The sequence below is a fragment of the Nymphalis io genome, chromosome 30, assembly GCF_905147045.1.
Source record: "Nymphalis io chromosome 30, ilAglIoxx1.1, whole genome shotgun sequence".
NCBI classification, from domain to species: Eukaryota; Metazoa; Arthropoda; class Insecta; order Lepidoptera; family Nymphalidae; genus Nymphalis; species Nymphalis io.
The window spans coordinates 5,588,674-5,877,031 of record NC_065917.1 but is presented as its reverse complement, the minus strand read 5'-3'; the positions used below and the strand labels follow the sequence as shown (position 1 = coordinate 5,877,031).

At 35.0% G+C, this 288,358-nt stretch overlaps 11 protein-coding genes across 20 annotated transcripts; 3 read left to right on the top strand and 8 right to left on the bottom strand.

Moving 5' to 3' along the window:
• Nucleotides 1-16,615: 16,615 nt before the first annotated feature.
• Nucleotides 16,616-22,781, bottom strand: LOC126779937 (uncharacterized). 6 transcript variants are annotated; one of them, XM_050504148.1, is made up of 4 exons: nucleotides 21,688-22,781; nucleotides 20,533-21,042; nucleotides 18,683-18,855; nucleotides 16,616-17,035 (listed from the first exon to the last, which is right to left on the bottom strand). In XM_050504148.1, the coding sequence occupies exons 1-4, from the start codon at nucleotides 22,028-22,030 to the stop codon at nucleotides 16,817-16,819; spliced, it is 1,245 nt and encodes a 414-aa protein (XP_050360105.1). In that variant the 5' UTR covers nucleotides 22,031-22,781; the 3' UTR covers nucleotides 16,616-16,816. The 6 variants fall into 6 exon arrangements, with proteins under 6 accessions (XP_050360105.1, XP_050360100.1, XP_050360101.1 ...); XM_050504143.1 differs by having other exon boundaries at nucleotides 20,533-22,781; XM_050504144.1 differs by lacking the exon at nucleotides 18,683-18,855 and having other exon boundaries at nucleotides 16,798-17,035; nucleotides 20,533-22,781.
• An 87,743-nt stretch (nucleotides 22,782-110,524) lies between these two features.
• Nucleotides 110,525-112,080, bottom strand: LOC126780053 (uncharacterized). 2 transcript variants are annotated; one of them, XM_050504310.1, is made up of 2 exons: nucleotides 111,639-112,080; nucleotides 110,525-111,259 (listed from the first exon to the last, which is right to left on the bottom strand). In XM_050504310.1, the coding sequence occupies exons 1-2, from the start codon at nucleotides 112,015-112,017 to the stop codon at nucleotides 110,628-110,630; spliced, it is 1,011 nt and encodes a 336-aa protein (XP_050360267.1). In that variant the 5' UTR covers nucleotides 112,018-112,080; the 3' UTR covers nucleotides 110,525-110,627. The 2 variants fall into 2 exon arrangements, with proteins under 2 accessions (XP_050360267.1, XP_050360268.1); XM_050504311.1 differs by having other exon boundaries at nucleotides 110,525-110,938.
• Nucleotides 112,081-112,192: 112 nt separating this feature from the next.
• LOC126779863 (transcriptional regulator ATRX homolog) lies at nucleotides 112,193-114,597 on the top strand. Its single transcript, XM_050503982.1, has 3 exons — nucleotides 112,193-112,249; nucleotides 112,392-112,607; nucleotides 113,195-114,597. Exons 2-3 carry the CDS (start codon nucleotides 112,439-112,441, stop codon nucleotides 114,595-114,597), a joined length of 1,572 nt encoding a protein of 523 aa, XP_050359939.1. The 5' UTR covers nucleotides 112,193-112,249; nucleotides 112,392-112,438.
• Nucleotides 114,598-116,903: 2,306 nt separating this feature from the next.
• LOC126780001 (uncharacterized) lies at nucleotides 116,904-121,032 on the bottom strand. The gene has a single exon (XM_050504241.1). It carries the CDS (start codon nucleotides 120,871-120,873, stop codon nucleotides 119,611-119,613), a length of 1,263 nt encoding a protein of 420 aa, XP_050360198.1. The 5' UTR covers nucleotides 120,874-121,032; the 3' UTR covers nucleotides 116,904-119,610.
• Nucleotides 121,033-121,343: 311 nt separating this feature from the next.
• Nucleotides 121,344-126,375, top strand: LOC126780099 (uncharacterized). The gene is made up of 4 exons (XM_050504363.1): nucleotides 121,344-121,605; nucleotides 122,143-122,326; nucleotides 123,764-123,952; nucleotides 126,188-126,375. Exons 1-4 carry the CDS (start codon nucleotides 121,422-121,424, stop codon nucleotides 126,354-126,356), a joined length of 726 nt encoding a protein of 241 aa, XP_050360320.1. The 5' UTR covers nucleotides 121,344-121,421; the 3' UTR covers nucleotides 126,357-126,375.
• Nucleotides 126,376-127,171: 796 nt separating this feature from the next.
• On the bottom strand, nucleotides 127,172-285,332 carry LOC126779989 (L-dopachrome tautomerase yellow-f2-like). Of its 3 annotated transcripts, none has more exons than XM_050504224.1 (12): nucleotides 285,328-285,332; nucleotides 140,524-140,677; nucleotides 134,223-134,330; nucleotides 133,554-133,598; nucleotides 132,768-132,866; nucleotides 131,452-131,625; nucleotides 130,914-131,030; nucleotides 130,336-130,509; nucleotides 129,443-129,621; nucleotides 128,885-129,068; nucleotides 127,787-127,889; nucleotides 127,172-127,443 (listed from the first exon to the last, which is right to left on the bottom strand). In XM_050504224.1, exons 2-12 carry the CDS (start codon nucleotides 140,657-140,659, stop codon nucleotides 127,380-127,382), a joined length of 1,383 nt encoding a protein of 460 aa, XP_050360181.1. In that variant the 5' UTR covers nucleotides 140,660-140,677; nucleotides 285,328-285,332; the 3' UTR covers nucleotides 127,172-127,379. The 3 variants fall into 3 exon arrangements, with proteins under 3 accessions (XP_050360181.1, XP_050360180.1, XP_050360182.1); XM_050504223.1 differs by lacking the exon at nucleotides 285,328-285,332 and adding an exon at nucleotides 145,280-145,413; XM_050504225.1 differs by lacking the exons at nucleotides 133,554-133,598; nucleotides 285,328-285,332 and adding an exon at nucleotides 145,280-145,413.
• On the bottom strand, nucleotides 148,576-162,687 carry LOC126780008 (L-dopachrome tautomerase yellow-f-like). Its single transcript, XM_050504248.1, has 9 exons — nucleotides 162,464-162,687; nucleotides 159,660-159,818; nucleotides 157,601-157,756; nucleotides 154,774-154,890; nucleotides 154,135-154,311; nucleotides 152,547-152,707; nucleotides 150,868-151,051; nucleotides 150,092-150,194; nucleotides 148,576-149,181 (listed from the first exon to the last, which is right to left on the bottom strand). The coding sequence occupies exons 1-9, from the start codon at nucleotides 162,588-162,590 to the stop codon at nucleotides 149,130-149,132; spliced, it is 1,236 nt and encodes a 411-aa protein (XP_050360205.1). The 5' UTR covers nucleotides 162,591-162,687; the 3' UTR covers nucleotides 148,576-149,129.
• Nucleotides 169,462-190,586, top strand: LOC126779958 (gelsolin-like). Its single transcript, XM_050504174.1, has 16 exons — nucleotides 169,462-169,606; nucleotides 176,178-176,289; nucleotides 179,657-179,737; nucleotides 181,026-181,100; nucleotides 181,515-181,710; nucleotides 182,713-182,828; nucleotides 183,427-183,604; nucleotides 184,691-184,791; nucleotides 185,188-185,304; nucleotides 185,736-185,804; nucleotides 186,594-186,656; nucleotides 187,168-187,276; nucleotides 187,964-188,076; nucleotides 188,325-188,435; nucleotides 189,290-189,403; nucleotides 190,418-190,586. The coding sequence occupies exons 2-16, from the start codon at nucleotides 176,179-176,181 to the stop codon at nucleotides 190,484-190,486; spliced, it is 1,623 nt and encodes a 540-aa protein (XP_050360131.1). The 5' UTR covers nucleotides 169,462-169,606; nucleotide 176,178; the 3' UTR covers nucleotides 190,487-190,586.
• Nucleotides 191,889-215,376, bottom strand: LOC126780045 (gelsolin-like). Of its 2 annotated transcripts, none has more exons than XM_050504300.1 (11): nucleotides 215,260-215,376; nucleotides 206,321-206,392; nucleotides 202,309-202,383; nucleotides 200,316-200,505; nucleotides 199,876-199,991; nucleotides 196,205-196,382; nucleotides 195,969-196,069; nucleotides 195,439-195,555; nucleotides 194,609-194,674; nucleotides 193,495-193,557; nucleotides 191,889-192,047 (listed from the first exon to the last, which is right to left on the bottom strand). In XM_050504300.1, exons 2-11 carry the CDS (start codon nucleotides 206,387-206,389, stop codon nucleotides 191,976-191,978), a joined length of 1,047 nt encoding a protein of 348 aa, XP_050360257.1. In that variant the 5' UTR covers nucleotides 206,390-206,392; nucleotides 215,260-215,376; the 3' UTR covers nucleotides 191,889-191,975. The 2 variants fall into 2 exon arrangements, with proteins under 2 accessions (XP_050360257.1, XP_050360256.1); XM_050504299.1 differs by lacking the exon at nucleotides 215,260-215,376 and adding an exon at nucleotides 206,936-206,989.
• On the bottom strand, nucleotides 239,971-244,636 carry LOC126779862 (cytochrome P450 307a1-like). The gene is made up of 2 exons (XM_050503981.1): nucleotides 244,621-244,636; nucleotides 239,971-241,080 (listed from the first exon to the last, which is right to left on the bottom strand). Exons 1-2 carry the CDS (start codon nucleotides 244,634-244,636, stop codon nucleotides 240,047-240,049), a joined length of 1,050 nt encoding a protein of 349 aa, XP_050359938.1. The 3' UTR covers nucleotides 239,971-240,046.
• Nucleotides 248,178-259,835, bottom strand: LOC126779959 (cytochrome P450 307a1-like). The gene is made up of 2 exons (XM_050504176.1): nucleotides 259,432-259,835; nucleotides 248,178-249,482 (listed from the first exon to the last, which is right to left on the bottom strand). Exons 1-2 carry the CDS (start codon nucleotides 259,808-259,810, stop codon nucleotides 248,242-248,244), a joined length of 1,620 nt encoding a protein of 539 aa, XP_050360133.1. The 5' UTR covers nucleotides 259,811-259,835; the 3' UTR covers nucleotides 248,178-248,241.
• Nucleotides 285,333-288,358: the final 3,026 nt, after the last annotated feature.

The following is a 288,358-nucleotide window of genomic DNA, read 5'->3' as shown; positions in this document are numbered from 1 at the left end:
AATTACTCCATACTTTCGAAATTACACTGTTTATTATTCATAATTCGTGTTCAAAATGAGATCCCCTATTTCGTATACAAATACGCATTCTTTTTCTTAATTCACTTTTTACTACAACACTACTCAAGCTATGTCGAATAGAATTTGCAGCATTCATTATTCTTGTTTTGAGTTCTTCAATTGTTTGTACTGGTGAAACATCATAAACCAGGCTTTTCATATGCCCCCAGACATAATAGTCCATCGGAGTCAAATCTGGACTTCTCGCTGGCCATGGGATTGGTCCTCCTCTGCCAATCCATCTATTACGATAATTGCTGTCTAGCCACTGTTGTGACATATAAGACACTATTGTGACATATAAGAATCGTTTGATTTCGGAAACGGTTTTCGGTTAAAATTTATAAATTATATAAAATATACTTTTAAGACATAATTGAAATATATATCAAAAAGAAGTAATTAATCACAAAATAATGAATTTAATGACATTATATCAATACACGAATGAAACAAATCAAATTAGCTTATTACGCCATAAAAATCATTTACAGATCATATCGATATCTTACTCTGACAGATAACAATTTCCCGCCAAAAATAGTAATAATAAACAAAACAAGTCCGTGACAGTTACGAAGTGTATGCTGCCAGTGCTATTGTCCACAGATATTTGGTAACAATAAATATCTAGGAAAATATTTTATGCACTTGAATATAACATGATAAAAATGCAAGATCTATATTCGAATACCTAATATATAAATGAGAAAAACATATAAAACGAATTAAAATACTAAAACCACTTTTTCTTCGAAAAAGCCGTTAAGTTTTAAAAAGATTTTAAAAGAAATATTCATAACTTTCGATCGTTCTCATTTTCTCATTATGAATGTCTGTGAAACAGGTATTTATTCACTTCGTAGTAACAAGATTGAATATCTAAGGAACGTAAAAGATATAATTTTTTCATCCTTTTATATATAAAGGTGATGTGTTATTTACTAACTATTGCTGCTAAATTGAGAGGAGGCTTTATTGAAGTTTACATCTGAGAACAAGATGACGGGTTGTACTTTCCCTTTTCCGTTGTAACAATTTTTTTGAGTCTATGTCGCTAATCGTTGCAGGTTTATATCTGGGGACAAGATCGTTGAATATCTTAGCAGACTTGAAAGGTCATATTATTAGTCAAACATTTATGAATTTGGACTCTTTCGTGGCGTCTAGAACGTTCTTTAACGGCCTTAATTGTTGTCATAATAATTTCTGAGCGACTCCCAACATTTACATTTGCGAGATTGAGTATATAAGAAATGTAAAAGATATAGTTTTCAACTTTAAAAAAAATGTTATTATGAATTATTGAAGATCGCTTTCGATCAATACAACACCATTGTTAGTCGCCACTACTGACATCTAAACCGTTGAAGTTATCACACCCGATGGACGTGTAGAATGTGAATGTATCTGTTCTTAGTCAAGAGTAAAAGAGACAACTAGCCATGCTTGCCAAAATAAGAAGCAATTGAGGAAAGGAGTATTGTGGTGAGACTTTTCAATAGCCACTTTTCACCAGTTCCACCACTTTTCATCACTTTTCACCAGGATTGCTAGATTTTTCTCATAGTGATCGTAAACAGTTTAACTTGTGATGTTTCTTACATTAAATATACCGGCAATTTATTATGTCCATTATAAACTATAATGAAACTTGTTCACTCATGGTGAAGTGGATGGTTGGTGTATTATTTTATGGGTATTAAAACCATTTGTGCAAATTATATTTCTCATTATAGAGTTAGGGAATAGAGAGTGCACCTGTGTCTCAAAAACTATAATATCTCCTGCGTAGTTGGCTATTCTCTCTTGAGATTGACCGCCGTGGCAAAAATCGGTCTGGAGGACATTATTATTATTATTATTTCTCATTCTAGCATAAGCATTTTTTCGTTTCATCTCGCGATTCATTCTCATCTCCCTCACAAGTCTGTTGAATACCTCGATGACTATTTTGACATATAAATCGTGTAATTTTGGAAACGGTTTTCAAACGTATAAGATAAATTCCGTCACTCGACTCTGACGTACTCATATCTCCGTACGACCGCGCGCTCAAATGTCACGCTTGATTTATTCGCCATCGACCTTGAATACAATGAAACGAACGATGATTACTTAATCATCATCACCAAGTACAATAGAACGAGACGTGTGTAAAGTAACTTGAGTCACTTCACGCGGCTCAATATTGTCTAATCAATTGAAACTGTCCAGTGAATTCGATCTTTCTAGAATTCTGTTCGGTCGACGTGAGCAGCTTTTGTCGTTCGTTTATGCACAGCCGGTGTATAAGGCCTTCCCGCTCTAGCTTACGCTATTTCGTGTAGTCTACGAATTAGTTGAATTTCTCGATATATAATTGTTACGAATATGTATCATATTCGTTTTCGTCCGTTTGTTGTTTGCTGTCTGTTGTTGTTGATTTAAAAAACAAATTTATAAATTATATAAAATATACGTTTAAGACAAAAGTGAAATAGCAATTAAAAAGAAGTAATTAACAACAAAATAATGAATTTAACGACATTTTATCAATACACGAATGAAACAAATCAAATTAGATAATTAGGTGATAAAAATAATTTACTTATCATGTGTATATCTTACTCTGACAGATAACAATTTCCCGCCTAAAAGAGTAATAATATAAAAAGAAGGCGGTCACTAGATGGCGCTGTTTTCATTCCATACAAATCGCAGTTGACGACAAAGCTATCGAGTAATTAAACAGCACTCGCACTGGGACACTGACCGCGTGCGGGTTATATCGTCCTCACTCTTGTATTAAGCTTTAAGTTAAACGTTTTTGTTTTTATGTTTTGATTTTCCTATTAAGTATGTATTGACATTATAAATATAAATGGCTATTAGTTATGTTTTTTAAATTGTTTTTTAAAATAAATAACTCGAGCTCGAGCTGATCAAAGTAATGTTGTATATAAGAAATGCATATGTACTACACAAGAAAACTATGTTTTATTTAGTGATGTATATAAGCGTATATAGGGTATAGGTACTAGTGAAATGATTTGTACTACTTAAGAATAGTATATTTTAGTAGATTCGATAGTTTTTTTCAACTTCAATTTATAATCTTTTAATAAATAATATAATCTTTCAATATGTCAATCGGAACAAAAAATATTTACTATCTTTAAATATAAATAAACAAACAATTTTAAGCATTCATATGTGGTCTGAGATCCCCTGGGTACTATTTATTTTCACGTCATTCATGTGAAGCTTGTGTAAACAGCGGACGTCATTTTTATTATTTATTATCAGCTGTCATGCTGGTCACCTTTCTTGATACAGACTAATTCTCGAAATAGTAACGGCCCAATTTGGGACGTATTTCAGTCTTCAATTTGTGCTCGCTAGTACAATAATATACATGCTAAAACAAGCAGATCTTGTTTTAGCATGTATATTATTGTTATTAAATCAATTTATAATTACAAAAACCCAATAAATTGATGTGTATTAAAATAAACAAAACTACTTAATTAAATTTATTTTAAGTATTATAATATAATTTAAAAGTCGCACATTTTGTGTAAGTTGAATGTGTTTGTTTTTTTATTACATGTAAAAGTGTGGTGACTGCCGATGGTCCTTAATAAAATAAAATTAAATAATCTATGTACCTACATAGAACGTATATTATCCACGTACGCGCAGGCAATTTATACGCAGCTTTACGTTATTTTGTTTCATAAATTGTTCGCGGAATAGGTTAAGACTCGACGAGGACTCGCGACATTTAAAGTTGTACGTTTACCCTATTTTTAATATTATTTGGGGTCACCATTTAATTATAACTAATTGTTACGAGTGTATATGAGTTGATAAACATCAAACGTCAATATGTCCTAGATAATTGATAAAGAGGTAAATCCATAAAGTTTTTTGCAGATCCAGACTTTGTTATTCTGTAAAATTTATTGTTCGATTTACCTTAATTTTATAATATGTATCTCAAATTGCATAAAAATAAAACGCATTACGTTCAATCTTATCAAAATCGTAAAAACTGGTTTGGACATATTGGATTTTGAAATAAAACAGTACACATATTTGTCTTTGAAAAAAAGTCATAATCATATATTAGATTTTGATCAAAATACTGATGACGTCTCTTTGGTGTTACGGCTAACACTACTAGAGCTGTGGAATAAAAAAATGTATATATTTATATTCTATTCTTGAATTATACTAGATACTTAAATGGCTAAAATCACAATTCAGTTACAATCAGAATCACAGTCTCAAAATAATTAGTAACAAAGTTTAGTTGGTAAAAAAGATTAGTTAAACAAAATCAGTAATTTCTTCATTTTCTATATCTCCAGGATCTCAGACACTCTCATTTTCTGAATCATTGGTCATTGCGCTATTGTCGACACTAGTGAAAATATTTTTATAATAAGAAAGTCCTTCACAGGCCTGCCATTCGTCTCCATAATGTTTTATCAAAAGATTTTTGACATCGCTTAATTTGGCAGCTTTAATAGGAACTCCGACTGGTATAGTAACTAAATTTAGATAGTTTAATCTCTTTCCACGTTTTGTCAAAGATTTGCTACATCGAAAATCATTTCTATATGAAACTTCACCGCGAACATGGACTACAGAACGATTTACTTTTTGGAATAAAATTCTTTTGCACTTGCTTTTTTGGAAATGCCAACTTTGAGTGTTTTTGAGAAATTCTTTGCTTTTTCCAGTCATTTATAGGTACTTCCGTCGCTAGTTTATGAACAATTGCATGTTCACTATTAATCTTTTCATTATCACCAGATTAATTATATTCTCTTTTTTCTTTATAATTTTTTCATTGCAGGCGAAAACTCTGTCCGAGGGTAAGAACGAGTATCTTGTCACGGGAAATATCATTTCAACATACTTGATATTTTTCGTGGTTTCTAAAAGCCATTTCATAAGCATACATATAGTAAGTAAGTTTTTATTTTGGCCTCCGCAGCCGTCTGACATTAACCTTAGTCGACTCACTCCATTCATGTCCATAGAATTCGTACAGTGATACAGTGCGGAGCAAATCTCATTTGAACCTTTTGCCCCAGCTCATCTTCAGTCCAAATGTACATGAATGTTCTTGGCGGTCATGGGTGCGCGTGAATTGCCAATGACAACTGTAAAATTATATAAATACAGTTGTCTTGAGTAGTATGTTGATTGGTCAGGTATTTTAGACAGGGGCAGATTTTTCTCGCAATCAAATGAAATTATGAGGAGACCAGGAACTTCTTTTCGTAACATTTTATATCGTTTTTTTTACTAAATGTTGAACTATGCAATCAAAAACAAACTATAAAACAAATTTTATCTAAATAAAATTTTCTTGGTTATAAGGAATTTATTTCTAAATAGATTGATTGAATAACTTGACCTAACGATTTAAATTATTTTTTTAATTTAAAAACTACTTTTTGTGACTTAAATATAAAAGTTAGCCATATGCTGTCGCGGTCTTTTATCAAGATGGCATTATCAAGTTTACAACTTTTCTCTTGAACTCAATCATACGTCTCCCATCGTTAGGGCAGCGTTCGTAATAAACTTTTTCGTTCGACCGTTTTTTCACCGACTTATTTTGCAAACACCTCTACCACGAAAAAAGTCTTTTCATTTTCCGGGTTAATATCTAGCCTATGACATTCACAAATGATGTGGCTCCGTATTGGTAAATAAATCTTCAAAATCGGTTAGGGAGAGCCAGAGATTACCCCCTACAACCTCACAAACTTTACCTCTTTATAATATTAGTTTAGATATTGTGGATTCTAAACAGTATTTTTAACATTATTTGGAGTCATCGTGTAATCATGTACTATAATATTCAAACATTTGGATTTGGACTCTTTCGTGGCGTCTAGAACGTTCTTTAACTGCCTTTATTGTTAGCATAATAATTTCTGAGCGACTCCCAACATTTACATTTGCGAGATTGAGTATATAAGAAATGCAAAAGATATAGTTTTCAACTTTAAAAAAATATGTTTTTAATTATGAATTATTGAAGATCGCTTTCCATCAATACAACACCATTGTCAGTCGCCACTACTGACATCTAAACCGTTGAAGTTATCACACCCGATGGACGTGTAAAATGTCAAGGTGTCTGTTCTTAGTCAAGAGTAAAAGAGACAACTAGCCATGCTTGCCAAAATAAAAAGCAATTGAGGAAAGGAGTATTGTGGTATGGAGCTAACTATGTAACCTTATATTTCTGTTAAGCATTTGAATTCTCAAGGTTTATTTTTCTACAATGTCTATGTCTCATACATATAATTATTGAGCGAAATGGTTCCTCAAGACCATCGTCATGACCGCTGATGTCAAAACCGTTGAATTCCTAACCGCGCAATGGATGTATCTGTTTTTAGTCAAGAGTAAAAGAGACAACTAGCCATGCTCATCAAAATAAGAAGCAATTTTGGTCAATTTCACATATTTCCCAAAAAAAAAAAATCAATTTACCCGTAGCATAAATTACTTCATACGTGTATATGTGTATAACATACTCTTTGTTTCTAAAATGCTATTGATGGTAGACTTGACGTATGCGTTTTTCTTCAAACATCTCGTCCGTTAAAAATCGTACGTTATTTACCGTTGTAAGTTGGGGCGGAAACTTTGAAAATGAAAAGAATAATTATAATCGTTTTGTTGTTTTTAAGAATTTTTGCTCGTAAAACGATGGACATTTTATATGTGACGGTTTTATGTTATACTATTGCTGCTAAATTGAGAAGAGGCTTTATTGAATTTTACAAATAAGAACAAAATCGGTGAATATCTTAGCAGACTTGAAAGGTATATTAGTCAAACATTTATGAATTTGGACTCTTTCATGGCGTCTAGAACGTTCTTTAACGCCCTTAATTGTTGGCGGAATAATTTTTGAGTGACTCCCAACATTTACATTTGCGAGATTGAGTATATAAGAAATGTAAAAGATATAGTTTTCAACTTTAAAAAAATATCTTTTTAATTATGAATTATTGATGATCGCTTTCGATCAATACAACGCCATTGTCAGTCGCCACTACTGACATCTAAACCGTTAAAGTTATCACACCCGATGGACGTGTAGAATGTGGATGTATCTGTTCTTAGTCAAGTGTAAAAGAGACAACTAGCCATGCTTGCCAAAATAAGAAGCAATTGAGGAAAGGAGTATTGTGGTGAGACTTTTCAATAGCCATCAGTTGACCAGTTTTCACCAGTTGCAGTTGTTATTTTATGGTTATAAAAACCATTTGCACATATCTTACATCTCGCTCTAGCATAAAGCATTTTTCTTGGTTTTGGTGCGCTATTCCATTGCATAGACATGGTCCTGTTTCTAAGTAAAGGCTATATTTGTAGAGATACAAGGTAGTATGTTGAGTTGGTATTCGTTGTACTTCTCTAAAACTTGGCGCACTACGTAGATATGGTCGATCACTGAGTAATCTTTACGGAATCCTGCCTGCTCGATAGGTTGGTGTTCGTCTAGGGTTCTTTCAATTCCTTTTAGTATCTTGGCAAAAATTTTATATATGTTTGACATAAGGCTAATAAGGCGATAGTTTCCGATGTCATATTTATCTCCTTTCTTATACACTATAATGTTAGACACTGTCCACTGCTGGGAAATAATTTCGGTGATTAAGATATCATTAAATATGTTTGTGAGGACCGGTATTAAGACTTCCTTGCTATGTTTTAGTATCTCGTTTCCTTCAGGTCCTGGAGCTTTATCTTGCCTATGAGTATCCATAGCCTTCTCGGCTTCGGCCTGAAGGATATTGAGAATGTCTGAAGTTTCTGTCAATTCTAGGATGTCGGCTCTGCGATGTTTCCATTTCCCACTGTCGTTTTTCATTTTTACCATCCAGTCCTTTAGCTTTGTCAATTCTTTATAGACTTTTTTGACTCCTTCTGTTTTGGATATATACTTTTCTATAGTTTCAGTTCTGCTTTGATTTCTATTTTTCTGTTGTATTTTTAATTTCTTTACTAATTTTGGCAATCTGTTTCCCTCTGTCATGTGTTTGTCTTTTTCTGATTAAGTGGTTTTTATCTTCGAGTAGTTAGTTGTAGGTATTTGTTGTTAACCATTTTTTTTGTTCGGTTTTAGTACTTGCAATGAGTTGGGCCTGTGTTTTAATATTATTCTCCATCCAGTTATATTTTTCTTGTACTCCTAAGTCCTCAGTGTTGTATTTAAAATCTGTGAATGAATTTGTCCCTCAGGACGGTTGTTAGATTTTCTATCTGATGTTTTCCGAACTTTTCGCTTCCGAGGCTTTGTCTTGGTCTAGGCTTTTTTGGTTGCTTTCCAGTTAGCTCTACTCTGATCAGTCTATGATTGGCGTTGAAGTTTAATTTATTGATACCGTTGAAGTTCTTGAAGTAACTTGGTCTGTTAGTCATTATAAAATCAATTTGGTTTTTTGTTTTCCGTCAGGCGAGACCCAGGTCCACATGTTTTTTTATTTTTCTTGAACATAGTATTTAAGATGGTTAGGTTGTTTTATAGAGCGAAGTTGGTAATTTTATCTCCCTTTCTACTACTCCTATCCTAGTTTTGTTACTATACGTAAATGGTCCTAGTATTTTGTTTTCTCCTAAACGCCTTGCTCGAATTTGACCATTGTAGTCTCCCATTACTATAACATTTTTATGGGTATTCTCTTGGATCGCCTTGTTGAGATCATGGTAAAATGTATCTATTGTTTCATAATTCGATTGTTCTGTAGGCGTATATATTTGTACAATAGACCAGGGTTCTTTATATCCTTGTAGTTTCAGATTCATTATTGCTATACGCTCCGATATTCCTACAAATTCTTCTATACACTCAGTTATATGTTTTTGAATAATAAATCCAACCCCGTGGTGACCTTGGGTCTCTCCTATATGGTAGAGTAAGTAGTCTGCATGGGAAGTAATACTTTCTCCCATTCTTCTCACTTGATGTCTAAAGCATAAATTAATTCTGTGAGATTTTCTTCTTGTTTCAGGGTAAGTACATTGAGGACTGCTACATATATAGTTGATTTTTGGTGTTTGCTATTCTTTTCTGTTGGAAGGTTGTGGTCTCTTAAAAATCGTACGTTATACGTTGTAAATTGGGACGGAAACTTCGCAAATTAAAAGAATTTATGTTTTGTTGTTTTTAAGAATTTTTGATCGTCGATCGATGGATATTGTATATGTGACGGTTTTATGTTATACTATTGCTGCTAAATTGACAGGAAACTTTATTGAAATTTACAAATAAGAACAAAATCGTTGAATATCTTAACAGGCTTGAAACGTATATTAGTCAAACATTTATGAATTTGGACTCTTTCATGGCGTCTTGAATCGTTCCTGAACGTTATCGAGATGTATACTCTATCGTATAGAGGATATCGTTTCTTAGCCTCGCTTTACAATCATTTGTAAACGTAATATTGTTATTGCAGTGTCCATCCAATTGATCGGCTTTTCTCAATGATCTCTTAGTATACGAGGGTCGATGTTCTCTCAGTCCCAAATATTAGGTACTGAAAACGCATATTCGCCATTTAAATTTTTCTACTTCAAAGTTTTCTGTTGAAGTGTATTGAATTAATTTCCATTGCGGTATTTGTTGTGTTTACAAAGCACCAGTACTAAGTTGAAATTTTTTCACAAGTAACCATTGTATTTAGATTTTTTCCTTGATTGAAAAAAGGGAATACTAATCTCTCATTACAATGTTCATAAGTATACTCTCTCGCTTTCTTCTCACTATATTTATACAATTTCCAGTATAGTATAGTAATTTCCAGACGTTTCTGCTCCTGCTTCCATATAGGAGTATTATGGTGAGACTTTTCACCAGAAATTGCGACATTTCGCAAATCAATGGCAATTTTATGGCGTTAAGGATTTTTCTCAAAGTGGTCGTAAACAGTTTTTCTTGTAATATTTCTTACATTGAATATACCGGCAATTTTATATGTCCATTATAAACTATAATTACGCTTGTTCACTCATGGTGAAATGGATGGTTGGTGTATTATTTTATGGGTATTAAAAACCATTTGCGCATATTTTACATCTCGCTCTAGCGTAAAGCATTTTTCTCGTTTCTCACAAGCCCGTTGAATATCTCGATAGAATATTGTGACATATAAGAATCGTTTAATTTTGGAAACGGTTTGTAAACGTATAAGTAAACTCCGGACAATCTCGCTCTGGCTTACGGTATGTTTCGTGTAGTCTACGAATCCGTTGAATACTCGATAGATGATTGTTACAAATATGTGTGACATGGATATGAATTCTGTTTCTGAGTAAAGGCTATCTTTGGAGAGTTTTAATACGTCCACGTATGGAGCTTTTTGGTGTGTCTAGTGCGAGTAGTAGACGTTACCTGCGATTTGTATGGGATTTCCGTTATTGTCACTAGATGGCGCTGTTTTCATTTCATACCAATCGCAGTTGACGACAACGCTATCGAGTAGTTAAACAACACTCGCACTGGGACACTGATCGCGTGCGGGTTATATCGTCCTCACTCTTGTATTAACGTTGTATTCTTTACTTCTTAGCTTTAAGTTAAACGTTTTTGTGTTTATATTTTGATTTTCCTATTAAGTATGTATTGACATTATAAATATAAATGTCTACTAGTTATGTTTTTTTTACTTGTTTTTTTTATTCTGTTTTATTTTTATATTGCTCGAGCTCGAACTGATCAAAGTGATGTTGTATAAAAGAGTATGTAGTCTATAGATACTGAATGAAAGTGAAATGAATTTGTACTACTTGAGAATAGTATACTTTGATAGATTCGACCGTTTTTTTTTCAACTTTAATTTATAATCTTCAAATATGTCACTCGGAACAAAAAATATTTATCGTCTTTAAATAAACAATTTTAGGCATTCACATGTGGTATGAGATCTTTCGTGTTCTATTTATTTGCGCGTCATTCATTGTGAAGCTTATGTATACAGAGAACGGCATTTTTAATATTTATTATCAGCTGTCATGCTCGTCGTTTTGCTCGATACAGACTAATACTCGAAATAGTAATGTACCAATTTGGGACGTATTTCTGTCTTCAATGTGTGCTCTCTAGTATCTGCTTGTTTTAACACGTTTTGTTATTGTTATTAAAAAAATTTATAATAACAGAAACCCAATAAAGTGATGTGTATTAAAATAAACAATAGTATCGTTACTTAAACAAATTTATTTTTATTATTGTAATATGATCTATGTACCTACATAGAATGTATATTCGCCACGTACGCGCAGGCAATTTATACGCAGCTTTACGTTATTTTACTTCATAAACTGTTCGCGGAATAATTTCAGACTCGACGACGACTCGTGACATTTAAAGTTGTACGTTTATCCTATTTTTAATATTATTTGGGGTCACCATTTAATTATAACTAATTGTTACGAGTACGAGTATATCTGGGAACAAGATCGTTGAATATCTTAGCAGACTTGAAAGGTATATTAGTCAAACATTTATGGATTTGGACTCTTTCATGGCGTCTAGAACGTCCTTTAACGCCCTTAATTGTTGGCGGAATAATTTCTGAACGACTCCCAACATTTACATTTGCAAGATTGAGTGAAGAAATGTAAAAGATATAGTTTTCAACTTAAATAAAATGTTTTTAATTATGAATTATTTATTTAAGATCGCTTTCGATCAATACAACGCCATTGTCAGTCGCCACTACTGACATCTAAACCGTTGAAGTTATCACACGCGATGGACGTGTAGAATGTAAATGTATCTGTTCTTAGTCAAGAGTAAAAGAGACAACTAGCCATGCTTTCCAAAATAAGAATCAATTTAAGAAAGGAGTATTGTGGTGAGACTTTTCAATAGCCACTTTTCACCAGTTGTACCACTTTTTATCACTTTTTATCAGGATTGCTAGATTTCGCAAATACGATACCAATTTTTTGGCGTTAAGGATTTCTCTCATTGTGGTTGTAAACAGATTTTCTTGTAAAATTTCTTACATTGAATATACCGGCAATTTATTATATTCATTATAAACTAAAATTACACTTGTTCACTCAATGGTGAAATGGATGGTTGGTGTATTATTTTTTGGTTATAAAAACCATTTGCGCATATTTTACATCTCGCTCTAGCGTAAAGCATTTTTCTCGTTTCGTCTTGCGATTAATTCTCATCTCGCCCACAAGCCCGTTGAATATCTCGATAGACTGTTGTTACAAATAAAAATCGTTTAATTTTGGAAACGGTTTCGGTGCGCTGTTCCAATGCATAGACATGGTCCTTTTTCTAAGTAAAGGCTATATTTGTGGAGTTCTAATAAAACGACTGATTTCAAAAACAAATTTATAAATTATATAAAATATACTTTTAAGACAGAAGTGAAATATATATCAAAAAGAAGTAATTAATCATAAAATAATAAATTTAACAACATTTTATCAATATGTGTTAAATCGATACAATATCGTTATCTTACGGTGACAAATAACAATTTCCCGCCTAAAATAGTAATAATAAACAAAAGACGTCCGTGACAGTTACGAAGTGTATGCTGCCAGTGCTATTGTTCACAGATATTTGCTAACAATAGATATATAGGAAAATATTTTATGCACTTGAATATAACATGATAAAAATGCAAGATCTATATTCGAATACCTAATATATAAATGAGAAAAATATATAAAACGAATTACAATTAAAACCACTTCTTCTTCGAAAAAGCCGTTAAGTTTTAAAAAGATTTTAAAGATTTTCTCATTATGAATGTCTGTGAAACAGGTATTTATTCACTTCGTAGTAACAAGATTGAATATCTAAGGAATGTAAAAGGTATAATTTTTTCATCCTTTTATATATAAAGGTTAATTGGCTTTATTGAATTTTACAAATGAGAACAAAATCGGTGAATATCTTAGCAGACTTGAAAAGAATATTAGTCAAACATTTATGGATTTGGACTCTTTCATGTTCGAGTTGACCCAGATTTATCATTCAACCCCATCGATAGTATAATCGCTGGTATTTTTTTTCCACTACAATCAACTACAAACTATTCGGTTCAAGAATCGACTATTCATTTTAAGTATCCCCCGACAAAACCGGGGGATGAGTTTTTTCGATGTCCTCCAATTTTTTTAGAACAAACGAAAAAAATCAACTACATACGAATATCTATAAGAATTAAAAAGAAAAAAATCGATTTTCAAAAGTCGGGTGCCAAGTTCACACAGCCTTGTTGGGTGGTAAACATTTGTACTTGTGATCGATTGACCGAACATTAATAAAGTTAATAAACGGAATAAAATTTCCTTGGTAATAAGGAATTTATTTCTAAATAGATTGATTAATTGCTGTATATGAAAAAAACCGTCTAATAGAAATATCACTCAATGTATTACGACACGGTTGCGGTTCCATACTTATGTCGTATTATCTCTTTACCAATATTCGTCCAAATTATATGCAGTAAAAGGGAAAAGGCTTTTGTTTTAAACACTTGAGACGATAAGTTTACGTATTTTGATAAAAAAAATCATAATTGTTGATTATATGACCAATAAACATGACCTAACGATTCAAATTATTTTTTTAATTTAAAAACTACTTTTTGTGGCTTAAATATAAAAGTTAGCCATATGCTGTCGCTGACTTTTTTTGTCGGCATTACCAAGTTTACAACTTTCTTTAGAACTCAATCATACGTCTCCCATCGTAAAGGCAGCGTTCGTAAGAAACCTTTTCGTTCGACCATTTTTTCACCGACTTACTTTGCAAATCCCACTACTACGAAAAAGTCTTTTCATTTTCCGGGTTAATCACCCAGAGATTACCCCCTACAACCTCACAAACTTTACCTCTTTATAATATTAGTTTAGATATTGTGGATTCTAAACAGTATTTTTAACATTATTTGGAGTCATCGTGTAATTATGTACTATAATATTCAAACATTTGGATTTGGACTCTTTCATGCCGTCTAGAACGTTCTTTTATTCTTGTATTGTTGTAGGAATAAGTTCTGAACGCTTCCTAACATGTATATTTTTATGGCTTTTACTTTTATTATTAGGGTATATATGGAGCTAACCTTACATTTTTCTTAATCAATTGAATTGATCGAGATTAGTTTTTCTACGACGCAGTATCTCTATGTCTCAAACTTATTATTATTGAATTGGTTCCTCAAGACCATTGCCATTAGCTACCACTGATGTCAAAACCGTTGAACTCCTAACCGCGCAATGGATGTGTTTGTTATTAGTCAAGAGTAAAAGAGACAATTAACCATGCTCATCAATATAAGAAGCAAGTTTGATCAATTTCACATTTTTCAACAAGTAGAGTAACAAAATCGTTGAATATCTTACCAGACTTGAAAGGTATATTAGTCAAACATTTATGAATTTGGACTCTTTTATGGCGTCTAGAACGTTCTTTAACGCCCTTAATTGTTGGCGGAATAATTTTTGAGCGACTCCCAACATTTACATTTGCGAGATTGAGTATATAAGAAATGTAAAAGATATAGTTTTCAACTTTAAAAAAATATCTTTTTAATTATGAATTATTGATGATCGCTTTCGATCAATACAACGCCATTGTCAGTCGCCACTACTGACATCTAAACCGTTGAAGTTATCACACCCGATGGACGTGTAGAATGTGGATGTATCTGTTCTAAGTCAAGAGTAAAAGAGACAACTAGCCATGCTTGCCAAAATAAGAAGCAATTGAGGAAAGGAGTATTGTGGTGAGACTTTTCAATAGCCACCAGTTGACCAGTTTTCACCAGTTGCACCACTTTTCATCACTTTTTACCATGATGTATTATTTTATGGTTATAAAAACCATTTGCACATATCTTACATCTCGCTCTAGCATAAAGCATTTTTCTCGGTATTCGGTGCGCTATTCCATTGCATAGACATGGTCCTGTTTCTAAGTGAAGGCTATATTTGTAGAGATACAAGGTAGTATGTTGAGTTGGTATTCGTTGTACTTCTCTAAAACTTGGCGCACTACGTAGATATGGTCGATCACTGAGTAATCTTTACGGAATCCTGCCTGCTCGATAGGTTGGTGTTCGTCTAGGGTTCTTTCAATTCCTTTTAGTATAATCTTGGCAAAAATTTTATATATGTTTGACATAAGGCTAATAAGGCGATAGTTTCCGATGTCATATTTATCTCCTTTCTTATACACTATAATGTTAGACACTGTCCACTGCTGGGAAATAATTTCGGTGATTAAGATATCATTAAATATGTTCGTGAGGACCGGTATTAAGACTTCCTTGCTATGTTTTTGAGTATCCATAGCCTTCTTGTCTTCGGCCTGAAGGATATTGAGAATGTCTGAAGTTTCTGTCAATTCTAGGATGTCGGCTCTGCGATGTTTCCATTTCCCACTGTCGTTTTTCATTTTTACCATCCAGTCCTTTAGTTTTGTCAATTCTTTATAGCCGTTTTTGACTCCTCCTGTTTTGGATATATACTTTTCTATAGTTTCAGTTCTGCTTTGGTTTCTATTTTTCTTTGTTGTATTTTTAATTTCTTTACTAATTTTGGCAATCTGTTTCCCTCTGTCATGTGTTTGTCTTTTGCTGATTAAGTGGTTTTTATCTTCGAGTAGTTAGTTGTAGGTATTTGTCGTTAACCATTTTTTTTGTTCGGTTTTAGTACTTGCAATGAGTTGTGCCTGTGTTTTAATATTATTCTCCATCCAGTTATATTTTTCTTGTACTCCTAAGTCCTCAGTGTTGTATTTAAAATCTGTGAATGAATTTGTCCCTCAGGAGGGTTGTTAGATTTTCTATCTGATGTTTTCCGAACTTTGCGCTTCCGAGGCTTTGTCTTGGTCTAGGCTTTTTTGGTTGCTTTCCAGTTAGCTCTGCTCTGATCAGTCTATGATTGGTGTTGAAGTTTAATTTATTGATACCGTTGAAGTTCTTGAAGTAACTTGGTGTGTTAGTCATTATAAAATCAATTTGGATTTTTGTTTTCCGTCAGCGAGACCCAGGTCCACATGTTTTTTTATTTTTCTTGAACATAGTATTTAAAATGGTTAGGTTGTTTTCTAGAGCGAAGTGGGTAATTTTATCTCCCTTTCTACTCCTCGTTTTGTTACTTTACGTAAATGGTCCTAGTATTTTGTTTTCTCCTAAACGCCTTGCTCCAATTTGACCATTGTCGTCTCCCATTACTATAACATTTTTATGGGTATTCTCTTGGATCGCCTTGTTGAGATCATGGTAAAATGTATCTATTGTTTCATAATTCGATTGTTCTGTAGGCGTATATATTTGTACAATAGACCAGGGTTCTTTATATCCTTGTAGTTTCAGATTCATTATTGCTATACGCTCCGATATTCCTACAAATTCTTCTATACACTCAGTTATATGTTTTTGAATAATAAATCCAACCCCGTGGTGACCTTGGGTCTCTCCTATATGGTAGAGTAAGTAGTCTGTGAAGGAGCCCTAACGGGACTTCGGTGTAATAAGACTTGGACTGTATTATAATAATTTATTCGCGTATTCAAATTGCACGCAAGGACGATAAAGTGTCCGCCTAGTTGGCTGTCGCTCGCTGAGTGACCGGTGAATCGCGGCGCACGCGCAACGGGCCGCTAGCCCGCGCCCCGCGCCCCGCGCCTCTCTCGTCGTCGGCATATGTGAAGCGCCGACATACTCCCCGGGTTGAAGAGTGCTCTTCAATCTTGATCAGGAAGGGGGCAGATGTTCTTGAAAGCGCGACGAATTGTTCCTCTCTTCGTTTTGATTTCTGCCACCCGCGTGACTCCGTCTACGCCGGGAAAGGTCTGTGTGACCCGACCCAGGGACCAAAGCAGCGGTGGTGTTGTTTTGTCCTTGATTAGGACTAAAGACCCTGGTTTCACCTCCCCTCTGGAACTAAACCATTTGGATTTGGCCTGTAGCAAAGAAGTGTACTCATTATGGAAGCGGCTCCAGAAATGATGTCGTATGTACTGGATTCTCCTCCATCGGTCCAGTCGAGTGATGTCGGCTTCAGTCACCCGAGAGCATGGTACTGATAAGAGTGGTCGTCCAATTAGAAAATGAGAAGGAGTTAGTGCCGAAAAATCATTAGGGTCTGAAGAGAGAGGTGTTAGAGGACGCGAATTTAGAATCGCTTCTATTTGAGTGAGACACGTAGTCATCTCCTCAAATGTGAAATGGGTTAGAGAAAGTAATCTTTTTAAATGATGCTTGCATGATTTGACTGCTGCTTCTGCTAAAGAGTTGAAATGAGGACTATAAGCAGGTGTGAAAATGAAATCGATACCCTCTTGTGCTATCTCACATGCAACATTCGATGATTGAATAAATTTCTGTATTTCGTTGGATGCGCCTACGAAATTCGTGCCGTTATCAGATGTTATCGTCCGCGGTTTGCCTCGACGCGCTATGAAACGATGTAGCGCGGCCATATAAGCATCAGTGCTAAGATCAGAGACGAGCTCCAAGTGCACTGCTTTTACTGCTGAGCAAACAAAGATGCACATATAAGATTTTATAAGTTTGCAACCGCGGCCTTTACGATCGGCTATCAATACTGGCCCCGCGTAATCTACATAACAGTTGAGAAATGGAAATTCCAGATTAGTTCGAGCACTAGGTAAATGACCCATTAGAGGCTGTACATTTTGTGCTCTATTTTTGAAACATGTAAGGCATTTATTTACGATAAGTCTAGATAAGTTTCTGCCACCTAGAGGCCAATAACTTTGTCTTATATGTGACAATAATAATTGTGGGCCGGCATGTAAAAGTTTTAAATGTTGCATATGAAATAAAAGTTTAGTAAAAATATGCTTACTACAAATTACAATGGGATGTTTTATGTTAAAATCGTAGGGGGAGTTGTCAAGCCTCCCGCCCACGCGAATGAGATTATGATTGTCAATGAATGGAGTCAAAGAAAGCAATCTACTTTTGCGTGGCAATTTCTGACCAGATTTTAAAAGATTATACTCTTCAGGAAACATTTCAAGTTGACAATGATGTATAATAGTATTTATTGAATTTTGTATTTCTTTTGCAGAAAGATTGCCATGCATTTTATTTTTATGTTTTAAGTTATAAATAAATCTTTGTATATATGTAAATATTTTGTAAATTTTATTTAGGCTAGTATATTTATCTAATAAGCAATTAATGATTGATGAATGCGTGATTGCGTCTGAATGATAAACGTATGAATGATTGCGACAATTACTAATGAAATGAGTAACTACTTCCGGCAAATCGTGTTTCTCTGTGTTTGGCATTTTCGGCCACTCCTTTTTACCATGAAGTAAAAAAGAAGGACCGGACCACCACAGAGGTGTATCGTTTATTACGTCGGCACTGAGGCCACGGGAAACAAGATCCGCCGGGTTGTCCTTCGACGGTACGTAGCTCCAGGAGTGACCAGATGTGATTTCCAAAATCTCATTGACTCTGTTTTTAACAAAAGGTTTTAATTGATTAGAAGGAGTTGAAAGCCATCCTAGAACTATGGTAGAGTCACACCAAAAGCTACATCTATGAATGGGTATGGTAAGCGATTTCTGAACCTTAGTACACAGCCTTGCACCTAACAAAGCTCCGCAAAGTTCAAGCCTCGGTATGGTCATCGGTTTGACAGGCGCTATTCGGTTTCTAGAGACTAGAAGCTGTACATTTGTAGAGCCATTATCACTACTTGATCGAATATACAGACATGCCCCGTACGCCTTTTCCGATGCATCTGTGAAGACATGAATTTCGTGTTTAATAGAGTCTTGACACAAAACCCATCGTGGTATTTTTAAATTATTTAATGATATCAAAGTGTTTTCAAATGTCGACCAAAGATTTTTAAGCTCGTGTGACATCTCGTCATCCCAATCATATTTATTTATCCAAAGTCTCTGCATAATGATTTTTGCTTGAACGAAACAAGGTCCTACTAGACCCAGTGGATCAAATATTTTACTAATTACAGAAAGAACATGACGTTTAGTAATTTTAGTATTTGGCGTTATATTAATAGTATATGTAAGGGAATCTGAATCACAAACCCAATTAAGACCTAGAGTTTTAGCCTGACAAGAATTCGGATCTTGATCAAAGAAATGTAGAGTATTTTGTGATTCGATTTTACTATTAGTAACATGTCTAAGAATTTCTGGATTATTTGATCTCCATTTACGTAAATTAAATTTAGCTGATGATAGAACCGAATGTACCTTTTTTGAAATTTCGATAGTTTCGCTTATGGTATTCCCTCCACTCAAATAGTCGTCTACGTAAAAATCACGACGAATAGCGCTTTGAACACGATAGTCGTCAAGGTTATCAGCTAGACTTGTGAGACACTTTGTAGCTAAATAGGGGGCAGAGGCAGTACCATAAGTGACCGTATTTAATGTGTAGGTCTTTAGAGGTTCTGAAGAATTAAAACGAAAAATAATTTTTTGAAGAGGTCGTTGAACTGGATTTAATTCAATCGCCCTATACATCTTTTCAACGTCACCTGAAACCACGTACCTATGCTGACGAAAACGTGTTAAAATTGAAAACAGGTCGTCTTGAACTACTGGTCCGACCATCTGTATGTCGTTAAGAGACACACCCGAACTGGTAGAGGCTGATGCGTCGAATACTACGCGTAGTTTTGTCGTGGTACTAGAATCTCGAACAACTCCATGATGGGGAATAAAATATTGAAATTTAGAGATTTCAGGTACTGAAGTAGAGTGCGAGTCTAAAGTCATATGACCTAAGTTTTCATATTCTCGCATAAATTCAATATAATGCCTTTTAAAAATAGGGTCACGCCTAAATCGCCTTTCAAGGGATAAAAACCTATTTTTAGCATGAAAATAAGATTGACTCAAATTACTAGGGTCACCCTTTAAAGGTATGGTGACTACAAATCCACCATCATTGTTACGAACAGTGGTTTGCTTAAAAATTTGCTCACATGCTCTTTCTTCTAGAGAATATGAATGTTTTGAAGAAACGTTGTCAAGCTCCCAGAATTGAGTAAGGTCGGGAGTGACATTAGTGTGATGGCAAAAATGATTAAAAATAGATTTTTGTTTAGATTGGTGGGGAATACTACCTGATACTAGCCATCCGAATCTAGTTTCGTGTAATTTAGGTAAGTTTTTCCCTAAATCTATATAATTTTTACTTAATACCTCCCAGAACACTTCAGCCCCTACCAGGATATCTACGGCCGACGGAACGTTGAAGTTCGGGTCCGCTAGTTTAAGACCTGAAGGAATAGAGACGTGATTGATGTGTACGAAAGACGACGGTAACACTTTTGTAATTTCAGGCAAGATATGACACTCTATATCTACAGTATAGGCACAGCATAAAGACTCTATTAGGAGGTGACAAGACTGTGTACTAGTAGAAATACGATTATTAATACCTGTTACCCTGGTGCTAGTACCGCGTCGTAACAAACCCAGTTTCTCGAAGAATGTCTGCGTAACAAAGTTGGCCGTGCTACCGTTGTCCAGCAGTAGACGTGCAGTGTACTTTTTACCCGACGCGCCGATCACGTTCACCAGAGCTGTGGACAGTAATACATGCGCAGAAGTAGCAAGCTGCAAGCAATTGGCCGGAAGTGCAACATTTGACGTAGCAAGGTGCAAAGAAGAAAGCAACGAATTGACAGTTTTGAAGTCATTCGAATTTAAATGCAAAAGCGTATTATGTTTTATTTTACAATATTTGCAATGTGATAGTTTGCATTGCTTAGCAGAATGGCCTAACCGTAAGCAATTAAGACAAACATTATAATCATTTGCCTTTTGTATGCGACTTTCAATAGATAAACTTCGAAATGAATCACATTTGTATAAAGCATGTGCTTGGGAGCAAAGCGGACATTTATTAAAATTATTATTAGATTTTTTTGGTATTTGAGTAGTTTTATCTGGAACAAATTTATTTGAATGATTATTATTTAAAGCAACAATAATATTATTTTGAGAAAGATTAATATTTGATTCGACGGATTCCAACCAATCTGCCTTTTTGTTTAAAAAAGAACAAAATTGTGCTAGAGTGGGATCATCTTTTAAAGTATTGTTTCTATGTTCTTCCCAATCACGACTAGTTTTTAAATCTAATTTTTTAGACATTATATAAATGAGTAAAGTATCCCAATATTGAGTGGGCTGATTTAATGTTGTTAATGCCCTTACATTTTTATTGATCGTATCAACTAGATTTCTAATTGAAACACTAGACTCATTTGTTATTGACTCGACATCAAAAAGGGCCTGTATGTGGTTATTGACGAGAATGCGATTATTATTGTATCGTTCGCATAAAAGATCCCATGCAATATTGTAATGATCCCCTTTAAAATCAATATTTTTAATAATTAAAGCTGCATTACCCTGGAGTGAAGCTCGAAGGTAATGGAATTTATTGATATCATTAATGGTAGTATTGTTGTGAATTAAAGATGTAAAAGTATCGCGAAATTCTAGCCAGCATTGATAGGTCCCGTCGAAATGCGGTAAATCTATTTTAGGCAAACGAATAAAATTCCTTGAATTGGAAATATGTGCACCTGAGTCAGCATCTTTGAAGCCCGCCTCAGATCCAGTACCGTTGGACGAAGCACCGAGCAGGCTGCGCGTGAGTGCCACCAGATTGAAATACTGACGGTCGAAGTCCTCACGCTCAGTAAACGTAGACTCGGCATCCTCGGAAAGTAGTTCAATCGTATTCTGCAGGTCATCAAATTCATTATATAAATTTTCAAATTTACGAAAACGTTCCATGAGGTCAAGACGTTGTAACTCTGATAATTCGGGACTGCTTTTTATTAACATTAAATAATTATTAAATATTGTTAATTTAGACTTTATTGAACTACGTTTTTTAATAAGGGTTTTTAAATTATCAGACATCTTAAAGTTTTTATGTTGCAATGTGAAACAAAAAAAGAGTCATAAAAAATAAAATTAAACAAAGGAATCGTAATGAATGGATATAAAAAATGCAGCACCTGTTTGCGTAGACGAACGGGTTCTATTCAAAGCGATAAGACTTGACCGGTTTCAAGGTTAACACGTGTCAAGTGCGTGCGTACTTTTTGTTATGAAATAATTAAATAATGCATCAATGAAGTAATTAAGCAATATATTACTTGAATAACTAGAAGATTAATTATAGAGAAATATTTAAAAAATAAAAATTTCAGCAAAAAGAAGTTTTCAATAGGGAAAGTTGGAAATAAGTAATTGGATGGACTCACTCAAATACAGAATTATACTCCCTGACATCAGCTTCTTCAGACGACAAAGGCTGCCACGTAGATGACGGAGACGACTTCTTGTCCTTTGTCCTTGGGCGCGGTCAATGTAAACCACGCGACGTCAATGACCGTTGCGTTGCATTTGTAATGCGACGGAAGTATGCAGGTTTTTCGCTTCGAAGGACCAGAAAATGAAGGAGCCCTAACGGGACTTCGGTGTAATAAGACTTGGACTGTATTATAATAATTTATTCGCGTATTCAAATTGCACGCAAGGACGATAAAGTGTCCGCCTAGTTGGCTGTCGCTCGCTGAGTGACCGGTGAATCGCGGCGCACGCGCAACGGGCCGCTAGCCCGCGCCCCGCGCCCCGCGCCTCTCTCGTCGTCGGCATATGTGAAGCGCCGACAGTCTGCATGGGAAGTAATACTTTCTCCCATTCTTCTCACTTGATGTCTAAAGCATAAATTAATTCTGTGAGATTTTCTTCTTGTTTCAGGGTAAGTACATTGAGGACTGCTACATATATAGTTGATTTTTGGTGTTTGCTATTCTTTTCTGTTGGAAGGTTGTGGTCTCTTTTCCCCACGAAGACCAGTCGGCTTGGGGGAGTTTGTCCTCGGTTGATTTTGTTTCACATTTAAAAAAAAAACAAATTACCCAAAGCATATATGACTTCGTATGTGTATGTGTGTATAACTTACTCTTTGTGTCGAAAATACTGTCAGTGGTAGACTTGACGTATGCGTTTGTCTTCAAACATCACGTCCGTTAAAAATCGTACGTTATTTAACTTTGTAAATTGGGACGGAAACTTCGCAAATTAAAAGAATTTATGTTTTGTTGTTTTTAAGAATTTTTGATCGTCGATCGATGGACATTGTATATGTGACGGTTTTATGTTATACTATTGCTGCTAAATTGACAGGAAACTTTATTGAAATTTACAAATGAGAACAAAATCGTTGAATATCTTAACGGGCTTGAAACGTATATTAGTCAAACATTTATGAATTTGGACTCTTTCATGGCGTCTAGAACTCTGTTTTAGATTCTTAGGTAAGACGGAATCGTTCCTGAACGTTATCGAGATGTATACTCTATCGTATAGAGGATATCGTTTCTTAGCCTCGCTTTACAATCATTTGTAAACGTAATATTGTTATTGCAGTGTCCATCCAATTGATCGGCTTTTCTCAATGATCTCTTAGTATACGAGGGTCGATGTTCTCTCAGTCCGAAATATTAGGTACTGAAAACGCATATTCGCAATAACGCATTTAAATTTTTCTACTTCAAAGTTTTCTGTTGAAGTGTATTGAATTAATTTCCATTGCGGTATTTGTTGTGTTTACAAAACACCAGTACTAAGTTGAAATTTTTTCACAAGTAACCATTGTATTTACATTTTTTCCTTGATTGAAAAAAGGGAATACTAATCTCTCATTACAATGTTCATAAGTGTACTCTCTCGCTTTCTCCTCACTATATTTATACAATTTCCAGTATAGTATAGTCATTTCCAGACGTTTCTGCTCCCGCTTCCATATAGGAGTATTATGGTGAGACTTTTCACCAGAAATTGCGACATTTCACAAAAACAATGCCAATTTTATGGCGTTAAGGATTTTTCTCAAAGTGGTCGTAAACAGTTTTTCTTGTAATATTTCTTACATTGAATATACCGGCAATTTTATATGTCCATTATAAACTATAATTACACTTCTTCACTCATGGTGAACTGGTAGGTTGGTGTATTATTTTATGGGTATTAAAAACCATTTGCGCATATTTTACATCTCGCTCTAGCGTAAAGCATTTTTCTCGTTTCTCACAAGCCCGTTGAATATCTCGATAGAATATTGTGACATATAAGAATCGTTTAATTTTGGAAACGGTTTTTAAACGTATAAGTAAACTCCGGACAATCCGTTGAATACCTCGATAGATGATTGTTACAAATATGTGTGACATGGATATGAATTCTGTTTCTAAGTAAAGGCTATCTTTGGAGAGTTTTAATACGACCACGTATGGAGCTTTTTGGTGTGTCTAGTGCGAGTAGTAGACGTTACCTGCGATTTGTATGGGATTTCCGTTATTTTCACTAGATGGCGCTGTTTTCATTCCATACCAATCGCAGTTGACGACAACGCTATCGAGTAGTTAAACTACACTCGCACTGGGACACTGATCGCGTGCGGGTTATATCGTCCTCACTCTTGTATTAACGTTGTATTCTTTACTTCTTAGCTTTAGTTAAACGTTTTTGTGTTTATATTTTGATTTTCCTATTAAGTATGTATTGACATTATGAATATAAATGTCTACTAGTTATGTTTTTTTTACTTGTTTTTTTAAATAAATGTTTTTTTTTATTCTGTTTTATTTTTATATTACTCGAGCTGGAACTGATCAAAGTGATGTTGTATAAAAGAGTATGTAGTCTATAGATACTGAATGAAAGTGAAATGAATTTGTACTACTTGAGAATAGTATACTTTGATAGATTCGACCGTTTTTTTTTCAACTTTAATTTATAATCTTCAAATATGTCACTCGGAACAAAAAATATTTATCGTCTTTAAATAAATAAACAATTTTAGGCATTCACATGTGGTATGAGATCTTTCGTGTTCTATTTATTTGCGCGTCATTCATTGTGAAGCTTATGTATACAGAGAACGGCATTTTAATTTTTTATTATCAGCTGTCATGCTCGTCGTTTTGCTCGATACAGACTAATACTCGAAATAGTAATGTCCCAATTTGGGACGTATTTCTGTCTTCAATGTGTGCTCTCTAGTATCTGCTTGTTTTAACACGTTTTGTTATTGTTATTAAAACAATTTATAATAACAGAAACCCAATAAAGTGATGTGTATTAAAATAAACAATAGTATCGTTACTTAAACAAATTTATTTTTATTATTGTAATATGATCTATGTACCTACATAGAATGTATATTCGCCACGTACGCGCAGGCAATTTATACGCAGCTTTACGTTATTTTACTTCATAAACTGTTCGCGGAATAATTTCAGACTCGACGACGACTCGTGACATTTAAAGTTGTACGTTTATCCTATTTTTAATATTATTTGGGGTCACCATTTAATTATACATAATTGTTACGAGTGTATATCTGGGAACAAGATCGTTGAATATCTTAGCAGACTTGAAAGGTATATTAGTCAAACATTTATGAATTTGGACTCTTTCATGGCGCCTAGAACGTTCTTTAACGCCCTTAATTGTTGGCGGAATAATTTCTGAACGACTCCCAACATTTACATTTGCGAGATTGAGTATATAAGAAATGTAAAAGATATAGTTTTCAACTTAAATAAAATGTTTTTAATTATGAATTATTTATTTAAGATCGCTTTCGATCAATACAACGCCATTGTCAGTCGCCACTACTGACATCTAAACCGTAGAAGTTATCACACGCGATGGACGTGTAGAATGTAAATGTATCTGTTCTTAGTCAAGAGTAAAAGAGACAACTAGCCATGCTTGCCAAAATAAGAAGCAATTTAAGAAAGGAGTATTGTGGTGAGACTTTTCAATAGCCACTTTTCACCAGTTCCACCACTTTTCATCACTTTTCACCAGGATTGCTAGATTTCGCAAATACAATTACAAATCGTTTGACGTTAAGGATTTTTCTCATAATGTTCGTAAATAGTTTTTCTTGTAAAATTTCTTACATTGAATATAGCGGCAATTTATTATATCCATTATAAACTAAAATTTATCACTTGTTCACTCAATGGTGAAATGGATGGTTGGTGTATTATTTTATGGTTATAAAAACCATTTGCGCATATTTTACATCTCGCTCTAGTATAAAGCATTTTTCTCGTTTCGTCTCGCGATTAATTCTCATCTCGCCCACAAGCCCGTTGAATATCTCGATAGACTATTGTTACAAATAAAAATCGTTTAATTTCGGAAACGGTTTCGGTGCGCTGTTCCAATGCATAGACATGGTCCTGTTTCTAAGTAAAGGCTATATTTGTGGAGTTCTAATAAAACGACTGATTTCAAAAACAAATTTATAAATTATATAAAATATACTTTTAAGACAGAAGTGAAATATATATCAAAAAGAAGTAATTAATCATAAAATAATAAATTTAACAACATTTTATCAATATATGTTATATCGATACAATATCGATATCTTACTGTGACAGATAACAATTTCCCGCCTAAAATAGTAATAATAAACAAAACAAGTCCGTGACAGTTACGAAGTATATGCTGCCAGTGCTATTGTCCAGAGATATTTGCTAACAATAGATATATAGGAAAATATTTTATGCACATGAATATAACATGACAAAAATTCGAGATCTATATTCGAATACCTAATATATAAATGAGAAAAACATATAAAACGAATTAAAATATTAAAACCACTTCTTCTTCGAAAAAGCCGTTAAATTTTTAAAAAGATTTTAAAAGAAATATTCATAACTTTCGATCGTTCTCATTTTCTCATTATGAATGTCTGTGAAACAGGTATTTATTCACTTCGTAGTAACAAGATTGAATATCTAAGGAATGTAAAAGATATAATTTTTTCATCCTTTTATATATGAAGGTGATGTGTTATTTACTAACTATTGCTGCTAAATTGAGAGGAGGCTTTATTGAAGTTTACAACTGAGAACAAGATCGTTGAATATCTTAGCAGACTTGAAAGGTATATTAGTCAAACATTTATGAATTTGGACTCTTTCATGGCGTCTAGAACGTTCTTTAACGCCCTTAATTGTTGGCGGAATAATTTTTGAGCGACTCCCAACATTAACATTTGCGAGATTGAGTATATAAGAAATGTAAAAGATATAGTTTTCAACTTTAAAAATATGTTTTTAATTATTAATTGTTTATTGAAGATCGCTTTCGATCAATACAACACCATTGTCAGTCGCCACTACTGACATCAAAACCGTTGAAGTTATCACCCGCGATGGACGTGTAGAATGTGGAAGTGTCTGTTCTTAGTCAAGAGAGACAACTAGCCAAAATAAGAAGCTATTGAAGAAAGGAGTATTGTGGTATGGAGCTAACTATGTAACCTTATATTTCTGTTAAGTAATTGAATTCTCAAGGTTTATTTTTCTACAATGCAGTATCTCTATGTCTCATACTTATTATTATTGAGCGAAATGGTTCCTCAAGACCATCGTCATGAGCTACCGCTGATGTCAAAACCGTTGAATTCCTAACCGCGCAATGGATGTATCTGCTTTTAGTCAAGAGTAAAAGAGACAACTAGCCATGCTCACCAAAAAAAGAAGCAAGTTTGGTCAATTTCACATTTTTCCCAAAAAAAAAAACAATTTACCCGTAGCATAAATTACTTCATACGTGTATTTGTGTATAACATACTCTTTGTTTCTAAAATGCTGTTGATGGTAGACTTGACGTATGCGTTTTTCTTCAAACATCTCGTCCGTTAAAAATCGTACGTTATTTAACGTTGTAAATTGGGGCGGAAACTTCGAAAATTAAAAGAATAATTATAATCGTTTTGTTGTTTTTAAGAATTTTTGCTCGTTAAACGATGGACATTTTATATGTGACGGTTTTATGTTATACTATTGCTGCTAAATTGAGAAGAGGCTTTATTGAATTTTACAAATGAGAACAAAATCGGTGAATATCTTAGCAGACTTGAAAGGTATATTAGTCAAACATTTATGGATTTGGACTCTTTCATGTTCGAGTTGACCCAGATTTATCATTCAACCCCATCGATAGTATAATCGCTGGTATTTTTTTTCCACTACAATCAACTACAAACGATTCGGTTCAAGAATCAACTATTCATTTTAAGTATCCCCCGACAAAACCGGGATGAGTTTTTTTCGTTGTCCTCCAATTTTTTTTAGAACAAACGAAAAAAATCAACTACATACGAATATCTATAAGAATTAAAAAGAAAAAAATCCCAGTCCCAAATATTATGTCCTGAGAACGCATATTCGCCATTTAAACTTTTCTACTTCAACATTTTCCACTGAAGAATATTGAATTAATTCCCATTTTTTAATATATGAACTGTAGATGTGCCTTTTCAAATAAATAAATATCGTTCCTATAGAAGTGTTATAAACATTATTTCTTGTCATAATTCTTCTACTGAATATACTACTATTAATATAAACTATAATTACACTAGTTCACTCAATTGTGAAATGGATGGTTGGTGTAATATTTTATGGGTATTAAAACTGTTTGCGCAAAATATATTTCTCATTCTAGCGGAAAGCATTTTTCTCGTTTCGTCTCGCGATTAATTCTCATCTCGCCCACAAGCCCGTTGAATATCTCGATGACTATTGTGACATATAAGAATCGTTTAATTTTGGAAACGGTTTTTAAACGTATAAGTAAACTCCGGACAATCTCGCTCTAGCTGTGTAATCTACGAATCCGTTGAATACCTCGATAGATAATCATTACAAATGTGTGTGACATGGATATGAATAATGTTTCTAAGTAAAGGCTATCTTTGTAAAGTTTTAATACGACCACGTATGTATGCTTTTTGGGGCTCGTTCACCAAAAGGTTGCAACCCATCCGGTGTGTATAGTGCGAGTAGTAAACGTTAACTGCGATTTGTATGGGATTTCCATTATTCTCATCAGTTATCATTATTCTCGGGGGAGCCTCACCCCTAGAGAACTTCTCGGGGGAGCCTCACCCCTAGAGAACGCGTCCCCAGGTGGCGGATAGGAGAGGACTCGGCAGGTATGCCGGGTAGGAGGGAAATAAAATACCTTCCGTGGACCAACAGGCCGGAGAAAGACACTTCGTTACCAAACCCCTGCTGCAGGCTTACTCAAATATCTGGAGCAAAGGCTGTAGTTAGTGTTGTGCGCCTAGGTTGGGACGCACAAAAGGGATGGCGGCGGAAGAGCCTGCATAAGGCCAACGGCGGCGCCCGCATGTCTCCACGAGAAGTACGACCTTGGCGTCAGGTGGCAACCGGCCGTAAAACTTTAGCCAAAAACTTAAACTCCTTGTATGACAGCAAAACTAAAGATGAGAACGTTAAATGCTAGGGCGTCCCCCTTAAGCGACGTAGATGCGAAGAATGCTATACATGCTAGGGCGTTCCCCACAAGCGACGCTAAAGACAAGAACCAACGTTCGCATCCAAAAGTCTTTGACAAACTCAGACTCGCATCGTGGAACCTCGGCACAATGACGGGACGCAGCACAGAACTTAGCGAAATTTTAAAAGCAAGACAAATAAACGCCTGCTGCGTCCAAGAAACGAAATGGAAAGGGTCAAAATCCAGGGATATCGGAAATGGCTACCAGCTTGTATACCATGGTACTAATACCAAAAGAAACGGAGTAGGTGTCGTATTGGATGTAAACCTGAAAACGAGAATAATCAACGTGGATAGAAATAATGACAGACTCATAAGCATAAAACTAGCAATTAACTAGCACCCGCCTTTGAACTTAATCTCTGCGTATGCATCATAAGCGGGATGTTCTGAACAAGAAAAGCAAGATTTCTGGCAGGACTTTGACGAAATTATGCAAAATATTCCTTTAACAGAACATGCCCACATAGGAGGAGACCTGAATGGACATGTACGAGAAAAGAATAACCTTTATAGCGACATCCATGGAGGCTATGGATTTAGCACTAGAAATAAACAAAGAATAAGAATTCTTAATTTCGCATCCAGCACTTCCTAAAAATAATTAATACATATTTCCAAAAAAAAAACCGGAACACCTTATCATCTACAAATTCTCTGAATATAACTCACAAATAGATTATATCCTCGCCAGCAACAACATCTTTAAACTTTATAAGGACTGTAAAGTGATTCCCGGCAATAGGCTTGCCTCACAACATAGGCTTCTCGTCTCAGTCATGAAACTACCCAAACCTATAACAACACACATCGGCAGAACAGACAGTATAAAGTGGAAAGAACTGCACTCCGACAAGGGCTCACCACTAAATTGGGCCCACGCCTATATAAAAGAAGACATTGAGACCGACAAATCAGCTAACCGGATGTAGTCTGATTTCGAAAGACTATGTTTGGAAAGGGCAAAACCGATCCTGGGTATTTCACGTGGAGCACTGCGCATAAGTAAAGCAACGTCCTGGTGGAATGAAACTGCACAACACATAATAAAGTCAAAGAGAGAGGCATTTAAAGCATGGCAAAAATCGGGTTTAGAAGAAGACCACCTACTGTATAAGAATCTTAAAAAGATAGCTAAGTCTGCTGTAGCACAATCCATGGCAAAATCTAGAGAAGATTTTTATGATAGATTGGAAAAAGCCGAGGATGAGAACTCTATCTACAAAATAGCCCGACAACGCCATAGGTCTACTCTCGATATTAAATGTAACAAATAAATCAAAAATTCCCAGGGTGTTTTACTAACAGCGAACAAGGATATAAACATAAGATGGAAGGAATACTACGAACAACTAATGAACGAGGAGTTTTCGAGTCAAAAAATGCCCCATATGCCGCCTGTTGAAGGGCCTATAAAATCTATATTAGAGGAGGAGGTGAGCAAGGCCATATCAAAAATTAAAAACCATAAGACCACTGGTCCCGACCAGATACCAGCAGATCTCTGGAAGAAGCTGAAAGAATCTGCCACACCCTGGCTCACCAAGCTTTTTAACGCTATTATTAAAGATGGAAAGATCCCTGTATCTGGCGTAACAGCATTCTATCACCAATATATAAACAAAAAGGGGACATTGCGAATTGCGGAAACTACAGGGGAATAAAACTCATATCACACACACTGAAACTGTTTGAAAGAATCATCGCTACACGCATAAATGACTGTACCCGTATAACTGAGAACCAATACGGTTTCACGCCTGGCAAATCTACCATCGATGCCATTCAGTAAATTAGAGTTGTGATAGAGAAACATCGTTCAAACAAAGAAAATCTGTATCTCCTGTTCATGGACCTTGAAATGGCTACCCTGGCTGGCTGGCTCGATAGGGTACCCAGAAATCTAGTTTGGCAGGCTATGAGAGCTCAAAACATCCGGGAATATTATGTGGTACTAATACAAGATATGTACATAAACACTAAAACGCGCGTCAAAAGTCCAGCGGGTCTTGGCGAGCCCTTCCACGTAAATGTAGGAGTACATCAGGGATCTGCCTTGAGTCCATTGCTATTCAACCTGTGCATGGACTACATCACGCGAGGCATACAAAAAACCAGCACCAGAGTGTATTCTTTACGCAGATGATATAGTCCTAGTGGCGATAAATGCACAAAACCTACAGGAATCACTTAACCGGTGGGTGACACAAATAGAAAACCATGGGCTACGCATTAGTCGAAGTAAGACCGAATATTTTAAATGTGACTATGGAGGGACAGAAGAGACGGGATGTAATATTTACATAGACAACCGCGCACTACCCAAAGTAGACAACTTCAAATATCTTGGAACTGTGCTTACTATTGATGCAAATATTGATAAGGACGTGGACCAATGCATTAAAACCGCCTGGATAAAATGGAAATCGCTTTCGGGTGTTCTCTGTGATCATAGAATGCCCATTCGTGTAAAGGGAAAAGAGTACAAAAACGGTAGTACGCCCATCCATGATCTATGGGGCAAAGTGTTGGACCATCAAAAAGTCACACGAACAACAACTGCATACAAGTTAGATGAAAATGCTTAGATGGGCGGGAGGAATCACCCTGCTGGACAAAGTAAGGAATGAGTATGTCAGGGGATCGTTCAAGGTAACACCAATTGTGGAAAAATTGAAGGAATGTCGACTGCACTGGTACGGCCATATCCTGAGACGTAACGATGATCATCCTATCAAGAAAGCCTTAAATATCCCGGACCGACCGCGGGGAAGAGGGCGACCGCCCGCAAACTGGTGGTCAAACATACAAAAAGAGGCCCAGAAAGAGAATCTGAGTACACAGACAACCCAGAACAGAGCTCTCTGGCGCAGATGTACAAGGAGACCCGATCCCAGCTGAACTGTGAAGAGGGTTTGAACAAAGAAGAAGAAGATCAGCTGTCATTATCGTCGCTTAACTTGATACGGACTAATATTCGAAATAGTAACTTCCTAATTTGGTACGTATTTCAGTCTTCAATGTGTGCTCGCTAGTAACATATTTTTAATACGTATATTATTGTTATTAAAACAATGTATAATTATAGAAACCCAATAAAGTGATGTGTTTTAAAATAAACAATAGTATCTTTACTAAAACAAATTTACTTTTCTTATTATAATATAATCTACATAGAAGGGATATTCGCCACTTACGCGCAGGCAATTTATACGCAGCTTTACGTTATTTTACTTCATAAATTGTTCGCGGAGTAGTTTAAGACTCGACAAGGACTCGCGACATTTAAAGTTGTACGTTTACCCTATTTTTAATATTATTTGGGGTCACCATTTAATTATAACTAATTGTTACGAGTGTATATGAGTTGATAAACATCAAACGTCAATATGTCCTAGATAATTGATAAAGAGGTAAACCCATAAATTTGTTTGCAGATCCAGACTTTGTTATTCTGTAAAATTTAATGTTCGATTTACCTTAATTTCATAATATGTATCCCAAATTGCATAAAAATAAAACGCATTACGTTCAATCTTATCAAAATCGTAAAAACTGGTTTGGACATATTGGATTTTGAAATAAAACAGTAGACATATTTGTCTGAAAGAAAGTCATAATCGGATATATTAGAATTTGATCAAAATACTGATGACGTCACAATGGTGTTACGGCTAACACTACTAGAGCTGTGGAATAAAAAAAATGTTTATATTTATATTCTATTCTTGAATTATACTAGATACTTAAATGGCTAAAATCACAATTCAGTTACAATCAGAATCACAGTCTCAAAATATTTAGTAACAAAGTTTAGTTAGTAAAAAAGATTAGTTAAACAAAATCAGTAATTTCTTCATTTTCTATATCTCCAGGATCTCAGACACTTTCATTTTCTGAATCATTGGTCATTGCGCTATTGTCGACACTTGTGAAAATATTTTTATAATAAGAAAGTCCTTCACAAGCCTGCCATTCGTCTCCATAATGTTTTATCAAGAGATTTTTGACATCGCTTAATTTGGCAGCTTTAATAGGAACTCCGACTGGTATAGTAACTAAATTTAGATCGTTTAATCTCTTTCCACGTTTTGTCAAAGATTTGCTACATCGACTATCATTTCTATATGAAACTTCACCGCGAAAATGGACTACAGAACGATTTACTTTTTGAAATAAAATTCTTTTGCAATTGCCTATTTTGGAAATGCCAACTTTGAGTGTTTTTGAGAAATTCTTTGCTTTTTCCAGTCATATATACGTACTTCCGTCGCTAGTTTATGAACAATTGCATGTTCACTATTAATCTTTTCATTATCACCTGGATTAATTATATTCTCTTTTTTCTTTATTATGTTTTCATTGTAGGCGAAAACTCTGTCCGAGGGTAAGAACGAGTGTCTGGTCACGGGAAATATCATTTCAACATACTTGATATATTTCGTGGTTTCTAAAAGCCATTTCATAAGCATACATATAGTAAGTAAGTTTTTATTTTGGCCTCCGCAGCCGTCTGACATTAACCTTAGTCGACTCACTCCATTCATGTTCATAAAATTCGTACAGTGATACAGTGCGGAGCAAATCTCATTTGAACCTTTTGCCCCCTCATCTTCAGTCCAAATGTACATGAATGTTCTTGGTAGTCATGGGTGCGCGTGAATTTTTGTATGTTGATTGGTCAGGTATTTTAGACAGGGGCAGATTTTTCTCGCAATCAAATGAAATTATGAGGAGACCAGGAACTTCTTCTCGTAACATTTTATATCGTTTTTTTTTACTAAATGTTGAACTATGCAACCAAAATCAAACTATAAAACAAATTTTATCTAAATAAAATTTTCTTGGTTATAAGGAATTTATTTCTAAATAGATTGATTGAATAAGTTGACCTAACGATTTAAATTATTTTTTTAATTTAAAAACTACTTTTTGTGACTTAAATATAAAAGTTAGCCATATGCTGTCGCTGTCTTTTATCAAGATGGCATTATCAAGTTTACAACTTTTCTCTTGAACTCAATCATACGTCTCCCATCGTTAGGGCAGCGTTCGTAATAAACTTTTTCGTTCGACCGTTTTTTCACCGACTTATTTTGCAAACACCTCTACCACGAAAAAAGTCTTTTCATTTTCCGGGTTAATATCTAGCCTATGACATTCACAAATGATGTGGCTCCGTATTGGTAAATGAATCTTCAAAATCGGTTAGGTAGAGCCAGAGATTACCCCCTACAACCTCACAAACTTTACCTCTTTATAATATTAGTTTAGATATTGTGGATTCTAAACAGTATTTTTAACATTATTTGGAGTCATCGTGTCGTGTCAAGTTTGATCAATTTCACATTTTTCCAAAAAAAAAAAACAATTTACCCGTAGCATATATGCCGAGGGGAGATTGAGAGGAGGCTTTATTGAAGTTTACACATGAGAACAAAATCGTTGAATATCTTACCAGACTTGAAAGGTATATTAGTCAAACATTTATGAATTTGGACTCTTTCATGGCTTCTAGAACGTTCTTTAACGCCCTTAATTGTTGGCGGAATAATTTTTGAGCGACTCCCAACATTTACATTTGCGAGATTGAGTATATAAGAAATGTAAAAGATATAGTTTTCAACTTTAAAAAAATATGTTTTTAATTATGAATTATTGAAGTTCGCTTTCGATCAATACAACACCATTGACAGTCGCTACTACTGACATCAAAACCGTTGAAGTTATCACACCCGATGGACGTGTAAAATGTGGAAATGTCTGTTCTTAGTCAAGAGAGACAACTAGCAATGTTTGCCAAAATAAAAAGCTATTGAAAAAAGGAGTATTAGGGTATGGAGCTAACTATGTAATCTTATATTTCTGTTAAGCAATTGAATTCTCAAGGTTTATTTTTCTACAATGCAGTATTTCTATGTCTCATACTTATTATTATTGAGCGAAATGGTTCTTCAAGACCATTGTCATGAGCTACCGCTGATGTCAAAACCGTTGAATTCCTTACCGCGCAACGGATGTATCTGTTATTAGTCAAGAGTAAAAGAGACAACTAGCCATGCTCACCAAAATAAGAAGCAAGTTTGGTCAATTTCACATTTTTCCCAAAAAAATAATCAATTTACCCGAAGCATATATGACTTCATATGTGTATATGTGTATAACTGCCTCTTTGTTTCTAAAATGCTGTTGATGGTAGACTTGACATTGTATGCGTTTTTTTCAAACATCTCGTCCGTTGAAAATCGTACGTTATTTAACGTTGTAAATTGGGGCGGAAACTTCGAAAATTAAAAGAATAATAGTAATCGTTTTGTTGTTTTTAAGAATTTTTGCTCGTTAAACGATGGACATTTTATATGTGACGGTTTTATGTTATACTATTGCTGCTAAATTGAGAAGAGGCTTTATTGAATTTTACAAATGAGAACAAAATCGGGTGAATATCTTAGCAGACTTGAAAGGTATATTAGTCAAACATTTATGGATTTGGACTCTTTCATGTTCGAGTTGACCCAGATTTATCTTTCAACCCCATCGATAGTATAATCGCTGGTATTTTTTTTCCACTACAATCAACTACAAACGATTCGGTTCAAGAATCAACTATTCATTTTAAGTATCCCCCGATATAACCGGGGCATGAGTTATTTTCGATATCCTCCAATTTTTTTTAGAACAAACAAAAAAAATCAACTACATACGAATATCTATAAGAATTAAAAAGAAAAAAATCGATTTTCAAAAGTCAGGTGCCAAGTTCACACAGCCTCGTTGGGTGGTAAACATTTGTACTTGTGGTCAATTGATCGAACATTAATAAAGTTATCTCGCGAGTTTGATATTTTAAATTATCTCTTGAACAATGCAACCAAAAACAAACTGTATAAAACAAATTTTATCGAAATAAAATTTCCTTGGTAATAAGGAATTTATTTCTAAATAGATTGATTGATTGCTGCATATGAAAAAAACCGTCTAATAGAAATATCACTCAATGTATTACGACACGGTCGCGGTTCCATACGTATGTCGTATTATCTCTTTACCAATATTCGTCCAAATTATATGCAGTAAAAGGGAAAAGGCTTTTGTTTTAAACACTTGAGACAATAAGTTTACGTTATTTGATAAAAAATCATAATTGTTGATTATATGACCAATAAACATGACCTAACGATTCAAATTATTTTTTTAACTTAAAAACTACTTTTTGTGGCTTAAATATAAAAGTTAGCCATATGCTGTCGCTGACTTTTTTTGTCGGCATTACCAAGTTTACAACTTTTCTTTAGAACTCAATCATACGTCTCCCATCGTAAAGGCAGCGTTCGTAAGAAACCTTTTCGTTCGACCATTTTTTCACCGACTTACTTTGCAAATCCCACTACTACGAAAAAGTCTTTTCATTTTCCGGGTTAATCACCCAGAGATTACCCCCTATAACCTCACAAACTTTACCTCTTTATAATATTAGTTTAGATATTGTGGATTCTAAACAGTATTTTTAACATTATTTGGAGTCATCGTGTAATTATGTACTATAATATTCAAATTTTTGGATTTGGACTCTTTCATGCCGTCTAGAACGTTCTTTTATTCTTGTATTGTTGTAGGAATAAGTTCTGAACGCTTCCTAACATGTACATTTTTATGGCTTTTACTTTTATTATTAGGGTATATATGGAGCTAACCTTACATTTTTCTTAAGCAATTGAATTCTCGAGATTAGTTTTTCTACGACGCAGTATCTCTAAGTCTCAAACTTATTATTATTGAATTGGTTCCTTAAGACCATTTCCATTAGCTGCAACTGATGTCAAAACCGTTGAACTCCTAACCGCGCAATGGATGTATCTGTTATTAGTCAAGAGTAAAAGGGACAATTAACCATGCTCATCAATATAAGAAGCAAGTTTGATCAATTTCACATTTTTCCAAAAAAAAAAAAAATCAATTTACCCGTAACATATATGCCGAGATGAGATTGAGAGGAGGCTTTATTGAAGTTTACACATGAGAACAAAATCGTTGAATATCTTAGCAGACTTGAAAGGTATATTAGTCAGACATTTATGAATTTGGACTCTTTCATGGCGTCATCTTCTTCTTTAACGCCCTTAATTGTTGGCGGAATAATTTCTGAACGACTCCCAACATTTACATTTGCGAGATTGAGTGTACAAGAAATGTAAAAGATATAGTTTTCAACTTAAAAAAAAAATTAATAATTATGAATTCTTGAAGATCGTTTTCGATCAATACAACGCCATTGTCAGTCGCCACTACTGACATCAAAACCGTTGAAGTTATCACACGCGATGGACGTGTAGAATGTGGATGTATCTGTTCTTAGTCAAGAGTAAAAGAGACAACTAGCCATGCTTGCAAAAATAAGAAGCAATTGAGGAAAGGAGTATTGTGGTGAGACTTTTCAATAGCCACCAGTTGACCACTTTTCACCAGTTGTACCACTTTTCATCACTTTTTACCAGGATTGCTAGATTTCGCAAATACGATACCAATTTTTTGGCGTTAAGGATTTCTCTCATTGTGGTTGTAAACAGTTTTTCTTGTAAAATTTCTTACATCGAATATACCGGCAATTTATTATATCCATTATAAACTAAAATTACACTTGTTCACTCAAAGGTGAAATGGATGGTTGGTGTATTATTTTATTGTTATAAAAACCATTTGCGCATATTTTACATCTCGCTCTAGCGTAAAGCATTTTTCTCGTTTCGTCTCGCGATTAATTCTCATCTCGCCCACAAGCCCGTTGAATATCTCGATAGACTATTGTTACAAATAAAAATCTTTTAATTTTGTAAACGGTTTTCGGTGCGCTGTTCCAGTGCATAGACATGGTCCTGTTTCTAAGTAAAGGCTATATTTGTGGAGTTCTAATAAAACGATTGATTTCAAAAACAAACAAAACATACAAATTTATAAATTATATGAAATATACTTTTAAGACAGAAATTAAATAGCAATTAAAAAGAAGTAATTAATCACAAAATAACGAATTTAACTACATTTTATCAATACACGAAAGAAAAAAATCAAATTGGCTACGCGATATGACTTTCGGTCGATCATATTTTCTCATTACGAGACCCATTATTATCTCATCCACATTTATCCAAGGAGAACTCATCGGTTCCGGCTGAATAGTCTTGTACCAAATATGAAAGTTCATATTGGACCTTTCATTGAAATAAGTTTTCCATAATTCCAAACAACGATTCTTAGAAAAAATAAATAAACACTCGCTATAGAATGGTTTTGTTTTTACTATTAAGCCAGTTGTACGTGCATGTTTTTTGCAAGCTCATCTATCAAATCGTTCTCCCTTATGCCACTATGAGATGGGATCCATTGCAGAAATAGACATTTAGGTGGGCGTTTAGTTCCAAAATTAACTTTATTATTTCATAAGCTACGGGGGTACCTCGAATTTTCAAGGTATAAGTAAGATAGCATTAAATCAGATAAATTATTTAATAAAGTAGCAATTGAATTGAGCTTATATGATTTATTTTTTAAATAAAATTTATGGCCCAAATATTCCCTACGAAGAAATAGAGGTTGTAATGAAAGCTCACTTTCCATTACATGGATAGAAGTACTTTTGATAAAACCACCTATAATACGTATAGTCTGATTTTGAGTCCAGTCAAGTTTTTTAATATTTGACTGAGAACTGTCTCCATAAAGAAAGCTCGTGAAATCTGAGCGACTACGGACCATTGAAATATATATCCTACGTAGGTGCTTGGGATGAATTCCCCAACCTGAACCAACCAAAACTTTACATGTAGTTAAAAACCTAATGCATTTACCTTTAATCTCGCTAACATGTTTAACCCATCTAAGAGACCGATCTAGCCATATCACTAAATATTTAACGTGTTCCACTGCGTCAAACATTATAGTATTTACTTCAAGTTCAACTACACCTCTTTTTTTTACGCTGGAAAAACGCATTACGCGTTTCCCCCACGGGAACAGTGGGGGGGTATGTGGGGCTTGCCGATGTCCGAGGCGCCGAGTGCGCCCCGAACAACGGAATACCCACTAAAAAACCAGCGGTACCCTTTCCGTCATAACGAGGAGCGCCACGGGATCGCTTGCGCATGCTACCGTGACGCTCTGACGGGTGGCCTGCGTATGCAGGCCTCCATTCTCTATGGGGATTACCAGGGTACTGAGAACCCCCTAGTCCTAGCGACGCCTATTGCGGCGGTAGATATAGAAGGTGCGCATAGCGCCTCATTCTTCTCCCCAGTCTTCTTCGGCGGAGCAGGTTTGCAGCGGCGTCCTCTTCCCGCTCCCGCTCCGCGGCCTCCTTCTGCGACATTACATTTTCACAGAAGGAGACCATTTCCGACCAACACTCATCGCTTCCGAGCATCGCGTTGATGATGCTCGGCAAGGAGAGGTCTTCGACAACTACAACTACACCTCTAAATGGACGTCTTTTAAATATACAAACCTTATTTTTGGTTGAGGACAGATTCAAACCGGAACCAGACTAAGAACAAGATCGTTGAATATCTTAACAGACTTGATAGGTATATTAGTCAAACATTTATGAATTTCGACTCTTTCATGGCGTCTAGAACTCTGTTTTAGATTCTTAGGTAAGACGGAATCCTTCCTGAACGTTATCGAGATGTATACTCTATAGTATAGACGATATCGTTTCTTAGCCTCGCTTTACAATCATTTGTAAACGTAATATTGTTATTACAGTGTCCATCCAATTGATCGGCTTTCCTCTTCCAATCATCCAAATGATCTCTTAGTATATGAGGGTCGATGTTCTCTCAGTCCCAAATATTATGTCCTGAGAACGCATATTCGCCATTTAAACTTTTCTACTTCAACGTTTTCCACTGAAGTATATTGAATTAATTTCCATTTTTTAATATATGAACTGTAGATGTGCCTTTTCAAATAAATAAATATCGTTCCTATAGAAGTGTAAATAATGTTTATTATTTCTTGTAATAATTCTTCTACTGAATATACTACTATTAATATTAACTATAATTACACTAGTTCACTCAATTGTGAAATGGATGGTTGGTGTAATATTTTATGGGTATTAAAACTGTTTGCGCAAATTATATTTCTTTTTTTTTTTTTTTTTGAAAAAAAATATTTCTTATTCTAGCGGAAAGCATTTTTCTCGTTTCGTCTCGCGATACATTCTCATCTCACTCACAAGCCCGTTGAATATCTCGATGACTATTGTGACATATAAGAATCGTTTAATTTTGGAAACGGTTTTTAAACGTATAAGTAAACTCCGGACAATCTCGCTCTGGCTTACGGTATGTTTCGTGTAGTCTACGAATCCGTTGAATACCTCGATAGATGATTGTTACAAATATGTGTGACATGGATATGAATTCTGTTTCTAAGTAAAGGCTATCTTTGGAGAGTTTTAATACGACCACGTATGGAGCTTTTTGGTGTGTCTAGTGCGAGTAGTAGACGTTACCTGCGATTTGTGTGGGATTTCCGTCATTGTCACTAGATGGCGCTGTTTTCATTCCATACCAATCGCAGTTGACGACAACGCTATCCAGTAGTTAAACAACACTCGCACTGGGACACTGATCGCGTGCGGGTTATATCGTCCTCACTCTTGTAATAATATTGTATTCTATAGTTCCATAGTTCTAGAATCTATTTTAAGTTAAACGTTTTTGTGTTTAAATTTTGATTTCCCTATTAAGTATGTATTGACATTATAAATATATATAATATAATAGATATGTTTTTTTTAAATAAATGTTTTTATTTTTTTTTATTTTTATATTACTCGAGCTCGAGCTGATCAAAGTAATGTTGTATATAAGAAATGAATATGTACTACATAAGAATACTATATTTTAGTTGATTAGATCGTTTTTTTTCAACTTCAATTTATAATTTTTGGATGTGACAAAAAATATTTACAGCCTTTACATATAAATATTTTTGGGCATTCACGTGTAGTAAGTATGAGATCTCTCGTGTACTATTTATTTTTGCGTCATTCACGGTGAAGCTGGTGTAAATAGAGGACGGCATTTTTATTATTTATTGTCAGTTTTTAATTTTGTTATTTTTTTTTTTTTTAAATGTATAGGCTAGCGCTTGACTGTTATCACCTGATGGAAAGTGAGATACAGTCTAAGATAGAGCGCGCTTGCCTAGAAGATGCCTATTCACTCTAGACTTACAGGTACCCACATTGTAGGTGGTGGGGAAAACGGAGGTCGGGAGGGCATTCCAGACCTTGGCGGTGCGTATCAGAAACGAGGAAGCAAATCGTTTCGTATGTGTCTTAAATACTTCAACTACGTACGGATGCAGATCTTTTCGATGCCTCGCAGTTCTATTGTAAAAAGGTGACGGGGGAACCAAATTAAATAGTTCCTGAGCACACTCTCCGAAATATATCTTGTAGAATAGCGACAGACATGCAACCTTACGACGATGTTCTAAGATCTGGAGTTTTGTGACCAGTGTCTGGTCGCCAATGAGCTTTCTATCACGACGATCCACTAAATCCAAAGCTTCTAGCTGGTACTTAGCAGAGCCGTCCCATAAATGGCTGCAGTACTGAATGCACGATCTGACTTGGGCTGGATATAGAGTCAGAAGCTGTTCCGGTGTGAAGTAATGCTTGACCTTATTGAGGATGCCAAGTTTTTTGCCAGCAGTTTTATCTTTGGATTCAATGTATTGTCCAAAGTTGAGTTTGGATGTTAATGTAACTCCTAGAAGCTCTATACTGTCGGTGATGGGTACAGATACACCTCGGAAAGTCGGAGTCAGGTGGAATGGACTCCTCTTGGCGGTGAACAAACAGGCTTGAGTCTTGGTAGGATTAAATTTGACTTGGTTATCATCGCCCCAATTCGATACCTCTTCCAATGTCAAATTTATGTGTTCTACCAAGGCCTCCCTGTGCTCACGAGTTTCTGCTGCTTTAGCTCGGGGACCGGATTTGTATCTCTTCGTTACAGTGCTGTCGTCTGCGTACCCAAAGATACCGGGTTTCAGCAGATCGTTTATATGCAGCAACTTCGTTGCTTTGCTTGATACGGACTAATATTCGAAATAGTAACCTCCTAATTTGGTACGTATTTCAGTATTCAATTTGTGCTAGTAACATATTTTCTTGTTTTAATACACATATGAGTGCTATTAAAACAACGTATAATTAAAGAAACCCAATAAAGTTATGTGTATTAAAATAAACAATAGTATCGTTACTAAAACAAATTTACTTTTCTTATTATAACATAATCTACATAGAAGGGATATTCGCTACTTACGCGCAGTTAATTTATACGCAGCTTTACGTTATTTTACTTCATAAATTGTTCGCGGAATAGTTTAAGACTCGACGAGGACTCGCGACATTTAAAGTTGTACGTTTACCCTATTTTTAATATTATTTGGGGTCATCATTTAATTATAACTAATTGTTACGAGTGTATATGAGTTGATAAACATCAAACGTCAATATGTCCTAGATAATTGATAAAGAGGTAAACCCATAAATTTGTTTGCGGATCCAGACTTTGTTATTTTGTAAATTTTAATGTTCTATTTACCTTAATTTTATTATATGTATCCCAAATTGCATAAAAATATAACGCATTACGTTCAATCTTATCAAAATCGTAAAAACTGGCTTGGACATATTGGATTTTGAAATAAGACAGTACACATATTTGTCTTTGAAAAAAAGTCATAATCGGATATATTAGAATTTGGTCAAAATACTGATGACGTCACAACGGTGTTACGGCTAACACTACTAGAGCTGTGGAATTAAAAAATGTATATATTTATATTCTATTCTTGAATTATACTAGATACTTAAATGGCTAAAATCACAATTCAGTTACAATCAGAATCACAGTCTCAAAATAATTAGTAACAAAGTTTAGTTAGTAAAAAAGATTAGTTAAACTAAATCAGTAATTTCTTAATTTTCTATATCTCCAGGATCTAAGTCATTGGTCATTGCGCTATTGTGCCATTCGTCTCCATAATGTTTTATCAAAAGATTTTTGACATCGCTTAATTTGGCAGCTTTAATAGGAACTCCGACTGGTATAGTAACTAAATTTAGATAGTTTAATCTCTTTCCACGTTTTGTCAAAGATTTGCTACATCGAATATCATTTCTATATGAAACTTCACCGCGAACATGGACTACAGAACGATTTACTTTTTGGAATAAAATTCTTTTGCACTTGCTTTTTTGGAAATGCCAACTTTGAGTGTTTTTGAGAAATTCTTTGCTTTTTCCAGTCATATATAGGTACTTCCGTCGCTAGTTTATGAACAATTGCATGTTCACTATTAATCTTTTCATTATCACCAGATTAATTATATTCTCTTTTTTCTTTATAATTTTTTCATTGCAGGCGAAAACTCTGTCCGAGGGTAAGAACGAGTATCTTGTCACGGGAAATATCATTTCAACATACTTGATATTTTTCGTGGTTTCTAAAAGCCATTTCATAAGCATACATATAGTAATAGAGTTTTTATTTTGGCCTCCGCAGCCGTCTGACATTAACCTTAGTCGACTCACTCCATTCATGTCCATAGAATTCATATAGTGATACAGTGCGGAGCAAATCTCATTTGAACCTTTTGCTCCCGCTCATCTTCAGTCCAAATGTACATGAATGTTCTTGGTAGTCATGGGTGCGCGTGAATTTTTGTATGTTGATTGGTCAGGTATTTTAGACAGGGGCAGATTTTTCTCGCAATCAAATGAAATTATGAGGAGACCAGGAACTTCTTCTCGTAACATTTTATATCGTTTTTTTTACTAAATGTTGAACTATGCAACCAAAAACAAACTATAAAACAAATTTTATCTAAATAAAAATTTCTTGGTTATAAGGAATTTATTTCTAAAGAGATTGATTGAATAACTTGACCTAACGATTTATTTTTTTAATTTAAAAACTACTTTTTGTGACTTAAATATAAAAGTTAGCCATATGCTGTCGCTGTCTTTTATTAAGATGGCATTATCAAGTTTACAACTTTTCTCTTGAACTCAATCATACGTCTCCCATCGTTAGGGCAGCATTCGTAATAAACTTTTTCGTTCGACCGTTTTTTCACCGACTTATTTTGCAAACACCTCTACCACGAAAAGAGTCTTTTCATTTTCCGGGTTAATATCTAGCCTATGACATTCACAAATGATGTGGCTCCGTATTGGTAAATGAATCTTCAAAATCGGTTATGTAGAGCCAGAGATTACCCCCTACAACCTCACAAACTTTACCTCTTTATAATATTAGTTTAGATATTGTGGATTCTAAACAGTATTTTTAACATTATTTGGAGTCATCGTGTAATTATGTACTATAATATTCAAACATTTCTTTCTTTAACGTCCTTAATTGTTGGCGGAATAATTTTTGAGCGACTCCCAACATTTACATTTGCGAGATTGAGTATATAAGAAATGTAAAAGATATAGTTTTTAACTTTAAAAAAATATCTTTTTAATTATGAATTATTGATGATCGCTTTCGATCAATACAACGCCATTGTCAGTCGCCACTACTGACATCTAAACCGTTGAAGTTATCACACCCGATGGACGTGTAGAATGTGGATGTATCTGTTCTTAGTCAAGTGTAAAAGAGACAACTAGCCATGCTTGCCAAAATAAGAAGCAATTGAGGAAAGGAGTATCGTGGTGAGACTTTTCAATAGCCACCAGTTGACCAGTTTTCACCAGTTCCACCACTTTTCATCACTTTTTACCATGATGTATTATTTTATGGTTATAAAAACCATTTGCACATATCTTACATCTCGCTCTAGCATAAAGCATTTTTCTCGGTATTCGGTGCGCTATTCCATTGCATAGACATGGTCCTGTTTCTATGTAAAGGCTATATTTGTAGAGATACAAGGTAGTATGTTGAGTTGGTATTCATTGTACTTCTATAAAACTTGGCGCACTACGTAGATATGGTCGATCACTGAGTAATCTTTACGGAATCCTGCCTGCTCGATAGGTTGGTGTTCGTCTAGGGTTCTTTCAATTCCTTTTAGTATAATCTTGGCAAAAATTTTATATATGTTTGACATAAGGCTAATAAGGCGATAGTTTCCGATGTCATATTTATCTCCTTTCTTATACACTATAATGTTAGACACTGTCCACTGCTGGGAAATAATTTCGGTGATTAAGATATCATTAAATATGTTCGTGAGGACCGGTATTAAGACTTCCTTGCTATGTTTTAGTATCTCGTTTCCTTCAGGTCCTGGAGCTTTATCTTGCCTATGAGTATCCATAGCCTTCTCGGCTTCGGCCTGAAGGATATCGAGAATGTCTGAAGTTTCTGTCAATTCTAGGATGTCGGCTCTGCGATGTTTCCATTTCCCACTGTCGTTTTTCATTTTTACCATCCATTCCTTTAGTTTTGTCAATTCTTTATAGCCTTTTTTGACTCCTCCTGTTTTGGATATATACTTTTCTATAGTTTCAGTTCTGCTTTGGTTTCTATTTTTCTTTGTTGTATTTTTAATTTCTTTACTAATTTTGGCAATCTGTTTCCCTCTGTCATGTGTTTGTCTTTTGCTGATTAAGCGGTTTTTATCTTCGAGTAGTTAGTTGTAGGTATTTGTTGTTAACCATTTTTTTTGTTCGGTTTTAGTACTTGCAATGAGTTGTGCCTGTGTTTTAATATTATTCTCCATCCAGTTATATTTTTCTTGTACTCCTAAGTCCTCAGTGTTGTATTTAAAATCTGTGAATGAATTTGTCCCTCAGGACGGTTGTTAGATTTTCTATCTGATGTTTTCCGAACTTTGCGCTTCCGAGGCTTTGTCTTGGTCTAGGCTTTTTTGGTTGCTTTCCAGTTAGCTCTGCTCTGATCAGTCTATGATTGGTGTTGAAGTTTAATTTATTGATACCGTTGAAGTTATTGAAGTAACTTGGTCTGTTAGTCATTATAAAATCAATTTGGTTTTTTGTTTTCCGTCAGGCGAGACCCAGGTCCACATGTTTTTTTATTTTTCTTGAACATAGTATTTAAGATGGTTAGGTTGTTTTCTAGAGCGAAGTTGGTAATTTTATCTCCCTTTCTACTCCTAGTTTTGTTACTATACGTAAATGGTCCTAGTATTTTGTTTTCTCCTAAACGCCTTGCTCCAATTTGACCATTGTAGTCTCCCATTACTATAACATTTTTATGGGTATTCTCTTGGATCGCCTTGTTGAGATCATGGTAAAATGTATCTATTGTTTCTGAATTCGATTGTTCTGTAGGCGTATATATTTGTACAATAGACCAGGGTTCTTTATATCCTTGTAGTTTCAGATTCATTATTGCTATACGCTCCGATATTCCTACAAATTCTTCTATACACTCAGTTATATGTTTTTTAATAATAAATCCAACCCCGTGGTGACCTTGGGTCTCTCCTATATGGTAGAGTAAGTAGTCTGCATGGGAAGTAATACTTTCTCCCATTCTTCTCACTTGATGTCTAAAGCATAAATTAATTCTGTGAGATTTTCTTCTTGTTTCAGGGTAAGTACATTGAGGACTGCTACATATATAGTTGATTTTTGGTGTTTGCTATTCTTTTCTGTTGGAAGGTTGTGGTCTCTTTTCCCCACGAAGACCAGTCGGCTTGGGGGAGTTTGTCCTCGGTTGATTTTGTTTCACATTTAAAAAAAAAAAAACAAATTACCCAAAGCATATATAACTTCGTATGTGTATGTGTGTATAACTTACTCTTTGTGTCGAAAATACTGTCAGTGGTAGACTTGACGTATGCGTTTGTCTTCAAACATCACGTCCGTTAAAAATCGTACGTTATTTAACGTTGTAAATTGGGACGGAAACTTCGCAAATTAAAAGAATTTATGTTTTGTTGTTTTTAAGAATTTTTGATCGTCGATCGATGGACATTGTATATGTGACGGTTTTATGTTATACTATTGCTGCTAAATTGACAGGAAACTTTATTGAAATTTACAAATAAGAACAAAATCGTTGAATATATTACAGGCTTGAAACGTATATTAGTCAAACATTTATGAATTTGGACTCTTTCATGGCGTCTAGAACTCTGTTTTAGATTCTTAGGTAAGACGGAATCGTTCCTGAACGTTATCGAGATGTATACTCTATAGTATAGACGATATCGTTTCTTAGCCTCGCTTTACAATCATTTGTAAACGTAATATTATTATTGCAGTGTCCATCCAATTGATCGGCTTTTCTCAATGATCTCTTAGTATACGAGGGTCGATGTTCTCTCAGTCCCAAATATTAGGTACTGAAAACGCATATTCGCAATAACGCATTTAAATTTTTCTACTTCAAAGTTTTCTGTTGAAGTATATTGAATTAATTTCCATTGCGGTATTTGTTGTGTTTACAAAGCACCAGTACTAAGTTGAAATTTTTTCACAAGTAACCATTGTATTTACATTTTTTCCTTGATTGAAAAAAGGGAATACTAATCTCTCATTACAATGTTCATAAGTATACTCTCTCGCTTTCTCCTCACTATATTTATACAATTTCCAGTATAGTATAGTCATTTCCAGACTTTTCTGCTCCTGCTTCCATATAGGAGTATTATGGTGAGACTTTTCACCAGAAATTGCGACATTTCGCAAAAACAATGCCAATTTTATGGCGTTAAGGATTTTTCTCAAAGTGGTCGTAAACAGTTTTTCTTGTAATATTTCTTACATTGAATATACCGGCAATTTTATATGTCCATTATAAACTATAATTACGCTTGTTCACTCATGGTGAAATGGATGGTTGGTGTATTATTTTATGGGTATTAAAAACCATTTGCGCATATTTTACATCTCGCTCTAGCGTAAAGCATTTTTCTCGTTTCTCACAAACCCGTTGAATATCTCGATAGAATATTGTGACATATAAGAATCGTTTAATTTTGGAAACGGTTTGTAAACGTATAAGTAAACTCCGGACAATCTCGCTCTGGCTTACGGTATATTTCGTGTAGTCTACGAATCCGTTGAATACGTCGATAGATGATTGTTACGAATATGTGTGACATGGATGTGAATTCTGTTTCTAAGTAAAGGCTATCTTTGGAAAGTTTTAATACGTCCACGTATGGAGCTTTTTGGTGTGTGTAATGCGAGTAGTAGACGTTACCTGCGATTTGTATGGGATTTCCGTTATTGCCACTAGATGGCGCTTTTTTCATTCCATACCAATCGCAGTTGACGACAACGCTATTGAGTAGTTAAACTACACTCGCACTGGGACACTGATCGCGTGCGGGTTATATCGTCCTCACTCTTGTATTAATGTTGTATTCTTTACTTCTTAGCTTTAAGTTAAACGTTTTTGTGTTTATATTTTGATTTTCCTATTAAGTATGTATTGACATTATAAATATAAATGTCTACTAGTTATGTTTTTTTTACTTGTTTTTTTAAATAAATGTTTTTTTTATTCTGTTTTATTTTTATATTGCTCGAGCTCGAACTGATCAAAGTGATGTTGTATAAAAGAGTATGTAGTCTATAGATACTGAATGAAAGTGAAATGAATTTGTACTACTTGAGAATAGTATACTTTGATAGATTCGACCGTTTTTTTTTCAACTTTAATTTATAATCTTCAAATATGTCACTCGGAACAAAAAATATTTATCGTCTTTAAATAAACAATTTTAGGCATTCACATGTGGTATGAGATCTTTCGTGTTCTATTTCTTTGCGCGTCATTCATTGTGAAGCTTATGTATACAGAGAACGGCATTTTTAATATTTATTATCAGCTGTCATGCTCGTCGTTTTGCTCGATACAGACTAATACTCGAAATAGTAATGTACCAATTTGGGACGTATTTCTGTCTTCAATGTGTGCTCTCTAGTATCTGCTTGTTTTAACACGTTTTCCCGATAGACTATTGTTACAAATAAAAATCGTTTAATTTTGGAAAAAAGTCATAATCGGACATATTAGATTTTGATCAAAATACTGATGACGTCACTATGGTGTTACGGCTAACACTACTAGAGCTGTGGAATCAAAAAAATTTATATATTTATATTCTATTCTTGAATTATACTAGATACTTAAATGGCTAAAATCACAATTCAGTTACAATCAGAATGACAGTCTCAAAATAATTAGTAACAAAGTTTTGTTGGTAAAAAAGATTAGTTAAACAAAATCAGTAATTTCTTCATTTTCTATATCTCCAGGATCTCAGACACTTTCATTTTCTGAATCATTGGTCATTGCGCTATTGTCGACACTAGTGAAAATATTTTTATAATAAGAAAGTCCTTCACAGGCCTGCCATTCGTCTCCATAATGTTTTATCAAAAGATTTTTGACATCGCTTAATTTGGCAGCTTTAATAGGAACTCCGACTGGTATAGTAACTAAATTTTCACTGGTGGTAGGGCTTTGTGCAAGCTCGTCTGGGTAGGTACCACCCACTCATCAGGTATTCTACCGCAAAACAGCAATACTTGATATTGTTGTGTTCCGGTTTGAAGGGTGAGTGAGCCAGTGTAATTACAGGCACAAGGGACATAAAATCTTAGTTCCCAAGGTTGGTGGCGCATTGGATATGTAAGCGATGGTTGACATTTCTTACAATGCCAATGTCTAAGAGCGTTGGTGACCACTTACCATCAGGTGGCCCATATGCTCGTCCGCCTTCCTTTTCTATAAAAAAAAAAAAAAAAATTTAGATAGTTTAATCTCTTTCCACGTTTTGTCAAAGATTTGCTACATCGAATATCATTTCTATATGAAACTTCACCGCGAACATGGACTCGATCAGCCAGAACGATTTACTTTTTGGAATAAAATTCTTTTGCACTTGCTTTTTTGGAAATGCCAACTTTGAGTGTTTTTGAGAAATTATTTCCTTTTTCAGTCATATATAGGTACTTCCGTCGCTAGTTTATGAACAATTGCATGTTCACTATTAATCTTTTCATTATCACCAGATATCAAGCCCGTGTTGCCATAAAGTCGCCTGCCCAGGCGTAGCAGCATCCACGGAGAGGACACTTCGCTCACCTGTCTTGCAGGTGGAAAACAACACGGAGAGTGGCTTGCTTAAATCATCTGACAAAGATGCAGAGGCCTATATATATCACCAGAATAATATATATATATATTCTCTTTTTTCTTTATAATTTTTTCATTGCAGGCGAAAACTCTGTCCGAGGGTAAGAACGAGTATCTTGTCACGGGAAATATCATTTCAACATACTTGATATTTTTCGTGGTTTCTAAAAGCCATTTCATAAGCATACATATAGTAATAGAGTTTTTATTTTGGCCTCCGCAGCCGTCTGACATTAACCTTAGTCGACTCACTCCATTCATGTCCATAGAATTCATATAGTGATACAGTGCGGAGCAAATCTCATTTGAACCTTTTGCTCCCGCTCATCTTCAGTCCAAATGTACATGAATGTTCTTGGTAGTCATGGGTGCGCGTGAATTTTTGTATGTTGATTGGTCAGGTATTTTAGACAGGGGCAGATTTTTCTCGCAATCAAATGAAATTATGATGAGACCAGGAAATTGTTCTCGTAACATTTTATATAGTTTTTTTACTAAATGTTGAACTATGCAACCAAAAACAAACTATAAAACAAATTTTATCTAAATAAATTTTTCTTGGTAATAAGGAATTTATTTCTAAATAGATTGATTGAATAACTTGACCTAACGATTCAAATTATTTTTTTAAATTTAAAAACTACTTTGTGTGACTTAAATATAAAAATTAGCCAAATGCTGTCGCTGTCTTTTATCAAGATGGCATTATCAAGTTTACAACTTTTCTCTTGAACTCAATCATACGTCTCCCATCGTTAGGGCAGCGTTCGTAAGAAACCTTTTCGTTAGACTGTTTTTTCACCGACTTATTTTGCAAATCCCTTTACCACGAAAAAAGTCTTTTCATTTTCCGGGTTAATATCTAGTCTATGACATTCACAAATGATGTGGCTCCGTATTGGTAAATGAATCTTCAAAATAGGTTAGGTAGAGCCAGAGCCCCCTACAACCTCACAAACTTTACCTCTTTATAATATTAGTTTAGATATTGTGGATTCTAAACAGTATTTTTAACATTGTTTGGAGTCATCGTGTAATTATATACTATAATATTCAAACATTTGGATTTGGACTCTTTCATGCCGTCTAGAACGTTCTTTTATTCTTGTATTGTTGTAGGAATAAGTTCTGAACGCTTCCTAACATGTACATTTTTATGGCTTTTACTTTTATTATTAGGGTATATATGGAGCTAACCTTACATTTTTCTTAAGCAATTGAATTCTCGAGATTAGTTTTTCTACGACGCAGTATCTCTATGTCTCAAACTTATTATTATTGAATTGGTTCCTTAAGACCATTGCCATTGGCTACCACTGATGTCAAAACCGTTGAACTCCTGACCGCGCAATGGATGTATCTGTTATTAGTCAAGAGTAAAAGAGACAATTAACCATGCTCATCAATATAAGAAGCAAGTTTGATCAATATCACATTTTTACAAAAAAAAAAATCAATTTACCCGTAGCATATATGCCGAGGGGAGATTGAGAGGAGGCTTTATTGAAGTTTACACATGAGAACAAAATCGTCGAATATCTTAGCAGACTTGAAAGGTATATTAGTCAAACATTTATGAATTTGGACTCTTTCATGGCGTCTAGAACGTTCTTTAACGCCCTTAATTGTTGGCGGAATAATTTCTGAACGACTCCCAATATTTACATTTGCGAGATTGAGTATATAAGAAATGTAAAAGATATAGTTTTCAACTTTAAAAAAATATCTTTTTAATTATTAATTATTGAAGATCGCTTTCGATAAATACAACACCATATATCTTACGTTGAATATACCGGTCAATTTATATGTCCATTTTAAACTATAATTACACTGGTTCGCTCAATGGTGAAATGGATGGTTGGTGTATTATTTTATGGTTATAAAAACCATTTGCACATATCTTACATCTCGCTCTAGCGTAAAGCATTTTTCTCGTTTCGTCTCGTGATTAATTTTCATCTCGCCCACAAGTCCGTTGAATATCTCGATAGACTATTGTTACAAATAAAAATCGTTAAATTTTGGAAACGGTTTTTGGTGCACTTTTCCAATGCGTAGACATGGCCCTGTTTCTAAGTAAAGGCTATATCTGTGGAGTTCTAATAAAACGACTGATTTCAAAAACAAACTTATAAATTATATTAAATATACTTTTAAGACAGAAATTAAATAGCAATTAATAAGAAGTAATTAATAATAATTTTGTATTCTATAGTTCCATAGTTCTAGAATCTATTTTAAGTTAAACGTTTTTGTGTTTAAATTTTGATTTCCCTATTAAGTATGTATTGACATTATAAATATATATAATATAATAGATATGTTTTTTTTAAATAAATGTTTTTATTTTATTTTTATTTTTATATTACTCGAGCTCGAGCTGATCAAAGTAATGTTGTATATAAGAAATGAATATGTACTACATAAGAATACTATATTTTAGTTGATTAGATCGTTTTTTTTCAACTTCAATTTATAATTTTTGGATGTGACAAAAAATATTTACAGCCTTTACATATAAATATTTTTGGGCATTCACGTGTAGTAAGTATGAGATCTCTCGTGTACTATTTATTTTTGCGTCATTCACGGTGAAGCTGGTGTAAATAGAGGACGGCATTTTTATTATTTATTGTCAGTTTTTAATTTTGTTATTTTTTTTTTTTTTAATTTTTTTTTTTTTAAATGTATAGGCTAGCGCTTGACTGTTATCACCTGATGGAAAGTGAGATACAGTCTAAGATAGAGCGCGCTTGCCTAGAAGATGCCTATTCACTCTAGACTTACAGGTACCCACATTGTAGGTGGTGGGGAAAACGGAGGTCGGGAGGGCATTCCAGACCTTGGCGGTGCGTATCAGAAACGAGGAAGCAAATCGTTTCGTATGTGTCTTAAATACTTCAACTACGTACGGATGCAGATCTTTTCGATGCCTCGCAGTTCTATTGTAAAAAGGTGACGGGGGAACCAAATTAAATAGTTCCTGAGCACACTCTCCGAAATATATCTTGTAGAATAGCGACAGACATGCAACCTTACGACGATGTTCTAAGATCTGGAGTTTTGTGACCAGTGTCTGGTCGCCAATGAGCCTTCTATCACGACGATCCACTAAATCCAAAGCTTCTAGCTGGTACTTAGCAGAGCCGTCCCATAAATGGCTGCAGTACTGAATGCACGATCTGACTTGGGCTGGATATAGAGTCAGAAGCTGTTCCGGTGTGAAGTAATGCTTGACCTTATTGAGGATGCCAAGTTTTTTGCCAGCAGTTTTATCTTTGGATTCAATGTATTGTCCAAAGTTGAGTTTGGATGTTAATGTAACTCCTAGAAGCTCTATACTGTCGGTGATGGGTACAGATACACCTCGGAAAGTCGGAGTCAGGTGGAATGGACTCCTCTTGGCGGTGAACAAACAGGCTTGATAGGATTAAATAGTCTTGGTAGGATTAAATTTGACTTGGTTATCATCGCCCCAATTCGATACCTCTTCCAATGTCAAATTTATGTGTTCTACCAAGGCCTCCCTGTGCTCACGAGTTTCTGCTGCTTTAGCTCGGGGACCGGATTTGTATCTCTTCGTTACAGTGCTGTCGTCTGCGTACCCAAAGATACCGGGTTTCAGCAGATCGTTTATATGCAGCAACTTCGTCGCTTTGCTTGATACGGACTAATATTCGAAATAGTAACCTCCTAATTTGGTACGTATTTCAGTATTCAATTTGTGCTAGTAACATATTTTCTTGTTTTAATACATATATGAGTGCTATTTGCTGTTTAGATATTGTGGATTCTAAACAGTATTTTTAACATTATTTGGAGTCATCGTGTAATTATGTACTATGATATTCAAACATTTCTTTCTTTAACGTCCTTAATTGTTGGCGGAATAATTTTTGAGCGACTCCCAACATTTACATTTGCGAGATTGAGTATATAAGAAATGTAAAAGATATAGTTTTTAACTTTAAAAAAATATCTTTTGAATTATGAATTATTAATGATCGCTTTCGATCAATACAACGCCATTGTCAGTCGCCACTACTGACATCTAAACCGTTGAAGTTATCACACCCGATGGACGTGTAGAATGTGGATGTTTTGTTCTTAGTCAAGTATAAAAGAGACAACTAGCCATGCTTGCCAAAATAAGAAGCAATTGAGGAAAGGAGTATTGTGGTGAGACTTTTCAATAGCCACCACATGACCAGTTTTCACCAGTTCCACCACTTTTCATCACTTTTTACCATGATGTATTATTTTATGGTTATAAAAACCATTTGCACGTATCTTACATCTCGCTCTAGCATAAAGCATTTTTCTCGGTATTCGGTGCGCTATTCCATTGCATAGACATGGTCCTGTTTCTAAGTAAAGGCTATATTTGTAGAGATACAAGGTAGTATGTTGAGTTGGTATTCGTTGTACTTCTCTAAAACTTGGCGCACTACGTAGATATGGTCGATCACTGAGTAATCTTTACGGAATCCTGCCTGCTCGATAGGTTGGTGTTCGTCTAGGGTTCTTTCAATTCCTTTTAGTATAATCTTGGCAAAAATTTTATATATGTTTGACATAAGGTTAATAAGGCGATAGTAGATAGTTAGACTCTGTCCACTGCTGGGGAATAATTTCGGTGATTAAGATATCATTAAATATGTTTGTGAGGACCGGTATTAAGACTTCCTTGCTATGTTTTAGTATCTAGTTTCTGTCAATTCTAGGATGTCGGCTCTGCGATGTTTCCATTTCCCACTGTCGTTTTTCATTTTTACCATCCAGTCCTTTAGTTTTGTCAATTCTTTATAGCCTTTTTTGACTCCTCCTGTTTTGGATATATACTTTTCTATAGTTTCAGTTCTGCTTTGGTTTCTATTTTTCTTTGTTGTATTTTTAATTTCTTTACTAATTTTGGCAATCTGTTTCCCTCTGTCATGTGTTTGTCTTTTGCTGATTAAGCGGTTTTTATCTTCGAGTAGTTAGTTGTAGGTATTTGTTGTTAACCATTTTTTTTGTTCGGTTTTAGTACTTGCAATGAGTTGTGCCTGTGTTTTAATATTATTCTCCATCCAGTTATATTTTTCTTGTACTCCTAAGTCCTCAGTGTTGTATTTAAAATCTGTGAATGAATTTGTCCCTCAGGACGGTTGTTAGATTTTCTATCTGATGTTTTCCGAACTTTGCGCTTCCGAGGCTTTGTCTTGGTCTAGGCTTTTTTGGTTGCTTTCCAGTTAGCTCTGCTCTGATCAGTCTATGATTGGTGTTGAAGTTTAATTTATTGATACCGTTGAAGTTATTGAAGTAACTTGGTCTGTTAGTCATTATAAAATCAATTTGGTTTTTTGTTTTCCGTCAGGCGAGACCCAGGTCCACATGTTTTTTTATTTTTCTTGAACATAGTATTTAAGATGGTTAGGTTGTTTTCTAGAGCGAAGTTGGTAATTTTATCTCCCTTTCTACTCCTAGTTTTGTTACTATACGTAAATGGTCCTAGTATTTTGTTTTCTCCTAAACGCCTTGCTCCAATTTGACCATTGTAGTCTCCCATTACTATAACATTTTTATGGGTATTCTCTTGGATCGCCTTGTTGAGATCATGGTAAAATGTATCTATTGTTTCTGAATTCGATTGTTCTGTAGGCGTATATATTTGTACAATAGACCAGGGTTCTTTATATCCTTGTAGTTTCAGATTCATTATTGCTATACGCTCCGATATTCCTACAAATTCTTCTATACACTCAGTTATATGTTTTTTAATAATAAATCCAACCCCGTGGTGACCTTGGGTCTCTCCTATATGGTAGAGTAAGTAGTCTGCATGGGAAGTAATACTTTCTCCCATTCTTCTCACTTGATGTCTAAAGCATAAGTTAATTCTGTGAGATTTTCTTCTTGTTTCAGCGTAAGTACATTGAGGACTGCTACATATATAGTTGATTTTTGGTGTTTGCTATTCTTTTCTGTTGGAAGGTTGTGGTCTCTTTTCCCCACGAAGACCAGTCGGCTTGGGGGAGTTTGTCCTCGCTTGATTTTGTTTCACATTTAAAAAAAAAAACAAATTACCCAAAGCATATATGACTTCGTATGTGTATGTGTGTATAACTTACTCTTTGTGTCGAAAATACTGTCAGTGGTAGACTTGACGTATGCGTTTGTCTTCAAACATCACGTCCGTTAAAAATCGTACGTTATTTAACGTTGTAAATTGGGACGGAAACTTCGCAAATTAAAAGAATTTATGTTTTGTTGTTTTTAAGAATTTTTGATCGTCGATCGATGGACATTGTATATGTGACGGTTTTATGTTATACTATTGCTGCTAAATTGACAGGAAACTTTATTGAAATTTACAAATGAGAACAAAATCGTTGAATATCTTAACAGGCTTGAAACGTATATTAGTCAAACATTTATGAATTTGGACTCTTTCATGGCGTCTAGAACTCTGTTTTAGATTCTTAGGTAAGACGGAATCGTTCCTGAAAGTTATCGAGATGTATACTCTATCATATAGAGGATATCGTTTCTTAGCCTCGCTTTACAATCATTTGTAAACGTAATATTGTTATTGCAGTGTCCATCCAATTGATCGGCTTTTCTCAATGATCTCTTAGTATACGAGGGTCGATGTTCTCTCAGTCCCAAATATTAGGTACTGAAAACGCATATTCGCAATAACGCATTTAAATTTTTCTACTTCAAAGTTTTCTGTTGAAGTATATTGAATTAATTTCCATTGCGGTATTTGTTGTGTTTACAAAGCACCAGTACTAAGTTGAAATTTTTTCACAAGTAACCATTGTATTTACATTTTTTCCTTGATTGAAAAAAGGGAATACTAATCTCTCATTACAATGTTCATAAGTATACTCTCTCGCTTTCTCCTCACTATATTTATACAATTTCCAGTATAGTATAGTCATTTCCAGACTTTTCTGCTCCTGCTTCCATATAGGAGTATTATGGTTAGACTTTTCACCAGAAATTGCGACATTTCGCAAAAACAATGCCAATTTTATGGCGTTAAGGATTTTTCTCAAAGTGGTCGTAAACAGTTTTTCTTGTAATATTTCTTACATTGAATATACCGGCAATTTTATATGTCCATTATAAACTATAATTACGCTTGTTCACTCATGGTGAAATGGATGGTTGGTGTATTATTTTATGGGTATTAAAAACCATTTGCGCATATTTTACATCTCGCTCTAGCGTAAAGCATTTTTCTCGTTTCTCACAAGCCCGTTGAATATCTCGATAGAATATTGTGACATATAAGAATCGTTTAATTTTGGAAACGGTTTGTAAACGTATAAGTAAACTCCGGACAATCTCGCTCTGGCTTACGGTATGTTTCGTGTAGTCTACGAATCCGTTGAATACCTCGATAGATGATTGTTACAAATATGTGTGACATGGATATGAATTCTGTTTCTAAGTAAAGGCTATCTTTGGAGAGTTTAAATACGACCACGTATGGAGCTTTTTGGTGTGTCTAGTGCGAGTACTAGACGTTACCTGCGATTTGTATAGGATTTCCGTTATTGTCACTAGATGGCGCTGTTTTCATTCCATACCAATCGCAGTTGACGACAACGCTATCGAGTAGTTAAACTACACTCGCACTGGGACACTGATCGCGTGCGGGTTATATCGTCCTCACTCTTGTATTAACGTTGTATTCTTTACTTCTTAGCTTTAAGTTAAACGTTTTTGTGTTTATATTTTGATTTTCCTATTAAGTATGTATTGACATTATAAATATAAATGTCTACTAGTTATGTTTTTTTTACTTGTTTTTTTAAATAAATGTTTTTTTTATTCTGTTTTATTTTTATATTACTCGAGCTGGAACTGATCAAAGTGATGTTGTATAAAAGAGTATGTAGTCTATAGATACTGAATGAAAGTGAAATGAATTTGTACTACTTGAGAATAGTATACTTTAATAGATTCGACCGTTTTTTTTTTCAACTTTAATTTATAATCTTCAAATATGTCACTCGGAACAAAAATTATTTATCGTCTTTAAATAAATAAACAATTTTAGGCATTCACATGTGGTATGAGATCTTTCGTGTTCTATTTATTTGCGCGTCATTCATTGTGAAGCTTATGTATACAGATAACGGCATTTTAATTTTTTATTATCAGCTGTCATGCTCGTCGTTTTGCTCGATACAGACTAATACTCGAAATAGTAATGTCCCAATTTGGGACGTATTTCTGTCTTCAATGTGTGCTCTCTAGTATCTGCTTGTTTTAACACGTTTTGTTATTGTTATTAAAACAATTTATAATTACAGAAACCCAATAAAGTGATGTGTATTAAAATAAACAACAGTATCGTTACTTAAACAAATTTATTTTTATTATTATAATATGATCTGTGTACCTACATAGAACGTATATTCTCCACGTACGCGCAGGCAATTTATACGCAGCTTTAGGTTATTTTACTTCATAAACTGTTCGCGGAATAATTTCAGACTCGACGACGACTCGTGACATTTAAAGTTGTACGTTTATCCTATTTTTAATATTATTTGGGGTCACTATTTAATTATAACTAATTGTTACGAGTGTTCGTACTCGTAACAATTAGTTATAATTAAAATAACTGTACTGTTAATTGTTACGAGTGTATATCTGGGAACAAGATCGTTGAATATCTTAGCAGTCTTGAAAGGTATATTAGTCAAACATTTATGGATTTGGGCTCTTTCATGGCGTCTAGAACGTTCTTTAACGCCCTTAATTGTTGGCGGAATAATTTCTGAACGACTCCCAACATTTACATTTGCGAGTTTGAGTAATAAGAAATGTAAAAGATATAGTTTTCAACCTAAAAAAAATGTTTTTAATTATGAATTATTTTTTGAAGATCGCTTTCGATCAATACAACGCCATTGTCAGTCGCCACTACTGACATCTAAACCGTTGAAGTTATCACACCCGATGGACGTGTAGAATGTGGATGTATCTGTTCTTAGTCAAGAGTAAAAGAGACAACTAGCCATGCTTGCTAAAATAAGAAGCAATTGAGGAAAGGAGTATTGTGGTGAGACTTTTCAGTTGCCACGTTTCACCAGTTGAACCACTTTTCATCACTTTTTACCAGGATTGCTAGATTTCGCAAATACGATACCAATTTTTTGGCGTTAAGGATTTCTCTCATTGTGGTTGTAAACAGTTTTTCTTGTAAAATTTCTTACATTGAATATACCGGCAATTTATTATATTCATTATAAACTAAAATTACACTTGTTCACTCAATGGTGAAATGGATGGTTGGTGTATTATTTTATGGGTATTAAAACCATTTGCACATATCTTACATCTCGTTCTAGCATAAAGCATTTTTCTCGTTTCGTCTCGCCATTAATTCTCATCTGGCCCACAAGCCCGTTGAATATCTCGATAGACTATTGTTACAAATAAAAATCGTTTAATTATGGAAAAAAGTCATAATCGGACATATTAGATTTTGATCAAAATACTGATGACGTCACTATGGTGTTACGGCTAACACTACTAGAGCTGTGGAATAAAAAAAAAGTATATATTTATATTCTATTCTTGAATTATACTAGATACTTAAATGGCTAAAATCACAATTCAGTTACAATCAGAATCACAGTCTCAAAATAATTAGTAACAAAGTTTAGTTGGTAAAAAAGATTAGTTATACAAAATCAGTAATTTCTTCATTTTCTATATCTCCAGGATCTCAGACACTTTCGTTTTCTGAATCATTGGTCATTGCGCTATTGTCGACACTAGTGAAAATATTTTTATAATAAGAAAGTCCTTCACAGGCCTGCCATTCGTCTCCATAATGTTTTATCAAAAGATTTTTGACATCGCTTAATTTGGCAGCTTTAATAGGAACTCCGACTGGTATAGTAACTAAATTTAGATCGTTTAATCTCTTTCCACGTTTTGTCAAAGATTTGCTACATCGAATATCATTTCTATATGAAACTTCACCGCGAACATGGACTCGATCAGCCAGAACGATTTACTTTTTGGAATAAAATTCTTTTGCACTTGCTTTTTTGGAAATGCCAACTTTGAGTGTTTTTGAGAAATTCTTTCCTTTTTCAGTCATATATAGGTACTTCCGTCGCTAGTTTATGAACAATTGCATGTTCACTATTAATCTTTTCATTATCACCTGGATTAATTATATTCTCTTTTTTCTTTATTATTTTTTCATTGCAGGCGAAAACTCTGTCCGAGGGTAAGAACGAGTATCTTGTCACGGGAAATATCATTTCAACATACTTGATATTTTTCGTGGTTTCTAAAAGCCATTTCATAAGCATACATATAGTAATAGAGTTTTTATTTTGGCCTCCGCGGCCGTCTGACATTAACCTTAGTCGACTCACTCCATTCATGTCCATAGAATTCGTACAGTGATACAGTGCGGAGCAAATCTCATTTGAACCTTTTGCCCCCACATCTTCAGTCCAAATGTACATGAATGTTCTTGGCGGTCATGGGTGCGCGTGAATTTTTGTATGTTGATTGGTCAGGTATTTTAGACAGGGGCAGATTTTTCTCGCAATCAAATGAAATTATGATGAGACCAGGAAATTGTTCTCGTAACATTTTATATCGTTTTTTTACTAAATGTTGAACTATGCAACCAAAAACAAACTATAAAATAATATAATAAAAAACAAATTTTATCTAAATAAAATTTTCTTGGTTATAAGGAATTTATTTCTAAATAGATCGATTGAATAACTTGACCTAACGATTTAAATTATTTTTTTAATTTAAAAACTACTTTTGTGACTTAAATATAAAAGTTAGCCATATGCTGTCGCTGTCTGTTATCAAGATGGCATTATCAAGTTTACAACTTTTCTCTTGAACTCAATCATACGTCTCCCATCGTTAGGGCAGCGTTCGTAATAAACTTTTTCGTTCGACCGTTTTTTCACCGACTTATTTTGCAAACACCTCTACCACGAAAAAAGTCTTTTCATTTTCCGGGTTAATATCTAGCCTATGACATTCACAAATGATGTGGCTCCGTATTGGTAAATGAATCTTCAAAATCGGTTAGGTAGAGCCAGAGATTACCCCCTACAACCTCACAAACTTTACCTCTTTATAATATTAGTTTAGATATTGTGGATTCTAAACAGTATTTTTAACATTATTTGGAATCATCGTAAAATTATGTACTATAATATTCAAACATTTGGATTTGGACTCTTTCATGCCGTCTAGAACGTTCTTTTATTTTTGTATTGTTGTAGGAATAAGTTCTGAACGCTTCCTAACATGTACATTTTTATGGCTTTTACTTTTATTATTAGGGTATATATGGAGCTAACCTTACATTTTTCTTAAGCAATTGAATTCTCGAGATTAGTTTTTCTACGACGCAGTATCTCTATGTCTCAAACTTATTATTATTGAATTGGTTCCTTAAGACCATTGCCATTGGCTACCACTGATGTCAAAACCGTTCAACTCCTGACCGCGCAATGGATGTATCTGTTATTAGTCAAGAGTAAAAGAGACAATTAACCATGCTCATCAATATAAGAAGCAAGTTTGATCAATATCACATTTTTCCAAAAAAAAAAAATCAATTTACCCGTAGCATATATGCCGAGGGGAGATTGAGAGGAGGCTTTATTGAAGTTTACACATGAGAACAAAATCGTTGAATATCTTACCAGACTTGAATGGTATATTAGTCAAACATATATGAATTTGGACTCTTTCATGGCGTCTAGGACGTTCTTTAACGCCCTTAATTGTTGGCGGAATAATTTCTGAACGACTCCCAATATTTAAATTTGCGAGATTGAGTATATAAGAAATGTAAATGATATAGTTTTCAACTTTAAAAAAATTTCTTTTTAATTATTAATTATTGAAGATCGCTTTCGATAAATACAACACCATATATCTTACGTTGAATATACCGGTCAATTTATATGTCCATTATAATTATAATAATAATAATACTTTATTTCAGATTAAACAATCCATATTAAATTAAAATTAACATTAAATTCAAATAAAATTAAAAAATAATAACAAATAAATTAAAATAAATAATTAAAATTAAATAGATTAGTAACGAATGCTTAAACTATGTTAGTACTTGTAGCGGAGTTGTGGTTGATGTTGTAGATAAGGTTGATTAAAACAGTTTCTTCCACTACTAATTTATTTCTTGTAGAAATAATAAAAATAAAGATAGGCACAGTACAGAGTAGAATGAGAAGAACGAAGTATGAAGATAAGTTTTAATGCAAGAAGGAAGTATGACTTGTTACAAAGACTTAAGGTGCAAAATTGTGTAGCAAATTACAAACTAGAAGCGACGTGCGTTCAGTACAAGATCTAGGATTCGACTGGTTGGCGGAAGGCGACCGACTGCTGAGCCGATGCGCTTACGCTTCTTTGTTCAAAGTAACGGTATACAGGGTTACAGGGTAATATGTCACGATCCTTTTAAAGGGTTATAGTTCAGGACAATAGCTATCAAATGACCCCCAAAATGCTTATGCAAAAGTGTATCGTTTTCGAGTTATTAATTTTTTAATATTTTTTTTATTTAAAGGATGTTTAAGATTCTAAAATTCAATAAAAAAAAATCAACGTATTTTCCCTATTTTTTTTTGTATTTCTTGCTAGGGTACATCGTAGTTAATAATAACCAGTTATAAAACAAAAACAATCTTCAAGCATTTTTAAATTACAGATCCAAAACTGTACAACTTTTCGATTTTTAATTTTGATTCTTTAAGTTACTCGCAATTTTTTTGTAAAAATCACTATGGCTCTTATCGTGCGGATCATTTTAAAAACATCTGCGTTTCCTTAGCTATCCATCGGTACATAAAAAGTACAGTAACAATCATAAACTCAGGAGAAAATTAGATAACAAAGAGACCAGGTAGGAAATTCTAAGAAATGCTATTGTTAAGAAATTAAATCTGGATCAAAGACAAAAGGACCTCAATGCAAAGTAGTTAAAGATTATTTTTAATAGGGGTAATAGGTAAAAAAGGAGAGATAAACCAGAGCTGTCATTGCAATTTTGAATTTAAATCAAAAACAAAATACTTAATCTTTTTAGTTACTCCATACTTTCGAAATTACACTGTTTATTATTCATAATTCGTGTTCAAAATGAGATCCCCTATTATATCCCCGTATACAAATACGCATTCTTTTTCTTAATTACATCTCTTAATTACAACACTACTCAAGCTATGTCGAATAGAATTTGCAGCATTCATTATTCTTGTTTTGAGTTCTTCAATTGTTTGTACTGGTGAAACATCATAAACCAGGCTTTTCATATGCCCCCAGACATAATAGTCCATCGGAGTCAAATCTGGACTTCTCGCTGGCCATGGGATTGGTCCTCCTCTGCCAATCCATCTATTACGATAATTGCTGTCTAGCCACTGTTGTGACATATAAGACACTATTGTGACATATAAGAATCGTTTGATTTCGGAAACGGTTTTCGGTTAAAATTTATAAATTATATAAAATATACTTTTAAGACATAATTGAAATATATATCAAAAAGAAGTAATTAATCACAAAATAATGAATTTAATGACATTATATCAATACACGAATGAAACAAATCAAATTAGCTTATTACGCCATAAAAATCATTTACAGATCATATCGATATCTTACTCTGACAGATAACAATTTCCCGCCAAAAATAGTAATAATAAACAAAACAAGTCCGTGACAGTTACGAAGTGTATGCTGCCAGTGCTATTGTCCACAGATATTTGGTAACAATAAATATCTAGGAAAATATTTTATGCACTTGAATATAACATGATAAAAATGCAAGATCTATATTCGAATACCTAATATATAAATGAGAAAAACATATAAAACGAATTAAAATACTAAAACCACTTTTTCTTCGAAAAAGCCGTTAAGTTTTAAAAAGATTTTAAAAGAAATATTCATAACTTTCGATCGTTCTCATTTTCTCATTATGAATGTCTGTGAAACAGGTATTTATTCACTTCGTAGTAACAAGATGGAATATCTAAGGAACGTAAAAGATATAATTTTTTCATCCTTTTATATATAAAGGTGATGTGTTATTTACTAACTATTGCTGCTAAATTGAGAGGAGGCTTTATTGTAGTTTACATCTGAGAACAAGATCGTTGAATATCTTAGCAGACTTGAAAGGTATATTAGTCAAACATTTATGAATTTGGACTCTTTCGTGGCGTCTAGAACTTTCTTTTATTCTTGTATTGTTGTAGGAATAATTTCTAAACGTCTCGTAACATGTACATTTATGGGTTTTACTTTCTTGGGAGTATTCATTAGGGTTTATATGGAGCTAACTATGTAACCTTATATTTCTTTTAAGCGATTGAATTCTCGAGGTTAGTTTTTCTACAATGCAGTGTCTCTATGTTTCATACTTATTATTATTGAGCGAAATGGTTCCTCAAGACCTTTGTCATGAGCTACCACTGATATCAAAACCGTTGAATTCCTGACCGCGCAATGGATATATTTGTTCTTAGTCAAGAGTAAAAGAGACAACTAGCCATGCTCACCAAAATAAGAAGCAAGTTTGACGTATTTCGCTGTTTCCAAAATTTTTAGTTCTTCAGCAATCGGTATATGTCGAAATCACTTTTTCACGAATTCACGGCTGACGAAAATCTAACGTTATTTACATCTGCAAGATTCACTAACTAAGAAATAATGAAGCCATTCATTTTAAGCTATTTTAAAAGAAATATGCGTCGTATTCGGTCCGTCTTGTTTTCTCATTAGGAGCCAAATCTTTGCACACTATGGCTGTCTGTGGAACAGGTATTTATTACGCAGCTATATTCAGTTGTCGGACTATCATCTCTAAATTACCGTTTGACGGGACGCGTTGTACTTTCCCTTTTCCGTTGGTACAATTTTTTTGAGTCTATGTCGCTAATCGTTGCAGGTTTATATCTGGGGACAAGATCGTTGAATATCTTAGCAGACTTGAAAGGTCATATTATTAGTCAAACATTTATGAATTTGGACTCTTTCGTGGCGTCTAGAACGTTCTTTAACGGCATTAATTGTTGTCATAATAATTTCTGAGCGACTCCCAACATTTACATTTGCGAGATTGAGTATATAAGAAATGTAAAAGATATAGTTTTCAACTTTAAAAAAAATGTTATTATGAATTATTGAAGATCGCTTTCGATCAATACAACACCATTGTTAGTCGCCACTACTGACATCTAAACCGTTGAAGTTATCACACCCGATGGACGTGTAGAATGTGAATGTATCTGTTCTTAGTCAAGAGTAAAAGAGACAACTAGCCATGCTTGCCAAAATAAGAAGCAATTGAGGAAAGGAGTATTGTGGTGAGACTTTTCAATAGCCACTTTTCACCAGTTCCACCACTTTTCATCACTTTTCACCAGGATTGCTAGATTTTTCTCATAGTGATTGTAAACAGTTTAACTTGTGATGTTTCTTACATTAAATATACCGGCAATTTATTATGTCCATTATAAACTATAATGAAACTTGTTCACTCATGGTGAAGTGGATGGTTGGTGTATTATTTTATGGGTATTAAAACCATTTGTGCAAATTATATTTCTCATTATAGAGTTAGGGAATAGAGAGTGCACCTGTGTCTCAAAAACTATAATATCTCCTGTGTAGTTGGCTATTCTCTCTTGAGATTGACCACCGTGGCAAAAATCGGTCTGGAGGACATTATTATTATTATTATTTCTCATTCTAGCATAAGCATTTTTTTCGTTTCATCTCGCGATTCATTCTCATCTCCCTCACAAGTCTGTTGAATACCTCGATGACTATTTTGACATATAAATCGTGTAATTTTGGAAACGGTTTTCAAACGTATAAGATAAATTCCGTCACTCGACTCTGACGTACTCATATCTCCGTACGACCGCGCGCTCAAATGTCACGCTTGATTTATTCGCCATCGACCTTGAATACAATGAAACGAACGATGATTACTTAATCATCATCACCAAGTACAATAGAATGAGACGTGTGTAAAGTAACTTGAGTCACTTCACGCGGCTCAATATTGTCTAATCAATTGAAACTGTCCAGTGAATTCGATCTTTCTAGAATTCTGTTCGGTCGACGTGAGCAGCTTTTGTCGTTCGTTTATGCACAGCCGGTGTATAAGGCCTTCCCGCTCTAGCTTACGCTATTTCGTGTAGTCTACGAATTAGTTGAATTTCTCGATATATAATTGTTCCGAATATGTATCATATTCGTTTTCGTCCGTTTGTTGTTTGCTGTCTGTTGTTGTTGATTTAAAAAACAAATTTATAAATTATATAAAATATACGTTTAAGACAAAAGTGAAATAGCAATTAAAAAGAAGTAATTAACAACAAAATAATGAATTTAACGACATTTTATCAATACACGAATGAAACAAATCAAATTAGATAATTAGGTGATAAAAATAATTTACTTATCTTGTGTATATCTTACTCTGACAGATAACAATTTCCCGCCTAAAAGAGTAATAATATAAAAAGAAGGCGGTCACTAGATGGCGCTGTTTTCATTCCATACAAATCGCAGTTGACGACAAAGCTATCGAGTAATTAAACAGCACTCGCACTGGGACACTGACCGCGTGCGGGTTATATCGTCCTCACTCTTGTATTAACGTTGTATTCTTTACTTCTTAATTTTAAGTTAAACGTTTTTGTGTTTATATTTTGATTTTCCTATTAAGTATGTATTGACATTATAAATATAAATGGCTATTAGTTATGTTTTTTAAATTGTTTTTTAAAATAAATAACTCGAGCTCGAGCTGATCAAAGTAATGTTGTATATAAGAAATGCATATGTACTACACAAGAAAACTATGTTTTATTTAGTGATGTATATAAGCGTATATAGGGTATAGGTACTAGTGAAATGATTTGTACTACTTAGGAATAGTATATTTTAGTAGATTCGATCGTTTTTTTCAACTTCAATTTATAATCTTTTAATAAATAATATAATCTTTCAATATGTCAATCGGAACAAAAAATATTTACTATCTTTAAATATAAATAAACAAACAATTTTAAGCATTCATATGTGGTCTGAGATCCCCTGGGTACTATTTATTTTCACGTCATTCATGTGAAGCTTGTGTAAACAGCGGACGTCATTTTTATTATTTATTATCAGCTGTCATGCTGGTCACCTTTCTTGAAACAGACTAATTCTCGAAATAGTAACGGCCCAATTTGGGACGTATTTCAGTCTTCAATTTGTGCTCGCTAGTACAATAATATACATGCTAAAACAAGCAGATCTTGTTTTAGCATGTATATTATTGTTATTAAATCAATTTATAATTACAAAAACCCATTAAATTGACGTGTATTAAAATAAACAAAAGTACTTAATTAAATTTATTTTAATTATTATAATATAATTTAAAAGTCGCACAATTTGTGTAAGTTGAATGTGTTTGTTTTTTTATTACATGTAAAAGTGTGGTGACTGCCGATGGTCCTTAATAAAATAAAATTAAATAATCTATGTACCTACATAGAACGTATACTATCCACGTACGCGCAGGCAATTTATACGCAGCTTTACGTTATTTTATTTCATAAATTGTTCGCGGAATAGTTTAAGACTCGACGAGGACTCGCGACATTTAAAGTTGTACGTTTACCCTATTTTTAATATTATTTGGGGTCACCATTTAATTATAACTAATTGTTACGTGTGTATATGAGTTGATAAACATCAAACGTCAATATGTCCTAGATAATTGATAAAGAGGTAAACCCATAAAGTTGTTTGCAGATCCAGACTTTGTTATTCCGTAAATTTTAATGTTCGATTTACATTAATTTGTAATATATATCCCAAATTGCATAAAAATAAAACGCTTTACGTTCAATCTTATTAAAATCGTAAAAACTGGTTTGGACATATTGGATTTTGAAATAAAACAGCAGACATATTTGTCTTTGAAAAAAAGTCATAATCGGACATATTAGATTTTGATCAAAATAACAATGACGTCACAATGGTGTTACGGCTAACACTACTAGAGCTGTGGAATAAAAAAAATGTTTATATTTATATTCTATTCTTGAATTACATTAGATACTTAAATGGCTAAAATCACAATTCAGTTACAATCAGAATCACAGTCTCAAAATAATTAGTAACAAAGTTTAGTTAGTAAAAAAGATTAGTTAAACAAAATCAGTAATTTCTTCATTTTCTATATCTCCAGGATCTCAGACACTCTCATTTTCTGAATCATTGGTCATTGCGCTATTGTCGACACTAGTGAAAATATTTTTATAATAAGAAAGTCTTTCACAGGCCTGCCACTCGTCTCCATAATGTTTTATCAAAAGATTTTTGACATCGCTTAATTTGGCAGCTTTACTAGGAACTCCGACTGGTATAGTAACTAAATTTAGATCGTTTAATCTCTTTCCACGTTTTGTCAAAGATTTTAATTATGAATTATTGAAGATCGCTTTCCATCAATACAACACCATTGTCAGTCGCCACTACTGACATCTAAACCGTTGAAGTTATCACACCCGATTGACGTGTAAAATGTCAAGGTGACTGTTCTTAGTCAAGAGTAAAAGAGACAACTAGCCATGCTTGCCAAAATAAAAATTGAGGAAAGGAGTATTGTGGTATGGAGCTAACTATGTAACCTTATATTTCTGTTAAGCATTTGAATTCTCAAGGTTTATTTTTCTACAATGTCTATGTCTCATACATATTATTATTGAGCGAAATGGTTCCTCAAGACCATCGTCATGACCGCTGATGTCATGATGAACCGTTGAATTCCTAACCGCGCAATGGATGTATCTGTTTTTAGTCAAGAGTAAAAGAGACAACTAGCCATGCTCATCAAAATAAGAAGCAATTTTGGTCAATTTCACATATTTCCCAAAAAAAAAAATCAATTTACCCGTAGCATAAATTACTTCATACGTGTATATGTGTATAACATACTCTTTGTTTCTAAAATGCTATTGATGGTAGACTTGACGTATGCGTTTTTCTTCAAACATCTCGTCCGTTAAAAATCGTACGTTATTTACCGTTGTAAGTTGGGGCGGAAACTTCGAAAATGAAAAGAATAATTATAATCGTTTTGTTGTTTTTAAGAATTTTTGCTCGTAAAACGATGGACATTTTATATGTGACGGTTTTATGTTATACTATTGCTGCTAAATTGAGAAGAGGCTATATTGAATTTTACAAATAAGAACAAAATCGGTGAATATCTTAGCAGACTTGAAAGGTATATTAGTCAAACATTTATGAATTTGGACTCTTTCATGGCGTCTAGAACGTTCTTTAACGCCCTTAATTGTTGGCGGAATAATTTTTGAGCGACTCCCAACATTTACATTTGCGAGATTGAGTATATAAGAAATGTAAAAGATATAGTTTTCAACTTTAAAAAAATATCTTTTTAATTATGAATTATTGATGATCGCTTTCGATCAATACAACGCCATTGTCAGTCGCCACTACTGACATCTAAACCGTTGAAGTTATCACACCCGATGGACGTGTAGAATGTGGATGTATCTGTTCTTAGTCAAGTGTAAAAGAGACAACTAGCCATGCTTGCCAAAATAAGAAGCAATTGAGGAAAGGAGTATCGTGGTGAGACTTTTCAATAGCCACCAGTTGACCAGTTTTCACCAGTTCCACCACTTTTCATCACTTTTTACCATGATGTATTATTTTATGGTTATAAAAACCATTTGCACATATCTTACATCTCGCTCTAGCATAAAGCATTTTTCTCGGTATTCGGTGCGCTATTCCATTACATAGACATGGTCCTGTTTCTAAGTAAAGGCTATATTTGTAGAGATACAAGGTAGTATGTTGAGTTGGTATTCGTTGTACTTCTCTAAAACTTGGCGCACTACGTAGATATGGTCGATCACTGAGTAATCTTTACGGAATCCTGCCTGCTCGATAGGTTGGTGTTCGTCTAGGGTTCTTTCAATTCCTTTTAGTATAATCTTGGCAAAAATTTTATATATATTTGACATAAGGCTAATAAGGCGATAGTTTCCGATGTCATATTTGTCTCCTTTCTTATACACTATAATGTTAGACTCTGTCCACTGCTGGGAAATAATTTCGGTGATTAAGATATCATTAAATATGTTCGTGAGGACCGGTATTAAGACTTCCTTGCTATGTTTTAGTATCTCGTTTCCTTCAGGTCCTGGAGCTTTATCTTGCCTATGAGTATCCATAGCCTTCTCGGCTTCGGCCTGAAGGATATTGAGAATGTCTGAAGTTTCTGTCAATTCTAGGATGTCGGCTCTGCGATGTTTCCATTTCCCACTGCCGTTTTTCATTTTTACCATCCAGTCCTTTAGCATTGTCAATTCTTTATAGCCGTTTTTGACTCCTCCTGTTTTCGATATATACTTTTCTAGAGTTTCAATTAGGCTTTGGTTTCTATTTTTCTTTGTTGTATTTTTAATTTCTTTACTAATTTTGGCAATCTGTTTCCCTCTGTCATGTGTTTGTCTTTTGCTGATTAAGTGGTTTTTATCTTCGAGTACTTAGTTGTAGGTATTTGTTGTTAACCATTTTCGTTGTTCGGTTTTAGTACTTGCAATGAGTTGTGCCTGTGTTTTAATATTATTCTCCATCCAGTTATATTTTTCTTGTACTCCTAAGTCCTCAGTGTTGTATTTAAAATCTGTGAATGAATTTGTCCCTCAGGACGGTTGTTAGATTTTCTATCTGATGTTTTCCGAACTTTGCGCTTCCGAGGCTTTGTCTTGGTCTAGGCTTTTTTGGTTGCTTTCCAGTTAGCTCTGCTCTGATCAGTCTATGATTGGTGTTGAAGTTTAATTTATTGATACCGTTGAAGTTCTTGAAGTAACTTGGTCTGTTAGTCATTATAAAATCAATTTGGTTTTTTGTTTTCCGTCAGGCGAGACCCAGGTCCACATGTTTTTTTATTTTTCTTGAACATAGTATTTAAGATGGTTAGGTTGTTTTCTAGAGCGAAGTTGGTAATTTTATCTCCCTTTCTACTCCTAGTTTTGTTACTATACGTAAATGGTCCTAGTATTTTGTTTTCTCCTAAACGCCTTGCTCCAATTTGACCATTGTAGTCTCCCATTACTATAACATTTTTATGGGTATTCTCTTGGATCGCCTTGTTGAGATCATGGTAAAATGTATCTATTGTTTCATAATTCGATTGTTCTGTAGGCGTATATATTTGTACAATAGACCAGGGTTCTTTATATCCTTGTAGTTTCAGATTCATTATTGCTATACGCTCCGATATTCCTACAAATTCTTCTATACACTCAGTTATATGTTTTTGAATAATAAATCCAACCCCGTGGTGACCTTGGGTCTCTCCTATATGGTAGAGTAAGTAGTCTGCATGGGAAGTAATACTTTCTCCTATTCTTCTCACTTGATGTCTAAAGCATAAATTAATTCTGTGAGATTTTCTTCTTGTTTCAGGGTAAGTACATTGAGGACTGCTACATATATAGTTGATTTTTGGTGTTTGCTATTCTTTTCTGTTGGAAGGTTGTGGTCTCTTTTCCCCACGAAGACCAGTCGGCTTGGGGGAGTTTGTCCTCGGTTGATTTTGTTTCACATTTAAAAAAAAAAACAAATTACCCAAAGCATATATGACTTCGTATGTGTATAACTTACTCTTTGTGTCGAAAATACTGTCAGTGGTAGACTTGACGTATGCGTTTGTCTTCAAACATCACGTCCGTTAAAAATCGTACGTTATTTAACGTTGTAAATTGGGACGGAAACTTCGCAAATTAAAAGAATTTATGTTTTGTTGTTTTTAAGAATTTTTGATCGTCGATCGATGGACATTGTATATGTGACGGTTTTATGTTATACTATTGCTGCTAAATTGACAGGAAACTTTATTGAAATTTACAAATAAGAACAAAATCGTTGAATATCTTAACAGGCTTGAAACGTATATTAGTCAAACATTTATGAATTTGGACTCTTTCATGGCGTCTAGAACTCTGTTTTAGATTCTTAGGTAAGACGGAATCGTTCCTGAACGTTATCGAGATGTATACTCTATCGTATAGAGGATATCGTTTCTTAGCCTCGCTTTACAATCATGTGTAAACGTAATATTGTTATTGCAGTGTCCATCCAATTGATCGGCTTTTCTCAATGATCTCTTAGTATACGAGGGTCGATGTTCTCTCAGTCCCAAATATTAGGTACTGAAAACGCATATTCGCCATTTAAATTTTTCTACTTCAAAGTTTTCTGTTGAAGTGTATTGAATTAATTTCCATTGCGGTATTTGTTGTGTTTACAAAGCACCAGTACTAAGTTGAGATTTTTTCACAAGTAACCATTGTATTTAGATTTTTTCCTTGATTGAAAAAAGGGAATACTAATCTCTCATTACAATGTTCATAAGTATACTCTCTCGCTTTCTTCTCACTATATTTATACAATTTCCAGTATAGTATAGTAATTTCCAGACGTTTCTGCTCCTGCTTCCATATAGGAGTATTATGGTGAGACTTTTCACCAGAAATTGCGACATTTCGCAAAAACAATGCCAATTTTATGGCGATAAGGATTTTTCTCATAGTGGTCGTAAACAGTTATTCTTGTAATATTTCTTACATTGAATATACCGGCAATTTTATATGTCCATTATAAACTATAATTACGCTTGTTCACTCATGGTGAAATGGATGGTTGGTGTATTATTTTATGGGTATTAAAAACCATTTGCGCATATTTTACATCTCGCTCTAGCGTAAAGCATTTTTCTCGTTTCTCACAAGCCCGTTGAATATCTCGATAGAATATTGTGACATATAAGAATCGTTTAATTTTGGAAACGGTTTTTAAACGTATAAGTAAACTCCGGACAATCCGTTGAATACCTCGATAGATGATTGTTACAAATATGTGTGACATGGATATGAATTCTGTTTCTAAGTAAAGGCTATCTTTGGAGAGTTTTAATACGACCACGTATGGAGCTTTTTGGTGTGTCTAGTGCGAGTAGTAGTCACTAGATGGCGCTGTTTTCATTCCATACCAATCGCAGTTGACGACAACGCTATCGAGTAGTTAAACTACACTCGCACTGGGACACTGATCGCGTGCGGGTTATATCGTCCTCACTCTTGTATTAACGTTGTATTCTTTACTTCTTAGCTTTAAGTTAAACGTTTTTGTGTTTATATTTTGATTTTCCTATTAAGTATGTATTGACATTATAAATATAAATGTCTACTAGTTATGTTTTTTTTTACTTGTTTTTTTTATTCTGTTTTATTTTTATATTGCTCGAGCTCGAACTGATCAAAGTGATGTTGTATAAAAGAGTATGTAGTCTATAGATACTGAATGAAAGTGAAATGAATTTGTACTACTTGAGAATAGTATACTTTGATAGATTCGACCGTTTTTTTTTTCAACTTTAATTTATAATCTTCAAATATGTCACTCGGAACAAAAAATATTTATCGTCTTTAAATAAATAAACAATTTTAGGCATTCACATGTGGTATGAGATCTTTCGTGTTCTATTTATTTGCGCGTCATTCATTGTGAAGCTTATGTATACAGAGAACGGCATTTTAATTTTTTATTATCAGCTGTCATGCTCGTCGTTTTGCTCGATACAGACTAATACTCGAAATAGTAATGTCCCAATTTGGGACGTATTTCTGTCTTCAATGTGTGCTCTCTAGTATCTGCTTGTTTTAACACGTTTTGTTATTGTTATTAAAACAATTTATAATTACAGAAACCCAATAAAGTGATGTGTATTAAAATAAACAATAGTATCGTTACTTAAACAAATTTTTTTTTATTATTGTAATATGATCTATGTACCTACATAGAATGTATATTCGCCACGTACGCGCAGGCAATTTATACGCAGCCTTACGTTATTTTACTTCATAAACTGTTCGCGGAATAATTTCAGACTCGACGACGACTCGTGACATTTAAAGTTGTACGTTTATCCTATTTTTAATATTATTTGGGGTCACCATTTAATTATAAATAATTGTTACGAGTGTATATCTGGGAACAAGATCGTTGAATATCTTAGCAGACTTGAAAGGTATATTAGTCAAACATTTATGGATTTGGACTCTTTCATGTTCGAGTTGACCCAAATTTATCATTCAACTTCATCAATAAGGCTGTATATGTTCGATAGCCATAATATAAAAATATATTGTTGGAGTTATCGTGTTATTATATACTATAATATTCAAACATTAATGGATTTGGACTCCTATGGCGTCTAGAACGTTCTTTTACTCTTGTATTGTTGTAGAAATAATTTCTGAACGTCTTCTAACAGGTACATTTATGGGTTTTACTTTCTTGGGAGTATTAATTAGGGTCTATATGGAACTAACTATGTTACCTAATATTTCTCTAAAGCGATTGAATTCTCGAGGTTAGTTTTTCTACGACGCAGTATCTCTATGTCTCATACTTATTATTATTGAGCGAAATGGTTCCTCAAGACCATCGTCATTCGCCACCACTGATATCAAAACCGTTGAATTCCTGACCGCCCAATGGATATATTTGTTCTTAGTCAAGAGTAAAAGAGACAACTAGCCATGCTCACCGAAATAAAAGCAAGTTTGATGAATTTCTCTTCAGCAATCGTTATATTTCGAAATCGCAGTCGAAGAAGTAAATTTCATAGGCGATTGTTTTTAAATTCTATATTACCGTTTGACGGGTCGCGTTGTACTTCCCCTTTTCCGTTTTTTGAGTCATTGTCGCTAATCGTTACAAGTTTATATCTGGGAACAAGATCGTTGAATATCTTAGCAGACTTGAAAGGTATATTAGTCAAACATTTATGAATTTGGGCTCTTTCATGGCGTCTAGAACGTTCTTTAACGCCCTTAATTGTTGGCGGAATAATTTCTGAACGACTCCCAACATTTACATTTGCGAGATTGATTATATAAGAAATGTAAAAGATATAGTTTTCAACTTAAATAAAATGTTTTTAATTATGAATTATTTATTTAAGATCGCTTTCGATCAATACAACGCCATTGTCAGTCGCCACTACTGACATCTAAACCGTTGAAGTTATCACACGCGATGGACGTGTAGAATGTGGATGTATCTGTTCTTAGTCAAGAGTAAAAGAGACAACTAGCCATGCTTGCCAAAATAAGAAGCAATTTAAGAAAGGAGTATTGTGGTGAGACTTTTCAATAGACACTTTTCACCAGTTCCACCACTTTTCATCACTTTTTACCAGGATTGCTAGATTTTGCAAATACAATTACAAATCGTTTGACGTTAAGGATTTTTCTCATAATGTTCGTAAATAGTTTTTCTTGTAAAATTTCTTACATTGAATATAGCGGCAATTTATTATATCCATTATAAACTAAAATTTATCACTTGTTCACTCAATGGTGAAATGGATGGTTGGTGTATTATTTTATGGTTATAAAAACCATTTGCGCATATTTTACATCTCGCTCTAGTATAAAGCATTTTTCTCGTTTCATTTTTCGCGATTAATTCTCATCTCGCCCACAAGCCCGTTGAATATCTCGATAGACTATTGTTACAAATAAAAATCGTTTAATTTTGGAAACGGTTTCGGTGCGCTGTTCCAATGCATAGACATGGTCCTGTTTCTAAGTAAAGGCTATATTTGTGGAGTTCTAATAAAACGACTGATTTTAAAAACAAATTTATAGATTATATAAAATATACTTTAAGACAGAAGTGAAATATATATCAAAAAGAAGTAATTAATCACTAAATAATGAATTTAATGACATTATATCAATATATGTTATATCGATACAATTACAATTTCCCGCCTAAAATAGTAATAATAAACAAAAGAAGTCCGTGACAGTTACGAAGTGTATGCTGCCAGTGCTATTGTCCACAGATATTTGCTAACAATAGATATATAGGAAAATATTTTATGCACATGAATATAACATGACAAAAATTCGAGATCTATATTCGAATACCTAATATATAAATTAGAAAAATATATAAAATGAATTACAACACTAAAACCAATTCTTCGACAAAGCCGTTAATTTGAATTATTTTAAAAAAATATTCATGACTTTCGATCGTTCTCATTTTCTCATTAGGAATCAAATCTTGGCACACTATGAATGTCTGTGAAACAGGTATTTATTGACGTCGTAGTAACAAGATTGAATATCTAAGGAATGTAAAAGATATAATTTTTTAATCGTTTTATATATAAAGGTGACGTGTTATTTACTAACTATTGCTGCTAATTTGAGAGGAGGCTTTATTGAAGTTTACAACTGAGAACAAGATTGTTGAATATCTTAGCAGACTTGAAAGGTATATTAGTCAAACATTTATGAATTTGGACTCTTTCGTGGCGTCTAGAACGTTCATTAACGGTCTTAATTGTTGGCATAATAATTTCTGAGCGTCTCCCAACATTTACATTTGCGAGATTGAGTATATAAGAAATGTAAAAGATATAGTTTTCAACTTTAAAAATATGTTTTTATTTATGAATTATTGAAGATCGCTTTCGATCAATACAACGCCATTGTCAGTCGCCACTACTGACATCAAAACCGTTGAAGTTATCACACCCGATGGACGTGTAGAATGTGAATGTATCTGTTCTTAGTCAAGAGTAAAAGAGACAACTAGCCATGCTTGCCAAAATAAGAAGCAATTGAGGAAAGGAGTATTGTGGTGAGACTTTTCAATAGCCACTTTTCACCAGTTCCACCACTTTTCATCACTTTTCACCAGGATTGCTAGATTTTTCTCATAGTGATCGTAAACTGTTTAACTTGTGATGTTTCTTACATTAAATATACCGGCAATTTTTTATGTCCATTATAAACTATAATGAAACTTGTTCACTCATGGTGAAGTGGATGGTTGGTGTATTATTTTATGGGTATTAAAACCATTTCTGCAAATTATATTTCTCATTATAGAGTTAGGGAATAGAGAGTGCACCTGTGTCTCAAAAACTATAATATCTCCTGTGTAGTTGGCTATTCTCTCTTGAAATTGACCGCCGTGGCAAAAATCGGTCTGGAGGACATTATTATTATTATTATTTCTCATTCTAGCGTAAGCATTTTTTTCGTTTCATCTCACGATTCTCATCTCACTCACAAGTCTGTTGAATACCTCGATGACTATTTTGACATATAAATCGTGTAATTTTGGAAACGGTTTTCAAACGTATAAGATAAATTCCGTCACTCGACTCTGACTCATATCTCCGTACGACCGCGCGCTCAAATGTCACGCTTGATTCATTCGCCATCGACCTTGAATACAATGAAACGAACGATGATTACTTAATCATCATCACCAAGTACAATAGAACGAGACGTGTGTAAAGTAACTTGCGTTACTTCACGCGGCTCAATATTGTGTCATCAATTGAAACTGTCCAATGAATTCGATTTTTCTAGAATTTTGTTTGGTCGACGTGAGCAGCTTTTATCGTTCGTTTATGCACAGCCGCTTTATAAGGCCTTCCCGCTCTAGCTTACGGTATTTCGTGTAGTCTACGAATTAGTTGAATTTCTCGATATATAATTGTTACGAATATGTATCATATTCGTTTTCGTCCGTTTGTTGTTTGCTGTCTGTTGTTGTTGATTTAAAAAACAAATTTATAAATTATATAAAATATACTTTTAAGACAAAAGTGAAATAGCAATTAAAAAGAAGTAATTAACAACAAAATAATGAATTTAACGACATTTTATCAATACACGAATGAAACAAATCAAATTAGATAATTAGGTGATAAAAATAATTTACTTATCATGTGTATATCTTACTCTGACAGATAACAATTTCCCGCCTAAAAGAGTAATAATATAAAAAGAAGGCGGTCACTAGATGGCGCTGTTTTCATTCCATACAAATCGCAGTTGACGACAAAGCTATCGAGTAATTAAACAGCACTCGCAATGGGACACTGACCGCGTGCGGGTTATATCGTCCTCACTCTTGTATTAAGCTTTAAGTTAAACGTTTTTGTTTTTATGTTTTGATTTTCCTATTAAGTATGTATTGACATTATAACTATAAATGGCTATTAGTTATGTTTTTTAAATAAAAGTTTTTTATTGTGTTTTATTTTTTTATTACTCGAGCTCGAGCTGATCAAAGTAATGTTGTATATAAGAAGTTAATATGTACTACATAAGAATACTATATTTTTGATTTGAAGAATACTATATTGTTGATTAGATCGTTTTTTTTCAACTTAAATTTATAATCTTTGGATGTGACAAAAAATATTTGCAGCCTTTACATATAAATAGTTTTGGGCATTCACGTGTAGTAAGTATGAGATCCCTCGTGTACTATTTATTTTCGCCGGTGACGATTCACGGTGAAGCTTGTGTAAACAGAGGACGGCATTTTTATTATTTATTATCAGCTATCATTATTCTTGGTGGAGCCTCACCCCTAGAGAACATCTCGGGGGAGTTGTGTTTCCGTTGAACTCCTAACAAGTTATTAGTCAAGAGTAAAAGAGACAATTAACCATGCTCATCAATATAAGAAGCAAGTTTGATCAATTTCAAATATTTCCAAAAAAAAAAATCAATTTACCCGTAGCATATATGTCGAGATGAGATTGAGAGGAGGCTTTATTGAAGTTTACACATGAGAACAAAATCGTTGAATATCTTAGCAGACTTGAAAGGTATATTAGTCAAACATTTATGAATTTGGACTCTTTCATGGCGTCATCTTCTTCTTTAACGCCCTTAATTGTTGGCGGAATAATTTCTGAACGACTCCCAACATTTACATTTGCGAGATTGAGTATATAAGAAATGCAAAAGATATAGTTTTCAACTTTAAAAAAAATTCTTTTTAATTATTAATTATTGAAGATCGCTTTCGATCAATACAACACCATTGGCAGTCGCCACTACTGACATCTAAACCGTTGAAGTTATAACACCCGATGGACGTGTAGAATGTGGATGTATCTGTTCTTAGTCAAGAGTAAAAGAGACAACTAGCCATGCTTGCCAAAATAAGAAGCAATCGAGGAAAGGAGTATTGTTGTGAGACTTTTCAATAGCCACCAGTTGACCACTTTTCACCAGTTCCACCACTTTTCATGACTTTTTACCAGGATTGCTAGATTTCGCAAATACGATACCAATTTTTTGGCGTTAAGGATTTCTCTCATTGTGGTTGTAAACAGTTGTTCTTGTAATATATCTTACGTTGAATATACCGGTTAATTGATATGTCCATTATAAACTATAATTACAGTTGTTCACTCAATGGTGAAATGGATGGTTTGTGTATTATTTTATGGTTATAAAAACCATTTGCACATATCTTACATCTCGCTCTAGCGTAAAGCATTTTTCTCGTTTCGTCTCGCGATTAATTCTCATCTCGCCCACAAGCCCGTTGAATATCTCGATAGACTTTTGTTACAAATAAAAATCGTTTTATTTTGGAAACGGTTTTCGGTGCACTTTTCCAATGCATAGACATGGTCCTGTTTCTAAGTAAAAGCTATATTTGTGGAGTTCTAATAAAACGACTGATTTCTTATGCCACTATGAGATGGGATTCATTGTAGAAATAGACATTTAGGTGGGCGTTTGGTTCCAAAATTAACATTATTATTTCATAAGCTACGGGGGTACCTCGAATTTTCGAGGTATTGGTAAGATAGCATGAAATCGGATAAATTATTTAATAAAGTAGCAATTGAATTGAGCTTATATGTTTTATTTTTCATATAAAATTTATGGCCCAAATATTCCCTACGAAGAAATAGAAGTTGTAATGAAAGCTCACTTTCCATTACATGGATAGAGGTACTTTTGATAAAACCACCTATAATACGTATAGTCTGATTTTGAGTCCAGTCAAGTTTTTTAAGATTTGACTGAGAACTGTCTCCATAAAGAAAGCTCGTGTAATCTGAGCGACTACGGAACATTGAAATATATATCCTACGTAGGTGCTTGGGATGAATTCTCCAACCTGAACCAACCAAAACTTTGTATATAGTTAAAAACCTAATGCATTTATCTTTAATCTCGCTAACATGTTTAGCCCAACTAAGAGACCGATCTAGCCATATCACTAGATATTTAACGTGTTCCACTGCGTCCAAAATTATATTATTTACTTCAAGTTCAACTATACTTCTAAATGGACGTTTTTTAAATATACAAACCTTATTTTTGGTTGAGGACAGATTCAAACCAGAACCAGACTGAGAACAAGATCGTTGAATATCTTAGCAGACTTGAAAGGTATATTAGTCAAACATTTATGGATTAGCACTCTTTCATGGCGTCTAGAACGTTCTTTAACGCCCTTGATTGGGACCAGTGTCAAGCCAGCAGGTCTCTTGCCATCGGAGCGACTGAGACCTGGTGGTTCCAATAAGCATGGGACATTCGCCGAAACCTAAGCCCTCCGGACAATGTCATTTAGGCTGTGGTGTCGGGGAAATCTCTTCGAGCATCGCCCGAAACTCAATGCGTGATGACCGTTGGCATCGTTAACATCGCAGTCCAGGCGGAGAGCCACAACCACACGCAAAGATTCATTATCAAGAAGAGTCCCAAAGTAGAGGGAAGGCAAATCCTGCAACCAAGCTCCAGACTCTGCCCTTGACACCGCTCTGAGTCTGGCCAGATCCACTCCCCCAGCCGCACTGACAAATCTGTCGAGCTCAACAAAACACATTCTCAACAGAACCTAGGCTACATGCGCAGAGATCCTAGTGAGACGGTTCTGAGCAAGTAAAAGGAGACATCCCCCGACTTAAATTGACCTTGGGATAAATAGGTGTACCCAGAAGATTAAATAATAATGATAATTTATTTATTCAAGTAACAAGACTCAAATACATACAAAATTGCAAAAAAATCAAGTAAAATAAACACTACCATCTACTACTTTTACAATTTACAGGTCCAGCTGAAACTTTACAACAGCGGTTTATAAATATACAGTCAAGTCTGTTAACAACCGTTCTTAGAATTTTGTGTGAGCTGGCCCGCACCCTGTGAACCAAGGATGCACACTTTTCGCATTAATGCGTAAAAACAGTCTATATTCTCTTCAGCAAACATCCCTGAAGCACTACAGAAGCGAGGCAACTCCATCAGTAATCTAAAGGTGTTACTGTACTGGACACGAAAAGCATTGTATGATTTTAGTTTATAATTAGCCCACAAACAACATGTATAAAAAAGGTACAGTAAGCGCGGAGTAATGTTTTTTTATAGCCCTTGACGCACGCGCAAATCTTCTGACAAGCATGTTAGCTTTTATTGACAATGCTCACCTTTCCCTTTCAATGTTATTATCATCCTTGAGACTGGTGGTTAGTATGTGTCCAAGGTATTTAAATTGGAAACCTGAGTCAAGCTCATTTTATTAATTTTTACCGAAGTTAATATTTTTTTTATTATCATTTTATTATTATTAAAGGTTTAACGAGACAGTTACTTGAGGCCAGGTAGAATGGAAGAGAAAAGAGAGAAGTTATTATAGGGGCCGGTTCCATATTGAAAAAACTCGCACTTATCGAGTAAATCTATAACCTAAGTCTTTAAAGAGGGGAATCAAAGTAAGGATATCTTGCCTCACGTCTTCTAGCTTTCCCCCAATAGTACCCTCATCTGGGTACCATTTATTAAGATATTTTAAAGACAAGATTGCCTTGTGGATTGCAAGGCTGAAAGTAAGTGATCTAACTTGGGCTTGGGCTGTGCATCAACTTGGGAAAGTATTAGGGAATTCTCGAAGAAGAGCTAAAAAGGGAACTGATAAACCTGTTGAAGAAATGGGTTAAGAGAAGAAATGTAGGTTAAGTTAGTTTACTTCATAAATTAATAATAATAATTTCAGACTCGACGACGACTCGCGACATTTAAAGTTGTACGTTTATCCTATTTTTAATATTTTTTGGAGTCACCATTTAACTGTAAATATTTGTTACGAGTATATGTATATCTGGGAACAAGATCGTTGAATATCTTAGAAGTCATAAAAGGTATATTAGTCAAACATTTATGGATTTGGACTTTTTCATGTTCGAGTTGACCCAGATTTATTATTCACACTAATAAATAATAAGGCTGTATATTTTCGATTGCCATGATATAAAAATATATTCTGGATTCCAAACAGTTATTTTTAACATTATTTGGAGTCATCGTTTAATAATGTACTATAAAATTTAAACATTGGTGGATTTGGACTCTTTCATGCCGTCTAGAACGTTCTTTTATTCTTGTATTGTTGGCGGAATAATTTCTGAACGTCTCCCAACATTAACATTTGCGAGATTGAGTATATAATAAATGTAAAAGATATGTTTTCAACTTTAAAAAAATATGTTTTTAATTATGAATTATTGAAGATCGCTTTCGATCAATACAACACCATTGACAGTCGCCACTACTGACATCAAAACCGTTGAAGTTATCACACCCGATGGACGTGTAGAATGTGGAAGTGTCTGTTCTTAGTCAAGAGAGACAACTAGCCATGTTTGCTATTGAAGAAAGGAGTATTGTGGTATGGAGCTAACTATGTAACCTTATATTTCTGTTAAGCAATTGAATTCTCAAGGTTTATTTTTCTACAATGCAGTATCTCTATGTCTCATACTTATTATTATTGAGCAAAATGGTTCCTCAAGACCATCGTCATGACCGCTGATGTCAAAACCATTGAATTCCTAACCGCGCAACGGATGTATCTGTTATTAGTCAAGAGTAAAAGAGACAACTAGCCATGCTCACCAAAATAAGAAGCAAGTTTGGTCAATTTCACATTTTTCCCAAAAAAATAATCAATTTACCCGAAGCATATATGACTTCATATGTGTATATGTGTATAACTGACTCTTTGTTTCTAAAATGCTGTTGATGGTAGACTTGACGTATGCGTTTTTCTTCAAACATCTCGTCCGTATGAAAATCGTACGTTATTTAACGTTGTAAATTGGGACGGAAACTTCGCAAATTAAAAGAATTAATGTTTTGTTGTTTTTAAGAATTTTTGATCGTCGATCGATGGACATTGTATATGTGACGGTTTTACGTAATACTATTGCTGCTAAATTGAGTGGAGACTTTATTGAAATTTACAAATGAGAACAAAATCGTTGAATATCTTAACAGGCTTGAAAGGTATATTAGTCAAACATTTATGAATTTGGACTCTTTCATGGCATCTAGAACTCTGTTTTAGATTCTTAGGAAATACGGAATCGTTCCTGAACGTTATAGATACTTGAGATGTACTCTATAGTATAGACGATATCATTTCTTAGTTTCGCTTTAAATTGTAAAGCGTCGTCGTCGAGTCTTAAACTATTCCGCGAACAATTTATGAAGTAAAATAACGTAAAGCTGCGTATAAATTGCCTGCGCGTAAGTGGCGAGTATCCCTTCTATGTAGATTATATTATAATAAGAAAAGTTAATTTGTTTTAGTAACGATACTATTGTTTATTTTAATATACATCAATTTATTGGGTTTCTATACTTATACATTGTTTTAATAACAATAATATACGTATTAGAACAAGCAAATATGTTACTAGCGAGCACAAATTGAAGACTGAAATACGTCCCGAATTGGGACGTTACTATTTCGAGTATTACTCCGTATCAAGCAAAGCGACGACATGACAGCTGATAATAAATAATAAACTTCCGTCCTCTGTTTATATTAGCTTCACACGAATGAAAATAAATAGTACACAAGGGATCTCATACCACATGTCAATGCCTAAAATTGTTTGTTTATCTATATTTAAAGACAGTAAATATTTTTTGTTCCGAGTGACATATTCAAAGATTATAAATTGAAGTTTAAAAAAAAACGATCGAATCAACAAAAATAATTAATAAATAAAAATATATTTTTTTAAAGTTGAAAACGTTCAGAAATTATTCCGCCAACAATTAAGGGCGTTAAAGAACGTTCTAGATGCCATGAAAGAGTCAAAAATTCATAAATGTTTGACTAATATACCTTTCAAGTCTGCTAAGATATTCAACGATCTTGTTCTTAGATAAAAACCTGCAACAATTAGCGACATAGACTCAAAAAAATTGTTACAACGGAAAAGGGAAAGTACAACGTGACCCGTCAAACGGTTATTTAGAGATGATAGTCCGACAACTGAATTTTGCTGCGTAATAAATACCTGTTCTACAGACAGCCATAGTGTGCAAAGATTTGACTCCTAATTAGAAAACAAGACCGACCGATGATACGAATATTTCTTTTTAAGTAACTTAAAATGAATGGCTTCATTATTTCTTAGTTACTCAAATCTTTCAGATGATGAAATAACGTAAGATTTTCATCAGCCGTGATTATATCACTTATCAGTTTGCTGAAGAACTAAAAATTTTGAAAACAGAGAAATTCACCATACTTGCTTCTTATTTTGGTGAGCATGTCAAGTTGTCTCTTTTACTCTTGACTATGAACAAATACTTTTTGGTAAGCATGCCTAGTTGTCTCTTTTACTCTTGACTAAGAACAGACACTTCCATGTTTTACACGTCCATCAGGTGTGATTCTAAAAAAAAAAAGGGCTTTTTCGCATAAGCGAACATGCCGCCCTGGTTGAGAATTCTTAGGAGGGTACAAAATATAATATATTAAACTTAAAAATACCTTAATTAATCGCAGATCTAAGACTTAATTTGGACAACATTTTTGCGAGATTTGACTTCGGATCTGACAGAATGACATTGCATTGTCCAACAGACTTTATATCCAAATTAAGTCTAGTTCTAAGAGATTCGTTCTGAGCACATTCCATCAATACGTGCAAAAGATCATCAGGTACATTACAAGTTGAGCAGTTTGGAGAAGTTTATTTCCGCATCAGAAATGCAAACTTATTGCATGGGATGTGCCCAGACCGAAGCCGCAGAATTAATTTCGTTTCATTAAAATTCATGTTACTATTCTCAATCCAAGGATATCTGCATGGATGAGGCTGGATCGTACGGTACCATATACCTTTCTCCTTAGCTCTTTCGTCAAAGTACTCTTTCCATAAATCATAGCAATGCACTTTTAGATTTGGCAAGTAACTTTCAAATGAAGGTGTAAAGAGGACTTCAACACCGTCAGATATAGCTTCTTTGGCTAGTACATCTACTTGTTCATTCCCTTCTATGCCTACGTGAGATGGTATCCATTGAAAGAAAATTACTTTGTCATCTGATTGTAACTTAGATAGAAGCTTTAGAATCGCGTAAGCTATAGGTAACCCTCGACAGATCGAGGTACACCGAGCTAGGTGTTGAAGCGCGCTTTTGGAGTCTGACAAGATAACTACTTTACTGTAGCTTGTACACTCAATATAGCCTAAAGCCTCTAAAATAGCTACAAGCTCAGCTTCCATTATAGATACCTCTATTTTAATTTGGAATTTAGAATAAATGATCAAATTGAAATCCAAAAATGCAGCTCCTATTCCATATTTGTCTTTCGAACCATCTGTAAATATTTTTTGACAGTTGGAGTAATTCGAATTTATGTATTTTATACAAGTATTTCGCAAACTAATTTGATGATACTCTCGCTTAGAACCGGTAAATCCTTCGATATTTGTTTTTAGAATGCTTGACATATCAATACTAGTTACCCATTGATCTAATGAAAACATGCCTAAACTTGAGAAAGAGTTGCATGGTTGAGATTTGTACATCTCTCTTCTGGGTAGGTACCACCCACTCATCAGATATTCACTGGTGGTAGGGCTTTGTGCAAGCTCGTCTGGGTAGGTACCACCCACTCATCAGATATTCTACCGCAAAACAGCAATACTTGATATTGTTGTGTTCCGGTTTGAAGGGTGAGTGAGCCAGTGTAATTACAGGCACAAGGGACATAAAATCTTAGTTCCCAAGGTTGGTGGCGCATTGGATATGTAAGCGATGGTTGACATTTCTTACAATGCCAATGTCTAAGAGCGTTGGTGACCACTTACCATCAGGTGGCCCATATGCTCGTCCGCCTTCCTTTTCTATAAAAAAAAAAAAAAAAAAATCTCGGAAATTTGTGTAAGTAGAGGTTTTTTCTTGTTAGTCCAGAATCTGTTATGTGTCAGATCTGTTAATTGATTAATTAATGAAAAAGAAGTATTATTATAGAGTGATCTGTTTTTAAGCCAAAATTTTCCTGCCAAATATAATCTTAAATACAAAGGAGGTAAACAAAGTTCACTCTCCATCACATGTATGGGAGTGGTCCTTATAAACCCTCCAATGTTTCGCATTGCTTGATTTTGAATTTTGTCCAATTTCGATAAATTGGTTTTACAACAGTTGTCATACAAAAATGAACCATAATCTAATCTACTTCTAAGTAACGTTATATACAGCTTACGAATATGTTTTGGATGGACTCCCCAACCTGATCCTTTTAACACCTTAAATATATTTAAAAACTTAGACACCCTAGACACAATCTCTTTAATATGTTTAGTCCATCTAAGACCGCGATCCAGCCACATCCCCAGGTATTTAACATTATCCACGACTTCCAAAACTACATCATTTAGAGTAATAGTAATATTGTGCAATTTGTGCCCTCTTGAAAAAATACATATTTTGCTTTTTGTTGATGAAATTTCTAAATTAATATCATGGAATTTTTTGGCTATACAATCAAAAGCAGTTTGTAATCGGCTTTGAATGTCAACTAAATTATCAGAAGAAGTAAATATTACAAAGTCATCGGCATATTGCGAAAAACTAATATAATCCATCGAATTAATAGTATCACATATATCAATTGTTGCAACATTAAATAGTAATGGAGATATAGGATCTCCCTGTGCAAGGCCTACTCCCGTACATCTTACAATTTTAAAGTCTTGGCCTTTAATAATCAGACATCGTTTATGTAAAAAATCCCACAAATAATTACAAAGCATACTGCCTACACCTAATTGATCTAATTTACAAATAAGATATGTAACATCAACATTGTTATAAGCATTTTCTACGTCTATAAAACACCCCACTGTCATTAGATTTTTACTAAATCCAATTTGTACACTAGATACGAAGTCTGTTAAATTATCTAAGCAAGAGCGGGTTTTTCTAAACCCTTTTGTTTGTTCGGAAAATATATGATTTTTTTCAAGATACCATTCGATTCTATTCTTTAAGATAGCATGACAAATTTTGCATATACATGACATCAGGGATATTGGCCTAAGAGATGATACTTGGGTACAGTCCCGGCCAGGCTTAGGAATGAGAAGTATGCGAATGTATCGCCATTGATTAGGAACTATATTACTATTGAGGAACATATTATAAATTTTTAGTAACGTAGTCTTTCCTATAGTAGGTAAATTAAAAATCATTGAATATGAGACATCGTCTAAACCTGGTGCCGTGTCCTTAGATTTTAAACATTTTTCTAATTCATGTGTCGAAATGATGGATTCTAATTTTAAGTTTCGAGATGTACAGCGAGGGTGGCATGGAGTAACAAAATCGGGTGTGAGGTTATTTAACATCGTTTCGGCTACAGTTTTGCCCACCATTCGCTTAGCAAATTTGTGTCCTTTTATCCATCTCATTCGCATCCACATTTGATAACTTCAACGGTTTTGACATCAGTGGTAGCGAATGACATTGGTCTTGAGGAACCATTTCGCTCAATAATAATAAATATGAGACATAGGGATACTGCCTCGTAGAAAAACTAACCTTGAGAATTCAATTGCTTAAGAGAAATGTAAGGTTATATCGTTAGCTCAATATAAACCCTAATGAATAACCCCAAGTAAGTAAAAGCCGTAAAAATGTACATGTTAGGAGACGTTCAGAAATTATTCCTATAACAATACAAGAATAAAAGAACGTTCTAGACGGCATGAAAGAGTCCAAATCCATAAATGTTTGAATATTATAGTACATAATTACACAATGACTCCAAATAATGTTAAAAATACTGTTAAGAATCCACAATATATTTTTATATTTTTTTTTTTTTTATAGAATAGGAAGGCGGACGAGCATATGGGCCACCTGATGGTAAGTGGTCACCAACGCTCTTAGACATTGGCATTGTAAGAAATGTCAACCATCGCTTACATATCCAATGCGCCACCAACCTTGGGAACTAAGATTTTATGTCCCTTGTGCCTGTAATTACACTGGCTCACTCACCCTTCAAACCGGAACACAACAATATCAAGTATTGCTGTTTTGCGGTAGAATATCTGATGAGTGGGTGGTACCTACCCAGACGAGCTTGCACAAAGCCCTACCACCAGTAAATATATTATGTCAATCGACCATATGCAGCCTTATTGATGCGATTGAATGATAAATTTGGGTCAACTCGAACATGAAAGAGTCAAAATCCATAAATGTTTGACTAATAGACCTTTCAAGTCTGCTAAGATATTCAACGATCTTGTTCTGTGTTATAAACTTCAATAAAGCCTCCTCTCAATTTAGCAGCAATAGTTAGTAAATAACACATCACCTTCATATATAAAACGATGAAAAAATTATACCTTTTACATTTCTTAGATATAAAATGTTGTTACTACGAAGTGTATAAATACCTGTTTCACTGACATTCATAATGAGAAAATGAGAACGATCGAAAGTCATGAACGAAATATCCAGGACTTTCGATTATCGATTTAAAATATTTCAAATACTCGCATCGCAAACCGCATTGTGAGTGAGCATGTCGTTGTGAGCAAAAAATATCCTTATCTTTTAAATAAGAATAAAAAAAGCTTGCGTATCGAGCTCAATAGTTGTTGTTTGCATTATGAACCTTATGTGTAATGGATGATGACTCTAATCTGGATGACAATGTTATGCAGTTATGTAATTATGTGGACGACTATGAGAATGGAAATTTACTAGCAGAGGAACGAGTTATAAGAGACGTTAAAGATTATACACGACCGATTAATTTATTAATATGGAATTTAGTTCAAATAAACGTAGCCGCTGAAAGAATGGACACAGGCTTCTCGAAGTAAGGCGATGAGAAAATCTATTGAGGATATTCAGTTAAGTGTTACTTGCAGAGATAAATTTCAGAAACAATTTGCTTTAGCTTACTTAAATCGCAAAATATTGCTGGCGTTATGAAAGTTAAATATGTTAATGCGTATAAAATTCTTATGAGTTTTAACACAGAAGACTTAGCGGAGAAGCTTATGAACTTGGAAGAACGTTGTAATATGGGTTGGAGGTACCAAAAAACTTGAGAGGTAGGAATTTCTAACGGTATTGTTAAGGATATCGATTCAGATTTATCAGAAGAAGATTTATTAAATTATCTACAAAATGAAATCGAAATTATGTCGGTTAAGAAGCTTAGCCGTAGAAGCGGCCATGAGTGGACGCTGAGTGAATCTATTAGAGTTGGGTTTAAAAGATCTGCTTTACCGTCTTATATTGTCATACTGGATTTGAGAATCAAAGTTGAACCTTTCATATTTCCGGTAACTCAGTGCTCCAAATGTTGGAAATATAAAAACCTTACGCCTTCTAATAAAATTATATGCCCTAAGTGCGATGGACATCATGAAAACTGCGAAAGCACCTCATTCAAGTATGTCAACTGTGGGGAAAACCATTTGGCGTTATCAAAAGCTTGTCGGATTTATAAAAAAGAAAAAAGAATCAGAGAGCTCATGTCAGAATTTAATGTCACATATAGGAAGGCGATGTTATTATACGTGCCCCCTTCTCCATCGCCTTGCGAAGTGTTCCACGCTGCTCCAATGCGGGTTGGTGGAATATTTATATTTATTAATTTATTTATAAATGGATAGTAGATATGTAAAACAGTTAAATTTAAATATATATCAATGGAGGCTCGTAGTATAAGGCCTAAGTTGTCATCTTTTAAGAATTTGTTGATTCAGGCGAAAATTCGTGTGACGGCTATTACTGAGAAGTAGTTAAATTCGGAATATAAATTGAAAGTTAGCAATTATAATATATATAGGCTAGATAGGAATGTACCATATGGGGGTGTAGCCCTAATAGTGCAAAAATCAATAACGTCAAAAATTGTTAATTTTCAAAATAATAACGGGTATGGAATTTGGGTTAATGTCTTTAACTGTGACCAATTGTAAAATATTATATGAATATATTGCTCGCATGAAGTTAATACGGTACAGGCTGACTGAAATTTCTTATTTCATCTTTCAACTACGAAAACAATTGTTGTAGGGCACTTTAATGGACATCATAAAACGGACAGTCGTGGTTTACTAATAATGAATGCGTTTTTGAATTCTGGCTACATTATTTTAAATGATGGTTCTCCAAACGAGATTTCATGGCGTCTAACGGGATTCTTCCCCACATATGTAACTTTTGTATCATCAGATATTTCCTTGTGTTTTAACAAGTGGGTTTTTAATGAATCACTAGGGAGTGATCATTTACGCATTAAAATAACTTCTAGTTTTTTTGTAAATATTAATTATCATAAAAAAAATTAAAGCAGATAATTGGCAGTGTTATACTTTGTATTTAGAAAAATCTTTTACTGATGTCGTTATTCCGGATGATATAAAGGCTTCCTACGATCTTTTTATTCATTTAATCGATGAAGCGGCGGATTTATTTATTCCTTATATTAAATTTTGTCAAATACCTATAAGTAAATTCTCACCAAAACCTTATTGGAACGCAAAATTATCTAAGGCCGTTGCAATCCGAAGACTTTATCTTGGTAATTTCAGGAATAATCCTACTCCAGATAACCTTGATACATTCTTAGATGCTGTTAGGGAATCACAAAGGGAATTCGACGTTCGGACGTCTTTGAGTAAGGTTGTGTTTACTGCGAAGATTGTTCGATTTGATGAAATCAAACGACATCTGGCGTTGTAAAATTGTGTTGTTATCTCTTATGCGGCACATCTGGACATTCTGCTTTGTACATGAACTATTGGTTTGCCTAATGAGTGGATTTTTTGTTTCGGACTAGGTCTTTGTTAACCCTGTTTTTTTTTTGTAATTGTTATAGTGCTATTATTATGGACGTCGATACTGAGTTGCCGTCCGACGCCTTGATTGGCCGAAAAAGGCCTTATAATGGGCTCGCCACTTTTAACTCCGACTCCGATATGGAAACGGAAACGACAATGACCGCCAAAAGTAAGCTCGATAGTCGAAATAAATTAGCGTCGAAGGGGCGTGGTAGTGGCCTCGCTCGGGCTAAGGCCGAGCTCAAGGAGAAGGTCGTCGAGGCCAAGGAGGAGGCATTTGAGTGTTCCTTGAGGAGAAGGGCGTTCAAAAAGGACGTCTCGCAGGCGATACTGGACTCCGAAGAGTCCGCATCAGAAGCTAGGGAGGATCCTGCGAAGTTGAAAACGGAGAACCTTCGCGCACAAGCTGGCCGCAATGCAGCCCTCATTTTGGACGTGGTGCAAAAATCCTCCAAACTAAAAGGAGTTTCCAAAAAACTGCAGGAGTCAGTGGCTGCCCCGCAGGGAATAATTGACGCCCTAGCGTCTCGAAAGCGGAGGAGACACGAAAACTCCGTGCCGATAATGGCCGCCTGCGTAAGGAAGTGGACGGTCTCAAGGCCGAAATAAAGGCTCACTGCCGGAAGTTCGCTGAGAGACGGACTACGGCGGCAGTGGCAAATGAGGCTTCCAACAGTTCTGCATGGGATAGTCAAACGATGGAGACTTTCAAAGCGGACATAATGTCGTCAGTCGGCGTTATGTTTAATGCACACATGGCGGGATTAGAAGAGCGCCTCCTGCCTGCGAAGGTGCAACGCCCTCCGTTAGCTGCGGATAAAAAAGCGGGAGTCGATGCTACAGAATGCGCCGACATATGCGCAGTCGCACCAAGACGTTTGCTGATTGTAGACGCGTTATTGTCGGATTGCAGAACCGGTTTAATCAGTCTGCGTTCGACACCGCGTCGTAACGTTGTTTATAATGTTGAGTGTTTTGTTCGAGTATAATAGATAAATATGACTACTAATGGATCCAATATACAGGTTGATACGGAACATATAATGCAAATTGATAGGAGTGATAACTTTGAGTATTCAGGGGAAGATGAGACCGTGAGATGCATGATAACGATAGAAGACCAAATAAAAGAAACAGGGAGGCTAATAGAGAAGAAGTTTGGTTTACCGTGCAGAGGAAAGGTAAAAGGTTTGCTCGTGACGGGGACTTTAATGACTGGGAAAGAATACCAGAGGACCAGATTGAAGTTTGCATTACATCCACTGAACCAATTCCAAAACAATTTAAACTGGCTAAGATTTTGAAATCAGAGAACATACAGAATGTTGTTTGTGTTAAATACATAAACTCATTTAAAGTATTGATTCAGTTTGATAAAAAAGATAGTGCTGAGGAATTAATAACTAACAAATTCTTTAATGAAAATGGATATAGGACATATCCGACCGACCGACCGAAACAGCCTGTGAATGTCCCACTGCTGGGCTAAAGGCCTCCTCTCCACATTTTGAGGAGAAGGTTTGGAGCTTATTCCACCACGCTGCTCCAATGCGGGTTGGTGGAATACACATGTGGCAGAATTTCAGTGAAATTAGACACATGCAGGTTTCCTCACGATGTTTTCCTTCACCGTAAAGCACGAGATGAATTATAATCACAAATTAAGCACATGAAAATTCAGTGGTGTTTGCCCGGGTTTGAACCCACGATCATCGGTTAAGATTCACGCGTTCTTACCACTGGGCCATCTCGGCTTTTATAGGACATATAAAACTATGAAAATAAATCATACGTATGGAGTGATAAAAGACATAGATTTAGACCGTACTGATGAAGAAATTTTAGAAATTTTATATAGTAGTATACCAATTATGGGAGTAAAGAGGTAAAACGCAGAAATAGCTCGGATGGAAGATGGGAGAATAGCGAGGCTATGAGAATACGTTTTAAAGGGTCATCGTTACCATCAAAAATTAAGATGTTCGACACCACAGTAATAGTAACACCCTATGCATTCCCTGTTACGCAATGTTCTCGATGCTGGAGATACGGACATACGACCAAAATTTGTCCATCTAACAAAGTTGTTTGCCCGAAATGTGGTGACAACCATCAAAATTGTGAACGATCTTCATTTATTTGTAATAACTGTGGCGGTAATCACATGGCTATGATCAGAATATGCCCCATTTATATTAAAGAAAAACGAGTTCGAGAGCTAATGACAGAATTTAATTGTACTAACTATTTATGTTCCACCCAGCCCCCCTCCAGCACCTGTTATTTCATGGCAAGTATTTCCAACAATTAATAAAGCTAACGATTCGTCTACAGTTAATTGTTTAAAAGAATCTACCGTAGATGAAAATCTAACAAGATCATACGCTGAAGTCACCAAAAACAAAATTAAAAAACCAAAAAAGAAAAAACTAAGGAAGGCCGGAAAAGCAAACGTCGACAACGATGATAATATAGAAATAATGGAATTTAACAATTTGGAGACAGTGGAAGATAGATATTCAGAAACAGAAACAGTACGCAGTGAAGAACAAGGATATGGAAAAAAAGGGAATACATACAAAGATGAGCGAGGATTTGTTGAATGGAAATCAGTACTAAAAATGCTTAAAGATAAAATATTAAATAGTGGTTTGACGTGGGAAGAAAAGATTAAAGAATGCTTAAGTATAATTTATGAGGCTGTATTATCGACTATAGTGAGATTAATATAGGAGTGGCCATGTTTAAGATTCTTAAGCCAATATGGATAGGATCAATATTCCACAATCTATAAACATACTCCAATGGAATGCTCAAAGTCTACGACCATAGATACCAGAATTCGAACTAATATTAAATCAGGAAAAAATCCATATTGCCTTAATCAGTGAGACTTGGTTAGATCCGGACAGCTATTGTCATTTAAGTGGGTATAATATTTATAGATCAGATCGCAGAGACGGATTTGGCGGTGTAGCTATAAAAACTAAAAATTTGAATATTTCGAACTCAGGAATTGAATATACATATGTTAAAATATTTAATTGCGGTGACATTGAAAATATAGTATCGATATATTGCCCCAACAGTTAACATCTCTTTTCAAGACTGGAATGGATTTTTTTCTAAGTTTAATAACAAGACTATAATTGCAGGATATTTTAAAGGGCATCATCGTAATTGGTCCAGGAAACATGATACACGAGGCTGTCAGATTTTTGATGCACTATTAGAGAGTAATTGTATTTCTCAGAATAATGGCAGTGACACTCGCATAAAAATAGTCAACGGTCTGGTTCAGAGAACAACTCCTGATATATCATTAGTATCTGAAGACATAGCTATTAAATTAACGTGGAATGTTTTGAATGAACGCCTAGGAAGTGACCATTTAATAATAAAGATTAAACTAGATATAAACTTAGGCTACACAGTTAGGAAGCGAAGAAATTTTAAAAAAGCAAATTGGACATTATATAGAGAAGTCATCAAACCCTTCTTGAGTATTCAATTCCTAGCAACAATCAACTTGCATATAACAAGTTCATAGCCACATACACGAAAATTTTTGAAAATCCAGCAAGATCTAGTAATTTTAAGCCAAAACCTTTTTGGTCACAAAATATTTCGTCGTCAGTGGCTAAAAGACGCTTAGCCTTAGCAGAATTTAGAAGAAATTCCACTCCTAACAATCTTAATAGTCTGCAAGAAAAGATAGGACAGACACAAAAAAGATATTAGACGTGGTAGATACAAATCGTGGCAGAATTTTTGTGATAATATTAATGACGAAACTTCATATTGTGAGATGTGGATTCGTATGAAATGGATCAAGGGCTACAAACCCACTCAGAATGTTATAGATAACGAAATTGCAGAAAGCTTACTACGAAGTTTAGCACCAGATTTTGTATCACCGAATCGCCCAATATTTAAGTCCGGTAATGTGAAGCTTAAAACTCCGATTACGGTACAGAAATTAAATAATTGTTTAAAACGATCAGATACAGCACCAGGGCAAGACGGCATAGCTTATTTAATGATTTATAATTTGCCCCATTCTGGTAAAAATATACTTGTCACTTTATATAACCAGTTTTTATCAGAAAGTTTCATCCCTAAGCAATGGAGGAAAGTTACAATAGTTCCTGTACCGTAACCGGGAAGGGATAACAGATCAGTATCCGGGTGGAGACCTATTGCACTAATATCTTGTGTCTGTAAAATAATACATACTATAATGACCCGTAGATTAGATTGGTACCTTGAAAAGAACGATTGTTTTTCATATGAAACAGTAGGCTTTAGGAAGTCGCGTTCTTGTTATAATAATCTGGTCAGACTAATAACTCGCATTCAAATCGGATTTACTAAAGGTTTCGCAACGGTTGGTTGCTTCATCGATATAGATAATGCCTATAACAATGTCAATGTCGCAAAGCTATTGAACCTTGTTGATGATGCCGATGTTGGAGCTTTTCTGTGTCGATATCTATGGGAATATCTTCGTGAAAGAATTTTAACTATTCAATTTGGTAACAGTCAAAAATTAACCCGCACTTCAGCAGTAGGCAAACCACAAGGTGATCCTTTATCTCCGTTATTGTTTAACGTGGCTACCAGAAGAATTTGTCGAGAGATTTCACAAGTATTCATCTCGCAATATGCAGACGATTTAGTTATATATAGTTCAAATAAAATAGTCAATGTGGCGGCAAACGATATTCAAAATGCGTTAGATGTATTTTGTAATCTCATAAAAGAAATTAGATTAAGTATATCTAAACGAAAAGTTAAAGTTTGCATCTTTAGTAAATACAGATCTAGAATTAACACGGCAATCCAACTGTTAAACAATAATTTTCGTTTACAAGAAGTCGATAGTGTTAAATATTTGGGAATGTGGTTAGATAGAAGCTTAAAATGGGGTAGGCACATTAATGAAATTAGAGACAAAATTCTTATATTTTTAAAGTGTTAGCTGGAAGTAAACGGGGGATTCATCCAATACACTTACGTCGACTTTATATTTCAATTATCCGTAGCAGACTTGATTATGGTAGTTTCTTATACGATATCGGGCTAAAGAGTCACCTAAGTAAATTGGACAAAGTACAAAATCAGTCAATGCGAGTTATTGGCGGCTTTATCAGAACCACACCAATACATGTCATGGAGAGTGAATTGTATATACAACCTCTAAATATCCGAAGGAAATATCTTGCCGGTAAGTTTGTGCTAAAGTCTAGGTCTATCGAAAATAACGTAACTGTAAATGTTTTAAAAGTTCTAAACGATATGTGTAGTAATTATAACTGGAAAATAAAAAAAATCCTCTGCTCGTTACAGTCTACAGAAATTTATGCCATTATTCCGTTATATCAAATAAAAAATTACTATGTCATTCTCTCCATACATGGGTCAGTGGTATAGACTTATCTTATAATATATTTCCAGTAGTAGAAGGAATAGCGATATCAAAAACACTGTGTAAGAAATCAGACATGTTAAATAGCTGTCGGACACTTCTAGATAACAAATATAAGTCGTTTTACAAAATTTTTACCGACGGATCTAAGGATACACTCGGTTCAGGTGCAGCAATCTTTGACCCTCAGGCAGATGTAAGAATTAAATTTAAAATTAAGGCAGATATATCTATAATGCATAGTGAGCTGATTGCAATTTCGGGATCATTGTCATATGCGTCATCTTGTGCCGGAAGTCAGTTTGTTATACTGTCTGATTCAAAGAGCGCCCTTTTTCACTTGGCTCGGTTAACCTCGACCTGTCGAGGATACCAGGTAGCCTATGATATTTTAGAGTCCATATGCAATAAAGAAGTGCAAATAAAACAATAATTATCCAGTGGATACCTTCACATATTGGAATCATGGGCAACGAGGAAGCTGACAAAGCAGCAAAACAAGCTATTCATGACGGAATTCCTTATCAGTGCATACCTTTACATAGTGAAATTTTAAATAAATTTAAGAAAACATGTAAACAAAACTGGCAGGAATATTTTGATGAACGATCGCGACATAAAGGTATATGGTACAAGACAATTGTATGTGAACTTACTCATTGCCCATGGTTTCAAAAAATTAAAAGTAGCAGAAAAAATATTGTTTTTTTTTTTTTATATTCGCCGGGAGGGCAAATGACTCTACTCCACCTGTTGGTAAGTGGTAGTAGAGTCCAAACGCGACGACGGCCAGTACAGACGGGAAAAACGTTCTGCACTAGCCGCCTTCGCCTTGCCGGCCCGCAAGATGCCTCTTCACGCCTCGTTTGAAGGAACCCGGGTTGTAAGAGGAGGGGAACACGTGAGCTGGTAAGGAATTCCATTTTTTGGAAGTGCGACAAAGAAAGGAGTTGCCAAATTTCTTTGTTCGCGATGGAATTGATGTCACAGTTAGGCGGTGACATCGAGAACCAGCTCGCGTGGACTTAAGAAGGAAGGGGGAAGCAGGAATTAGAGAGAATAATTCCTCAGAGCACTCGCCGTGATACAGTCGATAGAAAGCGCTCAGTGCTGCTATCTCACGACGCAATTGTAAAGGTTCAAGGGTGTTTGTGACCTTTACGTCGCCAATAATGCGTACGGCACGTCGCTGCAACCGGTCCAAGGCCTCAAGTAGGTACTTAGCGGAGCCATCCCAAAGGTGCGAGCAATATTCCACGCAAGAACGTACCTGTGTTTTGTACAGCAGGCACAGTTGTTGTGGCGTGAAAAAGCGCCGCACCTTGTTCAGAACTCCGAGTTTCCGTGAAGCTGTTTTTATAACAGCCTCGATGTAATCCCTTGGACTAAGGTCGCAGCGAACGTCAATCCCCAGCATGGCGATTTTGCTTTGCATCACCAGCGGAGTACCACAGAGGGAGGGAAGAGGGGAAAATGTTGACTTTTTCGCCGTGAGAGCGCATACCTGTGTTTTCTTGGCATTAAACTCAACAAGATTATCAGAGCCCCATTTGGCGATGAGCTCTAACGTCCTATCGAGTTCAATGACAAGATTCTTCCGCCTCTCTTCAATTTCCGCTCGCCCAGCCACTGCGCGTCCGTGGTATCCACCATGCACTGTACTATCGTCTGCATAGCAATGTATGTTCCCAAGAGAGAGCATATCATTGATATGCAAAAGAAAGAGTGTGGGAGATAGCACAGATCCCTGGGGGACCCCAGCATTCACTACATAGAATTGTGAAGCGCAACCATCAACTAAAACACGAAGGCTACGCTTGTGTAGGAAGCTGGCAATCCAGGTGCATAGCTGAGCAGGCAGACCATATGCCGGCAGCTTGGAGAGAAGACTTCTGTGCCAGACCCTGTTGAAAGCCTTGGAGATATCGAGGCTGACAACCAACGATTCTCCATGCTTGTCGATAGCTTCACCCCAGAGGTGCGTTACGTATGCTAGAAGATCACCTGTGGACCGTTTTGGTCGAAACCCGTATTGACGATCATTAATTAAAGAGTGATCTTCTAGGTAATGGATCAGTTGGTTGTTTAAAATCCGTTCCATCACCTTACAAAGTACTGAGGTGAGCTATTGGCCGATAATTTGCCGGGTCAGACCGATCCCCTTTTTTGGGAACCGCTTGCACATTAGCTCTTCTCCAAGCCTCCGGCACACTTCCCGAAGAGAGAGAAAGTTGGAACAGGCGCGTTAACACAGGAGACAGCTCCGCTGCGCACTTCTTCAGCACTATGGCTGGTATTCCATCGGGACCGCTAGCTTTCCGTACATCAAGTGATTGCAGCTCCGCACGCACATCACGTTGCCTGATTTTAATGTCAGGCATCGTATGGCCACATGCAGGTATTGTAGGTGGCAGTGCACTACAATCATCGATGACGGAATTGTCGGCAAAGAGTTTAGCCAGGAGATCAGCTTGCTCTTGCGGACTGTGAGCTAGCGATCCGTCCGGATTTCTGAGCGGTGGCAGCGAAGGTTGGCAGAAATTGTTTTGCACAGACTTGGTCAGACGCCAGAAGCTACGGGAGCCCCTAGGATGCGAAACAAGGTCATGACCAATCTGTACAATGCGCTGTGCATCCGCTCTCGTGTATGCCTTTCTACAGGACTTGGAATTTTTATTATAGTTTGCTTTCAGTGAGTCAATGTTAGATGCCCCGCTAATGCAGCCGTTGATCCACTTGCGATATGCCGCCTGCTTAGATGATACAGCATCGGCACATTCACGAGTGAACCAACGGTTACGCGTACTCCTACTGACGAGATCTGAGCTAGGAATGTAGTATTCCATTCCCAGCATGATCTCGCCAGCAACGGCAGCGGCACTAGCTGTCGGGTCATTCCCACTGAAGCAACGTTCCTTCCAAGGGACCGACGCATAGTAATCGCGCATACCGTCCCAATCCGCCGACCTATAGTGCCAAACGCGACGTTTGCATACCGCTAGTGGCGGCAGCTTGGCCTGTGGCACTCTGGTAGAAATAAGGCCGTGATCCGAAGAGCCAAGAGGAGCCTGAACGACAACCTGATATTCCACCGGGTGAGAAGTCAGCAGAAGGTCCAGTAGAGAAGGTGCTTGCCCATCAATGTCTGGGATCCTGGTGGGCTGATCAACCAGTTGGGTCAAGTCATGTGTGAGAGCAAAAGCATGAGCAATCCTTCCAGCATGGTCAGTTTTGAGGGATTTCACCCAGGATTCGTGGTGAGCATTAAAATCCCCCAAAAACACCAATTCCGCGTTAGGAAATTGCTCTTGCGCAGCATCTGCCACCCGACTAAGATGGTCAAATAATCGGCTTGTCTCCAAGTCACCATTGTGGGATCTGTAGAGGCACACGTAGACTCGGCTCTGACGAACCAGGTCCACACGTACCACCAACATGGAGAAGGAGGGGTCCTCCAAGCAGCGCAGTCGGTGACAGCAAACATCCGTCCTGACGAACAAGCATACTCCGGCTTTCGCTTTGAAGGATTCTTCAAGCGTGTAGCCGGGATAATTAAGGTAGCTGGTATCGGCAGGACGGAGTATTTGTGTCTCCGTGAGAAACAACATTGCTGGCCGTGCTGTCTCGAGATGGTGGTGGACAGCGTTGAGGTTAGTGTGGAGTCCTCGGATGTTAGAGAACTCGACCTCAAACAGCGAGGGTATGGTGGGGGTGTGCACCGCTGTACGACCGTTATTTCTGTTTTGTTGCGCCATTTGGGAAAAATAGAATGGAAAAGAGACGTGAAGCGAGCGATGTATTGCCACGATAGGGATGGGCAAAGCGTGGAGGCGTGTTTCCCCAAGTGGTTGCCAAAAGGAAAAATACACTGACCCGCCGGACGGAAGGGCATTGTGACATTTATGAGACTTCATTCCGGTCATATTCCGTCAAACAAATTTAATTTTATGATGGACAAAACCAACACCTACAAATGCGTACAATGGAACTGCATGGATGATGTTTATCACCGATTGATGGAATGTGCGCGGAATGCGTCGTTCCAGCCCCGTTTATTAAAATCATATAATGTGGGTATATGTAATAGCTGGCTTGCGGTACCATGAACAAACGAAGCTAAGCTATTATTGAAAATGTATATAAATAATATATATAATAAATTTATTTTTTTATTCTCTCCCCCACAATAATGTTTACATTTTCTTTTTTTATGATATATATAAATACAGTTATATGTGGGATACAGGAGCCCAAACTCGGTTGCCCTGTGCTAAGGGTCTCCTGGCTCCCCCTCTTGAGTAAGGAACTATTTATTTGTTTAATTTTATAGAAAACAGGAGAAACACTAAAGCTTTTACAACATATTATCTAGTAATAAGTTATACTTATGTTAATAGAAATAAAAAAATAATGTATGCTTATGAATATGTGCGTGTGAGCGCATGTGTATGGGTGTGTGTGTGGGTGTGTGTGTTTGTGTGTGTGTGTGTGTGTGTTTGTGCCTGTGTGTCTTGTATGTATGTGTTATATGGTGTGTAGATTATTTTTTTTTACTACAATTGCTTGTTTATTATTAATGTATTAAATTAATAATTTTTTTGTCTCTTCATAGTCCAGTTTTAAAAGCCAGTCAGTTAATTTCCTCTTACATGCGAATTTTAGTAAATTTGAAATAGAGAGTAATTTATTTAATTTATTGTAAAGCCTGGCTGCTTTAAAATCAAAGAATTTTTGGGCAAAAAATGTTTTGACCATTACAGATTTACATACTTCATAAGATCTTCTAGAGTCAGCTATATCAATCAGTGAGGCCTTAATCCTGGAGTGTTTTTTTAAAATGATGTTCAAAATGTAAAGTTTTTTGACTGCTAGAATATTTGCTTCCCTATATAGGTCTACAGTAGGAAATATGCGTGACTTAGAGAGAGCTACTTTAAGTTTCATTCTTGAGCTCTTTCAACTTCAATTATGTGCGTTTTGTTAGAACCACCCCATACAGTTATACAGTATGTTATTAAAGATTGACATAATGATATATAAACAGTCCTGATGAGGGTCCAGTCAGCGATATGTCTCATATTTTTGAAAACATATGTAAGTTTTCTGGCTGGCGAGTCCTACATCCCCCTACTTTATGTGGGGGAAAAGCGTAAACGCGTTTTTCCAGTGAAAAAAAAAAGGGAATCACAAAGGCTTATGCACCTCATAAGAAAGAAAGGGATGGTCAATCTTCTGTACCTCAATTGATAAAATGACTCGCTCCAATCAGGTATGGAGCAGAATGAAATGGATGAAAGGACGAAAACAACCCTTCGTAGGTATTGATAAAGTTCAAGCTAATCGACTTTTACGTAATTTATGTCCAGACTTGGTTTCACCATCGAACTCAATATTTCATTCATCCAACCCTATTTTAGAAACTCCTATTACAATTTTTGAGTTGGATAATTGTATGATAACAAAAGATACAGCCCCCGGAGAAGATGAAATTTCATTCTCCATGTTAATAAAACTTCCTAAAAATGCTAAATTATTTTTGTTAAAATTATTTACTTAGTTAGCTTACTCGAATCTGGTTTTGTTCCTTCTCAGTGGAGACATATACGTGTTATTTCGATTTCAAAACCAGGCCGGGATCCTTTGTGACTCTGCTTTTTGTCCTATTTCGTTAATATCTTTATTAATGTAGGCAATAACTTCATTGTTAGGACTTGCAGTCATGGCCTTGCTGAAGGTGATACTCTGTCTCCACTTCTGTTTAATGTAGCTTCTGTTGACATTTGCAAATAGATCGAATCGGTAATGATTGTGCAATACGCTGACGATTTTGTTTTATTTGCTACGGGTAATGATATATTACAATTTGCGAATGAATTACGTGATTTATCCGCTATTGGTTTGAATCTGTCCGCAACTAAAAGTAAGGTTTGTATATTTAAAAAATGTCCATTTAGAGGTGTAGTTGAACTTAAAGTTAATAATATATTTTTGGACACAACGGATTACGTTAAATATTTAGAAATATGGTTAGATCGGTCTCTAGGGTTAAACATGTTAGCGAGATTAAAGATAAATTGCATTAGGTTTTGCGTATATGATGAACAAATTTGCTTATATGATAAACAAGACTAATTTCCCTAATTTTGAGGAATGTGATACGATGGATCGATGAGATCTATATCATATTGTAATGGAATGTATCCGGAGCGAACCATTACGTAACGAAATATTTACGTCTCATGGTGTTATTAGAGAAGTCGGGTGATTAAACCGCGTCCTGGTATTTCCTTTTTCCGCGGGTGCCAGGGCTCTTTATAAACTTGTAATACTGGGTTTGAGAGTAAGATGATCCAAATCATCATGTCTCAAGCCCAGTGTTCTGGTTAAGGAAGACGTATAGAGCGTCATAGTCATTTGTGTGATCAAGCTCTAAAGAGCTTTTAAAAATAAAGAAAAAAATAGGGTTATATCGTTAGCTCCATATAAACCTTTATGAATACTCCCAAGAAAGTGAAAGCCATAAATGTACATGTTAGGATTCGTTTAGAAATTATTCCTACAACAATACAAGAATAAAAGAATATTCTAGACGGCATTAAAAAGGATCTAAAACCATTTTTTTTAATATTATAGAACATAATTACATGAATACTTCAAATAATGTTAAAAGTACTGTTTGGAATCCACGATATATTTTTATATTATGGGAATCGAAAATATACAGCCTTATTGATGAGGTTGAATGATAAATTTGGGTCAACTCGAACATGAAAGAGTCCAAATCCAAATAAATGTGTGACTAATATACCTTTCAAGTCTGCTAAGATATTCAACGATCTTGTTCCCAGATATACACTCATAACAATTAGTTATAATTAAATGATTCATTATTACTTGGGGTCCCAAGTAATAATGAAAATAGGATAAACGTACAACTTATATGTATAAGTCGCGAGTCGTTCGAAATTATTGCGCGAACAATTTATAAAGTAAAATAACGTAAAGCTGAATTACCACTTTTATTTTACTACTATACTATTCACCATGAATGACATGAAAACAAATGGTACACAAGGGATCTCATACTTACTACACGTGTATGCCCAAAATTGTTTGTTTATTTATATGTAAAGACTGTAAATACTGAAATATACAATATATAAAATAAATACTGAAGAACGGATTTTACGCAGTCTTATTCAAAATAAATTTTGTCTCTTAAAAACCCGTCCGAAGACGGGACGATTAGATAATGTTTTATATTTTTTGATTGCTATTGTGAAAGTGATGTTAAAATTTTGTATGTATTTATATTTTTTCATGTAAATGTATAGTAAAAATATTATGATATCCATTTAGATGCATATCTATGTTTTTGAGAAAAACGAAAATTGTTTGAATTGATCTCTCTATATCATAATTATACTGATATTATCAATAAAGACGTAAATTTATATGCTTGTTTTATTTTTATATGTCTTAATTAAAATTACTCCGAATTCCGATTGAGTTTTGCTTAAATTTATTTTATAAATGTGTAAAAAATTACCTGGAACCGAAAATCTACTGATATTTTTATGTCTAATCTATTTTATTTTATTAGGTTTTCTTACAATCAATTACACTAAAATATTTAGAGAGCAATGAATACAAACTGTATACATATTATCTAAGTGTAGAAATTAATTAAAAGTAAACACTACTTGCGAATGAAAAATGGAAACCAGTTCATAAATACAAAAAAAGAAGCTTAAAAAAAATGAAGAAACAGAATACAAAAATAAACAATTTTATAAATATATCCAATAAATGATACTCATTACTATTTAACATTTTAATACTGTTCTACATACTTCCTAAAGTTTCCAATTAAATCCGCGTGAATGTCGACAAAAGAACACACCTGGTTTAGGAGTTTACACAGTCTTGGAATTGGTGAAATTGCTCCAAGAACAGTTCTTCGCAAGGGTGGGCAGAGGGGGGTTATCGGAGATCGAGAATATCTAGCAGAAACTTTTAGTTGAATTTTTATAAGCAATTCTGGACAGGACATTATATTGTTGATAATTTTATATAAAACAGCAGACTTAACAGATCTCTGCGTTTATTTAATGAAGTCATTTTGTAATGTGTTAGGCGGTCTGTGTAAGAAGTTTTTTTTTAATAAAACCCTCGCTAAACTCTAAATACCAAAGAATATTTTTTGTATTCTTCCTTATCTTGGAATATGTGTGGCAGGTCGCTAGACTGTCGATGCATACTCTAAAACAGTCGGGACACTGTTGTAGAAAAACATTTTAAGCATACTGTTGTAGAAAAACATTTTAGTTTTAACATTTTAAAAAAGTTTGGCATTTCTTAATACAAAGCCCAACATCTTAGAAGCTTGTGTGCTCACCTTATCAATGTAGTATATAAACGTTAGTTTCCTATCAAGGGTCACGCCCAGGTCTCTTTTTGTTTCAAGTTCTTGTAGTTTATGTTCATTAATGACGAGCCGGTTAACGTGGTCGGTAGAACACTTGCCTTTCACGCCGAAGGTTGTGGGTTCGATTCCCACCCAGGACAGACATTTGTGTGCATGAACATGTATCTTTGTCCTGAGTCTGGGTGTAATTATCTATATAAGTATGTATTTACAAAAGAAAAGTAGTATATGTGGTATATCAGTTGTCTGATTTCCATAGCACAAGCTTTGTACAAGCTTAATTTGGGATCAGATGGCCGTGTGTGAAAAATGTCCCAGGATATTATTATTATTATTTCTATTTAACTTTTAAAGTTTCTCTTCTTTCGAAGGGTTTAAACCGAAAACGCGGGCTGCAGCCAAGCGTTAAGGAGTGTTGCTTATATTAAAAACGTTGATGATAAAGTGGATGATGATATAAACTTTCGGGTGATACGGCTTTTTGAAGTATATGGAGGATATACGCTGGCATTTGTAAGGTGTTCAGACTTTGTGTCAAGGATTTTGGCACGATACCTGTGGATGATAGGACTATTGGGACTATGTGTACTGTTTGTGCTTCCATTGCGTTTTAATTTCTATGGCAAGATCTTGATATTTACTTAACTTTTCAGATATTGTGGTTTGTATGTTATGTGAATTAGGAACGGCTATATCGATAAGATAAACGATTCTATTGATTTTATCATGAACGGTAATATCTGGTCTATTATAACAGATAGTTTTGTCAGTTATTATTGTTCTATCCCAGTAGATTTTGTGGTTTCTAGTGTCTAATACACTTTCCGGTTTATAATTGTAATATGGATTCATTTCTGTTATAAGTTTATATTTGTATGCTAAATGTTGGTGTATGATTGCAGCCACTTGATCATGTCGATGCTTATAATCGGTCTGTGCGAGAGATTTGCAAGCCCCCGTTATGTGCTGAATAGTTTCAGAGGCTGCGTTACATTGTCTACATAAGTCAGTAGGTTGATTATTATCCTTCATTATGTACTTCCTATAGTTACGAGTTGCTATTATTTGGTCTTGAATCTCGAGCATAAAACCTTTGGTCTCAGGGAACAGTTCACCTCGTTTGAGCCATTCGTTCGACTTCTCTTTGTCGACGTGGGGTTGGTTCAAATAGGCTCGGTGCCTCCCATGCAATGTTTTTTCAGCCCATGCCAACATTTGTTGTTGTGTACTTATGATATGTTCGTTTACTTGAGTGTTTTTGTCATGTAGGTTTAATGGTGTAAGCTTTTTGTTTATTTCTGTTGCGTGTCTATGTAGAGGTGAGTGTTCGGATTTATCATGGAAGTATGCTCTGAGTGAGAGTATCTGCTTATTGTGGAAATTGTGTATGTCTATTATTCCCCTTCCTCCTTCTTTGCGTGGTAATGTGAGCCTTTGAATACAAGATTTTGGATGATGTTTCCTATATTTAGTGAAGTGAGTGCTTATAGTTCGCTGCAATTTTTTTATGTCACTTTTTGACCATTGTATTATTCCGAAAGAGTACGTAAGTAAGGGTATGGCAAATGTGTTAATAGCTTTTATTGTGTTTTTAGAGTTAAGGTGTGTTTTTAATACGAGATTTAATCGGTGCGAGAATTCTGTAAGCAGTTCTTGTTTTGTCGTAGTTTGTAGTATTTGCCTAGATTGTTTAAAACCAAGGTATTTATATGTGCTTAGTTCATCCATTGGTTCAATTTGTTCACCAGTTTCGAGTGTGTAGCTATTATTAAGGATTTTTCCTTTCGAGATTGACAGAATTTTGCACTTGTCAACTCCGAATTTCATATGAATATCTTTTGAGAACTGTTCCGTAATGCTTACTAACTCAAGCAGCGTGTTTTTGTCAGTGGAGTAGAGTTTTATATCGTCCATGTACATGAGGTGTGATAAGTTATATTGGGTGTTATTACCGTAAAGTGTGAATCCTGTATTGGTTTTATTTAACAAGAGTGAAAGAGGATTTAAGGCCAAGCAAAACCAGAGGGGGCTCAGAGCGTCTCCTTGAAAAATTCCTCGTTGGATACGGATTGGTTCAGTAGTTAGAGATTTCTTGGACGATTGTTTTATTTTTAATACAGTTTGCCAGTTTTTCATCGAATTTTTAAGAAATGATATGAGGATAGGGTTTATTTTATACAATTTTAAGACATACAATAACCAGCTATGCGGGACTGAATCAAAGGCTTTTTGATAATCAATAAACATAGTATGGATATTTGTTTTTGATTTTACCGCACTACTTAAAATGATTGCATCAAAAGTAAGCTGCTCCTTACAACCTTGGCTATTTTTTCTACACCCCTTTTGCTGTTCGGCTAATATATTATGTTTAGTTAAATGTTTGTATATTTCTTCACTTATGCAAGCTGATAAAATTTTATATATGGTTTGTAAGCAAGTAATTGGTCGGTATTTATCTGGATTTGTGTTATCCTGTTTATCTTTAGGTACTAAGTATGTGATTCCATGAGTTATATATTTCGGTAGTAAATGTGGTGATTGAATGAATGTATTTAAGTACTTATGTATGTATGAGTGTGTGCTACTAAATTTCTTGTACCAATAGTTGTGAATATTGTCTGAGCCTGGGGATTTCCAATTGTGCATTCGTTTGATGACATCTATAAATGTTTCTATTGGTATGAAGTTGAACTGAATCTCTGGAATATGTGTAGTTATTTCGTTAACCCAGTCTGCATGTTCATTATGTTCTATGGGGTTTTCCCATGTCTTAGCCCAGAATTAGTTTTATTACGCCACTGGTGGTGGGCACAGGTTCACTGACAAAATTTGTCTCCTGTGCAACATCCGCCAGTTGAGCACCGGTTGATGATGAATTTTTTTTTTTTTTATATGATGGTAAGTGGTCACCAACGCTCTTAGACATTAGCATTGTAAGAAATGTCAACCATCGCTTACATATCCAATGCGCCACCAACCTTGGGAACTAAGATTTTATGTCCCTTGTGCCTGTAATTACACTGGCTCACTCACCCTTCAAACCGGAACACAACAATATCAAGTATTGCTGTTTTGTGGTAGAATATCTGATGAGTGGGTGGTACCTACCCAGACGAGCTTGCACAAAGCCCTACCATATGCATACAAAATTGGTGATAAAGAGGGTATTGATGAGAATAAAGATTTAGAGGATGAATTAGAAGTCTGCGTGGACTCTTCTTCTAACGATGGCACGTTCGCCTGTATATATTTTTTAGTTTTAGACCTAGTTATCATATTATTCCCACGAGTAGCTAGGGACATAAAAGTCAATCACAGCAGAGCCCTGCACTCACTGTGATAAGGGTAAATTAAATTAGAGGTCCCCTTGTCTCTAAAGTTCGCATACTAACGACTAACACCTTGGCTTGGGTTGTATCTCTCTTGGTCTGTCTTCTCATCTTAGGCCAATCCAACATGAGTAGCTCGAATGGCATAGCCCTAAGAATCATTGAAGCGCACAAGCCCCACCACGTCGGCAACGTAAAGGTACGTCGGTGGGGTTATTATTATTATTATTATGATAATCAAAACATATAGGATGTGATTTTCTGGTGTATTTCACATTAAAACATTTTTTGAATTTTATAACAACAAAACACAAATTACTTGCCTTAGTAATACTATAACTAAACTTTCTTATCTAAAGTTGAAATCCAGATATGCACCTAACTATAATCCTTTCGCTGAAAAAAATTAGCTGGAACCGAAAATCTACTGATATTTCTATGTATTGTATAACAAAGTTATATTTAGTCCTATAACTTTATATATTCGATTGATTTTTTATCAGCACGAAAAGTGGACACAAGATTTCAGTTTCAGTTCAGTCGGTTGTGTGGAACTAACTTAAAAATGTCGACATTTTAACGAACACGATACAAATTTAGAAGTACGATAATGCCATTGATAAGCAAAACTACTAAACCCATATAAGTATTAACTTGGTAAGACTTTGTGCAAGCTCGTCTGGATAGGTACCACCCAATCATCAGATATTCTACAGCACAAATTAGAATTGTTTAACAGCAGTACTTAGTATTGTTGATTGAAGGGTGAGTCAGTCAGTGTAACTACAGACACGAGGCACATAACATCTTAATTACCAAGGTTGGTAGCTTAAAAAAGACAATGGAACGGTGTACATAAGCAAGATTTTTTTATATCTATTTATATTTATATTATAGGCAAATGGGCCACCTGGTGGTAAGTGGTCACCTTATGTACATTGACGTTCTGAAAATATTAACTATTCCTTATATTATTTTACTGGTGGTAGAGCTTTGTGCAGGCTCGTCTGGGTAGGTACCACCCACTCATCAGATATTCTACCGCAAAACAGCAGTACTTGTTATTGTTGTGTTCCGGTTTGAAGGGTGAGTGAGCCAGTGTAATTACAGGCACAAGGGACATAAAATCTTAGTTCCCAAGTTTGGTGGCGCATTGGCTATGTAAGCGATGGTTGACATTTCTTACAATGCCAATGTCTAAGGGCGTTTGGTGACCACTTACCATCATGTGGCCCATATGCTCGTCCGCCTTCCTATACTATAAAAAAAAATACTGCCAATGATCGACAGCAACCTTGGGTACTAACTTAAGATGTATATTGTATATCCCTTGTAACTTTAGTTTCACTGGCTCACACGGTGATTCAAATATTTTATAAGATTTCAAGAAAAAATTTACATCTCAGTTATTTATTTGCTGCAAATTCGTTGGTAATATTAAATTTAATAATTCAGCATTATGATTTAAAAGCTGTATTAATATAATTAAAAATGAAGTAATCAAAACAATAAAATAAATCACACACAGACAATAAACTAACTCGACAAATATTTATTAATGCTGTCAGTATATAGATCGATTTACGCCTATAAAAAAAATAGCCCTTACTAAAATCTTCTTTTCACTATTATTGATTAACTGTGGTTAACTCTAATTTTTCCCGTAAAACGTTCATCTGCATAATTCTCGTAAACCAATTCAGGACTGAATGGTCTCTGTTCAAGTGATTTTTGGAATGTTTTCCAAATTTTCTTCTTCTCTAAATATAATCTGTCCTTTTTACTACACATCGCTGCCAATGTTGTGTTTATCCAAGCTTCGTAGTACGGCTTCGTATGATCGGTGATACTGTTTGGCGCCCATTTCGCTATTTCAGTTGGCGGCGAAACGCCATGTCGTTCGCGTATCGGTGATATCACTTCCCTCTTGTGTTTGATTCTTTTATCTAATTTACAATTTTTTTTGTTCGTTATTTTCTCATCTACAATATTCTTATTGTCTATTTTATTTCTTTGATGTCTGTTGACTAACTTTGGTATATAAGTTTTTTTAACGTTAACAATGTCCGGTATTTTGATCTGCATTGATTTTTGTGGTTTTGTTTCGGTAAATGTTACCGCTTTATATATTTTTGTTGCGTCGTTAGTATCAGTAATAGTTCTGATTAAGGGTGTTTTGTTAATTGTGTGTGGTGTTTTATCCATTTTTACGTTTGGTTTAGATTCATGTGTTATGTTTTTAACGTCATCACGTGCCTTCGAGCGATCTGTAAGGTTGGCAAGATTGATGACATTGAGAAAAAATCAACTATGATACATTAAGCTAGAGCTTTGTGCAAGCTCGTCTGGGTAGGTACCACCCACTCATCAGATATTCTACCGCAAAACAGCAGTACTCGGTATTGTTGTGTTCCGGTTTGAAGGGTGAGTGAGCCAGTAATTACAGGCACAAGGGACATAACATCTTAGTTCGCAAGGTTGGTGGCGCATTGGTGATGTAAGCGATGGTTAACATTTCTTACAATGCCAATGTCTATGGGCGTTGGTGACCACTTACTATCAGGTGGCCCATATGGTCGTCCGCCTTCGTATTCTATATAAAAAAAAATAGATTGAATGATACAAAGACGAAGAGACATTACCTACCTTTATTAATTTCATCTTTTGTATCCAATGTATTCTTAGATTTAGTAACATATCGTCTATCTAGCAAATTCCTTGTTTTACTGTTTTTATCTTTGTCTCCTTTCTTCTCGCTATCCTGTATATTTACGTCTTTTTTTTCAACAGGTTTTGAGGGCACACTCAAATCTGTTACTCGAGAATTTAATTTTACATGTTGTATGTTCTTGCTTTCAATTTTTTCTTTGCTATTTCTTATTGGATTAGAATCGCCTCTATCTTTGCTAAGCTTGTAATCTTTTTGATTTAGCTTTATGTAGCTGTTATTATTTTTTTTCAAATCGACAACGTTATCTTTGTTTTTGTAATAGCGCTTTCCTTCAGTTATGTTAATTTTTTCCATTGTAAAGATTTTAGACACTTTAAAATTTAAATATATTGTATTATACGGATAATTTTAATTTGTTTAAATGTCAAATGATTTAAAATGTCATTGCCATCTAGATAACGTTATATTTAAACAAGGAGGTTTTTCTTATTATCATAAATAGGAAATAAACATTAATAAAGGATTTCATTAATATTTTCACGTGTTAATGGCGTCCATACTATTAAAAGCAAAATCTTTAAAAGATGTAATTTAATTAATCTGTCAATTACATATTTATTAAATGAAATAAATAAAAAATCAAACATTGTCAAAATTTGAAGTCAATCATGAAAAAGTAAAAAAAAGATATATATATTATATATAAAAAGTCATCCTTATTTTTCCAGCAAACAAAACATTTCAGCAAAACAAAAACGTAACGAAGACCACACAAATGGAACAGTTGTCGACGATCGTTAAATCTAAATCAAATAACGGCATATCTTTAAAACCTAAGAAGAATAAGAAAAGTATAAGCGATGGTGATTTCACACCCAATTTGGTGAAGAAGCGAGGAGTATATGTGGACAGAAAAGTGTTTAAGTCTCCTTTGTACACACAAGGTGATTGGACAATGCATATACTATAGTTTATAAGTACATACAAAAACTTTAGACGCTAGCTTGTAATAATAAAGTAAGTAATTAACATAATTGACTGGCCGGTTGACGTTGGTGGTAGATACTTGCCTTTCACGCCGAAAGTTGTGGGTTCGATTCCCACCCAGGCCAAACATTTGTGTGCATGAACATGTCTATTTGTCCTGAGTCTGGTAATTATCCATATAAACACGTATTTACAAAAGAAAAAGTATATGTAGTATATCAGATGTCTGGTTTCCATAGTGTAAGCTCTGCTTAGTTTGGGATCTGACATATTCGTACAACAAACGATGGTGCTATTTCTGATCGACGTTATACATTGACATGACCAGATAACATGACCAGACCAGTGAACCTTGAAATAACTTATAAATAATAAAAAAACCTGAACGTTGTTACAGTATTATTAAATAAGAAGTCTTGGTCTAATGGCTTCCAAGCAGATTTCAAGGTCCTAGAATAAACCCAAAGAAACTCAACTTTAGGTTAATAAGCTATACGCGTTTCGATCTATAATTATTCTAAAAGTTTAATATTTCAACTTTCAGAAGCGAATGACTACGAAACAAATCGAAGACCTCCGCCAAGACCGAAACCTGGACAGAAAAGGTTTCTGGCTTCCATTTTAAGAATACTCTCGAAATCAACATCTGGTACACAATATCCAGACACCCAAGACCAAAAGGACATTAAAAACAGTAAAGGTAGAACACGGTCTGGACTTAGACATGAAACAGATCCAAGGACTGAGAAACCCAATAAACAAGGTAAGTATAAATCAAGAATTCTAAATAAAAACATTAATAACGACGACGATCAATTCATTATCTTACAATCGACGAAAGAAATAGCACAAACGCCGTCCAATTACTCCGAAGCATTTAGTATAAAAGAGGAGAAAACGAAGGTACACCCAATTAGAGATATTTTGTTGAACAATGGAGTAACAAAAAGTATAGCGAGAGATTTATTAGAGGAGGGACCAGTCAAAAAAGAAAAAAAAATAAGGATTAAAGATGAACCAGAAACAATAGCTTCACAAATAGCGAAAGAGGGGGAGAAAAAAATTTACAATCTATTCGTTGATTTATTAGAAAGCACTTTCAATTCTTACAATCTTAAAGATCAAACACTAAGCGAATCGAATACCGCATTAGAAATAAACGAATCGGTAGCAAAAAAGCTAACAATCACAAATAAATTAGAATCAAATGATCAAACAAAAAATTCAGTAAAGAAAACACCAATGAAAACAACAGAACACGAAAAACAACATTTTGAGGAGCCCATTAATGTAAGATTTTCCAATCATAAACCTCTAAAACGCATAAATCCTAGAGTTTCGGTAAAATCGTGTGAATACACATGGAATACGAAAATACCAGACACACACAGCTTTCCAAGTAAAAAGAGATCCATCAGAAACAACAGAAAAAGGAATCTGATAAATATCTTCAAAGACGAATTACAAAAGCCAACGTTCGAAGAACCGTCAAATTTATTCCAAGCTCTAAAAGTAATGGCCAAAAATAAACATAAGAAATATGTGTACGAGAAAAAAAAGCATATACGAGCTGACGATAATTTAGACAGACATGAATGTGTGCTCAAAAGACGTATGATTATATCAATGAAACCAAAAAAAACACCAAAAATCATCGATCGTGATATAATCGGACAGAAATATTCTGAGTACAATTCAAGGTTTAAGAAAAGAGAAAGGGATACGATAACACCTTCAGAGCATTCGATTAAAGTTTACGGATTTAATTACGAAGAAATCGAGGATAGAAAAAACATACCACACGTTAAAAGCAATGAAAAACTGAAGAAAGAAAACAAAACTCGTACAGTTGCGTCTACATTTTCACCGTTTATTATGCAATCGAATTTAGATTATTATACCCTTTTGCAATTCCCTGATCGCTCTTCATGTGATTTTATTTACTAATTAATAAACACTTTCCTACCATAATTATAATTTATTTCAAAATAATTAAAATAATATCCTGGGACATTTTTTCACACACGACCCGATCCCAAATTAAGCTTGTACAGAGCTTGTACTATGGAAACCAGACAACTGATATACTACATATACTATTTTTCTTTTGTAAATACATACTTATATAGATAATTACACCCAGACTCAGGACAAACAGACATGTTCATGCACACAAATACATGTCCTGGGTGGGAATCGAACCCACAACCTTCGGCGTGAAAGGCAAGCATCCACCAACCACGCCAACCGACTCGTCAAAATGCTACTAGCTAGTTACCATTAACATATAAAAAACATTCAAAAGGTGGATCCATTGCTTGCAAAACAAAACACACACACGCACAAATACACATACTCACATACTTATAATATGTATACAATATTATATTGCTTGCCATTATTTAATATTTCAATTATATTTCTTTTTTATGATTTGATATGATGTACAAAATTCGTACGCTTAAATTTAGTCAAGAATAATTACATCGTTCCGTGCGAATGGTACTGGTAATCTGTAAAACAGTTCTAGTATACCACAAAGGAATGTGTACTTTGAAAACGGTTTTATATTATTCATTGAACTTACTTGTAAAATTTTCCTTTGTGTTTAGAGAAATAAATATTATTTCATTTCATTTTATAGTATAGCAGTGATATTCTGTAAGAACTATCTATTTAGATAGATACTATTTTGATATTTGTATCCTTGAATTTTCACAAATACAACGGTCAATATCGCACATCACTTTCTGATATTTGACGACCGTTACCTAAGGTGAGTTTCGAGTTTATTCTTACAAAATAGCCCTATTTATGTATTTATATAAGTACGCAAACAGAATACGAGCGGGACATACATTAAAATTACGAACTTACATAATTTAAGCTAGATGGCATTGCTAACACACGGCATGACAATTAATATTATATTAATACAGTCAGTTGCTATCTTATAATAATCAATAAAATTAATAAATTACGGTAATTAATATTTTAAAATCATGTAACAACACACTGAATGTAATCGCTAGCTAAAGCCGATTCCTAGGAGAAACGAATAATAAACAACTTTGACATTAAATTGACGTGACAAGGTATTTAATCTGTATGTCTATATGTATCTGTGACAAAATGACATATTTAAGCACAGCCCTAACCACTGGAATTAGCGCCATAAAAATTTGCATGTGTTCCTTTTACACAATAGGTAAGCTATTAGGAAGTTTTTTTTTTTAATTTAAATTCTAAGGTAAGTAAGCGGATGAAAGTTTGTATAAAAAGCCTTAATTTATAGAGAAAGAGCTATGGAAATTGGTATTTAACAATTCTGACGTATTACGCTAACGAAGCCGCTGGTGAAGCGCTACATATAATGTCGTCGTATATCACAGCACAATCATTGTTTTATTTCATTAAGACGAAAATCTTTATTAGTTACTAAGATTTTATAATATATAAGTTAATATAATATATAATAATAATACTCTCCCGACCGCTTCAACTCAACTTCAATATATAGATAAGAAAAAGTAAACAGTATTATAAATTAAAAAAATGTGCACGAGGCGCTTGGTGTGAAAATTTATTTTTATTAAATTGCTTTACTAAATAAATCGGTATTAAATAACCGAGATGGCCCAGTGGTAAGAACGCGTGAATCTTAACCGATGATCGTGGGTTCAAGCCCGGGCAAGCACCATTGAATTTTCATGTGCTTAAGTTGTAATTATAATACATCTCGTTTTTACGGTGAAGCAAAACATCGTGAGGAAACCTGCACGTGTCTAATTTTACTGAAATTCTGCCACATGTTTATTCACCCAACCCGCACTGGAGCAGCGTGGAATAAGCTCCAAACCTTCTTAAAAAAAGGGAGAAGAGGCCTTTAGCCCAGTAGTGGGACATTCACAGGCTGTTACGGATAAATTGCTTTACAATTAAAAATAAAATAAATAAAACACAGAGATTTGTTGCTATAGTAAATATGTTTCATATTTTTCTAAAAATATAGAGTAGAGTAGACATGACGGTGGGGCGTCGTTTATTATATAAATAAATAAATACATTGAAAAAAAGACAAATTAGCAAATGAATTATTTATTCAGATTAATATTTAAGCATAAAGCTAAAAAAACTAACGTTTTAAAATTATTCAAATTTACATTTACACGTAAAAAGACACATTTTATAGCTAAAGCATTAAAAGCTTATAATAATTAACAAAAAATATTCCTCTAATATTTTAATTATAATTTAATTATCACAAATCATTTAACACATTTTTTATCAATTTTTACAAAAACAGTATTGCTCATGTGTAGAAAACCTTATTTAATTTCGTTTATGCAAACATCGATTACGCGGGAAAAATTATAGTGCACAAGTGAGTGCAAAACACAAGTGCAATCTTTATCCTCTTTTAATTCAATGGGACGGTGAATCCAATGCTATCGGAAAGAGTTTAGGCGCAGCACCAACCCTTCAAAGTGCTTTCAAGGCAAAGGAGTGTATGCACTGTCAACTTTGAGACTCCGTGCAGCTAGTGACCAATCTAAACAAGAGTCCAATAATTGAACCCAGGACTTGCGGTTCTGTGGCCTTAAAAGCTAGACAACCATCGAAGCATGTCATGATATGTACTCTCGACTCCACTTCTCTACCATCGCTTGCCCCAACTATCTAAAATCCTTCTCCTGGATTTCGTCTAGTCCACTTAAAATGCGAAAGCTTCCTAATTGTAAATATATTCGAAATATATGACAAAGTTTTTTAAACATAGAATAGGTTCATATTGTATGTCATCGCGTTTCTTCTTCCTTTTGAAAATATTGAAATATATTTTTTTAAATCCATAAATGATATAAAACGGTAAGTTTCAACATTTATAAAATAAAGAAGAAACGCTATGATTTCTTTTCGCTTTAATTGTCAAACATGATAGACATAGAAAAACAATTAATTGCCTACCTTTCAATGTCCATTTTGCAATATGTTTGACAATTTCTCATTATTGTCTAAAATCTAAATCAATTATTTCTCAGTGACGTAGATATGCCAGTGCAACCAATTTTTGTTTCAATTTGTTCGTTCGTTTGTTTGTTGTTTTTTGTTCAAAGCTTCTGTTGAATCAAGAAGCTACAAAAGATTCTTTGACAACAATTTTTTTTTTCTAGGCCCCTGACTCATTGCGTTGTGGCCCGCAAACGCTACTTACGCTACTATTTTTATTCTAAGCATATACTATAAAATAGACTAGTGTATTATAAATTAAACAAAGTTATAGAAACTATCACGATATATTAATCATATCTCAAAGATTGTTTAGTTCAAATGTACTATTTGAACTAACTCCTACTTCCGTGTAGTTCCGACTTTATGTAAAAAATATGAACATTAAAAGTAATTGAGATCAAATATTCGATATACTCTCAGCATACAACACTGAATTCCGGCTGCCGAGTGAATGCATTTCTGACGGCTGTCAGTTACAAACTACAAAAAACAAAGTGACATTGGCAGAATATTTTGCGGCTTGCGCTCAAATAGCGTAAATACACGCCAAAAAAAAAAACAATTGGCATAATGTAAAAGCGCGGTATATATTTAAAAATACTTATATTTATTTAAAATCAAATTAAGCGCAAATTATAACGGTTATTGCAGTTATTATTCATAAGTTAGCCAAATTAATCTTCGCCGCTTCAAAGTTAACCGTCCATACGAACGAACCCGTATGGAACGAATTCACTTAGCATACGGACATTTTAATAAATAAAACAGAGCTCTAATATAGTAGTTATTATAATATGGAATAAAGAAGTGTTATAAAAAGTGTCCCTCAAAATGTATTAAATGTAGACGGCGTTGTTGGAGCTAGAAACATCGATAGAGTCAAACATAAATAAATTGAAACTTAGCCATTTGCTATTTTCAAATCAAACTCCTTAATCCCAATTAATAAACACATATTAATTTCAGGTAATACTAGCTTATACTACCTTCTAGCTACAGTAGCGTCATTCTGACAATCAATGGAATCTGTAACACCATCTGGTCTCTACCAGATAATTGAGATCAAATATTATATATATATTTTTTAGTACACAACACAATGAATTACATGTTATTTTTTTAATTGATTTTATATAATCATAATCACAGACAAATAATATTTTTAACAAAATAAATATAAATTAATTATTAAATCCTAGAAAAATAAGATCTATAGATTTTTGTTACAAAGTTGTACATACTTTTTGATAAGAAAACCTCATGAGAGAATCATATTATATCTAATTAATTTAAAATGTGTTTTTATAAACAACATTTTTATAATCATTTATTGTAAAATAGTAATGATACTACTATTAAAAATTATCTGAGTGGTTTATGTAGTATAAAGGTTCTAGTTTTTAAGCCTATGGCTTATGGCGGGATCATTACTGTCAACCCTTTTGAAAATTGGAACAACATTTATTAAAAGTTATATACATGTTTTTTTTAAACAGTGGTCTATGACTGAACTCACGGTTCAACAATTTTTAATTGTTTAAGAAATAAAAATAAATATCTAACTTAAAATTATTAACCATCATTAACAAATTAACCGAACTAAAAAACAAATAAATAAAAATAATACTCTTTTAGGCAAGCATTTTTTTTTTAAATAAACTTCTAATTATTTTATTAAATAGGTTTAATTTAATTATTATTTTAATATTTGGCTCATTGCAAAGTTCAACATCTGTAGTCCATAAGTGTTTTTTTTTTTTTACATATTGTCAAAAAGATATTTTATTTTGTCTTTTAATTATTAAAAAGTACAAAAGTGAAAAAGATTATAAAAATTGTTATGGGATATTTTTGAAACTTTTTTTTTCAGAGCATTTATTAAAATGTTATCTTAATGTAAATAATTAGGTAAAGTTTTTACATTAAATATAATATATAAGAAAAGGTTTAATCAGAAACATTTAGCATTTTTATTTTATATACTCCTCTATATGGCAACATTGCAGCTGAGGTTGTACCTTTAGAACTGTGACTATATGTTACAACAGCAATTTTCTTTGGCATTGCTATAAAAATCATATGGCTATCTTCATCTTCAATTACGTCTATTTGAATTATGGGGCACATTGACAGCACGGGGCAATCATACCGCTCCATAAAATTTATTTGCTTTACTGGTTCCGAATTAAATAGATCAAATTTATCATCTTTATATGGAGCGTAGTAAATACGAAATACGCCCCAACTGGAACCTACAAAAACTGCCTCTCCGTATGTTTTAATAATGATAATATCACGTAATGGACCATCTGGAATTATATGTTTCAACACATACATCCATTGGAAGTACACTCTCCAGTCTAGGTTCTCAAGAAAGTTGTATTTATTTAACTCATGTAATAGATTTGTTGATGTATCTAAAAAGCCTCGATGTATCAATTCATGACCAACAATAGAAAAGATTTCTTTTCGAAATGTAAGTATGTTAATGTTTCCATTATCATATCCAACCGACATGATGCTACTCTCGACTTGATTAAGAAACACAGCTTTTAAACTATCTTCTTGTAATCTACATAAAAAAACTTCATCGGTTAACGATATATAGAATAAATCATCTTCGACCAAGAGAAACGTTTTTACATTATGAAATGTCATACTGGTTTCATTGTGTGACTCGGTTATAAGTTTTCGTACTATGAATAAATTTAGATTGTAACCTAATATTATTATAGTATCATCGTTTTCAACGTAACGAAGATAATTACCTGATATAGATGTTCTTCTAGATGGCTTTAATGTGTCCAAGTCGTAATAATTAATTGCACCTCGAGTATGAACACCTATCAGGCCATATCTTAGCAGTTGAAAATCTCGTATTTCGTCCATACAGCCTGTCGCGGATGCAAATTCATCAATCGATTCACTCGCTTTATCTAATTTCGCCCAGAGTGTTAACGATCGGTAGATATTACACCAGTTTAATCCATGCACTCGTTTGTAATATGCTACTGAATAAATGTCTTTAAAGTCTTTCTTGCAGTGTTTGAGCCATAAGCAGTCGTTGTTTGAAAGCTTGTCGATGATACGCTTCCATCTCCAGCAGACTTGACGGCATTTTGCTTGTTCTTTCGGTGTCAGAAATGTGAATATGTAGATCAAAATCTCTGTCGGCAATGACTCCATAAAGTAGGTTTCAATTTCAATCATTTTTAATGTGTTTTATGCGTGAGAATGAGTTTTTTTCATACAGAGGGGCCGGCCGCTGATAAGGTACTAGATGTTTATTCCATTATATTGTTGTAGATTTTTTAAAAGAACTAAGAAATTGTAACATTCATATTTGTTGTGAATTCCGTTCACACAAAATTTGACAATACTGTGTTCCATACAATCTTTATTTTGTATGGGTCACAGAAAATAAAAATTTTAATAATTTAAGGTGCTATCTGTGCTGTCACCAAAATTTGATGAAATCATTATTATCCGAATATATCATTTTAAGTAAAGATACCATGAAATGATAAAAGATTATTTCAAAATTAATAATTTTATTCCATATGTAATATTTAAATATCAGGTTGTACGTAAATATAATACAAATATTCCTAAACTGAAGCAAATGCTTTTGACATAATATGACATTTAATATTGTTTCCAAACATTGTAATTTCAATTGGGTAACGGTAGAAACGATTAACATTGTGAATATTTTCCATTTGAAAAAATTAAGAAAACGATACAAATTTTTTTTATAAATGTCGGCATTTAAAGCTCTCCGCGATGTCAGTAACAAATTTGAAAATGAACTACGAAAACTATCAACGGAATTATTTTCCGCAAAAATTGATGAATCTTTCGAGGATATTATCTCTAAAAAAATGAGAGATCTTGCTTTGTTTAATTCAAAACTAAGATTATTGCAAGCAAAACCCTTGGCAGGTGAATGTTTATTGATTTTCATAAAAAAATTATGATATTATAATATAAGAAACCTACTAATATTTAATATATAATAATATAATATAGAGTATATAATAATATAATATTTTAAGTATTTCGATATAGGAGTAATATATATTAAAGTGGTAAGTTTCGTTTATTAGTTTTTTTCGGTTTCACACAAAAACTTGATCCAATAGGCAAGTTTTATATTATTTTACTTTTCAGTTTCAGTTAGGATATATGCATATATTATAGCATGATATGTGTTCCATAATCCATTGCTAGTAAATTGTCGATCTACTTTCTTTGGAAGTGAAGCCTATTAAAACTATAATAAAATATAGTATTTTATATTTGTCCTATATTATAGAATAATTAATTACTGCATATCTTTTTTGTATAGCTATCAGTAAAAATTTATATGCAATAAAAATTTGATTGTCAAATGCCTATATCGCCTTGATTAACACAAAATATTTGAAATTAACGGTAAAAAAACAACAAAAATATTTATTAAAAATTATATAATTTCAGTAACACCACATGTTACGGAGTTAAACAAGAACGAACAAACAACAATTAGTGATTACGCAGACACAGTGACATGGAAGATAATTGAACAACAGGTCGTTAAAACACTAACTCAGACGAATGCTGTGAAGACTTTAATTACAACGTCAAGTATAAACTTAGATCCCGAGTTAGTTGAAAGGAAAGAGTAGGTATCTACAAGTCATCTTACGTACAACTATTTACTGGTGGTAGGGCTTTGTGCAATCCCTTCTGGGTAGGTACCATCCACTCATCAGATATTCTACCGCTAAACAGCAGTACTTGGTATTGTTGTGTTCTGATTTGAAGGGTGAGCCAGTGTAATTGCATAACATCTTAGTTCCCAAGGGCGCTCCTCGCTTACATCGCCAATGCGCTGGTCAATGGTTAACATTTCTTCCAGTGCCAATGTTGGTGACCACTTACCATCAGGTGGCCCATATGCTCGTCCAACTATCTATACAATAGAAAAACCAAAAAAATTGTATGTCAGTATATATCCTGATGTATATGTTAACGAACAAATGGACCATCTGATGGTAAATAGCCACCATAATTAATTTTTTTTTCTTATATTTACAGAATAATTATCATTTTTTTCAATCTTTTAATGTATAGATTCAAATTTACACATTACAATGCACTAGTTTATATTTTTATCAAAATTTTAGTTAATTATTTTGTTATTTAAGTTAAAGATGTTTTTGTTTTTCATCAAAAAGATTTTTTTTTTAATTGCTATGTTAGCCTATAATTGATATATATTTTGCTAAAATATTTTTATATATGCAATAACAATTGTTGTTCTTAATATATAATGTTGGCTTCCTATTTGATAAATAAATAAACAAACCAGAATACAAGAATACTAAGTATACTGTTTGGCAGCAGAATATCTAATGGGGGGGGTGGTACTTATCCAGATGAGCTTACTTTTAACTTAAACAAAGCCGTACCACAGAGAAAACTATAAGTAACAGCCTGTTAATGTCCCACTGCTGCTCTAAGGCCTCCTCTCCCTTTTGATGAGAAGGTTTGGAGCTTATTCCACCACGCTGCTCCAATGCGGGTTGGTAGAATACACATGTGGCATAATTTCAATGAAATTAGACACATGCAGGTTTCCTCACGATGCTTTCCTTCATCGTTAGCACGAGATGAATTATAAGCTATAATGTTTGACCAATTACCATGAAATTTGTTGACTGCTTTGTGACCTAATAATGGCAAGGATATAAAGCTACAGACCCTGAGCACTTAGTGACCAACAAAAAGCTGTTCTCATATGAATTCCAAGCAGAGCAGCTTATACTACAATAAAGTTGTTGGTCCTGTTAACGAACTCTTCCTTCTTGTGTTGGATTTTTCATCACATCGGCTTATAACTGCACTATAATATATCATTCAGGAATTATGGAGTGATGTGATCTTTTGATTGAGAAGGTGTTGAATGGCTATATATTAATGAAGTACCCATCAGATGACCCCTATTTGCTTGTCTGCTTTCTGATCTATGTACAGGGTTCAATTATTAGGTAGCTGAACTTCCATTCTCCTTTCTTGAAATTGTAAATAAAAAATAAAATACATATTTTTTTTACAGAAAAATCATTGAACACTTGCAAAAATATAAGGAAAAAGAATCTCAACTCAGAAACTTAGAATTGGTACTCCAGGAGAAGGAAGATGAACTTCTGCGTACTCAACAAATATGGGATGAATCGCTAAGCAGGTTTAAGGACAGCCAGAAGACACCGCAAAATGAAGAACTTGTTACCGGACCCTTGTATAAGTAAGTTTAATTATTATAGTTAATTGCCGAGATGGCCCTGTGGTAAGAACGCGTTAATCTTAACCGATGATCGTGGGTTCAAACCCGGGCAAGCACCACTGAATTTTCATGTGCTTAATTTATGATTATAATTCATCTCGTGCTTTACGGTGAAGGAAAACATCGTGAGGAAACCTGCATGTGTCTAATTTCACTGAAATTCTGCCACATGTGAATTCTACCAACCCGCGTTGGAGCAGCGTGGTGGAATAAGCTCCAAACCTTCTCCTCAAAAAGAGGAGAGAAGGCCTTTAGCCCAGCAGTGGGACATTCACAGGCTGTTACGGTACGGTTAATTGCAATGACTACAGCTACAACAAGAGTAGAGTTTCAATCAAACTTATATGGACATATTCCATACGATTTGCTAATACCTCTGCTGTATTAGGCACTACAGACAATTCTCGACTTATTTTATCTCTATTTATAATACAACTGTTTGGAATATTCAGGTAAAATAATAAATATGATTTTAATTCGATAGAGACTTGTAATAAACGAAAACAATATGACATAATAAAATAATTTGAAAATTATAATTTTTTCTTAAACGTAATACAAACTCTTTACACGTTTATAAGATAAAAATGACATTTCTTATTTATATATATGACGGCGCCTGCGCCGCCGTGCGCAGCGGCAAGAAATCTGTAAACAACACGTGCACTGCACCGTGCGTGCACGCCGCCTAGCGTATCGTTAGATACCTCCCCTACTACTCCCACTCACCCTACTACTCGAGTCGTTGTGATCAGTATAAAAAGACCGGAGCAACCGCGGCTAAATCGGGGTCATCCTCCTCGCGGTGAGCCAGTAGTCAACCTGGTCCAAGTTGACAAATCAATCAGATGAAACTCTAATCGAGTTTACATCACTCAGTGACCTGTGACGATGCGTCACACACCGATCGTGTTCCCAACACACGTCTCTCTAATACCTCCCGCACAGACTCAGGCGTCCAATGCACGTCCTTGAGGACAAAGACGACAGCATAACTGTCGCAAACGCTCCCTTCGTAGGGAAAACACTACACAAGACACTCTTACACCGTTTCCGCCGGCGGAAACGAGGTCCCAGATTTGCGACATCACGAAATCGGTCGTGATCTAGTATGGTGCTTCGTACAGAAGCGCTTCCCTCCCCTCCGACTACGTCCTGAGCCGAGGTGCGATCTCGCAGGAGACATCCTCAGGATGGACGTCATGTAGAGCCCGAGACGGCTCGAAATTCAAGGCGGAGTCTAGTACTCGCCCCAACGCCCGGTGACGCTGTAAAGGCCAATAGGGCCAACAGCACACATTCACTCAGGAAAAAAAAAAAAAAAAAAAAAGCGGCTAAAGCAGTCGAGGCTCTGGCGTGGCACGCTGCTTATCCTAGACACCCTGAATAATTAATTTGTGCAAACGAATTAATTATTATTCTCAACTTTAAATTTGTCTTAGTTTCTTGGATTTATTTTATCACCATATCTGCTTCTCTCAATCACTATGGCCGACCCATTTCCTACATATGCGTATTTTAATTGACCACAACGACACTATTACACTTATATACATTTTAATTTCACTCACAAAGTTGTGAAAACATCTTTGCCACCATTTAAAATGTTATTTTTTCATGAATTCATATAATACTACACATTATTTAGATAGTTACTCACTCAATTTGTTTTAAAAATACAAATAGCACAATTGACATTCAACAAATTATATCTCCCGCCAATAATGAATTAATTTCTGTCCACCAACAAAATGGCGGTTTTAAATTTGCGCGCGTCTTTTTTTTTTTTAAACGATGTTGTATGAATCAAGGAACCTTTTAGCTGTATATATATTTTAGCAAATTGTACTCCTTTTCCTTTTTAACTTTAAGTATACAAAATCTCAATCCTTTCTGCATTCAAAATATTTATAAAGGAAGTTTACTCTTCATGTATTGAAGGTTATGTTGCAGTCAAAACTCTTAACCAGTCAAAAGTACTTTTGACTTTTGGCTTTTGAGCAATTTTGACTAGTAGTAATTTGCCGTCAAAGGCGTTATTCCCGTTAAAAGTAGTTTTAACAATTTTTAACCACAAATTTGCAGTCAAAGGTCACTATTAACCAATGATTTTCAGACGGTACTTCTGATCAACTTGTTTCGTCAAGAGTACTGTGGACAGGTTAAGAGATTTTAACGGTTATTAATTTATTTCAGAAAGCTCCAAGTATTGGTGAATAAGATGGAACTCATGCGTTGGCTCATAGCCAAGTTGGTGACGTCACGATCGGGGGGTTACGATTGGGCGACGGATCCCCACAAACGATTGAATGTCTTAGCATTAGCAAGGAAGGCTCACACTATACAAGATTATACAGAAAGTTGATTTGGAATAAATATTTGGAATAGAATTTGTTGTTTTATTTGAAAAGATGAGGAAATAGAGGTTGATAAAAAAGGAGTAGAATCCGCTTTATATAATGATATCAAACGTGACATATGTCTGACGCCATACTAAGCAGAGAAAGAAACACTAACTTCACTAACTATACACTATGTATATATATGTATCATTTAATACGCGATATAGAAATAAATTGTACATGCCACCGTGTAAAACAGCTCTCTGCTCAAAGAGTTGTGACCGTACGGTAGTGAAAATTTATAATTAGTTCCCTTCCGACATTAAGGATCTGCCTTATTTAAGATTTAAGAAAAAATTACATGACTGGTTGGTTGACAAATGTTTTTGCTAGGTAAAAGAATTCCTGCAATAAATATTTGACATTTATTTATTATGTAATGAAATTTCTTGTAATTAAGCTAAAATAATTTTAACGTATAATTTAAGTTAAAATATTTGCATGTCATAAGATAGTGACTAAACATGTGTATTATGCTAAAAGCAAATAAATGGAAATGAAATGAAACGGGCAGAATGACAAACAACTTAATCTGGCAGTCTGTTACTTTTTCCCGTACTGTATCCCATCTTTCGATAAATAAAATTATGTACCGTCACACGGTTTCCGTTACTTTATGTACAGATTATACTAAATATCTTACGTAACTAAGGTTTAAATTAAATAAAATTATATTTAATAAATTATGACATTTATAGCTGCGTTGAATTATGTTTATTAATCTGGCTGAATATTATGTTTCAGGTCCGTGATCGATATAATTAAAAAAAAAACTATCTGTTATTTGCCCTGCAATAATATAATTAAAAGCTATATAATTATCATCATAACATAAAACAAATGTTATAATTTTGCGTTGGATTTAATTTTAAATAAATAAGAAAACAATTTAAAATCCTTATGCACTGTTTCAGTTTTTTTTTGCCTTGTATAAAATAAAATATGTTTTGACTAACTGGCAGACGCATTCTTATAAATATTCTTTTTTAACCGAAGTACGTAGGTGGGGCTGAACAAACTGTATCTGCGATCAATTCGTTCACATTACCACTGAAAAAAAAACAATATTATATTTCTATGGAGTATAGAAGTAAGAAGTATCTTTGATTAAAAAGTGTTCTTCAAAATGTGTGACATTAAGATGGCGCTGTTGGAGCTGGAGAGTGACATTTTTGACACGGTAGAGTGAAACGGAATTAGAGACAGAAGCATATTTTCAAAAGGCGCTAATTTCAAATTATTCTGCTACTCAAGTTTATAAATTGATAATATTTAAATACATTAAAATTATAAATATTATTTTCAATGTATTTATGGAATTTTTATTTCGATAGACACTTGTTTAAATAACAAAACGAATAAATTGATGTAAGCACAGATAATAAAAAATTACCTATAAATATAAAAATTGTACTCGTTTGTGTCAAGTCTCGAATACCCAAACCTTGGTAGCGTGTTCGCCATCACCCAAACTTCATCATCAGTTACATGAAGATCTGAAACAAATTTATTAAAACATCACTTTGTGTTGCTGCCTGGTGCTGTGTTACCACACTTCTTTTAATTTAAAATAAGTAGGTAGGCAATTGTACCACCTGACAGTAAGTGGCCACCACGCCCATAGGCATTGGAAAAAAATCCAAGATAGCAAGTGGAAAGAACGCGTGAATCTTAACCGATGACCGTGGGTTCAAGCCCGGGCAAGCACCACTGAGTTTGCATGTGCTTATAATTCATCTCGTACTTCACGATGAAGGAAAACATTGTGAGGAAATCTGCATTTGTCTAACTTCACTGAAATTCTGCCACATGTGTTTTCCACCAACACGCATTGGAGCAGCGTGGTGAAATAAGCTCCAAACCTTAACCTCAAAAGGGGAGAGGAGGCTTTAGCCCAGCAGTGGGACATTCACAGGCTGTTACTACTATTGTTACTTACTGTAAGAAATATTAACCATACCTTACGTAAATACGTCAATAAATGAAATGTCATACACTGATATGCGACATTGCCTATAACAATTATAATATTAATGGTGTGATTAGACAGCGGGCGGGGCGGGACGGCGACCGGACGTGAGCATTTGTTTTGTATTGTTTACGCCCGAAAATAACCCGAAATAGAGGGGGACCAAATGATGAACGAAATAAGAACTATATATCACTAATAAATATGATCAAATAATGCTCATACGTATTATTAACAAAAAAACTTAGGGAGCGCGATGTAGGAATTACAAAAAAATAATCAACGCCATCTAGTGACATACAATAAGAAACATGTTTAAGAAGTCATCACACCTCGTTGCTGTATTAGCACTAATATATATGCTCGAAGAACACAACGCGCCTTTATGCCACCCCACCACGACGACTCACCCCGTCCCTTGTCAAACTAAGAGTTTAAAGGATATACGAATCAAAATAGCGCATCACCTTAACTCGGAGAGTTCTGCAAAATAACTGAAAACGTTTTAGTTTAATTACAAACCTGATGGGTAACTCATTCTTTGTCTATCACGAGCTAATAGAGCCACATTCGATGGGTTCAACATTTTCCCCGTGTTCCAACAAGACACGGCATCTCTTCCGATGTCTGCGAAGAAGATGGCGCCACTTTTCGGATGGTAATCATGCATTGTTGTTTGACTGTTCTCGCCGCGTTTGCCAACGTACTAAAAAAAGGAGAATCTGTTTATAACTAGCATCTCCGCGTCATGTAAACATGCTCTAGAAGTCCTGAATCGCGCTATCAACATTTTCTAACATGTGGTATATATACAACCTTAATTGGTTACAAGAAGTCCTGTTCTGTAGCTAAAAAGAATAGAAAAATATCTTATAAATCTTAATATGTATAATCTGTACTTCTGTAGGTGCGTATTTCACCTAACTCATAAACGGCTGGACAGATTTGGATGTTTTTTTTTGTGTTTTTTTTTCAATGTGTTTATGGATGGTTTGAAAACAAAATTGTACCCGGTAGATGGCGGTGCTGTCGGTATATCACCAAAGAAAACAATGTTTGTATGACAGGATAACTACTTACAGAATATAAAGTAAAATAGCTCCTACTGTTTCTTATAGCACGGTCTTTTAAGACGCAAGTCGATACCGAGAATTCTTCTGTACTGATCATGGGATGGAAGTATGCTGTCCTGCAGCCATCAGTTTGGGGTTCAGTCAATGTGATACTAAAGATTCCATCACTCCACTGGAAACTTTCACCTGATGATGACAAAAGTTATCTGAGTATGTCTGAATTTATGTTTTAATGATTAGAAGATCAATGTCGGCAAAACATGAGATATGCGAAACAAACAACTGGTTGTAGAGCTTTGTGCAAGCTCGTCTGGGTAGGTACCACCCACTCATCGGATATTCTACCGCAAAACAGCAGTACTTGATATTGTTGTGTTCCGGTTTGAAGGCTGAGTGAGCCAGTGTAATTACAGGCACAAGGAACATAAAATCTTAGTTCCCAAGGTTGGTGGCGCATTGGTGATGTAAGCGATGGTTAACATTTCTTACAATGCCAATGTTATAATGTGCGTTGGTGACCATTTACCATCACGTGGCCCATATGCTCGTCCGCCTTCCTATTCTATATGAAAAAAAAAACAAAATGTGACAATCATATGTACACTTATTCTATAAACACAGAGAGTTAGTGATAGGGCTTTGTGCAAGCCCGTCTAGGATAAGAAATTAAGTAATACTTGGTATTGTTTTGTCCCGGTTTGCAGTGTGAGTGAGTCATTGTACATGCAGACACTATGACAGGCAGTGGTACATTGAGTAAGGGATGGTTAATATTCCTTTAAAAAAAAAGAAACACCTTATAAAAAAAACTGAATTGGATTCGAGGGAAATCAATCACCTGATGAAGTCCTCCTTAGCAGAAGTTTGTCCAGCGGGACATAACGAGCTACTGTTTCTCACCTGCAATATTCAAGTTCGCAGCAGTTGGATTGAAATGGAAGTACGCATGTGTATGTCTCCAGCTGTCGTTTTCTTTTAGAGAATAAACAATAATTCCAAATGTTGTTAAGTCTACTATATATGCGTATGCGTCGCTGCAGTCTTCGTTTACGTCAACTGTTATTGATGCTAAACCTGGAATGAGATTGGTTGCTTGTAAAACAAAGCAGGAAGATGCGACAATGGCGACTCATTAATTTTGACCGCTCAGCTCATCACAGCATGAGGATATTATCGTGCTGGATGATATTATGCCACGTGTGTATATTGGAGCAGCGTAATGGAATAATCTCAAACTTTAACTTCCAGAGGAGAGGAGGTCTTAGCCCAGCAGGGGGCATAAACAGGCAGTTACTTGTCTTTAAGATTATTGGTGGTGATGGCGTCGGATAGGTCATCAATTCAATGTCAATAATTTTTATTTTTTTGGTTTAGAAATAATGATTGGTAATACCAAAATTTAATCTCTCGCTCACTATTCTCGGTATAACTCACAAACATTTCACCTTTGCAATGTCAGTATAGATATTCAAAGTTACCTGTTGGAGTGTTCGCCGCTGGTAAGTCAGAGCTCTTGAGCGGATATCGTAAGATTTGTTTGTTTGTGTTTAAATCAAAAATAACTATAGCTGGTGTTTGTATCTGTTGGGGATTATCTGAAACATAAATTCAAATAAAAACTATTTGATCAGTATTTTTTAATAAAATAATATCGAAGATTATTTTGTTAATAGTTCTGATGATTCTGATTTAGAAGAAATTTCGAACACTTTTGGTTAAGGACAGTTCTTTTTGGAGACTGCGAAGTATATTTTGCACAAATCTATGCGCAATCATATTTTCAACCTCCAATAACTTTTACTAACCAAATCCTCTAATCCAAATCTATTTGAATTTAGAACTTCATGATGTTTAGCCTCGCGAACTAACCCCCAGACAAATGAAGCAGTTACGAACATTAATTACACATCCATAAAAACAAACACTAAATCTAACGTATGTCAAATGTCAAATTTGAATTTCGAAATGCCAATTTAAAATATTGACCTTTATTCTAGATTATTCTAATTTACAAACCAGGTATTTCCAATAGTCCAGTATCAACCATCCATAGTCTTCCACATTTGTCAGCTCTAGTTCTGTACACTGACGTCAACGACCTCGCTTGCCATAAATCAGGATACGGGCGTAACGCGGGCGATCTGCTCTTTGTGTCTTTCAGATCAATGTAGTTCAGTGTTGATGGTATACCTAACGAGTAATAAAATAAAGATAAATGATCAAAGTGTTCCATTTTTAAAACGCAATTTCAACAATGGAAAATATTTTAACTTTTTAATTTGATTGAATTTTTTATTGACGGAGACATTTCGATAGAAAGCGCAATATATTCACTAAAACTCTGTATGTTTATTTAATTAAAATCAATTGTTGACGAATGGGCAATAAAAGCTTCAAGCCAATAATTTTAAAAAATCTCCCTGGGTAGTTCCTATATACAGCTGTATGTAATAGAGAATGAATAGTAGGCTTGTGTTTTGTAATAATTTAAGTTCTATTGGCAGGATTTGTTAACAAATATATTTAATTAATAGCCTTAAAATTAGTAATGTGAAACTAACAAATAGTCGAAATGGCCCAGTGGTAAGAACGCGTGAATCCTTTGAATTTTCATGTGCTTAATTTCTGTTTATAATTCATCTCGTACTTTTCGGCGAAGGAAAATATCGCGAGGAAACCTGCATGTGTCTAATTTCATCGAAATTCTGCCACATATGTATTCCATCAATCCGCATTGGCGCAGCATGATGGAGTAAGCTCCAAATCTTCTCCGCAAAAAGGGAGAGGAGGCCTTAGCTCAGCGGTGGGACATTTACAGGCTGTTACTGTTACTGTTAAAATTTTAAGGGTAAGACAATTATCATATTCAATGAAGTCAACTGGCACACATTCAGAGTCAATGAAAAACTCGTCAGGACCAATAATGCGAAGGAATATATTTCTCTATATTTTTTTAATTCTGAAACTTACATTGTGATGCTGCTTGGAAATAATAATGTAGACACATTAAATTTAATTAAATATAAGATACTTAAACAGAACACATCTTTGGAGATATAAATAGAAGAAAAACCAAAAATCGACGAGCCGGTTAGGACACAGGACAAATATTTGTGTGCATGAACATATCTGTTTGTCCTGAGTCTGGGTGTAATTATCTATATAAATATGTATTTACGAAAGAAAAGTAGTTTTTATAGTATATCAGTTGTCTGGTTTCCATAGTACAAGCTCTGCTTAATTTGGGATCAGATGGTCGTGTGTGATTAATGTCCCAGGATAAAAAAGAAAAAAAAAATAATAATTAAAAAGTGGATCAAAAGTCAGCTCACCATAACGTCGTCTTGGTACCGTTATGAATAATCTCTCACCGACCCTTTCCACGCCCATTGGCAAATTATTGTATTGAATAAAGAATCTTCCGACTTCACCTGAAAATAATGTAATGTAATAATATATTTTAACTACATGATATCAAATTAATGACCAACGAGCAATATTATTATTTATATCGTATTCAGTCATGATAATTAAAATGGATAACAGAATGTAGACAAATGTCTTGGTAGAGCTTTCCTTGTACTTTGTTATAGTTATAATGTTTATGCTCATTTTAATACAGAATCTTAGTATGCTGTGTCGGTTCTTTTCGTTTAAGGATTCTATACATCATCACCAGCTCCCTGGGTATTAGGACAACTTGTAATTACAAATTAATAATTTATATGACACCTTCCACAATATTATCAAGATTTTAAAAATACTACATTGTTGTTTTTTGACACAGTATATCTAAACTCCGCCTCGAAGGACCGATATCCAGATCACTAGTGCTAATTTTATCTTAATAAAAAATAAGTCTGTAGTGTTAAATGACAAGAATGTATTGCCGTCGAAGTAATTGCTGAATTATATTAATTAATTTTTGACGTTCTTTTTGTCCTTGTATTTCCGGAAATCATAGAAAATACCGTCAAATGCCCATAGATGAATTATAAGCCAGTCTGAATGAAATTTCGCCTTCGTGGTGGAATAAGCTCTAATATCTCAAGAGCAGAAGCCGTTGCCGAGCTGTGGGATTTTTACCGTTTATTACGTGGTTAATAAATGACACTCACTATTAGGTTCCGCTGTGGTTGTATTGTCAGTTGCATGTTTTGGAGCTGTAATGATATTAAAAGGTCAGTCGAAATATCCAAAAGACGTGGATGTGATTCTTAAACTACATGTAATTTATTACATTTATTAAGCATATACAGTTATATACTGTATATTCTGTTAAATTGCAAGTTCAAAAAAAAGTTAATTTCCTCAATCATAATATAATTGAATCCATATAATTACCTCAGATTAATAATAATAATATACAAGAACGTATAGATTGCAATTGGTCAATTTAGTCAAATATTAATACTGTTAAAATCTAAAACCATCGATCCAACCACTACATGTGCCTGTAATTACATTGGCTTACTCGAAACGGCACGATACATACATTGGCATTGGATTGTAGAAAAACTGATAAATTGATGGCACTCCCATGTAAGCTGACAAAAAGCCTTTTATTTGGTGTTGTCACAGGATAATGCCCAATATGTGATAGTTTATGTAGGACTCCAGATCGAGTGACCCACTAAATACCGACAGTACCTTTAATCTTTAAGGTAACCCCTCTACATCTGGCCTAACTATTGAGGCTTGTAATGGATCAGGGATGGCTCAGGGAAGCTGACACAAAGATCTACGATAAATAAACATAAAATATGAAAAATTCTATCAACCCTTACGTTGATTCCAATTCCTGTCGCCAGCATCCTGTTTGTCAGTCTGAAAAACGATCTTGTCAGTTTCTCGTTTCTGACGATCTTCAACGTCACCGAATCTATCTTGAAGTACTGTAAATAAGTTATTTTTTTATTATTTAGGAATAGGTAGGCGGACGAGCATATGGGCCACCTGATAGTAAGTGGTCACCAATGCCCATAGACATTGGCATTGTAAGAAATTTTAACCATCGCTTACATCGCCAATGCGCCACCAACTTTGGGAACTACTATGTTATGTTCCATGTGCCTGTAATTACACTGGCTCACTTACCCTTCAAACTGGAATACAACAAAACCAAGTTCTGATGTTTTGCGGTAAAATATCAGATGAGTAGGGGGTATCTACGCAGAGGAACTTGCACAGAGACCTACCACCAGTAAATTATAATTATCAAATCTTTATAATTGTACATTATATAATGTTGATAAAAGGTTATCATCGCCCGTAGCATTGGCGCTGTAAGAATTATTAACCAATTCTTAGCACCAAGGTGCCTCTAACCTTGAGAACTAAGATGTTATGTCCCTTGTGCCTGTAGTCACACTGGCTCACTTAACCTTCAAAATCACGTATTTGGCGGTAAAATTATTACTCATTATGTAATGAGTAATAATTTTACCGCCAAATACGCATATAAAATATCCTGTCAACTCGACGTGCTCAATTCGACTCCACTATTAGAATATAATATACCGTAACAGCCTGTGAATGTCCCACTGCTGGGCTAAAGGCCTCCTCTCCTCTTTTTGAGGAGAAGGTTTGGAGCTTATTCCACCACGCTGCTCCAATGCGGGTTGATAGAATTCACATGTGGCAGAACTTCAGTGAAATTAGACACATGCAGGTTTCCTCACGATGTTTTCCTTCACCGTAAAGCACGAGATGAATTATAATCACAAATTAAGCACATGAAAATTCAGTGGTGCTTGCCCGGGTTTGAACCCACGATCATCATTTAAGATTCACGCGTTCTTACCACAGGGCCATCTCGGCTTTTTTGAATATAATATAATTGAACTCAATACGACTCAGTACTTACTTTGTTTCATCCATTACTCATTTACAAATGTTATGAATTTAACTTTATAGATATTATATGACATTGTAAAATCTGTTTAGACTAAAGAATTGACGTTTTATTTTAATATATAATATTTTTTTATGGTTTTGAGAATAGTTGAAATGAGCATACGCTTTATTAATTCTAGTTTGCCTTTCATGCGGAAGGTTGTGCGTTCGATTCCCACCCATGACAGATTTTTGGTCTATTGGGTTAATATGAAGCCACTGACCCGGAGATCCTGGGTTCAATTCCCAAGTCGGGCCAATAAAAAGTAAATGGGCTTTTCTGTCAGAAAATTCTTAGACGCAGCCCGGGGTGTGAAAGTTGGAAGTGTGTAAACTCGCGTGTGTCGGAAAGCAAGCCGTTGGCCCTGCGCCTGAACTCTTTCCTTTCGTGTCGGATTGCCGTCCCATCGGATTATGAGAATTAGGGAATAGAAAGTGCACATGTGTTTGCGCACACACTTGTGCACTTCAATATGTCCTGTGCAGTTGGCTAACCTCTCTTGAGATTGGCCGCTGTAGCCGAAATCGGTCGAGAGGACCTTATACTTATCAATCAATGTGAGTAGCTCTAATGAACTTTGCTTCGTTATTACATTACTAGCTACCCAAGCATATCGTAATACATATAACTATTGGTTTACGCGGCGCGCGTCAGTGAAGCTCCCGACATCTTCAACAATCATCATAATTCAGCCAGCCAATATACCCAAACCGTAATGAATTAAACATCTAAAGTCCCAAGCCTTTGTCATGAATCACTAGGTTCATTTGTGAAAGACGGCAAGCCGGAGGATTTGTTTTCAATATGGTAACGGTTTCCTTATTCTTCTAGCACAACTCTCCCGTATCGTAACCATGGAACAATTCTACTAACAAATTGTTACTTTATCGCAACCGAATCGAAGCGTGATCGTTGCCGTTTCTTCCGTTTTCCTTTTCTTTAATTTAAATATAGACTATTGCCATAAAAGTTAACAATTACGTTTGACTTTGACATAACGGTATATGTTAACATATGATCGATTCGGTTCCGATTCGAATAAATACAGATGATTCAAAGTTGCATTGGAATTGAATCAGAAACGTATCGACTTCGTTATAAATTAGTAGAATTCGACCCCATTATAAGTTAGTAGAATTGGCTCCTTGTATCTATCATTATGACCTCGTCTAATTATTTAGACAATATGGCTACTTCAATTAATCGTCGAAACGTGTAATGTCACTAGATAATGATTACTTACATTTTTTGTTTCGAATTTAATAATACGCCATTTTGAAAAATTATTCCCATATCAAATGGCGTTGTTTTGATGTATAATGTGTATGTTATCATATTCTATATGAATTTGTCATCCATGAAAGAAAAAAAAATGAAATGACACAAATTATACAGCCTAAGTATTATGTGATGTCGCAAATGAAAATTTATTCAAATAAGAAAATATATGCCCATCGTCCAATACAGTATAAAAATATATATTATGCAAATGAAACAAAATATTCAGCCTAAGAATTGTGTAACGTTAAAATAAGACTTTTGATATAAATACTACAAAAAAGAATGGTACTTATTAATTTACATAAAACCGATAATATGTATGTACATTAATATTGGACCGTTAAAAAACTTTATTATATGGAACTGAAGTCGCCACGTCAACTTGAAATGTTTTTTTTAATCATTGCATGCAAAGAACATAAAAAAATGGCGTTGCATTTTTTGTTACTTATTTTAGTGTTAACAAAAAGTTACAAAGTACGATATATTATTTTAGTATTCACAAAAAATACTTTAAAGTACCATATTATTAGTTTTTATTTTTATTTATGATATAATAATAATCACCGAAACTTTTAACATTGGACTGGCATATAAAACATAATTTTAAAAATAGAATCAATTGTTAGAATAAACTACATTTTGGAGAATGTGCCGCCCGGGGCGGACTTTTACTATCGAACGGCCAAACGCGATCAAAGCGCCGTAGGTACACAGTGTAAATGCCCCACCTGCGTATGAAGCGCTTCGAATCCACATTTATCATTCGCACTGCAAAACTGTATATGAATATTTTGCCTGAGTCTCTATTTCCTGATAGGTACAACGTTGGTGTCTTCAAATTCAGGGTTAACAGGTTTCTTTTAGACAAGCGTGCTACATCCAAGACCGTGGTGATTTACATCAGGCAAGTCAACGGTCAAACGCTGGCTTATAAATGTTAAAAAAATTACATATAAAAACAAATTACGTAATATAGCTGGCTTGGCATTCTTATAAGGGTAACCTTCATAAAAGTATCGCGTGTAAATATCATCTTATTGACATAATGATTGCATTTAATAAACTTGAGTTCAGAACCCCTTATCGCTTCTAATAACGTACGCACTAGCGAGTTTGTGGGTGGTGTGACCTTCGCTTCCTAAGGATTACTCCACTGAGCAACGAGCGGCACAGCAGCGGAGGGGCCGCGAACCGTGCGAAAACGGCTCAATAGTTATAATAGGTAATAATCCCACATAACCCGGGTCCCTCCTCCAGGGTCCCGGGTACCTTTCTAAAATTTATATAATAATTGAGTCAAACCAATTAAATTCTTGAAAATCAAGAAATTCTAACTTCATGCCTCCTTTTATCTAAATATATATAAGCGAAATACCACTCATTACGAGATCTAAACCATCCGCTCGATTGACTTGAAATTTGTCACAGCTACTCCTTCCCCGACGTAGACGCTCACTGAGAACGGATTTTGCGCGAATCCTATCCGAAATACATTTTGAGCTGAGAAGATTACTTAGTCATTTATATAATATTAAAGCCAATAGCCAAAGTTAAAAATAACTGTGAATCTTATTATAGAAACGAACACCGTGGTCCAAGAAGGATTTATTGAATTTTATAAGTCGGAAACTAGATGTTGTGAGTCATCTTTAGTCCGCGTGCTTATAGAACGATTGTCGATTGTTTTCTTTCGAAGAGATTGTTTTATTGTTACTATTTATCACTAAGTAAAGACCTCACTCACACGTAGCCTTGTGGCAGACTCAATACTATATTATTATCCATTTAATTGTCTGGAAGTTCGTAGTGTGTATACTCCCGTGCCTCGGAAAGCACTTGAACCCTACGCCGGAACTTTTTCCGGTCGTGTCGGATTGTCGTCCCGTCGGATTATGAGAGTTAGGAAATAGAGTGCACCTCGCTTCCATATGACGCAGCCAGGCCCACTTTAAATGTCAAAGTGCCTACGGGGCCTCGGATCTCTACGTCCGGATCTGAGTATACGTCACACACAAGAGAGTAGAGGCGGATAAGGCACGTGGTATAAGAGTGTTATGACGTTTGACGTCAAGGCATACGAGTTGGTCTCGCCCAAGACGCGCCAATACATGTTTAACAACAAAACAACATTCAACCAATGGGCGATAACTAATAAAAATTTAATATAGTCAGCGTAATAATATCTCAATATAGTTTTAGTTCGTGTAAGGTCGGAACAAATAAATACTGTGGTGTATATACATTATACATCAACAATAATATATTTCAACGGTGGTAGGGCTTTGTGCAAGCTCGCCTGGTTAGGTACCACCCACTCATCAGATATTCTACCGCAAAACAGCAATACTTGATATTGTTGTGTTCCGGTTTGAAGGGTGAGTGAGCCAGTGTAATTACAGGCACAAGGGACATAAAATCTTAGTTCCCAAGGTTGGTGGCGCATTGGCTATGTAAGCGATGGTTGACATTTCTTACAATGCCAATGTCTAAGGGCGTTTGGTGACCACTTACAATCAGGTGGCCCATATGCTCGTCCGCCTTCCTATTCTATAAAAAAAAAATTAATTAGTATTTTATAATATAAATATATATTATCTGTAGTATATATTATCTGTAATCACGAGTGATACGTATCGCGGAGCGCGGGAAAATAAAATATTGATTGGAATTGGCGCGAAGTGAAGACGGTGTGTGTGCATAACGAGATATATAAATTATAATATATTTTATTTAGTTCGTGATACCGATTTCACGCCGTGAGATAAGTAGACATTACAAATACGATTTATCTTGCTTAAGGATGAATAGGTCACGATGTTTTCTTAGAATGTTTTTATTATGGATAATCGTGACTAGTTCTAATGAAATATAATTTTAATCCGAACAAGTTAATGACATACGTATTAATCATTTTGTTATCAGTACATTAACAGCCTGTGAATGTCCCACTGGTGGACTAAGGCCTCTTCCCTTTTGAGGAGAAGGTTTTGAGCTTATTCCATCACGCTGCTCCAACGCGTGGTGGAATACACGTGTGGCAGAATTTCAGTGAAATTGTGAGGCAGAACCTCGGCTAAGTGAGGACACCGAGAGGGCAGTGAGTCTGCAATGACCCCGTCATACGCCTAAGCGCGTTATATACTGTTAATACTAGGAACAAGGAAGCATAACTAATATTACCAGACTACACATTAGTAAGTATTTTATGGGACAACGCTTTTACAACAGGATCCCAGAAAACGTTCGAAAATATTCATTTGTTAAATTTAAAGGAATCGTTGAACGCTTGTGTTTTGAATTATATTACAAAACTAATGACTTTTAGTTTATTGCAAGAAGGCCATTTCAAATGAAAGAATATAATTATATTATTTTATAATAACTAAATATATAAAGTCCTCCAGAAAGATTCCGGCCACGGCGTACAATCTCAAGAGAGATTAGTCAACTGCGCAGAACATGTTATAGTGCACAAGTGTGTGCTCAAACACAGGTGCACTCTCTGTACCCTAGCTCTTATAATCCGATGGGACGGCAATCTAGCCACTAGACTACAGAGGCAGCCACCTAAATATATTATCATGAGAATAATAAAGATTTCGTCGGTTATCAGGTCTGAGGTGTATGTTTCATAACCGGTAGATTAATCAATCAGTAAGCAAGTGTAACGCTCCTATATTAAACTAGCTCATCATTCCGGCTTTGCACGGGTACATAAGAAGAAAAATATACTTTGGATAAGATTTGCGTAAAATCCGTTCTTAGTGAGCGTCTACGTCGGGGAAGGAGTAACTGGGACAAATTTCAAGTCAATCGGGCGGATAGTTTAGGAGATCTCGTTATTAGTATTTCGCTTATATATATATGTAAATATAAAAAGATTTTTAACATTTGAATGAACTACTCACATAAATTCCCGTTGATATTATAAGTCAATTGTTTCCACGCGAATACTTCTCTGAACTTTCCAAGTCGTCTCGACTGTTGTAAACTCGATTTTGTTAGAAACAATATTACAAACATATATACAATTTTGAAAGACATTTCGTTGAACTCCTTTGCCTGTAACAAAAAAAAAAACAATAAATTTCAAATCCTCTTTTATCTATGTACTAGCTACCCGTTCCGGCTTTGCAACAATGGTCTACATAAATCGTTTATACATAACATAATAAATCTTTTGGTTTACGCGGCGCACGCCTGTATAGCTCCCAGTTGGGATGACTTTTTCCGATATCTTCAACAACCAACGTCATATTTCAGTCAATTTACACAAAACATTAATTAATTATACACGAAAACCTTTTCCACGAAACATTGTATTCATTGGTGAAAACCGTATGAGATTCCGTTTGGTAGTTTTTGAGTTTATCACAGACAGACAGACATACGCGGCGGGGGGCTTTGTTTAATATGTAGTAATATAAAATTTAATTGCATAGATAGATACCTGGGGACCAATTCTAAATATTTATAAATATTATTAAAGGTTATATATTTCTGATTCTATTACCATCTAACTTCAAAAGAAGTGTAACTGGATCGTTGTTTTAGTAGAATAGGATAACAGTTATATATAAAGTTAATAGCCGAGATGGCCGAATGGTTAGAACGCGTGAACCTTAACCGATGATCGTGGGTTCAAACCCAGGCAAGCACCACTGAATTTACATCGTGAGGAAACCTGCATGTATCTAATTTCATTAAAATTCTGCCACGTGTATATTTTACCAATCCGCATTGGAGCAGCGTATAAGCTCCAAATCTTCTCCTCAAAAGGGAGAGGAGACCTTAGCCCAGCAGTGTGACATTAACAGGCTGTTACTGTACTGTAGGGAAACAGTTGAACAGCAACAATTACGTTTCGATTCGATTGCGATAAAGTGACAATTTATTTATTTATTATTAGGAAGACAAACAGTTACAAAGTTCGCAAAATATTATCACATTAAAAAAAATATACCAACTTAGTCATCACTTCACAAAGAAGTAAATCAAAACTCATTACATAACAGATTGTTGACACGGTAACAATTAAAATGATAGATTAATTAAAATTTCATGGAATATGATCATATTAATAAATAATTATGTAAAAAAACATTAATTGTATTTTATTTTTGAGGTTATAATTAGTTTTTTATTTGTTAGTATATCTCTGGGTTTATTAGTAGAATGGTCTATGAACTAAGCCTCGATATGAAATCAAAGTTACTTATTAAAAGTACTGGCGGTACAGCTTTGTGCAAGCTCGTCTGGGTAGGTACCACCCACTCATCAGATATTCTACCGCAAAACAGCAGTACTTGGTATTGTTGTTTTGCGGTTTGAGGGGTGAATGTAATTGCCAGTGTAATTACAGGTACAAGGGATATAACATCTTAGTATAGTTCCCAAAGTTGATGGCGCATTGGCGATTTAACCGATGCTTAACATTTCTTACAATGCCAATGTCTGTGGGCATTGGTGACCACTTACCAACAGGTGGGAACAATATTATGATATATGCCTTGGTTGTTGACTTCAACGACAAAAGAAGTGAGATCTAAACTGGTGCCAAGTTCAATGGTTAGTCCTGAAATTTATTTATAACAACATAAAATATTTTATAACAACTTCAAATGTCATTTCTTCTTATAACTTAGGATATTATATTGAAGCTTAAGGTCTGACTTGGCTGACTACATGCTGATTACACACGGTGCTGCACGCCAATTCTGTTAGCTTGAACTTGGCTTACCGCTTGTCTAGATCGGAAATTTAAAAGTAAAATTAAAGTAGTATATATAAGTAGTTAAGTGAAATAGTGTTGTATTATAAATAACGATTTGTTAATCAAGACTTGTTTGTAGTGTATAATACAGCCGAGAAATTGACAAATCACGTGGAATATGTTTGTTTACATTTCATCCTTCGATTGGATTGGTTAATAATTGACTGCCTCGTTGGTCAAGTGGCTTAATGTAAGACCGCAGACCCGGAGATCCTGGGTTCTATTCCCAGGTCGGGCCAGTACAACGTTATTGGGTTTTTCTGTTAGAAAATTCTCAATAGCAGCCCGAAGCCTGGAAGTTGGGAGTGTGTACACTCCCGCGTCTCGGAAAGTACCTAAAGCCGTTGGTCGTGCGCCTGACACTTTCCGGTCGTGTCGGATTGCCATCCCGTCGGATTATGAGAGAGGAATAGAGAATGCACCTGAGTTTGCGCACACAACAGTGCACTATAATATCTACTGCGCAGTTGGCTAATCTCTCTTGAGATTGACCGCCGTTGCCGAAATCGGTCTGGAATACATTATTATTAGAATGTTAATTAACTTTTTTATCTTTAATACTTCACTGTCAGGAATTCAATCCACGACCTTACGTTACGATCCTCGGCCTCTATCCACCGAACCACGGTACAAGGTCGACAAATAACACATTACAACATGAAATTTTCCATAAAAGTATATTTAAGTCATTAGCAACTTAATAGTCGATACACTGAGTTAAAATGTTCGGTAAGGACGTTACCGAACTGGTTTTAGTGGGTAAGAATCCCACACAACCCGGTCCCACCCCCATGAGACACGGGTACCGTTGTTACCGGATGTTACCGAACTAAAACTGATATTATGAATTCGATAGTTTGTTTGTATGTAACGCTTTCACGTCTTAACTTCTCAACTTAGCGTCATGAAATTTCGCATACACGTTAGGGGTACAGATGAGAACATGGTGTACTTATCACCAACCCCTCACAAGGGCGGTAACTTTTTTTTCTTTTATTAATTTGTTGGTTATGTAATAATAATAATATCCTAGGGCATTATTCACACGCGGCCATCTGATCTCAAATTAAGCAGAGCTTGTGCTATGGAAACCAGACAACTGATATACTACATATACTACTTTCCTTTTGTAAATACATACTTATATAGATAATTACACCCAGACTCAGGACAAACAGACATGTTCATGCACACAATGAACATGCGTCTGATCTAGGTGGGAATCGAAACCGCAACCTTCAGCGTGAAAGGCAAGTATCTACCAACCACGCCAACCAGCTTGTCAAAAACTATTAATATTTTAATTTTGGGTCATTGTTGCTTGATAAATAAAACTATTATTATTAGTTCGGCTGCAGATATTTTTGCCAAAAGAAAACTTCTGTTATTATTAAAAATATATATAATATATTTATATAAGCGAAATATCACTCATCACGAGATCTCATAAACTATGAGCCCGATTGACTTGAAATTTGTCACAGTTATCAAAGTTTTATTGTTATGATATTTATTCTACTTCTACTCCAACCTTCCTTCTAATCTATCCGTGCGAAGAACCATTAGCCAGTTCATTATAATGACACTCACTTGAATCGTGTATAAAGTAAATAAGCAGCGATATAAAGACACGAGTTATAATAAAGTTAATATATAAAACCTTCATCGTGAAGCTATACATATATGTGATAATTTTTAATTCTTTTCCGTTAAAGTCGAAGTATATTAATGTCAAACAAATATACGAACATACATTTTATTGCACTAGTTTCTGTTTGCGGCTTTGTCCGCGTGTGTGTGTTTGTTGTTAGATATTCTGTACTGTTTTTTGTATACCTTACGATGTGTATGTAATACTTTATGATGATCGTTTGTTTATTTAAGACGTGAAAGCCTAACAAACAAACTCACTAAAATATAATATTAGTAAGTATATATATGTAATTGAATTATAATTGCATTGAATTATAATTTATTATAACCCGGGCAAGCACCACTGAATTTTCAATTGCTCAATTTGTGTTTATAATTAATCTCGTGCTTGACAGTGAAGGAAAACGTCGTGAGGAAATCTGCATGTGTCTAATTTATTATCCATATGTGTATTCTACCAACCCGCATTGGAGCAGCGTGGTGGAATAAGCTCCAAACCTTCTCCTCAAAAGGGAGAGGAGAGGCCTTAGCCCAGCTGTGGGACAATCACAGGCTGTTACTGTATAATTTGTTACATATACATATATTATTGTGGAAAAATGATTGAGGGGTATTGCGAACTGTAACTTAGTTTAAAAAAAATTACAAATTAATTGGTAGATAATTTTTTAATAATTTCTAAATAATATATAATCTAATAGTCTAAATCGAACGCGCAGAATGTTTGAATACATGAATAGAATAGAATGAAAATATAAAAAAAAAAAACTTTTTTTTAAATAATATATCTACTGACACTATCGCTCATAAAATTTGGCGCTGTTAAAAATATTAACCATTCCTTAGATCGCCAATGCGCCACACACCTTGGGAACTAAGATGTTATGCCCCTTGTGTCTGTAGTTACACTGTCTCACTCACTTTTTAAACCGAAACATAACAATACTAATTGCTGTTTGCCAGAATATACGATGAGCGCTTGCACAAAGAAACCAAGATATGTACACTTCATGGGACCTTGGAGCTACACTAAGCCTAGCGAAACAAACATACATGCTCGTAAATATACAGACGAATTAAGAGGCTCCTTATTTGAAGCCGGTTAATAAATATATAATGTTTTCTGAATTATAAAACTATTGTTATAATAAAATATAATCACACTTTGTTAAAATATCTTCGACAAAAAAAACTAAACAAAAAAAAGGAGTTGAAGTTATTGAAATAAAAAAACTTACCTTTATTTATAATGACAGTCCAAGCAGTTTTTATATGTTTATTTATTATATTTAAACACTAACATCATAGATGTTAGCTTAACGACTACTGACTAACATTTTGAAATATAAATAGAGGGTCGTCACTTAGAAAAGTGAAGATGCCGTCAGATATTGCTTACAATACTATTAAGGTGCGGTCAGACGATGCTTTATTGATATATTTCCTCGTATTATATGGTTGTTGCATATAAGTTGTTTTTTTTTTAAACTACATATACATATTATCTATTGTTCATTAATTATTCAGTTTTATGTTATTATCATGAAGTGTTTTTTATATTAGGTCCTTACATACGAAATTAGCGTTTTGTGGTACTGACCACTTTGATCTGAAATATTTCATCTTTGGTTAAGAATACCAAATTAAAATTTATAAATTCATTTACCTGGTACATTTGAGTTTTGAAAACAGTCATTCATTTGTTTTAGTTCTACCGTGGCACCAGTGCTGCAGAAACAGCTCGAAGGATTAATGACGTATACGGCGCTGGTGTCGCAAAAGAAAGCACGGTACGTTTTTGGTTTCAACGTTTTCGTTCTGGAAATTTTGACCTTCAGAACCAACCCCTTGGCGGCCGGAGACTAAAGTGGAAAATGAAGAATTAAAGGCTATTGTGAAAGCGGATCCATCAAAAAGCACTTCAGAGATAGCTGCAGGCTTCGGGGTAAGTGATAAAACTGTATTAATCCACTTGAAGAAAAACGGGAAAGTAAAAAAACTTGAACGAACCCATCGTTCAAGTTTTTTTCAGTTCTACCTCATGAATTGAGTGAATCGAACTTGCAAACACGCGTTGACTGCTGTGTTACTTTGCTCAACCGGCACAATAATGAAGGAATTTTAAATCGAATCATTACTTGTGATGAAAAGTGGATACTGTACGATTATCGGAAGCGCTAGTCGCAATGGCTGAATGCTGGAGACCCAGCCAAATCCTGCCCTAAACAAAAATTGACTTAGAAAAAGTTACTTGTGAGTGTTTGTAAGTGTGGTGGACTAGCACTGGTGTCGTTCACTACAGCTTTTAAAAATCTGGCCAAACGATTACGGTAAATATCTATTGTCAGCAACTGCAAACCATGAAGGAAGAACTAGCTGCTAAACAACCGAGATTGGTCAATCGCTCTAGGCCACTGCTGCTTCACAACAACGCAAGACAACACACTGCACAACAAACAACCACTCAGTTAGTGAGCTACAATTGGAATGTCATTCATCGTACTCCTCGGACCTTGCTCCAACAGATTACCATTTTTTCCAGAATTTGGACAACTTCTTACAAGGAAAAAAATTCAACTCCGATGCGGCAGTACAAACCGCCTTCAAAGAGTTTATTGATTCTCGCTCCCATGGTTTTTTTAGTAAAGGGATCAATGAACAACCTATGAGATGGATGGTGGCACAAAAGTGCATAGATAACAACAATGCATACTTTGATTAATTAAATATATTTTACAAAAAAAAATGCTTTATATTCCTCTCGTACAAAACGCCGATAGGCGGACGAGCATATGGGCCACCTGATGGTAAGTGGTCACCAACGCCCATAGACATTGGCATTTTAGGAAATGTTAACCATCGCTTACATCGCCAACGCGCTACTAACCTTGGGAACTAAGATGTTATGTCCCTTGTGTCTGTAATTACACTGGCTCAGACACCCTTCAAACCGGAACACAATAATACCAAGTACTGCTGTTTTGCGGTAGAATATTTGAGGAGCGGGTGGTACCTACCCAGACGAGCTTGCACAAAGCCCTATCACCAGTATTTTTGACATTATTATTGATAAACAGTAACTGATTTTACTGCAGGTTCTTTTTTGTAGAATTTACATTCCGAACCGGTGATAGTGTTTGCAAGAGCCTACTGGATAAAGTGCGTATGTTGACGTATTTATACGCTTTTATGATGATCAGTTAAACGCTGTCAAAGTCCAGTAACGTCAAACATATAAAAGAAAAAAAGGAACACTTGTAGACGTCCCACAGCTGGGGAGTCTTAACTCCTTTTAAGGATAAGATTTGAGATTCCATAACGCTGCTCCGTGATGAGTTATAACAAATTAGGCATGAAAATTCAGTATTTATTTTAACCGACTTGAAAAATAGTAGTATGTTCTTAATGTGGTTGTATTTTTTATGCCCTCTGAACTCCGTTATTTATGAACCGATTTGGAAAATTCTCTCCTCGTTTATGAGGCTATTGATCCCATATACATTTAAAAAATAAATACCACTTCCAATAAAATAGGGGTGGTTTTTTTTTTAACTCGAAGAATTATTTTATTTCCAGTACAGACAGATAAATAACAATATTTTTATGTTTACAAATTATATATTTTTGAACAGTTTTCCTTATTTACAATTACATCATACCTATTTATCGGAAATTATCGTCTTATGGTTACTGATAGGAAATCTCTTACGTTAAACTCATTGAGACCGCGATGACTCAGTGGTTAGAGGATGTGAATCTTAACCTAGGATTGCTGGTTCAAATCCAGGATAGGAAATTTTCATGTGCTTAATAAAGATCGTGAGGAAAATTGCATGTGCCGAGATAAATCTACCACGTGTAACAAACCGGTATTAGATTAGCGTGGTGTATTTCTTTTTTTTATTTATGTTATACCTACCTGATAGTAAGTCACCACTACCCTTAATATTAGCGTAAGAAATTCTAATCATCCCTTATATCTCCAATGCACCATCAGCCTTGGGAATTGCCTTTATTGGTTGCCTGGAAGAAATCGCTGTGTAGCGATAAGGCTGCCAAAATTGTGAGCTAATTTTGTATTCATGTGCTATGTAATTTTTAATGTTTGTGTACATTAAATATATTCTACGTAATTATCTATTTATCTAAGATGTTATGTCCCTTGTGGCTGTGGTTACACTGACTCTCTCACGCTTCTAAAAGACAAGAATACTAAGAATTGCTCTTTGGCGATAGAATATCTGATGAGTGGGTGGTACCTACCCAGGACCTTCCAGGGGTCTCATGGTAGTATTCACAAGTGATTCCGTGATACGGTGCTTCGGTGAGGGTATACCGCTGATTTTTTAGTGAGTATTCCGTTGTTCACTGGAGTTCAAGGCACCGGTGAGTCCCACATACCTCACTTCATGTGGGGGAAACGCGTAAATTCGTTTATCCAGCGAAATAAAAAAGGACTTGCAGTGTAAAATATAACTGTTAAAATATAATTAAACCAAAATGGCGTTAGAAGGATTCAATGAAAACTTCTCCATAAGAAATAATAATCATTATTTACAAATAATAACAATTCAAGTACAAATTCTTAGTATCTAAAGAATAGAATACATAATATTTATTGACATGTCAAGTACACAAATAAGGAGACGTCAAGGAGACATTTTTTGTCACATAAAACTTATACCAGAAGACGCAACGCATTTCGGAGATTATATAAAATGGCTTATAATACTACCCGGTAACGATAGATGGCGTTGATTGAATCAGTCATATTCCTGAATCGCGCTTTCTAGATGTTCGCTACTGAGTATATATAGTAGAAATTATTAAAATAGTCTGTAAAGTGATCAAATAAATTTTAGTTGTGTGAACATTGAAAAGCATTTCCTTTGTTTCATTTGCCATTTATTCCCGATGTTTACATCAATGTAAACAGAAGGTGTTATTTAATATTATTATTTAAGCAGCTTCAATTCGCAGTTTCACACGCTTTAAATATACACCCTTGACGTGACAAGCGTGACATTCATGTTATTATTTACAATAATTCTGTCTGTCTGTCTATGTTTATCTTTGTTCTTTAGATAATTATAATTTCTTCTCACAAGGCGTGTTACGTATCAGGTCGTAAACGTTGGCTCTGAAAAATGGACAAAAATGCGAAGTTCGTATAAATGTCATCATTTAATGAAAAATGTTTTGTTGGCATTACAAGCTAGTAGGAAGGGTCCCTGTACTAGGTTTATACCCGTGTTACTGGGTATCTCGTTCTTCCAAACAACCAAAAGTTACCAATAATTAATTGGTCATAAAATAAGAACATAGAAGTATCTTTAATTACGCAATTCTAACTTTACATTACACATGCAGATACATGTGTGTGTGTATGTGTGTGGGGATGTTTTGTGTATGAATTTGTAAAATATCTGCAGTTTTTCAGATCTTAAAATTAGCGGGCTCAAACAAACTCATATTTACTAAAGCAGTTAATAAGCTAGTATATCATTTATAATATTTTAGGACGTTAGTGTTATGGCTAGCTTCTAAGGCAGATTCCGAAGTCCTGGGTTCAAAATCGGAATAATAAAAAATGATTTTCTATCGAAAAATTCTCATTAGCAGTTTGGAAGTTCGGTTCCCCTGCGGGTTTTAAGGTTGATTGTCAGTACTTTGGTATAATAAATTATATAAAATTCTGCATTGTGGTTCAAGCTTGCTTTATACCAAATGTCATCAAAATCGATTTAGTAGTTAATCTTATATATATTATAGTTAAAAATAAAAATTGAGATGATTAGTATACTTCCTTACCGCTTTATTTATTTCATGTCCTTCACCCAAAGGTTGTCTGGAAGAGATCGCTCTTTTAGCGACAAGATCGCCTTTTTTACAAAATAGTTTTCGTTTTTTTTTGTGTTTGTGTTTAAAATGGTTTCTGTAACTCTTTTGGTGTACAATAAAGCATGTTCTATTCTATTCTAGTTTAGCAGTGAAAGCGTGACATAGACTTTACTTTCGCATTTATAATATTAGTATATATTTATACTTACTTATGTATGAAGAAGTTGTAATCCTTAACACTGAAAGCGGAGTAAACGAAAATCGGCATTTGGTTTACAAGCACCCAGACGTCGTCGCCTATTACCTTTAAATCTGAAATTAAAATTATATGTTTAAGAACATTTTTTAATTAATAAAAAGATATGAAAAGATAGGAGAACCTGGTGCGTTCATTGAGTGCGACAACATCACTGAGTTTGAGACAAAAGTAGCAGTTGACCCCTAGGGGTCAGGACCCCTTGGGCTTACGCTTTGTCGTCAAGCTTAATTTGAAGATGTGAAATCAAGAATTGGACGGGTCGGTTGGCGTACTTGCTTTTCACGCCGAAGGTTGTGGGTTCGATTCCCACCCAGGACAGATATTTGTTTGCATGAACATGTCTGTTTGTCCTGAGTCTGGGTGTAATTAACTATATAAGTATGTATTTATAAAAAAAAGTAGTATATTTAGTATATCAGGTTGTCTTGTTTCCATAGTACGAGCTCTGCTTATTTTGGGATCAGACGACTTGGTTATATTATATTATTATTAATTCCTCAAAAGGGGTATTCGTATTATTCTTTTAAAAATTGTAAGCTCATGTTCTGATTTGTGATCATAATTCATCTCGTGATCGGCGGTAGAAAACATCACGAGAAAGCCCGCAGTCTAATTTCACTGAAACGTGATAGAGTAAGCTCCAATCCTTCTCAAAAAGGAGATTTTAGCCCAGCAGTGGAAATCTTATATATATAAATAGTATTCGTTTTAAGTTTCATTACAGACCAGAAATATAAACCAATTTCTCGTGATCTTGAACAGCCACGCCGATGTTCTCTGGCGCCATCTTGTTATCGACTCGCCAGCACAAAATGGCGTCCTGAGCGACATTACCAAAGAATAACGTTTTAGTACCCGGATGGTAATCATGTGAACCGCTTTGTGTATTAGCGCCTTTAGTACCTGCGACCTGAAATGTCCATAAATATAAATATTGTAGCGGTAGCGGTGAGGGCTTGAATAACCTAAGATGATGATGAAAGATGATGAGTTTCGAAGGTGGCGAAAATAAAAGATGCGTTAGGCTCTCAACTCGAAAATGCATGTAGTCTTAAGCGAATGTACAGAGATCAAGGATAGGGGGTGCGAGTACAATATTTAAATTTAACCAATCACGGCCGATAAAAAGTAAGACGTTGTGTTTGGTTAGGTTCCCCACACGACATGTCGGTACCCGTCCTTACTTGGATAGGAAGTATGAACAAATATATATAAATTTATTTTTCATTATAATGTTTATCTTAATTTAATTGGTAATTTCAGATGGTCCCTACCACCATTATGTGCAAGATCGTCTTGGTATGTACCACCCACTCATTACATATTCTGCCACAAAAGAGCAGTACTTAATATTTTTGGTGAGTGAGCCCGTTTAACTATTAACAACATTCACTTGACTCGTGTAACAATCCTTAGATTTACTTATTCCATGGGACTTTCTAATAGCTCTGCTATATTATGCACTACCAACGGGGTCGAATTCTATTAATATATAACGATTATGATACCCGATTCAATTCCAATCCAACTTTAACTGTTCTATATTTATCCGATCGGAACCGAATCGATACGATGTTAACATATACCGTTGTGTCAAAACCAAACTTAATTGTTAGATTTTATGACAATAATCGATAATTTTTCGAGATGCCCTAGTGATATGAACGCGTGAATCTTAACCGATGATCGTGGGTTCAAACCCGGGCAAGCACCACTGAATTTTCATGTGCTTAATTTGTGTTTATAATTCATCTCGTGCTTGACGGTGAAGGAAAACATCGTGAGGAAACCTGCATGTGTCGAGTTTCACTGAAATTCTGTCACATGTGTATTCTACCAACTCACATTGGAGCAGCGTGGTGGAATAAGGCATGAGCATTTCTTAATAGAAAAAAATAATAACTTTTTTATCACTCCGATCCGTTATTTGAACCCAAGGCTGTCAAATAAGCAGTCGAGATTTTCTTCCAGGAAGAATCTTCAGAACGCTAATATGTAGTGTCAGAGGTTGACATCTTGAGAAATAGACTTTGGGAATTCCTGGGGGGTGGGCATTTTAGACATAGGGCTCCAAACCTTCTCCTCAAAAAGGGATATAGGCCTTAGCCCAACAGTGAGACATTGATAGGCTGTTACTCAGTCGATAATTAAATTAAAGAATGGGAAACCGCAAAGATTACGCTTCGATTCGATTGCGATAAAGTGACAATTTGTTAGTAGAATTGGTCCTAGTTCTCTCGTGTCTGTAGTTACACTGACACACTTCAAACCGAAACAACAATACTAACCATTGCTGTTTGGCGGTAGAATTATTAATGAGTACCTACCAAGGACTGCACAAAGTCCCACCATCAACATTTTATTTGGAGCGTATATTCAGATAGATGAAAAATTATTAAACATACCTTAACATGATCATTTATTGAGCGATTTTGAAGAAACTTCGTGTTTACAGTGAATTCCAGAGTGGACACCAGGGGATGATAAAACGCTGTTCGATAACCTTGAGCGTCAGGTTCCGACAACGCAATGCTGAACAGTCCATCTTTCCAATTTATCACGTAATCTTAAAAATGTTTATTATAAAGAACATATCATTAAAAATAAATAACGATATCGAATAGATGAAAATAAACAAGCTTTCTGATATAAAATGGCGACATTTTGTGTTTAATCTATAAAACTATCAAATAAATAAAATTGAATTGTCCGTCTGTGATTTCAAAATAACCGCATTTTTTAATGTTAATATATATTTTTTTATAGTAAAAGTAGGCGGACGAGCATATGGGTCACCTGATGGTAAGTGGTCACCAACGCACATAGACGCGCATTGTAAGAAATGTTAACCATCACTTACATCACCAATGCGCCACCAACCTTGGGAACTAAGACGTTATGTCCCTTGTACCTGTAATAACACTGGCTCACTCACCCTTCAAATCGGAACACAACAATACGAAGTACCGCTGTTTTGCGGTAGAATATCTGATGAGTGGGTGATATCTACCCAGACGAGCTTGCACAAAGCTACCACCAGTAAAATATTAATATTAAGTAATATTGGCTATTTGCGAGTTACAAAAACCAAAACTTTTTTAGACTACTCCGCTACATACATATTGTATATCTATCATTCAAAAAGGGATGATGTACGTTAAAATAGTAGATTTTGAAGGATCTTAATAACAAATTCCATATTCGTGATGCCGCCAATTTTACTAGCTACTCCTAGCTAAAAAACACAAACATTTCTCTTTACAGAGGTTGCCTGGAAGAGATCACTATAAGTGATAAGGCCGCCTTTGCATACTATGTGTTATACTTGCTATTATATATTACTAAATGTTTGTAAAGTGTGTGCAAAAAAGGATTAATAAGTAATAAATAAATAAAAAGTTATTATTATTATAAAAGACAACATCTTAGTTCTCAAGGTTGCTGTTGTGACTTATAATAATAATAATGCCAACCGCGCAGGAGATACTATAGTGCACAAGTGTGTGCGCAAAAACAGGTGCACTCTCTATTCCCTAACTCTCATAATCCGATGGGACGGCAATCCGACACGACCGGAAAGAGTTCAGGCGCAGGACCAACGGCTTTACGCGCTTTTCGAGGCACGGGAGTGTACACACTTCCAACTTCCAGACTACGGGCTGCTACTAAGAATTTTCTGACAGAAAAATCCCTCATTTTTTCACATACAGTTGCACAGATTATATTAGAAATTAATTAATTGAATGCCTAGAATATTCAAGAATATAATAAAAGAAAATGGTGGACACTTTGATGAAGCTAAAATTAAAATTACTTTGTTTAAATTAGTTTTTTTTATTTATTATCTTTTATTTAATTTTACTTGGCTACATCCAAACTTTTGAACGGGTGTATATAAATTTTTTTATACGGGTATAAATATAATATAATTATAAATATAATTTTTTATACGTCACATCAGCCTGCTAAGTGTCACCGCGCAAGTCTACATACCCGCAACTGTGAAGTTTAAAGACATTTCGTCATGAACAAAACTGGGATGACGTAATCTCCAACTACTTCTAGACTTCAGTGAAAACACAATCATTCCTTCGGTTGCCAAGTCATTGATATACGCGAAGGCGTCATCGCACTTGTTGTTTGTGACATCGACGGTAATTGACGTTAATCCTGGAAAAAATAGATCATTTTTTCAAAATTGGAAATAGCGCAATGAAAATCCTCGCTATGTAAAGATCGCGTCAGATCTTGACCTCTTGGGCTATTTCGGCACATTACTTCCAGAGATAAAAAGGTCGATTGGACATTGGTCGATTTTCGTACAAAATAAAAATAATCTTTAATAATTTAGCCAACTGCGCACGAATATTATAGAAACATTTTGTAAGGGCAACACAAGGGCCCTTTCCATTCCCTGTGTCATAATCCGATGGTACGACAAATCCAACACGACCAGAGTTCAGGCGCGTGACCATCGTCTTTACGTACTTTCACTATCGACTTCCAAACTCCGAGATTCTGAGAACTTTTCAACAGAAAATACCACGGACATTTGTATTAGTCCAACTTAGGGGTCTGTGGCATTATGAGCTAGCACTTACACCAACGAGACAAACGTTAATCTGATCTTACCTCCAGGAGTTCGCTCGTTCAAAAGATCCGTGTCTTTCAGCTCATATTTCAAGATTTGTCTGTCTGTTTTCAAATCGTATATAACTATAGCTGGATTCTGCACTTGAGTTCGATTGCCTGAAAGAATAATAATAAATTATCATTAAATATTTAGACTTTTTTTATAATGAGACTTGTAAAATTTGTCGTTGGAAATGATTTCAAAAAGGCGTTCTCTACCAGTCAACTTAAGGCAAGACAGACTACAACTATTTCGTCAATATACAATATACACTATAGATGCATTATGTATTAGAAACAAAATATCTGATAATAAAAATTCTAGGGAAAAAACTGAAACAAAATAATAATAAAGAAAACTCGAAAATTCATTATGAACTCTTGTCACACTGCTTGGCCAACACGACCTTAAGTTACAGAGCTAACGTGAGTTTATTGCACATATGTGATAACAGCCAGTGAATAAAGTCGTATACTTTAAAGCTTGACAAAACTGTTCGCCGGGGAAGACAAATTCAGGTAAAAAGGAAACCCTCGATGCCCATACGAGGACTGATTTTTGACAGTCAAGACGAACCCTAACACACAAATATGGGTCAAAAATTCACCTTACGAATGTTCTCCAACGCCAACGAACAGGAGAAAAATTAAAATCTATCTACTAAGGCAATTTTAACTTTCTGGAATAAAATAAACATTCTCTAAACCAATCAAAGGAGGATTATAGATAAACAAACCTTAGATTTCCATTTAGTTGTGATTGCAGTTCAAATGCAACTAACTCTTAACAATGTGTTCGAACGCCTATTACCGGACGAAATAAAAGTCACTAATTAATTCAGACGTACACATATAATTCACAACACGATACAGTCAGGAGAACACTAACATACATATAAATTCAATCACGGCAATCAGAACCGAAAGAATATTCGGAATCGCATTAACTATAATTTAACATAGATGAGAAAATAATTATATTAAGGGCGATTGAAGTGAATCGGTGACAAATGACATACGGTGCCGAAACGTGGACACTAACTGCGGGACTAGTCCACAAATTCAAAGTCGCTCAGCGTGCTATGGAGCGAGCTATGCTATGCTATCTTTGAAGGATAAGATCAGAAATGAGATTATCCGGAAAATAACCGGAGTCACCGACATAGCTTGCAAAATTAGCAGGCTGAAGTGGCAGTGGGCTGGTCACGTATGTCGTAGGACCGATGGCCGTTGGAGGAGACGAGTCCTAGAGTGGAGACCGCGAATCGGCAAGCGCAGCATAGGGCGCCCTCCAGCCAGGTGGACCGACGACCTTAAGAAGGTGGCGGGCACCAACTGGATGCGGAAGGCGGAGCACAGGGAGCTTTGGCGCACCTTGGGAGAGGCCTATGTTCAGCAGTGGTCAACGATTGGCTGTTGATTGATTGATTGAAGTAAATCACTTGTGGAGGGTAATACCAGTAAAAAATCACTGCCCGCTGCGACGAACGTGGACGGCGCGTAGGCACGAGCCATTGGTACCTTTTAACAACGTCCACTCGGGTTTGCGTCGTAATTAATATTAATTGTTTTTAAATTTATGAATATATATTTTTTATTTATTGTGTGTGTGTGTTCTCCACATACATATTCCATGCGATTCGCTAATAACTCAGCTGTATTATGCACAACAAACAGTTTTTGATTAATCTTTGCTTATAAATTTTTAAATATAAATTTTTACTGCAGTTCCGATATCAACTTTTTTAAGGAAACTATGTACAGTCATTTTTATAGTATATAAAATAAAATAAAAAAAACAAAATACGCATAATAAATTTATAGCAAAAACACGCCGTCTAAAAGATTGTGCTGTGGCATTGTATCCAAGACGCTAGCACTATTGCCTCTGCACCTCAGCTTTTGCGCTAAATAAGCGCGAGCTTTTCGGTCACCAGACGTGTGGACCAGTTTCTTATAAAGTTCTCTCATGATTTTTAATCACGAATCCATATAACCAAAAATCAATCACTTCAATTCAACGTTAAAGTAGTTTAGTCGTCTATTTGTCGACATTCACGCGGATTCAATTCGAAACTTTAGGAATTATGAAGACAGGTATTTGAGTGGTAATTTATGAGTATCACTTATTAGACATTTATTTATTTATAAAATTGCTTATTTTTATTTTTGTATTCTGTTTCTTCCTTTTTTTTATGATCTTTTGTTTTTTGTAATTATTAACTGGTTTCCATTTTTTATTGTTTCTGTGTTTACTTTTAATTAATCTCTACACATAGATAATAAGTTTGTATGAATTGGTTCTTTAAATCCGAGATATAAAGACGAGATGGCACAGTGGTAAGAACGCGTGAATCTTAACCGATGAACGTAGGTTCAAACCCGGGCAAGCACCTCTGAATTTTCATTTGCTTAATTTCTGTTTATAATTCATTTCATGCTTTTCGGTGAAGGAAAACATCGTGAGGAAACCTGCATGAGTCTAATTTCATCGAAATTCGGCCACATGTGTATTCCACCAACCCGCACTGGAGCAGCGTGGTGGAATAAGCTCCAAACCTTCTCCTAAAAAAAGGGAGAGGAGGCCTTAGCCCAGCAGTGGGACATTTACAGGCTGTTACTGTTTCTTTAAATGTATCAGTGTAAGTGATTGTAAGTAAACCTAATAAATAAAATAAAATAAAATTATTTGTCTTCAAACATCACATGTTATTGGAATATGAAAGAGGATTTTTATGAAAGAAACGAATACCTCTTGCCACAGGAAGAATTATTTATTTCGCGGAGTCGTTCACTTGGTGTTTTAAGCTTATCTTTCTTAAAATACCTGGTATTTCCAAAAGACCAGTGTCGACCATCCATAGTCTGCCGCATACATCAACTCTTGGCCTGTACACGGAGACCAAGTTCCTACTGTTTGGATATGGTTTCAGAGCAGGTGATCTAGTGGACATCTCCACATAGTTGAGGGTTGAAGGGATTCCTGTGGAACATGAAGTTTGATTTCTTTAGAACACCGGTGAGATGTCTGGAGTCTACTTTAACGAATCTGTATTTTTTTTTTATAGAATAGGAAGGCGGACGAGCATATGGGCCACCTGATGGTAAGTGGTCACCAACACTCTTAGACATTGGCATTGTAAGAAATGTCAACCATCGCTTACATATCCAATGCGCCACCAACCTTGGGAACTAAGATTTTATGTCCCTTGTGCCTGTAATTACACTGGCTCACTCACCCTTCAAACCGGAACACAACAATATCAAGTATTGCTGTTTTGCGGTAGAATATCTGATGAGTGAGTGGTACCTACCCAGACGAGCTTGCACAAAGCCCTACCACCAGTAAAATAAGAAGGATTCACGTTTGTTAGTAAATAACAAGTCTGGGACTTGCAGCGCTATTCTGTAAGAGCTGACTTCATTACTCTCCCGTGTAATTTACTACGAAAGTCGACTATACTTCTTAGTTATAGGTTAGTTATAAGTAATAAAACTGATACGTTTGGATTGAAAAAAAATAAAGGTATTCCACTCTTTATATGTTCACGTGAAGACCTTATAATCCACATAAAGACCGGCTGTCATAAATTTTTGGCGGTGGTGACCACTTACCATCAGATGGCTATTTCACAAAAATGTTACAAGAAAATGAAATTTACGCTGTTCAGTCTAAATTAATCCTGGGATATTTTTCACACACGGCCATCTGATCCCAAATTAAGCTTGTACAAAGCTTGTGCTATGGAAACCAGACAACTGATATACTACATATACTACTTTTCTTTTGTAAATACATACTTATATAGATAATTACACCCAGATTTAGGACAAACAGACATGTTCATGCACACAAATGTATGTCCTGGGTGGGAATCGAACCCACAACCTTCGGCGTGAATGGCAAATATCTACCAACCACGCCAACCGGCTCGTCAAATGTATGTATAATTGAAGGACAAACATACTTTTTTTTCGGGACATTAACGGGGCTCAAATCTATGAAAATTGGATGTAATTGCGAAGCGCAACTACTTATAAAATAACAAGCTGTTCCCGCGACTTCGTTCGCCTGGAAATTTGTATGTGTTAACTGACGGCCTGATCAAAATGTGATCTTTGTGGCGATGACTATAAAAGGCGTTCTTTTGGGCACCTGTCTGGCCAAAACCATATATAAAATACCAGGGGAACCGTAAATTCCGATATAAAAAGTAGCTTATGTCATTCTTCAACTCCTAAACTATTCAAACAATCATGTCGATTGCTCTCTGAAAAAGAAGGCTATCCTACGGGGATTGTAATTTTTCCGGAATAAAATTAGCCTATATGTTATTCAGACTATAATCTATCTCTGTGCTCAATTTCGTCCAGATCCGTGAAGCCGTTCTGGTGTTATTGATTTAGAAACATTCACCCAAAATTACGCATTTGAAATATTAGTTAGATATTATATACTAAAACATTCTCGAGCCGAGATGCCCCGGTGGTTAGAACGCGTGAATCTTAATCAAATCCCCGCAAACACCACTGAATTTTCATGTATTTAATTTGTGTTTATAATTCATCTCGTGCTTGACGGTAAAAAAAATATCGTGAGGAAACCTGCATGTGTCTAGTTCACTGTAATTCTGCCACATGTGTATTCCATTAACCCGCCTTGGAGCAGCGTCGTGGAATAAGCTCCAAACCTTCTCCTCGAAAAGGAGAAGAGGCCTTAGCCCAGCAGTGAGACACACATAGGCTGTTACTTAGTTATTTAAACATTCTCCGAAATGCAATGCATCATGATAAGTTTTATATACATTGGTGTAATTGTTTTTCTATTTATGTATTACAAAGAAAAGTCTCCTCAATATAGATGTAGGAACTATATTTTCCCTTACCATATCGTCTTCTCGGTACGGTGATGATCACTTTCGTCCCATAAACTTCGAAACCTATGGGAACGTTATTGTACTGGATGAAAAACTTTTCGGAATCCTGTACGTCTTCTTTAAAATGCAGTCCATTCGGAGTCTTCTCAAAATTTGAATCTTCATTATCTTAAAACAAATACAAGAACTATACAGATAAATAATCAGCGTCTGTCTGTGATTTCAAAATAACTGCCTCTTCTTTTAAATTTAAGATATATTATATATAATTAGTTAAATACTTTATATGTATTATTTATATAGACATTATGTACGTTAAAATGGCGAGATTTTTAAGGGGTAATAGTTACTGTAGTGTACATTTACAATAATATATTAATTAGTATTTTATAATATAAATATATATTATCTGTGTATATGTTATCTATCTGTCATCACGGGTGACACGCACCCGTGATGACAGATCGCGGAGCGCGGGAAAATACAATAATACTGGGATTATTGGCGCGAAGTGAAGACGGTGTGTGTGCATAGTGAGCCGATATAAAATACAATAAATCTTATTTAGTTTGTAATACCGACCTTACGTCGTGAGTTAAAGTGTGAACATTACAATTACTAACTGAATTCCACACGGTTATAGCCACGGGTTTTGTTATTTAATAAAAAATATATGTATTAATAAAGTATATATATACAACATTGAAAGAAATTGTGGCCGTTGCGATTCCTTCAGAAAGTTACTATGTAGTGTCAGTTTATTGAATAAATTAAAATTTCCCCAGTAAACCGATGACTTGAAGGTAAAGACCATCTCGGTCATTATATACTAGAATCTCTCTATATTCATTCAATAACCATCAAATATAAATAAACTGGAAAAGAATGATACATTAACAAATTGAATGATTAAAAAATTGTTTTTCTTAAAGGGTCAAATGTCACCGCATTTCGTGGCAGAATGCCAATCTTGACAGCACTGAGTTTTTCAATCTTAGGAATATTTATTCTGTGGAACACGGAATGATGAGAACGATGTGATCGATTTCAGATACGAATGTTAGAAATAGTTATTTATGTACTTCAATTAATGTATTAAATAATTATATGTTTTTATATTGTATCCCATTTTAATAATAATACAATCGGTTTCAGAACGTCATCGGTATTGCTTAGTGATAAAGATAAAAAATACTTTTCGCGCGCTTTTATAACTGAACAATGACTGATGACAGTCGTCATCGAATCAACGATAAATGATATTTTATTTAAATTAGATTTATAAAGATTCAGATGCTTAATGATATTAACATTAACAAATAATGTATTACTCGTGAAGCCGAGATGGTTGGTTAGAACGCGTGAATCTTAATCGACGATAGTGGGTTCAAATCCGGGCAAGCACCACTGAATTTTCATGTGCTTAATTTGTGATTATAATTCATCCCGTGCTTGACGGTGAAGGGAAACATCGTGAGGAAACCTGCATGTGACTAATTTCATTGAAATTATGCCACATGTGTATTCTACCAACTCACATTGGAGCAGCGTGGTGGAATAAGGCATGAGCGTTTCTTAATAGAAAAAAAAATAATAACTTTTTTATCAATCCGATCCGTTATTTGAACCCAAGGCTGTCAAATAAGCAGTCGAGATTTTCTTCCAGGAAGAATCTTCAGAACGCTAATATGTAGTGTCAGAGGTTGACATCTTGAGAAATAGACTTTGGGAATTCCTGGGGGGTGGGCATTATAGACATAGGGCGGTAAAACTAATTGAGATTTTTTTGTAGAATTGCGCCATCTGTGATCACACACGTCATAAAAAATACAAATTAAAGTAAAGTCGTAAAAGTGTATCTAAAGACACCGATTGAGGTCATTTTATAATTTACAAAATTTATTTGTTTTTACTTCAATATAATTATAATACATCATTAAATCTTTCGTGCTTTAATGGAAGTCAGGGGGCGGCAATATTAATAAGCTTATATGTATACGTAACCTATAAAAAAAAACATTTAAGCAGTAAGTTTTCGTTTACAAATCAAAAATAATTAATTTCAATTTTGGAAGTAACTTTTTTATACATCACATTATATGCCAGTAACACCGTTGAATTAATGAATAAAACCTTTTTATAATCAAATCGAATTATACTTCATTAAAATAGCATTTTACAAGGACTTAATTACTCGTTTGGGATGTATCTTTATCTATAAACGTTGTTTCTCGGGTGATTAATTAAACAATGCTTGTCTCTTTCGAATGTAAAAACAATTATAGTAGAAAGAGAGCAATCATTGTTTAACGAAACAGCTAAACAATATTTACTAGTAAGATCGGTGTATTATACCGAGAAAAACCTAGTATTTACTTTATGCCGACAATAAAATAACATAGGTATGTTAAATAAATACATAACATGGAGTACTGTACAGGCTTTCCCGTGGCTTCCCTTCGCCATCATTCAGAAATGATAAATATCAATTACAGCTCGTTCTCTAGAAATTAAGGACTTTCATACAAACATTCTTTCCCTCTATTAGCCTACTATATAAAAGGAACCCGTATACAAACTTCATGGTGCTAACGCCAGTTGTTTGGGTTGTGTTTTGATAATTCAGTCAGTTATTCTTTTATATATAAGTATATCTTTACATAACTAATATATATAATTAACTCCACGATTAAATCTGTATAAACTTGTGTCGAGTAAAAATAATTATGTTTTATTTATTAACAATTTTATCAAGTAATCAAAAATATCTAATTATATTCAGGCAAAATATTATTATTAATGATTCTACTTACATATGACGCCATTGAAATCGTAACTAATTTGCTTCCAAGCAAACACGTCACTTATTTTTTCATTTTCAATACATCTAAATTGTTTATTAAAAAGAATTAACAATAATATTATATTTTTGTTTATCATAGCGAGTTGTTAAGGTGATGTTTTTATATCAACTGACCGGTTTAAAAATTATCATAAGGTCAATGCTACACGGTTGGTTTTATTCATGACCTCGGCGTCGTGTTTGATCATTTGTGTTTGCGAGAACGAGTGTTTGCAGTGTTGCCACTAATTATTTTTTTCCCTGGGGCGATGTCAAGATGTAATTAATTCATTTATTTAAGTATTTATATTGTGCATCGCGTTACACATGTTAAAAATAAACTAAAGAATGAAATACAAAAATACGTACAGAGAAATAGGCGACCTTATCGCTTACTAAGGTTTTCTTCCAAACATTCTTTGGACTTGTGGTATATTTATTTATACACTACAACTGGTGGTAGGGCTTTTTGCAAGCTCGTCTGGGTACGTATCACCCAGTCATCAGATATTCTACCGCAAAACAGCAGTACTTGGTATTGTTGTGTTCCGGTTTGAAGGGTGAGTGAGCCAGTATAATTACAGGCACAAGGGACATAACATCTCAGTTCCCAAGGTTGGTGGTGCATTGGCGATGTACGGGATGGTTAACTTACAATGCCTATGTCTATGGGCGTTGCTGATCACTTACCATCAGATGGCCCATATGCTCGTCCGTTAACCTATTCTATATAAAAAAAACACCAATAACTTTAACTAACTAATATAACAATACGTAAACACTACAATTACTATAACCTGTGACTTGGTTTGTTAAGCTATCACGTCTTAACTACTCAAGCAATCATCTTAAGTTTATTAGACGTTGTCAGGTACAAAAAAAAATATCGTTTTCATGATGTTAGACGACGTCAGCGTAAGATTTGTTATCGTGAGTGCGTTAATGTGTGCGTGAGGTCGGTACATGAGCTCGCATTCTTATACAATTCTCGTGAGTATCTCGGCACTCACACCATTACAGACGGTACAAAAAATTACATAGGTTACCGAGATATATGCGGGTGAAGTCGCGGTACACTGCTATATTAAAAAATATAAGACAATTTTATATTTATCTATAAGTAAATTTAAATGTCACGTTAAAAAAATAAGACTTATAACAAGAATTTTCGTTGTATGTTCGTTCCTTAATGTAACGATTACAAATATTCTATGCATGCAACTTCGACGTAGCTAGTAGTATAATAAGGATTAAAATAAGACATAAAAGATTAAGAAAACTAAAAATACAAAAAATATATATTAAATTATTGTCATTTAATATCCATTATGTGATTACTTTAGATGGTAAATACAAACAAATGTTTCCACTTAGAATCGACAACTTATTTTACCCCTTAAATTGGGAGAAAACTTAAAAGCTGGTTACGTTAACGTCGCGTGTCAGATACAATCGTTTACCGCGAGTCGCGTCCAAACCACTTAGCGACTTCGAAACAGAAGAGGTTATTAATTATTACGTCACGAATATTTGAGGTTATGTATGTCGTTTTTTTACCCTTGCCAACGCTTAAGATGTGAAAGCGTAACAAAAAAACAAACAAACTTTCCCATTTATAATATTAGTAAGAAATGATGTTATTAAGCTTTAGATAGACGCTATTGGCTTTATTTTCACGCAGTGGATAAATTCAGAAAGGTATCTTGGGAGAGGACATTTAGGGTCACTGTAGCATGTGCAAGCGATCCCTTCGAGCTCCTCGTTAAGACGGAAATAGTAACGCTGGTTTTTTAGTGGGTATTCCGATGTTCGGGGCGCACTCGCCGCACCAAACCCCCCACTGTTCCCGTAGGGGAAACGCGTGCGTAAAAAAACGTGCGCGTTTTTGCAGCGCTAAAAAGTGGATTGTTATCCACTAAAAGGAGAAGCTGTCGATAGACTACATATTCTATCCTGCTTAATCTTTACATATCCGGTCTGGTTGGCTTTTAGGCTTTTTATTACGTTATATAATCAAATTTATATGTCGAACTCAATTTTATACATAAGTTATTTCATATATTAGCCGAAAGTTAGAACGCGTGAATCTTAACCGATGATCGTGGGTTCAAACCCAGGCAAGCACCACTGAATTTTCATGTGCTTAATTTGTGTTTATAATTAATATCGTGCTTGACGGTGAAGGAAGACATCGTGAGGAAAGCATGTGTCTAATTTCATTGAAATTCTGCGACATGTGTATTCTACCAACCCGCATTGGAGCAGCGTGGTGGAATAAGCTCCAAACCTTCTCCTCATAACGGAGAGGAAGCCTTAACCCAGCAGTGGGATATTAACAGGCTGTTAATCTTAATCTAATTATAATATTACTATGTAGATTTGTAGTCTACACAAACGTGATGTCGGTACTCTTATTGTATCATCCTGGTTGTTTGATATTTTATGTGGATTTTTGGATTTTTTTTGGATTGCATTTTTTTATCTTAATTAGATTCTCGATACCTTGGTCTGGATGGTGTTCGGTGTCCATGATCGTCTTTATTATGGATCGCCATTTTAAGGTTATGGTCCAGTATTACAGTGTTTCTGCAAGGATGTTTCAGAATCAGATATTTATATACATTTAATTGGTGGTAGGGCTTTGTGCAAGCCCGTCTGGGTAAGTACCACCCGCTCATCAGATATTCTACCACTAAGCGGCAATATTAGTATTGTTACGTTCCGGTTTAATCCTTCGTATGCCGGAGCGTAGATATGCGCTCGGACGTTATCTCATAGTTTAAATTTTTTTGTTTTACACTACACTAGAGAAACATACCTAGCTCTTTTTTATCCATAGTAATTGATATATATTTGTCGCCCTCTCTCCCTTTTATTAGATTATCATTTCGACCAATCGGCGACGACAAAATTCACTTTGCAAATTCGCGTGACAACATCATTTTAACGAATACTCACGGCCATATTTGTGAAAATTTCGTAAATTGCAAAATTTTTTTCGAATATAATTAACAACAGTAAAGTGATTTTATTTATGTTTACAAAAGTTCTCGGGTAAGCGTAGAACATATTTGTATATTCTATATATAAAATAGCTTTTTGCACTTCTTCCACAAATATATTACTTTACCTTAAATAAAACTATTTTTTTTAATTTATCATTCAATTATAACATTTATAATTTATATTTTATTATTTAAATAAATTTATCACATTAAATTAATTTCATGCGTAGGTATTCATCAATCTTTTTAAAAATCTTTAATCTTTTACTGGTGGTAGGGCTTTGTGCAAGCTCGTCTGGGTAGGTACCACCCACTCATCGGATATTCTACCGCAAAACAGCAATACTTGATATTGTTGTGTTCCGGTTTGAAGGGTGAGTGAGCCAGTGTAATTACAGGCACAAGGGACATAAAATCTTAGTTCCCAAGGTTGGTGGCGCATTGGCTATAAGCGATGGTTGACATTTCTTACAATGCCAATGTCTAAGGGCGTTTGGTGACCACTTACCATCAGGTGGCCCATATGCTCGTCCACCTTCCTATTCTATTAAAAAAAAAAACATTTTTGTATCAATAAGATTCAGTTGTCAGTTTCAGGTTGTGTTCGGCTCTTACTATTTTGTGAACTCATTTTTTACTTTAATTGTTTCATATACCAGACAATGAGTAAAATACATAATAATTGTAATACACTACACACATACACTATAGCGAGATTTAAAATAACTTTTCATTTTTAATAGATTTCGTTGTTTTAACTTTTAATAGTCTTATTTTTTACATGCATATTAATTTCACTAATAATATAAATATACTTATAAGTAAAATGGTGTTGTTAATTACAAAACAAAGATATTATTATTGTTTAGATGGAATTGAAACGAAACAATCTAGGATAATATTTTAGACATTGCCTTTTCCGTAATCACCTAGAGAAATGTTGCATATCATACAAAACATTGATCAAGTCCACGTGCAAAGATCTGAATCCGACAGCATTGATAGTAGGTACTTGAATTTGTAGCTTACCTTTTTAGGGTAAGCTTTTTGTGAATTAAAAAAAAAACCTCTTATATATACATATTCAATTAAATTAATGTTTTACTTAATAAATTCTAAAAATAGAAAAAAATATTTTATTTTTTATTTGAACGTTAAATTAGCCTATAATTGATATATATTTTTGTACACTATTTTTATATAAGCAATAAGAAAATGGTTTTCTTAATATATAATGGCTTCCTATTTAATAAAATAACGATATGAGGGCAACGTAACAGATATGTCAAATAATCTCATTATTTTACAAACGTCTCGTAATATTCACTCGTGACAGATATATTCGAACCAGACTTTCATAGGATTTTACAGGGAGGAAGCGGTGATATAAATGATGAAAGGCGTAAAGACGATCCGTGGACCTTATCGGACTGAGAAAACCTTACGTGAACAGATTAAATCAATATTTCCAGCTTTGATCTTTATAAACTAAAGCATTTAATAAATATCAGCGGGCACTTCGTGTTTTTTTATCGATAAAAAATAATTACTTAATGTTTATAATTATTGATAGACCTTTTAAGTTATTTTTTTTTTATATTGAATAGGAAGGCGGACGAGCATATGGGCCACCTGATGCTAAGTGGTCACCAAACGCCCTTAGACATTGGCATTGTAAGAAATGTTAACCATCGCTTACATCACCAATGCGCCACCAACCTTGGGAACTAAGATTTTATGTCCCTTGTACCTGTAATTACACTGACTCACTCACCCTTCAAACCGGAATACAACAATACCAAGTACTGCTGTTTTGCGGTAGAATATCTGATGAGTGGGTGGTACCTACCCAGACGAGCTTGCACAAAGCTCTACCACCAGTAAAAAGTTATAATGTAGTTATACATACAATATTTTATTTTTCACCATTATCTAGATTCACCTTCTGCAAAATGAAGTTAAAGATTAGCAACTTTGCTCTTAATATATTATCATAGGTTTGAAAACAATTTTGACGAGGATGCTGTATATGTACCTTATCCGATGACGTTACCTTGTTCTTGCCAATGTTTTGTGTTTACATTTTTAATAAAAAATACTATTTCAGTTTCGAGGAAGTTCATAAACTTTCATGTCGAAGTGGGCAGATACAGTAAATGTTCAATGCAGCCAATGCAAGATTGGATTATACATATGGTTTTTTACCAATTATACGTTCATAGCTGAGAATAATCCTAAAAAAATCTTCCAGTCTGCGATAAAATATTCCCATACAATAATTTTTTTTACGTCATTAACCCTATTCGTAAAATCTAGATTGTTGTTTTATGGTATTTTCACTTTGTGCTAAATCTAATACAATTAACGTTATTAAAATTGTGTTGTAAAAAAGTAAAAACAATCATAATAAATGAGTAAAACACTGAGACTTTTATTCAACAAATATAAAAAAAAAGTCTGGATATGAGAGCTAGTGATAAAAAAGAGTATACAAAAACTTTAGATAATATTGTCAAAATAAGTTTACATCTGGCTATAGCAAATCATAGCGTGCGACCTATGAAAGAGACAGAAAAAGACTATCTCTTTCTTAGGTATATGTTCTTTCTCTTTCACCCGATAAATCGGCGGCAGATACAGCATTTCTCATGGTGTGTGATGCGGCATACGAAGTCTGTGGCACATTGGCGATATTTTTTTTATTATATATTATAGGTTGGCGGACGAGCATATGGGCCTGATGGTAATTGGTCACCAACGCCCATAGACATTGGCAGAAATATTAACCATCGCTTACATCACCAATGCGCCACCAACCCTGGGAACTAAGATGTTATGTCCCTTGTGCCTGTAATTTATAGATATAAGGAATGATTAATATTGCTTACATCGCCAATGTCTATGGGTGGCAATAATTTACCATCAGGTGGCCCATTTGCCCGTCCGCTTACTTATAACATAAAAAAATACACAGTATTATTTTTACGCAAATCTGCATCAGTTGGACAGAATCGTGCATTATTATTTTAGAATGTTTAATTAAATAAAAAAAATAAATAAAAAAAAACATTTATTAATATAGTTTTATTAATTACATGTCTGTTGTAATATTCAGGTAAAATAATAAATACGATTTTAATTCGGTTAAGACATGTAATGAACAAGAACAATATGACATAACAAAAGAATTAATAAATGAATTTGAAAATTATATTTTTTTCTTAAATGTAATACAAACTCATTATACGTTTATAAGATAAAATGACAATTGTTAAAGGCTATTATACGTATATATACGTATTTTAACCAAACAAGACCAAAACAAGATTTTCCTCAAAAATAATTAAATATGACAGTTTACATTTATTTACAATTAATAATTACAAATAAATTCGATAAAGTTCCTCGTAAAGATAATATATTTATCAGAACGAGACAAATAATACGTAATAATAATAAAAATGCGAAAGTTTGTAAATATGGATGGATGTATCTTTGTTACTCTTTCACACAAAAACAACCCTTACAATGCACCCTCAAACCTTGGAACTAAGATATTATTTTATCGTTAGTCACCCTTCAAACTGGAACAATACTAAATATTGCTTTTTGGCTGTAATATGACGATTCAAGTCTAATTAATAAGAATAATAAATATATTTCGATATTTAAAACACATTTCATATACACAGAATCTATCTATATTATTAAATGAGACTTGTTTTGTTAAGTAAATCTTAAATATCAGAAGATGCAGCGCGTTTCGGAGGCTTTTGTATATAAAATTATATGTACGTTACGCTTCACAATAAATCAATCACCTTAAATATAATCTATTGACATGACAAGTGTGATTTTAATGTAATGTTTTAACTTTAAAATAATATAATAACGCGGGCGAAGTCGGGTCAAGTTAGAATTTATGAACGAACGTCACGTTTCACGTTTGTCCATTTGACATTTGAGTTTTGACCGACGCCATTTTGAATTTTAATAAGCCGATCGGCGATTCCTGCTGTTTGATTCAGTTGAGACTGTTCGTTAGAAGGCGGTGTTCGTTTTGTGTTAATTATTAATTTGTTTTACAAACGTGTTTTTGTTCGTGAAACGTAAGTAATTAAATATTATTTCTATATAGAGAATATATTTTATTGAAAGATTTTTTTTGTATCAATTCTAATTTATAATTAGACAACTTTCTTTTATTTCGTTTCTAATTTTTTCTGACGATTTACAATTATAGGTTGCACAGTTAATTAAGGCATATTATATACAAATAGTTACATATAAGTATTTCATATATACATTTTATTTTATCATACTTAACTAGTATTTAAAAGTTATCAACCTATATATCTTTTATACGTGTTTTAATAACATATAAAAAGTTTTGTACGTGTTATACACATTTTAAATAAAGACACAAAGTGGCTTCATAAATTTTTCAATCATTCACCATCTAAAAAATAGCAACCAATGTTATGTTGAAGAAACTTAACGAAAAAATAACATATAATCAAAATATATTTCATTCAAATTAGTTTAGTTATATAGCTTTGGAAATCATGTCCAAAAATACACGAAGTCATTTTGAGGTGGAGTCATGTTTAGACAAATTCAACAAAAATACATAAAATATATATATTTTAATATTGTTGTTTGATTTGGTTCAGAAATTTAAGCTCGTCTTAAAACTTGTGTTTACTAACGCGAAATAAACGAATCACTTGTTTCAAAACGTGTGTACATTTTGATATTTATGTAACTCTTATGTAATTATATAATATACAAGGATATTAATAAAACCTGTATCGACTAATCGAATAGACGAATAGAAGTTTTTATGTGAATCCGGAACTAACAATCAGTTATAACATCAAAATAACTTTATAATATTAGTATAAAGTATATCCGGACTGAAGAGGCCCCTACGCACTGACTTTTGAGGTCCCTCCATTCCGAAGCTGGGCCCCTACGCTGGTGTATTAAATTTATATATAGAAATGTTTATAAAAATAGAGAGTCCGGTGGACAGGGCCACATTGATTAGCGCTGGAATCAACCTTCAGAACTAAGATGTTTTGTCCCTTGTGCCTGTTACACTGGCTCACTCACCCTTGCGGTAGAATATTTGATGAGTAATCAATAAAATACGAACTCCACTCTGTTGTCATTTACCAGCAAAACCGCACCAGCGTGGAATTTAATTCGTTAGAATTAAAAAAAAATAGGTTTTGGTAATTCGCAAAGAGCTGAACTTAAAAAGAGGCAGTATATTCTGAAACCACAGACAGACACTTCAATTTAGTTTTATTTCGTGAATGTAATTCAGAGTCAAAATTATTATCACACTCTCGTAATATTTTATTTATCAACATGGTAATCTTTAGTGAGATTGAGCGTAACACTATTTACATATTTCACATTGACATTATGGAGAAAAATATTACTTCCTAGGCTTCTAGGCCAACGAACCAGATTACCTTAGCAAAATCACGGTAAAAATGATTTGTTACATCCGCAGTAGGTAATAAAAAAAGAATCAACCAGTTGGGTTCAACGGCCAATGAAGATATGAAAATTATAATGATGATCCTCCAGACCGATTTCGGCCACGGCGTCTAATCTCTCTTGAGATTAGTAGCTGCGCAGGAGATATTATAGTGCACAAGCGTGTGCGCAAACACAGGTGCACTCTCCATTCCCTAACTCTCATAATCCGATGGGACGGCAATCCGACATGACCGGAGAGACTTTACGAGCTTTGCAAGGGGAGGTACACACTTCCGAATTCTAGACTCCGGGCTGCTGCTGAGAATTTTCTGACAGAACAACCCAATAACTGTTTATTGGCCTGGCCTGGAAATTGAATCCAGAAACTCCGGGTCTGCGGTCTTTGATCAAGCCATTAGACCAACGAGGCAGTCATGAAAAATATACACACATTATTAATACCCAAATTATTGACCTTCTTTAAAGTTAAGTTATTCATGTATATGAAAGTGGAATTATCGACTTTCTAACCAGTTATCGACAGAATCGGTACGGACAGCCACGCACCGCACTAAATGCCCTCCCAACGGTGCGTGTCGGTCTGTGTCGGTCTAGAGATTCGAAGCCGAAGTCGAAGCTACGGCTCTCGTAGTGTATCTATGAAGTTACCGATTTGCGTTTCCGACGTATCGCTGCGGACTTGTCTGCGATTCCACAGATGACACTCCGCCCGTAAAACGCTCTATGGGAAGCCTTTATATTATATCGAGAACTGGTTAAAAAGTTAATAGTTACACTTTAATATACACGAATTACTTAAAAATAAAAACACATGCAAATTTAATAATGAGGTTTTTCTTCGCCAAGTATATAAGAACTCAGTGGTGTTTGCCAGGGTTTGAACCCACAATCTTCAGCTAAGATGCGAATGTTCCAATCACTAGACATCTCGGCTCAAGAATATATTAGTCAAAATATACTTGTTAAGTAATTAATAAACAATAGCTATTAACCGTTCGGTATGTAGATACGAGAAGAACCGGCAAGAAACTCAGTCTCAACTGTTTTTACAGAAAAGTTACATATAATAATAATACAGTTATATTTATATAGTTTTCGCCCGCTTGTTGCGGGGGCATTTGCACGTGTTGGCTTTGATAAAATTAGCCTACATCCTTCCTTGGGGTTCAAGCTTTTTTAATGCCAAAATTTATCAAAATCGGTTCAGCGCTGTAGCCGTGAAAGCGAGACAAACAGACAAAGTTACTTTCGCATTTATAATATTAGTTTTGATATTCATATCAACTAATACTAACTCCAAGCTCTTTTTATAATATGATAACTTAGTCTTAGCTTAACCATTGCTTACCTTTTTTATATTTCCTGTGTTTATTTATTATTTATGTAACATTTATATTTATAATTTTTTAATTTCTATTTAGTCGTTATTCATGTGCTTGCTGTGGTCTCCTTTAATTGAAGGAGCACGCATATTTTGAAACATTATTCCACGATGTAATGTACTCGTAAGTGTGTATCATTTATGTATTACTGGTGGTAGGGCTTTGTGCAAGCTCGTCTGGGTAGGTACCACCCACTCATCAGATATTCTACCGCAAAACAGCAGTACTTCGTATTGTTATGTTCCGGTTTGAAGGGTGAGTGAGCCAGTGTAATTACAGGCACAAGGGACATAACATCTTAGTTCCCAAGGTTGGTGGCGCATTGGTGATGTAAGCGATGGTTAACATTTCTTACAATGCCAATGTCTAAGGGCGTTTGGTGACCACTTACCATCAGGTGGCCCATATGCTCGTCCGCCTTCCTATTCTATAAAAAAAAAAAACATTTGTTGGGGATTCTTAATAAATAAATAAATAAGTGTTATTTATTAAAAATATATATACCATGAGTTTTATATTTACTTACTGGTAAATGTTAAATGTGTGTATTCTAGAAACTTAACCCTTCAACTCAATAACTAGATAAGGAACCTCGTAAACGATATGGATGGACAAATTTATGATTATATTTGAGTTATATGTAATAATTTTATATACTTATATTATAAATGCGAAAGGCAATCTGTCTGTTGCGGCTTTCACGGTTGAACCAGTGAACCTATTTTGATGAATTCTGGTATAAAGCTTAAATCCCAAGCGGACCCCCCCCTTTTTGCTTTGGGCTGTTAAAAATAGCCATAAATTTAGAGGTTAAGTTATGTACGCGTAACGGACATACAGTTATATTTCCATGTATATTATTATTAATAATACGATGTTAGCAGGATCTTTTGAACCTTAAAACTATGATAAGCATTTTGACCTCTAATAAGATACGAATACACGAAATGTGTACAATAATTATATAATTTATATATATATATATATATACAAATAAATAACATTGCTATATCTGTCTGAGATTTAAAAATAACTTTTTTCAAAAATTTTTTTTTTTTCCGTCCGATGTTCTGTCTGAATTATTATAAGGAGTATTCCAAGGTATTCAGTCTAATATTAGCAACATATGCAAGTATGTTTGTTTGCTAAGCTTTATGTGTTAACAACTCAAACGGTTGTTTGGGGTAAAAAAAGGTGAGGGCACCATCTTCCCCTCCTACTAGTTCTAGGAACCAGTTTTAATAAACAATTTTAAATAAACTTAACGTATCTGTACTAAATCATCGTTTAAAATTTTCTATTTATAATAGAATGGGTAAAAATGCCTATAGACGTGCTTATGGAATTAACAATACCGTGACATCGCTCGCGTGTTGAGGTTGGCGTTAGGTAAAACTAGCCTATGAATATCCTTGATGTTTCTTTTCCTTTTTTTAACGGGTTTCTTATCCTTGCGGCATGTCAAACCCATCGTACCGTAAGCTGTCTTACATATCAAATTTTATCTTATAGGATTTATAATTACGTTACATACTGACAGACAGACATCATACTGCATATTGCTTTGGCCACTGTAAACGTGGGATCTGATAAAGCACTTTGCATTTCTCCGACATTTAACCGGCATAGCTGAAATCTATTTATCAATGCTTCCCTAGGGTCTCTAAATTTATTACAGTCTACAAAAACATGATGTATGTCATCTATCTTACATTACATTTACGTTGATGTTCAAGCTTCATGCATATTTCGTGTGAATACGTAACAAACAGACATATATTCTCATTTATAATATTAGTACAAATTAGTTTCAACAATTTTGATGTTGTAATTTTTTTTTAATTAAAAATAAAGTCGCTAGTTTGTAGCGAATATTCTTTTAAAATACACACCTAACAACGCTTTGAAATATTTCTTTGTCCTAGTAAAGCCTTGATAAAGAATGATTCATATATATGAAGGAAAAAAACATTGGAACAATGATAATTGTACGCCTTTAAACAGATTTAATATGTTCGCACGGTGATATAAGATACGTTTGTATTGAGGTCTTGGTGTAAACAGGAAGGCTGGCTATTGGACCTTGGATGTATTCATATACTATGCGTCAGTTTGTGAATATCACACTGGGCAAAGGCCTATCATTTTTCGAGCAGAACGTTTGGAGCTTATTTCATCATGCTGCTCCAATTCGTGTTGGCGGAAAACACATTTGTCGGAGTTACAGTGAAATTAGACACATGCAGGTTTCCTTGCGATGTTTACCTTTACTGTCAAGCTCGAAGTGAATGCTTGTGCTTGCGGATTTGAACCCACAATCATTTGTTAAGATTTACCAGATTTATAACTATCTGATAAGGTTAATATACTATAGTTGAAATCAATTTAAAATGTAGTCTATGATGACGAGCCGGTTGGCGTGGTTGAGATACATGCCTCTCACGCCGAAGGTTGTGAGTTCGATTCCCACCCAGGACAGACATTTGTGTGCATGAACATGTTTGTTTGTCCCGAGTCTGGGTGTAATTATCTATATAAGTATGAATTTACAAAAGAAAAGTAGTATAGTATATCAGTTGTCTGGTTTCAATAGCACAAGCTTTGTACAAGCTTAATTTGGGATCAGATGGCCATGTGTGAAAAATGTCCCAGGATATTATTATTATAATCTTTTCCAATCAAAGGAGGAGTAAATATAAACAAAACTTATATTTACATATTACATACGATTCGCGAATATCTCTGCTGTATTACGCACTACAAACAGTTCTCGATTAATTTATCCCTATTTATAATACAACACTATTCCACTTAACTACTTATAAACACTTTAATTTTACTTCTAATGTTCCGATAAAAACATCAGTAACAGCATGTTAATGTCCCAATGCTGGGCTAAGGCCACCTTTTTGAGGAAAAGGTTTGGAGCTTATTCCACCACGCTGCTCCAATGCGGGTTGGTAGAATACACACGTGGCAGAATTTCAATGAAATTAGACACATGTAGGTTCCCTCAGATGTTTTCCTTCACCGTCAAGCACGAGTTGAATTATACACACAAATTAGGCAAATGAAAATTCAATGGTGCTTGCGCGCTTGAACCCATGATCATCGGTTAAGATTCACTCGTTCTAACCACTAGGCCATCTCGCCTACAAAATCTTGGCGATTTTTGTAGGCGATTCAACAACAACAATTCCTTCCGAATCCATAATGTATACCGTAGTTTATTCAAGATGTCGACCAATGATGTCGCGTCAATTCAAGGACAAAGATTTTTTGTCTTTACTCCTGTGGTTGGAATTGAGGTGCTGAAATGAATCAGAGGTTGAAACACCTGAATTGGTTCCCTGTGTTTATTAAATCTTATCGATATACCGAATGTTTCAACCGACTTTCGGTACTACATCTGGTTTTAAGTTTTTCACTGGTGGAAGGGCTTTGTGCAAGCTCGTCTGTAGGTACTACCTACTTATCAGATATTCTACCGCGAAACAGCAGTACTTGGTATTGTTGTGTTCTGGTTTGAACGGTGAACCAGTGTAATTACAGGCACAAGGGACATAACATCTTAGTTTCTCAAGGTCGGTGGCTCATTGGCGATGTAAGCGATGGTTAACGTTTCTTACAATGCCAATGTCTATGGCTTTTCGTGACCACTTACCATCAGGTGGCCCGTATGCCACCGTCTACTTATAATATATAAAAAAAACGTATAAAAGGGTGGTCTAAATTTGTTTCTATATATTTATTTTTTTGCTAATTCTTAAATAAATTGTTACAGAATGAAGCTACTTTATCTATGGGCGGTCATTGCCCTCACAGCATCCGTGTGCGCCAGGACCACGACACGACAGCAGTCATTGACACCACACATCACATCTCTATCTGATAAGGTGATATTATGTGATATGTCATTTTTAATACGACGATTCGTATAATGGTGTTGTTGCAACCCGATAGCGATAGATGGCGCTTATTAAATAAGTAAATTTTTCTGAACCGCGCTGTCTAAACATTCGCTATACTATTCAGGGAGTGGTGGCAGGAAAAATGTGGGTAACGTAAGTGTACCATTTTCTTATATTTTATATTTTCGATTGGTGTGAGACTCGTTCAAATTTCAATTCAAAAAAGAAAAGAATAATCAATTTAAGACAGTCTTGACCATATTTTAGTGGGCAATGTAATCATAATATGTTTATTTAATTATTATTATTATTATTTTATTCACCGAGAGGGCAAATGACTACTCCACCTGATGGTAAGTGGTAGTAGAGCCCAAAAGCGACGACGGCCAGTACAGACGGGAGAAACGCTCTGCACTAGCCGCCTTCGCCTTGCCGGCCCGCAAGATGCCTCTTCACGCCTCGTTTGAAGGAACCGAGGTTGTAAGAGGAGGGGAACACGTGAGCTGGTAAGGAATTCCATTTTTTTTAAGTGCGACAAAGAAAGGAGTTGCCAAATTTCTTTATTCGCGATGGAATTGATGTCACAGTTAAGCGGTGACATCGAGAACCAGCTCGCGTGGACTTAAGAAGGAAGGGGGAAGTAGGAATTAGAGAGAATAATTCCTCAGAACACTCGCAGTGATACAGTCGATAGAAAAAAATTTAAGATTTAAGAAAAAAATATTCTCATCCGGTAAGCAGATGGGTGGAGATCAACTCTGTTTCGGATCTCGTACTGTATGATCATATATAGTGTGGTATAATTTTAAAGTTATCAAATAAATTTTAGTTGTGTGAACAAAAAACTGTTCCTTAGTTTAATATATCGCTTGATACCCCATAATGTACATGTAATAATCCGAGACGGCCTAGTGGCAAGAACGCGTGAATCTTAACCGATGATCGTGGGTTCGAACCCGGGGAAGCACCACTGGGTTTTCATTCGCTTAATTTGTGATTATAATTCATCTCGTGCTTTACGATGAAGGAAAACATCGTTAGGAAACCTGCATGTGTCTAATTTCACTGAAATTCTGCCACATATGTGTTCTACCAATCCGCATTGGAGCAGCGTGGTGGAAATAGCTCTATACATATAAAAGGGAGAGGAGACCTTAGCCCAGCAGTGGGATATTCACAGGCTGTTACTATAATGTATAGATGAATTATTTATTAGCATATATAATTTAATAAACTATGTACAGTCATTTGTAATCATATATTCTATAACTAAAATTAAAATATAAAACAAAATACGCATTACAAATTTAAAGAAAAAACACGTCGTCTAAAAGATTGTCTTCTGTCATTGTACCCAAGACGCTGGCACTATTGCCTCTGCACCGCTAGACTTAGCCTTTGGGCTCAACATGCGCCAGCTCTTGGGTCACCAGTGTGGAAATTAGTAATAGTTCGGTGTAAATACGATTTATTAGTACTTAAAAAATTTACTATCATAAAAGTTAAAACAAAATTGGTCCATTTATCTCATGGTAAACAAGACGACCTTTATAGGATAATGGACTACACCCGCTTATGTAAGCTATTAGCGTTCAATGTTGAAACAATCATGCTCTCACGTTTTATATACCTTTACTGGAGCTATAGTAAGCCGAGATGGCCCAGTGGTTAGAACGCATGAATGATTCATGTGCTTAATTCGTGTTTATAATTCATCTCGTGCTTTACGGTGAAGGAAAACATCGTGAGGAAAACTGCATGTGTCTAATTTCACTGAAATTCTGCCACATGTGTATTCCACCAACCCTTATTGAAGCAGCGTGGTGGAATAAGCTCCAAACCTTCTTCTCAAAAAGGGAGAGGAGGCCTTAGCCCAGCAGTGGGACATTAACAGGCTGTTACTGGAGCTATATACTGGATCAATAATAGTACATAACTATGATTTTAAATATGATTTAAGATAGATTTGTTTGACATCGATGAAATTAAATTGAGCCGATTCGGGTGTTTGCTACTACTTTCCTTTCACGCCGAAGGTTGTGAGTTCGATTCCCACACAGGACAGACATTTGTCTGCATGAACATGTCTGTGTCTCCTGAGTCTGGGTGTAATTTATTTATTTATTTTTAACATCGTGACGTTTGTATTTTATTATTTAAATAATAATTTTACTGTATTATTGATTTCAATTGTTCTTTAAATAACATAAATTAATTGAATATTTGGCAGCTTTATATATATATATATATAAAGCTGCCAAATATATATAAAGCTGCCAAATATTATATATGTATATATATATATATATATATATATATATCTAGAACATGTTTCCTAATCAGAAAAATTCTCCACAAAAGCATCTACATTAATACGTGTTTTACGAAAACAATGGAACATCGTAACCGTAGAAACCGACGAGCTAGCTTTCTTGTCTTACCGAAAACTTTGCCGTCATTTTTTTTTAATATATAAGCTAGCGCTTGATTGTTATCACACCTGATGGAATGTGATGATACAGTCTAAGATGGAGCGCACTTGCCTAGAAGATGCCTATTCACTCTAGACTTGAAGGTACCCATATTGTAAGTGGTGGGTGAAACGGAGGTCGGGAGGGTGTTCCAGACAAAAGTCATATGGTACAAGAATCCTTACATATGAAGGAGCACGACTTTACAATAAAATACCTGCACACATAAAAAGTGTACACTCATTTAATGCATGGAAGATCAAACTAGCTGAATATATCATAGAATATTCAATTTAAAAAAAAAAAAAACAATAAGAAAAAAAATAAATAAATAAGTGAATGCGTTAAATGGGTCAACTACTAAAGACGAATATAAACATCATATTACTATATATGAATACACACACACACATATATATATATATATATAAATATGTCTGTATTCTCATGTAAGCGACTTATGTATTTTTGAGAATAAATGTCTATCAACCTAAATTAACAATATTATGGTAACTATATCATACGTAGTACAAATTAAGGTACCTAAGCAACTGAACTTTTTTTAAATTAAATTGCTAAATAAAATTGATTGTAAAAAATGGAGTAATTTAATCAAAAGCGTGGCCTCTGTTGTTTAAAACTCTGTTAAATTTCAAATCAATCGTACCTATAGATTATATTCGGAGATCTCGTGATGAGTCAGTAAGTCAGTAGTATTTCTCGTATATACATACATATATTTATATAGAATTAGTAACTGTAGAATTCTGAAAGCAGCCTTATTGCCTACCTACTAAACCAGGCTATATCTATCATCTAGAGAATCATATAGATTTAAAAGTATTGACGAATAAAAATTATTTTTTTTTAAATCTTTCTAGGACGCAAGACAGAAGGCACGGACTCACCCAGCATTCGCCAGCGCGGGTCAGCGAGCTGGTCTCGAGTTATGGAGGATAGAGGTATCATTTTATAATTAAATGGCAGGAACGCCAAGGTACTTACGAGAATTGTTTTATAAACATGTGAGCTCGTGTATCTCACGCACACTCACAATAAAAAATCACACGCTGACGTCATCTGACTCTCGAACTTTCAGTTAACCCCTACCGTATTCTTCTTCTTCGTCGTGACACTCTTGTCAGAGAACTTTTCGCCATATGTCCCTATTAGTGGTGAACCTGGTGCATTCATGTAAAGGACCGCCATTTTTATACCGTATATCGAAAGCTAACGTGTTTAAATATCAATGATAATAATAATCTTTATTTTTCAGGCATCAAGGCCCATACTTTTGGTACATTACACATTATATTATAGCATACATTAATAATAATAATTAGAATCTCAGTCACAATCACAAAAATAATAATTATAATATATAAGAATTAAATTAATTAAGCCGAGATAGCCTAGTGGTTAGAACGCGTGAATCTTAACCGATGATCGTTCAAACCCGGGCAAGCACCACTGAATTTTCGTGTTTATAATTCGTCGTGCTCCAACTGGTGGTAGAGCTTTGTGCAAGCTCGTCTGGGTAGGTACCACCCACTCATCAGATATTCTACCGCAAAACAGCAATACTTGATATTGTTGTGTTCCGGTTTGAAGGGTGAGTGAGCCAGTGTAATTACAGGCACAAGGGACATAAAATCTTAGTTCCCAAGGTTGGTGGCGCATTGGATATGTAAGCGATGGTTGGCATTTCTTACAATGCCAATGTCTAAGAGCGTTGGTGACCACTTACCATCAGGTGGCCCATATGCTCGTCCGCCTTCCTATTCTATAAAAAAAAAAAAAAAACGGCCATCGGTCCTACGACATACGTGACCAGCCCACTGCCACTTCAGCCTGCTAATTTTGCAAGCTATGTCGGTGACTCCGGTTCTTTTCCGGATAATCTCATTTCTGATTATATCCTTCAAAGATACTCCGAGCATAGCTCGCTCCATAGCACGCTGAGCGACTTTGAATTTTTGGACTAGTCCCGCAGTTAGTGTCCACGTTTCGGCACCGTATGTCATGGCAGGTAAGACGCATTGGTTGAAGACTTTCGTCTTCAAACATTGCGGTATAGACGACTTGAGGACTTGACGAAGGTTGCCAAATGCTGTTCCCATAATTGGCAATGATCCTTAGGATAGTGTTGGGACTGTCTCCGATTCTACGTATCATAAATGCATCTTAAATAATGATTTAAAGATAAATAATACTTATAATAATGTAATTGCTTAAATTTCTCTTCACCAGAACTTCGATCCCGTTGCTGTCCCTCAAAAGGATGTCGGGAAGTTCTATAAAGGCGATTCCTATATCATTCTAAAGGTATATTAATAACGTTTCTATATATTATATAACATTGCCAATAAATATAATACATATGATTAAAAATCACAAGTACATAAGGCTTTACTAAACACAAGATTATATAAATGATAACGCGTGGTGTTCATATTTGTAGATTCCCTTCAGGATGTTCAATGAAATTTTATTTGTTTATGTCAAATTGTAGTTGAATTGGAACACAACAATATTATGTATTCTGTTGTTGTGTTTTGTGAGTGAGCCAGTGTAACAACAATCACAAGGGGCATATTTTTATTCCCAAGGTTGGTGGAGCATTGGACATGTAATGGTTGGTTAATATTTCTTACATCGTAAATGTCTATGTCTGGTGGTGACTTAACATCAGGTGGTCCATTTGCCTATAACATAAAAAAAACAAGTAAGTCTTTTCAGACCACAGCTGATAAACGGAATAATCTCTCATGGGATATCCACTACTGGATCGGTAGCGAGACAAGTCAAGACGAGGCTGGTGCCGCCGCCATATTGACTGTCGGTTTGGACGATAAGTTTGACGGCAAAGCCATCCAACATAGAGAGAGTATGGGCTACGAGAGCGCGCAGTTCCTGGGATACTTTCCTGGTGGGGGTAAGTGGATCAATAGTACAGCGTCCTTATAATCAACCCCATAAAGCTACATATATACAGGCTATTCTCTAATAACAAACTCGAAATTCAACGCAGAAAACGAACGCGATATGTCAGATAGTGAAATTGACCATTATAGTTATAATATTTCATGGACACACGCATGAAAATAGTATATTACCATAAAACCGTTCAACATTTTACGGGTATCGAAGTTAGTTCTTCGAAGGTTCCTCTTTAAAGGTTAAGTCCTTCGTTATAATCTTGGCTCAGACCAATAAGTGAGTGATTATGAGAGCATCTGTGTTTGCACACACACTCGTGCACAATAATATGTCTTGCGCAGACGTCTTGTTTTCCTTGAGAATAGCTAGGTCATAGCTCGGTAAGGAGGAAATCAATAATTTCCGTCCCACTTTCGCGCTGTTAGAAGGGTCTACAAATAATAATAATCATAATATCCTGGGACATTTTTCACACACGGCCATCTGATCCCAAATTAAGCTTGTACAGAGCTCGTGCTATGGAAACCAGATAACTGATATACTACATATACTACTTTTCTTTTGTAAATACAAATTAATATAGGTAATTACACCCTTACTCAGGACAAACAGACATGTTCATGCACACAAATGTCTGTTCTGGGAATCGAACCCACAACCTTCGGCGTGAAAAGCAAGTATCCACCAACCACGCCAACCGAAGAAAGGAACGCATACAGAACAAACAAACGGGCCGGTTATATAAGTAAGTATTTACAAAAGACATGTAGTATATGTAGTATATCAGTTGTCTGGTTTCCATAGTACGAGCTCTGCTTAGTTTGGGATCAAATACCCATGTGTGAATAATGTCCCGTGATATTATTATAAACAAACAAATATTTTCATTGATATAGTTTTATGTTCTCAATGTAAATAATTATGTATATACAGTATATATGACAAAACCCTTATTATATATTTGCGCAAACATTCATTATTTCAAAACCTTCGTCAGCTGTCCGGTATGTCGACGGCGGTCACCAATCCGGTTTCAACCACGTCGTGACCAACCCTGGAGCCGAGAAGCGACTCTTCCAAGTGAAAGGGAAGAAGAACATCAGAGTGAGACAGGTATATATTCGGCTGATATTATTTTGTAAATGTACCCATCATTAGTTATTTTTGACATGTAAATATTTTTCTTATTATAGGGAGTTATTCCAAGGTGAATTCTTCCTGGACCACGGTACTCGTTTTTATAATAAGATTGGTTGAAAAAATATGATATCGTTAATTAATTATGGTTTATTTGTAGGCACATAACTAAAAATGAATTATTGTTGTGAGTGTTATGTGGTCGAACGTCTCGAGTCAAAGTTCTAGGCTCAAAACCCAGGGCAAAAGGGACAAAAAGTTGAATTTTTGTCGTAGACTCTCTGTAGCAGTCCGTAGTCAGTAGTATTTCAAATTTTCTTCCTTAAAAGTCGTAAGGTAAAAAAGATTGTTCAACCCGAACGAAGTCAAGTATCGTCAGAGCGTCACGGTAGCATGCGCTAGCGATCGCGTGGCATTCCTCGTTAAGACGGAAAGGGTACCGCTGGTTTTTTTGTGGGTATTCCGATGTTCGGGGTGCACTCAGCGCCTTGGACACCGGCGAGTCCCACATACCCACCCACTGTTCTCGTGGGGAAAACGCGTAATGAGTTTTTCCTTTTCTTTCTCTCTTCAGGTTGATCCCCTCATCTCCTCCATGAACAAGGGGGATTGTTTCATCCTGGACATCAATAACGACATTTTGGTCTATGTCGGAGAGAAAGCGAAGAATGTGGAGAAGTTGAAAGCGATCTCAATCGCCAATCAGATAAGAGACCAGGATCATAACGGCAGAGGGAAAGTCGAAATTATTGGTGAGTTCCAATTTTCGAACATTAATTGGCCAATGGCATGGTTTTTCGGTAACATTCATATATTATATTAGCCAATTAAATCATTGCTAATGAGATGATAATAATAATAATATCCTGGGACATTATTCACACACGGCCATGTGATCCTAAATTAAGTAGAGCTTTTAACCAGACAACTGATATACCTGGCTTGAAACAACGTGTTGGATACACATTACATATGCAGGCTTCTCATGACACAAATTGAAGACACAGAATATCATATGACTAGTTTTTGCCCGCGTCTTCGCCCGCTGGTGGGGTATGGGGGGTGTCGTGATGTTAGGTATCCTATGTTTTCTATGCCTCTGACATCTATGCCAAAATTCATGATGATTAGTTAAGTAGTTCAGATGTGAAAGCGCAACAAACAAACTTTCGTATTTATATATTAGAGATTATAAATTTAAGCGGGTATATGACGTCACTTATTTTATTAGAATAGCAACACCACACAACGTGATCTGTGTCATGTAGGTTGACGATGAGGTTGATGTAGGTTGATAATGACGAGACGTCAAGTGTGAAAATAAGACGGGTGCATATTTTATTACGTAGCCGACTGATGGAAATATAAAATATAAAGGAGTATGTCAGTAGCGCGTGTGATCATTTCGTCGAGCGACCCCCTGGGTCTCTCGCTCTCAGGACAGCGCCAGCGCCGGACGTGCGCACTGACTTATTTAATAAAATCAACATATTGGACGACAATGGCGGCCATTAAAATGGCAATCCATTTGAATCCGCGACATATATATTTTTTATATTAACCGGCAAAGCAAATGATTCCACTCCACCTGATGGTAAGTGGTAGTGGAGTCCAAACGCGACGACGGCCAGTGCAGTCGCGAAGAACGTTTCGCACTAGCCGCCCCCGCCTTGCCAGCAAGATGCTTTCACGCTTCGTTTTAAGGAAAATATATTTAGGATCAGTCTTGTTTGCCTGGATTTGAATCTTCGACCTTCGCTTAATATCCACGTGTTTTATCGACTGGGTAACTCAGCTTTCGCATGACAAACTTTTATTACAATTACATATGTTTATAGATCAATACTCCAGTGAAGTTGATATCCAGAAGTTCTTTACCAACCTTGGGTCCGGTAGCAAGGATTTGGTTCCAGAAGAAAGTGCTGGCGGTGATGATCAGGTAACTTTGACAGGCACAAGTTTTACTAGTGAATGTAGAAAGATAAAATAAATGATTTTGTATTTGTTACCTAACGTTGCATCACTAATTTATCGGAAGTCGTAATTTTCGAAGGAATCTTTAATTTTTTTTTTTAAATAAAAATAGCTTATCTTACTCATTGATAATGTAGTATTCTATATGTGAAAGAATTTTTAAAACCGGTTCTGTAGTTTTTGAGTTTATCCGTTACAAACAAACATACAACTTTCTTACAGATTTCTTATCTCTTTATAATATTAGTATGTAACTAGTTCATGTTCATTTTAAACGCAATTTAAAAGTGTTTTCGGCCTCAACGATAATATACTATTCATTAATTTAATTTTCTAAACAAAACTCTTTTCATTTTCGCAGACATTCGAGAAAAACGAGGAAAAATCCGTGATTCTATCCGAAGTGTCGGACAGCTCCGGCAAGCTGAAGATAACGCCTCTGACGGCGCCGTTCAGGCAGGAACAGCTCAAGCCGCAGGTAAAGTATATATGAGAAAAATTGGCAGATGTATAGGAAAAATCAGATTATTATGTTGATGACAATGATTATCATCATCTAAAATAATTATACCATACAATAACAGTCTGTGAATGTCCCACTGCTGGGCTAAGGCGTCCTCTTCCTTTTTGCTTATTCCACCACACTGCCCCAATGCGGGTCGGTGGAATACAAATGTGGCAGAATTTCGAAGAAATTCGACACTTAGGTTTCCTCACGATGTTTTCCTTCACCGTCAAGCACGAAATGAATTATAAACACAAATTAAGCCCATGAAAATTCAGTGGTGCTTCCCCGGGTTTGAACCCACGACAATCGGTTAACATTCACGCGTTCTTACCACTAGGCCATCTCGGCTTTTACCATAGTCAATTTTTATTTTCTTTATAAAAACGTCAATGTTTTTTCAGGAGACGTATATTTTGGACACGGTTAGCGGCAGCATCTACGTCTGGGTCGGAAAGCAAGCGACGCAGAAGGTAAATATAATATACTAACGCTTTACCAGCGCTTATAATTGAGAACTGTTAAATACCAAATTCCATAATTATTTCTACAAAAATGAAGGATTTTCATACAAAATTTCATCCCCTTTTTCAACTACCTTAGGGGTTAAATTAACAAAAAATCCTCAGTTCTAACCTACTATGTAAAAGCGTGTAATAAAATACATGAAATTACAGAGTTGACGAAATAATTTACTGGTGGTAGGACTTTGTGCAAGCTCGTCTGGGTAGGTACCACCCACTCATCAGATATTCTACCGCAAAACAGCAATACTTGGTATTTTTGTGTTCTGGTTTGAAGGGTGAGTGAGCCAGTGTAATTACAGGCACAAGGGACATAACATCTTAGTTCCTAAGCTTGGTGGCGCATTGGTAATGTAAGCGATAATATTTCTTACAGTGCCAATGTCTAAGGGCGTTGGTGACCACTTACCATCAGGTGGCCCAAATGTTCTTCCGCCTACCTATACTTAAAAAAAATAAAGACAAAAGTGGTACCTCAATTACAGTTGATAATTGCATGAACAATAAAGCTATCTCGAGCCTGGAACATATACTACAATTGTAATGCCGAATAAAAAAAAAATCACCTCTTGTTTTCACTCAAAATCTTGTCTTGTTATAATATATAGTATACATGTATTTTTTCATGAATGCTGTGCAGACTAGAGTAAAATGTAATCGGATTAATTACGATTACATTATGTAATCATCAATCACGATTAAGGTATTATTTAAAAAATGTGTTTTTTTTCTCTTCAGGAAAAGACAGAAGCTATGGCAAAGGCTGAGCAATACTTGGCATCGAAGAATTACCCATCATGGGTGAGTTTATATTCAATCAAAATAATTATAAGAGACATGCTGACTACTTGACTAATTATAAATCGCTGTCTTAAAACGCGCGACAATTTTAAATTATTACTTTGTGTGAAATGCTAATTGTTTGGAATTTTTGAGTTTTGTTGGGAGTCTATAGTATATAACCGAGATGGTCTAGTGGTTAGAACGCGTGAATCTTAACCGATGATCGTGGTTTCAAACCCGGGCAAGCACCACTGAATTTTCATGTGCTTAATTTGTGTTTATAATTCATCTCGTGCTTAATGGTGAAGGAAAACATCGCGAGGAAACCTGCATGAGTCTAATTTCATTGAAATTATGCCACGTGTATTCTACCAACCCATATTAGAGCAGCGTGGTGGAATAACATCCAAACTTAGTCCAGCAGTGGGACATTAACAGACTGTCACTGTACTGTAGTTCTTGGAAGTCTGGAGATCGAGTACCAGACGAATCGCGACCATTTACCAAAGCAATACTCATTTGTTTCCAGGTGCACGTAGCGAGGATACCCCAGGGGACGGAACCGGCTATTTTCAAGCAATACTTCACGACATGGCGTGATGTCGGCATGTCACACTCGCGCCTCGTCAGATCGATCGGTAACCGCCTTATATTATATATTGTTAAATAAAATAATCAATTACTTTATCATTATTATTTATAGTAATATTATAAAAGAAAAATTTCTGGAACTTCTTAACCGATTTTGAAAATTCTTTTACCAATAGAAAGCCACATCATTTGTGAGTGTCATATGCATACACTAACCCGAAAATAGAAAAGACTTTTTTCGTGGTAGTCGGATTTGCAAAGTAAGTCGGAGGAAAAATGGTCGAACGAACGAGAGATATATTATGAAGTTGTAGAGAAAGGTTGTTATATGTCTAATTTTTTTTTTAATTTATGTTTTACAGTTTGTTCTTTGGTTGCATAGTTTAAGAGATAATTTAAACACACCAACACAGGTGCACTCTCTATTCCCTAACTCTCATAATCCGATGGGACGGCGATCCGACACGACCGGAAACAGAATCGCAGGAACAACGGCTTTACGTGTTTTCGGAGGTACGGGAAAACTCATCTCCAACTACAAGACTCCGGGCTGCTACTGAGGAGAATCTTCGACGGAAAAACCCAATAACTTTACATTGGCCACCCTAATTAATAAACACATAACAAAAGCAGCGCCATTCGGGCAATTTGTTGAACTCTCGTTTCACTTCAAATCCTATATGCGATTCTCTTCACCTTTACACTCCATAGACTATTAAATATTCACTTTCCAGATGACACATACCTTCAGAACCTTAAACCGAGTTCCGGTAAACATCTATACGAAGTGAAAGTACGATCGAACAACTTCATAAACATTGAAATGAAAGACGAAGTGAAACAAGTGGTAAGTAAGAAATTAATAAAAATGTTGTAAATGAAAAATTGAAATTCATACTTATACCTACTTTGTGGTAGGTCTTTGTACTAACCCTGTCCGGGTAGGTACCACCATATTCTACCGCTAATACAAGTAATACTTATTATTATTGTTTTCCGGTTGGGAAAGTGAGCCAGTGAGCCACTGGTATTATAAAAAAAAAAACAACATACAATTTCTACCGGTACCTTGTTAAAGATTAAATTGTTTTACAGAATTTAGAAGAAGATGGAACATACCTCTTACAAAGCGGTGGTGATTCTTTTATCTGGTTCGGAAAGGAGACTCCAGTCACATCTTTGAAATCATGGGAGAACATTATTGCTGTGAGTAATTCATTTGATTGATTAGAGCTTTGTTTAAGCTTGTGTGGGTAGGACCACCCACTCATCAGATATTCTACCACAAAACAGCAGTACTTTTTTAATAATAATAATAATATCCTGGGACATTTTTCACATACGGCCATCTGATCCCAAATTAAGCTTGTACAAAGCTTGTGCTATGGAAACCAGACAACTGATATACTACATATACTACTTTTCTTTTGTAAATTCATACTTATATAGATAATTACACCCAGACTCAGGACAAACAGACATGTTCATGCGCACAAATGTCTGTCCTGGGTGGGAATCGAACCCACAACCTTCGGCGTGAAAGGCAAGTGTTCTACCAACCACGCCAACCGGCTCGTCGGTCGTAGTACTTGGTATTGTTGTTGAAGGGTGAGTGAGCCAGTGTAATTACAAGCACAAGGGACATAACATCTTAGTTCCCAAGGTTGGTGGCGCATTGGCACTGTAAGCGATGGTTAAGATTTTTTACAATGCCAATGTTAATGGGCGTTGGTGACCATTTATCATCAGGTGGCCCATATGCTCGTCCACCTACATATTCTATAAAAAAAATTAACACTTTATTATACAGATAAAATATGATTAAAAAAAATGTCGTAAGAGAACTTAGTATGGCATGCTTATCTTAGGGGGGTGGGGGGTGCAGTTACTATCCTATAATCCTTTCTGAGCTCCCGACAAAGTGTATATAAAATTTCCTGACGATCGGTTTAACACATAAGACTTGAAAGCGTAACAAACAAACTCACTTTTTTTTATTATAATGTTATAGACAAGTAAAAAGTTTGTGACGAAAAAAGGTTACTTATTATTTTTTTCAGCAATATCTTCGAGACTTTCCACAGGACACACCCACCGTGACGGTTGTCAAGCAAGGCCAAGAGCCCGATAACTTCATCCGAGCTTTCGCCAAATGGGACCCTTACATGTGGCAGGTGAGTCAATACTATTGAATGCTAATTCGAAGTTCACTTGGATGTAGAGCTTTGTGCAAGCTCGTCTGGGTAGGTACCACCCACTCATCAGATATTCTACCGCAAAACAGCAGTACTTGGTATTGTTGTGTTACGGTTTGAAGGGTGAGTGAGCCAGTGTAATTACAGGCACGAGGGAAATAACATGTTGTGATGTTTGGTTAATATTTCTTACATCGCCAATGTCTATGGGTGACTACTTAACATCAGGTGGACCCATTCGCCCGTCCATCTACTTATAAGTCTAGTGTACGATTTAATGCACCTTACTACACTTAGATATAGGGTTCACAATTGAAAAGTTGTACTTCAACTTACGCCCTTTTCCTTCTCAACAACAATACTGACATATGTCACCATACACATTATATTGTAAAAAGAAATGCTAACGATAGCGTGTTTATAATTGATACAGTGCCATCTAGTGGTGAATTTGTGAACTAAATAATGTGACATAAGCAAAAACACCGATAATGTTAATGAGCCGAGATGGCCTAGTGGTTAGATCGCGTGAATCTTAACCGATGATCGTGGGTTCAAACCCGGGCAAGCACCGCTGAATTTTCATGTGCTTAATTTGTTTTTATAATTCACCTCGTGCTTGACGCTGAAGGAAAACATCGCGAGAAAACCTGCATGTGTCAAATTTCATTGAAATTCTGTATTCACCAATCCGCATTGGAACAACGTGTTGGAATAAGCTGCAAACCTTCTTCTCGAAAAGGGAGAGGAGGCCTTAGCCCAGCAGTGGGACATTAACAGGCTGTTAATATTCTTAACATCGTAAGTTTACAAGATAATATTCCCTTTTTAACTACTTATGTACTGAATTTCTTAGGGTTATTAAACCTTCGGACTGGGTATGCCACTTATAAATGACTGCTTAATACTCTTCAGATTCGGAGATAATTCCATCGCGCTTCTCTAAGTTAGATATTTTTTTAATTTTATCTATTTATATTTATTTTTTTGCAGAAACAAAATTCCTACGAATTGAATAGAGAAGAAGTTTTAAGGTTTAATGAAATCGAAGATGCAAAATAAACTTTTCTTAATACAAGAAACAATATGACAATATGTGTTATTTAATATTTCTTTTATAAACTTGAAATATTGTTATAAAATAAATACTCATTTATATAAATATTTTTTTTAATATGATCCTTGTATATAATATTTTTAATAGAATTGTAGATATTATAATTATTTATATGAAACCTCTTTAAAATATCATCGTTACAATGAAGCGTGTAATAAAAAAGTTAGTTTATATATCAACGTATACATGCCTCGTTGGTCTGGTGTCTTGACGTAAGGCCGCAGACCCGGAAGTCCTGGGTTTAATTCCCAGGTCGAGTCAATAAAAAGTTATTGGGTTTTTCTGTCAGAGAATTGTCAGTAGCAGCCCGGAGTCTGGAAGTTGGAAGTTTGTACTCCCGTGCCTCGGAAAGCAGGTAAAGCCGTTGATCCTGCCCCTGAACTCTTTCTGGTCGTGTCGGATTGCCGTCCCATCGGATTATGAGTGTTAGAAAACAGAGAGTGCACCTGTGTTTGCGCACACACTTGTGCACTATAATATCTCCTGCGCAGTTTACTAATCTCTCTTGAGATTGGCCGCCGAGGCCGAAATCGGTCTGGAGGACATTATTATTATACTTAGTGTATTAGTTTCTACCCGTGTTAAACGGGTCCGAATACTGAATACTTAAAAACAGATTAAAAATAATAACAAATCATGTAACTTTTTTTATTCAAATTATAGACTTAAAAATTATTTTATCAGTTGTTGGTTATGATGAAATATCAACATTACAAATAACATTGCGGTTTGTGAGTTTTAATTTTATAGTTAAAAAATATCTCAAAAAATGATTTTTCAATACATAATGTTTTGTATTGATTCTTATTAGTTTTATTATTATTATTTTCGTTATTTAAATTTCTATTACTATTAAAATAAATTTTGTTTTGTAATATGTATTTAACTCGCATTTCAATTGTTCAATCGAATTCGCTGAAACTTTAGCTACCTATAAATGATAGCCTGTGAAATGATGATGGTTGCAAGTTTATAGGAACAAAGCAAAGTTAAAAATTGGACAGCTTCAGAGATTTAGATGATTATATAGATACGGTCCTGAACTCGGTCCACGATGCGGTGGGCTGACCATTGGCTTAACTATGGTAACAGCTGATAGGGGGAGGCGGTGTAACATGAAGTGAGTAATATCAGAAACTACTTCATGATGACCAGTCTCTGCCAAGAGCGTATCAATTGAGAAGAAAAATAAGTGTATAATTTTGCAGCGATGTAAATCGTGGGTTCGATTCCGACCTTGAGCTATTGAAGTCCCCACTCTTAACACAAGCTGTACGCTTAATTGGAGGGGTAAATAGGAATATTAGTAATTCCTTATTTAAAAAAATGAAATAAAAAGATTTTTTTTTAATATTATTTTGTGCAATTTAAATATAAATTATATTGTCATTAAAAAAAAAAAAACTTGAAATTAATAATCAAATCATGTCAAATTCAGTTCCAGTCTTGAAAGTGTTGCTTGAAGGCAGTCGGTTCGATGCCCGCTACGACCTTCGATATATGTACCTGGAAAAAAACACATATTAATAAATTTGTCGTATTTAATCAAATAGTAAATGAACACTTTTGTAACGCCTAACTTATAAATTACTAACCAATATACAAAAAACTTATACCAGAAGACGCCGCGCGTTTCGAAAAAGATTTTAGTATATAATATTATTATATAAATAAAGTGATATTATTTTTTTTGTCATATTTTATTAATCGCTATGCTCGCGTCATAATTCGGAATTGATAAAAACCCATTATCCAAATTTCATCCCCTCTATCATCACCTTAGGGGTTATATTTTCAAAAATCCTTAGCGCTAACCTACTCGTTACTTGTATGAAAAGTATTCATAGTACCAGTAGGGGCTGTGAGTTGATATAGTCAGTTATTATTTTATATAGGTAAAAGCGTGTGAATGTCCCACTGCTGGGCTAATAAGGCCTCCGCTCCCTTTTTGAGGAGAAGGTTTGGAGCTTATATTATTGAACCACCACGCTGCTCTAATGCCAGTTGGTGGAATAAACATGTGACAGAATTGCAGTGAAATTAGACACATGCAGGTTTCCTCACGATGTTTTCCTTCACCTTAAAGCACGAGATGAATTATAATCACAAATTAAGCACATGAAAATTCAGTGGTGCTTGCCCGGGTTCGAACCCACGATCATCGGTTAAGATTCACGCGTTCTTATTATAACATAAAAACTACCGGTTCGAATTTCAAAATGTTAGGCAATATTTATCACCAATTATTAAAATTAATGTTATTTATTTTCATATGGATTAATATACTCTGTGACAATTTAACCGCAAAAAAAGGACAGCTGTTGTCATTATTTTCCCCTGTAATTGTTAAACATAAAATTTTAAAAGGTCAATCATCTACATAGATATGCTATATATATAAAATGATGCTGTCGCTACAAATCTTTTATTTTTTTGCGTATCGGTAATTGTTTTGTCAACGTTTATTTCAATAGCGTTTGGGCATTATATATCTGACTGATTGATGACTCATTAGATATTCTACCGCAAAACAGCAGTACTTGGTATTGCTGTGTTCTGGTCTGAAGAGCGAGTGAGCCAGTGTGATTTCAGGCACAAGGGACATAAAATCTTAGGTCCCAAAGTTGGTGACGCATTGCCTATGTAAGCGAGGGTTAACATTTTTTACAATTCTAATGTCTATGGGCGTTGGTGGCCGCTTATCATCAGGTGGCCCATAGGCTCGTCCGCCTACCTACACTCCATATGATATGCGGCCCATATGATCTTCCCCCCTCCTATTCTATAAAAAAATACGCATATTAAGCTATACATCATATATAAAATATACACAATATATTATCATACTATTAAACATTGCCCTCCCAAAACTTAAATAATAAAAATGTTTAAAATTAATCGAATCTGTAGTTATTGCGTGAAAAAAAAGAAAAAAATACATAATTCGACTCACCCAAGCAGGGTAATTGTTCGCTTCAAGGTAATTTTGCGCCTTCTTCATAGCTTCAGATTTCTCCTAAACATTAATATAAACACATGAAAAACAGCTATGAAATTAATCATATAATAATAATAATAATAATAATATCCTGGGACATATTTTTTTTCACACACGGCCATCTGATCCCAAATTAAGCTTGTACAAAGCTTGTGCTATGGAAACCAGACAACTGATATACTACATATACTACTTTTCTTTTGTAAATACATACTTATATAGATAATTACACTCAGACTCAGGACAAACAGACATGTTCATGCACACAAATATCTGTCCTGGGTGGGAATCGAACCCACAACCTTCGGCGTGAAAGCATTAACTAACCACGCTAACCGCTCGTCTTATTAATTAGAAAAGGCCCATCTACAGGACATACATTAAACACTTGTGAATTCAAAACAAGTAAAATAATTCTTATATATGTAGCAATATACCATATATATGTATATATGACTTCCTCGTTGGTCTAGTGGCTTGATGTAAGGCCGCACACCCGGAGGTCCTTGGTTCAAATCCAAAGTCGGACCAATAAAACGTGATCGGGTTTTTCTGTGAGAAAATTCTCAGTTTTTTTTCAAATTCTCTAAATGCCTCGGAAAGCACGTATAGCCGTTGGTCCTGCGCCTGAAATCTTTCCGGTCGTGTCGCATTGCCGTCCCATCCCATTCAATCCCAGATTATGAGAGTTAGGGAATAGAGAGTGCACCTGTGTTTGCGCACACACTTGTGCACTATAAGATCTCCTGCGCAGTTGGCTAATCTCTCTTGAGATTGGCCACCGTGGCCGAAATCAGTCTGGAAGACGTTATTATTGCCGATATACCCAACACTATGATGTGATGATGATAAAACAACATATGATGACGTGATAGCAAGCTTAACTCTTAGAACCTAGAACATTGCTTAGCGGGTATAGCTATCCCTTTCATTCATATTGAAGTGTCTATCCATTTCATTTATAGTTCTATCCATTTCATATTGAAGTGTCGATGACGTAGAAAACTATTAAGGAATTTCAACACGGCATTGTCGTGTTAATGAATTTTTAAAAACTCTACATATTTACCCTTCCATTCGCCTCTCTTCCAATCCAGACATAAATGCTGCTGCCCGTGTCTAGGATATAGCACTCCTGAAAAAAAACAATATATTTTTTTATAGTAATTATAATAATAATAATAATATCCTGGGACATTTTTCACACACGGCCATCTGATCCCAAATTAAGCTTGTACAAAGCTTGTGCTATGGAAACCAGACAACTGATATACTACATATACTACTTTATTTTGTAAATACATATTTATATAGATAACTACACCCAGACTCAGGACAAACAGACAAGTTTATGCACACAAATGTCTGTCCTGGGTGGGAATCGAATCCACAACCATCGGCGTGAAAGGCAAGTGTTCTACCAACCACGCCAACCGGCTCAATTGTATAAGACAACTTTATCTCTGATATATAAACAGCCTGTTCATGTCCCACGGCTGGGCATAATCTCCTACAATGCAGAGCTTCCCCGATAGATATTTTCATCCAACACATCCAGGTCTGATGTTTTCACCAGTGTAAAATGGAATGCACTTGCCTAGAAGCTATTCAGTCTTACCTTGAAGATACCCTGATTGTAATGCTCAGGAAACACAAACGGCGGAAGGAAAGTCCACACCTTGGTTGTGAGAATGAAAAATGGGAGATTCTATCCCACATATATTGAAACAGTGGTTTGAACACGAGAACCTTAAATGAAGATTTTAACTTCAAACCCGAGCAAAACTGATCTTCTTGTCCTTAAATTGAATTTGTGATGCTTAAATGAGGCCTTAAGCCCAGCAGTGGGACATACAGTGGGTATTTGCAGGCTATTACGTTACCGCTCAACTTATTTACCTTCGTGTCTAATTGTTCCTTGGTGTACGGTCCGGACAGCTTCTTAATTTCAAGTGATCCTGAACTGTCGGACACTTCGCACAATGTGACCTCTTTGGAGGCGCCGCGTTCAAAGTCCTGTAAAAAAAAAAGAAAATCGTGGGCATCTGCATCTCAATTTATTTTGCGTCACTTAAGCATTACATGACATCATACGACTTGGTGGTAGAGCTTTGTCCAAGCCCTGGATAGGTCTCTGGTTAGGTACCATCGCATCATCACATATTCAAAGGCCAAATCGCAATACTTACACTTTGGTGATGTAAAAAATATTAACCATTTCTTACATCGTCACTGGCTTACTTACCCTTCAACCTGGATCACAACAATATTAAGTACTGCTGTTTTGCGGTAGAATATCTGATGAGTGGGTGGTACCTACCCAGACAGGCTTGCACAAAGCCCTACCACAAAGTAAAAAATATTCGTGATTTGCTTTTAAGTATTAATAAATAAATGATTCAATCGTATGGATTTTCCAATTCCCTCACCTCATCATCGCCACCTTCTTCCGCGTCTGAAACCGAATCCTGGTCCCCAGATCCGAGAGCCGTGAAGAATTTGTTTACATCACCTTCGTTCGAGAAAGGATCTGGAATCATGTAATAAATAAAAAAAATAAAAAAAATAATAATAAAATAGGCTTAGATCAAATTTCTACAAGAAACTTAATTTCGTTGATCAACTGACTAAATTTCTCTTTCGAAATCGCCTAAAAACAACTTACCAATAATTTCAATATTGCCACGCCCGCTGTGGTCTTGATCTCTTATCTGATTGGCTACCGATATGGCCTTGAGGCGCTCAACGCTCTTCGCCTTCTCACCGACATACACCATGATATCATGGTCCACATCCAGAATGAAACAGTCCCCTTTGTTCATAGATGACACTGACGTTTCCACCTGGAAATAATCCAGCACTAGGTTGAAAACTGATGCTATGGAAATATTAAATTAATAAAAAAATGTAAAGTAATGTTTGGGTAAAAATTATTTTTATACATTTTGTGACGTCATAGATGACCTTGGAAAATGGACCTGACCGTAACCGTAACAGCTTGTGAATGTCCCACTGCTGGGCTAAAGGCCTCCTCTCCTATTTTTGAGGAGAAGGTTTGGAGCTTATTCCACCACGCTGCTCCAATGCGGGTTGATGGAATACACATGTGGCAGAATTTCAGTGAAATTAGACACATGCAGGTTTCCTCACGATGTTTTCCTTCACCGTAAAGCACGAGATGAATTATATCACAAATTAAGCACATGAAAATTCAGTGGTGCTTGCCCGGGTTTGAACCCACGATCATCGGTTAAAATTCACGCGTTCTTACCACTGGGCCTTCTCGGCTATTATATAATATATATAATGGACCTGGCTATTACTTTATTATATTGAAATTTGGAAGCGATTACAAAATGAGATAAAACCGAATTAATAATTTATTTTTCGTATTATTATATAGGTCGGGCAATTTGGATACAAGGTGGTCACTACTGCCCATAGACATTGGAAATTATATAATATTAACCATTACTTACATCGTCTAAGCGTCACCAACCTTGGGAAAAATATCAACGTCATCAATACTTTGCTTAGCGTCCGTTTAGTTAAACTAGACAGTGTTTAAACACTTAAATAAACACTAGTAAGTGTTTCTCTATTTCTGTCATTATTGATTTGAGATTCAAAAGAAGACACATCCATATGTAATAAGTATCCGCTTAACGTGCGTTAAACGTCAAACATGCACGCCCAATATGCTAATTTTAAATATAAATATAGTTAAAAAAAACTTCAAAAATTATTAAAAATATCCAATATTAATGATACTGTTCATACGCCGCTGTGATCGTGATGACTCATATGGGGAATAGCTATAATTGTAAATAAGTCCATCAAATCACAGGTATGCAAAGTACGGCAGACTAATTCGTCAATCCAGATTGTGGAGACTTTGATAATATAATTTCAGTTTATTGCCCATCTTCAGCCCGAATCACTACTCATGTTTGAGGCTCCATTTTCTCCATAGCTAACTGTAGGACTATTATAATTGGAGACTTTAATGGGCATCAAACTAACTGGTCACAAAAAACTGACCAAAGAGGTTTACAAATATTCGATGTACTTTCTGACAATCAGCTTGTGACCTTAAACGACCGCATCAAGAATTCTCCTCAGATATTTCCTTAGTAACCTCTGATATTGCGCTTAAATTCAGTTACTCAGTACATAATGAAAAATTGGGCAGTGACCACAGGGTTATTAAAATCTCAACCAATTTCAGGCATTCATATTCATCCATACATAAAAGAAACTTTAAATTGGCTGATTGGTACTTATACACGCAGATACTTGAAATCTTGTTCAATAATTTTTCTTGGATTAATGACCCCCAAAAAGACTTCGTAGATTACATAAATTTGGCAGCAGAAATATCTATCCCTTTAATAAGATTTAATCAAAACCCTTCTTGTATCCCCCAAACGGTACTGGAATCAGCATTTATCTAGAGCAGTGGCTGAAAAACGTTTAGCTTTATCACAACGTCGTAATCCAATCACGTAATTTGGATATATTGAAAGAAAAAATTAACTCTGCACAAAACTTAATGCGTAATTCTCAATGTAATTATTGTTTTCAAAATTTTTGCTTGTCTGTATCAAAAAACTACATCTACAGAGTTATAAGTACTAGGCTATAAGTCTCCTAAACAACAAATAAATGGAAATCTGGCAAACAAATTTTTGCGTAGCTTAACACCCGATTATGCTTCTCCTATGTGCCCTGCGGTACATTCTCATAATAATAAAATAAGTTCCAAAATCTGACTGAGCTAGAAAACTGTATTCCATCTAAAAATACATCATCTTGCGATGATGAAATTACATATCTAATAATAAAACATCTTCCAAAATATAGTAAACATATATTAACAACCCTTTATAATTTGTTTTATGAGAAAGGCTTTGTTCCTAGGCAGTGGAAAAATATTATCGTCATCCCTATTTGGAAAGCAGGTAGAGATTCAGAATCTACTTCATCATTACGCCCAATTGCCTTAATGTCTTGCTTATGAAAAATTTTTCACAGTATTCTTAATAAGCGATTGGAACGGTTTTGCGAAAAGAATAACATTTTTTTGATGAATACTACTGGATTTAGGAAATCATATTAGTGTGCAGATAACCTGTCTTACTTTATAACTAAAATTTTAATTTGGTTTTCTAAAATTAAGCCAACAATCGCGTACTTTATTGACATCCATAATGCATACAACAATGTCAATATTAGTTCTCTTATTTCGATTCTAGATAGGTTGGGTGAAGGGTCAAAACTGTGCACTTATCTGTGGAATTTTTTAAACCATAGAATTCTAAAAATTCGGTTAGACGGAAACGCTATGACAAGAAATACCAGCCTAGAATTAGCGCAAGGAGACCCATTAGCGTCTTTATTATTTAATATTGTGACTTATAAAATTTGCAAAAATATCAGCCTAGTCTCTCTATTACAAAACGCTGATGATTTTTTGATAACTAGTGGTAAGAACGCGTGAATCTTAACCGATGATCGTGGGTTCAAACCCGGGCAAGCACCACTGAATTTTCATGTGCTTAATTTGTGTTTATAATTCATCTCGTGCTTAACGGTGAAGGAAAACATCGTGAGGAAACCTGCATGTGTCTAATTTCATTGAAATTCTGCCACATGTGTATTCTACCAACCCGCATTGGAGCAGCGTGGTGGAATAAGCTCCAAACCTTCTCCTCAAAAGGGAGAGGAAGCCTTAGCCCAGCAGTGGGACATTAACAGGCTGTTACTGTGTTACTGTGTTATGTAATAGTTTGACAGAAAGCTCCGAGAAACTACAATCGGCATTAAATACTATGGTCCACTTATTAGATATAGGTTTAGAGATTTCGACTACTGAAACTAAAGTTTAAATTAAAATACTAGCTGTCAACTTAGAGTAGATACTAAGATATCTGTAATGCGTGCAGAGCTATTAGGCATTGTGGAGGCTTGTGTAAAATATTACGTATAATATAAATATTCTAATTTCTGGTTAAGTTGCGTTAAATTATGTCTTATTTATTAGTTATTTATATATGTATATATAAGCGAAATGTCACTGATCACAAGATCTAAACTATCCGCCCGATTGACTTGAAATTTGTCAGTGAGTAACTGACAAATTTCAAGTCAATCGGTTCTAACGTAAAGTTCTGACGTAGACGCTCACTAAGAACGGATTTTACCCAAATCCTATACAAAATAATTTTTCCTTCTTATCAACCAATGCGAAGCCGGGTTGATTAGCTTTGATTCTGTTGTTACTGTGCTTAATAAAATAAAATATTATCTTGCTCTAACGCGTTTCACGTGTATTACCTGTCTCACTCTGACATTACGTTTGCCCTTGATCTGGAAGAGCCTCTTCTCCGCGCCCGCGTTTACGGTCACGTGGTTAAACCCGGAAGCATGGCCGCCTTCCAAGTAACGAATGGCTGAAAATATTAAAAAATTAACAATCTATAAATATTCCCGCTGCTGGAAACAGCCTAACCTTCTATCCCTTTTATATGCTTGGAGTTTTTCTACCACGCAGCTCTAATAAGGGTTTGTCGCCGAATTTCAGTGAAGTTAGACACATGCTAGTATCCTCGAGATGTTTTCCATCACCTTCAAGCACGAGATGAATTATAAAAAAAAAACACAAATTAAGCACATGAAAAAACAGCGGTGCTTGCTTGGGTTTGCCCCAACTTGCCCCAAAACTCGCGATCAACGCGATTTACCCACTCGGTTCAAAATCCTAAGTAAATCGCTACCTGGTTCGAAGTACCCCAAAAACTGCATCGACTCGTAGCCCTGAGTTTCTCTATGCTGGACAGCATCCCCGTGGAATTGTTCATCGTCGAGGTTCACAGAGAGTATCGCGGCGGCACCAGCCTCATCCTGGCTTGTTTTTGATCCCAGCCAAAAGTGAACATGCCATGAAAGTGAAGATGTTCCGGTGGTCTGAAAAAGGAATTAAAAACACATAAAATGAATATTAAAAAACCACCGTTGGGCTAAGACCTCTCATTGTTGAGGATGGTGTGAAGTCTAAACCACCATGCCAATATATTGTTTTAATGAACATTTACATGCGGACCATTGAACTGTATTGAATACACTAGGCGGTACACCGTCTGGGTAGGTGCCACCCACTCGTCTACCGCTAAGCAGCACTTAGTATTATTGTGTTCCGGTTTGAAGGGTGAGTGAGCCAGAGTAACTACAGGCACAAGGGACATAACTTCTTCCTTCGGAAGGGAATACAGGTGCTCTCTCATAATCCAATGGGACTACAAACCGACACGACCGGAAAGAGTTCAAGCTAGACATGGGCGTTTTTTGGTTTTTAACGCAAACTGATATTTATCCGATTTCAAATTTACAAATCGATTTCAAAATCCGATTTTAGATATCCGATTTCGGTAACGCCTAGCCTCACCAAATCGCTTGCGCGCAGGCAAATATAGTCTTTATGTACTTGATAGTAAGGTCGATAATTGTGTAATAGATTTCCATAGCAGAACCAACAAATTGAAATCGCAAAATTCGCGCTATCCTTTTTATTCCGCTTTGTTCCAATTGGTTAGAAGGAGAAAAAGCGAATTTCATAGTACGCAACAATCAGTTTGCGTTTGGATACCATACACAATTCGTTTGGTAATATCCAATGATTTTATTTGTCGATTCAAAATCTTTTAGTGGTATCGATCTATAGACCGCTGGCGTTTGGTTCGACTAGGTCGATTTTTGTAATCAGTATTTTGTGAAATCGATACGAATCGATTTGTATTTGTAATCGGATTTTGAATTCGTTTTGATATATCGGACGCATGCCTAATTCAAGCGCAAGACAGCTTTAAGTGCTTACCGAGGCATGGGAGAATTTTTTGACAAAACCCAATAAATTTTTATCAACCTGGAGTTTGAACCTAGAAGGTCAGGATCTGCCTTATAACCACCAGACAATCTTCAATCAACCATAAAATTAATACTTTATTGAAATGTTTTTAAATAAACATTGAGAGATACAAGTCTGTTTAATCATTAAGATCTTAATGTAACGCGAGATGAAACAGATGCCTTCAATTACCGCCAATGTACTTGTTATCGACTGATTACTGACATACTTACGATGGCGTCGTCTCATATATATAATTTATTTGCTGGGAATATATATTGATAATAAACGATAAAAATATCTAACTTTTTAAAAAAATAAGAGTCATAACTATTTTCGGCCGCGGCTTTTTCCGTGTTTGAGGGAGTTAGATATAAAAAAGTAGTAGTTTAATCAAAATCGTTTCAGTGTTATACCCGTGAAAGTGTACCAGACAAACTTACTTTCGCATTTAAAATATTAGTACATTATACGATTTATTTGCGCGGCACACGCTAGTAAAGCTCCCACCCGCCATAATGTTCCGTCATCTTCCAAAATCATCGTCATATTTCACAAAACTTTAACGAATTATACACCAAAACCTTAATTAATATGTCCATTCATTGATGAAAACCGTATGAAAATAGTTTCTTTAATTTTTGATGTTATTGCGAGCAGACAGACAGTTCAGAGTTAAATATATAGTGATAGAAAACATTGGTACTAAAACAACTCATTCATGATTTTCCTCTAAGATATTTGAATGCAAGGTCAAAGCAGTTTTTATACATAAATTGGAAAATTTTCCATATAAACGTAAAACAAATTTTGTTCTTTGAACAGAAGACATTTGCCCAGCGGTGGGCACAAAGGTGAGCACTTACCTTTAGCACGATGTAGGAATCTCCACTGTAGAAGTTTCCGTATTGATGAGAAGGCACCGGGACTGGCTCGAAGTCCTGAAAACGAAAAGTTTAATGTAAATTTTATATTGGTAGGGCTTTGTAAGGGGCGAGATGGTAAGAACGCGTGAATCTTAACCGATGATCGGGGGTTCAAACCCGGGCAGGCACCTCTGAATTTTCATGTGCTTAATTTCTGTTTATAATTCATCTCGTTCTTTTCGGAGAAGGAAAACATCGTGAGAAAACCTGCTCGTGTCTTATTGCACCGAAATTCTGTCACATGTGTATTCCACCTGCATTGGAGCAGCATGGTGGAATAAGCTCCAAACCTTCTCCTCAAAAAGGGGGAGGAGGCCTTAGCCCAGCAGTGGGACATTAACAGGCTGTTACTGTTGGGCTTTGTGCAAGCCCGTCTGATGATACCTACCCACTCACCATCAGATGGATTAGTCAGTCTCTCTACCTAGTTTAAAATAATATATATTATACATAATAACATAAGGGTTAATAGGGCAATGGTTTACGATATATAGGCACAGGTTCGATCTTGATCTCTTGGGATATTGCCGTCTCACTCCTAACACAAGCTGTAACTTATTTGGAAGCCCGGACATTTGAGATGTCATTTGAGATCGCCCCATTCTGAAGAGGTTAGATTAAAATTATATTATTTTTGGCTGGGTAGGACTTCCCGCTGGTCGGGCCCCTAGGCGCCTCGTAGCTTAGAGGTAAACTGTAATATTAGTAACTCCCTTAAAACTGGCCTTGCCATAATTCATTGGAAAGAAAAAAAACTAAGTAACAATAACACTTTTAATACAGAATTATTTACATTAAAGCCTAAAATATAAACAAATAAAAATTAAAAATGGCTACTGTACAAATCGTGACCGCGTGGAATGAAGGCAAGAATGCTAGCAGCATTTCCCCCTTTGAAACGCAATTGCGTATTTCTGGGCGAAAAATAATCAGCCCTAGTCAACCAGTCGAACCAACGGGACAAGAAAATTGTTCCTAAATATTGCTGTTCAGCGAGTTTTTTTTTTAAGAATAGGAAGGCGGACGAGCATATGGGACACCTGATGGTAAGTGGTCAACAACGTCCATAGACATTGGCATTGTAAGAAATGTTAACCATCGCTTACATCACCAATGCGTCACCAACCTTGGCAACTAAGATGTTATGTCCCTTGTGTATGTAATTACACTGGTTTACTCACCCTTCAAACCGGAACACAACAGTACCAAGTACTGCTGTTTTGCGGTAGAATATCTGATGAGTGGGTGGTACCTACCCAGATGAGCTTGCACAAAGCTCTACCACCAGTAAAGTTATTGTGATATTCGTACCCAGATAATAATTCTGCTATTTAACAATGTTTCTTGTTATTGAAAATACCAGAACAGAATTACGACATAGCGAAACTATTTTAGTGTGGAATTTAGTGTCCAGTTAAAATTTATACTTCCTCTGGATTGCAAGATGAAAGACAGTGATACAAATATATTAAACGAGTGTTCGCTCATGGCTTTGTCTACATGTTAGATAAGTGTTGGGGGAGGGTTATAAAATATATTTACCAAATTTCATCAAAATCGGTTCAGTGTTTTGTGTAACCGTAACAGAAAGACAATTACTTTCGATTTTATAATATTACTATAGATGAGGATTTGGTCTTCACTATATATATATATATATATATATATATATATATATATATATATATATATATATATATATATATAATCAATCCTTACTTTTTGTTTTTTAAAACCGCAATTTTTTGAATGAAAAATATTGCATTGCTTATATATTTTTTTGTTTTTTTTTATGTATTAGACAAGTATTTTGATATATTTAAGAAATTGTAATCGGCAGATAGACATTGGCGATGTAAGAAATATTAAGCATTCCTTACATCACCAATGCGCCACCAAACATGGGAACTAAGATGTTATGTCCCTTGTGCCTGTAATTACACTGGCTCACTCACCCTTCAAACCGGAACACAACAATATCAAGTATTGCTGTTTTGCGGTAGAATATCTGATGAGTTTGTGGTACCTACCCAGACGGGCTTGCACAAAGCCCACCTACTAACTACATCTATCATCTGTCTATTATCGAGTTATAAGACTTAAGTATTTTTTTTAAATTACCAGATGCTTAAGCAATAAATAATTGAAGTATTTTGTTATAGAACAAGGCAGAAAGCGAATATGAGCCTTTTTCAAATACAGGAGGAATAAAGAAAGAAATAAAATAAACAAATATTTTGATTGTCCGGTTGCTTGTTACTCAATCACGCGAAAACGGCTCGACTAATATCTTATCTTACTTTCGTAACGGCCTGTGAATGTGAATTCACAGGCTTCACACAATGAAATTGAACTCCACCACGCTGCTACAATGCGGGTTGGTGGAATACACATGTGGCAGAATTTCAGAGAAATTAGACACATGCAGGTTTCATCACGATGTTTTCCTTCGCCGTCAAGCACGAGATGAATCATAAACACAAATTAAGCACATGAAAATTCAGTAGTGCTCGCCCGGGTTGATCGGTCATCGGTTAAGATTCACACGTTCTTACCACTTGGCCATCTCAATACCTTACCTTACCTTAGTCCATTTTAGAATTAGACTTAAATTTTGCACGAGAAGTATATTATATAAAAATTAGCCTTCACAATATAACATTTAGTAATCGCTTATCGATGCCATAAAAATAATAACGATATCAACTTTTATATATTAATTGTATGACGATAAATATTTGCGTCTAATCGAACAGGAAAAATGTGATCGGTTTTTGTTTTTGAATTATAATAATAACTAGTGTCAGCGTGTAGTAGCGGGGGTGGGAAGAACTAGGTACCATTTCTGATTATTGTCACTAGACACTGTTTTCATTCCACAGAAATAACAGTTAGAAGCGTTATCGAATAAAAAACAGGCAGTCATACGGACGGACAATAGAAGTGAAAACTTAAAACTGTTATATATAATATTCGCCCAATTTTCACATCCATTGGCACTCCAAGTAATAATTCTATCCCTTTTTATCATACCACCCACTCATCAGATATTCTACCGCAAAACAGCAATACTTGATATTGTTGTGTTCTGGTTTGAAGGGTGAGTGAGCCAGTGTAATTACATGCCTGTAATTAAAGGGACATAAAATCTTAGTTCCCAAGGCTGGTGGCGCATTGGCTATAAGCGATGGTTGACATTTCTTACAATGCCAATGTCTAAGGGCGTTTGGTGACCACTTACCATCAGGTGGGTACAATATTACGATATATGCCTTGGTTGTTGACTTCAACGACATAATGGCATATGCTCGTCCACCTTCCTATTCTATAAAAAAAAATGTCGCAAACTCAATACAAAATATTAATACAGCTTAATTAAAATAAATAATAGTTAAAACACACATATATTATTTGTATATACTGTTACATAAATTTCAATCTTTATTATTCTCATTAATTTCCGCCATACTTAAATTATTTGTACTTTCAACGATTTCATTATATTAATATTAGCATGTCGGTGACGCAAAGCCACGAGTCTATCCCCAACGATAAACCAGCGCAACGCGCCTGAAGAAGTTTTCACAGATATTTAGCTAGCTTATTTATCATCAGGTATCACAATTTTACTTGGTGGTAAGGTTTTTCGTCTCGTCTGGGTAGGGTTTGACCACCCACTCTTTAGATATTCTACGGCAAACAGCAATTAGTATTGTTGCTCATTTGAATGGTGAGTCAGTGTATATACAGGTACAATGGAAGTACATCTTAGTTTCCAAGGTTGGTGTATTGGCGATGTTAGGGATGGTTAATAATTCTTACACCGCCAATGTTTGTAGGAGTTACCAACCATTATGTAAAATCCGAACCAAGTTTTCCCAAGATATTATCCATACTAGATCACGAGATGATTTATGAAATGTATGTCTCTCTTTGTCGTTTATCCACTCACCTCAACTCTCCATATTTCAATACCAGACTTCTTGCCCGAGTTCACGAAAGCGGGATGTACTTCAGGCATTATCTGAAATGGAAACACTAATGTTAATAGCTTAATTTGATATTAAGAACATACAAAAGTGTTGGGTGTGATTGATTAAACATAGCTGTCTTCTTCTTTCGATTATCAAATCAATGATGACAGAAATAGACGATTCATTGTCATTTTTTCCTTCAAACACTTCTCTTTCGATTTGAAAAGAAATGCAGCGGATGTCAAGTTAAACAATGATTCGTCTCTTTTTGTCGTCATTGATTTGACATTCGAAAGAAGAGGACGGCTATGTTTAATCAAACATTTTGGAAGTTATTATAGTTCAGTGAATACTGTGTTTTGGAAACTGTGCTATGAGATCGAAATAAATACAAGCCTTATGTCAGGGCGCAGGGTTGTCAACATTTACGTAAAGATGACATTAACTGTCACAGTGACAGGATCAGATTTTCAGCGATTTAGTCGCAAGCTGAACTACTATCCATGCAGTATATCCACCAAATCGAATTTAAGTATTGAGAGGACCTTTAGCCCAACAGTGGGATTACATGTTACGTTAATATTTCTTTTTACCTCAACCATATTGTATTTCCATTAACAACTCAAATACACGTTCAAACTGAATATATCTCGATTTCAGACTAAATAATTTAAGCTAAGTCTATTTGTCTGAAGTACTTGTAACTGATAAGAATTACAAGCAATTGATAAGGGTTAACGCGTGCAGTTGCGTTACTAAACGCAATTTTAAATCAAGTGTAATCCTATTTTTGTTTTTGTTAATATTCTCCAGGATTAATTACACCAATATAACATTTAAAACAAAAAAATCCTAACACATTCGACGAGCCGGTTGACGTGGTTGATAGAGACTTGCCTTTCGCGTCGTATTGGTTCAATTCCCACCCAGCACAGACATTTATGTGTATAAACATGTCTGTTTGTCCTGTTTAGGTGTTATTATCTATTTAAGTATGTATTTACAAAAGAAAAGTAGTATATGTAGTATATCAGTTGTCTGATTTCCATAGTACAAGCTCTGCTTAGATTGGGATCAGATGGCCTTGTGTGAATAATGTCCCAGGATATTATTATTATAACTTAAGACTAGATTCCTTATCTATTAAGGGGAATATCATATACAATGTAAAATGAGTTATTTTTCCTCAGTAAGAACCAATGCAAAATATACCCGTCCATTACGAGTACATTTATCAGAAACCTCTTTATAATTAATTTTCATCCATTACAGAATATTATTTATTTATTTATTAAGGATCACCAACATGGCATACAGTAATAATTACAAATTAAAAGTTTACAAACTAATAGGTCTACTAGGTACGACATAAAAGAATAATGAAATAAAACAAAAATAAATTTCCCACAAGATTGAAGTACAAAATGAAAGTTAAAGTGGTAATACTACTAGAAAGTATATAATAACAAAATAAAGACAAATAAAACAGCGATCAGATGTAAAGTAAAGTAAGTAATGTCCTCCAGACCGATTTCGGCCACGGCGGCCAATCTCAAGAGAGATTAGCCAACTACGCAGGAGATATTATAGTGCACGAGTGTGCGCAAACACAGATGCACTCTCTATTCCCTAATTCTCATAATCCGATGGGACGGCAATCCGACACGACCGGAACGAGTTTAGGCGCAGGACCAACCGCTTTACGTGGTTTCCGAGGTACGGGAGTGTACACACTTCCAACTTCCAGACTCCGGGCTGCTACTGAGAATTTTCTGACAGAAAAACCCAATAACTTTTTATCGACCCAACCTGGGAATTGAACCCAGAACCTCCGGGTCTGCGGCCTTACATCAAGCCACTAGACCAATGAGGCAGTCCTAAAGTAAAGTAAATAAAGTATATATAAATAGTAAGTATTAGTTACCTCTATTTAACGATTTTTGTCAAATTATAACCTTTACATAATGTTTCAAATCAATCATTCACTCTCAATTCCTAAATAATTCATGTCTAGACAGGTTTTAGACACGTTAAATTTTTCGTAAGACAATCGTTGTTTGATGACAAGTAATGTGAGCACTTTTGTTTGTCACTGTTATTAGTTTGACAGTTACAATTGCAAGAGAAATAATAAATCATTAATTATGTAAGCGTAGAAGATTTTTTATCTAGTCATAACGAATCGTAGAGCAACCTAACCTTTATATAACAAACCTTATTGTATCAAATTACTTGTTATAACGAAGATTCTCTAGTTCCATTCAGATTTTTATATGGATATTAAAAAGTAACAGGAAAAATATAAAATTAAGACAATAAAACATGAAAAGAAAAATATAATATCTTTTATGAGAATTTTTTGATGAGTGTTAGAACAATAATATTTTCTTTATTTTATCAAATAGGAAGCCAACGTTATGTTTTAAGAAAAACATTGTCTTTTTGCTTATATATAAATATTCTAAAAAATTACAGGCTAACTTAACATTTCAATAAAAAAATCTCTAAGTGACGAAAAACAAAATAAAATCTTTAACTATAATTTTGCCATTTCACATTTTCTTGCTGAATTTAATTGAAGAATCACCAAATAGATCCAGGGCACTGTGCTTATTTAAGATATTACAAAAACGTGTTACTGGCAGGCCCCGGCTTTCCCACCGGGCACGTGCCCAGGGCACCGCCATCAATATCTATCCCTGCCGGATCACCAAATGATAACCCATATTTATTACCGCAAAAAATATTTCAATGTCACACTCATAGGGGCCTTATCTTATCATTACCGTGGTGTGCCCAGGGCCTCCAATAGCTTAAAGATTGCTCTGGTTACTGGTGGGTACTATTATACTATAATGTCGTTTGTGATGCACACAGGTGAAATGTACACAAAAGTTTTCCAATATTACGTGAAGTGTGTTCACGCCTATATATTGCTGTAGTTTGTAATTAATAGTTTATAGGTGTTTTATTTTATAAGCCAAAATGGCCCAGTGGTAAGAACGCGTGAATCTTAACCGATGATCGTGGGTTCAAACCCGGGCAAGCACCACTGAATTTTCATGTGCTTAATTTGTGATTATAATTCATCTCGTGCTTGATGGTGAAGGAAAACATCGTGTGGAAACCTGCATGTGTCTTTTTTTATAATTAATAGGCCAGCGTTTGACCGTTGACTTGCCTGATTTTAAGCATTAAGCGTTAAGCATTAAGCGACACGGTCTAGGATGTATTGACATTCTATCAATAAATCTACCAACCCGCATTGGAGCAGCGTGGTGGCCTTTAGCCCAGCAGTGGGACGTTAACAGACTGTTACTGTACTGTACGGTTTTACAAATCATTATGACGTCATATGTCTTGTCCCTAATTTAGGTTAATATTATTGAATCAGAGTAACTTCATTTTTTTATCAATACTGGCCATAAATTACGTAAAATTACCCCGTATGCATGGAAACAAAAACGCAAAGGCAAACGTGAAATGTTGAAAATCTGATTCAACTTGATACGAATGTCCTTTAAGCTGGTTTTTTAAAAAATTAAAAAACTTATGTATAATAAGTTTTATATAGTTTGGCTTAGTAATTTATCAGTTCGGCGTTACACAAAAAACGTCACATGATTTATTATTCTGTTTTTAACAACTTTAGATTCAAAGTCACTGGGTTATATAGAACACAATGGGGAACCTCAAGGCCGTATAGGGCGTGAAATCCATGGGGATTATAGATTGTTTGAATAGGGCTGTCACTTTTTTTTCGTAATATCTAGTATATAGGATGTTCTTATTATAAGACTTTTGATAAAAACATATTCATCTTTCTACAAACTACGAGTCGAGATTGTCCAGTGGTTAGAACGCGCGAATCTTAAGTAATGATCGCGGGTTCAAACCCAGCCGAGCATTACTGAATTTCTATGTGCTTAATTTGTGTTTATAAGCATCTCATGCTCGTCGGTGAAGGAAAACATCTCGAGGCAGCCCGCATGCGTATAATTTCAGCAGCAGCAGGAGCAGCAGAGGAGCAGCGTGGAGGGATAAATTCCAAACCTTCTCCTCAGAGAGAGACCTTAGTCCAGCAGTGCGACATTTTGAGGACTTTATTTCTTTAATAAAGAAATCCTTACTAATATTACCAATGCGAATGTTAGTTTGTTTATTTGTTTCACTTTCACGTCTTAACTACTAACGGAATTTTGCGTACACGTTGTTAGGGGCACATGACGGAATACCTAACACTTCCCCCCCCCCATCACACACGAACAAAACCGCGGGCGAAAATTAGTAAGTATATACGATAACAGCATTTCAAAATCACCAAATCACTATGGTTTAATTTTCTTAAAAATACAATTGTTATTTTTTTTTGTATTGGCAACCCTATATCCACCCCATCATTAATTTAAGAGCTTCTTGGATAGTTAAATGTCGTCTCCATTATAAAGGGTGTGTCTAATACATTAATATATAGCCTATTCCTATCACAAGAGGAGTAAACCCAAATAATCAACTTTGACAATGATATCATTGGTCACCGATACCAATAGACGCGATGCCATTGGTCGAGATCTCGAATAATCTATGATATTCACTATGGATTCGCGAAAAAATGGTGTTTTCAATGTCCACGAAGTTGTAAAGGGAATTTCGAAAAGTAAATTAATGTGGTTATAACTAGTTAGGTTGAATAGCATTGTATTATAAATAAAGGTAAATGAGTCAAGAACTGTTTATAGTGCAGCAAGCGTAATACAGCAGAACAATTAGAAAATCGTGCAATTTGTAAATCTGCGGTTTGTTTACCTATAATTCTACTCCGATTGGAATAGGGTATAGTAGTTCGCCCGCGGCTAATTGGTGGGGGGGGGGGGGGAAGCAAAAGCCTATGTTCTAGCCTTTGTCCTTTCTCGGAGCTTGCTTCATACCAAATTTTATCAAAATCGGTTCAGTTGTTTAGTCGTGCTCGCGTAACAGACAGATGGAGTTATTTTTCATTTATAATATAAGTATAGTCGTGTCTACCAGTAAAAGTCTGTGAATGTCCCACTGCTGGGCTAAGGCATCCTCTCCTTTTTTGAGGAGAAGGTTTTTGAGCTTATTCCATTACGCTGCTCCAATGCGGGTTGGTCGTGACTACTATGTATTAAAAAGTAAATTGTGTATATATGTACGTTGTCGAGCGTCCAGCTTATGGGCAGGTCCTGGGTTCGAGCTCTGGATTAGGCAAAAAAGTAGTTAAGTTTCTGTCAATAAATTCTTAAGCCGAAGTTATGATGAATGTGAGAGAATACGTAGAGCTGTTAATCTTGCGCTGAAATTCTTTCCGGTCGTGTCGGATCACATCATCGCATTATTTTTATTGTGCCGGTTGGCGTGGTTGGTAGAACACTTGCCTTTCACGCCGAAGGTTGTGGGTTCGATTCCCACCCAAGACAGACATTTGTGTGCATAACATTTATTTATTTATTTATTTATTATCTTTTAGACTCAGGACAAACATGTCTGTTTGTCCTGAGTCTTAGTGTAATTATCTATATAAGTATGTATTTACAAAAGAAAAGTAGTATATGTAGTATATCAGTTGTCTGGTTTCCATAGCACAAGCTTTGTACAAGCTTAATTTGGGATCAGATGGCCGTGTATGAAAAATGTCCCAGGATATTATTATTATTATATTGCCTCTGTTAAAAGCAGATGGTCCAGCAGTTACAGCACGTGAATCTTAATAGAAGATTGTTGGTTCAAACCAGGACATTATCAAGGAATTTTCATTTGTTTATTTTGGGTTTTTAATTCATAGGCGACGATAAAATACCGTGAAGAAACCTGCATATTGGGGAAATGTATCACACATGTCCAACAATCCGCCTTGGAATACCCTGGTAGAATATGTGTCTGTGATCAGTGGGTTATACCTAAGCAGACGCTTGCAAAGCCTCACCACCAATACGCTACCATACCCAAAGCAATTATGATTTTGGTCTGTCTGTCTAATTTTAATAAAATGTCATACCTAATGTTAAATGGTCCACCGTCTAAAAACATTGGCGCAGTAAGAAATATTAACCATTACAACGCCGATACACCCCTTGTGTTGTAATTAAGCCGGTTCACTCACACATCAAACGAGAACAAAACAGTACTAATTGCTGTTTACAGTAGAATAATTGACACGTGAGTGCTACCATTTTAATTTCTACTGTAGAAAACAAGATGTTTAATTTAAAAAAAGGTAGCAAGTTACAAATTATGTGCGAACGATGTTTTGTTGAATTTTATGGCGTCGTAAACCCATCGTATCGTTCATTACAGTCTTAGTTGTATTTTTAGATGAATACGTTTGGATAACAGTTATTTTTAGTTCTGTTTATTATTTATTTAACATAAACCCATTATTTTATTTATTTTTTGGTATCTAAAGATATATATATATTATATATGGTACTTAACATGTGCACTACCGTCGTCGTAACAACCTTAATAAAATCATTAACTACATATTATAAAACAAAAGTCTTTCCGCCGCATCTGTCTGTTTTTTTTTTTTACAGAATAGGAAGGTGGACGAGCATATGGGCCACCTGATGGTAAGTGGTCACCAAACGCCCTTAGACATTGGCATTGTAAGAAATGTCAACCATCGCTTATAGCCAATGCGCCACCAACCTTGGGAACTAAGATTTTATGTCCCTTGTGCCTGTAATTACACTGGCTCACTCACCCTTCAAACCGGAACACAACACTATCAAGTATTGCTGTTTTGCGGTAGAATATCTGATGAGTGGGTGGTACCTACCCAGACGAGCTTGCACAAAGCCCTACCACCAGTAAAATATATGGTACTTTACTCCCCAAGCTAGCAACAGCCCCACTGCTAGGGCTGTTAAACTTTTAAATGACTTCGTACGTTATCGAGATGTAGACATATTTTATGATCCCTTTTATACTATGTTCAAACAAATTTATATATTTCAGAATTTTAAAAATTAATTTTGTGGTTCCTAAATAGATTTAAGCTTATTTTGTTTACAAATTTTAATTCTATTTTTGTTTTACTAAATTTTATTTTATTTATCCTTGTAGTATGTTATGTTAAATTAGTATGAATAATTAAAAAATGTTTAGTAATTAGTGTAGATATAAGCGACTTGGTGTAAATACTGTAATGCTTATATTTTCAAATAAAGATTATTATTAACATGTGCACTACCGTCGTCGTACCAACCTTAATAAAATCACTAACTACATATTATAAAACAAAGTCTCTCAGCCGCATCTGTCTGTTTGTACGCGATAAACTCAAAAACTACCGAACGGTTTTCCATACGGTCTTCACCAATGAACGGAGTGTTTAAATGACGAAAGCTTAGGTGTTTTATGTCATTAATGTCATGCGTAAATTGGCTGAAATATGACGACGATTGTTGAAGATAACATGACCACTGGGAGCTTTATTGTTTGGTTCGATTTAAACAATCGAGTTTATTTATTTAATAATTTATTGCACGACATATAAATAACTTTTTTTTTAATTGGACAGACTTGATTAACCAATATTGTTCTACAAATACAATATAGATTGCGAACACAACACCAATATACTAACTGACTTTATATACATCGCTATAAAACTGTGAAAATAAATTTGTTTTAAAAACTTACTAGCACTACTACGTCAATCTGTTTGTAAATCTGTGTGTTTTTCCATTAATGAAGAATTAAAATTAAAGACACGATCTGTTTAATTGTTATCCACTAACGTGAAAACGGGGTTTTTTAGTGGTCACCAAACGCCCATAGACATTGGCATTGTAAGAAATGTCAACCATCGCTTACATATCAAATGCGCCATCAACCTTGGGAACTAAGATTTTATGTCCCTTGTGCCTGTAATTACACTGGCTCACTCACCCTTCAAACCGAAATACAACAATAACAAGTAGTGCTGTTTTGCGGTAGAATATCTGATGAGTGGGTGGTACGTACCCAGACAAGCTTGCACAAAGCCCTGTTGGCATCTTACGGACTATATACTCAAAAAAACGTTACAATAAATCGTTTTTGACCGCTTCCAAAAGCAACCTCTAGCGAGTAGAAAAGGTAAGAAATTATAGTTCCCGATTTCGGCCACGGCGTCCGATCTCAAGAGATTAGGCAACTGCGAAGATATTATAGTGCACAAGTGTGTGCGCAAACACAGGTGCAGGCGCAGGACTAAAGTCTTTACGCGCTTTCCGAGGCACGGGAGAGTACATACTTCTAAATTCCAGAGCTGCTGCTGAGAGTTTTCTGACAAAAAAACCCCAATAACTTTTTATGGGCCTGACCAGGGTATTTATACGCAGGACCTCCGGGACTGCGGCCTTACATCTAGCCACTAGACCAACGAGGCTGATTTGTTGATTAATTATTATTTAATAAAGTTTTGGTTTATATATGCGTATCGAACCCTCGGTCGTCGTCAAGAAATTGTATATAAAGCTATAACCTTTCACAAGAATTGGGCTATTAAATGCGAAAATTAATTTCCATATCCGAGTGCTATACCCAGTGTTAGGTTATTTCCAAAAAAAACTAAGCTCTATTGCATTACTATACATTAAAAGCATGCAAAAACAATCATTATTTCTCTTAAAAATTGTTATCAAGTTTACTTCCTATTATTTGTGTCAATGAAAACTTAGACAATTACTTTTTAACACTAAAACAGACTCCGGATACAATGATGCATTCAAATCTCTTAAATACGAAGAAAAATTAACATAAAATAACACAATCGAAGGTATAAACAAAACATAACAAAATTACGATCAATTAATAAACTCTCTGTGAAACAATTATTTGTTTGTTTGTTAGAATTGAATCGATATGTTAATTAAATAAACACGAGTTATTAACAACATAAATGACTCACTGTAACACGTCTGTCACCGTTGAGCTGACGCTAGGCACTGAAGTTGATCACGGGTTGCCAATAGTGGAGTGAAGTAACGGCGAATCGCTGCGTCGCTTGTCGCGCTTCGGTGAAATGCTATAAAAAAATAAAAAGATGCTACAGCTAAACAGTGAATTTGTACTCTCTCGTCAAATATAAAAATGACGATAAACAGATAACATTATTCATATTTAATGTATTATTTTATTAAAATAACTCTATTTCGTGTTTTTAACTTTAGTTGTCTAGTTATAACCACAGTGATTAGTGTAAAATCGACATTATTATATTAATATACTAGCTGACCCGGCAAACGTTGTTCTGCCATATAAATTATATCTACTTAATATTTTGGATTTTAAACAAAAAGTAACGAATTTATTGTAAGTGTGTGGGGATGGGATATATAACAGAAAAAGGAAAGGAGCGCTGTAGACGATAACCGCCAATAAAAACAAAAAAAAACACGAACTATTCATTTTCTCAATTCAATGTATTTCATTAATGTAATGAACATATTCATTGTTTGATTAAAAGTTAAATGTAAAGTGAAAAAAGTAATATATTTTTATCCTAAAGCAGTTAATTCATTTCGAAGAGCAAATAAGTGTAGGTACGATATTTTTTGTCAGTCCGTCTTTAGCCAACACAAATAAGCTAGACTCCTAAGATATTAATTTGAATTAATCCTTTTAAAATTCCAGTAAGGCAACCACGTCTTTTTATCCTCTTTCAATCGATTCAATTATTAGCAACTAACAGTTTCTATTAAAACAGACAAATAATTACTGCTAAATATTTTTTGAAATATAGTTTAATAATTTACACAACTCGAAATGATTTATTTCACACAAACTTTATAAACAAACAGTATGTTCAAAGGTGCTGCTGTTAACAGAATTCAAATGGAATTAAGTTTTACTTGTTACATTAAATAATTAAATTTGATTCAGAATAATGATATTATTTCTAAAGGATTTTATTTTGAATATTGTCAAAGTAATTTAAACCCTTTAACAATAAATTAAACATGAAAAATGTCTTTAAAAGTTTCAAACAATCAAAAAGTCTACTATAAATTAAATATTGTTATAATTGCTTGATAAATAATGGTCATTGATTTCGTTTTTTTTTTTCCCTTCGATAGTTTTTTGACGCTGAGCAAATTATTATACTACCATTTCTCTGATTATACTGTCAGTAGTAAACACTCGAATCATGTGTATATTGAATGTATATAATGTATGTATACTTGAATTAATTTACATGATTTATTAACTTATTTTTCAAGATTGCATTATTTACACTTGCTACAATTTCGGTTTCTTGACTTTCCTCCATAAAATTGCAATGAAGACACGATATAAGTCTCGTTTAAATTAAAACGATAACAAAAAAACAACGTACAGTTGGGAAGAAGAGATCCGGGAGGGAACGAAGTCCATTGCGATATTTTTTCGTGTGCGAATGGACTTCAGGAACAGCCTTGCTACTGGAGACGTGCTGATGAGCAAACCGATCAGTGGTGACATGCTCACACGCACATTTTCGCTATTTTGTTGGATTTATTCGTCTTTTCTTTCTGCTTTATTATGCTATTAAGCATGCTTGATGCTTTATTAGTTCGACGGCCCAAATGGGCCCCCTTGCGTCTTGATGGCATTTTTCACTGTAACTAACACACACACACACACAAATAGACCAAATTGTTGTATTTACTGATAAAAACGGTATAACGATAATGTATTTGATCTTTTAGTATTTTACCTTACCTTTTCAATATCATAAGCACGTTTATATTTCTTATCAATTAAATAAATCGTTAAATATTTTGCAAATTTTTAAATGTCAAAATGAAGCGACGCTTCTCGTGAATGACGTGGACGGAAGTTCGATGAGGTTCATAAGTAATTATTTTGATATTGTTCATACAAAAATACTAAAATCGTGATTACAAAATGGGATGATGGGTTATTAGGGTGAAAATTTTAGGTTTTATGTATTTTTTGATTATAGAAAGAAATAGAATTTTTTTTTTTTGGGTAGGGGCACCCTTATCAGCTAGCGGTATGAAATATACTTTACGACCTATTCCTATTATACCTCCCAAATATACATAACAAATTTCATAAAAATTGGTTGACCCGCTTCGGAGGAGTTCGACCAAAAACACCGTGACACGAGATTTTTATATATTAGATTAAGCTATTTATTTTATTAATTTTTATCGTCTGTAACGTTATACTATTATTATGTCCTTACATATGAAATTGGTGTTTTGTACGGGAGGAATATAAAGTCATTTTTTTTATAAAATATGTTTAATTAATCAAATGTTTTGTACCGTTGTTATCTATGCACTTTTGCCATCTCATAGGTTGTTCATTGATCCCTTTACTAAAAAAACCATGGGGGCGAGAATCAATAAACTCTTTGAAGGCGGTTTGGACTGCCGCATCGGAGTTGAATTTTTTTCCTTGTAAGAAGTTGTCCACATTCCGGAAAAAATGGTAATCTGTTGGAGCAAGGTCCGGGGAGTACGGTGGATGTAGCAGACATTCCAATATTAGCTCATCTAACTTACTGGTTGTTTGTTGTGCAGTGTATGGTCTTGCGTTGTCGTGAAGCAGCCTAGGCCTAGAGCGATTGACCAATCTCGGTTGTTTAGCAGCTAGTTCTTCCAAGTTCGATTCACTCAATTCATGAGATACCCATCGTTCAAGTATTTTTACTTTCCCGATTTGCTTCAAAGTGGATTAATATAGTTTTATCACTTACCCCGAAGCCTGCAGCTATCTCTGAAGTCATGGACCCGCTTCCACAATAGCCTTTAATTCTTCATTTTCCACTTTGGTCTCCAGCCGTCCACGGAATTAGTTCTGAAGGTCGAAATTCCCATAACGAAAACGTTGAAATCAAAAACGTACCGTGATCTTTTGCGATTCCAGCGCCGTACACATCATTAATCCTTCGAGCTGTTTCTGCAGCACTGGTGCCACGGTAGAACTCGTAATCGTAAATATACCGATATTTCATGTTATTCATTGTGCGGTAATAAGCGACGCCAAAGAAAAATAATGAGGAAAAAACAAATGAATGACTGTTTTCAAAACTCAAATGTACCAGTTAAATGAATTTATAAATTTGAATTTGGAATTCTCAACCAAAGAGGAGATATTCCAGATTAAAGTGGTCAGTACGACAAAACGCTAATTTTATATGTCCTTGGACCTATTATATTTTTTGAATTAAAAACCAATTATAAGCCGATTTTTATGAAACTTTTTCATAACGACGGACCGGTTGGTGTGGTTGGTAGATACTTTCCTTTCACGCTGAAGGTTGCGGGTAAGATTCTCACCCTAGACAGACATTTGTGCGCAAGAACATGCTTGTTGGTCCTGGGTCTGGGTGTAATTATCTATATAAGTGTGTATTTACAAAAGAAAAGTAGTATATGTAGTATATCAGTTGTCTGGTTTCCAAAGTAGCTCTGCTTAATTTGGGATCGGATGGCCGTGTGTGAATAATGTCGCAGGATATTATTATTATTATTATAATGACAGGTGATAGGGGAGGGATATAGGCTCAGTCATCAGTCATGATGTCAACACAGTCGGAGCGAATAGAAATTTCCGGATACTTTCCAACTCAACGTCGGATTTATCTATCTTTAATAGATAAGTCATAGTATACATGGGAAAATATATATATATATATGTAGTTAACACAATGCTTACAGACTTGAGTTTAAAAATTATACAATTTTCAACTAAAATAAAATAACTCCACACGTTTATATTATTATAAAATTATAATTATAAAACAAGAAAGTCTAATTGACTTTCCAATGTCCATCGTTTCTTCGTGGTAAATTTCGTCAAAATGGGTCATTGGTTTAGCCATGAAAACGTAACAGAGAGACATACAAAATTACATTCGTATAAAAGTAAAAACCAGTTTTCGACCGCGTGTTAGTAAGGATTGGTAAGTGTTAGGTATAAAAATTAGCCTTTTCTTAGATTTCAAGTTTGCTTCATACAAAATTTCATCAAAATCAGTTCAATGGTTAAGCTGTGAAAGCGTAACAGATAAACGTACTGAAAGAGTTACTTTCGCATTTATAATATAAGTATAGATTAAGTAAAGTAACAAATGATATAGTAAAAAGTAAAAAAGTAACAGCCTGGGAATGTCCCACTGCTGGGCTAAAGGCCTCCTCTCCCTTTTTTTGAGGAGAAGGTTTGGAGCTTATTCGACCACGCTGCTCCAGTGCGGTTTGGTAGAATACACACGTGGCAGAATTTCAGTGAAATTAGACACATGCAGGTTTCCTCACGATGTTTTCCTTCGCCGTAAAGCACGAGAATTATAATCACAAATTAAGCACATGATAATTCAGTGGTGCTTGCCCGGGCTTGAACCCACGATCATCGGTTAAGATTCACGCGTTCTTACCACTGGGCCATCTCGGCTTTTTCATCATTGATAGAGTATGTCTGTTCAATTAATAATATAACCATATTATTAATTTAACTGTTAAAAATTCAGCTGCATATCTAGCTTGAAAATAAATAAAGAGTATGATCAAATTTCAAAAAATAAACAAATAATAAATTACTAGGCCGAATGATACACGACCGTCGTTCTTTGCAAAGTCAAGGGCAAAATGGCGTCTCGTCGCGCCGGTTGGATCGTGTATTTTTATTTTGTTACCGTTACACCTTGAATTAGGAAATTAGCTTAGTGTGAACTTTTAATAATTTATTATGTTCAGAGTTTTAATATTAGAATTTTGCGTTTAATGTTGTAATTGTGGTAATTTTATGACGACGACGACGCGGCTTCAGATTTTGTTTTTTTTTTTAAACATAAGTATTTATTTATAGGCAAAGGTAATATTATCTGAATTTTAATATAGAAACGAATATCTTGCCTCAATAAAGATGTGATTAGCTTTGCGTAATTGCGTGCCAAGGGGACACGTGGTTGCGGCGGCAGGTCTTTTAGGGACGGCAGCCTAAATCTTTGATTATACTTATATTTTTTGATTTGATATTAAAAGGAACTTAAAATACACAACTCAACATAACACAAAAACTCTTGAGCGAATTATTAGCTTGAAACGAAATGGAAACCTTCTGAAAAGTACCCAACCTTGGGGGAGGACCAGGTTATGTGGGATTCTTACCCACTAAAACCACTGCGATGTCCGTCCTAGGCAGTTCACAGAGGCTGTGGGATTTTGTTGGTATAACGCATCCGCGACCTCTCCCGTGCTGTGCTACTTTCGTGGCTCTGCGGAGCTCTCCTCATTAATCTCGCCCGAAACCATTTATGCGAAAGTGGGTTCGTTTGTTTGTTTCGCTTTTAACTCTTAACTACACAACTAATTATAATGAAATTTTGCATACGCGTTATCAGAGGTACAAAGGAAACGTGCCAAGCACGCAGGCGAAGCTTTGGGCGGGATCATTCTTATCTAATATTGTGATTATTTCAAATTAACTTAACATTTGAACAATGATTTCAGTATAAGTCTCATATAATACAAGATCTAATACTGTAGCGTAGCTATCATTGGGCAAGGTAGTGCGGTGCACCAGGGCCTCCTATGGACAACATATGAAATAGATTATATTTCCATACTAGCAATACCAAATTTTATATATATTTGCGTACCAACTTTCAACATTCCACTGAATTATTATTCTGTATATATACGCATATATACAAAAAAAAAATGACTATTATATATCAACGCACATCCAGAACCACTGGGGTACCATGAAAATGTGCATACGGGTTCCTTTTAAATAGTAGGTTAGCACTGAGGAAGAACTTTAAAAAATTAAACCTCTAAGGGGATGAAACTTTGTATGAAAAGCCTTCATTTTTGAATAAAGAGCGAGGGAATCTTAAGTAATTCTGAATGTATGCGAGCGAAGCCACAAGAAAAGCTAGTATTTAATATTAACATATGTGATATATTTCATTATATATAAGATCTAAGATTTTCATACACTGGCGATATCTATACCAAACAATGCAACACTGCAAGGTCTTTATCCGCTACGCTACTGTTTTCTATTCTATAAGAACAAACTCGAGATTCACAGCAGAAAACGGTCGTAAAATACCAGAAAGTGATATGCGACATTGATCCTAATAATTATAACATTTCAAGAATACACGCATCAAAATAGTATATCACAATAAGTCGATTGTTGACATTTCACGGATGAGTAATGAAGTTCTTACAGATTACTTACTTAGCAATGCTGATTTTTTTTTTAGTTTTTTAATATCGATCAAATATTTTACGAGTTACGAATTCATTTTAACGAACAGCCTCGCTGATTAGCGGTGTTTATTTACACGATAATTTGTTGATAAAAAAGCCTATTCAACAATGTACCTACATTATGTCATAAGTTTACACAGATAAGAATGTATGGACGTTTTTTTTTTTTTAATTTATAATATGAGCACAGACAGCAAGATATAACATATTACAGGAATCAAGAAGTGCATAAAGTTCTACCACTAAGTGAAGTTCGTAGTTTTTGATGTTATAAAAAATATTTAAATGCTTGTATAAAGTATAATATATTTAGAAGTGTTTTAAAAAAATCATTACCGAAGAAAACGCTTAATAAAGAATGATTGCCATATATATGAAATTTAATATTTAGTCTGAAGTATTTTAAATAAGTATATATATAACTGCTTTGTCGAATTAACTCGATAATATATTACAATGAAAATGAAACCACTATTAATTTTAACTGAGAAGGTTACATGGATCCCTAGCCAAAACACATAACATCACATTAATAAAAATAAAAAAAATAAAAATACAACATATTCCTAGTGTTGACTTGTAATCTTGCCAAATCTTACAATCACGATCTCGCGTTGATCTCGTCTTCCCTGTAAATAATACAAACAATGAGTCATTCATCATCAATACCGAGACCTATATATCTTACGATACCGGCTAACGTTTGCGCATCAATACATCTAAGAGATGAATTGCAATATATGTGTAGTAAGAGGATAAATTTTGTTTACTATGTTATATACATAATATCCTGGGACATTTTTCACACACGGCCATCTGATCTCAAAAAAAAGCTTTTACAGAGCTTGTACTATGGAAACCAGACAACTGATATACTACATATACTATTTTTTTTTGTAAATACATACTTATATAGATAATTACACCCAGACTCAGGACAAACAGACATGTTCATGCACACAAATGTCTTTCGTGGGTGGGAATCAAACCCACAACCTTCGACGTGAAAGGCAATAGGCAAGGGTAAAATGTAAGTGTAACTTAATTAATCTTAAAAATACAAATAACACAATTGAACACATTCAACAAATCACAAGTCGCGCCAATAATGATTCCTTTCTGTCCACTAACAAAATGGCGGTTTGAAATTAGCGCGCGTCTTTTTTTTAACAACGCAGTTGTCGGGATCTCGTAACTTTTTTTATATAGAATATGTAGGCGATCATATTTACACACATTGACATTGTGAGAAATGTTAACCATCGTATACATCGCCAATACGCCACAAAGCCTAAGCCTAAGCCACAAATATAAATATAAAAAAATAAATGACTTTTAAGGAAAGAAACGACTGTGACCTTGAATATCCACGACATTTGAGTAATAAGAAGGAAATAAGCAAATGAATGAATCACAAAGTAAGAATTGATATATTTTTTTGTATACTTTTTGAAAAAATATATTTTACGTGCGCCATGACGGCAAACAGTATGACGGTCTTGTCACGTCATTCGCTTTTATTATCATAATAAGAAAAATAATTAATTTTAAATTATTTATATAATACTATATTTATGGGTTTTCTTTAATTTTCAAATTACTAGTGTTCGCCAGCTTGTTATGTAAGGCAGGAGATATTGTTGAGGAAAGGGGTGAGCATAAAAAGTAGCCTTTCTCGAGGTTACTTCAAACAAAATTTCATCAAAATCGGTTCAGTGTCTCGTATTTATAACATTAGTGTGTATATTAATGATCATCAATTTCGTTGTTCCTCATCCTCCATTACGTGTCGCGTGACGGCCATGTTTTTTTTATTCATATGGCAATACCGCAAGAGTCATTGTTTACCTCAAAACGGCTTGTGAGTCAATGTCACTACGTCTCATAGTCATTATAAATAAATAAGACAAATTGACGACTTCGCCAAAATATATATGTATATGTATTTACTAATAATTTCCGCCCCCAGCGTGTGTGGGGCGTGTTATATACCGTATGTCCTCCTCTGCATTCCTGGCAACGTATATGCAAAATTTCACAATGATCCGATGATTAACACGCGAAAGCGAAACAAACAAACGAATTTCGCATTTATAATACTTTTTATTACTATCGTTTTGCCCACTGTTTCACCCCCGTAGTTCCCGTTCCCGTGGGAATACGTGGACAAAATGTAGCCTATGTTACTTCCTGATAATGTAGCTTTCCATTGGTGAAAGAATTTTTAAAATCGGTTAAGCAGTTTAGGCGTGGAAGCGTAACAAATAATATAATGTTAGTCAAGGAAGTAAAGAGAGTTGATTTGCTGTTTCGCTTTAAACGTCACTCCGCCCCCGTGAGTCACGGCGTGTTGTTATTCAGTACTTAGCCTTTCTCAATAAAATATATCTTAACGATATACGCAACAACGGCGTTGTTAAGAAAAAGACGCGCGCTTATTTAAATCCGCCATTTTGTTGGTTGTCAGAGAGGTAAAACAATTAATGAATTATTGGCGCGACTTGTGATTTGTTGAATGTGTTCAACTGTGTTATTTGTATTTTTAACAGTAATTGAGTGAGTTATTCACTTCAATTTGTATGTTGTGTTCTATTTTCAATTCTTTTAGTCTTAAAAATCTAATTGACGATTGCATACATTTGTCTTGCGTAATCATTGTTTTTTTTTTGCACAAGGTCTTTCAATTATAGTCACTATTAATAATGATTATAAATTAAATACCTTGTTTATTTTGTATATAATTGTTTTGTGTTCTGATTCCAATCATTCTTGTATCGCTATTTATTTTCTGCTTATTATTTGAGTTCAATATTAGTGGAAAGTAGATCGGTTATTTTATTGTTATTTATAATATCGTTTTTATAAAGTACTGTTTGTTTAGCGAAAAATTAGATAAATTTTAAAATTATAAATCTTAAGCTTTTTTTATTTTGACACTTGATACTTTTTTTTTCTCGCAGTGGAAACCTTCAGAAAGGTACCCGGATCCCATTAGGGACGGAATCGAGTTATGTGGGATTCTTACCCACTAAACTGTGATGGCCGTCCTCAGCACGGATCGGAGAGGCTGCTGGATCGTATTGATATAACGCACCCGCGGCCTCTCCCGTGCTGTGCTCCGCAAGTGGCTCGGCGGAGCTCTCCTCAGGGGAGACTCTTGGGACTAAAGAAAAGCGTCTTTATATAATGTTTTTCTTCACATCACACCCCCCCCTCCCCCCGACTTCATCATTATCACATATATAAGAAACAAAAATAATTAACGTATATTTTTTTCTATAAATAAGCTTATGATATAACAAAACACATTTATATCTCATTATGTAATATAAAAAGGTGCTCCATTTTAGAACCGGTCAAAACTACTCACATTTCGATGATATTTTTTTTTAAATGTCAGATGTTAAAAATAAGTACTTCCTTTACTTTGTAGCCTTGTTTCAAAACGGATGCTCTAATCGAAAAAAAAAACATAATTTCGGCAATAAAATGAAATTAACTAATAAAAAATTTACATATTAAATAACCATTTAATAACAAAATAAAGTCTAATACTGAATATATAATATATTTTCATAGAAATAACAATAAATAATTTAATTGTTTTCTACGAGTATTTCTATTCATGTCATTGTCATTAGGTTTGGGGTTGTTGTTGGAAAATTGGTTCAATTATTGCCATTGAAAGATGAGCCGAGATGGCCCAGTGGTTAGAACGCGTGATTCTAAGCCGATTATCGCGGGTTCCAATCAGGGTAAGCACCACTGAATTTTCATGCGCTTAATTTATGCTTATAATTCATCTCGTGCTCGGCGGGGAAGGAAAACATCGTGAGGAAAATAATTCTAATTTCAATGAAATTCTGCCACATGTGTATACGATTAGAACAGGTGGAAAAAGCTCCAAACCTTTTCCTTAAAGGAAGAGGAGGCCTTATCCCAGCAGTGAGACATACACAGGCTGTTACTCTTGCTTGCGATTGCGAGTCATTGTTCTGCACAAACTTGGCAAAATGTTTAGATTTATGATGATGATAATGATGTCCTCCTGACCAATTTCGACACACAACGGCCAATCTCAAGAGAGATCAGCCAACTGCACAGGAGATATTATAGTGCACAAGTGTGTGAGCAAACACCTGTGCACTATCTATTTACTCTCATAATCCGATATAATCGGAAAGGGTTCAGGCGCAGGACCAACGGCTTTACGTGCTTTCCGAGGCACTGTACACTTACACACTTCCGACATCCAAACTTCGAGCTGAGAATTTTTCTACAGAAAATCTCAGTTACTCCTTATTGACCCAACATGGGGTTTGAACCCAGGACTTCGGGATCCGTTATAGTTTCTTACGCTTTCACATCCTAACTCGTCCAATCAATACATATGCATACATAGTAATACATAGACTGCGTAACAAAAGACGCCCCCCCCCACCTCACACGCGGGTGGAAACTAGTCCACGATAACTAACAACTATGACGCATTCAAGGTCATTAGTAATGGCATAATTGTACACGTCATTAAGTTTCCAAGTTCCTTAATAAGGCTTTATAGTTTCTGTAAAGAATACACGTGCACTGTTTATGATTCAAATGCATTCCATCTTTTTTTATACTCATTTCCACGTCTTTGTTCGCGTGTATAGGAGAGTTTTATATATCTTCTATATATATATATATATATATATATATATATATATATATATATATATATATATATATATATATTATATAAGCGAATTACCACTCATCACGGGGTTTTCTAAACTATCCGCGCGATTGGCTTGAAATTTGTCACAGTACCTTGTTGTCCTTCCCCGACGTAGACGCTCACTAAGAACGGTTTTTACGCAAATCATATCCAAAATACATTTTTCTTCTTATCTATATATCCTATCCTATTTGTAATATTCGTATGGATAACGCGCGGTTCTTATTTTTAACGAATCGTTATTGTACATCAGTGACCGAACGTTCTTGATTACGAGTGACGAACTGTTGAAATCGTTTCTACAAGTTCCTACGTTACGTACTTACGGAAGTATCGAAAGTTATTTTATAGAATAGCAATCAAAAAAGAATTCTACCATCCGTAGGCAAAACGAATAGTTATAGGACTTTATTCATTTAAAATATGTAGGCATACTGCCTGATACTGGCAAATGGGCTATCTAATGGTGAGTGGTAAACACCGCCCACACCGACCATATTGATATCAAGCTCAGTTGCAGTAGTTGTTTGGCTAAAGACGGCGGTGATATGCGCTCCATTTTAATCTACGTATATAAACATAAAACTGAATTGTCTGTCCGTGATTTCAAAATAACTCTATCATAATATATTAATATAACTATTTTAAAGTTAACAAAATCAATTCAAAGTGTGTTAAGTCCATCAATATTTATAACAACTCAAAGTTCACGTACGATTATTTGTTTTCCACTTTTTTTTGCAGTATAGGTAGACGGACGAGCATATGGGCCACCTGTGGTAAGTAACCAACGACATTGACATTGTAAGAAACGTTAATCATCGCCTACATCGCCAATGCGCCACCAACCTTGGATACTTCGATGTTACGTCCCTTGTGCCTGTAGTTACACTGGCTCACTCGCCCTTCAAACAGGAACACAACAATACCAAGTACTGCTGTTTTGCGGTAGAATATCTGATGAGTGGGTGGACCTACCCCGACGAGCTTGCACAAAGCCCTACCACTATATACATATATGTCTCAGCAAATTCAATTCATTATTCCTCAAGGATCGATTTTATAATAAAACTAGCGACATTGTTTTCCTTCTTACCTACCAAAGCTAATGGTCCCGGCTTCGCATTGGTAGGTAAGAAAGAAAACAATGTCGACTCACTCACTCCATTTTATTTATCTCCTTCTCACAATAATAAAATGTCTGATTCAGCGATACAGAAACGTTCAAAATAACTCACGACTCACTTAAACGCATTATTATAATCTAGAAATAGATATTATGACTCTCATGATTATAGCAGATTGTTTTGTTTTGTTCACAGGCCGGACTTAGAGTTCCAAAGTTCGGAATGGGTTTCCGAAGCGATACGAGCAATTTTTGACCGAGACACTCGGCTGGCGATGCCTTGTTTTTCTATCGTAAGTATATTTTTGTGAAGTAATCATTTACTTCGTTTTTATATGCTCATATGCTTGTAATGGAATAAAATAATTATTTTTGTCTCTAAATTTATCAATTACAAACATATTTTATTCACCCCTTAAAAAAAATTGTAATTTTTTTTTTTTTGTTTAATGATTCACAAACAGGTGCACTCAATTCCTTAACTCTCATAACCTGATAAGACGGCAGGACCAGCGGCTTTACGTGCCTTCGAAGTAACGAGAGTGTACATACTTCCAACTTCCACACTCCTGGCTGCTACTGAGATTCTTCGACAAAAAATCCTAATAATTTTTACTGGCTCGATCCGGGGTTCGAACCCAGGACCTCGGGATCTGAGGGCTTATTTTAGCCAATAAGGTAATAAGGCAATAAGGCAGTCATCCGCATATATTCTACTGGTAAACAGCATTACTATTGTTTATAGTATTGTTGTTCTCCAATTTAAAGACGAGTTATTTTGGTATATTGGATGGACTCCAACATACCAAACCCGTCATACCAACGACTTAAGTTAATACAGACCTAATAAATGATACTCCTATCCCTAAAGTACAAAGGTACAAGTACCGTTTGTTAAAGTAACATAAGTTATTAATTTATTTTTTTTGACAAAATTCTATGAGATCAATATCAGTGAGTGTTTTTTTTAAATAAAACTTCTAAAATTGTTTAAGTAAATGTATTATTATGAAATATTAACTTTATATAATACGTAATTAGTCAATTATTAAAATTATATCTTTCTATTGTACTTTATTATAGTTTAAACTTTAAAGCATAATTAATATAAAAATTAAATTCGCTTATTCTTATTATTTGCTCGATCTTTTATTATCAATTTAAAATATTACTATAAAATGTTAACAGGCGCTTGCCTGACATTCGTTACTGTCTTTAAGCCTTCAATTGGTAAATGGATTTATTGAACTTGATACATATTGATCATTCTTGGTAACAGCCTGTGAATGTCCCACTGCTGGGTGAAGGCCTCCTCTCCCTTTTTGAGGAAAAGGTTTGGAGCTTATTCCACCACGCTGCTCCAATGCGAGTTTGTAGAATACACATGTGGCAGAATTTCAGTGAAATAAGACACATGCAGGTTTGGTCACGGTGATTTTCCTTCACCGTAAATAAAGCACGATATGAATTATATTCACCAATTAAGCACATGAAAATTCAGTGATGCTTGCCCGGGTTTGAACCCACGATCATCGGGTAAGATTCACGCGTTCTTACCACTGGGCCATCAGAAAAAACTTTCATAATCGAAAATTACAATTATTACTATAACAATATATGTAAAGTTGGTAAAGTAGCATTTGTTATTGCTGTATTCCACAGCTGGACTAAGTTCTTCTCTCGAGAGAAGCAGAGCACAGTTTGCCCAGTGAATTTTCATGTACTTGATTAGTTAATCCATCTGCTCGGCGGAAGGATATGATCGTGGAAGAAAACTTCCACAAATGTATCTGTGTTGTATGCACATTCCTCTATGTAATTTATACCCTTCCACGTTTGGAACAACATTTGTATCAATATGTTCTAATAATCTTAAAATTGTGATTAGTCGTTCAGCAGCACAGCCAGGATTTTATTACCCAAGCAAGGTATAATTGGGGACCCCAACGTGGTTTGAACACGACACTTCCCGATATGGAGTCTTTCATTAAAGGAGCGTGCAAGCTTAAAGGAGGTTGCATAATTAAAAAAAAAAGTTCCAAGCCTCAACAACATAGGGGATATTCTTAAATAGATGATGTTCAGGCGTACGACGATCTTATCCTGCCGTATTTATAATGGAAATTGTAAACAAATACGTAATTGCTTTTTAATTTTATCAGGCGATAGTAATACTTTATGATGTTTATTGATGTATATTGATGTTTTACTGGTGGTAGGGCTTTGAGCAAGTTCATCTGGGTAGGTACCACCCACTCATTAGATATTCTACTGCAAAAGAGCGGTACTTGATATTGTTGTGTTGCGGTTTGAAGGGTGAGTGAGCCAGTGTAGTTACAGGTACAAGGGACATAACATTTAAGTTCCCAAGGTTGGTGGCGCATTGGCGATATAAGTGATGATTAACATTTCTTACAATGTCAATGTCTATGGGTGTTGGTGACCATTTATTATCAGGTGGCCCATATGCTCGTCCGTCTAATTATATTATTTAAAAACATCTGTGACGAGGCAGGTTAGCTTCCATACATTCTATTCGCAATCACTGTACAGGAAGTGTCGCCAATAATTAATGCTCACAAGAATTATACATATTGTGCATATAATTATACATCGGTGCAGTGTATTTCTAAATATACAGATGCATATAATATTGGTTAAAATCAGCCGATCAAAAGATAAATTTTTAACAATACATAATTGAGTTATATAACGTAAATTGTTCATTATAAAAGGATTGTTAAAATATAAATTGAACAAAAAAGGCAAATTCGACTTCTAGAAAACAATGACAATAGTTTTTGTTTTGCGTATAGTTTGTGATGATCACTAGATCGTGGTGAAGATTTTGTCTAATTATTATCCTTTCCAACGCCATAAAAAAAACAATTCCAAATTTTCGATAATATATACGATAACAACATTTTTAAAGTTTTTGTGTTAAAAAACAATTATGGTAAGATTATTAAATAGCTTCTACCAACCCGCATTGTAGAATAAGCTCCAAACCTTCTCCTCGAAAAGAGAGGAGGCCTTTAGCCTGCAGTGGGACATTCACAGGCTGTTACGGTATGGTACGGTTATTAAATAGCAATACTTCAAAAACAAAATATCTAAGACAACAGCCTGTTGTATTTATATTTCTATTTACGAATATCAATATATATACATAAGACCACATTTTAAACCTAAGATTATATATGACGGGCCGGGTGTCGTGGTTGGTAGATACTTGCTTTTCACACCGAAGGTTGTGGGTTCGAATCCCACCCAGGACAGACATTTGTGTGCATGAACATGTCTCTTTGTCCTGAGTCTGGTAATTATCTATGTATGTATGTATTTACAAAAGAAAAGTAGTATATGTAGTATGTCAGTTATCTGGTTGCCATAGTACAAGCTCTGCTTAGTTTGGGATTAGATGGCCGTGTGTGAATAATGTCCCAAAATAATAAATAAAATAAATAAATATATCATGATAAATAAACAGACACTTACTTTGTGTCTAATTATTTCAATACGATCAAAAAACGGACTTTCTGAGCAAGAAATATTAATATATTTTTTCGTCATTAATACGGCGTCCTTTGCGCGATTGTTAAATTTTTTTAAAACACCGCCATCAATCTTTTAGAATACAATATTTATAAAGTATATTTAAATTTGACATTGAGGCAGGTCAGAATTTATGAAAATATAATGTGTTTTCGCAAGTTATTTTTATCGAGTAGGTAATAGAATTTTAAATTGTGTTGCGGTAGGGAATGGTCGGGTAGTCTATGCATAAAACAGACCTAGTAACAGACATGGAGCGACTATTCATGAAGTTTTTTCTTTAAAGTAACACAAGACTATAACTTTTCGCATTGCTTGAATGATTACATATTTAACTAATAATTGAGACACGTTTAGTTTATATCAGGGATTTAGAATAGAATAGAATATGCTTTATTGTACACCAAAAGAGCAACAGAAACATACAGTTTTAAACACAAACATAAAAAAAAAAAACAAAAACTATTAATGTACACAGGCATTTAATGGGAATTTAAACGCACACGAGCAATAATAATGATGTATATTAATCACACCGTATGATAAAAGATACAACAACATTTACAAACAGGAATTTAAGAATATCAACAAGAAAAGAAATGGTGTACAAACAAAGGCGCGTGACAAGCGTACATGTGCGAATTTTCGAACTACCCGAATTAACGAGAGTCGCGTTCTATCCCCTCTTTCTTCCCGCCGCTTAAGAAGCGTTCAGATTAATTTTAATAAAACTCGCGTTACACTATTATTATTCTCTCTTTGTGTAAGGGTGTGTAGGTGTTAGGAACAATAGGAACTCTTCTGGACCCCGGAACGTGTATGCAATATTTCATGATGATAGATTAAATCGTAAAGGCGAAAGCCTAACAAACTAAAATTCTAACGATACACGTAACGATACGTTATTAGAAATATATACCCTCATCTGTTACTTTATGATAATTGTGATTATAATTCATCTCGTGCTTGACGGTGCAGGAAAACATGGTGAGGACCTGCATGAGTCTAATTTCATTGAAATTCTGCCACATGTGTATTCTACCAACCCGCATTGGAGCAGCGTGGTGGAATAAGCTCCACAACCTTCTCCTCAAAAGGGAGAGGAGGCCTTAGCCCAGCAGTGGGCAGCATGTACATTGATAAATAGCAAATGAGTAGTCTAGCTAAATCACAAAAGTCAAAAATCTTTATTCATATTAGTGGTATGGCTTTGTGTAAGCTCGTCTGGGTAGGTACCACCCACTCATCAGATATTCTACCTTAAAACAGCAGTACTTGGTATTATTTTGTTCCGGACTGAAGGGAGAATGAGTCAGTGTAATTATAGGCACAAGGGACATAACATCTTAGTTCCCAAGGTTGGTGGCGCATTGGCGATGCAAGCGATGGTTAATATTTCTTACAATGTCAATGTGTATGGGCGTTGGTGACCATTTACCATCGTCCGCCTACCTACACTATATATAAAAAATATTCAATATACAAGCATTACACTTATTTATCAGGTTTAGCCTGTTAATGTCCCACTGCTGGGCTAAGGCCTCCTCTCCCTTTTGAGGAGAAGGTTGTGGAGCTTATTCCACCACGCTGCTACAATGAAATTCGCCATTCCATCTTAAGTACTATGTTTAAGGTAATTAGGAAATGTTAATAAGTTTAATAGGTTTTGGAGTTATTTTAAACGTATACTTACGAAATTTACACATTTAAAAATTTAATTACAAATAGAATAATAAATGAGATAAATAAAAACAAAACATGAAAATACAATAAAAATAGGCTGATTAATTAAGGTTATGTTAAATAATAATAAAAAAGTTATAAAAAAGTTTCCGCTGATTGTTCATATATAAACATATGTATATCCTTAAATTAGGAATTAAAAACAGTTTTTATCTAAATCTTTGTTTTGTCAAAAGGTGTTCATAATATAAATAGCTAGTTTTATTTTGAATGAGGTAAGTGAGTTTACATTTTTTTTATAAGTGAGGGCATCTTATTGTACAATTGTGCGCTTTCAAAATTTATACTTTTCTTGCCTTAATTAGTTTTAGTTTTGGACAAAACTAGAAGACTCGCACGACGGCTACGTACGGTGCGACTAGGTGTTTCTTTTAATATTTTAAAGGATATGTCAGTATGTATAGCTTTGTTTCAGGTTTTTTTAACATAATAATAATAATAATATCCTAGGACATTTTTCATACACGGCCATCTTTCTCCCAAATTAAGCTTGTACAGAGCTTGTGCTATGGAAACCAGACAACTGATATACAACATATACTATTTTTCTTTTGTAAATACATACTTATATAGATAATTACAACCAGACTCAGGACAAACAGATATGTTCATGCACACAAATATCTGTCCTGGGTGGGAATCGAACCCACAAACTTCGGCGTGAAAGGCAAGCATCCACCAACCACGCCAACCGGCTCGTCAAATATACATATATGTATATAACATATATGTATTATAAATATATAATTGTTTGTCTAAATTTTTGTTTTTTTTTTTTTTTATAAAGTTTATTTGTAGGTGTTAAAAAAGGATAGTTAGAAATCATTTTTATAATTTTGTTTTGAGCAATTTGTATGTCTGATAATTTAGTTTTCGTAGCAACTTCCCAGATCTCAATTAAATACAATAAATGGGGTTTTACTAAAGCATTGTAGATTGTATGACGTAGTTTGTAGGGAACAACTGACTATGTTACGAAGTTGTCCAATTAGACTCGAAATTTTTCTTTTTTGTCTGTTCTATATGTACAGCCCATGTTAAAGCACTATTTATTTTCAGGCCAAGATAACTTTCACTGGTTTTTCACTGTAAAGGTATATCATTAATCGTAAGAGGATCGAACTGAGGAATTATTTTGTTTGTAGCTTTAAATATTATATAACGTGTTTTAGAAATATTAACTTTTAAAAAATTATACCGGAACCATGAAAATAGCTTATTTATTGATTGTCATAAATCTACCACCGGTTCGGAAATAAACACCTCAGACATGAGAAGAACCGATAAAGGAAACACTGCGGGATTTTTCTAATATTTATTGTTGAATAACTATATTGAATCTCCTTTCTTACTTAGTTATATATTCATTGTCCTCGCAAGCAAACACGAATTAAATTTTTGTTCGATGTTCCTAAATCTAAATTCGAGTACGTACGTACGTAACGGAAGCTCCCATTACAGATCATGCATAAACCATAATAATAATATTTTCAATGATCTTGTTTTATTTTTTTTTGCCATCGAAGGAAATAAATTGTCACCTTGAATAGAATTTGTATATTTATTATTTTTTACAAAATTAATTATTAATTTGGTCTCCGTAAAATTTTAATTATTCCTTAAATTTTAATTTTATTATTATTCTGCTATCTATTTTTGATTTAATTATTTGTTATGTTTTATTTTTTATTTAATGTGATAAATATTTTTGTATATGTCATAAATTTAAAATTGTCTTCCTTAGGTTAAATAAATAAATCTATTTATTTACAGTACAGTAACAACCTGTGAATGTCGCACTGCTGGGCTAAGGCCTCTTCTCCTCTTTGAAAAGAAGGTTTTAAAGCTTATTCCACCTCGCTGCTCCAATGCGGGTCGGTGGAATATACATGTGGCAGAATTACAATTATGGGTAATAACAATAAAATATTTGTATTATTTTATTTTATTTAAATGGCCTGGGAGCGATCGTTACATTCCCAAGGTGTGTAATCATAAAAAAGTCATTAGTTGTGTAATATCCTTTGTAATGCACACAAGCGTTCCTTAACGATTCTTTTAAATTTCAAAATTGAATATTTTTGAACGTTTTCTGGGATCCTGTTGTAAAAGCGTATACGTTGTCCCATAAAAGACTTACTAATGTGCAATCTGGCAATAGAGGTTGTAATTTTATACTTGTTCCTTGTTGCGTACATATAAAAAAGAAAAAAAATTTAATTAATTTCTTAATTTTAGAAACTTACAACATTGTAATATTCAAGAAACATCAAGACAAAATATTGAAAAGCACGAAGAAGCTGGCCTACAAATATTCAACAAGTTTATGCAACTTTTAGAACAATATAATAGAATAGAATAATATGACGAGCCGGTTGGCGTGGTTGGTAGAACATTTGCCTTTCACGCCAAAGGTTGTGGGTTCGATTCCCACCCAGGACAGACATTTGTGTGCATGAACATGTCTGTTTGTCCTGAGTCTGGGTGTAATTATCTATATAAGTATGTATTTACAAAAGAAAAAGTAGTATATGTAGTATATCAGTTGTCTGGTTTCCATAGCACAAGCCTTGTACAAGCTTAATTTGGGATCAGATGGCCGTGTGTGAAAAATGTCCTGGATATTATTATTATTATTATTAATTGGTGAAATTACTAGAGCCAGAAATTGAAAACCTTGAACAGATTATTCCCAGGATAATAAGTTTACCTATCTATAGACAGCTGGAATTACAAATCACTGCACACATCCAAATTGTTTTTATGTATTTTATATTTAGTTCTGAACACATTGTGGACCTGTTAAATCTATTTAATGATATGAGAAATGGCTTCAAATTAGATTTCGAAAATATAGAAAACTGCATACTATTTATCTTTTGGAAATATTCATTGACATACAAAATGAGCTATTTAAATAAAGTAGTAAAATAATGTTATATTTCATTTAATTATCAGGGCCTTCATGTAGGATTTTTAATATATTTTTTTAATTATTTTTCTAGACAATTAATGTTACTACCCTACAGCTAAGTTTGGAGCTTGTGCTAGAATTAGCTATTACAATAGCCCAAGGGGTGTTCAGAATTGAACCTGCTCCTTTTGTGTAACAGTCGACCCTTCTACCGTTGAGCTAAGGCTACTAAGATATACTATAAGGGTTAATGATACTCATTATTTTCCGCTTAAAATTATATATTTTATTTCAGACAGTGAAATTATCAAATAAATTCATGGAAATTTGTTTGAGATTGGTGCCCAGGTGTTACGTATAAAATAGCCTATGTACTTAGTTGGGGTTTAAGCATATTAAAATTTTATCAAAATCGATTCAGTGATTTAGCCGTGAAAGCATGACAGACATATGTTACTTTCACATTGATAATATTAGTGCAGAATATTACTATTTTTTATATAAAACGGTGGTTAGTTTTTTTTTGTCTTTGTTATTAAGGGTTTTTTATTCTTACGGCATGTCAAATCCATCGTATCATAAGCTGTCTTACGTACCAAATTTTATCTTATAGGTTTTATAATTATGTTATATATTGACAGACAAGCATCATACTGCATATTGCTTTAGCCACTGTAAAAGTGGGGTTTGATGAAGCACATTGTTTAACTCCGACATTTAATCGACACAGCTGAAAGTTATTTATCGATGCTTTTTTTATAGAATAGGAAGGCGGACGAGCATATGGGCCACTTGATGGTAAGTGGTCACCAACGCCCATAGATATTGGAATTCTAAGAAATGTTAACCATCGCTTACATCACCAATGTGCCAATGTACCTGTAATTACATTGGCTCACTCACCCTTCAAACCGGAACACAACAATACCAAGTACTGCTGTTTTGCGGTAAAATATCTGATGAGTGGGTGGTACCTACCCAGACGAGCTTGCACAATGCACTCTAGGGTCTTCAATAGGTTTCAGCTATGACGATTAAATGTCGAAGTTATACAATGTGCTTCATCAGATCCCACTTTTATCGCTAGGGTCTCTATATTTATTACATTCTAATGAAACATAGTAAGATGTCGCCCATGTATATTGGCACTGTAAGAAATATTAACAATTTCTTACATCGCCAATGCGCCACCAACCTTGGGAACGAACATGTGATATTTTTCGTGCCTGTAGTTACACTAGCAACTCATCCTTCAAACCGCAACGCAAAACTACTGAGTACTGCTGTTTGCGGCCGAATATAATTATATATATAACTAAATGATTGTTGAAGGTGTCGGAAAAAGATTATGGCGGATGCTAGCTTTACTGGCGTGCGCCGCGTAAACCAATAGTGTTATATTATACGAGATAGTAAAACGATATAATTATGTCCTCCAGACCGATTTCGGCCACGGCGGCCAATCTAAAGAGAGATTAGCCAACTGTGCAGGATATATTATAGTGCAAAAGTGTGTGCGCAAACACAGGTACACTCTCTATTCCCTAACTCTCATAGTCCGATGGAACGGCAATCCAACGCGACCGGAAAGAGTTTAGGCGCAAGACCAACGGCTTTACGTGCTATCCGAGGTACGGGAGTGAACACACAGTCTGGATGAGAATTTTCTGATGGTCTCCGTTGATAAATGTTACCGTAACGGAAATAGGTCATAAGAACGTCACTGCCATCGGTTTAGTTAGAAATAAAAGTTACAGCTTGTAAATATCCCACAGCTGGCCTAAGGCCTTCCTCCTTTTAAGGAGAAGGTTATACTTCACCGCTGTTCCAATGCCAATTCCAAAAGCCGAGATGGCCCAATGGTTAGAACGTGTGAATCTTAACCGATGATCGTGGGTTCGAAACCGGGCAAGCATCACCAAATTTTCATTTGTTTAATTTGTTTTTATAATTCATCTCGTGCTTGATAGTGAAGAAAAACATCGTGAGGAAACCTGCTTGTGTCTAATTTCACTGAAATTCTGCCACATATGTATTCTACCAACCCAATTGGAGCAGCGTGGTGGAATAACCACCAAACTTTCTCCTCAAAAAGGGAGAGGAGGCCTTAGCCCAGCAGTAGGACATTAACAGGCTATTACAGTTACAGCCGTTCCAATGTGGGTAAGGATACACATATGCCAGGTCTTCAGTGAAATAAAACACATGCTGGTTTCTGCACGATTTTTTCTTTCATATATCAAAATCCGGAACTTTGTAATAATTGATAGAATCTTATTCGTTTAAAGATTGATATAATTAGTACTTTTTTATAAAAGAATTAATTAAAAACAACACAATCAAAACGGCTGACAAATCAAATAATATCACATACAGTATACCGATTTCATTTGTATAAACAATTAACGACACGTAAAAAATATTTATACGTGACTCAATCAGTACAAATTGAAAGGAGATTGCTGACAAAACTGAAATTAAACGCAGAATCCAGCTGCGTGGAGGGTGACCTTCAATTGCTGCAGCAACTTTCTCCGCTGTTTGGAAAACGCAGCAGTTTTTCGTACACAGATATTGATGATCTTTTAGATGACCTTTGGTTTTTTTTGCGGAGGTCGATCATAAGCGACGCCTCGTCCCTAGGTATCTTAATACTTAGAGACAAGACGTCGCTTATCATGCAGCTGCCACTACTTCCAGCCTTACCAGCTCGACTAGTACCCCTCCCTGTTTCGAGGAACAAACAAAACGAATTTTCGAATTGCAGCATCGCCATTTCGTCACTATATATATATATAGTGACGAAATGGCACATGAAATATATATATATATATATATATATATATATATCATCAGGGAATCGAACTAGGTTTAGCGTCGTGGGCTCTTAGACAAATAATACAAATAAATAAAATTTAAGATAATATTACTATTTGCGAGCTACCAGCCATTTTAATAATTTAAATATTTTAATTGGCATTATCTACGTCATAATAGCGGATTTTAAAAGATTTCCATCACTAGTTGGATTCCACACTGAAGCTGCTGGTTTTGCTAGTATGAAGTAATAAATAAACAGTCTATTCCTTATTTTATATATTATTTTGAATCGATTTGATTATATTAAATTTAAAGTGTAATTAATATGATATAGATGTATAATTTAATGTCTTTCCAATAACTCCTGGACTATTAAGACTCTTAGACTGTAATAGTAATAATATTATCCCGGGATATTTTTCACACACTGCCTCCATCTGATCGAAAGCTAAGCAGAGCTTGTACTATGGAAACCAGATTTTTTTTAATACATTCTTATATAGATAATTACACCCAGACTCAGGACAAACAGACATGTTCATGCACACAAATGTCTGTCCTGGGGGGGAATCGAACCCACAACCTTTGGCGTGAAACCGCTATTGGAAATTAATCTTTTTTATTTGAAAGGGTTAAATAAAAGGCTTTTATAATAATTATGAGTAACCATTCTATTTAATGTCATTCTAAGTCCATTCATACAAACTAAAATCGTAAATCCAACATAACATAATACAGTCGTTTAGATACATAATATATCAATAATTGTATGTCGCCAGAACATTTTAATATGTTTATTATAAAAAAAAAAAACTAATTCATGTTTCAAAATAAATAATTTTTTGAGCGTACTTATTAATTTATTCTGTGGAATTGATTTAGTTTCTTACTATCAAAGCATAAATAGTCAAAGATATATCCAATGGCGGAGAAGTAATACAAACAACTTTGATCTTGATATGACGCGATATCATTGGTCGAGATCTATATAGTCTGTGGGCCATAATGGTCCATAGACTATATAGAGCTCAGATTTGTCAAAAACAGTGTATTGAATGTTCGAGAAGTCGTTATCGGAATTGAAGTAAAATTAAAATTGATATGTCGAGCTAAGTGATTGAGTTGTTTTATAAATGAAGATAATCAAACTTTTTAGTGCATATTATAGCAGAGAATATACTCATGGAATATGCACATCTAAGGTTTGTTCATCTTTATTACTCCTACTGTTAGAAGATACTTCTAAGTCATCCTTGAGGGAGATAGAAAAAAGAACATACTAATAAAAAAGTCAACTAAAATTTCTAAAAGAAAATAGTTCTCAACTAAAAGAATCCAAGTACTTTAAAATAATAGCAAAATACATATAATATTATACATATAGTTCTTATTACTACATAAACAAAATTATACATATAAAAAATATTATTTACTTTAGAAATATTAATAGATGAAACGAAAAACTAAATTGAACTACAAAGGAAATAAATAACAGATTAACTAAAAATAGAAATTGAAACAGATAATGAAAAACTAAATTCAATTCACATAGAATAAATAAGGAGGTTTATCTAAATTAATATGAGTTTAATATTTTCTTGGCAAGAGGTAAAGTTCAAAAGTATCTTTCGGTAAGGCAACACAAGCTGGTTTCTGTATCAGATCATCTTTATTGACAGCTGCTACGTCAAACTCCTGGACGATGTTTGCGAACATGACGAAGCTCATAGTGGTGACCAACGTTTGACCAATACACGTCCTCTTACCAATGCTGAACGGCAAGAAGTGTGGTATGTTCTTCTTAACGGTAACAACTTCCTTTTTAACTTCTGTAGCCTTATTGATTGGACCAATTCTCTCGCTATCTGACTCCATGCCTGAATCACACTGAGAATTTCTCCTAGTTCGTACTTTAGTGCGTTCCAAGAATCTAGACGGATCGAATTTATGCGGTTCGTCCCAGTATTTATTTGATGTGTTCAATTCGTAGTTGTTTATGAAGACGACCGTTCCTTTCTCGACGCCGTATCCAGATATGTTAGCGTTTTCTGTGGCCACGTGAGGAACGATGGGGGATGAGGCATATCTCAAACATTCCAGGATCGTTGCTTCTGTATATGGCAATAAACTTCTATCAGCTAACGTCACTGCACGTTTGCCTTTAGTTAATCCATCTATTTCCGCTTTTATCTTCTTAGCTACATCCGGATCTCTGGCGACAGCAGCTAAACAGAGCATCACCAAATTACCCACGGAAGAATGTCCACCAAGAAAGTCCTCGAGCATGAATATAATTGTATTTCTATCAACGGTCGGATCGTCATGGAGTACTCTTAAGAGACCGTCGAGGAAGTCCTTCTCAGGTCCCTCCATGTCTAAATGATTCTCCCTTTGATCTACAATCCTGGATAAGATGAAAGAGCGGATATCATGTGACCAGTTCGATAACTTCTCCATGTGCTTCTTGTAGAATGGAGCCAACCAGGGCAAGAAATCAACAGCGTATCCTTGATTTATTTCCCAGAAGATTTCATCGAAATGATCCACTATCTTCCTGAATTCCATATCATTGTCAGCATCTCGACTCGCACGACGGCTACGTACGGTGCGACTAGGTGTTTCTTTTAATATTTTAAAGGATATGTCAGTATGTATAGCTTTGTTTCAGGTTTTTTTAACATAATAATAATAATAATATCCTAGGACATTTTTCATACACGGCCATCTTTCTCCCAAATTAAACTTGTACAGAGCTTGTGCTATGGAAACCAGACAACTGATATACTACATATACTATTTTTCTTTTGTAAATACATACTTATATAGATAATTACAACCAGACTCAGGACCAACAGATATGTTCATGCACACAAATATCTGTCCTGGGTGGGAATCGAACCCACAACCTTCGGCGTGAAAGGCAAGCATTCACCAACCACGCCAACCGGCTCGTCAAATATACATATATGTATATAACATATATGTATTATAAATATATAATAGTTTGTCTAAATTTTTGTTTTTTTTTTTTTTATAAAGTTTATTTGTAGGTGTTAAAAAAGGATAGTTAGAAATCATTTTTATAATTTTGTTTTGAGCAATTTGTATGTCTGATAATTTAGTTTTCGTAGCAACTTCCCAGATCTCAATTAAATACAATAAATGGGGTTTTACTAAAGCATTGTAGATTGTATGACGTAGTTTGTAGGGAACATCTGACTATGTTACGAAGTTGTCCAATTAGACTCGAAATTTTTCTTTTTTGTCTGTTCTATATGTACAGCCCATGTTAAAGCACTATTTATTTTCAGGCCAAGATAACTTTCACTGGTTTTTCACTGTAAAGGTATATCATTAATCGTAAGAGGATCGAACTGAGGAATTATTTTGTTTGTAGCTTTAAATATTATATAACGTGTTTTAGAAATATTAACTTTTAAAAAATTATACCGGAACCATGAAAATAACTTATTTATTGATTGTCATAAATCTACCACCGGTTCGGAAACACCTCAGACATGAGAAGAACCGATAAAGGAAACACTGCGGGATTTTTCTAATATTTATTGTTGAATAACTATATTGAATCTCCTTTCTTACTTAGTTATATATTCATTGTCCTCGCAAGCAAACACGAATTAAATTTTTGTTCGATGTTCCTAAATCTAAATTCGAGTACGTACGTACGTAACGGAAGCTCCCATTACAGATCATGCATAAACCATAATAATAATATTTTCAATGATCTTGTTTTATTTTTTTTGCCATCGAAGGAAATAAATTGTAACCTTGAATAGAATTTGTATATTTATTATTTTTTACAAAATTAATTATTAATTTGGTCTCCGTAAAATTTTAATTATTCCTTAAATTTTAATTTTATTATTATTCTGCTATCTATTTTTGATTTAATTATTTATTATGTTTTCTTTTTTATTTAATGTGATAAATATTTTTGTATATGTCATAAATTACTCTGAGGAATTATTCTCTCTTTCTCTGAGGAATTATTCTCTCTAATTCCTGCTTCCCCCTTCCTTCTTAAGTCCACGCGAGCTGGTTCTCTATGTCACCGCCTAACTGTGACATCAATTCCATCGCGAACAAAGAAATTTGGCAACTCCTTTCTTTGTCGCACTTCCAAAAAATGGAATTCCTTACCAGCTCACGTGTTCCCCTCCTCTTACAACCCGGGTTCCTTCAAACGAGGCGTGAAGAGGCATCTTGCGGGCCGGCAAGGCGAAGGCGGCTAGTGCAGAACGTTTTTCCCGTCTGTACTGGCCGTCGTCGCGTTTGGACTCTACTACCACTTACCATCAGGTGGAGTAGAGTCATTTGCCCTCCCGGCGAATATAAAAAAAAAGAAAAAAAATTTAAAATTGTCTTCCTTAGGTTAAATAAATAAATCTATTTATTTACAGTACAGTAACAACCTGTGAATGTCGCACTGCTGGGCTAAGGCCTCTTCTCCTTTTTGAAGAGAAGGTTTTAAAGCTTATTCCACCTCGCTGCTCCAATGCCGGTCGGTGGAATATACATGTGGCAGAATTACAATTATGGGTAATAACAATAAAATATTTGTATTATTTTATTTTATTTAAATGGCCTGGGAGCGATCGCTACATTCCCAAGGTGTGTAATCATAAAAAAGTCATTAGTTGTGTAATATCCTTTGTAATGCACACAAGCGTTCCTTAACGATTCTTTTAAATTTCAAAATTGAATATTTTTGAACGTTTTCTGGGATCCTGTTGTAAAAACGTATACGTTGTCCCATAAAAGACTTACTAATGTGCAATCTGGCAATAGAGGTTGTAATTTTATACTTGTTCCTGGTGTATTTGTTGCGTACATATAAAAAAGAAAAAAAAAAATTAATTTCTTAATTTTAGAAACTTACAACATTGTAATATTCAAGAAACATCAAGACAAAATATTGAAAAGCACGAAGAAGCTGGCCTACAAATATTCAACAAGTTCATGCAACTTTTAGAACAATATAAAAGAATAGAATAATATGACGAGCCGGTTGGCGTGGTTGGTAGAACATTTGCCTTTCACGCCAAAGGTTGTGGGTTCGATTCCCACCCAGGACAGACATTTGTGTGCATGAACATGTCTGTTTGTCCTGAGTCTAGGTGTAATTATCTATATAAGTATGTATTTACAAAAGAAAAATTAGTATATGTAGTATATCAGTTATATTCAGTATATCAGTTAGTGTATCAGTATCAGTCTGGTTTCCATAGCACAAGCCTTGTACAAGCTTAATTTGGGATCAGATGGCCGTGTGTGAAAAATGTCCTGGATACTATTATTATTATTATTATTAATTGGTGAAATTACTAGAGCCAGAAATTGAAAACCTTGAACAGATTATTCCCAGGATAATAAGTTTACCTATCTATAGACAGCTGGAATTACAAATCACTGCACACATCCAAATTGTTTTTATGTATTTTATATTTAGTTCTGAACACATTGTGGACCTGTTAAATCTATTTAATGATATGAGAAATGGCTTCAAATTAGATTTCGAAAATATAGAAAACTGGATACTATTTACCTTTTGGAAATATTCATTGACATACAAAATGAGCTATTTAAATAAAGTATTAAAATAATGTTATATTTCATTTCATTATCAGGGCCTTCATGTAGGATTTTTAATATATTTTTTTTAATTATTTTTCTAGACAATTAATGTTACTACCCTACAGCTAAGTTTGGAGCTTGTGCTAGAATTAGCTATTACAATAGCCCAAGGGGTGTTCAGAATTGAACCTGCTCCTTTTGTGTAACAGTCGACCCGTCTACCGTTGAGCTAAGGCTACTAAGATATACTATAAAGGTTAATGATACTCATTATTTTCCGCTTAAAATTATATATTTTATTTCAGACAGTGAAATTATCAAATAAATTCATGGAAATTTGTTTGAGATTGGTGCCCAGGTGTTACGTATAAAATAGCCTATGTACTTAGTTGGGGTTTAAGCATATTAAAATTTTATCAAAATCGATTCAGTGATTTAGCCGTGAAAGCATGACAGACATATGTTACTTTCACATTGATAATATTAGTGCAGAATATTACTATTTTTTATATAAAACGGTGGTTAGTTTTTTTTTGTCTTTGTTATTAAGGGTTTTTTATTCTTACGGCATGTCAAATCCATCGTATCATAAGCTGTCTTACATACCAAATTTTATCTTATAGGTTTTATAATTATGTTATATATTGACAGACAAGCATCATACTGCATATTGCTTTAGGCACTGTAAAAGTGGCTTCAAACCGGAACACAACAATACCAAGTACTGCTGTTTTGCGGTAGGATATCTGATGAGTGGGTGGTACCTACCCAGACGAGCTTGCACAATGCACTCTAGGGTCTTCAATAGGTTTCAGCTATGACGATTAAATGTCGAAGTTATACAATGTGCTTCATCAGATCCCACTTTTATCGCTAGGGTCTCTATATTTATTACATTCTAATGAAACATAGTAAGTTGTCGCCCATGTATATTGGCACTGTAAGAAATATTAACAATTTCTTACATCGCCAATGCGCCACCAACCTTGGGAACGAACATGTGATATTTTTCGTGCCTGTAGTTACACTAGCAACTCATCCTTCAAACCGCAACGCAAAACTACTGAGTACTGCTGTTTGCGGCCGAATATAATTATATATATAACTAAATGATTGTTGAAGGTGTCGGAAAAAGATTATGGCGGATGCTAGCTTTACTGGCGTGCGCTGCGTAAACCAATAGTGTTATATTATACGAGATAGTAAAACGATATAATTATGTCCTCCAGACCGATTTCAAAGGCCAATCTAAAGAGAGATTAGCCAACTGCGCAGGATATATTATAGTGCAAAAGTGTGTGCGCAAACACAGGTACACTCTCTATTCCCTAACTCTCATAGTCCGATGGGACGGCAATCCAACGCGACCGGAAAGAGTTTAGGCCCAAGACCAACGGCTTTACGTGCTATCCGAGGTACGGGAGTGAACACAGTCTGGATGAGAATTTTCTGACAGAAAAACCCGTTGTCCCCTAGTTACTGTTAGTTGTCTGGTCTCCGTTGATAAAGGTTACCGTAACGGAAATAGGTCATAAGAACGTCACTGCCATCGGTTTAGTTAGAAATAAAAGTTACAGCTTGTAAATGTCCTACTGCTGGGCTAAGGCCTTCCTCCTTTTAAGGAGAATACTTCACCGCTGTTCCAATTCCAAAAGCCGAGATGGCCCAATGGTTAGAACGTGTGAATCTTAACCGATGATCGTGGGTTCGAAACCGGGCAAGCATCACCAAATTTTCATGTGTTTAATTTGTTTTTATAATTCATCTCGTGCTTGATAGTGAAGAAAAACATCGTGAGGAAACCTGCTTGTGTCTAATTTCACTGAAATTCTGCCACATATGTATTCTACCAACCCAATTGGAGCAGCGTGGTGGAATAACCACCAAACTTTCTCCTCAAAAAGGGAGAGGAGGCCTTAGCCCAGCAGTAGGACATTAACAGGCTATTACAGTTACAGCCGTTCCAATGTGGGTAAGGATACACATATGCCAGGTCTTCAGTGAAATAAAACACATGCTGGTTTCTGCACGATTTTTTCTTTCATATATCAAAATCCGGAACTTTGTAATAATTGATAGAATCTTATTCGTTTAAAGATTGATATAATTAGTACTTTTTTTATAAAAGAATTAATTAAAAACAACACAATCAAAACGGCTGACAAATCAAATAATATCACATACAGTATACCGATTTCATTTGTATAAACAATTAACGACACGTAAAAAATATTTATACGTGACTCAATCAGTACAAATTGAAAGGAGATTGCTGACAAAACTGAAATTAAACGCAGAATCCAGCTGCGTGGAGGGTGACCTTCAATTGCTGCAGCAACTTTCTCCGCTGTTTGGAAAACGCAGCAGTTTTTCGTACACAGATATTGATGATCTTTTAGATGACCTTTGGTTTTTTTGCGGAGGTCGATCATAAGCGACGCCTCGTCCCTAGGTATCTTAATACTTAGAGACAAGACGTCGCTTATCATGCAGCTGCCACTACTTCCAGCCTTACCAGCTCGACTAGTACCCCTCCCCTGTTTCGAGGAACAAACAAAACTTGGGAAGAAATCTATTTTTTTCGAATTGCAGCATCGCCATTTCGTCACTATATATATATATCATCAGGGAATCGAACTAGGTTTAGCGTCGTGGGCTCTTAGACAAATAATACAAATAAATAAAATTTAAGATAATATTACTATTTGCGAGCTACCAGCCATTTTAATAATTTAAATATTTTAATATATTAATTGGCATTATCTACGTCATAATAGCGGATTTTAAAAGATTTCCATCACTAGTTGGATTCCACACTGAAGCTGCTGGTTTTGCTAGTATGAAGTAATAAATAAACAGTCTATTCCTTATTTTATATATTATTTTGAATCGATTTGATTATATTAAATTTAAAGTGTAATTAATATGATATAGATGTAAAATTTATGTATTTCCAATAACTCCTGGACTATTAAGACTCTTAGACTGTAATAGTAATAATATTATTCCGGGATATTTTTCACACACTGCCTCCATCTGATCGAAAGCTAAGCAGAGCTTGTACTATGGAAACCAGATTTTTTTTAATACATTCTTATATAGATAATTACACCCAGACTCAGGACAAACAGACATGTTCATGCACACAAATGTCTGTCCTGGGGGGGAATCGAACCCACAACCTTTGGCGTGAAACCGCTATTGGAAATTAATCTTTTTTATTTGAAAGGGTTAAATAAAAGGCTTTTATAATAATTATGAGTAACCATTCTATTTAATGTCATTCTAAGTCCATTCATACAAACTAAAATCGTAAATCCAACATAACATAATACAGTCGTTTAGATACATAATATATCAATAATTGTATGTCGCCAGAACATTTTAATATGTTTATTATAAAAAAAAAAAACTAATTCATGTTTCAAAATAAATAATTTTTTGAGCGTACTTATTAATTTATTCTGTGGAATTGATTTAGTTTCTTACTATCAAAGCATAAATAGTCAAAGATATATCCAATGGCGGAGAAGTAATACAAACAACTTTGATCTTGAAATGACGCGATATCATTGGTCGAGCTCTATATAGTCTGTGGGCCATAATGGTCCATAGACTATATAGAGCTCAGTTTTTAAAAAAACTGTGTATTGAATGTTCGAGAAGTCGTTATCGGAACTTTTGAGGTAAAATTAACATTGATATGTCGAGCTAAGTGATTGAGTTGTTTTATAAATGAAGATAATCAAACTTTTTAGCGCATATTATAGCAGAGAATATACTCATGGAATATGCACATCTAAGGTTTGTTCATCTTTATTACTCCTACTGTTAGAAGATACTTCTAAGTCATCTTTGAGGGAGATAGAAAAAAAAACACTAATAAAAAAGTCAACTAAAATTTCTAAAAGAAAATAGTTCTCAACTAAAAGAATCCAAGTACTTTAAAATAATAGCAAAATACATATAATATTATACATATAGTTCTTATTACTACATAAACAAAATTATACATATAAAAAATATTATTTACTTTAGAAATATTAATAGATGAAACGAAAAACTAAATTGAACTACAAAGGAAATAAATAACAGATTAACTAAAAATAGAAATTGAAACAGATAATGAAAAACTAAATTCAATTCACATAGAATAAATAAGGAGGTTTATCTAAATTAATATGAGTTTAATATTTTCTTGGCAAGAGGTAAAGTTCAAAAGTATCTTTCGGTAAGGCAACACAAGCTGGTTTCTGTATCAGATCATCTTTATTGACAGCTGCTACGTCAAACTCCTGGACGATGTTTGCGAACATGACGAAGCTCATAGTGGTGACCAACGTTTGACCAATACACGTCCTCTTACCAATGCTGAACGGCAAGAAGTGTGGTATGTTCTTCTTAACGGTAACAACTTCCTTTTCAACTTCTGTAGCCTTATTGATTGGACCAATTCTCTCGCTATCTGACTCCATGCCTGAATCACACTGAGAATTTCTCCTAGTTCGTACTTTAGTGCGTTCCAAGAATCTAGACGGATCGAATTTATGCGGTTCGTCCCAGTATTTATTTGATGTGTTCAATTCGTAGTTGTTTATGAAGACGACCGTTCCTTTCTCGACGCCGTATCCAGATATGTTAGCGTTTTCTGTGGCCACGTGAGGAACGATGGGGGATGAGGCATATCTCAAACATTCCAGAATCGTTGCTTCTGTATATGGCAATAAACTTCTGTCAGCTAACGTCACTGCACGTTTGCCTTTAGTTAATCCATCGATTTCCGCTTTTATCTTCTTAGCTACATCCGGATCTCTGGCGACAGCAGCTAAACAGAGCATCACCAAATTACCCACGGAAGAATGTCCACCAAGAAAGTCCTCGAGCATGAATATAATTGTATTTCTATCAACGGTCGGATCGTCATGGAGTACTCTTAAGAGACCGTCGAGGAAGTCCTTCTCAGGTCCCTCCATGTCTAAATTAATCTCCCTTTGTTCTACAATCCTGGATAAAATGAAAGAGCGGATATCATGTGACCAGTTCGATAACTTCTCCATGTGCTTCTTGTAGAATGGAGCCAACCAGGGTAAGAAATCAACAGCGTATCCTTGATTTATTTCCCAGAAGATTTCATCGAAATGATCCACTATCTTTCTGAATTCCATATCATTGTCAGCATCGAAGCGTATGTTGCACATGTAGTTTGAAAACATGTTCATGGCTGTTGACATCAGGAGAGGTTTCAGATTGATACTTCCAATCGTTGAACGCGTTACGTTGTTTAAGGTTTGGATGAGCTCGATTGACTCGAATGTGGCCACGGAACCGATTCTAGCGAAGTTATCCGTGTGCTGTTTCGGGCCGCAGTGACGTCGTGCCAAATTTCTACGCCTGAGTTGAAGATTTGACCAATCACAAAGGGCCAAGGCTGTGAAAGGAAAATACATTAAATTAGTATTCGAGTTTTGAAATAGTATCTCTATCTCTCATCTCTGCAGTAAGTTCGTGAGTGTTTTCTTTGTCTTACAAATGTTAGAAACCAAATACATTAACGTTCGCACTTAAAAACGTTGCTTAGCGTCTGTTTAGGTGAACATTGATATCTCTTTCTGTCATTATTGATTTGACATTCGAAAGAAGAAGACAAAGTATGGTTTAACTAATCAGACGCTATACAATATTTATAAGTAATTACAATAATTCAAACGTTAAACACGCACAATTTAACTTTGCCGGTTAGAAGTTAGGCTCCCAAAATGTTCGCATTTTTAAAACCGTAAACAGTAATAATTATACGTATTGTTCACTTGGTGGTAGGGTCGCATCTAATTTTTTTTTTTGTGGAATAGTAAGGCGGACGAGCATATGAGCCACCAGATGGTAAGTCACCAACGCCCATAGACATTGGCATTGTAAGAAATATTAACCATCGCCTACATCACCAATGCGCCACCAACCTTGGTAACTAAGATGTTATGTCCCTTGTGTCTGTAATTAACAAACTCACTCACCCTTCAAACCGGAACACAATAATACCAAGTACTGCTGTTTTGCGGTAGAATATCTGATGAGTAGGTGGTACCTACCCAGACGAGCTTGCACAAAGCTCTACAACCAGTAATTTTGAGTAGGTACCAACCACATATTCTATCTTCAAAAAACAATGCTTATTATTATCGTGTTCTGATTTGAAGTAAGACAGTGTAACTACTGGCATATACGGACTTACTTTCTACAAATTATCTGACTATAATAATACCCGAATGGTACTGTAGACAAAACAAAATGAATTAAGTGGTTTTTTAAACAAAATAAAACTTTTTTCGCAGACGGGGTAAATATTAATCTTTTCACATAAGAAAGCGATGGCCCATAGAAATCAATGGTGCAAAGAATCCATGCTCTATTGAGCAAGTATTGAATTGTACCAGAACACGCAACCTCTGCTTTTTACAAGCTTTTGTTAACTCAACCTGTTAGTATGTCTCGGTCAGATATTACAGTTGAACTTTAAGCAAGTTTCACACAGCCGTTGATTAATTTCATTAAAATGTTCATATGTGTTTATAAGTCATTCATGCTCGATGGTCATAACAATCGTGAGACCTGCCTATCTGGATCTGCGTTGGATTTACGTTGGAAAAGCGTATGGTTGGGAACTTCTCCGAAATGAGGCTTTATACAGGCTGTTATTTTTGTACACTACATATATATTTTTCAATTGACTAATTTATATTTAAAATGCCTAATAACTATGTACATACATAGTTTTTTTTAATAAACATTCTAATGTAGGACGCGATGTTAATAAACGACAATAAAATACATTCATTTTGTGATTGCTTGCAATCAATGTCATTTTATTGGCCCGACCCGGGGCTTGAACTGAGGATATTTATATTTTTTTGACTATCTCGTTAGTCTAGTGGCTAGGTCGATGTCCCGGAGGTCCTGGGTTCAATTACCAGTTCGGGCCAATAAAAAAGTTACTGGGCTTTTCTGTCAGAAAATTCTCAGTAGCAGCCCGGGGTCTGGAAGTTAGAAGTGTATGCACTCCCGTGCCTCGGAAAGCACGTAAAGCCTTAGGTCCTGCGCCTGAACTCTTTTCGGTCGTGTCAGATTGCCGTCCCATCGGATTATGAGAGCTAGGGAATAGAAAATGCACCTGTGTTTGCACACACACTCGTGCACTAAAATATATTTTGCGTAATGGCTAATCTCTCTTGAGATTGGCCGCCGTGGCCGAAATCGGTCTGGAGGACATCATTATTATTTATATTTTAAATAATGACGTGACGTTCTTAGTAACGCCTAACTGAAAATCTACTGAACCAATATACATAAAACTTATACCAGAAGATTCAGCTAGTTTCGGAGAAGGTATATAATATATAGGCTTTATAATTATATAGTATAATATCATTATATATAACCTATTCCAGCCACAAGAGGAGTAAATCCAAACAAACATCTTTGACACGGATATCAATTGACGCGCTATCATTGGTCGACATCTTGAATAACCTATTCTTACAAACCAGAAGTGAGAATGAATTTTTCTTTATAATACATATATAATTTTTTTTATTTTATGATTAAAAATAAACAAATAACAAACAAAACAGTTATTAATTACTTTAAATGCTAACAAAAACCATCTAAAACGACATATATTCCTTGACAACGTAATAGTATGATCGAATCACCCAAACTTCGCGCCAAAAGTAATATTCTTCTTCTATGCGATGCCAACTCCTACATAACATTCCCCCGAGAACCAACTTCAAATTCCCCTAAATATCGATTAAAAACCCCTAATTTTTTTGTTGTACACTCGTTTTGAAAGGTGATTTTGAATACATATTAAAAATACATTCATACAAGTATAAATTTGATGCGGGTGCATTTTACACATTTACATACATTAATTAATGACTTAATGATATAACAATGAAATTAAACGATTTTTATTTTTCATTCAGTGACCAGAAATCGAAGCCCGCGCCTCCTACATGTTGTACAAGCACGCTGAATAATAGCTCAACGGGAGCTTTTATTTCAATCTCAATATATCAGCCACGCTTGGAGTTTATATTTGGTTTAGTTTATTGCTTGAGTTCGAGGCTTATTAGAAATTGTATAGAGTAGTGCGCTTTTTTAAGGAAAAACAAAAAAAAAAACTTGAATAATAGACCCCCTAAAAATCCCCCTAAATAAATGTACCCCCTAAAACACCCCCTCGACGTCTTGAATCCTCCTAAATTTGGGGTAAAAACCCCCAAGTTGGCATCAATGCTTCTATGACAAGCAATGACACGGTTTTCTTTTTTTTTTTTAAATATATTCCGGCACAAGGAATTAATACATTCAGTCGAAGATTGCTAAGACTATGATATTCACTACGGATACGCGAGAATATGGTGCATTTGGAATAGTGTTGTATTATAAACAGAGATATAATAATCGCGAACTGTTTGTAGTTTATATAGCAGAGCTATTAGCAAATCCAATGGAATATGTAAATATAAGGTTTGATTTTTACGCCTTCTTATATTGGAATAGGGATTGAGTTGAGAATTAATTTAATGTTCTTGTACTGAATAAATGGTAATACCATCTCAGAAGAACCCACATAAAGCGCAGCTACCAAGTTTAAAAGTATGATTCGTATGTTGGTTCTATATTTGTCAATAATTTCATTCCTGGCGCAAAATATGCGCACATTTAACTGACGACCATTATCTCGTATGAATAATTGTCTATTGACGTCATCATACTGCTGCAACACCTGGGTTTTATATATATCATAAAAAATAATTTTATTCGTACGATGATTTTGTTTTGGACTTTTTTGTTTTTTTATTATTTTAATGGTGTCCGTAAATAAAAAAATATATTCAGGTTAATACTTTTTATGGGTAAATTTGTCATATTCGATTTAATCTTTACAAAAAAAAAATATTTATTATAAATTAAATTACGATGTAATTGTGATTTTGAACTTTGAACTTTTTAGATTTTTTTAAAAGCATTCGCAGTATATTCTTTTCAACTTTTTATCATAATTATTTCACAATTCTGGCTATTAAACTCTGGAACGATATTCCTTTAAATATTCGGGAGGCCAAATCATTACCTTATCACCAATAATTTCTTTTATTTTAGTATTTTTTGTATTGTTAATTTGTTTTTCTTTTTTCTTTCTTGTTATGTTTGAGGACTTATCGTTTTATTCGTTGTTGCTGTATATAGTATGTATTTATATCATATACTTGCAATTGATATATTATATGTGTATTTTATATTTACATTTATTTCTTGGTTTTGTTTTAATTAAATATTTATATTATTTTATTTATACCACCACCTACCCCATATCCTATCTGTAATTACTTACACTCGGTTGTCTGGAAGAGATCGCTATGTAGCGATAAGGTCGCCATAATTGTACATTTATTTAGGCAGTATATATGTTTTGTATTTTTCTCTTTGTGGTGTGTTGTACAATAAAGTATTAAGTAAAGTAAGGTAGTGGTATGTCGATTAAATATTATTTATTTTGATTGTTTATATTTGATTTGTTTCGATGTCGATTATGTGTATAAATATATATGTGTGTGTATAAATCCTTACTTATATTATAAACGCGACAGTGAGTTCTTTTGGTACGCTTTCACGCCTTAACAATTTAACCGCTTGAATATACTGTCACATATAATGAAAATGATATAGACATTACATCCCCTCCCTTACAAACGCGGGCTGTAATAAACTAGCAACACCTTTATCCATTCATCCATGTGTTGCCAGAGGCAAATAAATAAATTTAAAAAAAACACTCATTCAACCAAGATGTTGATTTGTTTAGCTAAGTCTACATATTTTAATGTTTATTATTAAACCAAAAATGTAATAAGATACGAATTCTAAACAATATTTAGTTCGTGCGATACTTGATATCGTTTTGACGTAATTAAGTAATGCTTATTGTAAAATTGCCAAATTATAAGTGTAGGTCCTAGATATATACTATATATATATATATATATATATATATATATATATATATATATATATATATATATATATGGCCTAGTGGTTAGAACGCGTGAATCTTAACCGATAATAATAATAATAATAATAATAGAAAAAGAATAAGAAGGAAAACATCGTGAAGAAACCTGCATGTATCTAATTTCATTGAAATTATGCCACATGTGTATTCTACCAATCCGCATTGGAGCAGCGTCGTGGAATAAGCTCCAAACCTTTTCCTCATAAGGGAGAGGAGGCCTTAGCCCAGCAGTGGGACATTAACAGGCTGTTACAGTATGTATAAGCGAAATACCACTCATCACGAGATCTCCTAAACTATCCGCCCGATTGATTTGAAATTTGTCACAATTACTGACGGAGACTCTCACTGAGAACGGATTTTACGCAAATCCTATCCGAAATAAAATTTTCCTCTTATCTAAACGGGATGTGCGAAGGTTAGCTAGTAAAATATATACGTTTTCCAAATGGTCCACAATGTCGCATATCATTGGCGATGTAAGACATATTAACCATTGGGAACCAAGATGTTAGGTCTTGTGGCTGTAGGTTTAATCACACTTCAAGCTAGAACACAACAATACTATATTACTAATGGCAGTAGTAGATAGTTAGTGACTACCTCGTTGGTCTAGTGGCTTGAGGTAAGGCCGCAGACCCGGAGATCCTGGGTTCAATTCCCAGGTCGGGCCAGCAAAAAGTTATTGGGTTTTTCTGTCAGAAAATTTCAAAGTAACAACCCGGAGTAACAGTCTGGAAGTTGGAAATATGTTCCCAAGTGTGTACTCCCGTGCCTCGGAAAGTACGTAAAGCCGTTGGTCCTTCGCCTGAACTCTTTCCGGTCGTGTCGGACTGCCGTCCCATCCTATCCAATCCCAGATTATGAGAGTTAGAAAATAGAGAGTGCACCTGTATTTGCGCACACTCTCGTGCACTATAATATCCCCTGCGCTGTTGGCTAATCTCTCTTGAGATTGGCCGCCGTGGCCGAAATCGGTCTGGGGGACATTATATCGCTGATGGTAGTATGTACTCTAAAGAGCCAGTAAAAGTCCTACCACCAAGTGATTTTGAAGCCTGTCTTTGAACCCGCAGTAATCGCTTATGGTTCACGTCTTCTAGCTACTGAGCACTCGCTGTGTAATATTTTAAATTACTTGCGTATTATTTTACATATCAAAGGCGCCATTTAACGAAATTGTAACATTATATGAGAGTATGGTATAAGTTACTAGAGTTTGTATTTTTTTTTCTTTATAAAATATGTAGGCAGACGAGCATATGGGTAACTTGATGGTAAGTGGTCACCAACGCCCATAGACATTGGCATTGTAAGAAATGTTAACCATCGCTTACATCGCCAGTGCGCCACCAACCTTGGGAACTAAGATGTTATGTCCCTTGTGCCTGTAATTTTCACTGGCTCACTCACCCTTCAAACCGGAACACAACAATACCAAGTACTGCGTGTACTTGAGTGGGTGGTACCTACTCCGACGAGCTTGCACAAAGCCCTACCACCAGATACATAAATAACTCAGCAAAGTCAATTCATTATTCCTCAAGGTTCGCTTTTACTAGATAATCGTCCCGGCTTCGCATTGGTAAGATAAGAAGAAAAAATTATTTTGTATAGGATTTGCGTAAAATCCGTTCTTAGTGAGCGTCTACTTCGGGGAAGGCGTAACTGTTTAGCGGTAGAAAACGTAATGAATAGTACCTACCCTGACAGGCTTGCACTAAGTAAAAATAATGCTAATATGCTTAAAGAATAACAATTAAGTTAAGGTTAAAACGCTTATGACTTGAACTTTGTGTCTCTAGGTACTAATTAAAGCTTAGAATTACAATGTAGGTTAAATATATATGGGTTAGCAGGAATTTCGTTTCAAGTTCCATAGTCATATTATTTAGGGATAAAAATTAAAATTATCCATAACGCTTTTAAGGATAAGCCCTTAAACCGATTTTGATAAAATTTTCAATGAAGAAAGCTCGATTGATTGTTTTTTTTTGCGTATAAAAACATTGATATAGCATGTATTTATACACGTACTATGTACGTGAGCTTGGCGGCCATTGAAGAGTGTTCGTAACAAAATGAATTCCACGCGGGTTTAGCTCGTTAAAATATTATTATAAATAAACAAAATTTTTATTTTAATAAGTCTATGAGCCGCTTGCCGAGATGGCCTAGTGGTTAGAACGCGTGAATCTTAACCGATGATCATGGGTTCAAACCCGGGTAAGCACCACTGAATTTTCATGTGCTTAATTTGTAATTATAATTCATCTCGTGCTTGACGGTGAAGGAAAACATCGTGAGGAAACCTGCATGTGTCTAATTTCATTGAAATTATGTCACATGTGTATTCTACCAACCCGCATTAGAGCAGCGTGGTGGAATAAGCTCTAAACCTTCTCCTCAAAAAGAGGAGAGGAGGCCTTTAGCCCAGCAGTGGGACATTCACAGGCTGTTACGGTTACGGGAGCCGCTTGCCTACTGCCGGGAATTTTCGGCTGACAAATCTTGCGATCTTCACCTCAAAAAGGGAGAGGAGGCCTCTGCCCAGCTGTGGGACATTCACAGGCTGTTGCTGTACTGTAAGTCTTGCGAGTTGCAGGATTCCATTAAATATAATATAATCCACACTAATATTATAAATGCGAAATTAGTTCTGTCTCACTTTCACGGCGAAACCACTGAACCGATTTTGATGAAATTTGTTATGAAGCAAGCTTGAAGCCTTAAAGGTTATAGAACATTTATACGTAACTCCTGACAGCGACGCTAGTGAACGGCTTTAACGATTTGGCTCAAATTTTATTTTTAGATAAAGGATTTTTTTTAATTTACATACATAAGAGTATTTTATTAAAAACCGATTGTCCCGATACAAGAAATTTAATTAATTAAGTGCCTGAAACGTTTTTCTCTTGACTGTTTACATAGTTAGCTATGTAACAACGAATCACAATACATAATCTTCATAGCCTATATTTGTCTTGAATCAACAACTTATCATAATATGAAAGTTCCATAGCAATCGGAACAGGGTTTATCGTGAATAAAGTACCTGAAGTCTACCTCTTTAATATGGCTATTTGTGAGTTAACGAATTAATTATTATTATTTTGTTGCTACCTAATAATTTCACACACACATTTGTGATTATAATTCATCTCGTGCTTGACGGTGAAGGAAAACATCGTGAGGAAACCTGCATGTGTCTAATTTCATTGAAATTATGCCACATGTGTATTCTACCAACCCGCATTGGAGCAGCGTGGTGGAATAAGCTCCAAACCTTCTCCTCAAAAGGGAGAGGAGGCCTTAGCCCAGCAGTGGGACATTAACAGGCTGTTACTGTAATAATTTCAATTTTCAATGAAGAAAGCTCGATTGATTGTTTTTTTTTTGCGTATAAAAACATTGATATAGCATGTATTTATACACGTACTGTGTACGTGAGCTTGGCGGCCATTGAAGAGTGTTCGTAACAAAATGAATTCCCTCCTTCTCCTCAAAAAGGGAGAGGAGGCCTTAGCCCAGCAGTGGGACATTTACAGGCTGTTACTAATAATTTCAATATTACATATGTATAATTTAAATATATGTACGTTAAAAATTAAAAGATATATTTGAATTATTTAAAGAAAACCACGGGCGAAAGCTAATAAAAATGTGCTTATTATATTTTATTTTATTATAGACTTTATTTTAAAAGACTTAAAGTATATTTTTGTTAATCATTGAACATGTTTCATTTCACTGATTTTTAATTACCACGCCAATGTTGGGTCCAGGGTTGGTGCTTCCAGCGTTATTTATATACTTACACTAGCAAAACATCCCGGCTTCGCACGGATAGAATAATGATCTACATAGAACCTTTATATACTAATATATATAACTCTATTTGTTTACGCAGCGCATCCCAGTAAAACTCTCAGTCGAGATGTTTGTTTGTTTGTTCAACATCAACAATCATCGTAATATTTCGGCCACTTCACACAAAACATTCATAAATTATTCACCTAAACTTTCCTCGTGAATATATATACAATCAGGTCTTTTGCTTACTTGTATGAAAATTGTTTTCGAGATTATAGCGTTCAGATAGATAAACAGACGTGTGTGGGATGCTGATTTATAATATTCAGTGACAAGATCATGAAATTCACGTTTGACGACGTGAAAGAATTTACGTTAATCGAAACGCAAATACTTATATTATATACTAAAAAAATCTCCGAAAAGCGCTACATCTTCTGGTATAAATTATATATATTGGTTTAGTACTTTTTGCAATTAGACTTGATAAAAAAAACGTCACATTATTTAGTAGTACAGATAAATACACTTTCCTCGATTAACGGATCTAAAGATAAAAAAATACAAAGCAAAAGGATAATTAAAAATAATATTTTAATTTGGCCACCCAAACAATCGACAATTTTTAAATAATATAATGCATTATGAGTGACGTCTTTGCCGCGTGATATTAAAAAAAGTGTTGGGATATTTTTGTATATTAAAGTTTTTGAACGATTTTTTGTTTTTTTTTTTTTTTTACAGATAGGCTTAAGACCTCTATACCTGGTTAATACTGATGCAATATAAGTTCCAAAGCGTCTGGTAATTGTATTTTTATTTATTAAACTATAAGCTTGACGTTAATATGTCTGTCTATCATTGCTTTTTATACATATAAAATAACATTATATATTAATCTTAAAAATTGTTAAGTTAACAAATTTATAAGATATTTTTATAACATACTCGTACAACATTTGTACCAATGTTGGCCAAGTACAATCCAACGCTATAAAAGCTCATTTTTGTACACTTGAAACTAATGCCTGAACCAGGATTTGTAATTTGATGTTTTTCTTATCGCATCGCCTTTAATGAATATAAACAATATTTCCTAAACAGTTTTAATGTCGACTCTGATATCGACGGACGTGTTGATTTTTTTCTTGTTGTAGTTAATACAATACTTACGTGAGTGTCAAAAGTTAAGTGGTATTTTATTTTGTGGCTGCATAAGACGGTACGTTTACGAATTTCATTAAAAAAAAACAATGTCAATTTAAAAATAAATTTAAATTTGACAGTGTAAATAATGAAAATACTTTGTGATAAAAAAAAAAAGTTAAATCGAATACAAAACACATCGGATAAAATTAGTATCGAGACGATAGAATTTTTCTTAAAATATTCCATACATTTCTTTCATTCACAAACATACATACATATAGACATAATTTAATATTTAAATTACATAACAATAATTACAAATTTAAACAATACTTACAATTATTTCTGTCGCCGGCGAATAATTTGTGAAATCTCAAGAAGTCAGGACGACCGCCGAAGAATTTGCCATTCTGGTTCAAGACTTCCCGAATCTTGTCTAAGCTATTTACAACCAGACACTGTGAAGAACCTAACTTTATACTAAATATGTCCCCATATATTCCAGATAATTCCGTAAACGATTGAAATGGGGACTCATTTTTTCCAAGTAAGTGCAAACTTCCAATTACAGGCAAAGGTATCGGGCCCGGGGCTAATTTCAGCTCAGCTACTTTATCATCTCCGTATTTCGTAACTTTTCTCCAAGTAACAGAACGTCGTATTACGAATTTATAAACAATTAGAACGCATACAGCGATAATGAGGAGTGCACTCATTTTTTTCTAAAAAGAAATATTTCGAGTGTCAACACCTGTCTTGACAGGAGATTTGGCGGGAAACAGCCCCGTTCGTTGGCCAGCACTGCGACAGCTGTCCGACATCGGCCATATTTATACCAATTCGTACAAACTGCTATAAGCAATTGGCACAAACTAATTTCGACTTTATGACAATGCGAATACGATTCATATATTGTGCTAAATTAAGCTTTGCGTATGCATACTATTTGATGTACCATATAGACATACAGTTGGCAGCACTGTATATTAAAAATTTTCAATTACAATAATTTTAAAATAAATATATTAATAATAAAAATAAATCACGAATACTTTTATATTTAAAAAATAATCGTTTACTAATTTATTTACAATAAAATAAAAACTTTTTCAGTATATTAAATTATCTTTGCCATATCTGTAATTTAAAAATATTTTTTAATATTATCATAAGTTAAAATATGTGCCGTCTACCTTTTAAGCAAAACTGCTGAACGTAATAAAAACAATGTTTTTGTGTTGAATAATTTGATACGACAATAAATGCTAATATTATACAAAGACATTTTTTTATTTATATAAGAGCCGGGCTCATGTTTCATATGTACTGATTTTGAAATACATTTCTGGGTTAGGGAGTTAATGCTAAGTGTATAAACATTCAAGTTAAAATGTTTGTCTGTCTATACGTTCGATTAAAAAAATATATTTTTATATAATATTAGATAAGCTGTTTATTAAGGAAAGCTATAGACTTTATTTATTAACATATTATAAAAAAAAACTTACCGCCGCCTCTGTCTGTCTAACGGCGATAAACTCAAAAATTAACTTACGGATTTTCATACGCTGCTCACCAATGAATGAAGTGATTCATTAGGAACGTTTAGGTGTATAATTCATTTTCAATTTTATGTGAATTGGCTGAAATATAACGATTATTCTTGAAGATGTTGGAAAAAGTCATGATAACTGGAAATTATACTGGGGTGCGTAAAGTAAGTCAAAGGATTTATAATATTATGTATAAAGAAATAATTATTTTCGATTTCGGCCACGGCGGCCAATCTCAAGAGAGATTAGCCAACTGCGCAGGAGATATTATAGTGCACAAGTGTGTGCGCAAACACAGGTGCATTTTCTATTCCCTAACTCATAATTCAATACCTCATAATTCGATGGGACGGCAATCCGACACGACCGGAAAGAGTTCAGGCGCAGGACCAACGGCTTTACGTGCTTTCCGAGGCACGGGAGTGTATACACTTCCAACTTCCAGACTCCGGGCTGCTACTGAGAATTTTCTGACAGAAAAACCCAATATTTTTTCATTGGCCCGACCTAGGAATTGAACCCAGGACCTCCGGGTCTGCATTATTCTATCCGTGCGAAGCAGGAACGGGTAGCTAGTGTAGGTAGATTCTAGCTGATTCACCCGGTTTCACTTGCGTTAAAGAGTAACTGCTATACCTTCGTGGGTAGCGTGCTACTATAAATATATAAGCTATTTATTGCAAATATATTTAATTGCGCTTTGTGCAAACCCGTCTGGTTAGGTATCACCCAATCATCAGATATTCTAACGCTTAACTTCGTCTGGGTAGAGGAGCTTGCACAAAGCTCTACCACCAGTGGATATAATAATATAAATTTTCATACGATAATTCTTTTTTGCTACGTGCTATGGGTTATAGTTTTTAAACATTAATTTGTGGTTTAACGGAGAACGCGACTACTAAAAAAAAAGTGATATCAAAATAACTGCTTGTTTTTAAGTTCATAATATGGCTATTTGTGAGTTACCAAAAACAAATCAGTATTTTTTTCTGCATGTCTGATTGTCGGTGGAAGCCTTTAAAACGGATTATTATAACAAGTATTCCAAGATAATGTTTAGTCTTATTTCATCAATTGACTCTATCAAAAGTTCATCTTTAAGTTTTACGTTTCTTTGCTGTCCACTATTCAAGGCGTTTTTATACAAATAAATAAAGTTGAAGTAACTGTCTGTGATATCAAAATAACTGGCTTTTCAAGTTAATATGACTATTTGCTAGTTATCACAACTAAAACAGTCATGTTTTTATTTATATTACACAACTGTATAATACAAATATGAATTATGTACGTTAAAATTAAGCCGAGATGGCCCAGTGGTAAGAACGCGTGAATCTTAACCGATGATCGTGGTTTGGAACCCTGGCAAGCACCACTGAGTTTTCATTTGCTTAATTTGTGATTATAATTCATCCCGTGCTTTACGGTGAAGGAAAACATCGTGAGGACACCTGCACGTGTCTAATTTCACTGAAATTCTGCCACATGTGTATTCCACCAACCCGCACTGGAGCAACGTGGCGGAATAAGATCCAAACCTTCTCCTCAAAAAAAGGGTGAGGAGGCCTTTAGCCCAGCAGTGGGACATTCACAGGCTGTTACGGAATATATTAAAAAAATGTTTTCTGCACCGCACGCGTGCGCTGAACAATTCACTATTTTCAATTTCATCTCATTGGAATGAATGGTGTAAGAACCAAACTAGTTGAGGAATTTACTAATACCCACCATATTATTATTATTTTCCATAATTTAATGTATCTACTAATATGATTAACGTGTATTTCTCATATTAAGTGAATTGTATTCTTTTTGAGAAATAAATGTCTTAAACCAGAAGACCGCACAGATAACAAATATTTAAACATTCATTTTTATTAAGAAGACTGGACGCTACTACCACGTACCATCAGATGGAGTATCATTTGCCTTCTCGGCAAATCTAAAAAAATGGACAAGGTTTCGCATAAGCCTAAGTTTTGGCGTAAACCCAGCTCGCGTTTTAAGGATAACGGGTAGGTTTTAAATATAAATAGCCTATATCGTTCCTTAGAGTTCAACCTTGCTTCATACCAAATTTTATCAAAATCGGTTCAGTAGTTTAGCCGTAAAAGTGTGACAAACAGACAGAGTTACTTTCGCCTTTATAATATTAGTATAGAAGTATAGATTTATGTAGCCTAGTGGTTCAAATATGAATCTAAAACAAAGAATACGGCTTCAAAACCGGCGTAGTCAATTTTTTATGTCAACTGGTGGTTGTAGTACTTTTGATATATCGTAGTTTGTGCAACATGTGTAATCGCCAACCCGCATTGGAGCAGTGTGGTGAATTAACCTCCAAACCCGTTCTCACGGTGTAGAACCTTTGCTTTAATTATAAGATACAATCTAAGTACCCACTCATCAGATATTCTACCACCAAACAGCATTACTTAGTATTGTTGCGTTCCGGTTAGGAGGTTGAGTAAACTAGTGTAACAAAAAAGTATAGTGTAAAAAAAAGTATAGTGTAAAAAAGTATAGTGTAAAAAAAGAAAATTACAGCAATCTCTTGAAAGACTTTAATATGGATAGTCTCTCTGTACGCAGACAATTGTTAGATCTCTCTTTCCTATTTAAGATAATTCGTAACGAGATCGACTGTACTTACTTACTTGAAAAGATATACTATCGTATTCCAAGGCGCAATGTTCGTAGTTTTCTGGGCACTTTTGATGTCAGAATATCAAAAACGAAATTAGGATGTAATGCACCAATGCCTAGATCATCACGGTTGTACAATGGTTTTTGTCAAGATCTAGATATTTTTAATGACTCTGCCATGATTTATCGTAAACGGGCGCTAGAATTGTTGAGAGATGCAAATAAATAATAAATAAATAAATAAATAATAAATAATGTTATCTTAATTTTATTTTGTATTAATTAGTATATTTTTAGTAATTTTTTTTGTAACGTAAACTTTGCATGAATTTAATGAATTATTTAATTTTAATTTGTACCTATATCAATTTCAAACTATTTGTGTTATTAATTTTAATTTTATTAAGTGCATGTTTATTTTTTTATGATCTTTAATTTGTACCAATTTGGACTTTTTTTTTTTTAATCTTTCTACTCATGTTGCTATAATTATGTGTTAATGTATTTTTAAAACAAATATTGTAATTGTTGTGGCTACTTTAAAAAGCTTCACATGTTAGCTATTTTCACAAAATTGTTTTACATTTGTCATTAAAACATGTAGTAGCTACTAGTGGTCCTTAAAATAAATAAAATAAAAATAAAAACTGCAGGCACAAGGGACAAAACATCTGCGATCCCACAGTTGGTGGCGCACAAAAGCACACGAAAACTACGTAGCAATTGTCGGGACCCACAGGACTGTCTAGATTACAAGGTCATTGATAACGAAAAACTATTAAATACATTACCCATCTTAACTTCGTTGTCAGGTTAGGATCGGACGAATGACGTCACAGATTACCATCAAACACATGTCCAAATGAAAAGGAAAATTGAAAATCGTATTATTTTCTTTACGAAAACCATTAAGTGATTTGAATTTCGAATGAATTTTAAAACCTCTTTTGACGTAGATTGTGATGGGATGTGGGTTATAAATAATTTTGTACGCTGTTTTTCATAGTATAGGTTGGTGGACGAGCATATGGGCCACCAACCTATACTATGATGGTAAGTGGTCACCAACGCCGATAGACATTGGCATTGTAAACAGACAGGCTTGCACAAAGCCCTACCACCAGTAAATATATACATAGTAAGATAAAAATAAACGCCATTAAATTAGGCAAAGGCCTTATTATATGGGGTAAGGGTTGCAGCTAATTCTTACATATTTAAAGTTACATCTATGCGCGCATAGGTAGTAAAACTAACTATTAAGTTATTAATATATATTATTAACTAACTATTAAGCCATTACATCAAATGACTTGACACCCTTATTCCGCTATCGTTCCCATACCTTTGTGTGTACGTTGCTTATACTATTTACAACAGCCTGTGTATGTCCCACCACTGGGCTAAGGCCTCCTCTCCCTTTTTTTGAGGAGAAGGTTTTGGAGCTAATTTCACTTATACTAAATACATCAAAATTATATTTTAAAAATTGTTACATTGATTAACGAAATTCTAGTTTCAATATTTTAGCTCCATATTTTTTAATTAGTTTTTTCCTTTTTATAATATTTCAATAACCAAAAGGGTCACCGTTTCCTGATGTATTTTTTAAAGCTAGCAACATTTATCTTTCTAATAATAATCGTTAATTTTTAATATTAAGTTATTCTCTTGTACATCATTTAAATTTTTACACTAAAGTACGTTTTTCCCTCAAAAATACCTTTTCCTGAAACTTAAGGATTATGTTGAAAATCTTTTTAATAATTCATAACATCGTTCTACTTTTTAACTAGGTAAGATTAGAGTGAGATAGGTATATTATTCATTATTAACTAGAACGAGACGGATAGTGTTTGTTTCTGGTTAGATGTAGAAATTTCGGTTCACATATGTAAATGATACCAGTGAAAAAAATACAATATTTTTTAAAAGAATATTCCTTTAAAATTGATTTGAAATTCACGATGGATTAAAGTCTTTCGCCATTATTGAAAATTAAAATTAAAAATGAACACAAGCTATCATCTCTTTAAAATAAAAAGTGTTTCTATTTGAGGCAATATGTTTTTACCGCTAGAAATATGTAGAGATGTAGGTTGTATGCTACTCATAATTAGGTCGTATCCATTTTTTGTTTTTAGTCATTAAAGTAAAGTTTTTATTTAATTAAAATATTGCCAATAACTTGTATACTTATTCACTTAAATATAAAAATATATTTAAGCTATCTTATTTTCGAATTCATTGCTGGCACTTAACCGAAGGGTTTATGCCTAAATTTAAGTTAAAACCAATACAATGATCGATTATTGGTCGAGATATTCTTAGTTCGACATTATTAGTTTTATTGTAATTTAATTATGATTTAAAACAAAACTAATAAGTATAAGTGGTCACAATCGTCTGCCCTACCACTACAAGAAGTAAAAGCCACTCATTTTGCCCCCAATTCGATGCATATGTTTATATTATATACATATGCATCGAATTGGTTTTTCTATTAGACGTTTTTTTTCATATACAACACGTCAATATATTTAGAAATAAATTGCTTTATTACCTAGGATTTATATTATAGATTAGGAAGGTGGAAGAGCATATTGGCCACCTGATGGTATGTGGTCACCAACGCCCAAATATTGGCATTGTAAGAAATGTTAACCATCGCTTATTAGCCAATTATATGCACGAGTGATATATATTATATCACTCGTGCATATAATTGGCTCATTCACAATTCAAATTTAACAAATTGCTGTTAGGTGGTGTATTAGTGTCGTTGCTGCCCACAGGCGGTGGTGATTATCAGTTGGCCAATTTGCCATTCCGCTGTTTCCTATAATAAATAAATAAAAAGTGACATAACAAGCCGAGATGGCCTAGTGATTAGAACGCGTGAGTCTTAACCGATAATCGTGGGTTCAAACCCGGGCAAGCACCCGAATTTTTCCGATTGCAGAATTGGTGAAATTGCAGAATTTTCATGTGCTTAATTTGTGTTTATAATTCATCTTGTGCTTGACGGTAAAGGTTGATCGTGAGGAATACTGCATGTGTCTAATTTCATTGAAATTCTGCCACGTGTGTATTCAACCAACTCGCATTGGAGCTGTGTGGTGGAATAAGCTCCAAACCTTCTCCTCAAAAGGGAGAGGAGGCCTTAGCCCAGCAGTGGAACATTAACAGGCTGTTAATGTTACTGTTAATGATAAGAAAAAAAAACATCCTGTGAATGTCCCACCGCTGGGCTTAGACCTCTTCCCCAAGAAAGTTTCTTTCACCACGATATTACAGTGCAGGTTAGTGATAACACACGTAGCAGATTCGACACATGCATGTCATTCCACTTCCCTTCATCACTGAGCACGAAATGAATAATAAAGGCAATTATAAAAATAGAGCTCAGTGGTAGTTACCAGGTCAAACCCTCAATATTCGTTTAATATTCACGTGTTCTCATCAATAGACCACTCCAGCTAGTAACAGGCCAAGGATTTATAGGGATATAGGTCACGCTTAATTCTTCGAACGTGTTGAAAAACATGTTTGATTTTGTACATGTGGCAATTTCATGTACATGCAAGTCAGATCTGAGTTGACGTAGTGGGTAGAACACGTGTGTCTTGAAGGGTCACGGGTTCAATTCCTAGTCTTAATTAAACGAAGTTAACAGAATAAAATTAGAATACTTTTGCTTTACAACTTCGATATTTAAGGTTTCGGTTGTGAAACCAAATGGTTATCATCTAGTTCATTTATAATCATGGCATTACCTAGTAGTACCACCCATTTATTAACTGTCAGTGCTACAAGAGCAATACTTAATATTGCTTTATCACTGGGCTGGTGAGTGAACCAGCGTAAGATTCAATTATAATGGACTTCATATCAGTGGAATGGGTATAGCAATGATGGCATGGCAAGGATGAGCATTAATGGTTTAGAAAATAATTAATATTTCTAACAGTATCGATATCTATGGGTTGTGGTGATTTACCGTCTGGAGATCAATTTGCTCGTCAGCCTTTAATAGTAGATTTACACAATCAAATGTACCGCTCATTGAAGTTTGACCTAAACTCCTGTTAATTAAATTAAATACAGCTGACCTGTTCCTCGACTCCCCCCGTGTGATAGGCCTCAACTTTAAAGTACATATCCCCCAAATAATGTCACGCTGTAAATCAAGTTTGCCGTTATGAATGAATTACAGAATCTAGACCAAAACACGATTTGTCAATATTTCCGAGAATTTTTGGGAGTTGAATTTTTTATAGTGATCCCGTTTCCATTCGTCAGTGATATTTACCTGTTTCTTAACCGAATATGAATGATGTTTCAATCTTACGCCCTCGACTTTGACCTCGAGCAGTTTGGTATATCTTTTTTTTTAATTGCTAACCATTGCCCATGTATTAAATTTTTCGTACAATGCGTCACCAACCTAGGAACTAAGATATGTCTCTTTCCAACAAGAACACAACAATACAAAGTGTTGTTGATCGGTGCAATACATATCTGATGGGTGGTACCTTGACATGACATGACATGCCATGACAAACACCAGACTCACAACAGTTCAGGGGACCAATTCTGCTAACAAATTATCACTTTATCGCGATCGAATCGAAGCGTGATCGTTGCCGTTTATTCGTTTTCCTATTCTTTAATTTAATTATCGACTATTAGTATAAAAGCTAACAATTAAGTTTGATTTTGACACAACGGTATATGTTAACATCATGTCGGTTCAGTTCCGATTCGAATAAATATAAAACAGTCAAAGTTGGATTGGAATTAAATCGGGAACGTATCGTAACCGTTATATATTAGTAGAATTTGCTCCCAGTATTAAATACTAATATTTCTTTAACAATAAACCTTACTACATGTCTCCTCTTGTTAGATTAGTAACATTTTCTGTACCACTGATAACGTGACTGCAAAATTTCATAATGATCGATTAGTTTAGACGAGAAAGCGTAATAATCAAACTCATTTTATTTATAATTAGTATATATGTACGTACAGAAGCCGAGATGGCCCTGTGGTAAGAACGCGTGAATCTTAACCGATGATCGTGGGTTCAAACCCGGGCAAGCACCACTGAATTTTCATGTGCTTAATTTATGATTATAATTCATCTCGTGCTTTACGGTGAAGGAAAACATCGTGAGGAAACCTGCATGTGTCTAATTTCACTGAAATTCTGCCACATGTGAATTCTACCAATCCGCATTGGAGCAGCGTGGTGGAATAAGCTCCAAACATTCTCCTCAAAAAGAGGAGAGGAGGCCTTTAGCCCAGCAGTGGGACATTCACAGGCTGTTACGGTACGTACATATGTGCGTGTGAAGTATAGACAAGTAGCTAGTGGCTTGGCTCTTTGGAGCCAATAATTCTACTAACAAATTGTCACTTTATTACAATCGAATCGAAGCGAAATCGTTGCAGTTTATCCGTTTTCCTATTATTTTAACTACTAGCTGACCCGCGTCCAATTCGTGGGGCGGTAAATAAACATTTTTACTTGTGATGAAATTATTAGCGTGGTTCGGTTAGTACTGAGTGCTATGATTTATTTCCTGACTGCAAAAAGTCGCGATGGCCAAACATTAATAAAACTGTTTCGCGTATTTGATATTTTAAATTATCTCTTAAACTATGCAACCAAAGCCTATGCCTTCGCGATGCCGCTTAAATCATCTGTCAAAGATGCAGAGGCTTATATATATGCAACCAAAAAACATACTGTTGGTAGAGCTTTGTGCAAGCTCGTCTGGGTAGGTACCACCCACTCATCAGATATTCTACCGCAAAACAGCAGTACTTGGTATTGTTGTGTTCCAGTTTGAAGGGTGAGTGAGCCAGTGTAATTACAGGCACAAGGGACATACCATCTTAGTTCCCAAGGTTGGTTGTGCATTGGTGATTTAAGCGATGGTTAACATTTCTTACAATGCCAATATTTGGGCGTTGGTGACCACATACCATCAGGTGGCCAATATGCTCTTCCGCCTTCCTAATCTATAATATAAATCCTAGGTAATAAAGCAATTTATTTCTAAATATATTGACGTGTTGTATATGAAAAAAAAACGTCTAATAGAAAAACCCAATAGATTACGACACAGTCCATACCTATATCATCTCATATATTATCTCTTTAACCATTTGTCCAAATTATAATAAGCAATAAAAGGGAAAAGTATTTTGTTTTAAACACTTGAGACGATAAGTTTACTTATTTTGATAAGAATTCATAATAGTTGATAATATGACCTAACGATTTATATTATTTTTTTAATATAAAAAACTACCTTTCGTGATTTAAATATAAAATTTACGCCATATGCTGTCGCTGACTTTTTTGTAGGCATTATCAAGCTCTACAACTTTTCTCTAGAACTTAATCATTTATCTCTCGTTAAGGCAGCGTTCGTAAGAAACGTTTTCGTTCGACCGTTTTTTTCCGACTTACTTTGCAAATTCGACAACCACAAAAAAGTCATTTTATTTAATGGATTAATATATATCCTATAATAAGCACAAATAATGTGGCTTTCTATTAATAAAAGCATTTTCAAAATCGCTTAGGTAGATCCATAGATTATCCCCTACAACCTCACAAACTTTAACTCTTTATAATATTAGTATAAATTGATTTTTGATCGGTTCCGATCCAAATAAATAAATAAAGTCCTCCAGATCGATTTTGGCCACGGCGGCCAATCTTAAGAGATTAGCCAACTACGCAGGACATATTATAGTGCACAAGTGTGTGCGCAAACACAGGTGCACACTCTTTCCCCTAACTCTCATAATCCGATGGGTCGGCAATCCGACACGACCGGAAAGACTTCATGAACAGAACCAACGGCTTTACGTGCTTTCCGAGGCACGGGAGTGTACACACTTCCAACTTTTAGACTCCGGGCTGCTACTGAGAATTTTCTGACAGAAAAACCCAATAACTTTTTATTGGCACGAACTGGGAATAGAACCCAGGACCCCCGGGTCTGCGGCCTTATATCAAGCCACTAGACCAACGAGGCAGTCAATATAGAAATAAACGTTTTATGTAGATAAATATAAAACAGTCAAAGTAAATTTAGAATAGTCAAAGTTGGATTGAAATTGAACCGGGATCATATCGTAATCGTTATAAATCAATAGACTTGTCCCACTGATCTAGTTTGTCGTCCTATATTCATGGCCGTAAACACCGAAATAATAATACACGTATCTAAAAGGAAACGGTTATTTTTAAACGTAAACAAGTCAAGAAAGCAGGCCGTTATATTATTCATGTAAAAAATATTTTGTGTAAAACATCTATTGACGCGTTTCGGGAGCTGATTCGTGTGCCGTGACGGCAAACGGCATCGCTATCTTATAGCGTTGTGTCCGCTCTCTACTCCCTTATGTGTAAGGCTAATATACAATAAACTTCGTTGCTATATATTATTATAATAAAAAGCTATGTATAATTCCTATATCAACAAAACTGTATATATATATTTTTTTAATTATATTTTTTGTAAATATAAAATTATTAATATTTTAAATCCGAAAGTAATTGTCTTACGCTTTCACGCCTAATCCACTGAATAGATTTTGATGAAATTTCGTATGGAGCAAGATTGAACTCCAAGAAACGAAAAACGTTGCTTTTTATACCTAACGTCTGCCCCGCCTGTTAGCTGCCCTCGCACCATAGATACCACATACGCACCACATCTTTGCATCATAGTATAAAGTCATTCACTACACACAAAGAGCATTTGAGAGTAAAACATATGTTCAAAATATTCAAATTATGGTCGCATTTTGAAATAAACGGTTAACGCTTATTAATATAAGCAAAGCTCTGTTATATTCCCGCGTGTTATATTCAACGGTGTCATGTTACGAATAAATCCAACATGGCGGCTATACGTGACATAGACTTGCAAAATACGTCTAACAACGAACATCTCTAAAAACTTGACTAATATCGAATTTGATCACGAATTATTTATTATAATAACTATAATGTATGTAATTGTATTTAATATTTTTGTTACAGTCGTATTTTTTTATTTTTTTATGGAATAACAGTTTTTGATCGTGGTTCCCGGCCCGGGTATTAGGTATAAAAGCCTGGCTGGTTAGTTATAGTAGCTTCTGGGGTTCAGGCTTGCTTCATCTAAATTTCTTCAAAATCGCTTCAGTGGTTTATTCATAAAGCAATCGCAGTCTATCTATATACCAAATTTCAACTCCAAAAGTTACCGCAGAAAACAGTCAAAACATTTCACAAAGTGATATGCGATATTGACCGTAATAATCATAACATTCCAAGGATACACGCATCAAAATTGTATACCACCATAAGTCGGTTGTCAACATTTCAAGAGAGGGTAATGAAGTGAGTTCTTGCAGAACTGATTAACAAACATATAAACTCACATTTATAATTTATTATTTCAGCAATTTCATCGTAGTATTAGTAGAATACTACGATGAAATTGCTAAAATAATAAAAACCAAAAACAAAATACATAAAATATTCAAGTATATAATATAATATATTCAAGTACATTTATGTAAGAAATTTTAAATGAATTACAATACCAAATTAAATAAATTTGACGGGCCGGTTGGTAGATACTTGCGTTTCACGCCGAAGGTTGTTTTTTTTTTATATTCGGAGGGCAAATGACTCTACTCCACCTGATGGGAAGTGGTAGTAGAGTCCAAACGCGACGACGGCCAGTACAGACGGGAAAAACGTTCTGCACTAGCCGTCTTCGCCTTGCCGGCCCGCAAGATGCCTCTTCACGCCTCGTTTGAAGGAACCCGGGTTGTAAGAGGAGGGGAATACGTGAGCAGGTAAGGAATTCCATTTTTTGGAAGTGCAACAAAGAAAGGAGTTGCCAAATTTCTTTGTTCGCGATGGAATTGATGTCACAGTTAGGCGGTGACATCGAGAACCAGCTTGCGTGGACTTAAGAAGGAAGGGGGAAACAGGAATTAGAGAGAATAATTCCTCAGAGCACTCGCCGTGATACAGTCGATAGAAAGCGCTCAGTGCTGCTATCTCACGACGCAATTGTAAAGGTTCAAGGGTGTTTGTGACCCTTACGTCGCCAATAATGCGTACGGCACGTCGCTGCAACCGGTCCAAGGCCTCCAGTAGGTACTTAGCGGAGCCATCCCAAAGGTGCGAGCAATATTCCACGCAAGACCGAACCTGTGTTTTGTACAGCAGGCACAGTTGTTGTGGCGTGAAAAAACGCCGCACCTTGTTCAGAACTCCGAGTTTCCGTGAAGCTGTTTTTATAACAGCCTCGATGTAATCCCTTGGACTAAGGTCACAGCGAACGTCGATCCCCAGCATGGCGATTTTGCTTTGCATCACCAGCGGAGTACCACAGAGGGAGGGAAGAGGGGAAAATGTTGACTTTTTCGCCGTGAGAGCGCATACCTGTGTTTTCTTGGCATTAAACTCAACAAGATTATCAGAGCTCCATTTGGCGATGAGCTCTAACGTCCTATCAAGTTCAATGACAAGATCCTTCCGCCTCTGTGGGTTCGATTCCCATCCAGGACAGATATTTGTGTCCATGAACATGTCTGTTTGTTCTGAGTCTGGGTGTAATTATCTATATAAGTACGTGTTTGCAAAAGAAAAGTAGTATATGTAGTATATCAGCTGTCGGGTTTCCATAGTACGAGCTCTGCTTAGTTTGGGAATAGATGGCCGTGTGTGAATAATATCCCAGGATATTATTATTATTTATTTAAATATAAACCGGCACGAAATATTGACAACCAAGAACCAGCAAGAAACTTTGTTTATCAAATTACACATACAAACTATATATACAGTTAAATTTATATATTCTGCTTATATAATTTAAGTGTAGCATATGATATCACTATTCAAAAACTATTGTACCGATTTCCATACGGTTTTCACCAATGGACCGAGTGATTCATACGGAAGGTTTAAGTGTGTAATTCATTAATGTTTTGTGTAAATTGGCTGAAATATGACCATGATTGTTGAAAGTGTCGGAAAAAAATATGGCGGATGCGAGCTTTACTGGCGTGCGCCGCGTAAACCAATAGAGTTATATGTATTACGATATAAATTCTTTATGCAGAAAATTATTCAACGCGTGCGCAGCCGGTCGGGTAGTTAGTTTACATTATAAGTATTATAATCAGATCGTAAATAAGGCAAATTTTAAACTGTCTACGGGATGCTTACTATAGGGTTGGTACCACCCACTCATCAGATATTCTACCACCAAATAGCAATAATCAGAATTGATGTCTTCTGGTTTGAAGGGTGAACGAGTGTAACTACGGACACAAGGGACGTAATATTTTAGTACTCATTGTTGGTGGCGCATTTGCGATATAAAGAATAATTAATATTTCTTACATCGCCATTGTCTTTGCTGGTGAGCTCTTACCATTAAACGCCCATTAGACGCCCATTTGCCAGTGCGCGCAATTTCATAAAAATATTATAAATGCAAAAGTGTTTTTTTTTGTTTGTTTGTTTGTTACGCCTTAACATTTTAACTACTCAATCGATTATAAAATTATACATACTTGTTGTCAAGGGTTCAGTATAGATAGCACAGAGTTAACACGGGTAAGAATCCCACATAACCCAGTTCCACAATGGGAACCTTTCTGAAGATTTCCACTGCGTGAAAAAAAAGAGTTAACACATAGCACTCTCTAACAAAGGTTAACAAGAGTGTGTATTCTAAAGTAACAGCCTGTGAAAGTCCCGCTGCTGGGTTAAGGCCTCCTGTTTTTGAGGAAGTTAGGAACTTATTCCACCACGCTGCTCCAATGGAAACGGGTTACTGGAATACACATATGGCAGAATTTCAGTGAAATTAGACACATGCGGGCTTACTCGCGATATTTTCCTTCGCCGTGAAGCACGAAATGTATGTATGCAATGTATAAATGTAAATAAACAAATCAAGCACCTGAAAATCATCATCAGTCATCATCGGTTAAGATTCACGCGTTCGAACCACTAGGCCATCTCGGCTTATAATGTGTATTGAGGTGTATATAAAGATTTATTTTAAGGTTGACAATTCCGTATGATTCGAGTATTGTTTTAATATTCGTAGCGATTTCGCCTTCGATGCTAACAGAAAACATATATTTTTTTTTGTCGACCGGAAGGAGCCGAAGTGTTTTTTGTGATATGACCCCATATGACCCAATTTATTCAGAGAAAAAAATTGCCTGAAAAATATATTTTAGGGTTGTCGTCGCTTTGTAATTTAAATTGAAAAATTTATGTTTTTAACAGGTTATTTTATTTATACAATAATTATTTACATTAAAGCCTTAAATATATATATATTTATAGAATAGGAAAGCGGACGTGCATATGGGCCACCTGATGGTAAGTAGTCTACTACTACTCTAGACTACTCCCATAGACATTGGCATTGTAAGAAATGTTAACCATCGCTTACGTCACCAATGCGTCACCAACCTTCGGAACTAAGATGTTATGCCCCTTGTGCCTGTAATTGCACTGGCTCACTCACCCTTCAAACCAGAACACAACAATACCAAGTACTGCTGTTTTGCGGTAGAATATCTGATGAGTGGGTGGTACCTACTCGTGCTTGCACAAAGCTCTACCACCAGTAGATATGGAATATAAATAAAACAAAGCTATTGTTGGAATACGACCGCGTGGTGGAGTAGCAAGAATTATAGCAGAATTTTGTTTTTGAATTGTAACTTCGATCCTCTTGTCCTGTCACTAGTAGAGGCATATTATTGTTATTTTTTATAGGAAGCCAACACAATGTACAATGTTTTTACAGAATTGTCTGTCCCAGAAAATAACAATTCAAAATAATGACACTTATTAACACTATACATCGCAATTATAGGCTAACTCATCATGCAATTTCACATTTTCAGCTTCGTTCACTCCAACAACACGTATACAAATAATTTAAAGAAGAATAAAGTAAAAAAACAAAAAGAGTTAATTAAACCATTCGTGCCAGTACTTTGATATTTAAATTTAAATATACAATTCGTCATAATATTCTCTTATCGTCATAATATTATTTGTATATATTTATTTTTTATTTGGTATAAGAGTGTATGGAGAAATCGGCCACCTGGTGGTAAGTGGCCTTAGGACTTATGTTACTATCTTGTAAGTTTATTATGTTTTTTTCTTTTTTTGCGCAGGAAAAATTTTTGAAAGTTACCCTCTTTTCTATGATTTCCCTAGAGGGGATTTCTGGAATTCTCAACCAGTAAAATCCCGGCGATCGCCATCCTCGATGGATTGGAGAAGCTGCGGGATCGTTTTAAAAAACGCATGCGAGCCCTCCAATGTCGTGCTCCACTCGTGGGTCGACGAAACTCTCCTCAGGTGACAAGAGTGATCACCTCCAAACTTATCAACTCCTCGCTAGTGCAAACAGCACAAGTCCAAGCCAGCTGTATATTGCTTATAATTATGTAAATAAATGTGGAAAGACATCATTAAAAGGAAAATTATAAATTTGAGCATTTAGCTCTAAAAACAAGCCTCAACGTCAGCGTCAGGTACCACAGCCCTATCCCACACGGAAACGGCGATGTATAAATAAAAAAATATGGAAAATACCAATGACCTTCTCTCTCCGTGTAGACACGTGAAAAAAAAATCTCCTGCGAATATATCGTCGAATATATTTGGCGGATACAAAATATTCCTGGCTATTTGAATTTCGGTGATACGTTTTTTGTGATGTTTTTATTTCATCTGACAGTTTGTCTGGGTCAATTTTAAAGACAGGTAGGCAGACTGACAAATGAGACACCTGATCAACACACCACCAATCATGGGAATTAAGATGTTATGTCTCTTGTGCCGTCTGCTTGAATGCATGTGGAGTTGCAATCAGCTCACCATTCAAACCAGAACATACTTAGAATTTTTAGAATATTTTATTAGTATCTACCTAAACAGGCTTGCACAATGCCCTTCCACCAAGTCAACTATGACGTCATTAAGCTGTTATTACATATATGTGATGCAACAATTCGTTCATGTATTAATTTCTTAGAGCTTCAGCAGCACGAGATTGGATAACAAAAATATTCCCCACTCAATTAAAAAGATAAAATACTTTTAATTAATTATTGTAATCGAATTGAAGACTGTATTTTTATTATCGCTGGCAAAACGCGGTACGCGTTTCTCCCACGGGAACAGTGGGAGGGTATGTGGGGCGCGCCGGTGTCCAAGGCGCCGAGATAATACCCACTAAAAAACCAACCCTTTCCGTCTTAACGAGAAGCGCCACGGGATTACTTTCGCATGCTACCGTGACGCTCTGACCTGACTCTGACTTGAAATCTAGATCTTCCAGTTGCTACTTGGAAATTCTCGACTGAAAAACCAAATAACTTTTTATCCCTTGGGGTTTGAACCTCTGGATCTGCAGCCTTATAAGTTATCTACCAGACCCTCAAAGCGATCAAGTATATTCCGCCAGAACATGTTGCCAGATACAGAACAGGAGGTGTAACACCCCCACCTTCTCAAACAAAAGTGAAGCCGAGCGGAAACTAATTATAAAATATATCTCAAAATTACGCCAATAATAAACATGGTTATTATGCCACATTACCAAAATAATCATAACATTTCAAGAATATATGCATCAGAATAGTATACCGCCATATCGGTTGTCAACATTTCACGTGTGAGTTTTGTGAATTCTTTCACAATAGAGCTACTGTATAATAATTCTCAATGGAATCCTTAAATTCACAGCATCAGACCTGAGTTCTTCCAACTTAGTGGAAGTTGGCAGTGTTCCCACTCCAGTGTAAATTTGAATTTCAAACTAGCGATGGTTGCAAATAAATTGAAGTTTGTAAAACATCTATTGGCAGGCTGCGAGTTAAGATCTACTCGTATGCCGTGACGTCAAACGGCATGACGTTCTCTTATGACGTCACAACCCCTCTGACGGTAGGTGGACAGGCAAACGCGCCACCTGGTGTTAAATGGTCACCACTGCCCATAGACATTAATATTGTAAGAAGTATTGACGATTTCTTACATCGCCAATGCGCCACCAACATCGGGAACGAAGGTGTTATGTCCCTTGCGCCTGTAAGGACAGTGGCTAACATATCAAACCGGAATACAACAATTACCAAATACTGCTGTTTTGCGGTAGATTATCTGATGAGTGGGTGGTATCTACCCAGACAGGTTTGCACCACCTCTACTTTCTTATGTGTGAGGTTTGTATACTATATACTATGTTGCATATTATTTCAATAATAATAATAATAAGAAAAGTATATTTATGTTATAAACAAAAATATTTCTTTCGTTCATTCATTCGATAAACATCAATATCTTAGTAACACACACTGGCAGTTGTACCGTAACGATCACTTCTAATAAAGACGTAGCGTGCAAGTGGTAGCTTCTTGATCTATAAAGTGGTACCACTAACAAAAACAAATCTCGAAACACATTCACGGTCATACATTTCGCAATAACCAGAAAGTCTATTGTTAAACATAAAACATTATTCAAATTTGTCCTGTTGACGCAGAACTGACATAAATATTGTATTCAGGCTTAGTTTATATGTATGCATGCTCGGATACTTGCTACTGAATAAAATTAACATAAGTTGTGCCCTGCGAGATTTGTACGACTTTGCGATTGAGGATAGTTTTAAACAAAATTAAAGTTATGACACTTTTTATGTATATATGACTATTTCAAAATTATTATTCAATGGAAAAGCACTTGCTTATTGATTGTCAAAAATCTACGAGAACAATCACACAAAGAAATTCAACGGGATTATATATAAGTTATATATTTATCACTTGACTGCCTCGTTGGTCCGGTGGTTTGATGTAAAGCTGCAGACCCGGAGGTCCTGGGTTCAGTTCCCAGGTCAGGCCAACAAAAAAAGTTATTGGTTTTTTCTGTCAGAAAATTGTCAGTAGCAGCCCGGAGTCTGGAAGTTGGGAATGTGTACACTGCCGTACCTCGGAAAGCACGTATAGCCGATAGTCCTGCGCCTGAACTATTTCCAGTCGTGTCGGATTGCCGTCCCATCGGAGTATAAGAGTTAGGGCATAGGTGCACTCTACCTGTGTTTGCGCACACACTTGTGCACTATAATATCTCCTGCATAGTTGGCTAATCACTCTTGAGATTGTCCGCCGCGTCCGAAATTGGTCTGGAGGACATTATTATATATTTGATAACAATTCAAGCTTACAATAATTATTTATTATTTGTAATGGCATGGTGACTTTCATTTTATTTCCAATGTGTGCGGCATACTGATCGTCTAAAGACGTAGTTGCCACTAGTTTGACCCTAACGTCTTATGGAGAAGGGCCGACAAATCCTAAGCGTAAACTTTACGCATAATTGGAGTATATGCAAGTTATTTTTATAAAAACTTTATAAACAGGATAGTGGATTGTGGACTGACAATTGAGTCACCTTATAGTAAGTGATCACTACTGCCCATAGACATTGGTGATGTAATAAATAATAACCGTTTCGTACATCTGCAATGCGCCACCAATCTTTGGAACAAATATATTATGTCCCTTGAGACTCTAGTTACACTAGCTTACTCAACCTTTAAATCAAATCACAAGAATAATAAATATTGCTCTTTGGCGTTAGAATATCTGACGAATGGGTGGTAGCGACCCAGACGTACTTGCACAACAAACCCTACGTTATTTTTATACAAAATAATTACCAACTACATACTAAATGCATCAGGTGCAAATAAGTAACACACGGAGAATTGCTATTTTTTTCCTATATGCATAGGTTATTTTGTAATTTTCTCCATCCCACTCGAGCATCGGTTATTATCTACGTGTTATGTCAACTTAGCAATTTTGGCTGTTTGCTATATAACTAAAATAATAAAAATTATAAAATAGCAATCAAATAATAATTTAAGCATTAATAAAGATAAATAAATATAATATAACATTTTAATAATTTATTAAATATGTATCTAAAAACAATGCGTGAATATCATATAAATAATACTATATTCCGGCGCGCGTATCCGATCGTGTATTCAAAATGGCGGTCTGCGTTAGTAACGGTGAAAAAAATAGTGTCAAATGTTGAAAACTTATTATTTATATATACGAGACGGACTGCGTCTTGACGGTTAGTTATATATGCATTTAATTTAAATACGGGCGAAAATGAACGAAGATTATTTTGATCCGACGTTTGATATGTAGCTGTGCAGATGTTTTTATATACGATCGTCCATTGGTCGAAATTTAACCATAGTTCATCCATAAACATAAATGTGATAGTAAATGCTGTCTTTCAGTTACACTTAGAAATAAACAACAAAACTGATACTGATAATATTTGTTTTTTATACCATAGGTATGGCAAGCCGGAACACAACAATACCAAGTACTACTGTTTTGCGGTATAATATCTGATGAGTGGGTGGTACCTACCCAAACGAGCTTGCACAAAGCCCTACCACCTGTATTGACAAGCGGTAATTTTTTGACACGCGCCATTTATGATAAATAATCAAGTTATAAATAAAGTAGGGAAAGAAAAGTACTTAGGATTAATTTTAGATAGCCACCTTAGTTGGAAACCACATCTTGACAAAATTAAAAGCAAATTAATATCATTAAACGGAATTATAAGAAATATATCTATTAAAATACTAGATGTCTTCCACGCCAAGTAAAGTATACGACTTATAACTCCCTAATCGAACCACACTAAGACTATTTAATAAAAATCTGGGGTACAGCTGCCCCAATAAACTTAACGCAATTACAAGTTAAGCAGAACAAATAAGCAAAAACACTTTTTAATTACGACTTTTTTATATCAACTCAATAATTTTACAAAAATACAAAAATGTTGCTCAAACTTACAATTACTTTATTTGCAAACTAATCAAATTTTTTTTTTTGGATAAAAATATACACAGATATACAATTGAATAAAAACAAACAATCTCAAAGGATAAAATTAAAAAATGCTAATAACATAAAACTATCAAAACCTCATACTATTAACTATGGGAAGAAAAATATTATGTTTGACGGAGCAAAACGATTTAATAATTTACCACAAAATATTAAATAAGCAAAAACTATGCGTCAATCTACTGAGAGACTATAAAAAATACATGTTCAAAGCAATATAAGATAACAAAAACACATAATATATAACAAACCGTATAATAATGCAAAATAATTTATTAAATTTAATAGTATAAAAAGTAGCAATGAAAAATATTTATTTAAATATAAAATAAAATAAATAATAATAAATTCTCATTCTCTCATACCACTTTGTACTTAATTCGTGTATTTGCGATAAGACCAGTCTATCGACAGTAATGCAAAGTTTTCACAGATACTTCGAAATTGTATTTTTCTATCATTTAATAATATCATGCATACATAATGTATTAATAATTATATTTATAAAGCTTAAATATTATGTCGATTACTAATATGGAGTAAATGTTTTTAAATATAAGGATATCTAAGCATTGTAGCTAGAAGACAAGAATTTTTATCGATAATTCTAAACAACTAAATTTTCATGTTCTTAATTTATGTTAATAATTCTTCTCGTGCTCAGCGGTGAAGGAAAACATCGTGAGGAAACCTGCACGTGGCGGATCACCAGCTCTAAAGCTTGTCCTCAAAAGAGGAGGGGAGACCGTAACCCAGCAGTGAGACATTTATATTTAATGAAAATTAGATGAATTTATAGTACACTATTTTATTGTAGTGACTTTGGGAGTCAATATCACCGCATCTACGAAGGAAGACACCATATTTCTTTTTATGAAGGAAGGGGGAAGCAGGAATTAGAGAGAATAATTCCTCAGAGCACTCGCCGTGATACAGTCGATAGAAAGCGCTCAGCGCTGCAATCTCTCGAATATATGAAACTATCTCTTTCAAAGGTGACTTGATCGAGAGTGTTCTTAGCTATGATTAAAAAAGGTCTGTTCAGATGCTTAAAGATCAGCAGCTCATTTCTTGCTAGTAGTTGAGGATTCTGTCTCACACCCCGTGAGACAACTTACAGCGGATGTATTTGAGCTCTTATGGTCTTCGTGAATAGTGAATAAAATACGAAACTGATTATTTATATAAAAAAGAGTGGCAAATGAGCAACCTGACTGTAAATGGTCACCACCGCCCATAGACATTGGTGCTGTAAGAAATGTTACCCAATCGTAGCATCGTCAATGCGCTACAATCGTTAGGAACTATGTTTTTGATGGTCTAATTATTCGGATCTTCTTATTATTTATAAATTAAATTAAAATTTTAAATAAAACAATGGAATAGCCAAAAGACGATCGTTTCATTCCCAACGCGCAAAAAAAGGCATAAAACTATTTAATTATAATACGAACGAAATTTCTGTACTAAGTGTATAATTATATATATATATTCTTAATATTTGTAATTTATTAATATTATTCTTGATGTTAATATGTTAAAACAATAAAATGTTTTTAATACGGATCTTATTTCAGAGATTTGCATAATTTTATTTAATTAGTATCTTTAATTTATACAAAACCGAATCCTTCTTAACGGTACAGCGCTTCCAAAGCTCCCAACGATTTAAAATTTAGGGCTAATAATAGATAAGTCGATCTCTTGGGTTCCTTAAGTAGCAGAGGTGCGTCGAAAAATTTTCTCCTCCATTGGCTCTCTCGGGCGCTGGAAAAAGTTTTTGCCATATAAAACCAAACTCGCCTTAGCCAACTCTTTGCTATAACCTCTATTGGGCTATGGCGACTCGGTCTATTTAGGTTTTTCTGAGGAACTGCTAAATAAACTAGAGCGCTTACAGAACATGTGTATTCGCTTCATATTTGGATTACGTAAATATGATCATATTACCCAGCACCGTAAAACACTAAAGTGGCTGCAAATACGGTTGCGTCGAAATATGCATGACCTTTCTTTGCTTTCTACTATACTCTACGATCCTCAAACTCCAACCTACCTAAAAGAGCGGTTTACCTTCCTTGGCTCTCATATACCAATCAATTTGCGCTCTGAGCAAGACAATACAGCAATTCCTTTACGGTTAAAGCAGTCAAACTGTGGAATTCCCTGCCTCGAGAAATTCGTTAAGCTGAATCCGTACATATCTTTAAGAGTCGTTTGCATAATTATTATTTATCAATATAACTATAGCATGTTGTATTATTATATATATATATATATATATGTTGGTATATCACATATTTGTATTAAGCTCAATAAATTTTAAGTATAAGTTGTTCGCAGACTATGCCCGAGTTCTCTTTACAGAGGTTGCCTGGAAGAGATCACTGTAAGTGATAAGGCCGTCTTTGCATACTATGTGTAATACTTGTTCTTTTATATGTTTTTTTTTTTATATAGAATAGGAAGGTGGACGAACATATGGGCCACCTGATGGTAAGTGGTCACCAAACGCCGTTAGACATTGGCATTGTAAGAAATGTCAACCATCGCTTATAGCCAATGCGCCACCAACCTTGGGAACTAAGATTTTACGTCCCTTGTGCCTGTAATTACACTGGCTCACTCACCCTTTAAACCGGAACACAACAATATCAAGTATTGCTGTTTTGCGGTAGAATATCTGATGAGTGGGTGGTACCTACCCAGACGAGCTTGTACAAAGCCCTACCACTAGTTTGTATTATATAATTGTGTGGAATAAATCAATAAAATAAAACCAAAAAAAAAAGTGTATAATGAAAGAATTCTCAGAGTTCATGAAAATATGAATCTGTATTTAATAAATAAATTATGTCCTGGGTGGGAATCGAACCCACAACCTTCGGCGTGAAAGGCAAGTATGTACCAACCACGCCCACCCGCCCGTCAGTATTTATAATACTATTTTATCACATCTCGTCGATCTCTCGTCTTTGAAATTCGTTATCTTTTTATCTAGCTAATGTTAACAACAATGCGACAATGCGCCAATGTACCCAAGGTTGGCACCTTAGGAACTAAAATTGAACCCTTGAACCAGGAACACAGCAATACTAAGTACTGCTGTTTTGCGGTAGAATATTTGGTGAGTGGGTGGTACCTACCCAAATGAGCTTGCACAAAGCCCTACCACCAGTAAAGTCATTGCCTGGTCCCGTCACTTTTAGACTAAAACCTCTATGTATGTAAAATAGAAGCCTCTGTATGAGAGAGTCCTGGGTCCTTAGATATATGTGCGTGGACCGCTATCACAGAGGTTGTCACTTATATATAACTCTATAAGCAACAGTCGAGGAGGTGCCCATATACTCGTCCGCCTACCTATTCTATAAAAAAGCCCGTCTGTATCCAGGTACCACTCGCTCATCAGATATTCTATTGCAATAAAATAATAAACAGTGAGAACTTTAAATTAAGGAGGAATGCGCTTATTGGTGTCACAAAAATACAGTAATGAATAAAACAAAACAGCAGTACTTGGTATTGTGGTGTTCCGGTTTGAAGGGTGAGTGAGCCAGTGTAATTACAGGCACAAAAGACATAACATCTTAGTTCCCAAGGTTAGAGCGGTATTGGCGATGTAAGCAATGGACATGTAAAGACATTGGCATTTCTTACAATGCCAATGTCTATGGGCTTTGGGGACCACTTATCATCAGGTGGCTCATATGCTCGTCCGCCTTCCTATTCTATAAAAAAAAATACTTTTTGAGTTGAAAAAATATCACTTAACTAAAAAAAGAACTTCGTTCCTGACGGGGGTCCCCCGGCCGCACGTTTTTTTTCTAAATAAGACCTGATTGTCTTCTATTACAGTAACAGCCTGTGAATGCATGTACATGTAACAGCCTGTCCCACTGCTGGGCTAAGGCCTCCTCTCCCTTTTTGAGGAGAAGGTTTGAAGTTTATTCCACCACGCTGCTCCAATGCGGGTTGGTGGAATACACGTGTGGCAGATTTCAGTGAAATTAGACACATGCAGGTTTCCTCACGATGTTTTCCTTCACCGTCAAGCACCAGATGAATTATAAACACAAATTAAGCACATGAAAATTCAGTGGTGCTTGCCCGGGTTTGAACCCACGATCATCGGTTAAGATTCACAGCTTCTATAGGTGCCATATTAAATTTAGTGTGACTATGAAAGTCACGAACGGGAGATCAAGACGCTTCCAAAGATACGGTCAAATATGAAATTATATCTGTTTAGAAGAAATATGAGAACGGATGGACATACACACATAGCCTGCTGAAATCACGCACGGAGGGTGCGGTAGGCGGATAGTAAATATAACCTGATATACCCTGATTTACCTGAGATACCCACGATTATCGCGACAAATATAAAACAGTCTGTTCCTTGTTTTAACATAACATTCATGAATAATATATAAGGAAATTGTTTTAAAAACGAAGTCGTAATTGTTGAAACGCTCAGTCCTACTTTTGCTTTCAAGCCGGTCGTGTGAATTTTGTTTATGGATCAAACATATCGGTATGTATATATTTTATATAATATACAAGATATATATAATTGTTTTAATATTGTTTTGTTAACAAGAACAAAACGACTGTCACATGTCTTCATTTAAACTGCGTAGCTCAGCTACGTACCTACGTCCGTACATACTAATATTTTATACTAAAACCTTTTCCAAAACGTGCTGAATCTGCTGAAGTACATGAGTTCTATTTGTTCTCATTTAGTATTTTTTTTAATTGGCCGTTAAATAAGGAACGTATATCTTTAGTAGTATTCTTTAAATTACAAACGTAGATCGCTTGAGGTCGAAAATCGAACACAAAGATAAAAAAACGTTACATGCTTAAATTATTTCTTTCGGTCTCATTTTTAATTTTATTTCATTGATAACTATGTGATATACTATATACAACTACTACCACGGCTAAAAAATCAATTCACGAACAGAGAAAATGTTACATTTCATCTTTGCCTTTATTTATATTTTTCAAATTAGTTTTATTTTTATTTAATCTGTGCTCACCTTACTAATTAAATTCTTTTCAATAAAGCTTATCTGTGATAGATCGTTTATGCGTCATGACATACGAACGACATTCGATATTCTGACGTCGTAATTGAAAGGACAGTTCAGCTAGTTTCAGTATTAATATTTAAAGGTTTACGCTGTTTCTGGATGTCCGAAAAAAATGCGTTGATTGAATGATTGCTGGATCTCGGGTACGAACTAAGTTTGTACGTATGTCATAAAGCAGTAACTAACGAGTTCTTGCCGGTTCTTCTCGGTTGAATTCACATTCCGAAACAGTAGCGCTTGACGATTCATAAGAACTTGTAAAAATCTATTTGAATAAAAATATTTTGATATAGGACGCGACCGAGCGCGTTATTTGAGAAAGTTATCAGTTTATATATAGACACGGTACTAATACTCTGTAAAATATAACATTTTCATTAAAAACCACAGTTAGTAATTACAGGCACAAGGGACATAAAATCTTAGTTCCCAAGGTTGGTGGCGCATTGGATATGTAAGCGATGGTTGACATTTCTTACAATGCTAATGTCTAAGAGCGTTGGTGACCACTTACCATCAGGTGGCCCATATGCTCGTCCGCCTTCCTATTCTATAAAAAAAAAAAAAAAAAAAAAAAAAAAAAAAAAAAAAAAGTTAATAGTATTTGTTTTTTTTTTAGAATAGGAAGGCGGATGAACATATGGCCCACCTGATAGTAAGTGGTAACCAACGCCCATATACATTGGCATTGTAAGAAACGTTAACCATCGCTTACATCACCAATACGGCACTAACCTTGGGAACTAAGATGTTATGTCTTTTGTGCCTGTAATTACACTGACTCACTCACCCTTCAAACCGGAACACAACAATACCAAGTACTGCTGTTTAGCGGTAGAATATCTGATGAGTGGGTGGTACCTACCCAGACGAGCTTGCACAAAGCCCTACCACCAGTAAGGTTTTAACACAGCTTATAAATGTCAACCGTGTTTTTTTTTATTTTTACAGACAGGTTTCTTTATAGACTTTGTTCTTATCTATTTGTCGTGTGTTTGTCTGAACGAAATTTTCACCAATGGACGAAGTGATGAGGCTTAGGTGTATAATTAAGGTTTTGTGTGAATTGGCTGATGATGATGAAAGATTTGAAAGATGTCGGAAAAAATCGTACCGACTGAGAGCTTTACTGGCGTGGGCCGCTTAGACAAGTAGTTATTATGTAAGAAATATTAACCATGGCTTACATCGACAAAGCGCCACCAACCTTGGGAACTGAGATGATATGTCCCTTGTGTCAGTAACGCTTCAAACCGGAACACAACAATACTATTACCGAGTATTGCACAAAGCTCTCTAGAGCTTAAATACTAAAAGTTCACCTTTAATATTATAATAATATCCTGGGACATTATTCATACACGGCCATCTAATCCCAAAAAAAACAGAGCTTGCACTATGCAAATCAGACAACTGATATAATAATAATAATGTCCTCCAGACCGATTTCGGCCACGGTGGCCAATCTCAAGAGAGATTAGCCAACTGCGCAGGAGACATTATAGTGCACAAGTGTGTCCGCAAACTCAGGTGCACTCTCTATTTCCTTACTCGCATAACCCGACGGGATGGCAATCCGACACGACCGGAAAGAGTTTATGCGCAGGACCAACGGCTTTACGTACTTTCCGAGGCACGGGAGTGTACACACTTCCAACTTTCAGGCCCCAGGCAGCTACTGAGAATTTTCTGACAGTAAAACCCAATAACTTTTTATTGGTCCGACATGGGAATTGATACCCAGGACCTCCGGGTCAGCGGCCTTACATCAAGCCACTACCCCCATAATACCAACGAGGCATTCAATTATTATTATTATTATCATCTATATAATCGCGTTTTGAGTAATGTTTTACTCATTACATTTTTTTTTAAAACGATTTACGCTGATATGTTTATTATTATTATTTATTGTTAGGAAAACAAACAGTTCCAAAGTATACATAAAATTAACAATAAAAAATCACAAATCAATATGTCTGTACAAAGATGTGAATCAAAACCCATTACATAGCAAATTGTTGACACGGTAACAACTAAGATATTATTATTACTAACAACAAATAACAAGTAATATTAAAATGCTGATTAATTAAAATTTTATGAAATTAAAACAAAAATACCAATTCAGTTGATGAATCAAATTTAAATTATATCTATAATAATATTATAAATGCGAAAGGAACTCTCTCACTCTCTTCTCTCTCGTCTCTTTTTGATTAAATTTGGCATGAAACAAGCCTGAACTTCGAGGAAAGATTAGAGTATGAGTTTTTATATGCCTAACGCCATTTCCCCAGACACGCAGGCAAAGTCGTGGGCGAAAATTAGTCTATAATAGTCGGTTTTAAAGTCTGTTCAAAAATTTTGATTTTCTGATTATTGATTAGAATTTCTCTTAAGAATGCTATCAGCTCCTCTATCAACGTAATTCCGATTACCTGGATGCCAGAGATAAGTTGCATGAACATTTTGATTGGAACAGGCTGCCTGGGTTTGGTAGCTAATATGAAACCGCGGATCCCGAATTCCTGAGTTCAAACCCTAAGTCGGGCTGATGTAAAATTATCGGGGTTTAGCAGCCCGAGCTTAGGGAAGCACAAAAGACATTGCCAGCTGAACTCTTTCTGGTCGTGTCCGATTGGAGCCCTCGGATTAAGAGAGCGAGAGAATACCTGTGTTTGCGCAGTCTAGTCTTGCGCAAACTCTCGAGATAATCTGCGAGAACTCTCAGGGCCGTAATCGATCAGGAGAACATTATAAACTGTATATTAATACTGAAAAACATATAGCGCTGAAATGGCGGACAATAGTCGTATATAATGTAATATAACACGATCTTCCGTGTTATATATACTTGACCTTGCTATGTATGTATAATTTGAGACCACGTTAATGTATTCGTCAACATATAAACATGTATCAA

Excerpts from the sequence above, each read along its gene's own strand:
- LOC126779937 (XM_050504143.1), bottom strand. The coding sequence starts at position 22,030 with ATGTCTGATAATTTAAAAACCCTTATTAAAAAACGTAGTTCAATAAAG. Across the intron at positions 18,856-20,532 it reads TACTAGCACCAGGGTAACAG|ATGCATCGGAAAAGGCGTAC; the intron begins GTATTAATAATC and ends ATGTCTTCACAG. Across the intron at positions 17,036-18,682 it reads GTGCAAGGCTGTGTACTAAG|GCCAAATCCAAATGGTTTAG; the intron begins GTTCAGAAATCG and ends TCTTTGCTACAG.
- LOC126780053 (XM_050504310.1), bottom strand. The coding sequence starts at position 112,017 with ATGGAAAAAATTAACATAACTGAAGGAAAGCGCTATTACAAAAACAAA. Across the intron at positions 111,260-111,638 it reads AAAAGATGAAATTAATAAAG|ATCGCTCGAAGGCACGTGAT; the intron begins GTAGGTAATGTC and ends CCAACCTTACAG.
- LOC126779863 (XM_050503982.1), top strand. The coding sequence starts at position 112,439 with ATGGAACAGTTGTCGACGATCGTTAAATCTAAATCAAATAACGGCATA. Across the intron at positions 112,608-113,194 it reads GTCTCCTTTGTACACACAAG|AAGCGAATGACTACGAAACA; the intron begins GTGATTGGACAA and ends TTCAACTTTCAG.
- LOC126780001 (XM_050504241.1), bottom strand. The coding sequence starts at position 120,873 with ATGATTGAAATTGAAACCTACTTTATGGAGTCATTGCCGACAGAGATT.
- LOC126780099 (XM_050504363.1), top strand. The coding sequence starts at position 121,422 with ATGTCGGCATTTAAAGCTCTCCGCGATGTCAGTAACAAATTTGAAAAT. Across the intron at positions 121,606-122,142 it reads GCAAGCAAAACCCTTGGCAG|TAACACCACATGTTACGGAG; the intron begins GTGAATGTTTAT and ends ATATAATTTCAG. Across the intron at positions 122,327-123,763 it reads GAGTTAGTTGAAAGGAAAGA|AAAAATCATTGAACACTTGC; the intron begins GTAGGTATCTAC and ends TTTTTTTTACAG.
- LOC126779989 (XM_050504224.1), bottom strand. The coding sequence starts at position 140,659 with ATGTCTTTCAAAATTGTATATATGTTTGTAATATTGTTTCTAACAAAA. Across the intron at positions 130,510-130,913 it reads AGCGGCGAACACTCCAACAG|GTTTAGCATCAATAACAGTT; the intron begins GTAACTTTGAAT and ends ATCTCATTCCAG. Across the intron at positions 127,444-127,786 it reads TACAATTTTTATATTTATAG|TGGTAATGTGAACGAATTGA; the intron begins GTAATTTTTTAT and ends TTTTTTTTTCAG.
- LOC126780008 (XM_050504248.1), bottom strand. The coding sequence starts at position 162,590 with ATGATAAACAAAAATATAATATTATTGTTAATTCTTTTTAATAAACAA. Across the intron at positions 159,819-162,463 it reads CGATTTCAATGGCGTCATAT|ATAATGAAGATTCAAATTTT; the intron begins GTAAGTAGAATC and ends ATTTGTTTTAAG. Across the intron at positions 152,708-154,134 it reads TTTAAACTTCACAGTTGCGG|ATTACGTGATAAATTGGAAA; the intron begins GTATGTAGACTT and ends AACATTTTTAAG.
- LOC126779958 (XM_050504174.1), top strand. The coding sequence starts at position 176,179 with ATGAAGCTACTTTATCTATGGGCGGTCATTGCCCTCACAGCATCCGTG. Across the intron at positions 181,711-182,712 it reads GGGATACTTTCCTGGTGGGG|CTGTCCGGTATGTCGACGGC; the intron begins GTAAGTGGATCA and ends AACCTTCGTCAG. Across the intron at positions 186,657-187,167 it reads CGAAGAATTACCCATCATGG|GTGCACGTAGCGAGGATACC; the intron begins GTGAGTTTATAT and ends ATTTGTTTCCAG.
- LOC126780045 (XM_050504299.1), bottom strand. Across the intron at positions 200,506-202,308 it reads ATTCCTACATCGTGCTAAAG|ACCACCGGAACATCTTCACT; the intron begins GTAAGTGCTCAC and ends TTCCTTTTTCAG. Across the intron at positions 193,558-194,608 it reads GAAGAGAGGCGAATGGAAGG|GAGAAATCTGAAGCTATGAA; the intron begins GTAAATATGTAG and ends ATTAATGTTTAG.
- LOC126779959 (XM_050504176.1), bottom strand. The coding sequence starts at position 259,810 with ATGAGTGCACTCCTCATTATCGCTGTATGCGTTCTAATTGTTTATAAA. Across the intron at positions 249,483-259,431 it reads CGCCGGCGACAGAAATAATT|CCTTGGCCCTTTGTGATTGG; the intron begins GTAAGTATTGTT and ends TTCCTTTCACAG.